A 285753-nucleotide genomic window follows, 5' to 3' on the forward strand; every position below is an offset into this window, starting at 1 on the left:
CCAGAATACCTGGAATCCAATGTACACTATCATCAAGGACACTTTACAAATTATTTTATTTATTTGTTATATTTGTATACTGCCCTCCCCTGAGGCTCAGGGAGGTTCACATAGAACATTGGTTCTCAACCTGGGGGTTGGGACCGCTTTGGGGGCCGAATGACTCTTTCACAGGGGTCGTGGCTAGGCAAGCAACTTGGCTGGGGGGGTGCCACCACTGTTGCCGCTCCTCCTGAAGGCGCCCGCTAATTTATGAATGCCCTTGGTCAGTTTCAGTTTAATTTCTGTGAAAGAACCCTTGCATAATTTTATGGTTGGGGGTCACCACAACATGAGGAACTGTATTAAAGGGTTGTGGCATTAGGAAGGTTGAGAACCACTGACGTAGAATGTAGAGAACTATACACTGAATGCAGTTTTGCCAATAAACTAACATGTAACAATAATAAAGAGAACAGTTTAACAGGATAGTAATCAACAGGCCCATCATTTGGGTTCGGTACATGGATTCCTAGGAGGGAGGTTCAGGGTCCCAGTGAGTGTTATTCGTTCCAGCTGACCTCAACCAAATGCCTGGCAGAAGAGCTCCCTTTTGCAGGGAGCCATTCCTGTATTGTTTACAATTCAGAACATTCCAATTTCTGCAAACAAGATTTATATTCAGAAATTAAAAGTGTTACGAGGTAAACAACCAAACTCCCTTAATTTCCACAAGTCTCCAAAAATGATTTTGATTGAAGAAGCTTGAGGGACTGTTGTTGAAGAGCGTGGCTCTTGGTGATCATTCCTCACTGAGCCACGTTCAGCTCTGGACCTATAGGTTGTCGGAGCCTGGCCCAAAGGCTCCTAAACCTGACTCAATGAAGTAGAATCGTCATGAAAGCCTATCGATGTGGGTCTGTTTTGCTAGCAGTGGCCATTACCCGCCAGATGCTTTGCAGAGCAAAATCTCCTCCTCCTACAGAGCTGAAAAGGTAGAGAACATACCTGAGAGACCGCCTGTCGGCCTATGCCACCTCTAGGGCCTTATGCTCTGCGGGTGAAAATTTGCTGGTCATTCCCGGCCCCAGGGAAGCACGCCTAGCCTCAACCAGGGCCAGGGCCTGGTGGAACGGGATCCCGGGTGAGCTGCGGGCCCTGCGGGATCTTTCAGCATTCCGCAGGGCCTGTAAGACGGAGCTCTTCCGCCAGGCCTATGGTTGAGTCTAGGGCTGACGAGGTAGATCGGCACCCTCCCCCCGGGGGTTTGAGTAGTACATCCATCAGACCTCCTTCTCCATCCCGCTAGTAGTGGGGGTTGGGAGTGGGTTTTCCGTCATGTTGGGTTTTTATGTCTTTTAATAGGTGTTTTAATGGGGATTTTATGCTGTAACCCGCCACAAGCCGGCCAGGAAGTGGCAGGGAATAAATTGAAAATAATAATAATAATAATAATAATAATAATAATAATAATAATAATAATAATAATAATAATTTCTTTTCCTGTGGGTGTGCTGTGCTGGTTAAAGTGTTGGACTAGGATTTGGGAGAACCAGAACGGAATCCACAGAGGGCTTTGGAAGCTTGCTGGGTAATTTTGGCCCAGCTGTATACTTTCAGCCTAGGCTACCTCACAGTGTAGTTGTGTGAGGGTAAAATGAAGGAGAAGAGAACACTGTAAGATGCTTTGAGTCCCCATTGGGGAGAAAGGTGGGAGATACGTGGAGTAAATAAATAAGGAAATTGATAGGGCAGTGCAGCTGAAAAGGATGAATTACAGCATTATCTTGTTAACTGAACATTTACGGATTCAGGTGGGTAGCCATGTTGGTCTGAAACAGCAGGGAAAAGCTTGAGTCCAGAGGCACCCTGAAGACCAACAAAAGTTTTATTCAAGGCATAAGCCAGCCCTTCTTAACTTTTTTACTGCTGAGAAAATTCTGAAACATTCTCCAGGCTTCAAGAAACCCCAGATCATGCAGAAAACAGTTGGGAAGCATAGGGTCTTTCGCCTTTCCACCTCCTCCAGACTCATCATTGGCAATTTTAGAAGGAGGGAGTGAGTCGACATAACCATATACCATCCTTTTCTCGATGTTTTTACTATTGAGAAACCCCTGAAACATTCTTCAGGTTTTAAGAAACCCCAGAGGAAGCATGATGAGGCAAAATACGATTGGGGAGCATAGCTGTGGGGATTTCCGCATGTGATACATATTGTGAAATGTTTAGCTAATGTAGGCATTATATTCCGGCCATTCTGCATGACGTCACCCACATCCAGCATCTGGCCAGCTGACAGCTCTACAATCCTCCATTTTAAAGCGCAAGTTTGGGAATCACATAAAGTGGATTAACCAACCCAAAATGCGCGATCCACTGGCAGGCAGCCAGCAGAAGGCATGTATGGAGGCTCAAACACACTAAAGTCACCTGCTTCATCCTGCCCTCGCACCTGCCCCCCTCTCCCGTGTTTCCAGGGACGGGAATTTAATTTTTTAAATGGCAACATGCCTAGAGCAATGAATAGGCGGACAAGCATGTAGGTGATGCCAGAAATAAAATATTTTTTCAGTGTAGTAACACAAAGTGTGCCTCTCAAAAGTCCCCCCCACTGTCAAAATATGGAGGAAGGGGATTGATTGCTTGAATTGATTGACAGGTGGAAGGGCAACACGTATAAAGCATGTTGCTCTCTTTCGCCTCTTCCAGCAGCAGATGTGGAGGGTGAGATGTGCAAAACGGCAGCAGACAAAGGCGAGACAGCAAAAAGGTGAGGAAGGACTTGGAAGCGCAATAAAAATTAGTGCTTTGCCATTCTGCAGGCGTGACGCTATTTTTACTAATGTGCGGAAATGGCCTGTGTATATTCCCTACCCCGGGACCCTTTCAACCTCTTCTAGGCCCATCAATTGCTATTTTGAGAAGGGTGGGTAGGTTGACATTACGCGACCATATATGGGTTGACATGACCATATATAGTCATTCAGGAAACTCAGAGCTGTCAAGAAACTCTCTTATATATAATTTTATATGCAGGGACACTTCTTTAGAAGTATGCTTGCACATGAAAGCTAACGCCTTGAATAAAACTTTGCTGGTGCCACTAGACTCAGACTTTGTTCTGGATATTTTCTGGACATGTTCCAATAATGAAAGCAATTAAAATTGACATTTGGCCTAGTGTAGTGCCAGACTAGGATCCGGGAGATCATTCAAATCTCCATTCTGTCACAGAAGTTTGCTAGGTGACCTTGAGCCACTCTCTTAGCTTAATTTACCTCCCAGGGTTGTAGTGAAGATAAAAGGGGATGGAGAATAATATTGGTCCCCATTGAAGAGAAAGGGGAGGGGCATAAATAAAATAAAATAATAAACAAACGCGCATATCTTTCTAGAAAGAAGAAAGCATGAATATCAGGTTGGAGACACTGAGTCTCAGCAAAGCATTCCAGAGCTTTGGAACAAGGTCAAAATCAGCCAAATGACCTTGCAGGCTGGAAGGTTGCCATGTGGGATGCAGCCTGTAGCACTGATTCCTGCACAGGTCGAGCTGGCTGCAGGGATATGCACAAACTGGAGGGTGTACCTTTAGAATATGCCGTCTTACCTACTATGTCTTCTGCTTAACACATGAGAAGGCACTTTGAATGAGAGTTGGGCAACACTCAGAATGATAGCTTTTAAATATATTCCACAATGTAGCCTCCACATTAGACCTTATATACAATACATATTAGTTGGAACTTCACTTTCTGGTTTGTTTGTTTTTTTACTACTTAGCAAGCCCTAACGTATATTTCTATACTGCACAAGTACATTTAAACTTGACCACCAAGGAAGAACCCTTAGGGGTTCAATTGCATCTGGGTTTTGATCCTTACACGTCCCACGTGTCAATGCTGATTCTGCTGTACTACAAAGTATATAAAGCTGAGATTTCATCAATGTTTTTAAACTTTTATTATAAACATGTAATTATAATAAATAAAGGTATCCCCTGTGCAAGCACCGAGTCATGTCTGACCCTTGGGGTGACGCCCTCCAGCGTTTTCATGGCAGACTCAACACGGGGTGGTTTGCCAGTGCCTTCCCCAGTCATTACCATTTACCCCCCAGCAAGCTGGGTACTCATTTTACCTACCTCGGAAGGATGGAAGGCTGAGTCAACCTTGAGCCGGCTGCTGGGATTGAACTCCCAGCCTCATGGGCAAAGCTTTCAGATGGCTGCCTTACCACTCTGCGCCACAAGAGGCTCTTATTATAATAAAGTCGGGTTTTAAACTTTTTAAAAAATTTTTGCAGCTCAACCTTTAAATTCCTAACGTACCAATAGGCTATGCCACCTTCCCCGCTATTTCTCCTTTTAAGGAACTAGAGGTGAATGTTTGCACGTAGATGAAGAAACAATATCCTTCGCACAACTTACAGTCTGACCTCACTAAGCACTCCTTAATCTTTGTGTCATATTCTTGCAAACCCTCCCTCCCAATAACAGCAGTGCTGCATCCCATAATATGTGCTTGCTAGAGTAGCTATGGCTGTACAGCTTTCCCCTGCTGAAGAAATGTTGTCCACTATTGGTCTGGCTGGACCCAATAGGGGGAGACGGGCTTAATCACAAACTCTGTCCAGATGGATTATAGCCACAATAAAAAGGCAAAAGATTTACACGATCTGAAGAAGTTGTGGTTCTGCTGGGGTGATTGTACATTAGGCATTAGGCACACTCAACTATAGCAGTAGCTTCTTCTATAGCATTCCATGATGGAGTTATGTCATTGAAGAAGAGGTATGACTTGGCCTTCAGCTGATACATTTGTCTGTCATTATGCCATTGATGTCCAGACCGGACAAGAAGTGCAAATGCGGAAAGCTGTTCTGCGTTCACTGTTCAAGTGAATCGAGCATGCCCCACCTCTTGGTGGGTAACTTACTAGAATCCCCATGTGGGACTGCAGAGAAAATCAATGTTGAAAACAGGGTTGCTTACCTGTAACTGTTGGTAATTGACCATGTTGTAAACAGCCCTGAGACCTATTTGGAGAAGGGCGGTCTAAAAGTTAAATAATAATAATCTTCTGTGCAGGCACCCATACCCTCCCTCCTGCCCTGTTTCATGTTCTTTGGCTTTGTTGGTGCTAGAGGTACTGAGAGTTGGGACACTGCCATGCAGGAGCAAGTACTCCCTGGGTAAGATCAAATCTCTGACGCACTGCACATCCTAGAGACTTTTTCGCTACAAAACCTCTCCAATGTCAGGCCTGTTCATGCACAGTCCCCATGTGTGCCTGCACAGAAAACATAGGATGAACAAGTTACAAGTAAGAAACCCTGTTTTGGGGGGGGGGGGGCAAGGCATTGTGCTGACTCAATGCTGCCGAGGCACGGTTTAGCTATCTGGATATGCGCTGTCAAGTCACAACCAACCCCAGCAAAGTAAGTGAGAAGCAGAGGTGATTTTCCTTTCCCTTCCTCTGCAGGTCTTCCTTGGTGGTTTCCCATCCAAATACAGACACTGCTTTGCTTCCGAGATCCGGGAAGATTGGACTGTATCATAGCACTCCACATCCCCTCCCCCCCCCTCCCTGTTTTGCTAGCTGGGCTTCAAACCTAAAGTTTATCAGCCGTGGAAGAGAATTTGAACGACTGAAGTATGATACTGTGCTGGTTTGCATGCTGGCTTTCCAGCAGTACTACTGGCTCTTCCAGTACTGATTTCCTCACCCTGCAACCCGCAAGGGGCTCATTCCCATTTCCTTTTCCAGCAAACCTGAACTCGGTTCCTCTTGCATCAGAAGACTTTCCCGATGTCTATTCTGTGCTGTGTCAATATTGGAAGGCTGCAAAGAGCAGAGGCGTGTTTATTCCAGAACAAATCGCTTCCACTAAAGGACAAAGACTGGTGTGTGGTTTATCAGAGGACACAGAGGCTATGCAGAGAGGGTTCCGCTTTAATGCACCATCTGATTGCTGCTGCTTAGACAAGGGTGTAGTTGCTGATGCAGGAATACTATTTAAATAGTTCCAAGGACGTCAGTGGCTACAGCTCGTGAGTTTAAAACCCGCCCAAATTCACAGAGAACCGAAAGAGAGGCAGAGCTCACCTTACAGCCCAAAGTCTCCTAGCACAAGAAACAAACTTTTCAGCCTTGTCCAAATACAACGAGGATCCAGAACTTAAGGCAGTCTTCTATAAAGAGGAAGGGCGTGAGATAATATTTTATTTTGGAAATGTGGTTTTTATTGTCATTCCGATTTTCCTCTGACATTGAAAAGGTGTGTGTTTGTGGAGAATCCTAGAATCATAGAGTTGAAAGGGACCTTCAGGGCCATCTAGTCCAACCCCCTGGACAATGCAGGAACTCACAACTGCCCTGTGTACTCCCATCCTGGATTGCGCACACATGCACGCGCACACACACATACACACATGCACATTTTTCTTTTTACATCCATGGGCAGAATATTTTAGAATTGTTAAGCTGTGATTTTAATTGTTCTTCTCTGTATCTCTTCAAGTACTGTGAGATCTTCCTCACAAGCCCTTCTTTCTGTGCCCCATAGAGACTGGGGGATTCTTAGCAAACTCAATATGATGATGGCACTTCTGAGTCTTCATCTGCAAATTGCATCACTCTGCCACATAGTGGTCCCGTCCTTTCACCGTGGCCAGCCTCTCAAAGCTCTTTGAGTTGCCAGGGGCAAGCCTCACAGCCCAGTCTGCCATCCAGGTTGCTTGGTGACCTTGAGCTGGCCACTCTCTAGGAGAACAGTGTAGACACCCAATTTCCTCAGATATCAGGACTCTTATTTCTGGTGGTTCAGCAATTCTTCCATCGCTCCAAAACTACTTAACCTTAATAAGGAAATGCAGCTTTGAGAAGAGCTGACTAAGACCCCTTGAAGGGCTCATATCCAACCTGGCCTCCAGCAGCTACACTGGTTGTTTTAACCTTCAGGCTGTAAGCGGCCTGGGCCCTGCTTGTTGTAGTGGTTAGGAGTGCAGACTTCTAATCTGGCAAGCTGGGTTTGATTCCTCGCTCCCCCGCATGCAACCAGCTGGGTGACCTTGGCTCAACACAGCACTGATAAAACTGTTCTGACCGGGCAGTGATATCAGGGCTCTCTCAGCCTCACCCACCCCACAGGGTGTCTGTTGTGGGGAGAGGAATGGGAAGGCGACTGTAAGCCACTTTGAGCCTCCTTCAGGTAGGGAAAAGCAGCATATAAGACCCAACTCTTCTTCTTCTTCTTCAGTAATCTCAGGGCTCTCTCAGCCTCACCCACCTCACAGGGAGTCTGTTGTGGGGAGAGGAAAGGGAAGGCGACTGTAAGGCTGTTTGAGCCTCCTTCTGGTAGAGAAAAGTGGCATATAAGAACCAACTCTTCTTCTTCTTCAGTAATCTCAGGGCTCTCTCAGCCTCACCCACCTCACAGGGTGTCTGTTGTGGGGAGAGGAAAGGGAAGGCGACTGTAAGCCACTCTGAGACTCCTTCGGGTAGAGAAAAGCAGCATATAAGAACCAATTCTTCTTCTTCTTCTTCATCGTTTTCATTGTCTTCTTCTTCCTCCTCCTCCTTATGGGACCGCCTCTCTGAATATGTCCCTAGAAGAGTCTTGTGCTCAGGCCTCACAAACAGGCTAGCAGTCCCTGGCCCCAGAGAAATTTGTCTGGCCTCGACCAGAGCTAGGGCCTTTTCAGCCATGGTTCCCACCTGATGGGATGAGCTCCCAGAAAACACCAGGGTCCTATGAGGGCTCACTGAGTTCCACCAGGCCTGAAAGTCAGAGCTCCTCCAGCCTGTGGTCGGGGCCAGTAAAAACATCAACATTTGATTGCCTCCCCCTCCTGGGTTGCGATTTTTAAAATTGATTTTAGAATGGTTAAAATGCGATTTTAATTATATTGTTGTTCGCCAAGCAGAGAAGGCGGTTTATAAATCCAAGGAAATAAAATAATAAATACGCACTAGAGAAGTGAGGAATCGTTTATACATATAATGGCAGAAAGTTTCTGCAACAGGCCAGTGTGTGTAAATTGTAGTCAAGGTCCTGTGATGACCTAGGAGGGCCAATGGAGGGGATTGCCAATTCACAAGTTCTACAGAGCACAACAGTCACATCTGTCTGTATGTAAAAGTCACATCCACAGGGCTATGGCGTGGAATTCCTAACATTGCCCAGTTGTATCGCTAAGGGGAAATAAGGTGGAGAAATGTGAAAGTGCCAGCAAACTCACTTCTAGCAAAAGTCAGAAGTGGTCTTATGGTGCTGGAAAGAGTGCTCTCTAGGATTTTCCAAAAACTCTATGGTTAACCCCCAAAAGCATGACATCACACTGGAAGCTGCATGCACCAGTGTAAGAGCAGTGTGTCAATCCCCACCCCCAAATCCTCCCTGGGATGTTAAATGGAGACATAGCATCTAGGGTTCTTCTCAATTCCTATGTGCATTGGTGCCCGATTTGGATCACAACGGTGGCACAGTGGGAGAATCATAGGGCCATTTCGCACGGCTTCAAAATAGCACAATGGTTGCTAATTGGAAACGCTACTAATTTGCCATAACCCACGACGTCGTAGACAATCTGCAACAATCCTGAAACCGACCCGCAAAAAGCGCTTCGTTGTGGCGCTTTCAGGGGAATCCAGAAAAGTGGATTCACCCTCCGGATAGCGATACACTCCTGCAACCAATCTGCAACAGTAGCGCTAAAGACCTGTGCGTTACCATTGTTGCTGGTTCTTCAAAGTCCCTCCCCCTGGCTCTCTCCTCCAAACTTCCGGCGAAGCGATCGCCATTTTTTTTTCTCCGAGCGAGCGGGGATAAACGCACCGGCGAGCCTCTTTCTGTTTAGAGGCTTCCCTGGCTTCAGTCCTTCACCTTTAGTCACTAAGCACAAACCACTTAAAAGCCCGTTTGCTGAAATAAAGTCCCTTTATTTTTTACACATAAATTCAGCCGAAAACCGGGCCCGTGAGAAGGGGGGGGGGAATTTTTTTTTATCACTCGAGGCAGCGTGCAAACGATCATACAATCAAACGACAGCTCACATTAGGCAGCTGGATGGGTCTCTCCGTAGCAACGAATCTACCTAGATTCGTTGCTATGGGTCTGTTTTTTTTTTTTAAACCTTTCTTAAAGGGAAAGGGGCTGTTTGGGAGCATGCTAACGGCTGCCCATTGGCTGCTTGACGGCCAGGGGCGGGACGAGCTTGGCAATAGCGCTTTCTTTCTAGCGATTTCTGCCGAGACCGGAAGCCTGTGGGAAACGCTAAAAAACGCAACTGATTCCACTACAAAGGCAGGTATGCATAACGACGAATTCCACTATTTTAAATGGCGATTTTTCATTCCGCAAACAATTTGCAACAAAGATCCCCGTGCGAAAAGGCCCATAGAATCATAGAGTTGGAAGGGACCTCATGGGTCATCTCGTCCAACCCCCTGCACTATGCAGGACACTCACAACCCTATCGCTCATCCACTGTAACCTGCCACCCCCTTGAGCCTTCACAGAATCAGCCTCTCCGTCAAATGGCTCTCCAGCCTCTGTTTAAACATTTCCAAAGATGGAGAACCCACCACCTCCCGAGGAAGCCTGTTCCACTGAGAAACGGCTCTAACTGTCAGGAACTTCTTCCGGATGTTGAGATGGAATTTCTTATGGGGGTGGAGGCTTAAGAAGGCTCTTAAGCTTCCACCCCCTTGCTCTTTTCCTGGCTAGAAAAGGTTCCTGAGGTGCATTCTATGGTCCACTGGGCAAACCTACGGGTACATTTGTGGCTTACCCCAAACAGCATTCCCATGGCAGGAAGAGGGGCTGGGAGAGGGCTGAAGCCCCTTCACACACGCCACAGCTGTGGTCCAAAGTGGGGCCTTCCCATAGGAAGAGAACCAGCCACTCACACGTGACAGGTGTGCAGCAGGACCGAGGGCGGGGACCCTCAACTCCACTCACGGCTAAGGGAGAGGAACCGGGAGCGCCGTGGCCAAGGGGGGCGTCGTCCAACCCTCGGACCCTGCCCCACAGCGCCTCTCCGTCGGGCCAGGAGCACCCGCGACGCGCCCACACGAGCCCAGCTACCCGGGGACACCCAAGGCTGCTGCCGCCGCCGCAGCAGCTCCAGCGGCTGAGAAGCCAGAGGCGCGCGCTCCTGGACCGCGCGTGCGCGCGCGCTCGGCTCGCCCCGGCCGTCGCGTGCAGGTCCCGCGTCTCTCCCCGGGCGCGCGCCTGGCTGGCCGGCCTTGCCAGGTCCGCGGTGCCGTCAGGAGCCGCCGTCAGCGCGGCAGACAGGCTGGGCCGGCGGAAGTCTCTGGCAGCGGCGAGCGCGGCGGGCTTTGTGCGCTTCCTCTCCGCGCCGCCCCACGCCTCCCCCTCCCTCGCCCCAGCCCGGGCCCCGCGGGGAAGATGGCAAGGCCCCTGGAGCCCTCGCCGGGCGCCGAGGCGCGGCCGCAGCGCCCCAGTTAGCCGGCCGGAGAAGATGCGCCGCCAGGCGAGCCGCAGCCCCGCCGGACGAGCCAGCCGCACATGCAGCCGCGCCGCCGCCCGCCGGCCTCTCTCCGCACCCGCGGCGCCCCTCCAGTGAGCATCTGACAGCCACAGACGCCGCCGCCGCCGCACGAGCAGCAGCAGCAGCAGCAGCGCCGCCGCCGCCGAAGCGCAAGGCCGGGCCCGCCGGGGAAGCTTCCCGCTGCGCAGGAGGGGAGACGCTGGCCAGGGGCGGCTGCGCACAGCCCGACTGCGGGCAAAATGAGGTGAGTCAGCCGAGCGGCGGCGGCGCCTTTCGCCTCCTCTTCCTCCTCCTCCTCCTCCGGCGCGCAAGTCTAGCAGGCACAGCGACGCCTCGTCTCCCGCCGCGGCTGCGGGGCGGCTGCGGAGGGGGTGGGTGGGAGGGAGAGGAGAGCCGCGCTGGGGGCGGGCAGGGGAGCGCTCACCTGGCAGGCCGGCCGCAAGCGCAGCCCTCCCCCGGGGCTCTTGCCTTGGCCCACCGGCCAGAGGGCGCGCTCTGCCTCCCTCCGCTTGCCTCTCCGCCCGCAGCGCTGGGAGGCAGGCGGTTGCCAACTCTTCCGGCAGCCCCTGCGCCTCTGCGCATTCGCAGGCGATTCTGTGGAGCTCCGTGGGAAAGCCTCACCCTCGCCTGCCGGCTGCGTGATCGCTTTGATGCAGCGACACAGGCTAGGCCCTCCTCCCCTGCCCCGGTCAGTTGGCAACCCGAGGGGTAACAACCGGTGTGTGTTTGTATGTATGTGTGTGTGTTACTCTGAGCATTTGCAGAGTGGCTTCCGCCCTTCCGCATCCCTCTTGGGGTGGGCATCCCTTGTAGCCAAAGAGGGATGTTTCCCCTTGGAAGGACACAGTTGGCAACATGACTCCCCTCCGGGGCGGGAACTCAGCCGGACTAATCCTGGTCAGTCCTTGTGGCAGCTGAGACTGGGGGGAGCAGATTTGGGGGGGGGGGGGCGGCACACAGGACCCGGCTTTCGGGCAGGTTCCAGCCTCAGCCGCTTCCCTTCTGGAAATCTCAGCCCTGCCGTTTTGTCCTCCTGCCTCTCCTGTTCTCTCCTGCCAGCAACTCTGGTTTATGTTTCCCAGCCTGCCTTTCTGCGAAGGCAAAGACTGGTGTGCAGCCATTCACACACAGCAAAAGGCCAGCCTAAATTTCTGGGCTGGGAAAAGCTAACGGAGAAGAGGCCTTTGTTGCTAGTTTCGATGATGCATGCGTATCCGTGATGTGTCAGAAACGGCCATTGTGGCTTCCTATTTCTTTGGAGCGTGTTGGAAGATGCCGGTTCCCCCTCTCTGCCGTGATAGATGGGTGTGTTTTTGTTGTCCTTCAAGTGGCATCTCTGTTGCCATGTGAAAAGCGGGATGGGTGTGCATGGGCGTCTCGCCAGCCGGCGCTTCCTATTTGTGCAGAGAGTGGAAGGGAGGAAATGAGCGCTTCATGTGCCAAATGAATATGGAGGGTGCAGTGCACCATGTGGAGTGTGCGCATAGCAACAGAGCTGGAGGAACAAACGCGCAGTGTTGTCATGCATATGGGTGTGTGTATTTCCCCCATCCTCACTGCCACACATGAAATACGTACATGTGTGTGTGCATTTGCACGGGCCTTTATTTCAGTCGCTATACAGGATGTATGCTATATGCCTTGCTGTTTGTTACACATATTCATTTATGTGCAATTTTATTAAGGGAAAGGGATTGTGTCTGCAGATCTGCCTCGGCTCTCCAATCTCCATCAGTGTTATTGAATAGTGTGCAGTTATTTCTCCCATCTCTGTGCCTTTTCTGGTTATGCACGTATTTTTCATTGCTTTCCCTCTGCATGCAAAACACAAATATGTGTTGTTCTGGGTTGTAGAAATGGATGGACCGGACAGTTCCTTGGTTAATCCCCTTTTCCGCTCATTTTCGTGATAGGGTACAGTCACTGTGTAGCAACTTGATAATGTCACAGCTACTGACGATTAAATTGTGGGGGCACTCTGTCATCTCCCCCCCCCCGATTTATGAAAGTGGACAAATTCCCAAGGATGTTCCATTAACAAAACTGCACTTTCGTCTAATTATTTATGTGATATCCGTCGCAGAGAACGATCAGAATAATGGGGAGAGGAAAGTTTTGCCTCATAATTCCTTTTTGTTTTATTTGTTTCATTTGTACCCCATTTTTCTGCCCAGTGGGAGCTTAAACGTGGGTCTTCCATATACTAGTCCAGGGTTTCCCAACCACGGTAGAATATGGTACTGCAAAGGCCCCCAGTGTACTTTCAGTTTTCAAAATGGTGGCTGCGACAGGTTGACCCCCCCCCCCCTTTCTGGGGTGTGTGACAGGGAGGCGTGGCCAGCTGACATCACTTCCTGGTATCTCAAAGCCTGAAAAATATATCAGCGATCCCGTCATGGTCAGAAAGTTGAAAAAGGCTGCACTAGTGTGACTTTCTGAGCCTCCGGGGAAGGAGGTATATAAATATAAATATAAATAAATAATAATAAACTCTTCACAGCTTGAACAGAACTTGGAGATATCTGAGTGTTATGCTGCTTCCTGTTAAGAGTGGGTGATTTATTAGATAGGAACTGGGTGTTCTGGAGAAGGACAATGAAGTATCTCCGTGTCTCTTCTTCAGCAAGGTCAGTTTAATAGCTGCAAGTTCATATGGGCATGCGTTTGCTTTTTGGTCTGTTTGGAAGCTGTTAGAGAAACGCATATGATATGATGTGTTAACTTAGTGACTTCAAAAGGTTGTAAACATACTTATAAATAGCACTCTAGGAGAAAGAGCTTTCTCTCTCTCTCTCTCTCTCTCTCTCTCTCTCTCTCTCTCTCTCTCTCTCTCTCTCTCTGTCTGTCTCTGTGCCTCTCATAGTCGAAACTCAGGGACTAAAAGTTCTGGTTGGCAGCAGAGGATAGGACCTGCAGTAATGGGTTTAAACTCCATGTAGAATGGTACCGGCTATTTATCAGAGGGGGAAGTACGCAGTCGGAGTACTTCAGCAGTGGAATTGGCTGCTTAAGGAGGTGATGAGCTCCCCTTTGGTCTTCAAGCAGCAGCTGGACAGATGCTTTCCATGGATATTTTCGGCTGATCCTGCATTGAACAAGGGGTGAGGCTAGATGGCCGGTATGGACCATTCCAACTCTATTTTTATTTGTTTGTTTGTTTATTAGGGGCCAAGCCTATTGCATTCCAGAATATAACGGGTGCTAGATTGGGGTGGTGGTGGAAGAACACTATGGACAGCCTTCCTCTCCCCCGCAGGACCCGGAAAGGCTGCAGGCAGCTGTTGGGGCCCTCACCGGTAGGGGCAGCTCTCACTTCCTCTAGGCATGCTCCTGTAAATGACTGCAGACAAGACGTCTGTTTGTCCAGCCCCGGGAAGCATGCTAGTAGATGGAAAAGAAGACGGTCAGAGGCTGGCCAGGTGTGGCGCTGAGCCCCGCTCACTGCACCACCTCTGTCTTCCACGGCTGGTCCCACTGTCAGAAGTGTGGGGCTGGCCTCGGAAGACAGGCAGCGGCAGCACAGCAAGCAGGGCCCAGTCCCACTCATTGCACCACCGTCTGTCTTGCATGGCCAGTCCCAGCGTCAGGAGTACAAGACTGGGTGCAGAAGATGGGTGGCGGCAGCAGTGCAGCGAGTGGAGCTTAGCGCCAGCCCTGCCCAGCCGCTGTTGCCTCTGCTGCCTGTCTTCCTTATCCGGCCCCACACTCCTTCCAGAATCAGCTTGTTGCAGGTTATGTGTTTCCACATAATCTGTGACAATATCATTTGAGGGGGGGGGGACATCATCTGGACATATAATCTGGGTAACTGAGTGGGCAGGTAGTTGTGAATCCCCTACATTCTATAGGGGGTTGGACTAGATGACCCTGGAGTTCCCTTCCAACTCTATGATTCTGGTACATAATATGAATGATCTCTGCTTATGACCCTGGAGAGTCTGGGCAGATAATACTGACCTTGGTATACCAGTGGTCTGACTCAGTAGATAGCAGCTTCATTTATTTGTACTTCACCTGAATTCATAAACCCGAACGACAAGATGTACTTTGCTTCCCCTGCATACTAAGATTCTGTAATTAAACCAAAGTTTAGACTTTGTGGAGAAGCAAACTTCAGCTTGCTTTGAGTGCCTCAACAGCCATAGACAATCCCTGCTCAGAGTTTAAAGTTAAATTGGACGAGCTCCTCAGGTTGGGTGCAGTAGAGCAGATTCCACGTGAGGTTTGCCCAAGGTTTTAATTTGAGATTCTTTGAAGTATATAAAAAGGATCATGGACACAGACACAGACCTATATTGCATCTTAGAAAAGTAAACAAGTTCTTAAAAATTTCAAAGTTCCGAATGGTTTCACTTTCTTCTGTGATTGACTTCCTTGTCCTGAGATTGTGGTTTGCAGGTCTTGATTTAAAGGATGCCTATTTTCGTATTTCAATTCACCATTGTCACCAAAACTTTTTATGCTTCAGACGTATTCCAGTACACCTCTCATTTGCGCTGGCTATAACTTCCAGAGTGTTTGCCAAATGTATGGCTGTTGTGGTAACACATTCCCGTATGCAAGGTTGCTCTATATCTTGACAACTGGGTTATTGTATGTTTGAGTAACCAAACCCATAGTATTATTTTCATCTGTAATAGTTTAGGCTTAATGGCACTTGGAGAATGCATTACAGATACCTTTGTCAGACACACTGGTCTGTGCACCCCCTTCCCCTTTCTTCTCCTGAGCTAGGGGAAATGATAGCAGATAGAACAGACGGGATACTGGTGGCTACTTTCTTGCCTCTTCAGATCTGGTTCTTAGAACTACTACACCTAGTGGATGGAGATTACATCCCATTCCCCCTGTGATGGAACTGGCCCGCTTCTGCCTTGCCCACCCCTGGTTTTGGTTGGTTGCTCACTCTAGGCAGGTGCCAAAAGGGACTCTCTGGGTAACATCCACTGCCACCACAGGGTCACAGCTGGGAGAACCAGGACCTCCAACTGTCCCTTTTACACCTGTGAAGCCTTGTCTCTGTGGTCTCCCACGGCCCCAGCATGTAGGCACTATGGGGACGAGTTACTGCAAAAGAACACCCCTCTGGGTCTTCCCTTTGCACTGGCCAGCATTTCCAAGGTAGGGGAGCACTACGTGGATCAGAGAACCATGGCCCCCTTCCAATGCATAACCAATTTAGTAAAATAACAAAGTTTAAAGAGCAGATCTTTACCACAGCACAGAGTTAAGCAAAAGAATTAAAGGTAACTGGATAAAATACAATCCTCCTGTCTCTGTGGTAAAACTGATACGGTTCCTGATGACCCTTTGAGTACTGGATGGGAAAGCTTTTAAGTTTTGGAAAGGTGCTAGGAATTGCTAATTTATGTAGATGTTTAAAAGGAAAGTAGAATTGAGAAACTGACAAGATTAGTTGCCAATTCCTGGGAAGCCTATTGTCCTAAAGTATGTGTAGAATTTTATGACCTCCCTGTGCCGTGGAGGAAGTTGTTAGTTGGTCAGCTCCTCTTTCTCACACGATCTGAACTTGTCCTGGAGACTGGCATCCATGTTTGTGTCCTGCTTGGGGCAGATTGTGCATTTATATTTATGGACTGACAGATTTAGCATCATTTTTGCCAGAAGCAGCAGACAAAAGTATATAAAGTGTCTCTCCTTCCTTTGGTAGGATTTTGAATACCAATATCAAACTTGTGTTGACCAGAATGCTCATTTGCATGACTGAATGCTTCTCCTCTGCTTTCTGTTTCCCATGAACAGAAGATATTAATGTTAACAGTGTGAAAGAGGATCAGAAAGCAAAGGCTGGTGTGAAAATTCCTTTTGTCACTTCTTTGGATGAGGGCGTGGGTGTGTGGACAAGTCAACGGAAGCTGGTGGGAGAGGGATTACAGAGGACAGAACAAATTGCAAGTCCAGCAGTACCTTTAAGACCAGGGGTAGTCAAACTGCGGCCCTCCAGATGTCCGTGGACTACAATTCCCATGAGCCCCTGCCAGAGAATGCTGGCATGGGGCTCATGGGAATTGTAATCCAGGGACATCTGGAGGGCCGCAGTTTGACTACCCCTGTTTAAAACAAACAAAGTTTTCCTAGGTATAAGCTTTTATGTATCAAACCCCATTAACTTTGATTAAAAAAGTCCTTATTTCCTAGAAATTTTTATTTGGCTTTAAGGTCCTACTGGGCTTTGCAGTTTAACCCAGCTACTCACAGGCATAAGGATAAAACACAGGTGACCTTGAAAAATATTTGCAGTGCAAAAACTCCTAACTTTATCCAGCAAAACCAACCATTTGAGTCTGCAGTAGGAAGTCTGGAAAAGATCCCATTAATAGGGGAAAGAACAAGATAATAATTTAAATAAATCCTTGCGGGAGGTTCCAGAGACATGTGAACTGACTGACTTGGTATAAAACAGCTTCTAATGTGTGTATGTTCACCATGAGATCAGGGCTTCGTGTGAGGTACACCTGGCCTCAACCAGTGCTAGGGCCTTTCCCGTCTTGGCCCCTACCTGGTGGAATGAGCTCCCAGGAGGCGGCTACCACAGTTCCACAGGGCCTACAAGACAGAGCTCTTCCACCAGGTATTTGATTGAGGCCAGAGCATAGATCTGTATGGCTCCTCCTCCACATTTCTGAACATCTTAACACCCACCTTATGGCATGGAATCAGATTAGTCTGGTTGAGCTGAATGAGGACGTCGGGGGTAGGGTTAGGGTTTTTATCTCAGTGTTACGCTGTTATAAACCGCTGTGACTCGGCTGGCTTGAGAATGGTAGTCAACAAGTCAAATCCATAATAAATAAATAAATAAATAAATAACCTCACCTAAGGATTTGAGTCTCAGTAAATTTAGTGGGATCTGCTTATGAACAAACATGAATGGAATTGTGAGTCAGCACATGAGTTGGTTGTCTGTACCAGACTATAGTCTTACAGTAGCAGCGAGTCCCATAGAAAAATATACTCTGAGAACAGATAACTCTGAATTTTGTACAAAGGAGATGTGTGTGCCATTGGCTCTACTGGGACTTTATGTTTCGCAGTTATGATCACCAAATTACTGAATAAGTGATCCGTGACTCAGGAAAGCTCCTACCCTACCACAAAAGTTGTTCGTCTTTAAGGCAGGGATTCCCAACCAGGAGTTTGTGGACCCTTGGGAGTCCCTGGGAGATCCAGAGGGGGTCAATGGTCTTTCCCCTCCTATCTTAATGGACTTGGCCACAAGCAAGGGAACTGGCTGCCTCTGTCCAGAGGGCTTGGTGGTTAGGCTGTGGGAGTAAAAATCAAAGTGGGGAAAGTTGGTTTCATTGTGGTATGGGAGGCCTGGACTATCTTGAGAGCCAGTTTGGTTTAGTGGTTAGGAGTGCGGACTTCTAATCTGGCATGCTGGGTTCGATTCTGCGCTCCCCCACATGCAACCAGCTGGGTGACCTTGGGCTCGCCATGGCACTGATAAAACTGTTCTGACCAGGCAGTGATATCAGGGCTCTCTCAGCCTCACCCACCTCACAGGGTGTCTGTTGTGGGGAGAGGAATGGGAAGGTGACTGTAAGCCGCTTTGAGCCTCCTTCGGGTAGGGAAAAGCGACATATAAGAGCCAACTCTTCTTCTTCTTCTTCTTCTTCTTCTTCTTCTTCTTCTTCTTGATGATGATGATGATGATGATATCCGTTCATTTGTGTCCGACCCTCGGTGATTCTATAGGAAAGTCTTCGCCATGCGCCCCTGTCTCTGACTGCTTCTTTTAGTTGGTTCATGGTCATCCCTGTGTCGGCTTTGATCATGTCGAGCCAGCGGATCCTTTGGTGACCACGTTTCCTTTTGCCACTGACCATGCCGAGCATTAATGATTTTTCTAACAAGGTTGATCGCATGATGTGTCCAAAGTAAGTGAGATTTAGCCATAATATCTTCCCTTCTCATGACATAGTTGGTTTGCTCCTCTCTAAAACTATCTTGTTGGTAACTTTGGCTGTCCATGGGATTCGCAGCATTCGTCTCCAACACCATAATTCGAAAGCTATCTTCTTAGCTCCTGCCATTATTTCAAGCCAGTGTGAGGTAGAGCCATCTTGGCAGTAGTAAAGGTGAGGGGAAGTGAAAGGACGGCGAAGGGTGCAGGTGGTGATGTCACTTCCAGTTACGTGTCAGTTCCTGGGGGCATGACAGGGAAGTGTGGCCAGCTGACATCACTTCCGGGAATCCTCGAAGCTTGAAAATTTATTTCAGGGATTCCTCCACCATCGAAAAGTCGAAAAAGACTGCTTTAAGGTGATGCCAGACTCTTGCTCTTTTCTAAAATTACTTACTGTACTGCTTGACTTGATCCGAACCCGTGCAAAAGTAGAAGTCGATTTAAGTGGCAGCCACCCAAGCTGAGAATACCCATGAATCGTCAGCAAGCGGCTCGTCAAAAGTTTTGTGATTGACAGAAATTGCAGGGGACACACGTTTAGCCTGAAAATCTGGAAACAGTTGCCTGAAGGCATCGTAGCTGCTGCACATCCGCCAAGCTGGCCTGTCTTTTTCTGTCTATCCGTTCTGGAGTGATTGTGCACCCAGGAAGCATCTGGTTCGTGGGTTCTATTTTTGCTTTACACTAATGAACACTTTTGCTGTGAGAGTTCCTTGTGAGGTTCATTGGGGAGGTGGGGCAGAGGTCTCTGTGAAGCTAAAAACCACGAGAGAGAGAGAGAGAGAGAGAGAGAGAGAGAGAGGACAACCTGCAATATAATATTTCAACAAATAAGCACGTAATATCATGGGCACAGTGCAGGAGGAGGATAAGGTCTGGCAGACAAGCAAACTGCTGTGAGGGGTGGAGAGGAAAGGGCATGCCAAACAAACCCTGGGAAGAAACTTCTTGGCACGGGAATCGGCTCCCTGCTGTGTACATACACAATTCACTTATAATTTGGCCGTAAGATTAACAGTCCCCGATCAGATAACAAATGTGGTGCAAATATGTGAAACTGGTGTAGCGGGGGTGAGCAGTAAGCTTTGAAGCCATGCTGTTTAAATAGAGCTCGTAGCCTTACTTTCTGTTCACAATGTGTTTGAGTGTCTTAAGTATGGAATACTCTCTCTCTCTTTTTCTGAATAGCCCTGATCTTCATACATGGCCTAGAGAGAGTTAGGCTTGGGGATCAGAGTTGGAAAGTCTGTTGATCCACAATTTAAAGCTGCATTTGACATCTGCTGCCGCCTGCCTCTTGTTGCCTCTTGAACCTCCTGATTCATTGCAAGAGAGCTTCGACTCTCCAAAGCTTATACCACCCTTTTGCAATTTTTTTTACCATTAGGAAAAATTCTTCAGACTTTAAGACACCCCAGAAGTGGCGTGATGGTGCATAACATGATTGGGAAGCATAACCGTGTGCATGCTCATCTGGAGCCCCTCCCCTTCCTGCCCCCTCCTGGCCCATCATTGACCATTGGGGGGTAGGTTAGCATGACCATATATGGATCCTGATGACAGTGAGTGATTGCAGAGCAACTTCCACATAGACTGCTCAACTTGATTTAAGGGACATCCATGAGGAATGCAGTGTTGATGTAATGTGCTTAGTTTCTTATGCAGGCTGACTGCACACTCTTGTACCTGTATTCCTTACTGGCCTTAGATCAGTAGCACTGACCTAGACTCTGGACATTTCCTGTTGGCATCTTCATCTCTCAGCTTAACACTCCAGTTTGTTTTGGACCTTCACCAATCCATTGACTCTCTGGTTTGCTTACGACTGTGGCCTTGGCAATTCCTTTCAGTGCAGCCCCCTTCTGCCACATGAAGCTCCGGCTTTAGTAAAGACTATGCCCAGCTGCCATTCCTGATCCAGACTTCTGTAGCAGCATGCCAGTCCACACCCAGCAGCACAGTCCGTGGGCATCATGGGTGGGGACCTTTGGCTCACACTTCTGTGGTAGCTCGTAAGATCAGGCAATAGACCTGATCATTCAGGATAGATTTAGAAATCGCTTTAGACATCATTAATCCTGGATGTGCGCAGATGCAGCTTGCTGCCCTGCATGTAACTCATAGCTTTCTCCTTCCTCTTCCTCTTTCCTTCTTGCATGGATAACTCCAGTTAATTATGATGTGCAGATGCAGGCATGTGAGTCTACTGGAGTTAGTGTCTCCCTCATACAAACTGGATTATAGTCCAGGATTTCATCCAAATTCAGAATCCTGGTCTGATTCTGCACATAATTTGTTTTTTCCCGTTGTGGATTCTGCTGAATTCAGATCGATTTGAATTCGGGCCTTCCTGTATTCCCCCTTCCCCAATGAAACAGAGAGTGTTCTGCATGTGATTAGGGAAGCTCAGAAGGGGGGGGGGACCAAGTGCAGCCGGAGCCTCTTTCTTTTCTTGAAGGGGGGGGGGGGAGAGGATTGGAGACAGCAGAGGAGGGGGAATAAATCCAAGAGGCAAATCTCTGCCAAGAGAAGTTAGGGCTTCTGGAGCTTCTTCCAAGAGAAGTTAGGGCTTCCCCTTAAGGGAAACCTTACAGCCTGGGAATAAGGAAGCCTTGGAACTGATGCCCTGGCCAATCAGGACTTTTCTACAGCGTTGGAGGCTCAAGGAAGCTAGTTAGTTCGGGACAAGCAGAGAGCTGTACCTTTAGTCATGCTGATTTTTCAAATACCGAGGGTTATATCCACTCCAGGGTATTGCGGGGGAAAGGTAGGGTCACTCCGGATCAATCCTGCTTGCTGCAGAGGGAGAATTTAAATCACCCAAAATCAAAATGGAAATCTCATTCAGGGAGTGAATTCCATTCCTCGGAATGGAATAAAAGCTCCATGCAGATTCAGCCCTGGTCTCTGGAGGTAGCACTAACTTTGGTTCGCCTGCATGTATTAAATTTGGATGTTGTTTGTAAATCAAAGGGGAAGAGTCATTGATAGGTGCTCCATCCCTGAGGCCTGCTTCATATGTTTCTGTTGTGGGGCAGATATGCCAAGAAAGGGCTACCCTGTGACCAAATGACATCCGTGTCAGTAGTCTTTACGAAGCCGGCATGTTGACGCAAGCACAATTTCCCATACATTGTTGATATGGCACAGAAGCCAAGCGCAGGGATGAGGCTTTGCCACAGCATCTGTGCCACATAAATATTGTATGAATTAGGCCTCAAAACAAAAGCATGCAATTTTTCACCTCTTCCACGGATCTGTGTGAGAGAAAACCAGCCATATGTTTGCTTCGCAGAAAGTAATTCATAGTATGAAAGAGACATTTAAAAACTGGGTATGAACCAAAAGCTCATTCCTCCCAGCAAGTAGGCATTATCCTAGCTTGGTATCCAAAGGCGGACAAGATCCAACAGTGTGGGTATAACAGAAGGTATTATCTGATATTGTTTTTATTTATTTATTTTATTTATTATATTTATATACCATCCTCCCCGAGGGCTCAGGGCGGTTTCCCCCTGGATTTCCCCCTGCTTCTTTCAGGCTGTGGCATGTACTCAAGAATGCCTTAAAGCAAAGAAGAGTTTATTTTTTTAAATTAACTCCAGAGCCCTCATTTCCCACTGAGACCCATGGTGTAAAACATTGCAGTCAAATAGCATGAGAGACATGATGAGTGACACAAAAGAGCTAGGATTGCAACAATTAGATATGGTGCAGAAAGTAAAAATAACAAAGTTGAAAATGATGCACAAGTAAGAGCGGGATATGAAATGAAAACGAATAGTGCACACCCTGCTTAGTGGCAGAATAATATTTTTTCCTATTGATTCTTATTGATTTTGGTGGTTCTCTGTTGCCTGATTATGCTTATTGAAGTTAGCGATGCTCCGTTTTGTGTCCTCCTTAATATTTTCATACTTGCTATTCTGCAGCATGTGGTGTTGAAAATCAGTTTCACCGTTACACAAGCTGCCATGGAGGGGCAGCAACAAGCCTTCTCAGGAAGCAGATTTGTTTGGCCCTTGCTAGAAGCTTAGAAGGGAAAGCACACCAACGCATCATATCGTATCATATAGGCAAATAATAAAAGAAAGAAAAAAAAGGATAGCCCTATTTGGGTTACCAAGAGCTGTTTGCAGGAAAAATAGTATGTAGTGGGCCCTGGAGGACTTGTAACTGGGAGCAGAATCTTCCTTTTTCATCGGTATATATTATAGAATCAGTCATGAAATCAACTAATACCCTGGCATAAATTCAAGAGATTAAAAGGGATTTAAAGAAAGCCAAGGAAATATTTATCCTGTGGCGTTGTTGATTAGACCTGAAGGAGGACAGGTTACAGTGGAAGAAATTTTGTACAATCAAAAGTTGGGTTAAGGAGCCCTTTTTGAGTTGGGGTGTCTAGGTGTCTGATCATGATCTGATCATGATCATGATGCAACCAGCTGGGTGACCTTGGGCTCGCCACGGCGCTGATAAAACTGTTCTGACCGGGCAGTGATATCAGTGCTCTCTCAGCCTCACCCACCCCACAGGGTGTCTGTTGTGGGGAGAGGAATGGGAAGGCGACCGTAAGCCGCTTTGAGCCTCCTTCAGGTAGGGAAAAGCGGCATATAAGAACCAACTCTTCTTCTTCTTCTTCTTCTTCTTCAGATTGGTAAGGAGAAGCATCAAAAGATGAGCAGGCTGGGTGGGAGCTTTTCCCAAAGCAGGCAGCCCTATAAATGTATGTTTTGCTCTGGGTTGGAAAATTGCTGGAGATTTGTGGTAGAGCAGGGAGAGGGGTTAAGGGGAAGAGAGGGGATCCCTTAGGTATAATGTCATAGGGTCCACCCTCCATAAGAACATAAGAAGAGCCCTGCTGGATCAGACCATCTAGTCCAGCATCCTGTTTCACACAGTGGCTAACCAGTTCCTCTGGATGGACAGCAACAGGGCAGAGAGGCCAGGGCCTCCCCCTGATGTTGCTTCCTGGCTCTGAATGTGAAGGTTCCTCTCAGTCCCCATGGCTAGCAGCTGCTGATAGACTTATCCTCCACGAATCTAATCCCTTGAAAGCTGTTTATTCTTGTGGTCATCACTGCTTCCTCTAGCAGTGAATTCCACATTTTAATCACTTTCTGTTTGAAGTAGTATTTCCTTTTGTCTGTCCTGAATCTACTGTGCATCAGCTTCACCGGATACCCTTGAATTCCAGTATTTAGGGAGAAATTGACATTTTTTTTTGTCAGCTCTCTCCATATCCTCCATAATTGTATAAACCTCTATCATGTCCCTTTAGCTGTCCCTTTTCTAAACTGAGAAACAGTAACTATTAGCAATAGTGATTATTAGAAAACAGTGGCTATTAGCAATACCCAAGGTCTACAATAGCAAGGGTGTTTCCGCACAAGGACCAGTGTTGACAATTGGTTCCACAAAGCGGAAACGCTATTTTAAATAGTGGAATCTCGGCATTACGCATACCTGCATTTGTAGTGGTATCCAGTAGCGTTTCATTCGTTCCCCACAGGTTTCTGGTCTCGCAGGAATCGCTAGAAAGGAAGCGATTTTTTCTGTGCTTGGTCCTGCCCCTGGCCGTCAATCAAACAAACAGCCAATGGGCGGTTGTTATCATGCTCCGGAAAAGCCCCTTTCCCTTTAAGCACAGGTTAAAAAAAACAAAACAAAAAACACGTTGCAACAAATATGCCTTGATTCTTCCTAACGTAGAGACCCATCTAGCTGGTGTGTGAGCTGGCGAGTCATCATTACCATGCTCCTCTGAGTGAAAAAAAGATCCCCTCCAGGGGGAGGGACTTTGTTGGAACTGCAACAATGAGAATGTACAGGTCTTTTTAGCTAGTGTTGCAGATTGTTCGCAAGAGTGTAGTGCTTTTCGGAGGGTGAATCTACTTTTCCCGATTTCCCTAGAAGCCCTACAATGAATCGCTTTTTGCGGAACTGTTGCAGGAGTGTTGCAGATTGTGTGCGACGTCTTGTGGAACTGCAAATTAGTAGCGTTTACAATATAAAAGCCTTCTGCTACATTAAACTCGTGCGGAATGGCCCCAAATATATTATCACCTAAGTAGTATGGGTGCATTTTGATAATTGAACCAGGATATTATTGAATATTGAAAGAGGATATTAAAGAGATGGAATTCATTGGGCAAGATATGGTGTTGGCTACTAGCTTAGATTACCTTCAGAAATAATAATTCCATCAATTCATGGAGGACCTTTCTCCAGAGACTGCCTGCCATAATAGCTAAATATGCCCTGAAGCGGTGTACCTTTTCATATTGTTAAGAACCCAGTGGTTTCTAGTAAATTGTCTAACCTGAAAGAAAACAGTTCTCACATTCTAATGTAGCTTGTCTCATTGACCTCACAAGAAAGAGTGCTTGGGTTTTACTTTCTTTTCTGCAACATATGCTGCATCACATTTGCTCCAGAGAATTAATAAAGACACTCAATTTTGACTGGTTGTCTGTTTGCAAATTAAAGACAAACTCAGCAAACCAGGACCATTTGCTCGACTAGTTCAGCAGTGGAATATGCTGCCTAAGGAGGTGGTGAGCTCCCCCTCACTGGCAGTCTTCAAGCAAAGGTCGGATACACACTTTTCTTGGATGCTTTAGGATGCTTTGGGCTGATCCTGCGTTGAGCAGGGGGTTGGACTAGATGGTCTGTATGGCCCCTTCCAACTCTATGATTCTATGACTATGCGAAACAGGGAAAAGCTAGTTCAGGTTTTGCCTTTCTTTAATCAGTCACTCTTTTTGTGACTATTACGGTGATATCTCAATGAGTAGCCAGTCTGTGCTGTTACTTTAAATAGGGCCCATTCCGCATACACGAGATAATGCACTTTCAATGCACATTAGAAGTAGATTTTCCTGTTCTGCACAGGAAAATCCAGCTACAAAAGCGTATTAAATTGCATTATCCAGTGTGTGCAGAATGAGCCACGATGTCCATGTAGATACCAGGTTCTGTAGTTTGCAAAATGCTTCTTTCTTATCGAGATCAATACTTTAGTGGAAGAGAAGGATCTTTATGCATTCCTATCTTTTCCTCATGTTGTCTTCCACACATTAAGTAGGTGCCTTGAAAGGGCTTACTCTTTCATTCTCCTCCATTGATGGTATAACCTAGTTAGGGCCCAGTGGATAGGTGTGGTAAGGCCAATCGGATTATCGGAGGTTCGATTTGGCCTAGCCCTCGTTATAGGTCTCATTTAGAATAACTTGCATGCAGTGTCCAAAGATCAGACTGGCCCTGTCCATTCCCCCCACCTAGGCCTTAGCTTTTTATTATACAGCGAAGCTGTTCCAGATATGTGTGTGTGTATATGTATATAAAAATTAATTAACTCCCACCCATTCAGGAAACCCTTCCAGGGCTGTCAAGAAACCCCAGGATTTCATGAAACCCTGACTGAGAAATCCTGCGGTAGAGTTTGCTAGCAAGTGATTGGGAAATGGCTGGCTGGAGTTCATTAGAAAGTCCTTGCATTATACCCCCCCCCCTCGCCAAGAAGGAAATAAGATGCCCAGCGGCTGTTCACAGACTCCACACTTTGGCACAGAGATATACCCATCTTGCTGTGTCCTGCCTCTGAAGTTGCCAACCACAGTTACTGCTGAAACATCAGGTACTAAAACTGCAACACAGTCTAGAACCTACAACAATCAAGCCTTCTTCCTCTGTCATTTGGATAAGTGAGAAACAGTTCCAGAGCAACATGTAACAGCTTAGGGCTGATCCTGCGTTGAGCAGGGGGTTGGACTAGATGGCCTGTATGGCCCCTTTCAACTCTATGATTCTATGATTCTGCCCTGTCTACAATACTGTCCACTGTCAGATAGGATTGGGCCATGGCTCAGTGGTAGAGCATTGAGAAGGTCCCAGGTTCAATCGCCCATATGTCTCATTAAAAAGGATGTGAAAGGCCTCTGCTGGAAATTCTGGAGAGTTGCTACCAGGATAAGACAGCTTCGTGTGTTCATGTGAACTATTAAGGGGGAACAAGGAAAGGAACAAAAATGTTTGAACTGTGCGAAGAACGTAGACATATAACCTTAACTAGTGCTTTCCCCCTTCTCCTCTGATCTGAAACACGTTCTGGTGGCAATTTTTTTTTTAATTAAAAATCCCACCTAATTTGAATGAAGTGAGATTGGAAATCTAGGTTAAACTTGAGTTCCTTGCAGGAAGAGGAAAGAAATGATTGAATTGGCACCAGCTCTACATATGTCATCTACTGAATTTACTTACTGATGCCCTAAATGTGACATAATGCATTTGTCTAGAAGGCTCCTGCGCTTGCCTTTGAGTTTATTTATTCAAGAACATCTGCAGAAGGAGACAGAAAAAAAAGATACAGAGCAATAAAATAAATATGAAAAATGTGGTGATGAGCTTGCAAGAGGTGAAGCTTGGTTTTCAGCTCCTTGGAGCCGAAATTAGTAGGCCTGTTTGTTTCCCGGGTGAGACAGGTCGTAAATATTATAAATGAATCACTCAGTATCAGTATAGTTGAGTAGAAACCAACTTTTGAATTAGGATCAATGGTGGTGAATTGCTGAATGATACGGAATTATGCGTTGGAGCCAGTGCAAGGTCTCTCTGAGATCCACACAAGGACCCCGAATCTTCCTTATTTTCTTCTTCTCCCAAACAGCTATTTCTTACCCCAGGAATGTTTATTCCTCAGGCTGTGGGACCTGTGCAGAGTAACATTAGTGTGGTCCAAAAGTCTTGACCTGGCTGGCCCAGGCTCATTAAATCTCAGATGCTAAGGAGGATTAGCTCTGGTTAGTACATGGATGGGAAGCCACCAGAGAAACTCAGGGTTGCAAGGCAGAGGCAGGCAATGGCCGACCTTCTCTTTCCTTACAAATCCTATGAGGTGGTCAGAAGTCTGTTGTAGCTTGGTGGCACTTTCTACAACCACCTGGAAGTCTTCTTTTTTTGGTGGGGGGAGGTGGGCAAATTCCCCCCCCCATCTTCCTCTCCCATTAGCAGAGTTTTGGTTATGGAAGAGGGAGCCATTTCACCTAACCCTCTTCAAGAAGCCACCTGGATGACCATGGATCAGTCAGTGTTCTCTCAGCCCCACCTACCTCACAGGGTGGCTGTTGTGGAGAGAGGAAGGGAAGACAATTGCAAGCTGCCTTGAGACTCCTTTGGGTAATAAAAGGGCAGGGAACAAAAAACAACAACAGCAACAAAAACAAGCTCTCCTCCTCTCCTTCCTCCTTTCCTTTCCTCTTCCCAGAATAAAAGGGGGTCAAAAATGGTTGCTGGAGAGATTGGTAACTAGCACTTTCCAGTGAGGGATCACAGATTTCATAGTCTTTAGAAGTTTGGTATTAACATTGCTTTCTCTTCCCGCCCCCACAGTTTTCCCTCAAAACTTGAAAACGCTTCTCTCTCATTTTAAAGAGCACGGTTGAAATATCTGTTAGTAATCTGAATTTCAGGTACTGATTACATCCCTTTCCCCCTCCTTCATGGGCGTTGGTTCTTAGTAGGGCATACTTGAACTGGAAATAATTAGAAATGGTTATATAATTCAAAGCAGAATTACTCTAGCGGTGGAGAATCTCTGGTCCAAACATGTAACCTTTCCCTCTCCCCCCCCCCTCGATACTTGCTGTGAAAATTTCCAATTTGTTTTTTAAAATTCCACATTTTAAAATGTTATTGATAGATCTTTCAGCAGAGGAGTGATGCAATCCCTGTAACCAGCCTCTGGTAGTAGCCTGCTGCTTTATTAAGGGCTAACTGAAGTTTCTGAACCATTTTTAAGGGTAATCCAATGATGAGCCCATTCTAACAATCTAACTTGCATGTGATCCAAGTGCAAATCACTATGACCAGATCAAGCTTTTTGAGGAACAGCTGTAGCTGGTGAACCAGCTGGATCTGATAAAACGCACTTTATGCCATGGAGGAGACCTGAGCTTCCAACCAAAGGCCAAGATCTGGTAGCACCTCTAAGCTATGAACTAGCTTCTTCAGGGGAACAACAGTCCTCCCAAGACAGATTGACTCCTTAGTCCTCAAGTAGCTTCTCCATTGACAACAGGACTGTCTTATCTGGATTCAGCTCCAATTTATTGGCCCTCATCCATCGTATTGCCTTCTCCAGGCAGGTATTCAGGACCTACAGACCCAACTGGTTTAGCTGTTAATAACAAAATAGACATATAATCTGCATATTGATGGTATCTCACTGTAAATTCCTGGGTGACCTGTCCCATCAGTCTTTTGTACATGTTAAATTTCATTGGGGCTTCAGATTGAATCCGGTGGGGCCCCGTAGCATAAATGCTAGGGGGATGCGTGGCTGTCCCTTAGCTACCAAAAGGTTCAGGAGAATCAGTAGAATTGTAGCTCCTTCTCAGTAAATGTTTTCAGTCATGGCACCCAAGGCTGTTTCTGTCCCAAGGCCAGGTCTAATCCAGACTGAAATAAGCCTAAATCCTTCCCTTCTAAGACCTCCTTTCCGTTTCATGTGAATAAGGGTAGGTTTTTATAACCCACTTTTCACTACCGTAAGGGGTCTAAAAGTGGCTAACAATCACTTTTCCCTTCCTCTCCCCTCAACAGGCACCTTGTGAGGTATGTGGGGCTGAGAGAGTTTTGGGGGTACTGTGGCTGGGCGAAGATTCCCCAGCAGGCTTCATAAGGAGTAGAAGTAGGTGTGGGGAGTTAGGAGTCCACCGCTCTTAACCACTACACCATGCTGGCTGTGGAAGTGTTAAGTAGTGAGTAAATGAGTGGAACTTATTGATGGAATATATTGGAGACCTTTTTAAAGATTGGAGCCCAACGGATGGAAAAGTGATCTGACTGGGGGATTTCTGAGCAGAGAAGAGTTATCCTGTTTTAGAACCTTGTTTTGTGGTCAAGACACAAACTCCAATTTGTTGAAGTGGCTGAATTTGGATGTCACAATTAGGCTGAAGATTTCTTAAGATTAGGCTGAAGACTTCTTAAACGAGCACTTTCTTTAATTCTCACTGCTGTGCACAAAGAAGAAAAGGGGCAAAGTATGTGAATAAACCACTCTCCACAAAACTCTGGTTCGTTTTTGAAGTTTGAATAGCAATCTAGTGGTTTACCTTGCAGGGTTCTCTCCTCTTTGGGGACAAGCTTGAACTAAGCTTCTTGACTTTTCTCCTCTCGTGCTCCTAAATTAAAAAAAAAAAAATCAGAAGATCAGATATTTCTAAACAGTGAGATTTTTCCATGAGGTGATGACAATTTGTAGTGCTTTCGAGATGAGTTGTTTAAAAAAATACTTCCTTACATGGAAAGTTGTTCCAGACTTGGCTGTCGTCACCGGGGAATATTTTGGCTTCCAGAGCAGAGAGGGAAAAACTTCTTCTAAAGTTGTCTAAAGTTCTGGCTAGTGGATAATATAGTTTCCTAAGACTCTTTTCTGCTTATGCCCTGGAGTGACGAATCCAAGTAGGAACAGGATTAATCTGGAAAAAGAAATGAGACCCTACCTAGTTTCTTGTCACGAGAAGCATGAAAGTTAGAAGGAATCACTGATTTATTTCCTTTAGTCACACAGAAAAGGTGAGTTTAGGATTAGCACTAGGCCTTCCTACCCCACTGTTAGGCCCCACTCTCATGCAATGCGTTGCTTGGTTTGTTTTTAATCAGGCTTGGATGTCTTGGGGCCTTCAAGTTGAAGGCTGCCAACTGTGGGCCGTGTAACTCTGTTTTGGCTGCCTTCTTGGAAATGCCCAAAATGGGAAGGTTTGTTGAGCATCAGACAGGCTGCCGGGCATGTCTGTATTTGTCTTATTAAGTTATTACGTGTGCGTAATTACGTGTGCCTGTCTGGAAATTAGTCCTGAAACCACCCATTGCAGGTACTTACAGTAACCACAATACCAGTCTGCAATGCTTCCTTTACTTTTTTGATGTAAAACTCTACTTAGGGTAGAGGTGGCAGGGTGGGGGGAATTCAGAAAGTGCTAGTTTTGGTATATAAGAACCCATGAGTTTCCACCAATTCCCTTCTCAGAACTTGGGAGACCCTCCTAAAACATGAAGGTATTAAGCCCCAGCAAATTCTACTCCAGAAAAGGCACGGATAGAACTAGAATGTGGAATAGAGTGGATTGCCAAGGTCAATTTGGTTGGGGTTCATGCATACAATGTACCATGGATTTATGTATCTTTATGCCACATGAGAAACTCAAATACTTAGGCCACCTCATGAGAAGGAAGGACTCCCTGGAGAAGAACCTAATGCTGGGAGCGATCGAGGGCAAAAGAAGAAGGGGACAACAGAGAATGAGGCGGCTGGATGGAGTCACTGAAGCAGTCGGTGCAAACTTAAATGGACTCCGGGGAATGGTAGAAGACAGGAAGGCCTGGAGGATCATTGTCCATGGGGTCGCGATGGGTCGGACACGACTTCGCAAATAACAACAACAATGCCATACAAGGCTTTTGTGGACAGTGCTTGATAGGTACGGATTGTAAGTAAATAAGTCAATAGATATTAACATACTGACTCCCTGTTTTCATAATTTTCAATGTTTTGTCAAATACCATGGTGATGATAGGAGGGAAGCTTGCAGAACCGGGGGAATACTCTTTAAGTATTTGAAAGGTTGTCACTTGGAGGAGGGCAGGATGCTGTTCCCATTGGCTGCAGAGGAAAGGACACGCAGTAATGGGTTTAAACTACAACGATATGGGCTAGATATCAGGAACAAAATTTTCACAGTCAGAGTAGTTCAGCAGTGGAATAGGCTGCCTAAGGAGGTGGTGAGCTCCCCCTCACTGGCAGTCTTCAAGCAAATGTTGGATACACACTTTTCTTGGGTGCTTTAGGATGCTTTGGGCTGATCCTGCGTTGAGCAGGGGGTTGGACTAGATGGCCTGTATGGCCCCTTCCAACTTTATGATTCTATGATTCTAAGAAAAGCTATAGATCTGGTATGGTTTGAACGAGAACTGAGGAGTCAAGTTCAAATCCTCCCTCAGCCTTGAAACTAATTTATCTCACAGGCTTGTTCTGAAGATTCTATGGTGGGGAGAACTACATGTGCTGCTCTGAGTTCCCTGAGGAAGAGCAAGCTAAATGGAGCCGTAAGAGAAGATAGGGAAGATGGCATGAGATAGCCTCATCTTGGAAGCTAAGCAAAACTGGTACTTGGACAGGAGAACACCAAGGAAGATGCTGCAGAGGAAGGCACACCACCTCTGTTTCTCACATGCCTTGAAATCCCGGGGGTCACTGTTGTGAAATGATGAAACCTTATTTGTACTACTTAATATTTCTGGTAAGGCCTTGGAGGAGGGGCATGTCTCATGGCTTAAGTGCCGCTCAGCGCTTAACACCCACTCAGGGCGGCTGTCTCACCCCTGAGTACCTCCTCCTCCAACCGGCTTGCCTGTCTGTCCAGCAGCCAGCCAATCGCCTTCCATCCCCCTCTCCTGACCATCCCCTCCTCCTTCCACTTCCCTCTAAGGACTGGAGGCTGCAGATTCTTGCCACGAGAGAGCTGCCCCCTGCTGGTGTGTTCCATAACAGCTGCCTGCAGCATTTCGAGGTCCTTTGGGGAGGGAGAGGCCGTCCTCAGAATCATAGAATCATAGAGTTGGAAGGGGCCAGACAGGCCATCTAATCCAACCCCCTGCTCAAAGCAGGATCAGCCCAAAGCATCCTAAAGCATCCAAGAAAAGTGTGTATCCAACCTTTGCTTGAAGACTGCCAATCCTTCCACTCTACCCTCCACCCCAATCTAGCCCGTTGTATTCCTGAATGCAACAGGCTTGGCCCTTAGTATATGTCCATAAGTCTGTGTATCAGAAAACAATTGGTGTGTGAAGGAGGGACAATGAAGTATGAGGGACCCTCAAAACCTGGCTTTCACGAAACCCTGGAAGGGATTCCTGAATGGGTGGGAGTTAATTAATTTATATATATATATATATATATTTTAAAAGTGTTAAACATTTATTGGGTGATAGGACCATATGTAGCCAATTATGGGCCTGGGGGGGGTGGGGAGGGGACCCAGGTGGCACGTACACAGATGTTTCCCAGCCATGTTCTGCACATTTGTGCCACATCTGGGGTTTCTCGAAGTCTGAAGAATGTTTCAGGGGTCTCTGAATGGTAAAAATGTTGAGAAAGACTGTCAAAACTAATCTCTTAATGACTGGAAATTTGAACACAGTCCATCCATAGGTCCATGGATTTCACCAGACCATCACCCAAGTAGTGTTTGGAGATTTAAGTAACAAATGCAAGACCTAGGAATTTGCAAAATGAAAATGGGAATACCCCAGACTTCCCCTTGTGTGCTTGGCAGATCCATGTAAATGAGAGAGGGACAGGACTATGGAACAGTATTTCAGCTTTATTTTTTTCCCTGGAATTGTTTGGAAGAACTCATAAAGGAAAGCTTTTCCAATTTCCCTCTAGTCTTACTGCAGTAAGTTTGGATAATCAAGATTGAGCAATGAATGATTCCATTGTATTTCTTTCACCTGTAATTTATTTTTAATGTGGGGTATATATTGTTAGATGGTGTTCTGGTTTCAGGAGAGCGAATGGAAAGCAATATATATTTCAAAAGACCTCATACACACAGCCTATTTAAAGCTAGAGAGTTCAAAATGGCAGATCACCAGGGTATGTTTAAATTTCGTGCATTAGTCATTATATTTCAATATTAGTGTATTCCTAAATCAGCTGAACAAATTACAGATACTTGACTAAAGTTTAAGGTGACCAGATTTTAACATTGGTAAAGCGGGACACCATTGACCGGGGGGGTTCTATAGACCAGTGATCCCCAACCTGCGGTCCGCGGCCCAGTGCCGGGCCGTGAAGGCCAGGGCGCCGGGCCGCAGTTCTCTCTCCTCACCCCCCCCACAGTAAATAACTTCCCCGGGCCGCAAGCTTGTGGCCCGGGAAGCTTCTTACTGCGGGAGGGGGGGAGAGGGAATCAGGGCCGTGTCACGCATGCGCGATGCACAGCCGAAATCACGCATGCGCGGCACTTTCGCGCATGCACACATGCACGAAAGTGCCGCACATGCGCGATTTCGGCCACGCATAGCGCATGTGCGCAATGCGTGTCCTGGCCGCGCATGCGCGCTGCGCGGGCGGGGCAGTTGCCCCGCCGGTCCCAGCCGGAAAAAGGTTGGGGACCACTGCTATAGACCAACAAAAAGTTTCATAGAACATAGTATAATTTGCCAGGTACCCCCAGATGTCCCTCCAAAAGTGGGACAATCTGGTCACCTTATACTAGCTATATTACTGACATTACTGTTCTGTGAGAACAGCATTATCAGGATTGTGATGTGATGAGCTCAAGGTCACGCTGGGTGCATATGGAGGAGAGGGGAATCAAATCCGGCTCCCCAGATTAGGAGATGCCAATCTTAACCACTATGCCAAGCTGGTTCAAGGAAGGAGACAAGAGGCTGTTACCATAATCATGAAGCTCTTTTTATGAACTGGGCCTATGGTCCTTTCAGAGTCCAAAACTCCAGGAGTTCATTGATTGTCATTTTCTTGAATTTGATTAAGCAAGTTGACTGCTACTCTACTCTACTCTAAAACAAAGATGGTAACTTCTGAGTATTTAGGATGCTTTGGGCTGATCCTGCGTTGAGCAGGGGGTTGTACTAGATGGCTTGTATGGCCCCTTCCAACTCTATGATTCTATGAGTATGTTTTGGAATGCCCCTAAGTTCTTAATGGTTAATATTACACTTAATTGCCACATTAATTTAACCCACTAGCGAGGCATTAAGGAACAAAGAAAACCACACCTTTATATTTCTACTCCTGGTTTAGTGATGAATAATACATTATTGCCTGTGATTTTTGTAAGTCACATTTGTACCTTTTCCCTAGTAAAATCTTAAATAATGTATTGCATTAAAAATACAGGCAGGTAGGCATCCAAACCTGGGCTTGTTTTATGTATTCAGATTATTTCTTCCATGCCTTTGCAATTAGCTCAAGGTGGCTTACAGAGCATATCAATATTTTAACGGAGAACAATGCAGAAATAAAACCAGTGTGTACTAGGAAACAGCAGACAGGCACAACGCAAATCATTGCTTAGCCCAGTAGTTCTCAACCTTCCTAATGCCGCGACCCTTTAATACAGTTCCTCATGTCGTGGTGACCCCCAACCGTAAAATTATGCAAGGGTTCTTTCGCAGAAATTAAACCGAAACTGACCAATGGCGTGAAGATCCATGGTTCATGATTGGATATAAATTGGGATTTTTTTGCTGGGTTTCTCAGTTCAGTTCTGCCTCTTGTCCCGCCACGCTGATCTTGCTCTTTTCCACTGCTCCAGACAGACGAACGCTCTATCTCGATCTACCCTGCAAGGCTGTTGTGTGGATGGCGCCTCCCCAGCCAAGCTGCTTGCCCTGCCGCAACCCCTGTGAAAGGGTCATTCGACCCCCAAAGGGATCCCGACCCCCAGGTTGAGAACCACTGGCTTAGCAGTAGAGCCTCTGCTTGGCATGCAAAAGGTCTCCAGTTAAAAGGGACAGGTAGGAAGGCATACAGAAGACCTCATCCTGAGACCCTGGAGAGCCAACTGCCAGTCTGAGTAGACAGGACAGACTTTGATGGATTGATGGTCTGGTTCAGGATAAGGCAGCTTCGTGTGTTCCAGTGTACTTGGAAATTAGTTAATGCAAAACATGCCCCATCCCAGATACCCTATTGAAATAAGGTGCATATATTTCCTTTATTGTTTCCCCTCCCCCCCCCCCACTCACACTGCCTCTTTCGTTGCTCAAGGTTAGCGTGTTCTCTAGATAGAAGCAAAAGCCAAGGGAGGGGGAAAAATCTCCCTGGAACAGTCCTGCTCCAGGGAGAAAATGTCTAAGCTTTCCAGACTTCCAGGGTTTTTTTTTTAAAGGATCGTGACATATTACTGCAGATGTTCTCAGGTTTGTGGAGCAAAAGGTATATTTCTGACTTTGGTCCAGTTTCCAGTGGCCAGAGGGAGAGCAAGAAGCAGCTGGGCTCTTTATTGCGATTATCTTCGATCAGTTCTGAAATTCCTGGAGGCTTGGTGCATTACCAGGGGTAGAGAGGGGGTGGTAGGAGGATGTAGCTCTGCAGAGGTACAATTCCATGGAATCTGAACTCTGAAACTAACATTTCCTACAGCAGGCTTTCTCAGCCTGGGTTTTGTGATGGCCCTGGAAGGGTTTCCTGAATGGGTGGGAGTGAATTAATTGATGTGGGACACATCTTCTGGCGCGCCTCGTAAAACGGATATGTAGACGGATGCGACGTCCATTGTCCCGCCCACAAAGTGCGGCAGAAGATGGAGGGTCCAGCTAGCAGTCGCGCAGGCCCCTGGGGCCTGGGCAGCCACTATGCGACCCGCAGGGACCGAGGCAGTCACTGTCCCGAGGCCGAAGCAGCAGCTGCACTGCTCATGAGGCCGAAGCAGCGGCTGCCCAACCCCTGAGGCTGAGGCAGCAAATGCACCAGCCTTGGGGGCTGAGGCAGCCTTTCCGTGACCCACGGGGGCCAAGGCAGCAGCTGCCCCACCCCCCAAGACGTTCACAGCAGCTGCTCTGTCCCCTTGGGCCTAGCCAACTGCTGCGCGACCTGCGGGTGCCAAGGCAGTGGTGGAGGAGCAGGTAAGAAGGAGGGGGAAGGGAGTGAGTGCACATTTCTACTTGTGTACACATGCGCATATACCCGCGCGCATGCAACCCGTGGTGATTGAGGCAGCAGGTAAGCAGGACGGGGGAAGGGTGTGAGTGTGTGTATGCTTGTTTGCTTGGAGGGAGGTTGGGAAGCCATTAGGTAAATGGGGAAATGGGAGGGAGGAGGGCAGTGAGTCTCTGTGTGTGTGTGTGTGTGTTTGTGTGTATGCTTGCTTGCTTGCTTGGAGGTAGGGAGGGGGGAATGAGGGAGGTTGGGAAGCCATTAGGTAAGGAGCAAAATGGAAAACGAGATGGGTTGCCATCTCTGGATTGGGAAATTCCTGGAGATTTGGGGGTGTGGCTGGGGAAGCGAAGGGACCTCAGCAGGAAATAATGCCGTAGTCTACATTGCAAAGCCGCTGGGAGAACTGATCTCTGGGAGATCCTCACAGCCCACTGGGAGGTTGGTGCCCCCATTTATCCCGCACTGTTCTTTCAGCCTTAGGGTGGTGGGCTCTTTCAGGCCCTTTTAAGCACCGGAGGGGAAGTTTGCACTCTGAGTCCCCATCCATGGACAGCTCATTTTCCAACACTCAATAATGTCTTTCCCAAAGTAAAGAATGTCCTGCAACCAAAGCTTTAAGCACAGCCTATAAATGAAGCTGTGGGGGCCCAAAGAAATCATGGGGGTTCTTGGTGGCTTTTCACCAGTTTTATCTAAGAAAGAACTGGACATTTGGGGCCACTGGAAAATGAAATAATTTGCAATGAGATAATTTTATAAGACCAGGTTTTGTTCACTTAAGATGCTTTTAAAGAACTGTGTGGTGTTTCCTCCCTTAAAAACCTCCATTTATAGGTTTTGATAATGATAAGGAAGGCACCAGTGAAACCCCATGGAGGGAGGGGAATCCCCTTTCCCCTCTCCTTGTCTCCTGCAGCTTCATAGCCTCATATCACAAGTGATAAGCAGAAATTATCTACTGTAGTAAAACAAACACACAAGCCGTTTGCTAACTTGCCAAAATAGTAAAACGATGCAAATGTTAAAAATTCAAGCTGCCGTTGCGCAGGGGAAAAAAAATAATATATTTATGGCATTCCTGAGTTTCACAGTCTGTTTAATTGTAAATCCCCACGGCTATTTCATCAAATGCTTTTGATACTAGCTGGTGCGTAAACAAAAAGTCCTGGGATAAAATCAAGGCTACTGATCGATACTTGGCTATTGAATTATTTAAATCATATTTAAATAATCTTGAGCTTTTTAAGTCTGATTCATTTGATTAAGTCCTCCTTAATAAACAGAGGCGAACTTTATTGAATGAGGGAGGTGTATGTGTCCCTTTTGAGGCACAGACGTAGATATTAACTTTGAGCTGTAAAACCATGGCCACATTGAATAGAGTTTCTCAAAGCTGCCTAGGGTTGTGTGATTCGGCCGCCAAAGCAGCCTTTTGCTTCTCACGCAGCCAGCACCGGGGGGGGGTGGGGTGGGGAGGCGTGGCCATCGGCATGCTGACAGGCGCACATGCGCTGGCGTGGAGCTTCGTGCCGGCGCATGTGCGCCTGTCAATGCGGCGGTGCCCACGCCTCCCCCCCCCGCAGCGCTGGCTGTGCAGGACGAACTCCAGCTTTGGTGGCAGAATCGCACAACCCTACTTATTAGTTCTCTGCTCTGCTCCCAAGAATAGCCAGAGACTGCTCCTGCCCTTTATTCGGTTGTCATTGCTGATGTTTCCAAGTGCTCAGGGTGGATAACATCAGTAAAATCAGCATATGCTTTAAAACCTTAAAACAATCAACATGCACAGTCAACCCCTCTAAAATACTCACACAGGGGAGTCCTCTAGAACAGTGGTCCCCAATCTGCGGGCTGTGAAGGCCATGGCGCCGGGCTGCGGCTCCCTCTCTCCGCCCCCCCCGCAGTAAAAAACTTCCCAGCCGCAAGCTTGCAGCCCGGGAAACTTCTTACTGCGGGAGGGCGGGGAGAGGGAATCAGGGCCGGGCCGCACCCGTGTGGGCCGCGCCTGCGCTTTGCGCAGGCGCATGGCGCATTCACACAAGCACAATGTGCTGGCGCGGCCCGACGCCCTGCCGGTCCCCAGCCTCAGAAAGGTTGGGGACCACTGCTCTAGAACAGGGGTAGTCCACCTGTGGTCCTCCAGATGTTCATGGACTACAATTCCCATGAGCCCCCCTGTCAGCAAACGCTGGCAGGGGCTCATGGGAATTGTAGTCCATGGACATCTGGAGGACCACAGGTTGACTACCCCTGCTCTAGAAGGGAACTGATCTTCTGATTTCTCCTCCTTCTCCTAGCGGTGAGGCCAGCTGTTCGGTGGGTGTTATTATAGGCCTTGAACATAAGCCTGGTGGAGCAGTTCTGTCTTACAGGCCCTGCAGGACTGATTGAGGTCCCTTAAGGCCCCAATCTCTCTCGGGAGCTCATTCCTCCAGGCTGGGACCAGGGCCAACAAGGTCCTGGTCCTGGCTGAGGCCAGTTTCACCTCATTTGGGCTGGGAACCCTGAGCAAATTGTGATCTGAGGATCGTAACGCTCATGGGGGATTGTAAGGGAAAAGGCAGTCCTGCAACTACGCTGGCTCCAGACCATTTAGGGCTTTGCAGCTGAGCAAGCACTGGTGTTATATGTGCTTTCCACTGAGTCCATGTTAGAACTCATGCAGATGCATTTTGACCCAATTGGAGTTTCCGGAGCAGTCGCAGGGGCAGCCCTGTGCAGAGCGAGTTGCAGAAGTCTAGTCTAGAGGCAACCATCTCATGGATCACTCTGGCTAGGTCATGCTCTGAGAGATAGTGTGCAAGCTACCTCACCTGGCATAGATGGAAAAATGCCAGGTGCGTTGTCTTTGTGATTTGGGCCTCCATCCACAAGGAGGGGTCCAAAATCACACCCAATACGAACACACACGTCTTTCCTGGTGCTAGGTCTACTGCAGATTCAAAGCCTACTCTGTTGCCTACACTTTTCCAGCCTCCCGAAGATGGAGATTGTTGGGGAAGGGCTTCTAACCCTGTTAAGAAGATCTGGGGTGGAGCCTGGGAAGGACAGAGCCTGAGGAGGGGAAGGAGCTCACCAGAACCATGATCCTATCCAGTCCACCTTCTGAAGCTGTCGTTTACTTCAGGAAGCTAAGCAGGGTTGGCTTAGAGTTGGATGGGAGACCACCAAGGAAGTCCAGGATCCTACTACCCAGAGGAAGGCCATGGCAAGCCACCTTGGAACATCTCTCACTAGGAAAACACAACTACAACAGGAAGAGTCAGACTGCTGCCCCCTACTGCCCCCAAATCCCTCACTGGCCCCCTGAATACTTACACACACCCCCAGGAGGGCATATCGCCCCTTAATCTATCTAAAGCAGGGGTAGTCAAACTGCGGCCCTCCAGATGTCCATGGACTACAATTCCCAGGAGCCCCCTGCCAGCAAATGCTGGCAGGGGGCTCCTGGGAATTGTAGTCCATGGACATCTGGAGGGCCGCAGTTTGACTACCCCTGATCTAAAGGATTCATAAACTGCTTCTCAGGCATAGGCTCCCTTTTCATAGCTATGAAAATAGGATCCTATGGGCTTGTATTCAGAGAACGGTGAGCAGCATTCCAGCTCCATAAATGACTTTCATCCCTCTTCTTACTACTGTCCCTTCTAGACAGTAAGGGAATGGTTGAAAGTGTTTTTCTCACCTGAAGCAATTGTGCTTCCTTGTGCCTCCCAGGCAACAAGCTAAGCCAGTGTATTGCTAGCCATGCTGCAGAAATGCTCTCCCACCACTGAGTTAAGAGTGAGTTAACAGAACACCATTATTAGGGCCCTCCCCTGCAATTTTCCCACCCTGGACTGAGTAGACAACGGAACTGACTGACCAGCAAAGATTGGCAGCTGCTGTGAGTAGGATTATTTTGAATTGTTTTGAAGGTTATTAAATTGTTTTAATGGCTACAATTGAATTGTTGTAAACTGCCCTGAGAGCCAGTTTGGTGTAGTGGTTAGGAGTGCGGACTTCTAATCTGGCATGCCGGGTTCGATTCTGCACTCCCCCACATGCAACCATCTGGGTGACCTTGGGCTCGCCACGGCACTGATAAAACTGTTCTGACCGAGCAGTGATATCAGGGCTCTCTCAGCCTCACCCACCCCACAGGGTGTCTGTTGTGGGGAGAGGAATGGGAAGGCGACTGTAAGCCGCTTTGAGCCTCCTTCGAGTAGGGAAGCGGCATATAAGTACCAACTCTTCTTCTTCTTCTTCTTCTTCTTCTTCTTCTTCTTCTTCTTCTTCTTCTTCTTCTTCTTCTTCTTCTTCTTCTTCTTCTTCTTCTTCTTCTTCTTCTTCTTCTTCTTCTTCTTCTTCTTCTTCTTCTTCTTCTTCTTCTTCTTCTTCTTCTTCTTCTTCTTCTTCTTCTTCTTCTTCTGAGATGGCTACGCCAAGAGGGGCAGTTATAACAATCAAATAAATAAATGAATAGGAACATAGCTGGGGCCTGGTTTAGCTCAGAATACAGGTGACAAGGGACATGCTTCAACTGCCCCCTCCTCCCACAAGGTTGCCATCTTAGAGCAATCCTCTTCCTTAAGTCAGTTCTGGAAGGGGTCTAGACTAGGGGTGGCCAAACTGTGTTTGTTCAGATGTCCGACTACAATTCCCATGAGTCCCTGTGAATTCTCCTTGAATACTGTTCTGTTTATGAGAAGAGGTTTGTTTCCTCTGGGGTCACGGACAGAGGGTAGCAATAGGAGAGAGAACATCAAACCGCCAACAAGTTACTCGTGGAGTCCCACAGGGACGGAGGTCCTGGGGCTGGGTAGGAAGGGACCATGCGAGCCTGCCCATCCTGGATGGTGTGCAGCTTTCAGTGGCTCACTCTGCCAGGATCCTGGGTGTCATCCTGGATGATTCCCTCACAATGGAAGCCCAGGTCACAAAGGTAGCACGGCTGACATTTTACCACCTTCGCCAAGCCAGACTACTTAGTGCCCTACTTGGCCCCGGAACACCAGGCCACAGTGATCCATGCGACGGTCACCTCTAGACTGGATTTCTGCAACTCGCTCTACAGAGGCCTGCCCTGCAGTTTGGGGAAGGAGTAGTTGTTGAAAATCCCCTTGTAAAAGGGGCAGGTATGTGCTGGGGCTCTATCAGGACCTGTGGTCTGTTTCGTTTCATGAGGCAACCCTGAGGCACAGTGACCAAAACCACCTTATTAACTGAGGAGTCTGCCTGATTTTAGTTTGAAGCTTCCTGGGGGAAAATTACTCGATTATTCCTACATTCATCATTCCCTTCAAAGAACAGTAGCAGCTGGACAATAATATTTTGGGTTTTCATCATATGCATTGATTAAACCCAAAGGTCATATTCTGCTAAGAAATTACATTGCTGATTTCTATTCATGTAGTATTACATTCTCTGTTCATTCTCGTGGGTCTTTTTAATGATAATTAACACCAAGAAAGTGTTAATCTCTGGTAGGTTGGGGACAATGGTTGTAATTTCATGCAGGCTGCTGTTGATCCAGGGTTCAGAATTCAAAATGAAAACTTTAACTGGAGTTTTTCACATCATGGACCTCATTCTGTAAAGAGGGGCCACGCAGCTTGTAATGTTCAAGAGCCTGCAGATGAGTCAATATAAGTATTTGAATGAATAGAAGTATTTGGGTTAAGAATCCATGGCTGTCTCCTCAGACTATGGCTGCAATCTAAATGACGTTTTCTTGGGAGTAATCTCCATTGAATAATGTGGGTCTTACTTCTGAGTAAATGTACTTAGCTTTGCTTCCTATGACTCTAAAAACTCTTTGAAGAACTATTGTCATGCTAATTTTAATCTGTATAGAATCATAGTTGGAAGGGACTTCCAGGTAATCTAGAAGAGTTGGTTCTTATATGCTGCTTTTCTTTACCTAAAAGAGCTTGAAAGCGGCTTACAATCGCCTTCCCTTCCCTCTCCCCTCAACGGACACCCTGTAAGGTAGGTGAGCCCTGATATTCTTGCTCGGTCAGAACTGCTTTTATCAGTACTGTGGCGAGCCAAGGTCACCCAGCTCGCTGCACGTGGAGGAGTGCAGAATCAAACCCAGCTTGCCAGATTAGAAGTCTGCACCAGGATGGTGGCAGTGGCGGTGGTGACAACCTGCAGGGGCTGTCGCTACCGAGACCAGTGAGGAGGAGGTGGCTCCGGTGCCATCGAGGAGGCAGATGCACCACAGGGCCCAGAGAGGACACACCAGCAGCGGCATGGAGGAACCGGTCGTGGCCCATGGCACTGAGAGGTATCTGGGGCGGCGGCAATCCATAGGGGGCAGCGCACGCCCCTGAGAAGAACCAGCTATGGGGGTGGGACGCGGTTGCAGCGGTGGCCACCACGCCTTCAGGGATGAGGCGCCACCAGCAGCAGCCAGCCCTGTCCCACCACCCCCACGGGCGACGCGTGCTCGCCCTGCCGCCATCGAGGGAGAGAAGTCGCGTGGGGGCAGGAGGCCGCTCAGCCCCTCTACAGGATTGCCTCCTCCCCCCAACCTTGCTCCTGCTAGAGCCCGCTGCATTTAGGGCTGCAGAGGGCTATCTCGCTAGTACACAGAATAAAAGTAGAGCTTCAGTTGAATTTCTAGAAACATGCCGGTAGATTTTTCCCTTCCAACATCTTTGTCCATGTATGCATCTTTTGTAATGGTTTAGAATTAGTCATTGCATGTGAGCAGAAGTTGGGAACACCTAATCATTCATCTCTAGCTCTAGGGCATGAAATTCTTGACTTAAATAATGCTGAACTATAAGCATAATGAATGAAAATCTACACGCTCTTGATGCAAACCAGTTGCTTTTCTCTCTGGTTTACAGGCCAGTTCCACACTGCCTACACCAAAGCAACATACTTTCCATAGTTCTTTTTTAGTTCCCCATATGATCTGAAAATTCATTTCTGAACCCGAACAGGAATCATTTCCCCGAAAAACCAAGTATCCTTTGAAATGGGAAAAAAGCCACATATATGCTTTTTAAAAACAATTTTCTTCTTCATAAAACTCCAGTCTTGCTTTGGAACCATAAAGAAATGAACCTGGTTCAAAGGCAGAGTGTGAACATACCTGCAGAACAATTTAAGACAGGGCTCCAGAGCCTTTCTGTGACGGTGGTCACCTTTGGAATTCTGAGGAGGGGTGCTGAGCATCGTCTCAAAATGGCTGCCTCAGGAGAAAGCAAAATCCCCTTGTAATGTCTTCCTTCTCATAGCTCCCGAGAAGAAGGAAATCCTGAAGCAGACTAAGGAAAGCCCAGGTGCTTTACTACTCCTCCAGAAGAAAATAATTTAATTTGAAAGAATAACAAGCCAATAACAAGCCCTGCCTTAAAATTCTCCCACTTTTGCAAAGCTTGGTAGGCGCCCATGAAAGCCCTAATGGGTGCCAAATTGGGGTGGAGGGTTGGATTAAGAGAATATTAGGTGACAGTAACTGGTTGTCGCAGAAAGGCTATCAGTTGCTGCCTTACTAATTCTGTCACTAATTGAAATTCAAGTAAACATCTATTTATTAGAATATTATACTCTTCCTCTTGGCATATCCAATGTTAAAATGAATATAATAAACAGGTACTGCCTGCTGTAAACTGACTGAATGTGTGAAGCTGTTTTATATTGGTCTACCAAGGTCAGTATTGTCTATTCTTATCAGTAGTGGCTGACCAATGTCACAGGCAGAGGTGTTACACATCACCGTTCATCTGGATGTTCTAGGAATTGTACCTGGGACCTTCTGCATATAAAGCAGATGCTCTGCCGATGAGCCACCGGAGTCCCCTTGCAGAGGAAGAATGGGATATAATAGAAGAAGAAGACGACTTGGGTCTTATATGCCACTTTTCTCTACTCAAAGGAGTCTCAAAGGGGCTTACAATCAACTTCCCTTTCCTCTCCCTACCACAGATACCCTGTGAGGGAGGTGAGGCTGAGAGAGCCTTGATATCACTGCTCGGTCAGAACAGTTTTATTAGTGCAGTGGCGAGCCCAAGGTCACCTAGCTGGCTGCATGTGGGGGAGTGCAGAATCGAACCCGGCTTGCCAGATTAGAAGTCCGCACTCCTAACCACTCCACCAGATAGATTTAAACCAGCAAAATTCTCTCCCACTAATGACAATTTTTCCAGCTGTCATAAAACCAGCATCATAACCTAAGGTTGCCAGCTCCAGGTTGGGAAATAAACGGCAGGCATTGTCCTAGTCCTGATACTAGCAAAGAGACATCTCTCTCTCTATGGTTCCCACCATCCATGGTGGAGTGCATGTTAAGCCCCCTGTAGTTAATCTCAATCAACTGCCAGGTTCAACCTGAGGAGCAGGTGGTCTCTGAATATTTTTATGGTTGACTATGAGCCGTTGTTTCTCTAAACGGCCAAGCATCCTTTAAAACCCTCTGGATTTGGGGGGATCAGCTGGTGTAGGAACGTTGCTTGTAGAATGCATCTTGCTCACCATGTTCCTGTACCTAAATTATATAATAAATTGACTATTCTTTAAAAAAAAGAAAAGAAATATTATTAAACGTAGTTTCCTTTTACCAGCCCACTTACCTTTTCTGTTCTATTTGATCTCTTCACGGCTTCAGTAATGATCCTTGCAAAGAAAGATGGCATGTTCAGGTTTTGTGGAGCTTCCCATTTGTTCCCATGACCCCATGGTGTCTTCTGACCTAGAATGTTCCGCAGGGCTCCTTGGGCTGTTGCTAGGCAGCCCAAGCATCTCCAGTCTCATGGTTCAATCCCCGACATCTTCAACTTTCCTCGGCTTGATTTCACTCCCTGCTCCTTTGATATGGAGGATACGTTGTCGGCCTCATTCCTTTCACATGGTCTGATTTACTCCAGTTTGATTCCACCCCACGTTAACCATTAAGTGCCTTGATGCCAATAAAAGGCGATTGACTGACATATACTAGAATTTTCAGTAATAATTGGCCGCTGTGACCAAAAACGGGGATGCAGATTTATGTGATTGGACTTGTTTGTAGTAAGGGCAGTGTTCTGGGACATCAGGTATTCATAGTTTTTTTGGGGAATGTGTGGTTTTTGACCGTCATTCTACACTATATGAATTGGGGGTTTCCAAACAGCAGTAATGAATCAGGGCATGTCAGCCAAATTAGCTTAATTTAAGATAGATTGTGGTTTGGATTTTCAAGACCCTAGTAAATGTATCCAGAGGTTTTGTTTTGTTTTTTAATTGTCAGTATTTATATATAAGGTTGTACCAATTCCACCTCCCACCCTCTGGAATGGAAAGAGCCTCCCCAAAAGCTGCTGTTACTCAGTACCAACAAGTACAACCACAAAGAAGTCCTGAATTTATTCTGTTGAAACACCAGCATCATCCTGTTTTGTGAGCAAATTTCGTGTTCACTTTTTAAAGTCACCCCCACCCCTCTGAATCACGAATCAGTGATGTTACCTGCTCTGTGTGTGTGTGTGTGTGAGATTCTTGTACGTATGGCCCTGATTTGGCTGGCAGGATGAAGATATCAGTCTGTATTTTCGGAGTCTGCTGCATTAATCAGACTTGCTGGAGTGATCACATGGTATTCTATCGCCTTTCCCTGTGAGGCTGCTACTTGTCAGCAGCTGGCTGAGAGCTGCAGGGCTGCTGGCCAGTAATCTGCAGACCCTTTCCTCCCCCCTCCCAGAATCTACTGGTGCCCGTTGATGCCTGTGGTTTCGACCAACTAAATGTTTCTCCTGCGCCTTAGGAAGCGTATTTTTGCAGACTTGAAGGTCTCTCTGTCTTATCTCCTAGGCCATGTATGCCTTTGAAGAATTCAGGTAGGCTCCATGCTTCAGATACCGGCATGCTTCTCTCTCTTGCTCTTTTTGCACGGATTTTGCTGTGTAATGTCAGGCGGTTGCAAGAAGGTTTTTCACGATTCAAGGGGGGCTGCTGTTCCTTGTCGTTTAAAAACCTTAGCCCTTCTGTGGTATTTGGAAAGTGGGTGTGTCAGGGATGAGCTGCAGGTAAACAATAGCTACAGATGTTTAAGAGCTGCTTATGCCTTTCTGGGATTTTGTTTTTTTTTTCCTGATCACTGTTTGGAGCTTGAAGCTGCAAGTAACTGTGTAGAGTTCTAAATATAAAAACCTGCTGTACTGTCAGGAAAATGGGGAAAAAGTATAATTTTGCTATTTTTGGGTGCATGGCAGATGCTTCTCCTCTGGAAGGAATGCAGATTGCGATAGCTAAGGGGCAAAATATTGATGTTTAGGTCATACATGAGATTAGACTTGGGGGGTGGGTTGCTGCACATGCTTGGGGTGGCAAGCTGCAGGATTTTGTCAAAACAACCCGGTAAAAATAGAATGCTCTCAATTAGACTGCAGGTATTTTATTTTGGGCATTTAAAAAAGTGCCATGGAGGCTGCTGTGCAGGAGGGCTGTCATTTTGACTAAATATTCCACTCCAAATGCTGACTTTGGAGGGAGTGTTGTGTCTAGCAAACGTTTTCTAACTCTTCCCCTCCACGTAGCCTTGGAGATCTGCTAAATAAAATCACAATAAAGGCAATTTGGAGCAGACACAAAACAGTATACAGGTTTGTCAAACTGGCTGACCTTCAGTGGTCTTTCACCTTAAAAAAAAAAGCCTCATTTAACATTAAAATCATGAAAATATCATAACCATCTCTTGTGGCTTGATGCCTACGTTTTACATTGTTTCAATAATGATAATTTGTAAAATATAATACCCTGACATCCATGAGAGAAGGTAACCTGGCTGCCGGGAAGTACTCGATTTGCTCACAGGCACTGAGTTAATAACATCCTCCCCTCCCTCTCCCTGTTTCCCCAAGCATCTTTAAAATTATTGAAGGTTAGAGGATTGGAAGCATCTTTGTTGGCTGGTGCTGATCCTGTAGGGGAGGCTCTTAACAGTAATTCCATCTTCTTGGGAAACAAATGATTGGGTTTTTTTTTTTTTTGAAAATGCAGGGTGAGAAATAGGAGCTTATGGTTGCTCATGAATTGCAGGCTATCCCTGCAAGCAGAGGAGGATTTTTAAAATCAGAAGCCATTGCCCAGTTGCAACGGCAGTTGTAGTATTGTCAAGAAGAGAATGCTCGCAAGCCACGAAGTGTCCAATTATTGTGCCACCAAGTTCAGCTGCAAGTGTGGACAACGAAGCCTCTCTATCTCGCTGTCATCGCCCCGCCCGGACACAGACTGAGTGATGCCAAAGTGATCTTTTAAAAAAATTCCAACAATCTTCTAAAAATAACATTTGTTTGACAGCTTATAGAAAAGGCAAGTCTGGATAGTTTCCCATTAAAAACAAAATCCAGGCAACGCAATACTTTACAACAGTTCAGACCAGCCAAAATGACACAACCAGTTGCGCAAGCTTTCGAGTACTCCTGAATTCTTCAACAGGCCAAACACACACACACAAAAGTGGAGGGGAAGCAAATTACAGCTTTCAGGCCATGGTGTTGGTTGACCTGAGCAAGATATATTTTGGGGCTGAAGCGTCTAGATTCCTTATGTATTTGCTATCCTCATGTTGGGGAGGTTTATTTTGGAAACAGTCGCCTACTTCCCAGGCTTTGGTATATACACCTGTGCTACATTGATGCTCTCAGAAAAGAGGCAAAACTAAACAAAGTAAGGCTTGATATGAAAGTTACTTAGAATTCTTCATCAATCATTAAGGAAGGGAATTAAATACTTGAACAGATGGAAACACAAGCATAATTTTAAAATACATTTCAGATAAATTGCAGCCTTAAACATACAAACCCATAAGGAACAACTGCAGCCACAGATATTTTAGCAGCCTATTGAAGGAAGGCAGAACTTCTAATGCATTAACCTGTTATAGCTGATCCTAAACTCTGCAGCTGGGTTGGTAATCGACTAAATTTACGTTTCTGAAGATTCCCAAACCGGCCAAGCCTCATGAAGCTTCCGACTGGCTTATGCTCGCAAGCTAAACTAGCTTGGTTGTGCTATAAATCGTTCTGAATACCATTTGGGGGTGTGTCACAGCTGACTTATAGCAACCTCTAGCCTAGTGGTTCTCAACCTTCCTTATGCCACGACCCTTTAATACAGTTCCTCATGTTGTGGTGATCCCCAACCATAAAGGTAAAGGTAAAGGTATCCCCTGTGCAAGCACCGGGTCATGTCTGACCCTTGGGGTGATGCCCTCTAGCGTTTTCATGGCAGACTCAATACGGGGTGGTTTGTCAGTGCTTTCCCCAGTCATTACCGTTTACCCCCCAGCAAGATGGGTACTCATTTTACCGACTTCGGAAGGATGGAAGGCTGAGTCAACCTTGAGCCGGCTGCTGGGATTGAACTCCCAGCCTCATGGTCAGAGCTTTCAGGCTGCAGGTCTGCTGCCTTACCACTCTGCGCCACAAGAGGCTCTTCCCCCAACCATAACATGATGCAAGTGTTCATTCACAGAAATTAAACCAAAACTGATCAATGGCATGAAGATGTTCATGATGATATGTTCATGATGATGTATAAATTGGTTTTTCCCTGTGGTTTCTAAGTTCAGTTCTGCCTCTTGTCCCGCCATGCCGATCTCGCTCTTTTCCGCTGCTCCCGACAGACGAAAGCTCTATATCTACCCCGCAAGGTTGTTGTGTGGGTGGCGCCCCCCGGCCAAGCTGTTTGCCCTGTTGTTTGACCCTCAAAGGGGTCCCAACCCCCAGGTTGAGAACCACTGCTGTAGAGTTTTCAAGGCACGAGAAGTTCAGAGGTTGGTTTACCATTGTGTCCCTTTGCAGAGAAACTGAAGACTTGCTTGGTCGTCTCCCATCCAGGGCTAACTCTGCCTAGGTTCCAAGATCTGAAGATCGGGCTAACCTGGGCTATCGAGGTCAGGGCCCCAATGCAGTTAGTTAAAAAATGTGGTTCAAAATATGAGTCCAAAAGCACCTTTAAGACCAACATTCAGACAATGGAACATAAGCGTAAAGCCATATGGAGAGAGTAAATTAATAGCAAATTAGTAAATAGCCTCATGACAATGTCCGACAAATATGTAGCATGATAATGAATATTAGATAATTCCTTGTTAGAATGACAAAGAGGGGATATAAAAGTTAATTTTTATGTTTTTGTGAACAACAATTGAACCCAAAGAGCTGATTTGGTATTCTAGCAAGGAATAAGCCGATCCTCATTACCATGCTCCTTATAGCTGTACTCTTACGATCCCTGTTCCATTGTCTGAGAAAGTGTGCATGCACACGAAATCTCACATCTCACACCTTGAATAAAACCTTGTTGTCTTAAAGGTGCTCCTGGACTCAGAGGTTGTTCTGCTGCTTCAGACCAGCATGGCCACCCACCGGAATTTAATGTGGTTCAATTGAAGATAGCACAATCACTTTTTTTCTTTAACTGCTTTGAAGATTCTTTTTAAAGAAAAATGGTGAAGTTTTTGAAGTCAGTAAATTATCCGAGTAGCTTCAGGGACGTTGATTCAGATATTTGATTGTATCATTTCCATGCATTACTATAATCCTACACAAGGGGAGGCAGAGAATTTAGATAAATGGCAATTGCAACTAATAAGGCTATTACTAATGGAAGTTCCCTTGTGGGCAGAACCACCTGTTATAGAGCAAAGACAGGAATCGCCACAACCAAAGCAGGAGGGACCATCTGCAGGGGAATACAGGCAGGTGAAGGATGAATGGGTGGGTGGGCAGGGAGGGATGTGCCTGTGTTTGTGGCCCTTCCTTGCATAACCAGGGAATTGCTGATCACCACTGTAGGATGGTAGGTGAATTCCCTCCAGGGCAGGCTGGATTCTGGAGATTTTTTTTTGGGGGGGGGAGGATCATTTGGGTATTAAATTGGGGACACTGTGGGTGGGCAGGTAATTGTGAGTTTCTGTATTGTGCAAGGGGTTGGACTAGATGACCCTGGAGATGCCTTCCAACTCTATGATTCTATGAATGCTGATTTTCCCTGCAATTGTTTTACCGGCCTGTTTGGTCCCATTGTACTGCCTCTGAATCCCAGTTGGGGAGGAAAATGCCATGAGGTAGGATTGCAGGGGATGCATAGCTGGCAGGGCCAAGAACCCTTCCTTCCTCCTTCTTACTGTAACTTTCCTGTGCCTCCCCCTCCCCATCGTTTATAAGCAAAAGAAAAAAATATTCTCGTTCCACTCATAGGAACTAGGTATGTATGTTTGTAGTTGCACAAAACCCAAATGTATAAATCCTAGGCTTGTGAGACCCGAGGATTTGGTGTTTTTCAGAGTTCTTAGTACAATCCCAAATCTCCTCATTTTAAATAACGATGTACTTCGTTATTGTAAGCCACAGGGTTGTCTAAAGCGGCCATTCTCAATACATTCAAAGAAAAAAAGGTACTTGCATGCTTCTCTTGGTGAAATATTGTAGAAATATGTCTCATGTATAGCTAAGACAAGGTACATTGAGTGCAGTTATTTCACTCTTAGCTTAGGCCTTTTTTAGCCTCAATCATTGTGCAAGCAGCCAGCCTACTGCAGGGGGTCTCGGAAACTGAGAAAAGTTCCTAAAAGGGCTGTGGCCAAAAAAAGAAAAAAGGCAGGAGTAGTCAACCTGTGGCCCTCCAGATGTCCATGGATTACAATCCCCATGAGCCCCTGCCAGTGTTTGCATTTGCCGGCAGGGGCTCATGGGAATTGTAGTCCATGGACATCTGGAGGACCACAGGTTGACTACCCCTGGTCTAAGGGAATAGGACAGGTATGGAAACCTGCAAGAACTAGCTTCAAGTTCTGCCCTTGTTTGCGTTCTTGCTGCCTCTGTAAATTGGGAGCCGCTTTACAGGACTGTCGCGACGATCGGTGCCTGTAAAGAGAGTAAGACATTGCAGAGCTGTTGAAATGATTAGATAATAAAAACTCAGGCCAGCTGCTGCAGCAGCGTGACTTCAAAGCCGTTTGGACTGATGAGAAGGTTCCTTGGATTCCCTGAATGTAAGGATGCTTAACTACCACCGTGTCTTGGCAACCTGCCAAATGAGGTCATCACGGTCTGTCTACCCTGCAGCTTCATTCGATGGAGCACTCTTCTTTTTCTGGATTATATTGCTGTGCTGTCTAGCTGCGAGTTCTCATACAGCTAATGGATTTCTTCCCAAAGATGGCTCATTTCGTTGCCGGATGTAGCACCTCCGAGCGTGCTGTTTAGGAAGCTCCTGTGTATGAAATACTTAAACAAAGAGGAGGGTTTTTCCCTTAGTGAGCTCTTTAATACAGGTAACCTTTATGACTTGTTTAAAGTGAAGGAGGGACCTTTAATAATACCTGTAAGAGCTGCATAATTTAACACATGCAGTCATCCCAAAAAGATTTCTCTGTTTCCATGCCGTGTCATATGCATCTTTGTGAAGTCAAGAACGGATTATCATAAATAATGACATCATCTCTAAGCTTACAGTAGTAGAAGAAGAAGAGTTGGTTCTTAAATGCCGCTTTTCTCTACCCAAAGGAGTCTCAAAGCTGCTTACAGTCGCCTTCCTTTTCCTCTCCCCACAACAGACACCCTGTGAGGTGGGTGAGACTGAGAGAAGAGCCCTGATATCACTGCTCGGTCAGAACAGCTTTATCAATGCCCTGGAAAGCCCAAGGTCACCCAGCTGGTTGCATGTGGGGGAGTGCAGAATCAAACCTGGCATGCCAGATTAGAAGTCCGCACTCCCAACCACTACACCAAAATGGCTCTCTCTACACCAAAATGGCTCTCTAGTAGGCCTGCGGGCAGGCTCTGCAGCTGGTGGAGTGCACGTTCGGCCACCTTGGCACAAATATTTTGTTGTCTCTGCTTCAGCTGAGGGGCTGGGTGGAGGCTTTGGCGATGCCCCTTTGGACTGCCGCCGCACCTGGCCTGACCTCATCCTGAACTGAAGCCGACTCCCACAGACAGCACTCACCATCCCTTGCCTCTGTCCACCACCCACTGCTCATTTGGGAAACAGGAGCCATGCTCACCCCACTCCAAACCAGACCCACAGCAGCTTAAGGCAGGAGCGAATACCACAGCCACTGCTATCACCATGTCAAGATTAAAGCCCATCCTCACCACCTCTGGGTTACACTTTGCTGTAACCTCCCAGTGGCCTGTTGGGGACCGGCCTCTGGTGGGAGAGAGGGAGGGAGTCAGAGGGGCACCAGCAAGCACCATCCCCAATTTGCCCAGTCACTGCACATCTCGTCCACTGGCTGGCCCTCCTTCCATGTCTCCTCCATCGCACCATGCGTTTCCTCTGCCGACCGGCCTGCCTGTCCTGTGCATCTTCCTGCCAGCCTGTCTGCCTGCCACCAAGGGCCCTGACAGAGGGCCACCAGCCTGCCAGTCTCCTCTTGCCCCCCCCTCTCCCCGCAAGTAGTGATCAGGGCATGTGCCCTCATCGCTATACCCTGAGTATGTTACTGTACATGGAGCTCATATTTTTTAATTATATTGGGGTGTTTTCCCTTCTCAGTGTAAAATCCAACTGGGAGTGTATTTCCTCTCTCTCTGCAGATCCCCTGCAAAGCCAGGCCTTAATGTCAGGGGACCATTGGGATTAATGTGGAATCAGGCCTGTGGACTCTGCAGTGGAAAGGGAGAGTCCAGAAACTAGTGCTAGCTGTTGCAGAATCATAGAGTTGGAGGATACCTCCAGAGTCATCTAGTCCAGCCCCCTGCAAAATGCAGGGAACTGGACTAAATGACCCTGGAGGTCCCTTTATGATTCTGTGCCATGCAGTGGTGAGAGAAGGGGAGAGGGGCTTTGTCACATCATTCATGCAGTAATGAACAATTAACAGGATGGGAGTAACCTGGGGATAGACAAGATTTGACTTCCCGCTCTTATTCCTTATGAACATTCATAAATTTGTCTCAGCCACTGTTAAAACACAGACTACCAAAAGCTTCCATGTCCTTTTGCCGGATATGCAAACTCTGCTTCTCGTGTGGGTTTTTGAGGAATGCATGGACCTGAGTGGCCTGTATTTTTTCCCGATGAGATGACCCTCCCTTGCTTGCTTCTTCTTCATACCAGAATGCATGTGCTGTCATCTAACACCTATGGTAGGGGTCCCTCATGGTCCCACCAAGAACTTTTGGACAGTGATGGAGATTCAATTGGGACTTCTGCCCAGCAGGGCTTCTGACTGGGTGGGCAGATTGACAGGCCTTCTGCTAAGCCAAGCATCTTCCTGAAATACTGAGGAGTTACTGTTAGTGATAAATAACCTCACTCCCTGTTGTTTTGTGACTGGCTTTGCTTATGAGAGCCAATGTGGTATTGTGGTTAAGAACAGCGGCTTCCAATCTAGTGCTCCTCCTCCACATGCAGCCAGCTGGGTGACCTTCGGCTCACCACAGCACTGAGAAAGCTGTTCTGACTGAGCAGTAATATCAGGGCTCCCTCAGCCTCACCTCCCTCACAGGGTGTCTGTTGTGGGGAGAGGAAAGGGAAGGCGATTGTAAGCCGCTTTGAGCCTCCTTCGGGTAGAGAAAAGCGGCATATAAGAACCAACTCTTCTTCTTCAGTAATATCAGGGCTCTCTCAGCCTCACCTCCCTCACAGGGTGTCTGTTGTGGGGAGAGGAAACGGAAGGTGATTGTAAGCTGCTTTGAGCCTCCTTCGGGTAGGGAAAATATAAGAACCAACTCTTCTTCCTTTTCTGTTCTGACTGAGCAGTGATATCAGGGCTCTCTCAGCCTCACCTCCCTCACACGGTGTTCGTTGTGGGGAGAGGAAAGGGAAGGTGATTGTAAGCCGCTTTGAGACTCCTGGTAGAGAAAAGTGGCATATAAAAACTTCTTTTTCTTCTTCCTCTACTGCTGCTGCTGCTGTGGCAGCCATTTTGTGTTTGGCCCCATTTCCTGCAGCGGACATTTTGTGATTATTATTATTTTTTTTATAGGAATGGGGGTAGGAAGGGGATCTTATTATTGTGCTGCCATGTTGTGACATTTTAAAGTCTTTTAATGGGAGTTTTAATGGGTTTTTTAAGACATTGTAACCCGCCGCGAGCCATTTGGGAGTGGCGGGAAATAAATCGAAATAATAATAATAATAATAATAATAATAATAATAATAATAATAATTGTGCCTGCAGCCCTGTGCCAGAATTCCAAAGGTGCTCAAAGGCTCAAAAAAGGTTGGGGACCCATGACCTATGGCCATTAAATAGTGAGCCTGTCAGCTTCTAACACTAAAGGCTGATGCGAGGGGGTCTTAAAATCCTGACCTAGAAAACCAGCATTTTCCCTCTTTCCCTTAAAAAACTTGTAGCATGCTGAAGAAATCTGATGGGTTCAAATCTACCACAATATTTTGTGTCGTTTTGATTGGCCCTCCTGAAAGGTGTTACAGGGGTATTTGTTTCTTAAAGTGTGCTACAAGAGCCATGAAGGTTTCCTCCCTTGCCATGGTGGGGAATAAAACCCTTCTAGCGCACAGAATGAGAGGGGCACCTACACATTGCCCTGGGATCCTTTGATTTGTCGTTGTTTGCCAGTTTGATTTCTCATTCTGTGAGAAATCCAAACAAGATCTACACATGTTCCCTGTCTATGCCATGGTAGGGCCTGTTAGCATGCCATGCTACAGTCTTTCTCCCAAGCACTGTGCATGACAGATATATTCGAAAAGAAAAACATTGGGTTTCTTTTTGTGCAAAGTTGCTCACCGGGGTGTAATCTGCACAGGGCTTTTTACCCACTCCCAGCTCGAATAAATCCCCTCCACCTACACTGAATTCAGTTTCCATTTTGACTTTGGGCGCTTTAAATTTTCCCTCTGCAACATGCATGTTTGATCCGGAATGACCATACCTTCCCCTCGCAATACCTTCCCCTCCAGAAGTGGATATAACTCTCAATATTTGAAAAATTGCTTATCAGTAAGTGTGCAGATTCCTGCTATTTGCGAGATAACTCTCTTCTCCATGCCTCATAGCAAAGCAGTCTCCCCTGATTGGCCAGGGCATCAGTTCAAAGACTTCCTGGCTGCGCTCCAGAAACCCTAACTTCTCTCCTCAGAGATTTGCCTCTTGGATTTATTCCCCCTCCTCTGCTGTCTCCAATCCTCTCCCCCCCCCTCTTGTTTAAGAAAAGAAAGAGACTCCTGCTATGCTTGGCTCCCCTCCCCACTCTGAGCTTCCCCAATCAAGTGCAGAACACTTTCTGTTTCAATGGGGGGGGGGAATAGAGGAAGACCCGAGTTCAAATAAATCTGAATTCAGCAGGATCCACAACGGGGGGAAAATTGCAGAATCAGCCCTAGCTTGCCTGTCTGCATGCTGCTGTGCCTTTGTAGCATCTCTTCTGCAGGTTAATAGATTCTTGCAAAGGAGCCGCAATGTAGCTGATGCTGTGCTTTCCAAAGTATTTACCACAAAGGAAATCTATAACCTTTGGAATGTCCCTTCCATATTCAAACAACAAGAGACTTCCTTTAATTGGACAATAAAATTAGTGAGCTCAGAGAGGTAAAAAATTAAGTTTGTTGTCCCTGGACAGTGTTAATGCTGGAGAGCGTTATTAAAACAAAGAGCGTCAAGAGCTTTGAGATGCTGATTCTATTTTTGAGCACTGTTTGCTAGACTTTGATAGTAGATGGTGTCAGTCAGCAGCTACTAGTGCAGCACATAAGAGGTAACTTCAGAGGATATCAACAAATCAAAGCGTTCTTCTGTTTGGGAGAACAGAATGTTGTGAGACTGATTGGAGTTGCTACAGACAAAATCAGAAGGCGGTGTTATTGTTTTTAAGTCCCCGAGTGATCTATTGTTTCTCTTCAAAGTTTCCTGTTGCTTCAGTCCTTTTTGCAAACATCTTTTGCAAACAATCATTTCCCAGCATCTTTTTTTTTTTAATGCATCTTTAGGGCAGGGGAGGGAATGTCATGGCTAACGGGCTTTTGGTCGTGTCAAAGAAGATCCCTGTTATGCTTTTCTCAGCTCAGCCAAATGATGCATGCATCTTCTTCGTCGGGAAGAGCAGGCTGGCCTTGCAGAGAGGACATTTCTTATTTCTGAAAGAGGGGGACATTACCCTTTCTGGTTTAAGACCTCAGGGAAAGGCAATGCACACATGCTCCAATAACTTTAACTTATTTGTTGGTGTTGTGTAGTCAAATGTGCATGTGTGGTCATTTCATGGCCCTTGTTTGGGTCCAAGGTAGGATCAAGACTAAATTTTCTACAAGCAAATTTTCTACAGTGTTGTGTCCCATGCCCAATGCAGCCTACTGACCATTGTGAAATGATGTTTGGGAGTTTAGGGGAGTTTGAGGAATGGCATGAGAGGGGGAAGCAGCAGAAACCTCTAGCTGTGTCTGGATCAGTGTGGCACTGCACAGCTGCTGCTGGTAGTGCCCCCCAGCGGGTGGCGGGAAGTCAGGGGCGCTGGTGGGATAGAAAGTGGGGCAGGGGCTCAGGCGGCAACGTCCATTAGCAAAAGACTACCCCCCCCCCCCGGGCATCAGTAAAATTGTCAAGCGTTGACTGGTCCCCGGTGATAAAAAGGTTGGGGACCACTGATATTGAGGATGGAACGGAGTTGTTTTCTGTTGCCCTAGAAAGTTGGACCAGAATCAATGGCTTGAAATTAATGCAGAAGAAATTTCGGCTAAACATACGGAAAAAGTTCCTGACAGTGGAAAAGGCTTCTTCAGGAGGTAGTGAATTCTCTTTCTTTGGAAGTTTTTAAGCAGAGGCAAGAGAGCCATCTGACAGAAACACTGATTCTGTGAACTTAGGCAGATTGTGAGTAGGTAGGAAGAAAGGACGGTGCGATGCTTGGCTCTTGTGGCCCTTTCTTGCAGGCCCAGGAAAATGCCGATTGCCACTTTGGGATTGGGAAGTGAATTACTTCCAGGCCAGACAGGCCAAAGAATATGGTTTTTTGGAGGGGGGGGGGCATCATCAAGGCATGGAATTGGGGTCACTGTGGATGAGCATTGTGGGTGAATTTCCTGCATTCTGTGGGGGTTGGACTAGATGACCATTAAGGACACTTCCAAATCTGTGATTCTATGTTGGTCTTCAGTGGAAGAGCTAGATTCGAATCCAGTAGCTCCTCAGAGAATCAAAGCTCTTTTCCTCAGATCCACAGAGGTAGCTGACACAAGGAATTTTTACAGTTGAAAGCATATACCTTGAAGCCTCTGTTGTTTTCTTAGGTGCTCCTGGACTTGAATTGAGGTCAAGTGCACATTTACCCATGCTGCAAAACGTTCTTCTTTTCTTAAAATATAAAGATCCAGTGGCTACTGAGATTGTAACGATAGCAGTTATCAAACAGGGAATGCATTTCCGTTTTAAACAAGCTGTCACTACTACTTGTATTAAAAAGAGCCCGTTTTAGCTCCCTGGTTGTAGCAGGGGGACATGTCCATCTGCACTGTGTGACCTTGCAACCATGAATGGCCTAGGGCAATAGCATCTGTCCATGCAGACAAAGGATGCAGAATCCCCTGGGAGTAAATGCATGCATGTCCCAGTTACGCCAAAATGACTACAGCATTGCTTGCCTGTGCGTGGAAAAGAAAGGTTGCGGTTACAGGTTCTGTTGTATCTTCAGCACCAGCAAAACACAATCTCTGAGCGTAACCAAGCACAAACTTTTGCAAGACCAGGAATGGGCAAAGGCCAGCAGCTTTAGCTGAAGAAATCTAACTGGCAGGTAGAAGAAGAGTTGGTTCTTATATGCCGCTTTTCTCTACCCAAAGGAGTCTCAAAGCGGCTTCCCATCGCCTTCCCTTTCCTCTCCCCACAACAGACCCCCTGTGAGGGAGGTGAGGCTGAGTGAGCCCAGATATTACTGAAGAAGAAGAAGAGTTGGTTCTTAAATGCCGCTTTTCTCTACCCGGGGGAGTCTCAAAGCGGCTTACATTCGTCTTCCCTTTCCTCTCCCTACAACAGACACCTGTGAGGGAGGTGGGGCTGAGAGAGCCCTGACATCACTGCTCAGTCAGAACAGCTTTATCAGTGCTGTGGCAAGCCCAAGGTCACCCAGCTGGCTGCATGTGGAGGAGGAGCAGGGAATCAAACCCAGCTGCCAGATTGAAAGTCCACGCTCCTAATCACTCCACGGAGCTGGCTGTTGATTCATGTGCATGAATCAAGTGCAATCTCAGCTGTCTTATATAAAACAAATAAAAGGATTGTTTTGGGAATATGACATAACCTTTTACTGCAACTTTTCTTTCCCAAGCAAACAACTGTAGTTCTGTGGAAGAGCCTATGCTGATGGCCCCAGCTCCAGTCTCTCGTATCTCCAGTTGAAAGGATTAAGCATTAGGTAAAGTGAAAGACTTTTGCGTGAAACCCGGAGAACAGCTGTGAGTCAGAGTAGACAGTACTGACCTTGAGAGGCAAAAGGTCTGATTCAGTATAAGGCGATTTCATATTTATATGTATGTTCTTCCTTTCTCCCTCCCCTTTGTGCTATTTGCTTTGGTAACACCATCCTTGGCACTACTTTTGCCACACACACACATGCACACACAAGTTTTAACATGAATTGAGAACTGCTTAAAATACTGCCTTCCCTGTCCCATCTGAGGATGATATTCACCTACAGCATCCGCAAACATTTGCCTGAGGGCCCCAGAGAGCTGCTGCCAGCCTGAGTAGATAATTCTGACCCTAAGAGGCCAAAAGTCTGATTCAGTATAAATCAGCGTTATCTGTGTTTTAAAGGCATTCTCTTTAGGGACTGCCTTCTGCCCTATGCCCCCCCCCCCACAGAGCCTTATGCTATGCGGGGACAAACTTGCTGGTTATTCCTGCCCCCAGGGAAGCATGCGTGGCCCCAACCAGGGCCAGGGCCTTTTCGGTCCTGGCCCCTACCTGGTGAAATGAGCTCCCAGAAGAGTTCCGCAGGGCCTGCAAGACGGAGCTCTTCCACCAGGTATACACACCTGGAAGATCTGGACCCCCTGCTGGACTATTCTACGGGCAGCTTGAGATCGTTTTCCATGCCCACCCCCGGAGTTGGTTTTAGGGGGGCATTTTAGCTTTTTTATGTCGCCACATATGTCTTGGATGTTGGATATTGTTAGGTATTGTTGTATTTTTAGGGGTATTCTACTGGGAATTTTTTACTGGATGTAACCCGCCTCGAGCCTTCCCGGGAGTGGCTTGCTAAAAATCGATGAATGAATGAATGAATGAATGAATGAATGAATGAATGAATGAATGAATGAAATGAAATGACTCAAATTAAAAACAAACAAAGTGTGGGCATGCTTCACTGGGGGATTTGGTGAAAAGTGGCAAGTTTAACTAGTTTACTATGGAACATATCAGGTTTGGAAGAGAACTCGATTTGTTTTGTTCTGCAAAAAGAGAGCACGATGCATTGGTTATCTTTAAAATTAGGGTTTCCGTTGTTTGATAAATTGGCATTTGAATGCATTCTTGCCTCATCTTGTTGATTGCTGCACCATATTTGTACTGGTGAGGCTCACTTTTGATGCTCTCCTTTTAAGGAAATAAAATTAAGTGAGAAAACTGATTTCCTAGAAAGCTTATGCAAAATTTATCTGATCCTTGGAGAGGAGCCAAAGGCTGGCTTGGTGCTTGCTCTGGTCCACAAGTGCTGCATATGCAGCAAGGCCATTTCAGTTTCCAGCCTAGAATTGATGCCATTAGGTTTGGCATATACCCCAAGTACTAAAACATCAGTCCTTGTGTTTCATGATCCAATCCAATAGATTGTTGCTTTACCGGCAGAATGAAGGCTTATAACTAATATTGTAGGGAAAGTTGTATGGCCATTTAGAGCCCTGAAAAACACAATGCCGAACACTAAATCCATGTAATAACATTTATTGGGACCAAACAAATGAATTAAATGGGACCAATCAAATTGCTACCACTCAAAATGCTCAGGCTTGCTTGCAAAATTCATACAAATGCAATTATTATAAGTTTGTGCAATATGGGTCATAGAATCATAGAGTTGGAAGGGTCATCTAGTCCAACCCTCTGCAGAATGCATCAAAATGCTCTTGCTTGGAAACCAACATACAAAAATGAAAGGAGAGGATTTGTGTTGCACATGGTGGGGCAAAGAGTACATCATTGTTGGCAGCCTGGAGACTGAACTAGCGTGGCCCTAATCATGACAAAAGAAGGGAGAGGATGAGAAACTGGTTATCCAGCAAAGCTGGGTTGTGAGTGTCTTGCATAGTGCAGGGGGTTGGACTAGATGACCCAGGAGGTCCCTTCCAACTCTATGATTCTATAAAATGTAAGCAGGAGCCCTACTTGCTGTTCTGGGTCTAAAAATGAAAGTATGCATAAGGCTTTCTGAGTGAAGTGTCTGAATACCTCCAAGTGCAGTTTTATAAACAAAACAAACAAACAAACAAACAAAACAACTCTGTTGCAAATAATCCCCATTTTTTCCTCTCTTTTCTGTAACAGTAGAGCTACCCAGCGGGGTTGATGGGTAATAGATTAAAAGGGAATAACAGGAAATGCTTTTTTCACACAATAAGTACCGTATTTCCCGGCATATAAGACGACTGGGCGTATAAGACGACCCCCCAACATTTCCACTCAAAATATAGAGTTCGTTACATTACATTGCAGTACTATGGGCCACTATGGGCAGCTATGTCTATCCCAACTGAAGTGCACCCGGCATATAGGACGACCCCCCCACTTGGAGGCATGCTTTTCAGGGGGGGAAAGTAGTCTTATACGCCGGCAAATACTGTAGTTAAAATATGGAATTCGCTGCCTATGGAAGTAGTGATGAGTGAGTGGGGATTAGACAAATGCATACAGAGCCCTATCAGTGGCTACTAGCCATGCTCACTAAATAGAACTTCTGCAGCCAGAAACAGAGAACATGAGGAGTACCAGTGCAAGGAGGAAACACAGGGGGTTTCTTGTCCTCTGTGCCCTGTTTGCTGGTCCTGCAGGGCGACTGTTGGATATCATAGTGTAACAGGATGCTGGGCTAGATCCACTGGCTCATCCAACAGGGCATTTCTTACATTCCTAGAGGAAACGCTGGGTTTGCAGAGGAGGAAATCTTTGCTTTTCCCACCCATTGACTTTGTTACCCATATTGTAAATATAACAAGACCTACATGAAATGACATTTGTATAACTGCATATTTCATTAAACAGTGTTATAACCCTTGCCGGCAGGCATAAGATAGTGCGGCTTTCTGTTGCTGACTTTATTCCCCCATACAGACAACCTCGGTACTGTTAAATATTAATCATAGATATGTAAATCACCCCCTTTAATAACATTAAGCTAAGGTTTGGGCGGCATCTGTAAATAGCTCGTCAGCCTTCAAATTTGGATTTCTATTAAAGAGAGCAGCCTTTTCATTAGCTAGGGCATGCAACAGAATTCACTACAGATGAGCATGTTAGTTCCTGGGGAAAAGCCAATGAGAGTAACTACTCATTTTTAAAGACTGTTGCAGGTTTTCAGATATCTTGTTCTGGAAAAAAAGAGAAGAACATAAGAAGAGCCCTGTTGGATCAGACCATTTAGTCCAGCATCCTGTCTCACACAGTGGCCAACCAGTTCTTCTGAATGGCCAAGAACAGGGCATGGAGGCCAAGGCCTTCCCCTGGCTCTGGGATTTAGTGGTCTAGTGCCCCTGAGTGTGGAGGTTCCCCACAGCCTCCATGGCTGTAGCCACTGACAGACCTGTTCTCCAGCAATCTATCTAGGCCCCCTTTAAACCTGTATATTCCTGTGTCCGTCACTCTGGCTGGGAACACTAGCATGGGAAATAAATCTGTAATTATGAAAACTTGAAAGCAAACTGCATTTGAATGTAATGATATCTTTCTAAATTAAATGGTCTTTATTTCTAGGGAGAACGAAGCAGTATTACAAATACTGTTATTTATAACAGGGTGGAAATAGCCTCCTGGAGGATTCTGCTCTGTTTTTTATCTCAGGAGGGCTTTAGCTCTGTAAAAGCTATCTTATAAATGAGCCACTGGGAAAAATATGTATAGTACAGTGTTGCCAGGATGCTCCCCTGTCATAACAGCTCTGCTCTGCCTCTTTATAACATGATCTATGTAGGTGTACATTTGCAAGTGTAGAGAGGATATTCACTAGTGTATTACTTAGTCTAGTGCAGGGGTAGTCAAACTGTGGCCCTCCAGATGTCCATGGACTACAATTCCCAGGAGCCCCCTGCCAGCGAATGCTGGCAGGGGCTTCTGGGAATTGTAGTCCATGGACATCTGGAAGGCCGCAGTTTGACTACCCTGTATTAGCTTAGTTGCAAAACCAGGTCACCCCTAGGCCAGAGTTGAATCTGCTGTGAATTCTGTGGGCAGCCTTGCACAGCAATCCTAAGCATACTTATACCCTAGAGCAGGGGTGGCCAAACTGTCTCTCCAGATGTCCCTGGACTACAATTCCCATGAGCCCCTGCCAGGATGGTGAATTGTCTTGGGCTCATGGCAATTGTAGTCCAGGGACATCTGGAGAGCCACAGTTAGGCCAAGAGCAACAGCCTGTGATCTGGTGAACTGGGTTCGATTCCCCGCTTCTCCTCCACATGCAGCCAGTGGGGTGACCTTGGGCCAGTCACAGTTCTTTCAGAGCTCCCTCAATCTCACCTGCCTCACAGGGTGTCTGTTGTGGGGACAGGAAGGGAAGGCAATTGTAAACCGCTTTGGGACTCCTTCAGGGAATAAAAAACAGGGTACAAAAACCCAGCTCTTCCTCTTCTTAGTCTGCTTAAGTCAATGCCTAGAAGCTTGTAACTCTGCTCAGGGTTGTCCTATTAGCCTCCTGTCTGACACTCATCCAGCCAGGGGTTATTCGGGGATAACAATACCAACCAGCCATACAAGGATATTATTGTCAGGATGAAAGAAATAAAACAGGGGTAGTCAACCTGTGGTCCTCCAGATGTCCATGGACTACAATTCCCATGAGCCCCTGCCAGCAAACGCTGGCAGGGGCTCATGGGAATTGTAGTCCATGGACATCTGGAGGACCACAGGTTGACTACCCCTGAAATAAAACACCCGGGGGGGTCATAAATATATATATAACTCAAAGCAGAAGCAGCACAGGCCCTGACCTGGGTGGCCCACGCTAGCCTGATCTCATCAGAACTCAAAAGCTAAGAAGGATTAGTATTTGGATGGGAGACCCCCAAGACATGTCTTGGTCATTATGCAGAGGCAGGTCCTGGCAAACCACTTTCGAACGCCTCTTGCAGTGAAAACTCCACCAGGGGGTGCCATAGATCAATGGTGACTTGCCAGGACTTTTCGTCCCCACCAGCTGCAGCAGACCGATGTGTTAGAATTGGCTCATACAACGCAGCAGATGGGTTACTGGGTGGGGCACAGAGGTGCTGAAATTCTTCTTAGGAGGGGTTGGGCAAGTTTATCATGAACCTCCCGGGTTCAGAGACAGAATGTGCCAGTTGGGTGCTAGGAAGGAGAAGGCTGACAAGGGGTGTTTCCTGTGGGGAGGGCTAGTGGCCTTTATCATGTGACTGATGGAAACAGGGCTAGGTGAACTATTGCAATGAGCCAACATGGGTGTAACAGGATAGGGTTACCAACCTCCAGATGGCTCCTGGGGTTCTCCTGGAATTACAGCTGAGCGCCAGTCTGCAAGAATCAGTTTCTTTGGAGGAAATGGGCACTTCAAGGGAGTAGCCTCCATGGGATCACGTTCTTACTGAGTGAGCACCCTTTCCCTCCCCAAAACTATGCCCTGCCCCAATTCTCCAAGAATTCCCCGAAGCCAGTTTTGGCAACCTTATGACAAAAGGGTTGTGTAGGCATATTGTTTAGCTTAACATAAACATATAATGTCAGCTTCTGCCCCAGCCAGCATCTCAGAACAGTTCTAAGTAGTGTTTATGATTACCTTGATCACTGAATTATCTTCAGACTCTTAGCCATTGTTGGGGAAGATGCTTTAGGATGCTTAGGGCTGATCCTGCGTTGAGCAGGGGGTTGGACTAGATGGCCTGTATGGCCCCTTCCAACTCTAGGATTCTATGATTCTAAGATCCATCAAATCTTAAGCTTCACTTAAAGCTGTTTCCTGCGCATGTCTTCCTCAAAGCCAAAAAAAATCTCCTATTTCTGCCTGTTTCTAGTGCAGTCAGGAAGCCCAAGCAACTAAGCCCCTAATTGAGTCATCTATTTGTGTCTGTTTGTTATCTTCTGGGGGCCTTCAAGGAACTGATGGAGAAGGCTAACCTTTGGTGCCTTCTGTCCCGTGACCTTAATTAACAAACTCTTCTGCTTAGCTCTGCCTTTGCAGCATGCAAGTCATGCTTTCCTCCTCGGTAGCTATTTTGATTTTCCTCCCTGACTCCGGAGCTGCCGGCATTGCAGCATTTTGCTGCGTCTGAGACTTATTCCCTCCGTGTATAAATCTGGCCGAGTAAGTGCTTGACTAATCGGGGCCCTGGCAGCTCAAATCAGGCTTCAATAGGGCTTGATTTTTGATTACCTACAGAGAAGCCGAAGGATGCTTGCCTAATATGTGCTGCTGTCTGCAACCATAAGATGAGGAGATCGCCGTGTATTTATGTGCTTGCTTGGGTAGGCATAATTAAATATAAGCAGAACAATGTGCCGCCTCAAGTACTTCAGTTTTAACTTTGGCGTCTCTGGAGGTCTCTTGTGAAAAAATTGGTCCTTGTTTCAGGAAATCACAGTTTTCATATAAAATAAATAGGCATTCTTGAGAACTCTTCAGCTAGATGCTATGTTTTGCAGAGATATTGTCAGGTTCTCACTTTTCCCTTCTGGGAAGATGCAATGACAGTTTCCAGCTATTTTTTTATAAGTAGTTGATTTAACCAAACAGAACATACAGGTCCCTTGAAAGGGTAAAAATAGAGGGAAAACATGGGGGCCATTATATTATCCAATCCCAGGGATTAATTTTAAATGTTACACTCGGTGAAGCATCTTTGATGGGGAAAATGGGTAATGTTACCTAGTGATACGGGGCAAAAAGTGCCAGAAGTAAATCACTTTTTGATCATTTTCTTCCTGTTGAAAAATCCCTCTCTTTGGTTGGCTGTATTCATGGATTTCCAAAACAGGCAGAGGTTACAAGTAGCTGCATGGTCAAAACTGGAGATCCAGTTCTGTTCTGAATCAGCAGAAAGTGCCGCACTGGAGGCTGAGCTGGGGCAGGTTGCCCCGCCTCTTCCTGCTCCTGCATGGGGGAGCATTTGGCCCGGTGCACTTTGTCCGCCCCAGATTTGTGCTCCCGCATGGGAGCTGTGGAAGCGAGGTTCCCAGTGTGGAAACAATCTCAGAGGGCAACTGTATAACAGCAAGGATCTCCATATAAAATATTTTTCGTGTTACTGTAGCGATCTTGTTGCACTTGTAAGCACCTTTAGAATTTTTGGAATTTCGGCAACCACAAAAAGGTGCCCTGGAGGGTCCTGGCTGCTCAGTAAACATTTGCCTTGGGATACAGGAACCAATCAGAACGTTTTAGAAGACTGCAAGCCCAGCTTCCTCCTACTATGAAGTTAGTTGTTTCTTAGTTGTCCTCAGTGAAGTGGAAGAAAGCCAGGGCTGGCTTGTGTTTGGGGAAGATACGCTTTGGGGAATAATCAGATAGACAGCAGGAAACCCTCTGGTGTACACTATGGTTGGGGACCCTGTTCTAATGTGTGTCCTCAGTTCGGCAAAAAGTTTGTTCATTAATGGCCTGTAGTTTTTTGTTTTTCTTTTTTTTTAACAGCAACTTTCTTAGGCCTACTTCTTTCTTTGTTTATGCACTGGAGGTTTCATGCCAGCCTGCAGGCTGGAGTTGTAGTTGTGGGAAGTTACCCCACCTCTTCCTGCACCCACATGGGGGAGCATTTGGCCCGGTGCGTCTCATCCGCCCCCGATTTGTTCTCCTGCACGGGAGCTGGGGCAGTGAAGTTCCCAGTGCGTAAACGGTCTTTGAAAACCATTGTTTTGTGGGTATTGGAGATCGCAGTGGATCCTTGCACTGCACATGAAATGGAATGTTAGCACGTTCATTTGACTAGCAAGCTACAAAGCAGCCTGTCTAATGCAGTCGCAATTTTCCTCCTGCTTTATCAGTTGCCACTTGCCTTATCTGCCAAATGTATTTGATGAGCAGCCACTGGTAACGCTTTTATCCTTTCTCGGTGTGCAAACTTTAATGCAGCATACAAAAAGGTTTGCATACAGGAAGTTACTTCTATTCCTGAGCTGCTAGCTGATTGGTTAAAGCAGTGGTTGTCGACCCCCAGTCTGTGGCCTGGTGGCGGGCCGTGAAAGCCTTGCCACTGGGCTGTGGTGGGGGAGAGGGAGGTGCCTCCCCCCTCTTGCAGCACGGCGTTCGCTGGGCCTTCACTCAAGGCCCGGTGAGTGCCACCCTGCGTGGAGGGAGATGTGGCTGCTGGCATGCCGATGGTCACAAATGCGCTTGCGTGGAGCTCCGTGCAGGCGCATTTGTGCGGAGCTCCATGCAGAGCTCCATGCAGGCACGTGCAGAGCTCCATGCAGGCGCGTTTGCATCTGGTGGCAGGTGCAAATGCGCATGCGCGACCGCTTTGCTCCGTGCATGTGCATTTGCACAGCACTGCTGGGTTGCCCTCTCCCTTCCACCCTTGCTGGCGGTCCCCAGCCTTAAAAAGGTTGGGGGCCGCTGGGTTAAAAAACAAAATATTGTTTTAAAAAAATGCATTTTATGGTATGATCTGAAGGCAGTCTGGACTCCCCTGTGCATGAACTGGTTACACATGGATCTCACCAAAAAGACCTTTTAGCTTCTCTCTTTTCACCAAAGGCCCCACACTAGAACTGATCCTTGTTTAACTTGCTCCATCTCTTTGCAGCTCTTTAGAAACCAAGATCCAGCTGCCTTTTAGATTATATTCCAGAGATAGCTTCTGCTAGGATAAGCATGTACAGAAATGGTCTTTTCACGCTTCGAATCCTGCTCTTAAGAAAACCATGAGTGAGTCACAATGTCTCCAAACAGAATGTGGCATGAAGGAAAACTGTTTCCTTTGCTGCAGCACCTCCCCCCCCTTCCGAAAATTGCTTTGGTTATGAAAACTGTCAATTCCTCTGGGTTACTGGCTATTTTTTTTTTTCCTTTGAGGTTTAAAACCATGGACACATGATGTGAAAATGAAAGAGGCTTTCTCTAGAGAAAATTATAGTGATCTCTAGCCCAAATGTAAAACGTGGACAGCCTTTGAGATACAAGGAAGACATTGATGGTACAAATTCAACCCTGGAGAATCACAAGTGGGGGCGGGGTGTATTTGATTCCAATGAATCCCCTGTCCCTGGGCTCCGATGTTTCAGATCTCTTATTTTGTTAATTTTAATACATTATGTTTAATGGCTGGTGAGCAATTCATTGCATGTCCCTCTGTGCTGAAGTCAGAGCTTTGCCCTGGATTTAATTTTCGGGAATGTAGGGGAAAACCTTATAATTAAGGTTACATTCCTGAAATGTTGTTACAGCTCATTGTAGGATGCTTGCAGATTAATATTTGATAGCTTATAATGCTTCCACAGATCAGGGGGAAAGTCCGCTAGCTGCTTTCTGCTTCATAGCTCTGGCAGCTGTGATATTGTGAATCGAAAGGAGAAGCAGAAGCGGGGAGACCCCAGTGGCTCAGATAAACGTGAATTACAGAAATGAGATTTATCTTATCAGGACATTCCAAAGCTGAGCTTCAGAAGCATTTTGGGGGGGGGGGGGAGAATACATGCGTCTACACAAACGTTCTGCAAGAATGACTGGCTGTATATGTTCTTCATAGGAAGGTACTCTTAAGTGAATTTCAGCTTCAGGGTTAACCAAGCCTGGCAAAGTAAAATGAGGTTACTTTGGCCTGCAATTTTTCCCCCATATGAACTTGGCAGTTTTTACACACAGGTATCCTTAGGAGAGCCTCTTGCGGCGCAGGGTGGTAAGGCAGCAGACATGTTGTCTGAAGCTCTGTCCATGAGGCTGGGAGTTCGATCCCAGCAGCCAGCTCAAGGTTGACTCAGCCTTCCATCCTTCCGAGGTCGGTAAAATGAGGACCCAGCTTGCTGGGGGGTAAACGGTAATGACTGGGGAAGGCACTGGCAAACCACCCCGTATTGAGGCTGCCATGAAAACTCATCACTCCAAGGGTCAGACATGACTCGGTGCTTGCACAGGAGAGATACCTTTACCTTTACCTTTTATTCTTTAAGGCAGTGGTCCCCAACCTTTTTATCACCAGGGACCGGTCATCACTTGACAATTTTACTGAGGCCCAGGGGGGTAGTCTTTTGCTGAGGGACGTCACCGCTGCCGCCTGAGCCCCTGCTCCACTTGCTTTCCCGCCAGTGCCCCTGACTTCCTGCCGCCCGCTGGGGGGTGCTGGCATCAGCAGCTGTGCAGTGCCACGCCAAGGTGGAGCCCCAGCCATGGCAGCCGCTGGAGAGCACCAAACGTGAGCTGGTGGCAGAGAGGCAGGGCAGCCCCCGAGGCAGCAGCCGAGGAGGAGGAGGAGGAGGAGGAGCCGCGGCCCGGTACCGACTGATCCACTGACCGGTACCGTTCCCGGGACCGGTGGTTGGGGACCACTGCTTTAAGGAATCACTTCTCCCATGTGAACCTATCCATCTACTCCAGTCAACCTCGGAGGCCCTGCTTCAGTTAACCTTACCTAGATGGGCAGTAACCCACTTTTAGATGGGTAGTAACCCACTTTTTAATCACAGTGCCAGAACTCTAGAACTCTCCTGCCCAGGGAGATTTGTCTCTTTCTGAAAGATCTTTAACACCCTTTGGCCTTTGATGTTGAAATGTTTTAATGCTTGATGTTCACTTCCTTGGGGACTTTATTTGAGTGAGTAGGTAGGATAGAAGTGTTTTAAATAAAACATACATCAGTAATACATCTCATAGCTTTCAAAAGAGATGATCACTTTCTAGGTACTGGGCCACCTCACCTGTATCAGATCACCCAGCTAAATCCCTCTCAATATGTACGTGCCATTTTGCTGTTTCTAAAGATCATTTCGTGTGGATTCGTTCCTCCTTGTGCCCTTTCCGCCATTCCTTGCCAACCAGTGTGGTGTGGTTGTCAGAGTGTCGGACTAGGATCTGAGAGAGCCGGGCTTGAATATCCGCTCTGCTCATGGAAGCCGGCTGGGTGACCTTGGGCTACTCACCCATTCTTTGCCTAACCTACCTCGCAAAGTTGTTGTGTGAATATAATGGAGGAGAAAATGAAGTAAAGCAATTTTGGGTCCCTGTTGGGAAGAAAGGTGTTGTATAAATGAAATAACTCAGTCGCTGTTTTCGAGCACTTATGAGGATAGAAGAAGAAGGAGAAGAAGGAGAAGAAGGAGAAGAAGAGAAGAAGAAGAAGAAGAAGAAAGAAGAAGGAAGAAGAAGAAGAAGAAGAAGAAGAAGAAGAAGAAGAAGAAGAAGAAGAAGAAGAAGAAGAAGAAGAAGAAGAAGAAGAGTTGGTTCTTATATGCTGCTTTTCTCTACCCGAAGGAGTCTCAGAGCGGCTTACAGTTGTCTTCCCTTTCCTCTCCCCACAACAGACACCCTCTGAGGTGGGTGAGGCTGTGAGAGCCCTGATATCACTGCTCGGTCAGCTATATCAGCACTGTGGCAAGCCCATGGTCAAATGGCTGCATGTGAGGGAGTGGAGAATTGAACCCGGCTTGCCAGATTAGAAGTCCACACTCCTAACCACTACACCAAGCTGGCTCTCAGTAGTGATTCTAATCTCAGTTTACAAAGGTAAAGAGCAATCTAAACGAGCTTTTTAGGAGTGATTCCCTCAGTGTTTCACTGCAGTGCTCACTGAAGCTGAATGAAACGGAGATTTCATGTATCTGGAGGATTGTGACTAGAGTGCGCTGTCCATACATGCAATTGAATACCCCCAAACTTAATGACTACAAAGTTCTCCTGATGTACTTTCATACATTCCAATGCTTGGCAATGAAAATAATTCATGAAATCCATCATTGGAAGTATAAAATGGGCCACATTTGTGAACCTGCCTGGTGTCTTTTAAAGAGAAATGATCAAGGTTATCATGCGTAACTGTGTGAGGAAAAGCTCATAAAACATTATATGGGTGGTGGGGGAAGGCTCAGCAGACTTCCGGTAGCTTTGTAGGGTTTTCAAGGCAAAAGATGAGCAGAGGTGGCTTGCCAAAGCCTGCCTATGCATAGCGATTGTGTACTTTCATGGAGGTCTCCCATCCAATTCCTAACCAGGGCCAACCCTGCTTAGGTTCTGCTGAGGTCAGGGCAAATCAGTATATTACAAAATGATAAAACACCATCAGTCATTAAAATCAGGACCTGCAAAACCTGTTGAATTGTTACCTCAAGCTGGAGAAAGATCAATGGTACAGAAGGTTTGTGTTATCAGGATGTGGTTGTGGCTCATTGACTAAGCGTCTGTGTCACATGCAGAAAGTCCTAGGTTCAATTCCCAGTTTAATGGGCTAGGTGTGTGAACGCCAGGGTTTCTCAACAAGGGTGTCATGAAACACTGTAGTTTCTTCAGTTAGTAGTGGGTGGTGTAGATTACACATCCTGCCCACCCACTCACAATCCGCACAAGTTCATAAAATCCGCATTTCTTGACCTAAGTTCACAAAACCAGCCTTGCTATTGACTTCCCTTGCAGACTCTTCCTTAGTGGTCTTTACCCAAAATACTGCTTAGCTTTTGAGATCTGACGCGATCAGGTCCCTCCCAAAAGCCAGACCACTCCTTACAAATGTGATGCGGATTCAGTATCGTAGGTAGGTGGGTGATGATACTAGAATTTGTGTGTGTGTGGAAGGAAATGATGTTAAGCAGAAGACGAGCAAGCCTAGGCTTCCCTTTACCTTTGTTAGGAAACTTCCCTTCCTACCCTTTTCAGTTCTAACATTTTCAGTCAGTGCCCCAAAGAAGAATTCAGAGCAGCAGTAAAGGTCATTTCCATCACAGCATTTCTGCTTCTGTCCTTTAGCCAGGCAGTGTTAGAACCAAACTGTCGGAATTTGCAACAGTCTAAAGAAATTGGGAGGTGGGGGGACTGTAGACTCAGGTACAGATACATGGTTCTGGCTTCCCGGTAACCTCAGCTGTATAAGCCCAAGGGAATTGTGTATTGTCAGATGAAATAATAGGTGATGAGGCCTTTCCTTTGTTCCTGCCCGCCCCCCATGTGCCTTTGCTCACCTAGTGGTTAGAAGCCCTTGGTGTGTTTTTTTGAAATATGCACTCTGATTTAAGACGGGGCTGAATGAGTGGAAAGCAGAGAATGTCACAAAAAACTTCAGAAGCCTCTGAAAATCTGAGGCGAGTGAGAAACTCGGGGATCCCCTCTCAGTTTAACAGTTTGACATAAAACCAGGGTTTTTATGTACACTGTTGTAACCTGCCACAAGTTGTTGCTGCGTGTGGCGGGTCTAAGGATCAAATAATAAACGAAATACATAAATAAACTGTGTGTGGCTGAGCCACAATGAGATGGACTCTTAGTAATAGCGAGTGTCGTGACGAATGGCTGCCTAGGATTGTGAGGGGGAGGAAGATATAAACAGTTAGCTGGGCCATTTCCTCCCTCTGGTTGCAAAATAGCCATTCTGTTGCTGAGCGGTGGGCGAGTAGCTTCCTGGGCCCATTCCGCACATGTTAGATAATGCACTTTCAATGTACTTTAGAAGTAGATTTTTCTATTCCAATGTGTGCAGAGTAGACCCTGCTCACTTGACCCTAAACTTAAGCAGGCTCTGAGTGAGGTCTTTAAAGGCTGTGTAGCTGGAGCACGTTGGCCCTGTAGCTGTGGCATAGGGTTGCCAGTCCCCAGACTAGGGCTGGAGATCTCCTGGAATTGCTGCTAGTCTCCCTGCTGTGGAAAGTGGACTTTGTGGCATTATACCCTACTGAGATCCTTCTACTCCCCACCCTCCCCATGCCCTACCCACTGTTTTCTCCATTGGATTTTCTGATTTTTGCAATTATGTTTTCATGCCTTGGATCTTGTACAGATTATGTTTTTTTGCTTTGTTTTAAAATTTTATAATCTGCCTTGAGTGTCAGGGGGAAAGGCAATCTAGAAATAAACAAATAATTTCCCCTCTTTAAGAAGTCGTTGGAAGAAGGCAATTAATTAGGATCGAATTGGAGGATTTCCACAACACAACCAACCCGCCCCCCTTTGATAAATCTCCCCTGAAACTCCTGTAGCTTTATAACCTGTAAAGGTTTAGTGTATTTTGGGCCAGCGAGGAGAATTGGGGCTGGAAGATGCACTCTTTACAATCTCCTTAGCCTTCATTTTCGTTCAGTACACTATAAACTGCTTGGATTTGCTCAGGAGAATTTCTTCCTTCCCAATTCTGCATTTCCCCCTCTGATAGCTCTGGATGCCACAGCATGCTCAGCCTCCTTGGGTTGTTTTCAGGGTATCCCCCCTCCCTATTTTTTTTTAATGCATAACTGGGAAGTCCCACAAGTATGCAAAAAAAAAAAAAACCTTTTAACTGTGGTGGTCCAGTTTCACTTCCCTATTGATAGGCACGGGTTCATCAAGGTTACTATTAGAAGCAGCAAGATTTCTTTATCAAGCCCCATTGGCTCAAAGATACTGCTTAAATGAGAATCGACATTTTTAGATATCCGGTGATTCCTTAGCGGTTTGACATCTGCTGCTTGCTTGTGTTGGAGAGCTTGTATTGTCATTGGACTGTAGTCAGCGATGGGGGCGGGAGGGATAAGTGTGGCTTATAATACAGTCTTGGAGGATGCCGGTATCTATTCGATGCTACTTGTCCATCAAGGGCTGTTCTCAGTTGTGTATTCATAGTTAGGCATTACAAAAACCCATATAAAATTCCTGTACCTCTTCCCTGTAATGGACTAGACAAAGAGAAGGGCGAGGCTGCTCCGGCGGCTGGGAGAAGGCTCCAGAGAGCCGCCGGTGGGGAGGGGCCGCGCCGCCTTCTCCCGGCCCGTCCTAGCGCCCATTTTATCCCTGAGTAAAATGGGGTTTCTTTCTAGTGGTCAAGATAACGCAAAACCAGCCTATAATTTACTACATTTACGAGAGCTGTTAAACAGCAAATACTCCCTTCAATTTCTCCTTGATGATGTGTTCCTGTTAACAGCTCTAGAGGAGATATAATTGGAATTCTGATGTTTTTTTATTTGAAAGCAGTGTTACCGGAAACTGTTTAATACTAGTTCTAGGAAGATCTGATGTCACACCGGTTCCAGCATGGATGTGACTAGTTGCTGTATGTTCTGTCGCCCTGCAGGTAGTAATAGTGATAGTAGATAAGCTAATAATATGGGAGTTCTTGTTAAGCAAGTTAAGGCCTTTATTGAAGCTTTTACCTGGAACTTTTATTATACATTTGCCTCTCATGGTCTTTGTGTGTAGGTACCCAAACTGTGCGTTCGGAGCCTCCAGGTAGTGGCTGGAGATCTGGAATTATCGCTGATCTCCAGGTGACAGAAATCAATTCACCTGGAGGAACTGGCTGCTTTCGAAGGGGGACTGTTTGGCATTATACTACGCTGAAGTCCTTCCCCTCTCCAAACCTTGCCTTCCTGAGGCTCCACCCCCCCACCCCAAAATCTCCAGTTATTTCCAGGTCCAGAGTTGGCAACCTCTTTTCCACCCTCTGACTGGGATTTAAGGACTCTGAAATCTCCACTCCAGCTCATATCTGATGAAGGGAAGTTTAGCTCTTGAAAGCTTCTATCCTGGAAATCTTGTTGGTCTCTTAAGGTGCTACTAGACTCAAATCTAACTATTCTATGATGGAAATAACACAGAAAATCCACTTAAGCTATGTGGGTAGGCAGGGATCCATTTCTCTATTTTATACTTGTATCCCGCCTGCTTTTGCAGCTCAGAGCAACACACTGTTTTCCCGCCTCTTATTGTATTGTCATATAACACTGTAAAATGGGTTAGGTTAAGACCCATGTTACTCACAGTTCAACCCTGCTCAGAATAACTTCATGAGACGCCCACTATGAGCTCTGCTTGGTGAAATTCAATTGGGTTAAATAGAGATTTCAACTTCTGTTCCCCAGCCCTAAGGACTATAGTGTACTGATTCTTAAAATGAGAATTTAGATGTCTGGGGAGACTATGGAAGGAGACTAGAATGTAGGGTAGTCACGAAAAGTGGGTGAAAACAGAGAGTTGGTGTTACATATGCAGGCATTGACCCTTGCTCAAGTAACATGCAAACAAAGGATTGTAAAACATCCAATCACAGACAGCTTCCAGAATCTGGAAATGGACCAGTTGTCAGGCTCCATTAAGGACCAATCAGGTGACTTGGTGGACTGCCTGAATTTTATATATGTTCAAGGGTTTTTGTGTTTGTTGTTTGGTATTTTTCGTTCCTTCCTTCCTTCCTTCCTTCCTTCCTTCCTTCCTTCCTTCCTTCCTTCCTTCCTTCCTTCCTCCCTCCCTCCCTCCCTCCCTCCCTCCCTCCCTCCCTCCCTCCCTCCTTCCTTCCTTCCTTCCTTCCTTCCATCAATCAATCAGTCAATCAGCTTATATACCACCCCTCATTTGCAACCATTTGAAAACAAAGAAATATATCAGTCATAGATAATCTATGAGTAGCATATAACAAACGAACAGCATATAACAGATGAATAGGGACGTATTGAGTGTCAGTGTTACAATCTCCTGGCGCCTGGGTTGATTATGACGGTCCTCATTGCTGGTCTTATCCAAAAGCCTGGCGGAAGAGCTTCATTTTGCAGGCCCTACGGAATTGTTTGAGTTCCGATAGGGCCTTGATCTCGTTGGGGAGCTCATTCCAGCAGTTTGGGGCCATGGATGAGAAACTCTGGCCAGGAGGATTTCTTTGGGGTCAGGGATCACCAAATTGTTGGAGTGGATGGAGTGAGTCTCTTTTTGGGGAGTATAGGCAAGCAGATAGTCCTTGTGGTATGCAGGACCCTGACCTCATATGGCCTTGAAGGTGAGTACCAGCACCTTCAATCGGATCCGGTATTCAATTGGTAGCCGGTGCAGCTGCTGGAAGAGGCTGGAGTTGGTGCTGAATAAAGAGAGCTGTTGTTTTTGAAGAAATCTGAGCCTGTGTCTTTCGAACCTACCGACTTAACAGTTGGTTTAGTGAGTAATGTCTAGAGAAGGCTTAGAGCTGAGGGGATGTGAAACAGCTGGGAAAGGCTGCAGGATGGATCTCCGGCCTAGTCTACAGGTAGGAGAGGCTAGGTGCTGTTGGCAGGAAGGGAGGAGGCCTGCAAAAGTGTGCCCAAACACTTCCTGGGGATCTGCTGTAAGCCTTTATGCAAAGCCACTACCTTCAGGGGAGAAAAACAGAAAATTCATACCAAGGTTGCGAATGGGCCAGCTACGTGTAGAACTCTGACTGGATCTTGAGCAGGGCATTCTCCCTCTCAGCTTAGCCTCCCTCACTAGGAGGACAAAACGGGAGGGGGAAAGAAGGATGCTGCTTGGGGTTCACCAGTGGGTGAAAAGCAGGATGTAATATCTAATTTAGATCTAAAAATAAATAAACGGAAAGGGGTAGAAGGTCCCTAGCTTCAAGGCATGAATACAAAACCTAGAGAGTATAAATTTTTTTAGCCTGAAGGGCATTGGTTTAAATGGTGCTGGGTGAAAAATAGTTTTCAAGTCGCTTAGAAAGAAAAGCCCATACAAGAAAACAAGACCTAGAAGGTTTTTTAATATGTAGTTGCGGTTGCCAGTTTGTAGTTGGGAAATTCCTGGAGATTTTTGGGGTGGAATATGGAGAGGGCAGGGAGGGACCTCAGTGGGGCATACTGCCATAGAGAGATCACCCTCTATGTCTTATGGGGTTTTAGTGGGTTTTTTACGTTTATTGTTAGCCGCCACGAGCCTTTGTGGGAGTGGTGGGATATAAATATAATAAATATAATAAATATAATAATAATAAAGCAGCTATTCTCTCCAGGGGGACTAATCTCTGTAGTGTAGAAAATCTCCAGGCCTCACCTGAAAGTTGGCAACCCTTTGTAGTGCAGCTGTAGATATATTTCATTTCTTAATGCTTACGGTAAGTTTTTTTTGCCTGCCAGCCAAGCGAGAAATGCTTCCTGAAAACTGAGTCCCCTTGTTTTGAGGCCTACCCTGAACGGTGATTTACGCCAGATTAAATGGACTATAAAATTCTATGTAATTAGGGTAGATGCATTTTAACAATCTGCATGCAGTGGGACAAATGACAAGGCAAGGTTTACAAGAGAGTGATCTTGACCTACAAATGTCCTTTCTTCCCAGGCAATGAGATATTTATGTCAACCTGTATTGTATGGCCTTTAAACGCACTTAGCTTTCCTTTTTCTAGAATGTCTTTCCTGTGCGTTTAAATATCGTAACTTCTTCCAAAAGAATCAGACAATAAATATTTTTAAAAGCTTACATCTAATCTGGCAGCCATATTTGTTTGTCTGTAGATGCCTGCGGTTGTTTTTTGCCTCTAGCAGGGTGGTCATTGGTAAGGAAAGTGAGCAGGAGTGGCCAAGGTATGGTGTTATCAGTGTAAGGTTCATATAGCCCATCAACTCGAAGTTTTTAAATATTGTGGGCTCTAATATTGGGGGGGGGGGAGGCGCCTCCCCCCCCCCCCCCCCGCTGCAGCCTGGTACCGAGGGTTTCACGGCCCGGTACTGATCTGCAGCCCAGGGGTTGGGGACCCCTGAGATAGGGTATGTTCAAGCAGAAAAACAGGAGGATTGCTTTTTACCCAATTTTCCCCGCTTTTCCTTAACTCTGTGCTTTTGTAAAGATATGCTTATAAGCCTTGTTCTTTTAATAAATCCTTTATAAATTTGAAGCTGACAGTGGTTCTCTGGTCCATGTCATGCTCCCTCGTCTTGAAAATGCTAGTCCAGAGCAAGGGAGGGAGCTTGGCTACTCCCCTGGGAGTGTACCCTGCAGTTAAGTGACCCCCAGTGCAGCCAGGGAACTGGGCAATAGTTGTTCTAGCAGCTGAGCCTTGGTGCAGGGGTGGCCAAATTGTGGCTCTCCAGATGTCCATGGACTACAATCCCCATGATCCTCTGCCAGCATGTGCTGGCAGGGGATCATGGGAATTGTAGTCCATGGACATCTGGAGAGTCGTAGTTTGGCCACCCCTGGGTAAGGAAAGGGAAGCTGGGAGACTGGCCCTCTCAATGGGGAAGTCCCATCTAGCGATGCAGGGTGGCAGTGAGTTACCCAGAGGGACACTTTTGCCTCTATATCCCCTCCAGGAGGTGGCATTTACTCAAAAGAAGGGATGGGCAAGGAGAACAGGGCTTGCAAAGGAAAAACGGGCAGAGCAAAAACGTCACAGCCTACAAGAGATCACACTCAGCTTTATAATGTCAGACGTCTACAGTTATGCCCTTGCCGTATGCTTCGTTTCCAGCTAAGTTGCAAAGATGCGTTGATTTTAAAGCACGGGGGGGAATGGAGAAGCAACACCAGCCGAAGACTGAAAAGTCGTATTACAGAACACGCGTCTTGCATAACCAGGCATCTGCGCTGCGTTTTCCTAATTGTACAAAAATAAAGATGGATTCAGCCCGCAACTTGGATGTTTAAGGCCGCCGCGTGCGATGTCAGCAAGGCTGTGATCGTTAGACGCCGTGACAGCCTCCCCTCCAGCCATTAACATTGTCTACTTTCAGCAACATAAATGTCAAAATGTCTACGGCTCTAATTAGAGCAGTAGGTCAGCTCATGCTCCCTCCGTAGCTGAAGGAGACCGCGGTTGCATTATCTGTATTTTTCTGCCTCTTCCAGTCTAGAAACCCAATGGGATTGTTCGTCCATGTCACTGATTATACACAGACACACACACACACATTTTTATAGTGGATTGCTCTGCCTAAGCCTATTCTTTTGGGCTGCAAACTGCACAGAAATAAGCCAGGTTCTTGGCTGGGGTTTGTACAGCCCCGAGGTATGACCTACATGATGGTGGAGCATCAATTTGTTTCGTTATCTTTTCCCTCGCAAAATGTTTTGAGTATTTCTACTCAAAAGAGAAGCGTAAGCACCGGTAGCACTGGAGGTATATGGAAAACTTGACATGCGATAGCCAAAGGATAGGATTAGAAGGAAGAGAGTGAATTATAGAAGTAAATGGCTTGCAAGACAACTGACTTGAAAAACACTCCAAATATACAGAAATCTGACTTCCTCTAAAAGCTCAGGGGTGTGTGTGCTAATTTACTGTAGGTCACTCATTACGCTGCCTTAATCAGCGTTAATAGCTTTTCTGACAACCAGCCCAAATCAGCTTTGAACCCATTGTCCAATGCAGGAACTCACAACTACCTGCCTACCCACAGTGACCCCAAATTCATGCCCAAATGATCCACACACCCCGGAAAAAAAATCTGCAGAATCCAGCCTGGCCTGGAGGGAATTCATCTACCCTCCCACTGCGGCAATCAGCAATTCCCTGGGTATGCAAGGAAGGGCCGCAAGAGACAAACACTGGCACATCCCTTCCTGCCCATCCACTTACAATCTGCCTCCCAGAATCAGCGTCTCTGTCAGACGGCTATCCAGCCTCTGCTTAAAAACTCCCTTTTTGGGAGTCAACTTTTCCTCAAGTATCCAAGGCAAGGTGCTTCCATATCAAAGAAGCTGATTTTTAATTCCGCTCTGTCAGGAACTGAAGTATAGCTGTAACAATTCAAAAGGCTTACACCAGTGGTTCTCAAACTGGGGGTTGGGACCCATTTGGGGGTCGAACAACCCTTTCACAGGGGTTGCGGCAGGGCAAGCAGCCTGGCCTGGGGGGGGAGGCACCCACACAACAGCCTTGCAGTGTAGATTGAGATAGAGCATTCGTCTCTCTGGAGCAGCAGAAAAGAGTGAGATCGGCATGGTGGGACAAGAGGCAGAGCTGAACTGAGAAACCCCAAAAATAAACCAATTTATATACAATCATGAGCAATGGATCTTCACGCCATTGGTCAGTTTTGGTTTAATTTCTGTGAAAGAACCCTTGCATCATGTTATGGGTGGGGGTCACCACAACATGAGGAACTGTATTAAAGGGTCGTGGCATTAGGAAGGCTGAGAACCACTGGCTTACACTAACCTTTCTCAGCTTTTTTACTGTTGAGAAACCCCTGAAACATTTTCAGCCTTTGAGAAACCCTGGAAGTGGCGCTATCGTGCAATATATAACTGGGAAGCATAGCTGTGTACATGCTCATCCAGGGCTCCTGCCCTTCCCACCCCCTCCAGACCCATCTCTGGCCATTCTGGGAAGGGAGGGCAGGTTGATATGACCATATATGGTCAAATCACCTGATAAATGTTTAATCAATTTAAAAAACTATATAAACATTAACTCTTACCCGTTCGGGAAACCCTTCCAAGGCAAGAAACTCCTGGGTTTCACAAAACCCTGGATGAGGAAGCCTGGCTTGCACATACCCAAAGTTTGTATGTTTAAATTTAACATTTAAGCTGCAGTTCACTTGCTGTTCCTAATCAGATATTTTGGATCAAGCATAGGCTTCTACTGGGACGTACGAGACACTTAAATAGAAGTCAGAGCAAGCTCTTATGGACCCTTGACGCTGCCTTGTACTGAATCAGGCCTTTTGGCCCATCAAGATCAAAAGGAAGGCAGCTTCCTTTGTAGATGCTACTGGGAGCCGCAGTTCAAAGACACTCATGACCTCAGGTGAGCCAGCAGACAGCTGAGGAGCTCTTCCCGAAAGCACCCTCCTCCTGGTCTGCCCTACTTTTTTGAAAGTTTCACCTTTTCTCAGGAAACTGAACCAGAAGCGTTAATCTGCCGTGACTGACATGGAGGAATGCTTTAAAGACAATCAGGAGCCGACTGCCCGGTTCCTGTCAGGAACTGTTAGGCAGCTTGTGATGCAGCTTTCGAAAACGAAGCCCTCTAGGCCCAACCGAGAGCCACAGTCAGAACAGGAAGGGAACGGGCTGGAGCGGCCTCTATTCGGTATCAACCGCGGGCTTCACAGCAGCCCAACTATCTGATTATCCTGCAGAAACAAGTTTCCAGGCGATTGACTAGGAATCAGTGCGCCGTTAAGACATCCTCGTGGACGCCTGATAGAAATTGGAATTTGATTCACGGAGCAGCTCCCCGAGATTTGCCTCATCCCAAAGAGGCTGTGCCAGACCTGAATTAATTTATTGGCTGCACAGCTTCACACGGTGAACTTTAAAAAAATAATTGGTTTGTTATCATCATAGAGAGATCCTTTTGCTCTTTGGGCTGGGTTAAAAAAAACATCAACTCCGCCACGCTACAAACAGTATGAGGAGGCCTTCCGGTCCTGTCATGTGCCGCTTGTTCCATTTTGCCAATAAACGGATTTATAGATAGCACAGTGTCCTCTGAGATTGCTTTCCAATCTAGCTTGCAGTCCCGTGACAGGCAGCAGAGCTGGTGTGGTCAGTATTAGAGAATGTAAATGTAAACATGGCTTTTCAAACAAGTCAGCTTTTTGTTTTTTGCAACCCTCTTTTGGTCTTTGCTGTTTCCACTCACTCGCCTGTTTCAGGTCTTTCTGTGACCAGGTTCACAGGCTTTTACATCCTGGTTACCGCCCTTATTTATTTAATGCACCTGCAGTTCAAAACGATTACATTTGGGAATCCTGGAATGGATACCTGGAAACAGGAAAGAGGATTATCTAGCGTTCAGCAAGGAAGGCATTCCTATACTCTGTACTATTATTCAGAGGCCAGGGTTATTTGCTTGCTTGCTCGCCTGCTTTGTTTGTTTATTTATACCATCCTCCTCTGAGGCTCAGGGCGGTTCACATGAAGCATATAGGAACAGGAACAGTACAGAGAAATTGGTAACCATAAATAACAATCAAACAATAATAAACAGTAGGAACAGTAAAATTTATAACCGTAACATGCAGAGGACCCAGATTGGTGGATCAGGGGTTGGACTTCATGGGAGGGAGGCTCGGGCCAGTGAAAGATGTTGGTTCGACCTCAACCAAATGTCTGGTGGAGGAACTGCGGAATTATCTTAATATGATGAAGTTGCCTCTTGCACTGAGACTAAGGGTGCCAGCCTCCAGGTGGTGGCTGGAGATTTCCTGGGATTACAGCTGGTCCAGCTGACAGAGGTCAGTTCACCTGGAGAAAATGGTCATGTGGAAGGTAGGCTCTGTGGCATCAGACTCCATTGAAGTCCCTCCCTGCCTCAAACCCTGACCTCCTCAGAATCTACCCCACAAAATCTGGAGGTGTTTCCCAAGATGGCAACCCTAATTGAGATATCATTTAAGATATCATATTCTGGAAGGACATAAGCACCTTTCCCTTTTCTCCTTCTATATCCAACCACTACCCCATAAGCCATTTCAGTTACATTCCTATCTATATTATTATAATCTCTAGTGGCATCTCTGTCTACGAGTATGAAATTCTAGTCTTCACTTTCTTTTGTTCTGAAAAAAGCTCTACGGGGTAAACTGCCGTCATTTCAGTTCTTTTGTAAATGAGAAACTGAGGCCAAGGTAGAGGGCAGATCTCTATTAAAAGGGTTCAAGAGTCATTCCTTCGCCAGAGGGAACCCTGGGAACTGTACATCAATGAAAAGGAACGGTAATCCGCGCCGTAAATTCTCAACACCCAACAACAAACTATAATTCCCTGGATAGATTCGGGTGGGTGGCAGCATTGGTTTGAAGCAGCGGAACAAAGTACTTTTATGACCAACAAAGTTTTATTCAAGGTGTAAGCTTTCATGTGTGAAACAGAATTTCCTCAGCCTTTACGTATAGGTAGAGGGAGGGCGGGGGTAGGGGTAGGGGTTAATTGCCATGAAGGGCTAGCTAGAGTCAAGGTGCATGAGTAACTGGGCGATTATAGCTCAGATTGGATTAAAGCAGTTGTCAAGATCTGTGAATGGCAGTAAATCAGCATACAAATACAAGAATTAATGAACAGTTCCAGTGACGACCCTGTTCAAGCAGGATTGAGACAGGAGGTAGGATGGAGTGCTGGAACACATTATAGGAGGTTCAGGAAGCAAGATCATGGCATAGAGGGGAAGAGCTATCCATCTTGCAAGGCTGAGATCTTAGCCACTTGATCCAAGTACTCAGAGCTGATGATACTGGGAAGCCAGCTTCCTCTTACTGCTCTCTGAACAACATTGTATGGCTATATAGCATTTATTTTATTAGCATTATTTATCGTCTATCTCACTTGGAGTCAAGGCAGATTAGGCAAAGTGAGTCAGTAGAATTGACAAATAGGACATTCGATAAGCGATGCAATGGAATTTGAGTTGTCGAACCAACCAGGAGTCTAAAAACAAAATTGAAACAAAGCATAAATGTTAACATGACACATTAAACGATGCAAAAATGACACCATAGTATAAATCATTAGGGACTGTGGTCTATTCTACAATGTTTAACTTACAGTCTCTGATCTTTCTAAGTAATTTTGTGGATTATTTAGTATGCTACAAGTCTGTTAGAAATGCTTAAGTGACTCAGTTTCACAAATGGAATCAGAAGTGGTTCCATGGAGTGGTCCAAGCAAGTAAAAAAAAAAAAGGCTAAAGCCACTTATACTCATGCACAGTGGTCACTTGGGACTCTGGGAGGTACCAAATTCCCATTGAACATGTAAAGCATAGTCCTTGTGATGGTGGTGGTTGTTAGGTGCGAAGTCGTGTCCGACCCATCGCGGCCCCATGGACAATGATCCTCCAGGCCTTCGTGTCCTCTACCATTCCCTGGAGTCCATTTAAACTCACACCGACTGCTTCAGTGACTCCATCCAGCCACCTCATTCTCTGTTGTCCCCTTCTTCTTTTGCCCTCAATCGCTCCTAGCATTAGGCGCTTCTCCAGGGAGTCCTTCCTTCTCATGAGGTGGCCAAAGTATTTGTGGTATTGATCCACAAACCCAAGAACTTTGCAAGATGCGTTTTTATGAGCACTGGGAGTAGTGCATTTCTTCCCAACTCTTGGGCTACATGATAATAAACATCTGGGTCATCCAGTGGCTACATGGAAGTTCTCCCAAGGCAAAATGGATGCCTGCATTCATCTACCACAGTGGACCACACGGTATCCTTTCCTTGCGATTTTGGAAACGAGGCTGGGCCATTCCTTGTACCGCCACTGTCTTGTTTCCATATGGTCCGCCTCAAGCTGAAGGAATGTTTATCTTAGCGCGCGTTGCAAAATGTCTCCAGCACTTGGGGCCCCAGATCCTTTAATGCTTTTAAATTGAATATTTTGGCAATTGGAGTGAGGGGGGGGGAGAAGCTAAATGCATTTCTGCATAATGATATGGCTTGGGACTTGGTAGTTGCTCTGCATTGGCCATTTGGTGGATGTGCAGTGAATTGATGCTGGTGTAAATAGCACTGTGCAGACTCCTTTGTGTGCATGAAGGGGCAGATTATTGCGCTCCATATGTTCCATAAGCGGTTTCATTGCTGCTCTGTGTGGGGTCCCGGCTCATTACTCGCACCGCGATTTATTGAGAGAGAAATGTCAAGTCACCTACTGAGTTAAAGTGTTATAATAATACAGATTTCCTAATACAATATCTGACTCATTATTGGCTTCTTCATTTGGGGAGGGGAGAGGCAGGCAGGCCCCGATCTTGAACAAAAGCCTGTGAACTTTCGTTGAAAGTGGTGAAAACCGCCGTCAAGTCACAGCTGACTTATGGCGACCTCCCTGGGGTTTTGAAGGCAGGAGACCTTGCCTGCCTCAGCATAGCTTCCTTGGTGAACGCCCAGCCAAGGAGTAACCAGTGGCAACCTTGCCTTGCTTCTGAGAGCTGTGAAGACAAGATCAGGGCTACTAGTCTGAAACTTGAGTGTCGCCATCAAGTTAAGCTTTGTGGGAATTCTAGGGTAGCCATTTGGCTCTCCATCCTAGGGAGCTCTATTTCGTAAGTGAATGTTAGCTGTAAGCATATTGGTCTCTCCTGCTAGCCTGGCTATAACATTTAGGCCCAGTAGCTGAAGCTAGATCTTTTCCCTGGCCCAAGGCTCCCTTACTGCAGGATTTCCTCCTTTTTGTAACTCCTGCCATTGGATCTGTGGGTTCGGTCAGGATGCAGACATTTCAGCTCCAACACGAAGAGAACTTTTATTAACAAGGATCAGAACAGAAACACGGAGAAGAACCAGACTTTATCTACATATACTAGAATATACTACATATACTAGGCAAAATACAGCGGGCGCACCGCGGGGCCTGGAGAGCGTTCACCAGCCCTGTTCCCCCCCTGTGGATTCTCCTATGTCCCCAAGCCCTGTGAAGTGCACCCGCCACCTTTTTAAGGCGACAGGCACGCTCAGCGGGGCCTGGGGAGCATTCGTCAGGCCCTCCCCACCCCGGCAGCAGATTTTACCTTATCCCCAGGCCCCGTGGAGCTTGGCCGTGGCCTGTTCGAGCCGCCTGGGAGGCGGTCGGTCGGGCCAATCAGCAGGCCCTTGGCCCCTGGCTAAGGGGCCAATCGGAAGGCGCGCAGCCCCTCATGGTTCTGTATCCTGGATACCCCGCCCCCCATAGCGAATTATATAGTGTACAGATTGTTGTGGGAAAGGAGTGTGGAAACCTGCCCAGTATAGCAGGGATCCTGCAGGGGCTTCAGTGTATGGCTGCAAGCAGAGATTCCCTGCATTTCTTGCCTACATGTGTATCTCCCCTCCCCCCCCCCCATCTGCATCCCTCTTTGCATAATGATGGGTGTTTGTTAGCAGCGCGGTAAAGATAACTGAATTCTGAAAACTGTTTCAAGGGCTGCAAATGTATACATGTTTTTCATATCTGTTTACTCTATCAGTAGCCAATTTGAATGATTATAGGACAGAAATAGTGTTCCGCCTTCAAACCAATGGCATTTGAAATCTCTTCATCTTTTTGGTTTTGTTTTCCTTTTCATCTTCTTTCGGGGCCTATTATTTTGAGGCTCAATTATCTGAGTTTTCAGGATCCCTTATTTAAAAAAAAACAAAAAACAAACCCACAGGACTGTGAAATACAATTCTGTTATAAAAGAGCCCCATTTAAAAGTCATACATAAATAGCCTTGCTCTTTTTGAAATATCAGCTGTTCAGTTTTGATCTGACTAAAACCATTCCAGTGACATATTCCCTATCACATACCTGGCCTTTCCCCCTCTTCATATCATGTATCTGATTGCCACTATTCTGAATTTGCTTGTCTCTTCTCCACCAGTTAAACCTGAACTGCAGAAATCCCAACAGATAGCAGTAGAGGAGAGACTGTCTTTCTCAACTCTTTTAATCTTGAGAACCCCCCCCCCCCTTACCACTCTGCGCCACAAGAGGCTCATATATACGGTCATACCATCCGATAAATGTTTAACAAATAAAAAAATATATAAACAATTAATTGTCCTACCCATTCAGGAAACCCTTCCAGGGCCCTCAAGAAACCCCAGAGTTTCATGAAACCCTAGTCGAGAGAGCCTGCACTAAAGAAATATCTTCGAACAAGACTAAGGAAACTTCTTTACAAGTTCTTCAAATAAGTGGGGGAGGGGGGAATTAGGGAGCCTGATGTTTTAAATCAGATCTGAAACTGCATGAGTCACAGGTAGAATTCCCTCCAAATCTTACACCAAAAACAAATGCAGGTGGGTGGTCTGAGATCAAAATCCTTTTCTCCTCTGGTAACTTTAATTTTTTTACTGAAAATCTGTCATTCTGCTTTGGGGAGAGACTTCCCAGAGGAGAAAAGAGGGTTAGAAGACATTCTGCTGTATAGATCTTTCACTTCAGTTTGCACATTCTGTGGCTACAGTAGGTTTGGAATGTCACACAATTTAGTCTGCAGAGTCTTCCGGAATTGGAGTTTACGGCTCTGTACACAGAACGCCTCACAACACTGGCTTTTCTGCCTTCTAATTTTCCTCACTTCTGTTGAATCACTGGGATCCCCCCCCCCTGTTCTGCATGTGTTTTTGCTCCCTCTAGTGGTCAATTTGATGCTACATTTCTTTATGTCTAGCATTAAAACCTATTGTTTAAATCTTCAGGCAGATATGCAAAACACATGCAGATCGGAGGGTGGGGGATGGAAACCTCTGAAGCAACAGGAACACACAAGCAAGGAAAATGAGAATGTGGAAAAGCCCACAGTCAGTTTGTATTCTTAAGAGGGAAACCTTCAATTTAAGCATTGTGCCTCTTTTAAACTTTGCAAAACCTCTAGTGAAGGATTCTGGGCTGCTTCCACTTGGTAGTTCAAAGAGCCACCCCTGCTGCAAGTGTGATGCACAAGCACGGGGACCGCTTCTACATCTCTCTAATCTGGAAAACTGGGTTTGATCCCCACTCCTTCTCCACATGTACCCAGTTGGGCCCATCCCAGTTCTCTCAGAGCTCTCTCAGCTCAGCTGAGTCTGTTGCGGGGAGTGTCTGTTGTGGGGAGAGGAAGGGTGGGCGATTGTAAGCTGCTTTGAGACCCCTTTGCGTGATAAAAAATGGGGCACAAAACCCCAGATTGTCTTCACTTTTTCTGTTTATTTGAATATAGATATACTATGGGTGTGTATCAGGAGCAAAATGAGTGGGTCAGGGCCAGAGCAGCTTAGAAAAGACCCTTCCTCCTCACTATGGAGCTCAGTCAGGAAGGACAAAAGCTAATTAACAGCACAGTTGTCATTTTGATCATGTGCATCTCACCTCTCTGCCTCTAAAAGCAGACCTCTCACTTCACCCCTCCCCAGTTTAAAAAGAGGAAGAATTACTAACTGTTGTTTCGTGGCTGAGAGCAAGCAAAACATGACACTTTGGCTAGAGGCAAACCAAAAAAGGCCACTATTGGAGGAAGATTTTAAAATCTAGAGCCCATTTTTATACCTCCAGTATGCAAAGCAGAGCCTCTTGTGGCGCAGAGTGGTAAGGCAGCAGACATGCAGCCTGAAAGCTCTGCCCACGGGGTTGGGAGTTCAATCCCAGAAGCCTGCTCAAGGTTGACTCAGACTTCCATCCTTCCGAGGTCGGTAAAATGAGTACCCAGCTTGCTTGGGGGGGGGGGGGTAAACGGTAATGACTGGGGAAGGCACTGGCAAACCACCCTCTATTGAGTCTGCCATGAAAACACTAGAGGGTGTCACCTCAAGGGTCAGACATGACCCGGTGCTTGCACAGGGGATACCTTTACCTTTTACCTTTATGCAAAGTATAAGTGCAGATTCAGCCCAGCTTGGGGGAGCCACAGAGTCCCATCCCTGTGTGGAAGCCAGTTATATGTTCATGAGTAACAGAAAGCAGAATATAATAAGAGAATAGATAGAGCGTCTGTTTGTTATGCAGCTCAATCTCTGGCAACTCAAGTTAAAAAGGCCAGGCAGTAGGTCATTTAAAGAAGTGGTTAATTCCTTAGAGAGTAATCTTGGCATAGTGGTTAAGCGCGATGGCCTCTAATCTGGAGAATCAGGTTTGATTCCCCACTCCTCCGCATGCAGTCGCCTGGGTGACCTTGGGCCAATCTCAGTTCTCTCAGAGTTCTCTCAGCCTCACCTACCTCTCAGGGTGTCTGTTGCAGGGGGAGGAAGGGAAGTCAGTTGTCAGCCGCTTTGAGACTCCTTTGGGTGGTGAAAAGCGAGATACAGAAATCCAGCTCTTTTCTTCTCATCTCTGCCTGAGACCCTGGAGAGTAGGGTTGTGCACAGCGGTGTCCCAATCAGCCGTTCCAGGCCAACGTGGCCAGCGCCACACCATGGGGGGAGGGGAGGGGTGGGCACCACGCCTACGTATGTGCAATGTGTTATGCACCTGTGCCCGCGCCCTCCATCCTCTCGTGGTGCAGCGCTGACTGCGTCGGCCTGGAACAGCCAATTTGGATGCTGCCACGCTACGAGAGCCAGTGTCTGAGTAGGCAGTACACAGACCAAGATTTTATTTATTTTTCATTTTATATGCCACTCTTCCCCGAGGGCCCAATTATGGACCAATGGTCTGATTCAGTATAAAGCTGAGACAATCCTTAAACAGAGAATTACACCTGATTTCCCCTTCTCATTGCAGTCCCCAAGCTGCTCTTAGATCATAGAATCATGGAATCATAGAGTTGGAAGGGGCCATACAGGCCATCTAGTCCAACCCCCTGCTCAATGCAGGATCAGCCCAAAGCATCCTAAAGCATCCAAGAAAAGTATGTATCCAACCTTTGCTTGAAGACTGCCAGTGAGGGGGAGCTCACCACCTCCTTAGGCAGCCTATTCCACTGCTGAACTATGACTGTGAAAGTTTTTTTTCCTGATATCTAGCCTATATCGTTGTACTTGTAGTTTAAACCCATTACTGCGTGTCCTCTCCTCTGCAGCCAACAGAAACAGCATCCTGCCCTCCTCCAAGTGACAACCTTTCAAATACTTAAAGAGGGCTATCATGTCCCCTCTCAACCTCCTTTTCTCCAGGCTGAACATTCCCAAGTCCCTCAACCTATCTTCATAGGGCTTGGTCCCTTGGCCCCAGATCATCTTCGTCGCTCTCCTCTGTATCCTTTCAATTTTATCTACGTCCTTCTTGAAGTGAGGCCTCCAGAACTGCACACAGTACTCCAGGTGTGGTCTGACCAGTGCCGTATACAATGGGACTATGACATCTTGTGATTTTGATGTGATGCCTCTGTTGATACAGCCCAAAATGGCATTTGCCTTTTTTACCGCTGCATCACACTGCCTGCTCATGTTTAGTTTACAATCCACAAGTACCCCAAGGTCTTGTTCACACACTCTTGTACTCCAGTCCCCGAGAATAACCATTCCAGCAGTACAGTAGCTTTAGTAGTAGGTGGGAAAGAAGACGAGATTTTTCGACAGTATCACTCCATGGAGAAGAGAGTTGCAGTGTAATGTAGGGACGGCTTGAAGCAGCCACCTTGTTCCTTTTGGATTTTGCATGGTGTTGTTGACGGTTTCCATTGACCTCAGTTTTAATGCTGCTGCCAATGAATCTTTTGTTCCTTCTGTGCTATTTTTGCCATACTTGCTGTTTCTGTAATGCTCTGTGTTGAATCAACATAGAGTTGAGCATCACGTTTAGTTCATTGAGAGATTTGGGGCCAAGGAAAAGGGGAATAAAAACTCACAAGGGGGAAATGAAATTGAACGGGGAACATTTGAATCAAACCAGCCAGCATGTGAAATCCCACCTCATTCTTCCCGCAAACCATATTCTATATTATGAAAGTGATCCAAGAAATAAACATTATTATGATTTATTTTTAATTATTCCTCCATTTGTACCCCGCCCTTCCCGGCATGCAAGCAGGCACAGGGTAACTGCATGGCTTTCGGTGGAAAGTCTAGGATAAAAGTGAATTTCTGCCCCCATCTTACCACACCACCTAACAACCATATTACTCCTTGGTCCTTAAATATACGAAATCACAGCATCTATGGTGGGTGACTCCCCTGGTGGGTCAGTCTAGGAATAAGCCTCATTCTGGCAATAGAGTTTCCAGCAATTCCTAGAGCAGACTGATGTAGAATTACCAGATCCCCCCTGGCCTCAGTGGGATATTCCGTCCAGAGCATCCCTTTTCTCCAGGGGAACTGATCTTTGCAGTCTGGCGATGAGCTGCAATCCCCAGGAATCTCCACGTCCCACCAGGTGGCTGGCATCCCTAGACTGATGTCACCTCTGGGTTTTCCATGAAAGTGATGCGATGCAGTCAGCCTGCAGCACCTAGGGGTGCTAATCCCCTGTTGAGATATAGTGCCACCCTTCAAAGCAGCCATGTTCTCTAGGAGAGCTGATTTCTGTTGTATGGAGATTTCCAGGCCCCACCTGGAGGCTGACAACACTGTTCCACATCCTTCCCTCAATGACTCCCACCTGTTATATCAAATCCCCAAATAGACCAAAGGCTCTCTTTTTAAACAAAGGCTTTGTTGTAAACAAAGACTTTTGGTCCTAGGTTTTGAATTGGCACGTGAAGTCAAGAGTGGAATTGCATTGGTGGACTTATTTGTTGGGCAAAATCTGGTTGTAACACCAGCCTTGTGACGGAGGTGGGTACAGTCTGGGTGATTTGTGCCTTTTCTCCATAGATGTTTCTGCTGAACAATAGATTTCGTTTTAGGGGGGGAAATGCAACGTTTGCTTCCTGCACATAGGCTCTCTATTTTGGTAAAGCTTCCTTTTCCTGTTTGGTTACAAGACCCTGTGTAAACGTTCAAGTCAGCTTGCTTGTCTGACTTTCATGTTCTGCTATAGAAGTTACAAGGACTATGTTTTAGTGCAGACTATCTTTTCCCCTTCCTAAAATATACACCAGGAGTTTTCGATGGCACAGAGGTAAGTACGTGGGCATCTTATTCGTGAATCTGTGGCCATTTCGTTGCAGCATAATATTATGTTATATGAGCAATAAGAATTTATTTTTGAAAACATGCATGCAAACGTTAGCGCACTGTGCTTGTGTCTGTGTGTCTGTGAGTGAGTGAAAGAAAGAAAAGGATTAATACTTCTATGATTTGAAGATTTCAAAGAGTGGATAAAGTCGATAAGACTATCCAAGAGCCAGTTTTGTGTAGTGGTTAGGAGTGCGGACTTCTAATCTGGCATGCCAGGTTTGATTCTGCACTCCCCCACATGCAGCCAGCTGGGTGACCTTGGGCTCACCACAGCACTGATAAAACTGTTGTGAACGGGCAGGGATATCAGGGCTCTCTCAGCCTCACCCACCCCACAGGGTGTCTGTTGTGGGGAGAGGAATGGGAAGGCGACTGTAAGCCGCTTTGAGCCTCCTTTGGGTAGGGAAAAGCGACATATAAGAACCAACTCTTCTTCTTCTTCTTCATATACAGCCAGCGTAATTTTTCTTCAATTACATTTCTAGTCTTTGGTCCTTCCTCGAAATTGAGTTTCTTCTCTCCTAATTCCTCTTGCTACAAAACACAACATGAATGGCTGCAGCATTGTGATTAATTTTTCTTTGTGGTAGAATTGTTGGCTTGGACTCAAGTAGGCAAGACACTGAAATCTGCTATCCCAACTATTTAAAATATAAGATGTTTACCAACTAATGTATAAATGTAGAAAATGTTAGAACTGGTTGAAGGTTCTCTATCACAGGTGGCATGCTGGCACCATAGCTTTAGTTCTGAAAGTTCAAAATGACAGCTGTGGTTCATATTACTCACAGTTTTAAAAAGTGTTTTATTCGTTGTATAATAGTATTCTTTCAGACATGATAGCCATCTTCAAGTACCTGAAAGGATGTCATATAGAGCAGTGGTCCCCAACCCCCGGTCCGGGGACCAGCACCGATCCATGGATCAGTTGGTACCGGGCCGCACCTCCTCCTCCTCCTCCTCCTCCTCCTCTCCAGCTGTTGCCTTGGGGGCTGCCCTGCCACTCTGCAGCTGGTTCACCTTTGGTGCTTTCTAGCAGCCACCATGGTTGGGGCTCCCCTTCGGCATGGCACTGTACAGCTGCTGCTGGCAGCACCCCCCCAGTGGGCGGCGGGAAGTCAGGGGCGCTGGCAGGAAAGCAAGTGGAGCAGGGGCAGGGGCTCAGGTGGCGGTGGCAACGTCCCTCAGCAAAAGACTACCCCCCCCCGGGCCTCAGTAATGTTTTCCAGCATTGGCCAGTCCCCGGTGATAAAACGTTTGGGGACCACTGATATAGAGGATGGGACAGAGTTGTCGTCTGGTGCCCCGGAGGGTCAGACCGGAACCAAAGGGTTGAAATTAATTAAAAAGAATTTTCAGCTAAACATCCGGAAGAAGTTCATGGCAGTTAGAGCAGTTCCTCAGTGGAACAGGATTCCTCAGGAAGTGATGGGTTCTCCATCTTTAAAAAAATTTAAGCAGAGGCTAGATAGCCATCTGACAGAAACGCTGATTCTGTGAACTGAGGCAGATTGTGAGGGGAGGGCAGAAGGGATTGTGTCTGAGCTTGGCTCTCGTGGCTCTTTCTTGCATGCCCAGGGAAATGCAAATCACCACTTTGGATTCGGGAGGTGAACTTCCTCCAGGCCAAATTGGCCAGGGATTCTGGTGTGTATGGGGGGAATCATCCGGGCCTGGAATTGGGTTCACTATGGGTAGGCAGGCAGTTATGAGTGTCCTGCATTGTGCAGGGGGTTGGACTAGATGACCCTGGAGGTCCCTTCCAATGTTATAATTCTATTCTTAGTCCACCTGTTGATTATGCTGCTGCCATGAATGACCCGATGTTACAGCTGATGAGTGAATTGCCAGTTTTGTTTAGCTGAAAACATATGTGTAATTAATTGGTTAAGAGCGGTAGATTGGACTGCAAGAGTCCCTTGAATATTGCAAAGAATGAGTCTGCACATGATAGGGAGGCTCTGTGTGGCTGCAGCAGCTGTTAACAATCTCTAGACACAGGCTTGAAGGCAGAATAACCAAAGTTGGACAGCTTGTGCAGACCCATGGCGCTTCATTGAAAGGACAGCCCATCTCAGACTCAGCCAGCAGTACTGACAATGGACATGGGCTCTCCCATCACTTCCAGTAATAGTGCTGCTGGATAAAGGCCTCCAAGGGACACAGCTTGTTGCTGCTGCTGAAGCCAAGTGACTCCTGCAGTGCTTCTTTAGTTGCTGGTTTTCAGTGCCCCACCCAGGGCAACAGCCCACTGAGAGATTTCCCAGTGACTCAGATGGTCATGTTGCCCCAAGGCTCACTTGTCCAGTGACAATATCTGGCTTCTGCTCAGATGTGGTTGGATCAACAAAGAGGAACCAAGAGGTTGTCAGCTGCTGAGATTTCCTCGTTCTTGTCTTGCTCCAAGCTCAAGAAGGAAATGAGTAGTTGGGTAGTGACAGGGGGAGCTTAGTGTTTGGTAGCTACTACTGTCATCCGGAGGCTCAGCTTGTGCTATCTTGTTTGTTGAATTTGGGAGGGAGGCATTTAGCATAGTTAGATTAGAAATTTCCTGGAATGTTTCAAATACTTTTCTCCAGTGGCCTGATTGGCTCAAATGGAGACTTCCTGCTCCCTTAAGCACACTTCCTCCGTGTTTGCCTCCTAAACAACAGTTAGACAGTTAGTTAGGTCTCTCTCTCTCCTCTCTCTCTCTCTCTCCCCCTCCCCCCCTTTCTACACAAGGTTGTTTCTCTTCACAATAAAACTTTTTTATTCTGCTAGCTGGTGCTATGTTCCTCTTTGCAAATTTAAACTCTGCCAACTCTCCTCTGCTCCATTTTATCCTCACAACAATCCTGTGAGGTAAGTTAGGCAAACATGTAGTTGGTTCAGCAAGCTTCCATGGCAGAGTGAAGATTCACATCTGGATGTCCAAGATCCTAATCCAACCAGTAACCCCTCTCAGTTCACTAACATCTGAGTTGCTTGTTTCTGTTGACACCTACCTGTTGTAGAACTAGATCCTTTGGGGAACCATCAGGCCTTTCTTTTGCAAATTTTAGAAAATCTCTAAAGTTGTTCTTCCAGGTTTTCTAAGGTGGCTGTTCTTTTAATGTATATTCTGCTACTCATCATATTTGCATCTAGTTTTTATGAATTACCTAATTTTTCCCCTTTTGTTTTTAAGCCATTTCCAGCCTCTGTGCCAGAAAATATGCCAATATATTTAAATATAGACCAATGAGACTTAAAATTTTGTCTGCTGGAAGGCGCTTGCTTCCACGCAAAGAGAAAGCCAAATCGCTATTTTAAGCATTACGGAAGAGGATGACTGAAAATAGTGCACAAAACAGGTTTCTTTTGGAGTCCAAAATCCCTGACACTTGGAAAGGATTACAAAAGATATTTTTATTTCAGTTTTTTAATGTCTGACTGCGAGCTGGCATTTGTAGAGGTGGTTTTTCTGCTTGTAGTCTTCTTCCCTTGAGCCTAAGATTATTTTTTTTCAATGCACCAATAAAATTCCTTACCCAGCTCAAACCTCAGAGCCCAGTGACACTTTGAAGTCAAACAGCTGTAGTATGAAATTAAGTTTCTGGGATTGCAGTCTAGCTTATCAGATGCATGATGTTATGCCACTTGAGGCAGGACATTTAAAAACTGCACGGATTCTTTCTTTCACATCTTGTTCTGTAAGTGTATATTGGCAAAAAGGAACCTCCAATTATGTGCCCCTAAACTAAACATGTTTTACTACAGAAATAGATATGGTGTTATCCTTACAGTACAATACTAAGTGGAGTTTATGCCCTATTATAAGACCATTGACTTCAGGGGCCTCAGAATGGTGTAACTCTGTTTAGTGTATCAAGTTATTCCTGAAGGCCTGTTGGCTATTTTAGTAGTTCAGCAATAAGGTATTTAAACAGCAAGAAAACAAAACAAAAAAACTGGGCTGATTCCGCACTTACTTTGTTTATTCTGTTGTGGATCCTGCTGAATTCAGATCGATTTGAACACAGGTCTTCCTCTATCCTCCCCTTCCCATTGAAACAGAAAAGTGTTCTGCACATGATTAGGAAAGCTCAGAAGGGGGGAGAGCCAAGCCCAGCAGGAGCCTCTTTCTTTTCTTGAAGGGGAGGGGAGAGGATTGGAGACAGCAGAGGAGGGGGAATAAATCCCAGAGGCAAATCTCTGCCAAGAGAAGTTAGGACTTCTGGAGCTTCTTCAGAGAGAAAGGGCTTCCCCTTTAAGGGTAGCTTGCAACCTGGGAACGAGGAAGCCTTTGAACTGACCTCTGGCCAATCAGGGCTTTTACAGCATCGGAGGCAGCAAGTTCAGGACAAGCAGACAGCTGCACACTTTCCCGTGCTGATTTTTCAAATGTTGAGGGTTATATCCACTCCAGGATATTGCGGGGGAAAGGTACAGTCACTCCGGATCAATCCTGCTTGTTGTAGAGGGAAAATTTAAATTGGCCAAACTCAAAATGGAACTTGCATTCAGTGTAGATTGAATCAACCTGGGATTGGAATAAAAGCTCTGTGCAGATTCAGCCCTGGCTTGTACAGCACCTTATCAAAGACTGTTTTGGATCCTGGCTAGGAATCTCTTCACTGCTATTTCTGTTCCTGTAACAGGCAGAAAAGTTCTCACTAAACCACAGGGGGAGATTTAGGCTATCAAGTGAACATGGAAGGCCCAAGAACAGTTTAAAAAAATAAAAGTCTCCCTCTCAACTGCCAAAGAAAGCCAATGAGAGGGAAGTCAGGACTGAGACAAGGAATTGAGTTAGGAAGCAGGCACCCTTGTTGGGACTTTAGGACTAGACTTGGTCCTAGGTCCTTCCAGAGAAATAGAGCTGCAGAGTAACAGAGTATTTGCAATTATTTAGTTACCTTTTGTGGATGAGGCATAGATCCAGACTCACTGCGCTTTGAGGTTTAAAAGGAATACTGGAAAGATGATTCAGAAATAGATATCATACTCCTCTGCTTCAGTCTCCTCACTAAAGCAGTGCACAAAAGCTTAAAAGGTAGTTATAAAGAAACACAGTGCAAGCCCCTATGGCTGGCTTTGCAAGCAGGACTACATGCCCACACATCAGCAGATGGACAGAGCTGAGAGATTAATGGAGGATTCCTTCTTTGTTGCTAGCAGAGAGCTTTTCTTTCTGAAGGAGGAGAAGGTGGGCAGTGGCCCAGCTTAAACAAAGGAATCTCCCAACCACACATGCTGGGGAATTTCCACTCCTCGTTGTTGCAATCCCACCAGTGATCATGTGGTGTCACCAGTGAGCACATAGGTGGAGTTTAGCAGCTTAACAACAACCCATCAGGGTAGACTTCACCAAATTTCTTGCTGATTGCAGATCCAACAAATGGAGAGCAGTGGTGAGATCGATAGCTGCCTGTACAGAAACCTCTCTGTTGCATCTCCCACTTGAGGGCTTGCTTGTTTGCAGAGGTCCAGAAGGCCCCTTCTGATTTTTCAGAGAGTAGCCATGCTGGTCTGCAGTACAAATCTAGATTTGTGTCCAGGAGCATATGCTGGCCGGGACTCAAGGTAATTGTAGTCCATGGACATCTGGAGAGCCACAGTTTGGTCACCTCTGCTGTAGTATAATGGATAGATCCAGAAGGGAGCTCTTGAAAAGGGAGAAGAAGTGTGGTCTGTTCCACTGTTCACTGTATTCTTTTGCTTTTACTGCATTGTTTTCAGTTTTGTAATTCCGGTTCGTCTGTTTTGCATTATATATCGCATACCATCCTTGATACCTTTTCAGCATTGTTTCCAGTATTTGTGATCCTAATGCATTGTTCCTTTGAATATCTCATGTTATTTGATTGCATTGTTTTATCCTACGCAATCCTTAGAACATGTTGTTGTTAGGTGCGAAGTCGTGTCTGACCCATTGCGACCCCATGGACAATGATCCTCCAGGCCTTCCTGTCCTCTACCATTCCCCGGAGTCCATTTAAATTTGCACCGTCTGCTTCAGTGACTCCATCCAGCCACCTCATTCTCTGTCGTCCCCTTCTTCTTTTGCCCCAGCTATCACTCCCAGCATTAGGCTCTTCAGGGAATCCTTCCTTCTCACAGAATCACAGACTCATAGAGTTGTAAGGGGCCACACAGGCCATCTAGTCCAACCCCCTGCTCAATGCAGGATCAGCCCTAAGCATCCTAAAGAATCCGAGAAAAGTGTGTATCCAACCTTTGCTTGAAGACTGCCAGTGAGGGGGAGCTCACCACCTCCTTAGGCAGCCTATTCCACTGCTGAACTCTCATGAGGTGGCCAAAGTATTTGAGTTTCATCTTCAGGATCTGGCCTTCTAAGGAGCAGTCAGGGCTGATCTCCTCTAGGACTGACCGATTTGTTCGCCTTGCAGCCTTAGAACATAAGAGAAGCCATGTTGGATCAGGCCAATGGCCCATCCAGTACAATACTCTGAATCACACAGTAGCCAAAACCTTGGTGCCATCAAGAGGCCCACCAGTGAGGCCAGAACTCCAGAAGCCCTCCCGTGTTGCCCCTCCCAGCACAAAAAGTACCCAGCATCATTGCCCCAGACAGAGTATTCATCTTGCTTAAGGTGCTTAGGGCTGATCCTGCATTGATCAGGGGGTTGGACTAGATGGCCTGTATGGCCCCTTCCAACTCTATGATTCTATGATCTTGCTTGTTTGAGTCTCAGCAACAGAAGTGAGCTATAAGCAAATTAATGATTGCATTATTTAAAGTGGTTCTTTTACCTAGCTCATGCAAGGTATCTTTATAGTCTGCAGCTTGGAGCTGCATCTCTGTGGTCTGCCTCACAGGCCTGCTAAAGTTAGCAGGGCAGGACCATCGCATGTCCTGCGCCGTGACATTTCCTTTCCTTTTACTGAAACACCCAATGCTGAGTGAGGTTTAGGGTAGCCGGGTCTTTCTAGTACAGCGTGCTGGACCACAGGTCTATGATTTCCTGTAGGCTTACCAAAAAGTTGAACACCTTATGTGAAAAAATAGCATCGTTGTGTCCGTTCGAAATGTGGCTCATCAGGAGGAATTGGCCCTGCTGGGTCTATGCTGTGTGATGACTTGCCTGAGCATTTAGTGTTGTTATATGTGGCTGTGGGTTTTTTAATTATAGAATCATTGAATTGTAGAGTTGGAAGGGGCCGTCTAGGCCATCTAGTCCAACCCCCTGCTCAATACAGGATCAGCCGAAAGCATACAGGACTAGTATCCATCCAGCCACTGTTTAAAGCCAGTTTGGTGTAGTGGTTAGGAGTGGGGACTTCTAATCTGACATGCTGGGTTCGATTCTGCACTCCCCCAAATGCAGCCAGCTGGGTGACCTTGGGCTCCTCTCGGCCCTGATAAAACTGTTCTGACCAAGCAGTGATATCAGGGCTCTCTCAGCCTCACCCACCTCACAGGGTGTCTGTTGTGGGGAGAGGAAAGGGAAGGCGACTGTAAGCCGCTTTGAGCCTCCTTCAGGTAGAGAAAAGCGGCATATAAGAACCAACTCTTCTTCTTCTTCTTCTTCTTCTTCTTCTTCTTCTTCTTCTTCTTCTTCTTCTTCTTCTTCTTCTTCAAGACCATGTGTGAGCTCACCACCTCCTTAGGCAGCTGATCCCACTGCTGAACTACTCTGACTGTGAATTTCTCCCCTACTAATATCTAGCCTGTATCATTCTACATGTAGTTTAAACCCATTACTGTTGATCCTCTCCTCTGCTGCCAACAGGAACCTTTCCGTGCCCTCCAGATACTTAAAGACAGATACTTAAAGACAGATACTTTCAGATACTTAAAGACAGCCATCATGTTCCCTCTCAAGCTCTTCTTCTCCAGACTGAAGGTTGTTTGTTAGCATTGCTTATAAGGGGAAACAGTGGCCCAATTATCCGTGGGCACATAACTTGGGCACATTAAACTGCCTTATTCCGAGTTAGATCCCTGGTCTGTCCAGATCACTGCTGCCTCCGCAGACTGTGGCTCTTCAGAGTCTCTGACATAGGTCTTTTGCATCATCTTGAGTCTTTAACGCTGTAGTGAATAAGAGTGGGAGCTCATAGTGGTGTGTAGTGGTTAAGAGCAATGTCTTCTGATCTGCAGAGCTGGGTTTGATTCCCCCCTTCGCCATATGCAGCCAGCTGGGTGACCTTGGGCTAGTCCCAGTCCTGTTAGAGCAGTTCTCACAGGGCAGTTCCGTCAGAGCTCTCTCAGCCCCACCTACCTCACAGGGTGCCTGTTGTGGGGAGAGGAAAGGGAAGGCGATTGCAAGCCACCTTGAGAATCCTTTGGATAGTGAAAAACAGGGTATGAAAAACAACTCTTCTTCTAACTGGAAGTGCCGGGAATCGAACCTAAGACCTTCTGCATGCTAAGCAAATGCTTTACCACCGAACCACAGCCTCTCCCCAAATTTGCCACTTACCCACTCACCTGAGATACAACAGATGCCTCCCCCACCCTATGGTAAGATCCAAATGGCAAACTGTAATCACCTTAACTGGAATAGCCAGGCTGCTTATGTAGCCCCCATAGCACCATGTATAGGATTCTAGCCATTCAGAATCTACGTCTTTTCAGACTTAGTGAGGGAGAGAGAGAGAGAGAGAGAGAGAGAGAGAGAGAGAATGTGTCTGTCACAGGTGCATGCACCTGCACACGAGGATCACCCACTCTTTCATTTCCTGTAAGGATCACCGTCTTCTTTTTCAAATGTTAAAGGGGAAATAGAACAGCTCGAACTAATGCCACAGTGCTGTGCTAAGGTGCTTAGGTGAAAATGTTCTTGGGACAGATTAACTTGCCAAATGCACTCCGAAGTCTCCTTTTGCCGCAATTTTGATTTGTACTTGGAATCTATGGGGACAGGAGCCACCCACTAGAACGTACGAGCAAGGTTTGGTCCCCTACCTAGATGAATCCTAGTATGGTAGGATTTCGGCCAGACTTCTGATGAACTTGGCCTTGTGTTGCAGAAACGGGGTTGCCTCTTCAGCGTGAAGAAAACTGCCCTGCCGTAGCTTAAGGAGCTTTGATTGCTCCTGAAGGTAATTAGAAGCAGACAGGTATCCGTAGGCTCCACTTGCAAGTTGAAATGGCAGATAAAGGAGGTTTATTAAGGCAGTCAGCAGATTAATCTGCCTTCCTCCTGATGGCTTGATTAATGAATCAATTAAAATTAAGTACCTTTACCGTTTACTAAAACTTCAGCGTAAGGGGGTCTTTTGAGATATCGACATATCTAGGAAGAAAAGGGCATCTTCTAACATGTTTTTTCTCCGTCCCCCATGCATTAATGCACTGAAAGCCAAAATGGCCCCAATATAAACAGATCTCCGCTCTTAATTTACCACAGCAGATCATTCAATTAGGCTCTCATTGATTCCAGTTGCCCTCTACCTTTTAATCAACTAAAGATCAATCTAACCATTAAACCTTCGGCATCCCATTTGTTACCTCATTATCACAACCTGCTCTACACCTTACGTGAATCCCGCGGCAGCAGGCTGAAGAGGGGAGGGGGGGAATCCTTATGCAGTTTTTAAGAAGCACCTGGAGAGGCATGGGGGGGTGATAGCAATTGCAAAAAGAGAGTCGTGTCTATATACAGATCTACCACAACTTGAGAGAATGATCCTTTGCCCTGGCAAAGGAAATTTACTGTGTGTGGAGGATTTTAAAGTAGGCAGGTCCCCACCCACAGCCATCAGTTGGATTGCTAAATCCAGGATGGGAAACTCCTAGAGCAGGGGTAGTCAAACTGCGGCCTTCCAGATGTCCGTGGACTACAATTCCCAGGAGCCCCTGTCAGCGTTTGCTGGAAGGAAGGTGGCATGGCATAGCCGAGTCTCAGCAGGTCTTGGAAGCTAAGCAGGGTTCGCCCTGGTTTGTCCTTGGATGGGAGACCTCTATGGAAAGCAGCAGAGGAAGACAAGGCCAAACCAGCTCAGCTTGTCCGTTGCCTTGAAAGCCCCTTGCAGGTGTTGCTGTGAGTCTTGACAGCACTTTACACATCCACACGCTCAAGAGCCATTCATAACCAGGACTCCGTTCAAGCTTGAAATGAGAGGCAATGCCAGACACGTAGCTGCTGGCCGAAACAGCTGCCCCTGCGTCATCTCCTGTTCTCCCCTGTAATGTCTAGGACTGTAAGCTGCATGACAAATCTTCATGATCCCAAGTTGCCTATCCCCCATTCGTCATTATTTGTGGTTGGGAAACTCTTGAGTACAAAGGGTCAGTTTCTGTTCTTAGACATGACTGTGAATAGAGGAAGGGTGAGGGAATCTCAGGACTTCTGTTTTCAGTGGCAGTCCTGCGTCAGCTCTAACATCTGCATTCTAACTCCAGTTCAGATTACAGCAAGGAGGACCTTGGGCAATTGAACCTCAGGAGTTTGCATGTGTTTTTAAAGGCTGTCTTTTAGTTTTAAGCAAAAGCACTCATTTTTCAATGCACGGTACGCTCCAGAATCTCTGTTAAGTTGCTGCCGTTGAGATTGTTCCATTGAAACACTTTCTTTTTTCTTGTACCTGGCCATTGTTTTTGACCTTTTTAACAAGAGTCATAGAAATACATTCGTTATTAAAATAGTGGCAGAACTGTTCTGCCAGGCCTGCAGTTCAGGCCGGAAATAATACTGAAACTCTGGCTGCCTTGTTTCTACCACCAAACTCTGATTGTTAATTTATATATATACCACCCTCTCACTAGAGAGAGAAAGAGGTGGCTTTTAGAATGGATTGATTTGTTGGAACATTAATGACTATCTGATTTTAAAATTTCTGATTACTACATCAGTATATTAGACCTGTCTGTCTGTCTACCTACCTACCCGTCCGTCCGTCCATCCATCCATCCATCCATCCATCCATCCATCCATCCATCCATCCATCCATCCATCCATCCATCCATCCATCCATCCATCTACCACCCTCCCCTGAGGCTCAGGGTGGTTTACATAAAATGCAGAAAACAGTACATGGATTGTATTATTTTATTGTTATATATTTGTTGTTACCCACCTAGGCCATAAGGCATAATGCACGGGCCATAAGGCATGCGCTGGCGGCAGCAGCGCTTCGGTTAAAATCACCGAGAACGCACGCTGCCGCCACCAGCATAGGCGCCTCCCGGCCCAGGGCTTTGGAAGACCCGCGTTAAGCGAACGCGGGATCTTCCAGAGCTTCCTGGGTAAGCTGGGGCTTCGGCAGCCCAGCGCTGTGTATAATCGGCAGCACCGGGCCTGTTGGGCCACCCGTCCTCGACCTGCGGTGTCCCTTAAAGGACACCGAATGCCCCTGTGGGCTCCGTGGCAGCACGGAGCTGGCAGGGGTGACCCCCTGTCCCCCCACTCCCCCGGCCCCTCCCCACCTCCCTCGGCTGTGCCGCTGCACTTACCTTGGCTGGGCCTCCTAGCCCCAGCGTAAAGTGCACACGCGCTACACGGGGGCAACCCAGCACGCTCCGCTCCCATGCATTCACAGGAAACGGCGGGGCATTGTGCCCTGCTGCAACAGCATGGCGCTAACGCACGGAAGCTGATGCTGTGCATAATTAATTGTATTATGTTTTATTGTGCTTTTATTTTTTTAGGGGATTAGTTTTTATGTGACCTGCCTCGAGCCTCTGGGGGGAGGCGGGATAATAATAATAATAATAATAATAATAATAATAATAATAATAATAATAATAATGGCCCTGGAGCTTTCAGGGATGGGTGTTTATAAATATTGTTGTTGTTGTTGTTGTTGTTAGTATTATGTATTTTTTCTCATTCTTGCTTGTGAATTCAAGACAGTTGTTTACTCTTTGGCTTTTGCTTAAAAGCCTGCATGGATTCATAGGGATGTGAGTTTCCCTGGCATTTTGCTTCTTCTTCTTAGATTTAAAACAAAAATGATTTGGGTTCTTATTTTCTGCAGAGCACAGGAGTGCTGCACAACCAGACCGAAGTGCTTGTCCAGGCCTGTTTCCATCACTGGCCTAGCAAGATGCTTCCAGGAAGGTGTCAAGTTAGAATACGGGGGCAACATCCCTCTGCTGTTGTTTGCGCATGAAAAAAGACGAAGGCCAGCCTATCTCTCGAAACCACAAAACGAAGAAAAGGAATGACAAATAGGCTGTACAATAAACTCTGTTTAATTCTTGCACAAGAAGCGAGCAGACTACCCAGGATTCTCCGTATTGTTAACTGAACCTGTGGTCATTGTGACATTATAAGGATAAGTTGGAGATTATGAGATTCTTGAATTAATATTGTATAATGAGGCAAGTTGCATTTTGAATATGAGTGAATCTAGACCTCCATGAACTGTTTGTTCAAAGAAACTGACTTGAAAAACTTTTTGGCATTCAAGAGAGTTTATTGTACAGCCTGTTCGATGTTTGCACACCAGCTTTTCATATTTAGGGGTACACTGCCTCTGAATATGGAGATTCCATTTAGTTGATACGGAGTAATGCATCTGCCATCACAAAATCAACGTTTAAAGCTGTCTAAGCAAATAGCCAACAATGCAAGTTAATCACATGTTGCATTGCTTGGTCGCGTCCTGAATCTTCAGCCAGTCAGTCAAATTGGAAGACTCTGTATACGAGCATTAAAAAGGAAAGGGGACGGGGGAGAATCTCTTCCTTCACACCATTTATAATTGTATAAATCTCATGTCCCCTCTTAAGGTAGAATTAGGTAAGTGCCTTCAAATGGCCACTAACTTAGCCCCAGCAAGGGGCTTTTAAGGCAAGTGAAAAATATAGGTGGCTTGTCATTGCCTGCCTCTACAAAGCCTTTCTTGGTGGTCTCCCATCCAAGTACCGACCCTGCTTAGCTTATTCCCTGAGATGGGTAGCCAGGCCAGGCCAATCTAATTGCATCTAAGAATCTAAGTGGGGCCAGCCTTAGTTAGTTAGTATTTGGTTGTGGCCACCAAGGAAGCTTTGCAGAATTGGGTAGTGAAAAACCACCTCTTTCTGTCTCTTGCCTTGAAAACCCAAAGGGTGTTGCCATATTTATTTATTTATTGTACGCCACGTATGTAATACAGCCAGGGTATCCTAAGATTGTCTGGTTGCCAGTCATGAGATGTTCAGAGATGGTTTGCCACTGCCTGCTCCTGCGTTATGACCCTGGTGTTCTTAGGAGGTTGCTCTTCCAAGTGTTAGCCAGAGCCAGCTCTGCTTAGCTTCTGAGTTCTGGTGGGATAGGGTTTGCCTGGGGTATCCAGGGCCTGTTCTGCACTCGTTGGATAATGCACTGCCAACGTGGTTTTGCAGCTGGATTTTCCTGTGCAGAACAAGAAAATCTACTTTTAAATCGCATTAAAAGTGCATTATCTAACATGTACAGAATGAACCCCAGGTTTTTTTGGGAGGGGGGCATAAATCGGCTGCAGCTTGATCGCAAAAGGAGACACTTCTAACTTTAAAAGCAAACAGGTTGGATGCTGCCTCCTCCTCCTCCTTCTCCTCCTCCTTCCCTATGCTTGTTCCCCACCCCCCGTTATGTCAGTTTGGTTATGTAAAGCTATAGCTTTCTGCACTGAGATGCCCAAGACTTAAAGGCTTAAGACATAAAGGCTTAAATGTTGTCTTGCAGTGCAGGGGTGGGGGGGGGGAGTTTTTGCATGATGTGATCATGAATGTAGCCTCAGCATTTCTCGGGAATATTTCTCAGGTTGATCGTACAAAAGGCCTCTTTCTGGTTTGTTTGCCGGGGTGCAGCATCTGTCTGGCAAGGCTTTAGGACTCTGTGAGCAAAAGTCAGGGAGAAGCAAAACATTAATTTTACCCTTTGAGTTGGTGGACAGTGCACAGCTGTGTGTGTGTGTGGGCTTGCGAAGGGGGTGTCTCTTGTGGGTTGGGCAGTGAATGCCGTGGCTTTGCAGCAGCTGTATGCGAAATACAACACTTTTTATTTTCTTAAGAGGTCTGTTTTTCAGTTGCTTTAAGGCTTTCTGTGCTCTCCTGTGTTTGGCAATCCACAGCATTCTTCTGTAATGCTTCCTTAGTCAGGGAAATGCTTGGATGATAAACCTTTCAAAATATTAAACTGCTCTTTCAAGTGTTGTGTTGTCGCTGCTGTTCCTTTCCCTCCACCAAGCAAAAATCCTAAGCAGAGCAATAGCAACCCACCCCAGGCGGCGTCCGCAGTGGGGTTTTCCCCTCCGTGGAAAGCAGGAAGCCTCAGCATTAAAGGGAGACATCCGCTTGACGTCATGAAGTGGCCTTAGACTGAATCAGACTGTTGGTCCATCAAGGTCAGTGTTGTCTCCTCTGACGGGCAGTGGCTCTCCACAGTCTCAGATGGAAGTCTTTCTTATCACCTACTGTCCGGTTCTTTCAACTGGAGATGCCGGGGATTGAACCTGGGACATTCTGCATGCAAAGCAGAGGCTCTTCCAGTGAGCCATGTCCCCTCCAATAATTCTCCCTTTGGAAGTTTTTTCTCAGGCTCAGAGGAAGGTCTGCGGTGTGATTTCAGGGCAGCGGGTGTGTAGACACTCCCTCTGTTACCATTTTGGGGAACGTGAGCTGAGCTAAGCTCTGCTTTGTACATTGTCCCCCCCCCCCAAGGGCTTTTGACAACACTTTAACTGGTCTAAGTGAACGAGGAACACTACCCCGAATTTTAGATTGGAAATTTTTGTTGAATGGCTGTGTGACATGGAGAAGAAATTCCCAGTGGATCAATAGTGTGACCCCTTCCTCATCCACTGATTCCCAACTTCCCCCCCCCAGCTCAGTTTGGAGGAGAACAGTTCAGGGCAGGGATTCCCAACCAGGGGGCTGCAGACCCCCAGCCATCCACGGGAGCTCCAGAGGGGGGTCCACGGCCTTCCCCATCCTGCCTTAATGGACTTGGCCACAAGCTTGGAAACTGGCCACCTCTGTCCAGAGAGCTCAGTGGGTAGGCTGTGGGAGTAAAACTCAAAGCAGGAGAGTCTTTTGTGCCGTAGTATGAGGGGATCTGGTCTGTCTTCTCAGCTCCTTCCCTTCTTTCTGGCCTACATGAGATGGAGTTGCCATAGTTGCAGTAAAGAAGAGAGGGAGTGAAAGCAATGCTAAGGGTGTGGATGGTGATATCACCCATGGCGACCTGTCACTTCCGGGGGCGTGGCCAGCTGACATCACTTCCCAGGGTCCTCAAAGCCTGAAAATTTATTTCAGGGGCTCATCCATGGTCAAAGGCTTGGAAAAGGCTGGTCTGGGGAGATGGTGTAGTAGGTGGAAACAGCAAGCAGAGGAAAGGTTGACTCTACAACTGATGCATGTCAGATCATCCTTAATCCCATTCTGACATGACTGCATAAGAATACAGGTCTGCAGCCATAACTCATCAACAGAGGAACCGAAAGCCATAAGGATGTGTCTGATCAGACTGCGGAAGTTGCATGGACACAAGTCGGAGGACTTGGTTTGGTTTTCAAAAGTTGTCTGTGGCAGAGAATTGCAGTTTAAGAACAACCACACAACAGTTGGGTAGGAGGACTGAGCCAGTCTGAAAGAGTGAGAGGCCTTGAAGAGCCATTGCTGCTCAAAATACTGGTTGCATGATCCCAATTTCTGGCTCTGTATGACGTTGGAGGGGCCAGGGCTCAATGGCAGAGCTTCTGCTTGGCATACATTCCCCAGTATCTTCAGTTACAAAGTTCAGGAAGTAGGAGATGGAAGACACCCATGGAGAGCTGCCAGCAGTCTGAATAGACAATACTGATTTTGATAAACCGATGGTCCAATGATTCTTCAATATAAGGCAGTATCTAGGGTCCTCCCCCCGACCCCCGGCCACCAAAGGAGGAAGGGGAGGGGGCGGCTGCCAAATCCAGATTGGGAAACTCGTGAGGATTTGGGAAACAGCCTGGAGAGGACAGGGACCTCAGTGGGGTACAGTTTAGATGGAATTTCTTTTGAATTCATTTCATCCCATTGGTTCTGGTCCGTCCCTCCAGGGCAAGAGAGAACAACTCTGCTCCATCCAACATGGCTAAACATACCAAGCCCCCCCCCCCAACCTTTCCTCATATGTCTTGGTCTTTCTTCATACATCTTGAAACATTGCCTTGTCTCTTTCTGCATATACCTGTTATACAGTTTGCATGTTTACTGTTTACTGTTGTTTAATAGTTGCTTCTCTCTCTTTTCTCCCCCATTCTACAGTGAGCAGAGTATTTGCCAAGCTCGGGCGTCAGTCATGGTCTATGACGATACCAGTAAGAAATGGGTGCCAATAAAGCCCGGCCAACAAGGGTTCAGCCGAATCAACATCTACCACAACACTGCCAGTAACACATTTAGAGTAGTCGGAGTTAAACTACAAGATCAACAAGTGAGTAATTCTGGTTTCCACCCGTCTCCTCCTTATCAGTGTTAAAACGAAACTCGTGCACACGGCTTCAGTTCCTCTTTGCTCCTTCTCTCTGCCCCAGAAAGACACCACAAATTTTGCATCCTGTTTAATCTGTGACCCATACTGCTATCTGAACCTGCCTTTCAGTTAACTTCAGCTTCTGAGGTCTTTCGGTGGATGCCAGATACAGCTATTGTAGGCTGGTTTCTGGTCCCACGTGTGCCTCTGACCCATAAGTGTTACTGTGGTGGGCTCTGAAGTAGGCTACAGGCACTTGCAGTAGAGTTTTTTAATAGGACTGTTTTCTACCATAGTCCGATTGTCAGTTTGGTGTAGTGGTTAGGTGTACAGCCAGTTTGGTGTAGTGGTTAGGAGTGTGGAGTTCTAATCTGGCATGCCAGGTTCGATTCTGCGCTCCCCCACATGCAACCAGCTCGCCACGGCACTGATAAAACTGTTCTGACCGGGCAGTGATATCAGGGCTCTCTCAGCCTCCCCCGCCCCACAGAGTGTCTGTTGTGGGGAGAGGAATGGGAAGGCGACTGTAAGCCGCTTTGAGCCTCCTTCGGGTCGGGAAAAGCGGCATATAAGAACCAACTCTTCTTCTTCTTCTTTTTTTTTTTTGTTTAACTGTTTTTGGATTGCTGCATTTTTAACTTTTTAAAAATTATCTGGAAGTGACATGGAGAAAAGAAACATTGAGAGTAAAGTGTGTATACATACATGTGCGTTTGTGCATATGCTCACTCTTGTATATATCTGCTGATTGTGACTAATTTATTTCAGTCCCAGGATTCCTGTTTTTCGCAGATTTGTGGGATAAAAACAGGGTGGAATGGACAAAGTGGTATGCTGGAGGATTGGGGTGGATGGGCCACTGGGCTAAAATTCAAGCCTTGATCAGAGGAACTCTGTTGATTATTGCATTGATTTTTGGAAATCTGTCTTGGGCATGTATTATCTCTGAATTGGAGCCAGTTCACCTTCAGCAGGGTTTTGGAGACAAGGCAAGGAACAACCTCTTATTCTCCTTTCCCTAAACTCTCCACGAACTGTTGGGAAGGACAAAACAGCACGAGAGTTTCAGCCTTTTGCAAGAGTCTTGCATTCATGGAAACAAGGCTCCATCCTGCCCACGCCCACCCCCTTCGGCAAGTCTTTCGTGCGTGCTAGAGAGCTCACCGGAAGAGCTTGGTTTATAAAACTTGGTTTATAACGTGCTTGGTTTATTTTGCACAGGATTTTTTTTCTTTTCTTTTTGCAGGAGGTGGAGGCCGCGTGAGTCTCTCTCACCACTGCTTTTCCATGCTTTCTCCCAACATGCCCTTCCCTTTCCCCTACTCTTTTCTCACTCTGAGGACTTGTGGGATGGTGAAGATGGTGGTTAACAGCACGCCACACTAGAATTTGTGGTCCTTTGTCACTCTCTCGTAGATTTTAGAAAACGGCAGAAGCTTTTCTTTCTCCAAAGGAAGAAGAAATCTTGAGGCCAATGGCACCTTTTAAGACCAGCAAAGTTTTATTCCAGTTGTAAGCTTTCGTGTGCAAGCATGTCTGTCTGAAGAAGAGTGCATGAAAACTCACGCTCAAAATTTGTTCTGCTACTTCAGGCCAACACAGCTACCTACTTGAATCTAGCTTTTAAAAGTTGGAAGCCTTTTATCTTTCAGAGGGCCTTGTGATCTCATGAGCCAACCTGCTTGCTTTTGTGTGTTCTTCTTAGCTTTGCTGCTGTTCAGCCAGCTGGATTCTTTTGGTTCTGGAATACTGTTTTTGTGTTTCAGTTCTGTTTTAACTGTCTTTGCTGTGAGTCGTCATGAATCTTTGCTCGAGGTCGCAAGAGCAGAACTGAACAGGAATGACCAGATGGACAACCATTGGTTGTAGAACCTTGCACTTCTTTGCTGATTTTGATTGTTATCCAATAATTTAAAGAACAAATACAACTTAGCTGCAAGAGTAGAATACAATATCATACATAGTCGTCCCCCCCCCCCCAAACACACATAAAAGTAGAGGACATTCATTGGAGCAATATTGAGAGGTGAGCTGAAGCCAATGTCTATAAGCAAAAGTTGGCTATAATCAACCAAGAACTCTATTATAAGTTTTCCACATTATGGAATATACAAGTTGGGTCCAGGATATCTACCCTGTGCAACATGCAGTCTTGAGTTCCTCAATTCTTGAGCATACTATGCCCATTCGGATCATGACTATAATGCACTCAAGGAAGATGCTACCATCAGTTTCATGTGCTTTAAGGCAGTGGTCCCCAACCCCCAGTCCGGGGACCGGTACTGGTCCGTGGATCAGTCAGTACTGGGGTGCAGCTCCTCCTCATCCTCCTCCCCAGCAGCTGCCTCGGGGGCTGCCCTGCCACTCTGCCACTGGCTCACCTTTGGTGCTCTCCGGCAGCAGCCATGGCTGGGGCTCCCCCTCGGCCTGGCACTGTGCAGCTGCTGCTAGCAGTGCCCCCCGGCGGGTGGCGGGAAGTCAGGGGCACCAGTAGGAAAGTAAGTGGAGCAAGGGCTCAGGCGGCGGCGATGTCCCTCAACAAAAGGCTACCCCCCCCCCCGGGCCTCAGTAAAATTGTCAAGTGTTGACCGGTCCCTGGTGATAAAAAGATTGGGGACCACTGCTTTGAGGTTTTGGGAATGGGAGCATGCACCATTTATGTGTGATGTGCCTGACAGTGTGGGGGACCCCAGACACAAAGTGCATATTTTGTAATGTGAAGATTGGCTACCTTTCCTTTTGACTACCATATTTGCTGGTGTATAAGACGACTGGGTGTATAAGACGACCCCCAACATTTCCACTCCAAAATATAAAGTTTGTTACATTACATTACAGTACTATGGGCCACTATGGGCAGCTATGTCTATCCCAACTGAAGTGCACCCGGCGTATAGGACGACCCCCCCACTTGGAGGCATGTTTTTCAGGGGGGAAAAGTCGTCATACGCCAGCAAATACTGTATATATAATAGGATAAGGAAATGCTCAAAGGAGATGGAGATTCTGTGGGTATCATCTTTCGTGTGTCTGTAGAGGCATCTTTCAAATGATATAGTAGCTCTCTCTCTCTACCTGGCAGTGATTGCTTCGTTTACTTTTCTTTCAGTTTCTTAGCCTTCCGCTCTGCCGTTTCCATTTCAGGTAGTGATTAATTATTCAATTGTGAAAGGACTGAAGTACAATCAAGCGACGCCCACCTTCCACCAGTGGCGTGATGCGCGGCAGGTGTATGGATTGAACTTTGCCAGTAAGGAGGAGGCGACCACGTTCTCCAATGCAATGCTGTTTGCTTTGAATATCATGAACTCGCAGCAAGATGGAGGTAGGGCGAACAAGCCTTTTTCTTCTTTTCTTATTTGGCGCCAGTTGTTGGGTCATCATGAGGGGTTTCCTCTCACAGTTTCTTTGCCTCACTCACTGGTCACCGGACCTTCCTTTCAAGGAAAGGTGAGGACGGACACACCATGTTCTTATAGTGGCAGAAATGTGCTCACTGGTCTCTAGAAGAGTGTGGTATGCTGATCAGTGCTGTGGACTAACATGTGGGAGACCTAAGTCCAGATCCTAATTCTGCCGTGAAGATGGCAAACTGACTTGGGCCCAATCACATCCTCTCTGCCTAATCTACATCATAGTGCGATTTTTTAGGGGGAAAATAACTCAAAGAATACCTGAGCTCTGCGGAGGAACATTTATTTATTTATATTTGTATGCCACCACTCTCAAATGTCTTGCGGCGGTTTACAAAATCCACGAATACAATAAAATCCCCTAAAATTACCCATTAAATCATAATTAGCATAATATCAAGATGGCAGATAATAAATATATATAACCCACTCCCCTACCCCTGTTCGGCAAAGATCTATTTACTTCTATATGGGAGCAAGGAACTTAGTTGGTTTCTGCTAGAGATCCACAGCTGACAAAGCCAGGAACTGCTCTGGCCTCAACCATATGCCTGGCGGAAGAGCTCCGTCTTGCAGGCCCTGCGGAAAGCTGAAAAATCCCTCAGGATTTGAAAAGGATAAGAAAAGTGCTAGTTTTTATTTTTTACCATGCTGTTTTTTTCCATGTTGCTCTGGAACAAATATAATCCCAATTCTGCAGGTTTTCAATCATTACATCTTGAATGGAGAATACCTAATTGTGGAGGGCACGTATTGGCTACAGAAAGTATCCTCCACAGGTTTCCTGGGCATCAAAGTTAAGCATGAACTCATTCCCTGACATTTTGGCTCCACCTCTTGTGGCAGCCATTTTTGTGGTTGGCTCTGCCACCTGTGGCAGCCATTTTGTAGTTGCACCCATCACCATGCGCCAGAATTCAAAAAATGAAAAGGTTTGGGATCTTCTCTTTCTGCATTTTTGTCATAGATGCTTTTTATCATGGATGTAGCTAAAAATGTCATGGAAGTTGATGGCTAGGGTTGCTGACATCATTAAAAGCCAGTGTGAGGTTGTGTTTTCAGTGTAAAACTAAGATATGGGAAACCCAAGTTTGAATCCCAGCTCTGCTGGAAATAATGCTGGGTAATCTTGGGCCAGTTTCTTTCTCTCAGTTTAAATGACTTTATTAGGCTGTATTGAGAACAAAATGGAAGAAGGGGAAATTACACTATATACTTGCGTATAAGCCTAGTTTTTCAGCACCTTTTTTCACACTGAAAAAGCCCTCCTCGGCTTATATGCGGGTATATACGGTAATTGAAATAAAAGCCTGCTCCAGCCAGCCAATCATTTCATTGCCTTTTGCAAATGTGTACTGTAAGCTGAGCTTGCTCTGACAGCCTGTAGGACATCAATGGTATGACTGAGGGACTCTGATCTTTTTTTTCTTTTGCCTTCACTTCTTCCTCTTCTTAATCACTTCTTCCAAACTATTATTTTGGTTTCTGTGGGTGGCATGGGGTGTTTTTTTTTTTTTTTTGCCGGGGGGGCGGGGGCTTTGGGCTATAGTGTTTCTCCTAGTGTTTCTTCTTTTATCTGAGGGGCAGCATTGTTTGCCTTTTCTTCTTGGGGTTGGGTTTCTTTTAAAACTTGATTTTTACAGTTCTTTCTTTCAGTTTTACAGTTCTTTATTTCAGTGTTTTGTTCTGGGCGGGGGCACTGCAGTTGTAGCTAGAGTTGTCCATTCTCCCAGCTTGGTAGCTGCTGTAGTTGTTGTAGTAGGTTGCCAACTTTGGGTACTGTTGTTCTGCTCTGGTTTCCTGGCCTGGGGGGCACTGTTTGGTTCTCCTGCCAGAGCTGTTCTCACAGAGCAGTTCTGTCAGAGCTTTCTCAGCTGGCATCAAGAGAGGAAGAGAAGGCCTCTTTGAGACTCTTTTGGGTTGTGAAAAGCGGGGTACAAAAACCAGCAGCTATTCATGCTCTTGACTTTTCTGTAATTGTTGGGGGCGGGGAGGCTGGATGGGAGAGCCTGTGATGATGGAGCATTTCCTACCATCAGCTTATATGCAAGTCAATACGTTTGCCCAGATTTTGTGGTAAAATTAGGTGCCTCGGCTTATATGCGGGTTGGCTTATATGCGGGTATATACGGTACCTTGTCAGCTGCTTTGCTTTCCCGTGGGAAGAAAAATGGGGCATAAATGCCTGAATAAATTAATTCTGCAAGCTACAACCAAGGAAGGCCTGTGCAAGTGAACATCTATAGAAACATGACAAAGCATAAAAATGTTCCCAGGTCAGTATAGCTTTGAGGTACTGAAGTCTGGTTTCTATCAACAGATATGAGTAACATGTTAAATCCAGGTGGAGGTAGGGTCAGAAAAATACTGAGCAAGATACCTGGTCAAGGATGGTAGGAAAGCATAACTGGTTAAATGGTGAACCGTGATATATCTGTTGCATTAAAAGTGATATATTATTACTATTAAAGGTACAAACATATGGTAATATGGTAGATACATAAATTCAGTATATTTTATCTTATACAGGCAAAGATAATCTTGGGAGAGTCATATAAGAGTGGAAATTGTTCCCGGTTAGGTAGGACAGCTACATGATCAGAGATGATTGCAATTTTTTGAAAATTAAAAAAATAAAACAGTTATGGAATTAAAAATCAGCTTCTTTGATATGGAAGCGCCTTGCCTTGGATACTTGAGGAAAAGCTGACTCCCAAAAAGGAGAAATTTTGGCTTAGCATCCAGGAGAAGTTAGAGCAGTTCCTCAGTGGAACAGGCTTCCTCGGGAGGTGGTGGGTTCTCCTTCTTTGGAAGTTTTTAAGCAGAGGCTGGATAGCCATCTGACAGAAATGCTGAACTTAGGCAGATGGTGAGTGGGTGGGCAGGAAGGGATGGGCCAGTGTTTGTCTCTTGTAGTGGGCAGTTAGTTGTCAGTTCCTATATTGTGCAGGAGGTTGGACTAGATGACCCTGGAAGTCCCTTCCAACTCTATGATTCTAAATAGAGCTTTCTTTCTTTCCCTCCTTCCCTCCTCCCTGTCTAATGTATCTCAGCTATCTGTATATTTAAGTGTGCTTCTGTTCAAGTCTACTTCCAGACAGTGGGACCCACTTCCAAGTGAAAGTGTTTAGGTCTGCAGCCCTTTACAAACCTCATGAAAGCTTATACATTAAAACCATGCGCTCATGTTTCTTCAAGGATACTTACTGTCAGCTACAGACATTGACCCAGGAAGAACATATGTACAGTATGTGACTTCTAGTAACACGATCCTGGTAAGACCAAAAGTCTTAAATTCCAGATGCCAGCATATGGTCTTGAAAATTGTATTGATGTCCATTCAGGGTTTAGAGTCGAAAGTTTTGCTTCACAGTAAAGTCTGTGGTCTCTTGTGCCCCAGCGTTATACAAAGACCGGTGGCCAACTGGATGTCAGACTCAGAAAGCCTCTGCATTCTCTCCAAGATGGCCGAGGGCCATATTTCTGAGCTCTTTCCATGCCCGCTGCAGTGAAATTGACAACCGCAAAACCAGACTGGTAGCTTGTGTTAATCATAGTTCTGACCCAACCAAAGATGGAATCGCCACCTCCAGATTCAGAAATATGGGGGTGGAGCCTGAGGAGAGCAATGCTCAGAGAAGGTAGGACCTCAGTGAAGTTTAATGACAAAAAGCCCACCTTCCAAAGTGGCCATTTTCTCCAGGTAAACTTTCCTCTTTTAGGGTTGCCAGCCCCACCCCCACCTGTCCATCCATGTGGCAGAAGATGGAGGGGGGGGTTAGGGTTCTCTTAGGTTGAGAGTCCTATTTCTATATCCCATAATTTTCATAATTATTATCATATCCCATATTGGACTGTTATTCACAAAGGCTGAATTCAGTTTTTTGTTGTCACAAAACAGGCTCCATCCCCAAATTTCCAGGAGTTTCCCAACACGGATCCTGGCAGCCTTAAGCATATGCGCAAACAGCCTGTGGGTTCATGCGTGAACTCACAGAGTACATGCACAGAACTACTTTATGGCAGAGCTTTCGATACCATTCATTTGAAGCCGTAATGTCAAAATGGTAATCTAAGCATAGCAGTGGTAAATAAAGAAAACACGAGAAATCGGTGACTTCAGTTTCTTAGACAAGTCTTGGATGCCTTCTATTTTTAACTTTTGCTTGTGTTCCTCGTTACTGATTGTTTAGGTGCTGGCAAGGCCCACATTGTTGTCGATGCCAAACGCTTGTCTTGAACGGCTTACTTGATTCAAACACCCACTTGTGCGGCCTAAAATTAATCAGTCGGACGGCTGAGGGGGAGCGCTCGTACAGCTCTTAGCGTGCTTTGTACGGCCTGTTTGTTTTAACCGCTGCTAAACTTTCTAGAAACAGCATGCAATCCAGGGACCTGCGAACCTTACGTTTAAATTGAGAATGTTAACAAACGACAGCTTCCCACCAGTTTAAAAGCATCTTAGTAGGCATGTGTTTAAAAATGCAACAAAACCAGGGCTGCTCTTTCGTTTAATGGAATGCTATCCTAGGGTCTGCTACATACGCCAGGGAGGTGCAGAAAACAAATAGGATTATTCCATCTCAGCCACTTCTGCCAGACAACTCCACTGGGACTCCTTCCTGTTCTAAATTGGGGACCACACTGAGCCTTGGGTAAAACCCTTGACGTGGGACCATTATTTCAACAGGCACTGGCTGTCGTACTGTGGCATTCGACCAGAAGGACACAAAAGTCCTGGGCGGGGAATAATCTTTGCCATGTCATACCATCCTATGGCAGTGTTCTTGTTAAAATAGGAACTGCTGACCGCTCAGGGTTGGTTGGTTGTTTTTTTTTTCCTGAGATCATACAGCTTGGGGTAACTTTATGCAGGGATAACCACAGCCCAAAGTCCAGGGAGTCTATCTATTTTTATTAGAGTTATTTTAGGGTTTTTATTTCTGTAGTCATCTGCAATAGAGACATGAATAATAACAAATCAAGCACCAGAGAAAGCTGTTAAGGAGAGCCCAGATTTGGATCCACCGTACAGGAGGACCGAGGTTAACCCCTTTAACCCCATACACGGTTCCTGGTCTTCTATCCCTGCCCCCCCCCCTCTCCAGGTTTGCTAGAGTAATATGCAAGCTGGACTGTATGTGAAGATGTGGTTTCAAATCCTCTTTCATCAGCTGTGAAGTTCACTAGATGACCTTTCACCAGACATTCTTTCTGCGGTATCAGTTGGATAAAACGGAGTCATGGAGAACCGTATATACCACCCTGTGGGAAGGGTGTGATCAAAATCTAATAGGTGGATCCAAGGCCTGAATGCTTGTTTGCAGAGCTCCAGAAAAACCCATGTGCAGGCACAATCAAATCTGTGAGATCTTTTCCTGTCTTATTTATGCAGCATTTCTGTACACAACTTGCAGTAACAGAAGACTTAACATTGCTAGCGGGTATAACAACAGGGTTTTTTTTATGGCGTGTGTGGATTGAAGAGATCATAGAATGGAGAAAGGAGCAGAAAAGTGCAGCCCCAAATAAAATTGGGGCACCTATGCCTGCGACAACACGTTGCAGCATTTTTGGCATTTTAGTTTAGTTTAGAGTAAGTGGGGTTTCATAGAATTGTGATGGTTGTGGAATGAGATATTTGTCCCCTTCCCTATGACCCTAGAAATTTGGGTGACACAACAAAATTGAGTTGCAATATATTTGGGACAGACAGAAGTACTCTTTCACACAATGCATAATGATGGAACTTGTGACTACTGAGTTTAATGGAAGATTGGAAGAAGGTGTATCAGTGGCTGTTATTCATGGTTGTGAACTAGAATCTACAGTGTCAGAGGCAGTATACCTCTAAAAACAGTTGCTCACGGGCAAATAATAGAGGAAGACCATTGCCTTCATTCTATGATTGTAAACTTTCCAGAAACCTCTGTCCGGTCACCATGAAATCCCCCTGATAGTCTTAGCACCCCTGTATGTTAAAGGTCTGAAATATCACATCTCCAAGAAAAATGAATTTATCTCCTCCCCCCTCCCCTGAAAAACACCTTTAACCATGTACATGTTGGAAATTATGTTTTCAACTCACAAAATGATGATACTGCAGTGGCTCTTTCTACATGTGTTGAGATCTTGTGAAGTGGCCAGCACAGCATAAATGGAAAATATTACAGCATCAGAGCCCATATTTTGCCAAAAGACTAAGGTACCGTATAAACTCTCCCACACTTTCATCTAAACATTTTTGGCTGTGATGCTGGAGTCCATTAAAATTGAATTAAACATCTTTCTATTTCCTTGAAATGTTTCAAATCATCACCGTTGGTTAGATATTTTCCATCAAAAAACCATTACAAATATGCATCATCTTTTTGCCAGCTGTGTATGTTCCTTTTCTGTTAGTCCACGCTAGTGCCATTTCTATTATTTGCCTCTCCAGGTTTAATAACCACTGTGAGAATCTCTGATTATTCCCAATAATCATTTAGGGAAAGAAAACTCTTTATTGAAGAAATAACTATCAGATCATCACGGGTCTTTGCTAAGACTGGGGATTCAAAACTAACAACCTCTTATCTACCCATTGTCCACAGCCCCTCGCAGTGCCAAACGGTTTGGGCAAAAACAGAGCCAGTTTGGTGTAGTGGATAGGAATGCAGACTTCAAATCTGGCGAGCCGTATTCAATTCTGCACTCCCCCACATGCAGCCAACTGGGTGACCTTGGGCTCACCACGGCACTGAGAAAGCTGTTCTGACCGAGCAGTGATATCAGGGCTCTCTCAGCCTCACCCACCTCACAGGGGGGCTGTTGTTGGGAGAGGAAAGGGAAGGCGACTGTAAGCTGCTTTGAGAATCCTTCGGGTAGAGAAAAGCAGCATATAAGAACCAACTCTTCTTTTTCTCTTCATAATTTTCTGAATGTTCAAATAAATCAGTCTTGAACTGCCAGTAGCTGAATCTTCCAACTGATTCTTCCTTTTAGGTGTGTTTCAACCACATATATCTGAGAATCTGAGCTACTGGTATTTTCAGGGAAGATTTAGGAGAGAAAGGGTGAGCTGCCTAGTTCTTCCTTGCTCAGGTGGGACCAAAAGACTTTCTGAGTAGGAAGTTTTAACAGAAACCCACAGTAATTCATAAAACAGACAGTCTGGTGCCCAAGGTCTTTAAGATAGTGTTTCTCAGACAAGACCCAGTGTGGGGGCGGGGGGAAGGGACAGGGCAGATAGGCATTCACTCCTAAGATTTAAGTTAGGATGTTTAGCCTACGGATTAAAGAGGTAACAAGGAATACAGGCACAATTGATTGGCAGGAATGTGCAAGTGATGAAATCCAGGTTACATGGCAAAACATCAATCATGGTTTTGACAAAGACATAATTCGAGGAAAGAGAAGAAAGGATCACCATTATAACATTATATAATATGTTGGCTTGTATTTGGTGAAGTTTTTCTGCAGAGGGATGTCCGTTTTAAAGATCTTTGTTAAAACAAAAGAACAGTGAAAGAAAGTATAAAATACAAAGATACATAACATACATAACTATCCTTTTCCATTTAAAGATTTCTATATCTGTAGTTAGAGAGTAACCAGGTTGGTCTGCAGTAAGGTTGCCAATCTTCTGCTAATACAATTTATCTACGGCTGTCAGAGATGGTATTGCATGGCAAGGTAGGGGGGAAAAGATGATCCCCCTCGGACTTTTGTGTCCTTCGGGTCCCACCAATTTTCAAGCAGGCCCAAAAGTCAGAGCACTGCCCCTCAACATCTCTAATGGGCCGACATCACTTTGGGGTGATGTTATCTCATCAAGAGCCTCTTGTGGCGCAGAGTGGTAAGGCAGCCATCTGAAAGCTTTGTCCATGAGGCTGGGAGTTCAATCCCAGCAGCCGGCTCAAGGTTGACTCAGCCTTCCATCCTTCCGAGGTCAGTAAAATGAGTACCCAGCTTGCTGGGGGGTAAACGGTAATGACTGGGGAAGGCACTGGCAAACCACCTCGTATTGAGTCTGCCATGAAAACGCTAGAGGGCATCACCCCAAGGGTCAGACATGACCCGGTGCTTGCACAGGGGATACCTTTACCTTTTTACCTTTTAGCTCATCAAGGTACCGTATTTGCCGGCGTATAAGACGACTGGGCGTTTAAGACGACCCCCCAACATTTCCACTCAAAATATAGAGTTTGTTACATTACATTACAGTACCTGTCATTGTCACCATTGTACGGCCGCAGCGCGACCGCAGCACCTCCGGCCCACCCCTGCATCTCCCTGTGACCGGCACTAGTGTGCAAGTGCGCATGTGCGAGCTCTGCGTAGACAAGGGGCATTCCAGAGCGCCGCTGCTTCCCGCAGAGCAGAATGGGCCGGTCATGCCGAAAAAGCTGGCACCCCACGTCTCGCTGTTGATGCTCGCCGCAGCCTCGCTGATGAACCGCTGCGGCCACACTAGATACCGCGCGACACTGGATGGTATGTAGAATGAGGTGGGCGGGCATCGGGAGGCCACTATGGGCAGCTCTGTCTATCCCAACTGAAGTGCACCCAGCATATAGGACGACCCCCCCCTCCACTTGGAGGCATGTTTTTCAGGGGGGAAAAGTAGTCTTATACGCCAGCAAATACTGTATTCCTTCCCCACCCCTGGAATGCTCCTGTCCATCCCCTAATGGTAGCATCAACCCTTGACTCATCACTACAATTTTGGAACTTCTTCCCCCAGAAGAATCTGTCTGTCTGTCTGTCTGTCTGTCTGCCCTCCCATATGGCTCAGGGTGGTTTACATTGTGGGATGATACATGGAAGGACCTAAACATATAACAGTCAAAATAACATCAACAACTCTCCAGTTCTTGTTATCTTCTGCCAGCCAAGGAAGACTTCTCCAGCATACACCCATAACTGTTCTTGGCCTTCTCCCTATGTTTAGCACTCTTTGCTTTTTCAAGGAGACCCCATTCTAAGCTATATTATAGTAAAGCAAGCAAAATGATGGCTGTTTGAACAGCTTTCACTGTGTTCACTAAAAAGTGTGCTGAAAGCCTGGCCTTCCTGTTCAAAACCCCAGCCAAATTATTGTTAACAGGGTACATAAGTCATAGATATGCACACGCTGTTTTTTAGGATAAAGGAGATAAAGGGATTTATTTATGATATTGCAGAGGAGAGATAGGGACAGGCGTCTGTCTACATGGCCACCTAAGAAGAGAGAGAGAGAAGCTTCCGAGAAGAAGGAGGATATTGCCCTAAGAGTAGCAATCTAGGGGCAGACAAGAAAGCACACTTAACAGGAGAGAAAGGTCCTGAACTCTCTGACCTATCTAACAGTCTTCTTGCTGCCCCCTTCACGGTCTTCTTCTCTTCTTCTCTTTGTACAGCAGACATTGCCTATTCCAACAATTATATCTGAGCCTGAATATTTGATCTGTATCGACCCTCCTCCTAAAAGAACAAAGGAAGTTTCAAGGAATCAATTATTATGTTTTTATTATATAAATATTATAATATTCTGTTGTTTTTAAGAATATTGTTACCCACCCTGAGCTCTAGGGCAGTGGTCCCCAACCTTTTTATCACCGGGGACCGGTCAACACTTGACAATTTTACTGAGGCCCAGGGGGGTAGTCTTTTGCTGAGGGATGTCGCTGCCATCTGAGCCCCTGCTCCTCTTGCTTTCCTGCTGGTGCCCCTGACTTCCCACCACCCACTGGGGGCGCTGCCAGCAGCAACTCCACAGTGCCACACTGAGGGGGAGCCCCAGCCATGGTGGCTGCTGGAGATCACCAAAGGTGAGCAGGGCAGCCCCTGAGGCAGCAGCTGGGGAGGAGGAACCGCGGCCCGGTACCAACTGATCCACGGACCGGTCCCGGTCTCCGGACAGGGGTTGGGAACCACTGCTCTAGGGGAAAGGTGGGCTATAAATAAAAATGATCATTATTGTCAATATCAGGCTTTTTCAACCAGGGTTTCATAAAAATCGGGGGTTTCTTGATGGCCCTGGAAGGGTTTCCCAAATGGGCAGGAGTTAATTATTTTTAATAAACGTACCTGTTTTATGTAAACTGCCCTGAGCCTTCAGGGAGGGCGGTATATAAATATAATGCATAAATAAATAAAAATATTTTTTTTAATTTTGTTGACCAGTAATTGCATGATATGACCATATATGGTCACATCGACCTCCCTCCCCCCCCCCTCCCAGAATGGCCAATGAGAGCCAGTTTGGTGTAGTGGTTAGGAGTGCGGACTTCTAATCTGGCATGCCGGGTTCGATTCTGCGCTCCCCCACATGCAACCAGCTGGGTGACCTTGGGCTCGCCATGGCTGTTCTGACCGAGCAGTGATATCAGGGCTCTCTCAGCCTCACCCACCCCACAGGGTGTCTGTTGTGGGGAGAGGAATGGAAAGGCGACTGTAAGCCGCTTTGAGCCTCCTTTGGGTAGGGAAAAGCGGCATATTTCAACAGGTCCTGCCAGACCAACCTAGTTTCCTTTTTTGACCAAGTAACAGGTTTGCTGGATCGGGGAAATTTGGTTGATGTCATTTACTTGGATTTTAGTAAAGCTTTTGACAAGGTTCCCCATGATGTTCTGATGGATAAGTTGAAGGACTGCAATCTGGATTTTCAGATTGTTAGGTGGATAGGGAATTGGTTAGAGAACCGCACTCAAAGAGTTGTTGTCAATGGTGTTTCATCAGACTGGAGAGAGGTGAGTAGCGGGGTACCTCAGGGTTCGGTGCTCGGCCCGGTACTTTTTAACATATTTATTAATGATCTAGATGAGGGGGTGGAGGGACTACTCATCAAGTTTGCAGATGACACCAAATTGGGAGGACTGGCAAATACTCCGGAAGATAGAGACAGAGTTCAACGAGATCTGAACACAATGGAAAAATGGGCAAATGAGAACAAGATGCAATTTAATAAAGATAAGTGTAAAGTTCTGCATCTGGGTCAGAAAAATGAAAAGCATGCCTACTGGATGGGGGATACGCTTCTAGGTAGCACTGTGTGTGAACGAGACCTTGGGGTACTTGTGGATTGTAAACTAAACATGAGCAGGCAGTGTGATGCAGCGGTAAAAAAGGCAAATGCCATTTTGGGCTGTATCAACAGAGGCATCACATCAAAATCACAAGATGTCATAGTCCCATTGTATACGGCACTGGTCAGACCACACCTGGAGTACTGTGTGCAGTTCTGGAGGCCTCACTTCAAGAAGGACATCGATAAAATTGAAAGGGTACAGAGGAGAGCGACGAAGATGATCTGGGGCCAAGGGGCCAAGCCCTATGAAGATAGGTTGAGGGACTTGGGAATGTTCAGCCTGGAGAAAAGGAGGTTGAGAGGGGACATGATAGCCCTCTTTAAGTATTTGAAAGGTTGTCACTTGGAGGAGGGCAGAATGCTGTTTCTGCTGGCTGCAGAGGAAAGGACACGCAGTAATGGGTTTAAACTTCAAGTACAACGATATAGGCTAGATATCAGGAAAATGTTTTTCTCAGTCAGAGTCGTTCAGCAGTGGAATAGGCTGCCTAAGGAGGTGGTGAGTGCCCCTTCACTGGAAGTCTTCAAGCAAAGGTTGGATACACACTTTTCTTGGATGCTTTAGGATGCTTAGGGCTAATCCTGCGTTGAGCAGGGGGTTGGACTAGATGGCCTGTATGGCCCCTTCCAACTCTATGATTCTATGATTCTATGATTCTATGATATAAGAACCAACTCTTCTTCTTCTTCTTCTGATGGGCCTGGAGGGGATGGGAAGAGGAGGGGCATGTACACAGCTCTGCTTCCCAACCATATTATGCACAATTGCACCACTTCTGGGGTTTCTCGAAGCCTGAAGAATGTTTCAGGGATTTCTCAATGCTAAAAAGGCTGAGGAAGGCTGGTAACATCATCATCATCTTCATCTTCACTGATAATAAACAGGGAACTGCTTTTTTAAAGGTGGATTCTTGTAAGAAGTATGGCTGTTCATGAGCATATTGTACCTGTTCGTTGGATTACTTTTCACATGTGCAAAGCGCACTGTGGTGCAACTGATACCCCAGTGGGAGTCCTGATTTCTTCATCCCTCCCAGACCTCTCATCCCTGCTCACCACCAGGCAGCCAACTGTATAAATAAACAGTGAGCAATTAAAGTGGGCGGCCAGTGATTATAAATAAGCCCTGTGTTAAAAAAAAAATCTTACTCTTTGATGCTAATATATTTTTGTGTCTCATCATGATTATTCGTCACATGTACATTTTTGCTGGGCCTTTTTGGGAGTTGCTGTAACACCCCCCCCCCCCACCATGCCATTTAATTAGCTGACTCAGCCATCCCTGACTCTAGAGGATAATTTTTTTCACCTACTGTGCAGATGGAAAAGCTGTTTTGCAGGACTGTTCTTTCTGCAAGAATAAGGACACATCTAAGGGATGGTAGCAGGCAAGGTATAGCGTCTGGGTGGCAGGTTGACATGGACAGAGATGTTGTCAAGAGGTACCTGGCTGCACTGGATGAGTTCAAATCCCATGGTGTGCACCTGAGAGTGCTCAGAGAACTTTCTGGAGAAAGTGCAGAACCGTCATCTTTTGGATCTCTTGGAGGGCTGGAGAGATACCAGAAGACCGGAGAAGGGCTGTCCTGGGTCATCTGGGTGAGAACAGAATTGCCAAAGGGGAGTAACTTTTTGGAACTGCCAAGCACTGTGGGGAATAAAACCTGCCAAGCGCTGTTGCACACACCCTTTTAGAACAGTCCTGTATTTTATTTTCTTAATAAACCCTGGATCGATATCTGTTTGACCACTTGTGCGCATTCTGCAGCTGTCGTCATCATGAACAATAAAAGCGGAGGGTGACAGTGACACTTGGGAGAGGTACTCCGATAAGGAGACCAGTGAGCATCATTTGCTCAAATGTTCCTGAACCTTCGCTTGGAGCTGACAGGTTCTCCCTAAATTACCTCTGAGAGCGTGGGCTGTAACGAAAAGAAAAGTCTGGCTGTTTTGATATTGTCAGAACAGTCTGGGGTTTCCCACAACTTTTGAAGGACACGAAGCAAAATGTAACCGTTCTCAGGGAAACTTTTGCGATGTTTCCTCAGCATATGACATAAACTCCCTCAGAAATGACCATTCTCCCAGAAAGGTGGCTGCATCCAGAGATTTAACAACTTATTCTAGACAAGGCTTTTCTATGTTCTTTTCATTGGATGCCTGAAGCATACATCCGTGAGGATGACGAATGTATATCGAAGGTGGCAGTCAACAGAAGGGAGGCTGGTGAGAGAGGTGTAACAAAGAGAGGCCAGCTTTAAAAAAGGACAATCCGTTAGGTCATGGAGTGTGAGTAGTGCTTAAAATTGTTGATTAATATGCAGAGTGGGATTGACACAAATGCAAGATGGAGCTCAAAAAGCCCAGTCCAGTTTGAGAGTGACAGATGTATTGTGAAACTAATTGGCTTTGGTGAATTTCGGAACTAACGAACTTTTGCAAGGGAGAGGATATTTATTTATATTTATTTTGTTATATTTATATACCGCCCTCCCTTTCGGCTCAGGGCAGTTTACATTAGAAATCTGATCAGCGATGCATGCAGTAAACATCTTGACTTAAATAGATAACCTCTTTAACGAGAACTTGCATTGAATAAAACTGTTTATAGTTTAACATTCAACATTCAGTACTCGGCCACTCAGTTTTTACTGCGCTGTGTCTCTATTTTTCCAGGGGTCCCTGGGCTCTGGTTGATGGTTTGTTTCCCTTGTCTTGGCTGAAAGCCGGGTGGAAGAGCTCCATTTTGCAGGTTCTGCAGAATTGTTTTAGCCCTGGCAGGGCCCTGATGTTGTCTGGGAGCTCATGCCACCACGGGGGTGACAAGATCAAGAAAGCCCTGGCTCTGGTCACATGCTTCCCTGCGGCCAGGGATCACCAGTTTGTTGCTGTTTGTTTAGGGGGCATAGGTAGAGAGGCTGTTTCTCAGATACACAAGGCCCAGACCATGTATGGCCTTGAAGATAATTACCAGAACCTTAAGCCTGATTCGATAGTCAACTGGTAGCAAGTCCAGCTGTTGGAGTGCAGGCCATTGAGTTCTTTGTTGGCCGGGTTTCCTCTTACCACTAACCAATCCTAGCATAATTGCATTTTCTCTTGAGCCTGGACCACATGATAATGGCCAAAGTAAGTGAGCTGGAGTTTCTTGATTTTGCCTTCCAGTGACATATCAGGCCTTATGTGCTCTAGCCTCTTGTGGCACCGAGTGGTAATGCAGCGACATGCTGTCTGAATCTGTCTGCCCATGAGGTTGGGAGTTTGATCCCAGCAGCCGGCTCAAGGTTGACTCAGCCTTCCATCCTTCTGAGGTCGGTAAAATGTGTACCCAGCTTGCTGGGGGGTAAACGGTAATGACTGGGGAAGGCACTGGCAAACCACACCGTACTGAGTCTGCCATGAAAACGCTAGAGGGCATCACCCCAAGGGTCAGACATGACCCGGTGCTTGCACAGGGAATACCGTTACCTTTATGCACTCTAGTATTTCCTTGTTTGTTTCCTTTTTCTATCCATGGAACCCGCAGAAACCTTCTCCAGCACCAGAGTTCAAGCTTATCGACTCTCCTTCTGTCTGATTTCTTTATCGTCCAACTTTCACAGCCATAAGTGGCAATTGGAAATATGACAGGCCCAACTAATCTACACTTGGTAATCAGCCTTATGTCCTTGCTTTTCCATGCTCGGTTCAAGATAATATGACAGAGCTGTGCACAAACATTGCTGGGGGCTCTTTGGAGGAAAGGTTGGAGAAAAATGCATTTTGTCAAAAAAACTTTGCTCAACACAATATTAAGTGTCAATTGTTGGATGTTATGCAACTGCTGATAGTAGGAAGTGTCACGTCACAGCCAAAGCATGGGAACCCATAGCGTTTCCAACGCTAGAGACATTCAGAGATAGTGCATCATTGCCCACATAGCATCCCTGGGCCTATTCTGCACACAAGAGATAATGCACTTTCAATGCACTTTAGAAGTAGATTTTCCTGTTCTGCATAGGAAAATCCAGCTGCAAGCGCATTGAAAGTGCATTATCCGATCTGTGCGGAATGGGCCCTGGACTTTCTTGGTAGTTTCCTATCTGAATACTTAACAGGGCTGACCCTGCTTAAGCTTCAGATATCTGACAAGAGTGGGTTAGCCTGGGACATCTAGGTCAGGGCTACTTTCTGCAGGGCCTGCAAGACGGAGCTCTTCCGCCAGGCGTATGGTTGAGGCCAGGGCAGAGTCCCAGAATTCCAACTAGGATCACCCCCATAGTCTATTAAGTCAATCCCCACTCTCACTGAGAAAGAATTTGGTCATTGGGCTGAACAAGGTGGGATAGATTGGGATCAAGAGAATGTGTCCACTGCCGCCTTGGTTGGTTGTTGTTGTTGTTGTTGTTATTCTTAAATTTGGGAAGTCTTTATTGGGGTTTTATATATTTTAATGTTTTATGATGTAAACCGCCCGCTGCGAGACCATCCGGGAAACGGTGGTATATAAATTAAAAATAAATGAAAATAAATACTATTCCTTACTGTCAATTAAAAAGATATATTAGGTTATTGCAAACAAGACATGCGCGTGATTATTTAAAAAATGTCATTCAAACATTTGTAATAGATTGTTTTTCGCCGCCAATATAGGTTATATGTTTTATGTGGATTTTAATGTCCTTATTGTAAACTGCCACTAGCTGGCCAGGCCGGGAGTGGTGGTCAACAAATACAATACTAACTAGATAGATGATAGATAGATAGATAGATAGATAGATAGATAGATAGATAGATAGATAGATAGATAGATAGATAGACAGACAGACAGACAGACAGACAGACAGACAGACAGACAGACAGACAGACAGACAGACAGACAGACAGACAGACAGACAGACAGAACCATTCTCTTGCAAAAAATGGTGGATTGGGGGAAAGAATAAGTTGCCGACCATCCCTTCACTTGTTGCCGACCTTCACTTGTTTCCTATTGCTCCCTCCGTTGGTTTTCTGATCTGCATTGTTGCCTCTGACTGTAGGATATTCCTATGTGTCTCCGTCAGGGGTTGTTCTCTTGCTATTGTTTTAAAATCTTCCTTTAGGCTATCCTTCCTGTTGGCTTGATTCCAGGAGCAACAGTTTAAATCAGGGATTCCCAGCCAAGGATCCCTGAGGCCCTGTGGCAACGTGTGAGCTCCCTAGAGTCCCGTCCCATTCACCCTGACTTCCCCCTATATCCTGGCCCTCCTGACAATGTCTGCTTTAGATGCTCTATACCTGTGGTCCCCAACCCCCGGTCTGCGGCCCGGTGCCAGGCTGCGAAGGCCTCGGTACCGGGCCGCCGGCAGCCACCCCTGCCTCTTCCCCCCCCCCCCCGCAGCGAGAAGCTTGCCAGGCCGCGAATGAAGCGGCCGCCAAAGCAGCCCCTTCGCTCACGGCCCGGATAGCTTCTCGCTGTGGGGGGGGGGGGGAGGCAGGCGCATCCGCCGGCATGCCAGCGGATGCATACATGTTTGTGCCCCCAGTGGACGCAAACGCACACGCACGGCAGACCAGATCATTCAGGCTATGGTTGGCATAAGTAATTACTGTGGGTTTCTGTTCCTACTCAGAAAGTCTTTTGGTCCCACCTGAGCAAGGAAGAACTAGGCAGCTCACCCTTTCTCCCCTAAATCTTCCCTGAAAATACCAGTAGCTCAGATTCTCAGATATGTGTGGTTGAAACACACCTAAAAGGAAGAATCAGTCGGAAGATTCAGCTGATTCAGCTGGCAGTTCAAGACTGATTTATTTGAACATTCAGAAAATTATGAAGAGAAAAAGAAGAGTTGGTTTTTATATGCCGCTTTTCTCTACCCGAAGGAGGCTCAAAGCGGCTTCCATTCGCCTTCCCTTTCCTCTCCCCACAACAGACACCCTGTGAGGGAGGTGAGGCTGAGAGAGCCCTGAGATTACTGAAGAAGAAGAAGAGTTGGTTCTTATATGCCGCTTTTCTCTACCCGAAGGAGTCTCAAAGCGACTTACATCGCCTTCCCTTTCCTCTCCCCACAACAGAAACTCTGTGAGGGAGGTGAGATGTACATTTATTTGTTTTTCATCCCATCTTTCCTCTGAGGAGCTCAGCATGATATATAACTGCCCCTCTCATTTTATCTTCTCTGTTTGTTTGTTTGTTTATTTTTATTTGGATTTTTATTTTCCGCCACTCCCAGAATCGACTTGTGGCTGGTTACAAAACAGTCCATAACTAAAAAAATAAACCCCCAATAAAACCCCATTAGTATTTTAAGGTCTGGGTTGCCAGCTCTGGGGCTGGAAATACCAGGAGATTTTGGGGATGGAGCCTGAGAAGTGGCGGGATTTGGAGATGGGAGTGACTTCAATGTCATATGATACCCTAAAGTCTACCTCCCATAAGCGGCCATTTTTTCCAGGTGAACTCATCTCTGTCAACTGAAGATCAGCTGTAATAGCAGCAGATCACCAGCCATTACCTAGAAGTTGGCCACCCTAGCAAGGTAGGTTCAGCAGAGAGAAAGTGACTGGCCCAAGTTGCCCCCCCCCTCCCCAGCTGTGACCTTCAAGCCAGAGAGAGGATTTGAACTCTGATCTTCCCTGGCCCTCCTGAGGCCCTGTAATTTCCATGTTGTGCTGGTTCTAATTATGGTTGCTTGGCTGTGTGGTAGGAATATACAATGGCCAATAGAATACTAAAATAGGATCTTGTTCAGTCAGGTGCTGAAGAATACATTTACCAAGTATTTTGTTGATGAAAGTTGTCTATTTTAAAATCCTGCGAGTTGGTAAGACAAACTGGCCTGTCATGAGTACATTTTTGGGCTGCCGTTTCACAAGGGTGTTACTGACTTCTGCCAGGCTGGAACTTGTGACTCCTCCAAAAAGCCCCTGGGCACAGAACGGTCTAGGCCCCTTGCACTGTGAGACGATCTTCAGTATTCACAGAGTAAGTCCATGTGTTAGACAGACAGGGTTGAATAAATGCAGTATGTTTAAAAAAACAATGACAACAGCCATGGAGCCTGCTGGGTTTATTGTCTGCCATCTTGGCTTGGGCCAGATTGTGTCTTTTGCCTCATTGTATTATAGGAAGAATAAATCAGATTAACTTTCCCCCCTGTAATGTTTCTTTGGCATGTCAGTGTCAATATTTAATTGTTATATTTTAAGGGGCTTTAGGGGATTGGGCTGTTTTTTTTTTTTATTGTAAACCGCTGTGAGTCCAAATGGAACGCAGCAGTATATAAATACAAAAATAAATAAAATAAATAAATGTATGTATATGTAACCAAATAGATGGAATTTCTAGCTGAAAATGTTGAATGAACAGTTAAGAGCAGTGGACTCTAATTTGGAGAACTGGTTTTGTTTTCCGTTCCTCCAAATGAAGCCAGCTGGGACAGTCACATTTCTCTCAGAGCTCTCTCAGCCTCACCTGACACACAGGGTGTCTGTTGTGGAAGAGGAAAGGGAGACGATCGTAAGACGCTTTGAGATTCCTTCGGGTAGTAAAAAGCGGTAGGGAAAACCCAGCTCTTCTTCTTCTACCTTAAAATGGTGAACTTTAAGCAAATGTTGCAGAATAGGCTAAAAAAGAAATGCAGTTGAATTTTAGTTTTTCTTTCCCTTTCTGACAAGTCACAGCTGATTTATAGTCAACCCATTGAGTTTTCAAGGCAAGAGACTGGTTTTATTGGGACATTTGGTTAATGTGGCAGAGTTTTGCCCAGTCCTAAAAGCATGGTACTGAGTGCAGTAAATAAAACTCCCCAGGAAGTATATTGTAAAAAACGCAAGCTTCCGTTGATTCAAGTAGATCCAGTTCACATTTAGGGTGCCCTCAAAAGAAGAGGAAGTCGCCTAATCTTAAGAGTACTTTTCCTATCACAAATGGCCACCTTGTCTGGCTTCATGTGTGTGGGAGCATGAGGGCATTGTCTCTACAGGAGAGGCCTGCAGAGACATGTATTTCCATGGAAGGCCACATGGAGAGAGGGAGAGGACAAAGGGTGAGAAAGAGGAAGGTTTGCCATTGCCTGCTTCCATACCCTGATATTCCTTGGAGTTCTCCTCTCCAGAAGCTAGCTGCTTAGCTTCGAGATCTGATGCGATTAGTCTAGGCTGGAGGCAGCTCAATCAAATTGTATGTTTGAAATGCAAGAGGCCTCATCTGTGCTACATTGTTAAAAGTTTAACAAATTTAGAGTCCAGTAGCGCCTTTACCAACGTTTTATTCAAGGTATGAGCTTCCGTGTGCACGTACACTTCCTCAGATACAATATCATGGGGTGGAAGAGATCAGTTCAAACTTACAGGTAGAGAGTGAGAGTAAATTAACATACATAATAATGAAAATGGTTAACATATTCCAGAGATAAACAGGAAAAAAAACAGCAATTTGGATTTGTTTGTATTCACTTGAGATTGAATTGCATGGGAAACATTTGGCGTACAATAAATATGTCCACATTAAGAGAATGGGGAAATTGGTAATCAATTACTGACAGCAGTTAGCTGAGACCTTGTCCTTCTGCCCCCCCTGCCTGTCCCCTCAAGCATGGAAGCATCTTGGGGCATGATCTTCTTTGAATCAGAGCATTTGGCTGTCTGTGTTCACAGACCAGAGAAAAGCATATGTATACTATTCCAAACGACATTGTATTATACTAGTCACAGTTACATTGCAATCTACTTGTTATATTAATTGCAGTAAAGCACACTCTGAATTTTGCAGAATTTGCATAATTGAAAAGTTGTTGTGATCAACTGGCTCTGTCATCCCTACAGCTCAGTGAACTGATGCTAAAATAACTGCAGTAGACCATGCTCAAAACCAGCCTCTGCTGCCCCCCAGGAATAATTTAGCAAAAGTTTGTTTATTGCTCAGTATAAATCCTCAAATTCCAGAACATTCACATTTTAACCTCCAGAGTAACAAAGAAACAAACAATTAGTGATGTTTGTGGACAGCGCTAGATGTGCAAAAATAAGACTGGAATTAATTTTCATAGATTATAATTTTTTTCATGTGGGTTTTCATAACCATTGAGCAGTTAAGAGACCTCCATGAAATGCTGAGCCTGAGGGACTGTTTATATGAAATACTTGATGATATTGAGACACGACTCATTTAAAAATAAAACCACTGAGAAAGAAGGAAGCATTGAAAACGGGCTATTGAAAAAAAATTGTGTTTATCCGGAACCCGTTTTGGTTTGATTTGTGTTTTCATGCCTATAACTATGACATCACAAATATGAAGATATAATAATATCTATTGAATATTAATTATTGAATGTGTTCATATTATCAATACATTGGAACAATTATACACACAATTATACACAATAATACACAATTATACACACAATTATACACAAAAACAGATTATTTTTTTGATAGCCGAATTTTTCGATCTTGGAAACCTCCAGGAGGGGGCTGGAGTTCTGCCGGGATGAAAGCTGATATATCAATTTTTATCTATTTATTACTCTATTTATTCCACTTCCTGGAGATAATGGCTACTTTAGAAGGAGAGCTGGGTGGATTATAAACAAGTATGCTGAATAAAACGTAAGAAATTCCTCCGATTACAACATAAGAGTGATGTATAATCAAGTCTCAGTGAACGTATCTGAATTTTGTAACACGCTCTGTTATTTCGGAGAGCTTATCGGCTAATAAATATTGTGCCATGTCCACAGCTAGATCTTTTTGGGCTTGCACAGGTTGTCTTCCACTGCCCACAAATAGCAGCCAGTCTTTGCATATAGTGAGGTTTGGCCAGCAGCCTGGAAATGTAAGGAAGCCTGGGAGAGCATTGGGGGATTCTGCTCGGAGGCAGGAAGATAGGAAGGCACCAGGCAGTCGGATTTATGGGGAAAACATGTCTCGTAATGTGCATCCGCTTTACTAAACCAGGGTGTGTGCAGCAAGCTGGTTGAGATAAACCACACCTCATTGTGTGGTCTGAATGTAGGTTGGGTTCTCTCGTTACTCCAGTGCTGGGGCACCACTACGTGCTTCTCCTTACTAGCAGGTGGGGGAATGCCAAAAGCCCTGGGCTTCACTACAGTTCCTCCTAAGGTTGCTGACCTCCAGGTGGGGCCAGGAGAGCTCTCTGAATTACAGCTGATATCCAGACTTCAGAAATCGGCTCCCCATGAGAAAAGAGGTCATTTGGAGGGTGGCATTTGTGGCATTGTAGCCTGTAGGGTTGACAGGCTTCCCTCCTTGTCTCATTAACCAAAGCTGGTCTGAATGGCACTGGGAGAAAATGTCACATCACTTCTGGTTGTTGTTATTGTAATGTCTCTGCCAGCCCAAGACACAACGTCCAGATTGTCTTGTTGAGCGCAGGTACGTTTATTTGCAAGATAATTAAAAGAAAGCAGGAGCGGCAGCACACAGAGGCAAGAACAACCCACCAGAAAACAAGGTTGCTTAAATGCATCACAGGTGTGTTAAGAGAGTGATCTTCTTAAAGAAGCATACATCACGGTTGTTGTTGTTGTTGTTGTTGTTGTTGTTGTTGTTGTTGTTGTTGCTGCTGCTGCTGCTGCTGCTGCTGCTGCTGCTGCTGCTACTACTACTACTACTACTACTACTACTACTACATTTCTATACTGCCCTGCCTTGTGGCTCAGGGTGGATTGCAATATAAATTCACAGTTCACAATTCCATCCAATTTTCGTGCAGTATATAACAATGAACCCAAAGAAGTTAAAGAAGAAGAGTTGGGGGGCAAGGCAATACCCTCAACTTTTCTCAAACCTTCTTATTCCTTGTTAGATGTGGCCACATCCAGACTGGATTACTGCAACTCACTCTGTTGTCTTTGTGGATCTGCCGAGGACTGAGATCCAAGGCAGGATCCAGCTGATGTGAAATTGCCCAATGCTTTGCTCGATCCCACTTGCTGGATTCAATCAGTTTAAACCTCGATCTAACCCATCATGCACACTGGTGGGAAGATCCATTGTCTGCTTTTTGTATAAATTTTGGGATTTTCTGGGGGGATTTCAGCTATGTGAGTCCTTACAGGGCGTCAGTGGAGGGCACATATAAGACCTGTGCTTTTTCTGCTGTGCTGGCTCCAGATTAGGGTTGGGCTCTTGTGGCGCAGAGTGGTGAGGCAGCAGACATGCTGTCTGAAGCTCTGCCCATGAGTCTGGGAGTTCAATCCCAGCAGCCGGCTCAAGGTTGACTCAGCCTTCCATCCTTCCGAGGTCAGTAAAATGAGTGTCAGACATGGCACGGTGCTTGCACAGGGGATACCTTTACCTTGCCTTTACTAAGGTGCGCCTCGGCCATTTCAGCAATTGTGGAAGCCCGTGGCAGCCAGCACCATGGAGGAGAGGGGCACCACCCCTCCCCTCCATGGCGCTGTCTGCTTTGGGCTTCCACAATTGCCGAAGCAGATGAGGTGCTCCGAAGCACCCAACCCTACTCCAGATTAAAAACCAAATCAGATTCAAGGCTTTGGGACCATTGTACCTACAGGACTACTTCTCACTGTACATCCCCCAAAGAGTTCTAAGATCCAGTGAGCAAAATTTTCTCAAGGTCCCTGGCCCCAAGAAGGTTAGATTGGCTTCAACCGGGGCCAAGGCCTTTTCAGCCCTGGAAACAGCCTGGTGGAACACTCTTCCAAATGAGATCCTGCGGGACCTTGAACAGTTTCAGAGCTGTTCTGCCAGGCCAACATAACATCTAAATTATGCTGGCCTCCCTGCCAAAACCCTAATCTATCCATCAGCTATGGCTGATTAGATCCACCTTATCTCTTCTTCTCTTTCAGAAACTAGAAAATCAAGGCAACTGATGACTGTAATGTTTTTATAGATTTTAATGACATAAATCTTTTTTTTTTAATTTTGCTTGTATACTAGCAACAAAGCTTATTTTGGAAACAGGCCACAGAGCAGGGCAGGCCAGCTTGTCAGCTTGACCACCATTCTCTGCAGGAGCCCTCCCACTGCCTTCACCCCTACCTGTGTCTTGGTATGGGCAGGGCAGCATGCCGGCTGAGCCACCACGCTGTAGAGGAGGCTGCTGGCTGCTCACTCCATGGTGCGCAGAAGCCTTTTGGCGGTCTCCCCACAGCCTCCTGCCTTTGACTCTGCACAGGAGTGGTGGCTGGGGAGTGGCATAGAGGAACACAGTGGAATGTGCCTAGCTGGTTGCCCCAAGCTAGCATACCTGTTGTTGGCAATTCCCCTTCAGGTGAAGTGGGGGATGGCAGGGAAGAGCCTCTGATTGGCCCTCAGTTGTGGAAGGCCCTCCCACTGAGGATCAGTCAAAGGCCTGGAATGTTGTCAGCTAACACCTGACACTTTTTATTTGCTATGATTTTTATATGTGATTTTATTTATTACGGTGTAATCTGCCCTGAGTCTCAGGAAATGGGGCAGAAAATAAGTATAACTATAAATTAATAATAAAGAAGTTTTGGGGAAGATCACAATATAGCCTGGGTGGCTGCTGTGGGTGAGAAAGGTTGGATTTTCCCAGCCACATGGCAGCCATTTTCCTCCAATACTGGGTCAGCTGCCATTTCCTCCATTCACCACTAGGGGGCTTATAAAACCAACACAAATATCATTATCATTACCTCAATATCACGTTGTAAGAGGTGATGTATTAGGATCTCTGAATTCCCAACTTTTATTGGAAATAAGAGTCTAGCCCCCTTTCGTTGCAGAGCTATAAAGAGAAAGGCTAAGAAAGGCGATCGAGACTTGCTTTAAAAAAATGAAAGCTGAAAATTTAGAAAGCCTGATACTGAGACAATATTCAATTGCTGATTTAAGATAACGATAATAAGTAATAATAATCTGTAGTGGCCCAGGCCAGGGAGATAATGACTGAGAGGAGCAGCCTGTGGAATCCTCATCCAGGGCTGCCAGATCACCCATCAAGCGTGAGGGATCCTTCCCCCCCAGGTCCCACTGGAACCACCACTGACCAGGTGGCTAGCAGGGGGGACTTACCAGTGGCCCACAGTGTGGAAGAGGCCCAGGCCAGCTGTTTTGCTTCCAGTCTGCCTCAGAAGTGATGTCAGCCTAGCATTACTTCATTGCTGGCCTAGGCCTCCCTCGCTACTATTGGGCCCCCCTGCCAGTTGCCAGGAGATCCCTGAAAACTGTATACTCAGCAGCAGAGGGAAACCACACAAGCTTTTGGGCTGTATCAAATGGAGTATCGTGTCCAGATCACGGGAGGTGATGGTACCGCTTTACCCTGCTCTGGTTCGACCTCACTTGGAGTACCGTGTTCAGTTTTGGGCACCCCAATTGAAGAGGGATGTTGACAAACTGGAACGTGTCCAGAGGAGGGCAACAAAGATGGTGAGGAGTTTGGAGACCGTATGAAGAAAGGTTGGAGGAGCTTGGTTTGTTTGGCCTAGAGAGGAGACGACTGAGAGGGGATCTGATAACCATCTTCAAGTATTTAAAAGGCTGCCATATAGAGGATGGAGCAGAATCGTTCTCTCTTGCCCCAGAGGGACAGACCAGAACAAATGGGATGAAATTAATTCAAAAGAAATTCCGCCTCAACATCCGGAAGAAGTTCCTGACAGAGCGGTTTCTCAGTGGAACAGGCTTCTTCGGCAGGTGGTGGGTTCTCCATCTTTGGAAATTTTTAAACAGAGGTTATATAGCCATCTGTCGGGGAGGCTAATTCTGTGAAGGCAAAGGGGTGGCAGATTGGACTAGATGACCCATGAGGTCCCTTCCAACTCTATTATTCTATGAATCTAAGCCTTCTGCTTCAGTGCCTTGTGGTGTCTCCAGAAGGAACCATCATATGTAAATATTCTAAATCAGGGGTAGTCAACCTGTGGTCCTCCAGATGTTCATGGACTGCAATTCCCATGAGCCCCTTCCAGCATTTGCTGGCAGGGGCTCATGGGAATTGTAGTCCATGAACATCTGGAGGACCACAGGTTGATTACCCCTGTTCTAAAATGTTTTATATAAACCCCCCAGAGCCGTAGGGAAGGGCGGTATAAAAATCTAAATAAATAAATAAATAAATAAATAAATAAATAAATAAATAAATAAATAGCTTTGTCATTCTTAGTGATCCCAGCCCCAATTCAGCGCCAAACTCTCTTTGACCTCATTTTAACACAAAACCAGATATCAGTTTCGAATGCTCCTCGTTCTCGTGGTCCTCTTATTTAGATTTTATCATTCTCCTCCCCGCAGGGGAACGGCATATCACATTATTCCGCAGGGTGTCAATTAAATAATAAAAACTCTAATTGAAGAGCAGCGGTGATGGAATTAGGCAGTTCCATGCTGCTTCTGCAGTGGTACAGCCATTGTAAAAGCATCTGTTGATATGGAACTTGGTTTCCTTTTCCAGATTAATTATGATTAATCTCGTTAGAATTCACCAGGGAAACAAGCGGGCTGGCAGAAGATATCTGGCAACGTAACAAGGTTGTCAGGAGCCAGTCGAAAATCCTTACTTTCCCTTCCCAGTTTCAGCGTCAGCCTCTGAGCCGGTAGATTCCCTGCCGCTTTGCTTGTTTACCCTCTGGTCAGAGCTAATATTTTTAACCTTGAAACATTAACAGCTCCTGGAAGGGGGTGTGTTTCTTTTCCTTTCTGGGGTTCTCTACTTAATTGAAAGGGGCTGCCTCTAATGGAAAGGCGGGGGGTGGGGGGCTGTCTGTGCAAATGCCTTTTATTTTACTTATGGTCTTTGACCCAGTATTTCTGTGTCTTAAAACGGGACCTCAGGGACCCTACTGTATTTCACGTTGACAACTGTCATGTGATGCCGTTTGATGCGTCTCAAAGACACATCTCCTGTTTCAGCCCCTCCAAAGTCTGCCTAATCTGAGACTTATATGGTTTAGGAAGAGCATGTGTTCGTGTTTTTTCTCCGGTCACCACGGCTGTGATTGGAGGGCTTTTAGGTCCAAAATATCCCAAGGAGTCTTTAGGGTTATTGGCTGTATTTCAGATATCGCCCTGTCCCCTCCCACCCTTTTCTCTCTCTCTCTTTTTTCACCCCCTTGGGGATTTTCTTCCCGACACATAGGACTTTCCTTGTTATGCTGAAGACTTGATTCAGTTGCTGTTTAGCTGCAAGCCCTCTTCCCCGATGTGTCACTTGGAGACTGCGTCCTCTATGCCTAACTCAGTAATCAATTGGACGGATTTTGTAAAGCGTCGCTCTTCATGTGGCAGCGTGGGAAGTAACTTTATTTGTCTAAAATGCCAGTCCGGCGGACTCGGCACGGTCATCTGAAAGGGGTGAACTGGGCCACCATCAGCCTCAGCACTCACTGTAAGTATGTATTTTCCCCTGATTGGGACTGTGGCAAATCGCCCCCTTGGGCCCTGCCGACACCCCTGGCGACTGATCCTAAATTAGCAACGACTCAGCACTTTAAGGGAGTAAGCAGTGGGTGTCTTTGCAATGTACAAAATCATCGAGAGTGTTGCCATTCCCAGGTCTTTAGAACACATGGCATACTTGTGAAAGTTGCATAGTCACTGCACTTTTGATTAAAGATGGCGCAGGGAGGCATGTGTTTTGCTTTTCGGGGGTTTGGTTTTCCTGTTACCGAGACAAACTCGTGGCTTTATTTTGTGCTTGATTTTATTCATGGATTATGGTCCTGCCTTCCCCCCACCCCGTCCTGCCTTTTATTCCAAGTACTTGGGGTCGCCTTTCTCATGTGCCCTCCTCTGTTTTATTCTCACAAAACTGTGAGGTAGATTATGATGAGAGAGTTTGACTGGCCTAACGTTACTCATAGAATCATAGAGTTGGAAGGGACCTCCAGGGTCATCTAGTCCAACCTCCTGCAGAATGCAGGAAATTCAGCTGCCCGTCCACTGTGACCCCAATACCATGCTCAGATGATGCCTCCCCCCATCAAACTTTGTAACAGGGGGTGGGGGTGGGATTTGAACCTGGGTCTCACTTTGACACCCCAATTTTATTACAAGAGAGTTTGGATTGGAAGAAGGGTGAAGTCATTGATAATTCAGCTTTAGAGGTGAGAAGATTTTGAGGGGAGACTTTCTAAGTGTTATTAGATTGGGAGTGGGGGGAATTCTAAGTGATATCAGACAAAGGGCGCTTTGATTCTTGAAAGCTTATAAGTGGTGCTACTGGATTTTCATCCAGCTCTTCCAAGGGTGACTGTTTGTGGGACTAGTTTAAAGAAGGCGTGATAATTTTTAGAAGCACTTTTCTAAAAAGAGTGGTATTCAGAAGGCCTAAAATATGACGGATGCTGTTAGGGGGCATTTTTGTGAAATGCCCTCAAGAGCATAATCTTAAGACTGACCAGGGGGTTACAATGTGGTTTTAATTATTTTATTGGTCTTTTTGTCACATTACTGTTGTGGCAACAGAAGCATGGTGAACTCACAGGAGTTATTTCAGATTTACAGCTCTGTAAAGCTGAGCTGCTTCTGTCTCCTCAAAGCTAATTTTGATAGTAAGCCATCCATAGCCTCAGTCCCGTCCCTGTGGGAATAAGAGGAGTAACGTGGCAGTCCAAAGTAAGCATGACAAAGCGGGTTTTCTTCTTTGCCCAGTCCCAGCTCACATGCCCTGCTGTCAAACTCCTTGGACAGAGTGGCATTTTTGCCCTGGAGAAGCAGATCAGCTGACCCTCCTTGGGAGCTCCCCATTATTGGTATTACTCATGCCATGCGAGCAAATTTCTGGGGCTGATGTTTGTCCAGATGAGCCCTGTGGGGCTGGGAAGCACTTTGGATAGTGTGCGCTTTTTGTTTTCCCCTCAGGACCATTTGCCTGTCTTGACAAACCCAATGAGAGAGGGGTGGAATGCATCTCCGCAAATAATGGCCATGTCAATCTTCCTTTCCATGCATAATGGACTGGAAAAGGTAGAACGGGTGCTCTGGTGTATAAGAGTAGCTTAAAAGCTTATGTTCAAGTGGGTAGCCGTGTTGGTCTGAAGTCGCACAACAAAATTTGAATCCAGAATCACAGAATCATAGAGTTGGAAGGGGCCATACAGGCCATCTAGTCCAACCCCCAGTTCAACGCAGGATCAGCCCAAAGCATCCCAAATAGCAATCCCAAATAGCAATCCAATAGCACCTTACCAACAAATCTTGGTTGGTTTTAAAAGTGCTATTGTATTCAAATTTTAAAAGCTTTTGGTGTAGCATAGCAGTTGAGATTTTGAGTTGTGAGTTAGCTCAAAGTTCAGCTTAGCCACGTAGCAGGTCACTATAGATTTAACTCCACCCCCACCCCAAAATCTTTTGTCAGGGTGAGAATATTACCTGCCTGTCCTGCATACCTGAAAGCCAGGAGTGATTTAAGGATTTGCAGAGCCCTAGGAGAGTACAGTTGCGATGGGACCAGCCAGACTGTGGGCAGAATAGCCCCCACAAAGGCAAGGGGTGTCACTCTGAGGGTCCTTAGAGGGGGGGAGGGGGGAGGAGGGAGGCTACACCTGTGATTCATTGGGGGGGGGGGCTACGGCACTGCACAGGGCTGGAAGCACAGGGCCCTTAGCATGTGCTACATGGATAAACTTGTCCTGATAAAAGCTTATTCCCAGAACAAAATTGTATTGGTCTTTAAGTTGCCACTGGACTCACACTTTATTCTGCTACTTCAGACCAACACAGCTACTCCACTGAATCTGTCTGCAGGGCTATGGTGTGCATTACCGAGATAATATATATCAATTGCCCTATATGTACTTATATTTAAAAGGGAAACAGATCGGTGTTTTATTAATGATCCCCAATCAGTTCTCTGTGTGCACTCTTCTAGGGAGATGAATTCACCACTTATAGGAATGCAGGTCCTTAAACAAAGAAGGGATCATCTGCCTAATTCTAAGCAATTGAAGAGCTAATAGAAGTAATCCATAGATGTACGTAATCTGTCAGCCGGTAATATACCTAAAAGGTCTGATGCTTGGATAGACCTCAGATTAGAGTCTGCTTCTGCATGTGTATATTGCTGTCAAGTCAGAGCTGATTTATGGTGACCCTGTAGGGCAGGGGTGGCCAAACTGTGGCTCTCCAGATGTCCATCGACTACAATTCCCATGAGTCCTTGCCAGCTGGAGATCTGTAGATCCACAGTTTGGCCAGCCCTACTATAGGTTTTTCAAGGCAAGAGACAAAGGGAGGTGGTTCACCATTGCTTGACTCTGTGACCCTGGACTTCCTTGATTATTTTCCATCCAGGGCCAACCCTGCTTATCTTCTGAGATCTGATGAGTTTGGGCTAGCCTGGTCAGGGCCTTCATGGAATACTTGACTACAATCAAATCAAAGGTGATTTTTACCAGCTAATCAGCCGATATCTCATTGCTTCTTGGATGTCAGTGAGATTCTCTGCTCGTACACTTTGTATTTTATGCCTGGTCCACCAATCAAAATGAGAAGAAATGTGGTTTAGCTATATGGAAGTCATTTTAGGTTATATATGAGGAAGAATTTTGTATCTGCGGGCCCTTCAGGACCTGTGGGCCCTGCAGGAACTTCCTGTGTTCTGTAGGGCCTGCAAAACGGAGCTCTTCCGCCAGGTCTACGGTTGAGGCCGGGCAGCAAGGAAGATCCAGGCCCCCCGTAGGAGTGGTGGTAGCGAGGTCAATCAGCACCCTCTTGCACCACCCCCTCTAGGTGATGAAGAGGTTGGGGTTCTAGATCAGGAGGAGTTTTTCCGCTGCTATTCTTGGTTTTATGGGATGTTTTTGTATGTTTTTATATTGTTTTAATCGGATGTATTGGAGTTTTATTGAATGTTGTAACCCGCCTCGAGCCTTCAGGGGGAGGCGGGTAATAAATAATAAACAATAAACAATAAACAATAAATAATAAATAATAAATAATAAATAATAAATAATAAATAATAAATAATAAATAATAAATAATAAATAATAAATAATAAACAATAAACAATAAACAATAAACAATAAATAATAAATAATATCTTAGCAGACCCACTCTAGAACAAATGCTCAGAGAGATGCTCCCCTCCCCAAACTTTGGCTATGCCTTTTAAGGGCACCGTCCAGGCAGGGTAGAGGAAGAGAGGAGAAACCAGTGAGCAGGACGGGGGTGGTCAGGTATTCATTGCATACATGGGCTGTAGAGCTGGTGTCACCACCGATGTGTTCAGAACTTCCCAATAGTTTTCAAGAGCTTTAACTAGCTGTGGCCATATCAGTCTTTACATGTGCCATTTTCTGCCCCTTGTTGACATTCAGCACTATTATTCCAGGGTCATTTACTGTCTTTATTTAGGAGATGTTTCTTGCTTCGGAAAAATACTTGGCTTCTTCTCTTTCTCCCTTTCTAGCAACGATTATCTTGACAATAGGCCTCCCAGGCAAGCAGCTTGAGAAGCTGAGCATTAGAATAGACTTGCAACACACTGACCAAATTGTGTTTTCCGGACACATCTTTTACAAGTCTTTGCCGAAATCCCAGTGACTAATGTGGCTTATCTGCCCAAATACAAGGCTCTATTATTAGCGAAACGTTTTAATTAACCCACCGAGAAGGTAGAACTGAACAAGAAATCTCTTGGCTGGCATTTTCCTAAGTAGTTTTTCTCAATAGTTCACACGCTAAATTTAAAGGCAGCATGAGTGCATCCCGCAGGGATTGGCCAAAGTTTTGATACAGAGAACCTTGCACTCAATTTAACTCTTTGATGATTGGCTGCTGGTAGCCAGAGTTGCAAAAGAATAGCTGATAAAACTGAGGCAAAATGGAAGATGTGATGTCAAGAGTGTACAGACCATATGAGAAAATATCTTTGAGAGATGGAAGAAGACCGTCAATTTGGGTCAAACTGATGGTCAAGCTAGCCTAACCTCCTATCTCTGTTAATGCTTGTTCCAAATGGTTTAAAAGCAGAGTGGCCAAGGATATTACAGAGTGTTATGTCTATTGCTATTTTTTCTTTCCTTCCATAATAATATTAATAACAACAACAACAACAACAATAATAACAACAGCAGCAACTTTATTTTTATATCCTGCCATTCCCAGTTGGCTCAGGTTGGCCAAACTAGAGTAATATGAATGGAAAGTTGCCAAATGTAAGTGAAAGTCACAGTTTTCAGTTCTGCAGTCCTGTTGAGTTTCTAACCAGGGCTCTTCGCTCTGCAGGTGCAAATCTGTAGGAGGTTCCTGGCCCAATGGAGGTTTGTCTGGCCTTGACCAGGACCAGGGCCTTTTCGGTCCTAGTCCTGACCTGGTGGAATGAGCTTACAGGAATGCTGAGGGTCCTGATGGAACTTTCTCAGTTCCCCAGGGCCTGGGAAATGGAGCTCTTCCACCACGTCTTTTGTTGAGGCCAGGGCATGTAAGATCTGGGCCCTTCTGTGTGCTAGCCAAGTCATCAGCCACCAAGATGCGCTCTCCCGGAAGCTATTCTTGTAATCTGAGAGTGAGGAAGAAGGGGGAGGGGGCTATGTTGCTATCAATGGAGGGTTTTAATCATTTTTAATGGGCATTTTGTTATTGTTATGGTTTTATGAGGATTGTTGTTACACTCCACGAGCTGCTATGTGGGAGTGGCAGGATATAAATGTAATTTTGAATAAATAAATAAATTACATTCAGAAGCACCTGTAGACAGGCACTTGAGTTCTTCAGTCCCTAGATTAGTATTCTGTCAATTCCAGCAGCCCAAATTGTTTGAGCTACTAGTTCTTCTGCGTAGTTTGAGCTACTCCTGCATAACAAGGTTTCTCACCTTTGCTTTCATTGTCTCTGGGAATGCAGAGGGGACAGAGGTCTTGTATGCACTGGTGTTTTCCTTCGCTTTTACTGTGCATTCTCATTGGATGTATTTTTCCCTACTGCATGCCAACTCTCTTTCACTTCACAGATGTGTCGGGCTTTCTTTTTCCTTTTGCATGAATTTTGCCCCCTTCAGCGCTCAGTTCATTTTCCATTTGCTCTTCCTCTGGGGGTTTTGAGAGAGGTTTTACTGCGTTTCCCCTCTTTCTTTGCTCCCAAGGTAATTCCTAAACATAACATTCCTGTCAATTTTTTCCCCCCTCTGTCCTTTTCCCAACTCTCAGAGGTCACTCCTCCACCATCCACATTGTGCAGCATGGTCACGCTCTCCTTATTGCTTGATCAGGGTGTGTTTTTTGAAATATTAGGCAGAGATTCTTCTATCTGTAGTCACTGTTAGATAGCTATTTTAGAACAGACCATTAAATCCTCATGCCTCTCCGCCTTTCATTGGTATAGAAATTAAGTCATCCCCCCAATTCCTCACCTGTGAAAAGGAGGGTAGATACAAAAGGGTTTGTCAGGAGGGGGCTCATTAGTTTACACTGGGATGAAACCACAAGTAGCATTCAACTAACGTTATAGCAAATTTGTACCTTGAGGCTATGGCCAAAGGGCCCTAAAACAAAGTCTTGATGTGGTCAGGAAGTTAATGGCAAAGAACTGGAGGTTTGTTAATTGGCTAACCACATTTTGATAAAGGAACTCTAATGGGCCATTAGGAGTACCTCCGGACTGGATGAAAGACTTCAGGTGCATCCTTAGGAGTGACTTCTTTTGCATTCTGTTTGGGAGGGGAAGTCCAGGTGTGGAGGACTCCCTGTTAATGGAAGTTTGGGGTGCCAGGTATTAAAGACAGAAGGAAGCTGCTAGAAGCACCAGGCAGTCACTTTAAGGTGAAACAGTACAGAGTAGTTCATTAGATCTGCCACTGGTTCAGGCGTGGTCCCATACTTTGTTCTAGTTGTGCTCAGTGGGGATAAACATGGTTGCATTACTCCCGTGACAGCCAGGAGACTTCTGACTGAGGATCGTGACTTCACAGAGACTGCCAGATGACCTATACCTGTCATGCAAAGTGTTCTGGGTAGCCATATGCTTGGGTTGACCTGTGTTGCTTATAGTGAACCAGAAATAAAATGGAGGATAGCAGTCACTTTTCCTCCTTGCACAGCGAAGGGCCTATCAGGGTGTGTGTGTGTGTTCGTATCAATGGCATTTCCTTAGCTGTATTCTAGGCTAGACTTTTTCGACCTTTTGGCCATGGAGGTATTGCTGAAATGTTTTTCAGGCTTCGAGGTATCAGGAAGTGATATCAGCTGGCAATTATCCCTGTTATGCCCCCCAGAAACTAGAGGAACTTCAGCTGGCAAAGGTTTAAATGGCTGGGGCTCCGCCCCTTCCCATACCCTCCAGGCCCATCATTGGCTACTTGTGTGGGGGGGGTCAGCCTGCCCAAATAAGGATAGAATTTTTACAATTGTTTTTAAACCTTTCTCTTTCCTCTGAGCTGGAAACAGCAGGCACAGGGTGGGAGGGCTCTCCCCAGCTGTCGTTTTGATCCCCCGCCCCCCAAGCTGTGGTACCATTGAAGGATCTTCTTGGTACTGTATGGTACTGCATTACCATGGTTGGAAAACCCAGCTCTAGATCCAAACAGAACTTTTCAAGCCCTTTCCTCCTCCTTTTTATCTGGCTCTTAAACTGCCTTTTAAAAAGATTTCTGCTGAGGAGAGGCTGAAGTCTCTGCATCACATTCCTTCTTGATAAGTCATTACTAATAGGGAGAGCTTGCACTGAGAGTAGTCCAAGGATGCAGCTTAAGGAAGCACCTTCCAGAGCTAGATGCAGCCCGGTTTTCTGTTACTCTATTCTGTCTGTATACGCTGGAGGCTGACAGCAGTGGGGGTGGGAAATGCTGTTGAATCACAATTTATAAACCAGGTGCAAACCATTATTTGGAGGCTCCGTTTCACGGACAAACAAACCACAGTTTGCTGCATTTAGGCATCACACTCAAACATCAACCCGTGATCTGTAAAGAGGCCTTCTGCGGTGTCCAAGCCATTTTTCTCTGTTTTGTGCAATTAGGTGAATTTGAATAGGTGTCCCACCCTTTAATGCAGTTCAGCAGCCAGCTGTGTCCATTAAACACCTGTTGACTAACCATTAGGACCATGAGATTATTCTAAACCTGTACTGGCAATGGTTTATGAGCTCCACAGTCACTCTTCGGTTAATCTGTCTTCCAGCTTCTAATGAGCAAGTCAAAGGATCACCTGCTCACGAGGCAGAACTGAGCCACATCTGCCGAGATTCAACATCCCTCAAGAGCTCTTGCTTTGTTTCGAGGAGTGAACGTTGATCAACTGTCTAATTCAGTTAGCTAATTAGTTCTGTAACTCCATGAGTAATGTCTATTCAGGCCTTAATTGGAAGATTATTTCAGGTTTCCCCCCTTTCTCCTCCAACCCTGCTCTTACCTAAGAGAGATACATTATTATGCTTGATTCATGGACGACAGCACAATCCGACTATACTCCTGCCCCAGTTTCTTTAATTTTTGTTTTTTTAATGCATGGAAAAACTCACCCCCCTCCCTTTCCAGTCTCCTTTGATGTGTCAGGTTTTTAAATATCAAGTTGTAGGGCAGTCGGAAGAGGAAGGAATACCGAGCTTGAAGACTGGAAGACGTTTCTAGGCCGCGCTATGCTCCTCCGAGCACTGGCTCCTCTCAGCATTGACAGGACAAGCGCGCTCTTCAGATGTTCCCAACGTGACGGCTGCAATTCGGCAACCGGGCGGCCACTCCCCATTTCTTCGGGAAACCAGCTGCTGTGGCAGGAATTGGGCCTCCTTTCAGGTCATTCGATAACTAGGGCGGGCGAGTCCGCATGGCCAAGGTTCAAAACAAAGTCCGCATTGTCAGCTGCACACCCTTGGCCAAGGAGCCCCGTTGGACGGGGTCAGATGGTTGCTCTAGCCCCACTCCCCTTATCTGTGCCTCCTCTTCCCTCGTGATCATTAAGAGCTGTGCTGGGAGAAGATGCCGCTCTTATTGGGGTGCGCAAGCGACAGGAGGTTGGGACTTCTCCGAGACAGCTGCTCTGTCCCACTGCTAATGATGTTGTGAAAGGGTTGCAGCCCCGCAGCAATTAAAGCAATCAACACAGCACTTGTGAAGCCTCTTCCTCTTCACTGGGACCCAGCAGGTGCTTCTGGGGGATTAAAAGAAGAAGGGCTGACACTTGAAGGGTGCGAAGGGAAGAATCCTGCATGCTTGCTGCCGCCTCTTCCTGTGGCATAGTTTTATTTGCACATTTACTTCGTCGGGTTTTTGTTTTTTTTAAAAAACCCACTCGTCGTGCATTTTGATAAATGGAGCATGCATAATAGACCCATTCTGCAGTCACTCCACTGGCTGTCCATCAGTTACAGGGTCCAGTTTAAAGTTTGGATTATTACATACAAAGCCCTTTTATCTTTCTTATCTGTGAGACTGTCTCTCCCCAAGCCAGTTTGGCGTAGTGGTTAAGAGCAGTGGCTTCTAATCTGGTGAGCCGGGTTTGATTCCCCGTTCCTGCACATGCAGCCAGCGGGGTGACCTTGGGCTCACCACAGCCCTGATAAAGCTGTTCTGACCGAGCAGTGATATCAGGGCTCTCTCAGCCTCACCTCCCTCACAGGGTGTCTGTTGTGGGGAGAGGAAAGGGAAGGTGTGTGGAAGCCACTTTGAGACTCCTTCAGGTAGAGAAAAGTGGCATAAAAGAACCAACTCTTCTTCTTCTTCAGTGATATCAGGGCTCTCTCAGCCTCACCTCCCTCACAGGGTGTCTGTTGTGGGGAGAGGAAGGGAAGGTGATTATAAGCCTGTTTGAGACTCCTTCAGGCAGTGAAAAGCAGAACATGAAATCCAGCTCTTCTTCTATTCCACCAGGGTCTTTTGTGGTTTTCGCCCCTATCTTACGGAAGGGTCTGCCCGAGAGGTCAAGAAGGCTCCCCCTCTGTTTTTCACAGCCCATGCAAAAATGAACTATTCAAGGAATCAAATCACTGGTCCATTGAAGTCAGTTTCTTCTACTACCTTTGGCTGTGCCGCCAAAGGTCATTCACATCACATGCTACCAGATTCTCTTAATTCCAGATGCTGCCAGAAAAAAAGTTCTTTTACTGAGTCACAGCCACATCCCATATTTTCAGATGTTTTAGTGTCCTCTAACTCTGTTAGAGAGCCTCTTGTGGCGCAGAGTGGTAAGGCGCCGTCTGAAAGCTTTGCCCATGAGGCTGGGAGTTCAATCCCAGCAGCCGGCTCAAGGTCGACTCAGCCTTCCATCCTTCCGAGGTCGGTAAAATGAGTACCCAGCTTGCTGCTGGGGGGTAAACGGTAATGACTGGGGAAGGCACTGGCAAACCACCCCGTATTGAGTCTGCCATGAAAACGCTAGAGGGCGTCACCCCAAGGGTCAGACATGACTCGGTGCTTGCACAGGGGATACCTTTACCTTTTAACTCTGTTAGTGTTGGGGATGAGAATTCTCTTTGATTTCTGTCTTAGTTTCCCCCAACTGATTTCTTGAGTTCCCTGGGGAAGGCATTATTGCTCTGTTTACTTTATTGGGAATTGGATCGGGTTTATTTAAATTCTTTAGTTCTAATGTGTTGTCTGAACATTTATACTATGCTTCAGTCCTTTCTGGTGATTCCAGACGTCTAAAATCCTCACACGTTGGTTACTGAATATCCCATTTTGTGGATTATACTGACTCACTCCATGATTCACCTTGAATCATAGAATCACAGAGTTGGAAGGAACCTCCAGGGCCATCTAGTCCAACTCCCTGGAGAATGCAAGAAATTCACACCTTCAGTTGTGAATTCACAGTCCTTGGGAGAAAGGTGGGCTTGCAATAACACGAACCAACAAATTAATAGTTAAACCAGTGTGTTCGCAATGTGGAGAGGAGGGGATATGCACACACACACAGACGCAAGAAGAGAAGCATATACATTAATATGTTTAAAAATGGAACCCCACATTGCAGGTTAGGGTTAAAAGTAGAAGCCGCTTCTGGGAAAGCTGAAGCCAAAGGAAGCCCCATTTTCTCCCCCTAGAAACTGCTGCTAAGTAGAATTATGTGTCGATCCTGACGAGGGTTCCTGTATCTGTATGAGAATGGAGAGCCCGCTTTCCCTCTGGGACTGTTCTTTGTTCCCCTCTGCGCTGCTTCAGCTGCAAGCTAATTCTTGTGGTCCAAACAATGTGTTGGACGATAGAACCCAGCCTCCACACTCCCCGATAGGCCAGGTAGGCAGCCTCCGGTTGAATAATTAAAGGGAGAGGCCCACTCCGCTGGTGCGGCCGGGGGTATCAATTACGCCCGGTGTAACCCGGCCCAGTGACCGTGGGATCCTAGCTCTGAGCTGGCCATGAAAGAGTTGCAGTGAAGGTGTCTCGGCACGGGTGCCACCATACTATGGTGAACAGGGAATGGATTTGCCACTGCTTCTGCCTTTGTCAGTGTGACTGCATCCTCCTGTGCAGAATGTCTTGTAGGTGATGGAATCTCCCCCCCCCCCTTCCCCGCTCTCTTTTCTGTTCCTTGAGTGCCTCTTTCGGAGTCGAACGGTATCTGCAGAGGGAAGGGTGGGGGGCTTTTTCTCCTCCCCAACTTCATTTTGTTTGAACAGCAGCAGGTTTTTGCAACAAACGAAACTTCCTTTGCTAGCCCCGGGGGAGAAATTTTTATTTATTTATTTTATTTTATGTTATGCCTCTTGTGTCCCAGCGATGGGTGATTAAACTGCAGCGGTGCTTAGAATGAAATAATAGCAGGAGGTGTGGGAGGAGGAGTTTGACGAGGGGAGGAAATGTGGACAAAAATAAGAGTCGATTGGGGAGGGGAGAGGAGGGGAGGGGAAGCCCCCCAATTAAATGAGCCACTGTGAAGCTACATAACTATTCCTGTCGCCTTATGTTTGCTTGGTGTCTGCTGCTTTATTAATAGCCATTAAGTGTACCTGAGAGCTGTTGGGAGTTGAATCATGTTTTTAAATGCATGTTAATATATATATATAGTCTTTAATAAATGTGGATTTGAAGTGCAGGACTGAGAGGCCAAGTAGGCATTGCACAGAGCAGTGTGGAGCCCAACTGTGGGGTGTTTTTAAAAATGAGCAGCCACCTTGAAAGGGCAGTTAGGTGTGGAGGAGCAGAAGGTGCTTGGATCCTTCACTTTCCCCTGTGGGATGGAGTCTGTGCCTGGATCTTGCCCTGAGCTGCTCCCTCTGTAGGGCTCAAAATGCATTTCCCCCATTTTGTTAGGGTTATAGTAAAACAGGATTGATCAGGAGAGCACCTCTGCAAAAAAGAGCAGGGTTGAAATGTCTGCTGGAAAATTGGCAGTTTTTAATCATACTCTCTATGTGCCACTGTATTTGTATTATAATTTGGTTTCTGATTTTTGTAATTTGGTTTCATTGTCTGGCTTATACTGCTTTGATTCTGTTTTTCAGAGTATAAGTAATGTATAGAGGTTTCTTAACATGAGGAAAACTGTCTGTTTAGTCCAATTAAAGTAAAATCCCTTTCATGTTTTTTTTAAATCCATACTAAGAGAAATGCAGGATTGTAACAATATAATAAAGTAGGGATCCCAGTCTCTAGGTGGGACCTGAGGATCCCCTGGTTTTCCCATACATCTCCAGGCAACAGAGAGCAGTTCCCTTGGACAAAATGGCTACTTTGGAGAGGGGGACTCCATAGCATTACATTCTACCGAGGTCCCTCCCCATTCTAAATCCCACCCACCCCTGGCTCCACCCCCAAAGTCTCCTGGTGTTTCCCAACTCAGAGCTGGCAACCCTAAGTAAAGAACTGGCAGTCTTCAAGCAAAGGTTGGATACACACTTTTCTTGGATGCTTTAGGATGCTTAGGGCTGATCCTGCGTTGAGCAGGGGGTTGGACTAGAGAGCCTACATGGCCCCTTCCAACTCTATGATTCTGTGATTCTATTATTCTAACTGCTGAAGAGTTGACTGTTATAGTAAAGGGAAGCTGTGTTTCATTCTACTCTGTTGTTATTAAGAATGGGGAAGTTTTTTATTCTTTAAAAAAGAATGACCAAAGCTGGTTACAATTCCTGATCAAGGCTGTTAGTGATAGGACATTTTGGAGGTCGCTGATGCATAGGATTGCCATAAGCAAGAAATGACTTAATGGGACTTAACACACACAAAGAATTACATTGCTAAGAGTGGGAGGGAGGCAAGGACATACTGATGGCTCTTTAAAATCTATCCTGGGGCTTATCTGCACTGGGGTTTTAAAGGTCGTTGGGCTCCGTTAAAAAAGCCATCTGCACCTGACCCTGATTTCCACTCTGATGCCGCTCGAGTTTTTTCTCCAATCTGCACAGTTGAGGATTGACTCTGCAGTCACCCTATTTATTCCCCGGCATATCCAAGAGTGGATTGGATATGAGAGGAAATGTGGGCCCACAGCACTCTCTCCCAGGTGCAGGTGCCTTGCTTGGTGTACTGGTTAGGAGCGTGGACTTCTAATCTAGTGAGGCAGGTTTGATTCACTGCCTCTCTTCCACATACAGCCAGCTGGATGGCCTTGGGTTTGTCACAGCACTGATAAAGCTGTTCTGACCGAGCATTAATATCAGGGCTCTCTCAGCCTCACCTCCCTCACAGGGTGTCTGTTGTGGGGAGAGGAAAGGGAAGACAATTGTAAGCTGCTTTGAGACTCCTCCTGGTAGAGAAAAGTGGCATATAAGAACCAATTCTTCTTCTTCCTGCCAACTTTGGATAAGGATCTGTCCAGCCGCTGCTTGAAGACCATCAGAGAGGGGGAGCTCTCCACCTCAGAAAGTCAATTCCATTGCTGAGCTACTCTTATTGTGAAAAATTTTTCCTGATATCTAGCCGGAATCATTCCCCTCATAGTTTAAACCCATTAATGCAGGTCCTGTCCTTTTCTGCCCACAGGAACCATTCCCTGCCCCCCTCTAAATTACAACCTTTCAAATACTTCAAGAGAGCAATCCTGTCCCTTCTCAACCTCCTCTTCTCCAGGCTGAACATTCCCAAGTCCCTCAGCCTTTCCTCATGGTCATGGTCCCCAGGCTCCGGATCATAGCTCTCCGTTTTGTCCACGTTCTTTTTGAAGTGAGGCCTCCAGAACTGCACACAGGACTCCAGGTGGAGTCTGACCAATGCGGTATACAGTAGGACTATGACATCTTGTGATTTTGATGTAATGCCTGTGTTGATACAGCCCAAGACAGCATTTGCCTGCTTTACCGCAGCATCACACTGTTTGCTCATATTCAGCTTATAGTCCACAAGTACCCCAAGATCACGTTCACACATACTGTGATGCTGTGCTGTTCACCTCCCTCCACTCTGATGAAATACCATTGACAACTACTCTTTGAATGCGGTTTTCTAGCCAGTTCCCTATCTACCTAACCACCCAAAAATCCAGTCTACAACAACGCTACTGGAGCATATGTAGATGAAGAAGAAGAGTTGGTTCTTATATGCTGCTTTTCTTTACCCAAAGGAGCCTCAAACCGGCTTACATTCACCTTCCCTTTCCTCTCCCCACAACAGACACCCTGTGGGGAGGGTGAGGCTGAGAGAGCCCTGATATCACTGCTCGGTCAGAACAGTTTTATCAGTGCCATGGTAAGCCCAGGGGGAGCACAGAATGGAACCCGAATGGAGCACTCCTAACCACTACACCCAACTAGCTGCTTTGTTATCAGATTTATGTTTTTGGTTCTGTGAAGTTTCACTCCCTCAATATTGCTGAATTGATCATCGTGTTTCTTTAACCATCTGAGGGTCCCGAAAATTCTGGTGGGTAGCCATGCTGGTCTGAAGCAGCAGAACAAAGTTTGACCAACAAAGTTTAACTCTAGGGATAAGCTTTCATGTGCATGGACACTTCTTCTGATACAATTCTGTGCTGCGGGTTTTGAGATGGGTACTTGGGACAGGGTTCTCTGGTGTCCATTCTTTCTGGCTGCTCTTCATGCTTTTATCAAAAGATGAGGAGTGGGGGGACTCTTCATGCGCCCTCAGCGACCTGTAAACACCAGAGTGTTTTGATCCTGTAATGAAGTTTCAATAAGAGCCCTTACTTAGTGGAGGGGAAGGGGGGGGGGTTGTTGAGCCTCATGATGGTCCTTGGCAGTGTTCCAGTAACAGGTGGCAGGCTTATTAGCCTGTATTTCACAGGCACATAATAGATCAGCTGCTAAATTGCTTGGGACTGGCTTGGAGCATTGCAGCCTCCAAAATCAAGCAGGTGATTCCCAGGGTATTCTAATGTGACTTTCCCACAGAGCCCTATTCAGATGCTAGATTTTGGTGCTCATGTAACAAGAGCTTGCTGTAAATGCAATTTCCCCCAATATGCACAGTTACCATTTTGTGTTCTCTGTGTGTAGGCCAGGGAAACTGGGGGTGGGGGTCAAGATTTACCCTAACAGTGTCTCACATCACTGCAAGACAACCTCTGGCTGCATATCCAGGAGGGGTGTTATGGTATCATGGGATGCTCAAGGATTCATTTAAAACGTTTGCAATAAGAGTTTTTGGCTGATTCTTGGAGGGTGCCATGAGGCACTGACTTTACTTACACTTATACAGCTAGAAGTGGCATTGTAAGATGCTGGTCCCCTCCTCCATGATTCCACCTCTGTTCCATTAAGTGCCAGCAGGCAAACTGCAAACCATTTAGATTTAGATTTAGATTTATATACTACTGCTCTCAAATGTCTCGCAGTGGTTTACAAAGATTCTTAAGTACAATAAAATCCTGTAAAAACCCATTAAACCGTAATTAAAGCACAATATCACGATGGCGGATAATAAATATATAAACCACTCCCCTCCCCCATTAAGCAAAGGTCTATTACTCTCTATCTGGGAGTGAGGGACTTAGTTGGTTTCAGCTAGACATCCACAGCTGACAGCGCCAGGAACCGCCCTGGCCTCAACCATATGCCCGGCGTCTTGCAGGCCCTGCGGAAAGCTGACAAGTCCCGCAGGACCCATAGTTCTTCCGGGAACTCATGTATGAATAGAATTCTATAATTTAAGGGAATGTGTTCATGTGTACAAAAGCTTGTATATGCAGAGGGCAATATGTGTTTCTCCATTCAAACAAAATGGTGACCATATCTGGACAACTGATTGAATGCTGAGAGTTTGATTAGGAGTAAGGAGGGAGGGACACGACCTTCCTAGCCTACCCTCAACCAAATGCCTAGAGGAAGAGCTTCATCCTACAGGCATCCTACATCCTGCAGAACACTGATAGCTCCATCAGAAAACAATGGCTCTTTGTGCATTCACAGCTTACTTTCATTTATTGCAGTCAAGTTGGTACTCCTTTGATCTGAGTCTTGTGCCTGCACTCTCCACCTTTTTTCAAATTTTTCTCGGGAATCATGGAATATGAGCTCTGCACCCCAATGAGCATTGTTTTGTTGTTGTTGTTTTTTTAATTGTGCCATGTGATTGGTTTCTCTTTATCCATAAGTTTCAGGCAGGGCATATTTTTTGAAATTGTAAATGGAGATTCTTCCAGTTGCATTGACTGTTGAGTAACCGTCTTGCTGAACGTTTACTGCTTCTCCCCCTCCAGTACTGCTAGGCATTTAAAGTTCTCCTTTTTAAAATGCAAATTCTGGTAAAGTCTATTGATCTAGTACTGCATCTTTAATGTATCCCCCAAAAAATAGTCCAGGAGGAAGTCCCCCACCTGATGTTGACGGTGCTGGGTCCAGGTGCTTTGCTGGAGCCCTCCCACCAAAAAAGAGTTTGCTGAGCCATTCTACCTTTGGACATGCACACACACACATTGCTTGTCCTTTTTGTGGCCGTCCACCAATTTTGCTCTCCTTCCCAAAGCCTTTTGCATTCTCTAATTCCATACTCTCCTCCCAATAAGGCTTTGTTTTCTTGAGAATCTACGCCTTTGAAGTCTGCTTGTCCTTTTTGCCAATGTGTAAAAAAATTAAATATCCCTGCCATTGTCATCTCCCTTATCAATACAAGTATAGTGTTCCATTTGCCTAATGTAAAAAAAAAATTAAAACATTTTGGAGATGGTGAATTGATGAGGGGGCAGGAGGGTGGAAGGTACATAGTGAGAGAACTGATCTCAATGTGGGCAGCGGAGGAGTGGAGGTCTGGCCTCCCAGGGATGGAAAAAGGTCAGGGACAAAAACTCCTACAGAACCTTTATGCTTTTACATTAACTTCAGCTTGGGGGTGAAGGAAAGAAGAAACTCATGAAAAAAGCACTCTTTAAAAAACATGGAGAAACGCTGAACGGAAAGCAATCTGAACACTGACAGGTAGAAAATCAATGCAGAATGGGGAGGAAAAAAAATGCATGTCTCCTTGGAAAATGGAGTAAAAATACCAGTGCAGAAAAGGCCATTATTTGTGTGTATTGTACATTGCAATGTCTTTATAAACTTGAGGCCTGATTCTGTTCTCCCATGATTGTGAAATACCATTGACTGTATCAGAAAGAATCCTATGTAGTGCCTCTAAAAAGAAGGAATCTGAAAGATTTTTTTTTTAAATAGAGCTGTATTCGTATATTGTTTTTCACATAAAGCCATGTACCTGTGGGATGCCTTGAACTTCTTCTCAGTATTCTCCGCATACTTATTATGTCTTTGTAGATAGCAGAAATATTATTTTTGCTTTAGGCTATGTTTCTGCTTTTGGTATACATACCTTGAATACTCAGGGATAGAAAATGCATTCGGTGTATTTGTAAAATAAATTTTCGAAATTCATTGACCATTGACTTTGAAATAAATTAGCTCTCTGTGTAGGACCAGACTATATACTTGCTTCTGGCCCACTATTTTGAGAGGCCCATAGTTCTACCAGAAGTGTTCCACTGGTAGGACTGCCAAATCTGCATTAGGAAATACCTTGAGATTTTGGGGGGTTGTGTAGAGCCTGGGGAGGGTAGGATTTGGGAGAGGAGGGACTTCAGCAGTGCCATAGAGTCAACCCTCCAGAGTGGCCATTTCCTCCAGGGACTTGATCTCCTTTGTCCAGAGATCAATTATACTAGCAGTCACTCTCCATGCCCACCTGGAGGTTGGCCAATTTACCTCCTGGAGATGTTTTAGTGTCCCCCATGTGCTGACCCTGATCTCCTTGGATTTGTTGCAAATGAGACAGTATGCGTTCCCATTACAATTATTTTTTTCCTAAAGATTGCCTGATGTCAACCAAAAAGATATTAGGTGCTTATCTTAATAAACTCCTGCTCCGGATTTGCCTGCCTAGGAGAACCGCATACATGTCCGGTGCCATCTGAATGGTATCTTTCCCTTTGCCCCCACTCCTATCCTTCTTCTTCTAACACTCAATCAGCTTTTTAAAAACCTGTTAAATGAGAGCCAAAATTTGCTGAGTGGAACAGCCACCTTGCCTTGCCTTGTGGCAATCTGACGGGAATATTTATAACTGTGATAGGAGGTGCTGAAGAGCGCGGGAGCTGTGGAATTCTCATTACTGGATGCAAACAAATGACTGTGCTCTATTTGGGAAAACTGTGTGAAAGTGCACCTTGGATTATTTGTATTAACAGTTCAGTGGCTCCTTAGGGATCAACAAGAGTTTCAGGGTACGAGCTTTCAAGAGCCCCCTTGGTTCAAAGGTGAAAGATCCAAGATGCACATTTTAGAATTTTCAAATAGTCGAGCGTGCAAGAAGATGCTGTCCTGTAAACATGTAAGATTGGCAACTGCCCATTCACAAGAGCTCTCTGTTGTGGCTCCCACTTTGTGGAAGAGCCTTCCTGAAGAGGCCAAGATGGCTCTCACATGCCCATCATCCCACAGAACGGCTTTTTTGTTCTACAGGAATCAAAACGGCAGTATAATGCGATGGTCCAAGAGAATTCTTTTATAAGGGAATATTGGACCGTAGTCTGTTGTGATGCTTATGGCGTGGATCATCTTGGATTTACTGCACGGTCTTCTGCCTTTGTTTATTAAGCGCTATGCTCTAGACTGGGTGGCCTTGGGCCTGTTGCAGTTCTCTCAGAGCTCTCTCAGTCCCACCTACGTCACAGGGTGTTTGTTGTGGGGGGAGGAAAGGAAGGTGATTGTAAGCCACTTTGAGACTCCTTCGGATAGAAAAACAGCAGGAGGCTAGGTAACACCTTCTAAAATGGCTGGGGGTGATTTCCTTAATGTGCTCATTTAATAGAAGATGAGATTCTAGTCCAGCTCAAACCAGATGAAAATCTGGCCTGGCTTTTCTAGGCAAGACAAAGAAATCTAGTGAAACCAAAACAAGATGGAGACCTGGCCTGGCTTCCGAGGTTTGTTAAGGCAGTGGTCCGCAACCTTCTTCAGGCTGCACACCGCCGGCGGCGGGGAGGGCGATCACCCGACTGCGCAGGTCGCGCACGGGTGGCTGGGTCGCACATGTGCATAAGCGCCATGCGCTGCCGCAAGTGCGTGGCACTGCCGCAAGTGCGCTGGACTCCCACGCGCGCACGCATGCGTGGAGGTGCTCCACATGCATGTTTGCGGCCATGTATGGCGCAAAACACACATGCGTGACCCTGTTGCTTTTGCGGCCGATTTGCTTGCGGCCTGGGAAGTTTCTTACTGGGGGGGCGGGGAGAGAGAGCCGCGGCCCGGTGCCAGGGGACCACCTTGTTAAGGGGTCCTTCTGAATCCATAGTCGGTCTCTGCCAAGTTGGTTTCTGCATGTACCATCTTGTTCAATGTCCACTCATTGGTTTCTGTGCATGAATGTGTCTCTGTGTGGGGCACCCTTCCATTATGGGCTACCTTCATGGTAACACTACTGCTGCACTAGTCGGCCTAAGCCTCAGCAAGCCATTGCTCCCTGAGGAGGCTGAAAGGGTGGAGCCCGGCATCTCGATACTCCCAGGCATGGCCAATGGGAGCTGCCCAAGGTTAGGGGGCAGGAACAGAGAGACAAGGACTTTTCATGGTCAAGGAAGAGGAGCAAATGTGGGGGAATGGATATTCGGAGCCCATTGGAGGGTGACAAGGAAGGACGTGGTGCAACTTCCTTTAAAAAGGGATCTTTCCAGACAGCTGAGGAGAAAGGTGGCTGAGGGATTTGCTAATGCTGGATCCAGCCAGCTGAAAGGAGCATCTCCTTTGAGTCCAGAATCCACTCTGAGATCTCCAAGCCCAGCCCTGTCCTTCTACCCTAGCCCGGCTGTGCACCGTTCATCGATTGCCCACTCTGGAGGCAACATGAAGCTGATGCCTGGTGTTTCCTTGGAATTTGAGAAAGACCTTTAAAAAAAAAAAATCTGTATGCAGGCCTGGTTTAAGGATTTGCAGGGCCTGTAGCACCAGAGCCAGTTTAAGGATTTGTGGGGCCTCAGTACCTAAGGAGGCCCTCACACTTACGCAGTTTGTGGTGTGCATGCATGCTCAACGAGAGCTGCACATGCTCCGTTACTAGCAGAGCATGCATATCACTCTTGTTTGGCTCTTGTGGCCTGCAAGCCGCACAAGTATAAAGACCCCTTAACAATCACAATGTGAAAGCCCCCTAATCGTACAGCACTGCATGGCCCCTGGAACCATGGAGCTCATAGAACGTGCTACGTGTGCGACTAAGATAAACCACTTCTGCCTGGACACTCTAGCTCAGGGGTAGTCAAACTGCGGCCCTCCAGATATCGTTGGACTACAATCCCCAGGAGCCCCTGCCAGCGAATGCTGGCAGGGGCTCCTGGGAATTGTAGTCCATGGACATCTGGAAGGCCACAGTTTGACTACCCCTGCTCTAGCTGAAAACAACTAAGTCCCTCGATCCCCAAAAGAGAGTAATAGATCTTTGCTGAAGAGGGGAAGGGAAGTGGGTTGTATATTTATCCGCCGTCAATATATCAATACATCGGACTGCTCCTTAGAAGGCCATATGCTGAAGATGAAACTCAAATACTTTGGCCACCTCATGAGAAGGAAGGACTCCCTGGAGAAGAGCCTAATGCTGGGAGCGATCGAGGGCAAAAGAAGAAGGGGACGACAGAGAATGAGGTGGCTGGATGGAGTCACTGAAGCAGTCGGTGCAAACTTAAATGGACTCCAGGGGATGGTATAGGACAGGAAGGCCTGGAGGATCATTGTCCATGGGGTCGCGATGGGTCGGACACAACTTCGCACCCAACAACAACAACAATCAATATATTGTGTTTTAATTATGTTTTAATGGGTTTTTACAAGATTTTATTGCACTTGTGAATCTTGTAAACTGCCGCGAGACATTTGAGAGTGGCGGTATATAAATATCCATACAAATAAATAAATAAATAAATAAATAAATAAATAAATAAATAAAATCCAGTAGCACCAATCTTATTCTGTTATTTCAGACCAACACAGCTATCCTGCACTGCATCTGTGTATGTGGGTGCTCACAATCTCCAAAATAGCTTTTTTCAATGGTTAAAAAGAGGTCCCGCTTCCACTTTCTTTAGCAGAAAAACTAAATGGGTCCAGCCCCACAGCTTTCCCACATCTCACAGGGGTTTGCATGAGCTCATTGGAACCCAGCATTACGGAGAAGAAGAATGAGGAGCAAACCTGTTAGATGGGATAAGGTTGTTCCAGGATCCCAAGAGAGTTTGAAAAGACCTTCAGTGAATAATTCATTCCATGTAGGAAAAAAATAATGCCCTTCTGGTAGGTGTAGTCAAATATCAGGCCCATTGCAGTACCGGAGAGCTAGGTTTACAGGTGACCTTGGGAGTCTTGATGAGAGCCAGGAGGTCTTTGGTTAGTTGTTGCACAGTAGCTCTGATGTGACTTGTTCAAAAACCAACATCTGAGCATCTTCCGAAGCCAGCACCAGAATGAAAGCAGCCCCCCCAGGTTCTTCAACCCAGAAGAGGCTCTGACTAATTGTCATCAGCTAAAAGAGGGCACAAAACTTAATATAGCATGTTTCCGGTATTGGTGTTCCCGAAAATATGCCCACAGCTGAATCATAGATGGTTCTGCAAAATCCAGGGTTTTTTTTATTACAACGTAGCCGGTGAAGGAGACTTCAAGCAGTAATGATATAATTCCTGAATGAGTTGCCAAAGGCTCAGCTCCCAAAAAAGAAGAAGAAAAGAGAGCAGCCTTGGGGGTGGGGGGGGGGAGGAATAACCACCCACATCCTTCCCAATCATTGTCTTCAGCAGCAAAAGTTAGCCTTCTGGGCTCGTTCCCAAAAACCTGTCACAGTAGGATACAGGTCACATAGCAACTCCAGAAAATCCCTCACTGTGCTTTCCTAATTTCTGCTATTGCTCATGTTTTAATAGCACACCGAACTGTGCCAACCTGTTCAATGCAGGTCGCTCCTGTTAAATTAAAAGAGAGCCATAATCGCAAGAGCTGACTCTGAATAACTGAACCCCAATTCTCTACAGCAGTGGGCCCCAAACTTTTTATCACCGGGGACCACTCAATGCTTGACAATTTTACTGAGGCCCGGTGGGGGGGGGGTAGTTTACTCCTCTGCTCTCAACCACTGCCCTAACGCTCTCTGATCACTATGGTAATGTTTAAGCATCCCTTCAAAATAAGATACAGAAACGCCACAACAATAAACATAAGGCACATTTTATTTTCATGGAAATTTTAACTCATGACAATGACAAATCAATGGGAACCCTGAGCTTGTTTCTCTGCAATGAGATAGTCCCACCTGGGAGTGATGGGAGACAATGACACCCAAAGTGTGTTGTAAAGGGCCGGGGGGGGGGGGGGAAGGTGTCCTTCAGGGCCCACCTCCAGTTAGTCGAAGGACCACATGTGGTCCGCAGCCCACAGGTTGGGGATTGCTAATCTACAGGACTTCATTATTCTATTGGTTATTCTATTACAAGGCGTTCTGGGGAGAAGAGATTTTTAGATGGGAGAATGGCTAGATTCAAGTCTGGTAGTGGCTTAGAGACCAGCATTTATGATATATGAGCATTTGAGAACCAGGACTCCCTTCATCAGATACAAATAGGAATGTAGATTCTCTTATATCCCACTCTGAAAGTGGGAGGGGTGTTGCAGAGACAGGAGGCAGCATGCAGAGGTGTAACGCAAAGCAGTCAGGAGTCAGATGGGAGAAGCAGCAAAGAGAAGAAAAGCCTTGCCCCTTTCCATTTGCTCTGTTCTCCATTCAAACTTCTCCGCTGGGACTCCCCAATGACAGAATGTGCTGGTGGGGAGCGGGGAAAAGAGGAAGAGGAAGAAGAAGAGTTGGTTCTTATATGCTCCTTTTCTCTACCTGAGGAACTCTCAAAGCGGCTTACATTCGCCTTCCCTTTCCTCTCCCCACAACAGGGAGGTGAGGCTGTGAGAGCCCTGATATTACTGCAGAAGAAGAGATGGTTCTTATATGCCACTTTTCTCTACCAGAAGGAGTTACATCCGCCTTCCCTTTCCTCTCCCCACAACAGACACCCTGTGAGGGAGGTGAGGCTGAGAGAGCCCTGATATTACTGAAGAAGGTTGGTTCTTACATGCCGCTTTTCTCTACCCGAAGGAATTTCAAAGCAGCTTACAATCTTCTTCCCTTTCCTCTCCCCACAACAGACACCCTGTGAGGTGGGTTAGGCTGAGAGAGCCCTGATATTGCTGAAGAAGAAGAAGAGTTGGTTCTTATATGCTGCTTTTCTCTACCCGAAGGAGTCTCAAAGCGGCTTACATTCGCCTTCCCTTTCCTCTCCCCACAACAGACACCCTGTGAGGTGGGTCAGGCTGAGAGAGCCCTGATATCACTGCTCAGTCAGAACAGCTTTATCAGTGCTGTGGCGAGCCCAAGGCCACCCAGCTGGCTGAAGGTGGCAGAGCGGGGAAGCAAACAGGGCTTGCCAAATTAGAAACCGCCGCTATTTAACCACTACACCAAGCTGGCTCTCTTGCTGGGCAGGATTTGGAGTGGAGCAACAGTGAGCTCAGAAAAGGTTCAGTTCTCCCCTTTCCCTGGTTGTGGACTTTGGGCATAGAGCAGGGCTCAATGGGGGAGTGTGGGTGGAGGTCGCTAAGAACTTCCTTTATTGTGCTAGAGAGCAGATTGGGTTTATTTGTATTTATGTATGAGTGTATAATTTAATTTACATTCCCACAAAAGATGGTCCTCCGTGTCCCTTTCAGCTGTATGATTCTAGGTGTCCCCTAAATTTCCACTCTCCCTAAACAGCCTTTCATTGTAAATGACCCCATTAGGGTTCAGTTGAATGTCTTTCCGTGTAACGGGTGGTCCGTTCTGCTGCAGCAAGAGTCTGATCCTACCTAGGAAGAGTCATGTGTATGTGAAACCTGACTGCTGCTAAAAATAATCTTCTGGATTGAACTCCACATACCCGGAACAGAGCAGTACCCTGTAGCTGTGGGCTGCAAGGACCCTACAGCAGGCTAGGTAGTTTATGTAGCACCTGGTAGTTACGGCTGTCTCTGGCAATGCGATATCTGCATTGTGGTACTTTTTCTTTTATTCATTTGGCTGCCATAAAGAGAGGAAGAGAGCTGTTTTACTAAGAACAGCCCTGAATTCTTATCCTGGATTGTCAGATCAGTTTCTCACGGTCTTGCCAAGCTCTTCTCTCAAAAACTAGCAAAATTTCTGCTGTTACGATGGACAAAGGGTTTGTGCCAGGAGTAACTATATATTGTAGGGATGCTCACAAAAAGTTGTCCCTGAATTGTCTGCACAGGCATCTCCTATGAGGTCCCTTACACTGGAATCAGAATTCCCTTTTGTCAGAGTTTTGTCAATGCTGATTACTAATTAATTTACTTAATTTATATCCCACTTTTGTCCCCAGGGGGACTCAAAGCAGCTTTCAATGTTCTTCTTTCCTCCATTTTCTCCTCACAACAATCCTGCGAAGTGCATTTAGGCTGAGACTGTGCAGTAGGCCCAGGGTAGGGATGCCAGTCCCCAAGTGGTACCGGGGGATCCCCTGGAATTATAGCTCATCTCCAGACCACAGAGATCAGTTCCCCTAGAGAAGCGGTTCCCAACCTTATCTTCGCTGTGACCCCAACTCGGCAGTGGCGGCTGCGGTGGCAGCGTATGTGTGCGTGGGTGGCATGTGCTGGTGCGCGCGCATGCATACAACAATTGAGATGGTGTGGAGACGGCCATTGCCATGGCTGCACCAGGTGCTGCCTCTGCGTGCTACCACTGCACGCCACCACCACCGTGGCGACGGGTAACCTGGGAACCCCAGGGAAGGGGCCATGTGACCCCAAATGGAGTCACGAACTCAAGGTTGAGAACCAATACCCTGGAAAAAATTTTAATATTGTGGCTCTGCCAGGACTTATCTGCCAATTTTAATACAGTTAGTGAAGTAGCTGCAGTCCTTCCGAAATTGGTGACAGATGGTGTCACTTGGGGGGAGAACCTCCCAGCATCAGGTCCTGGGGAGTCATGCACGGAACAGTTATCTCCCTGATGTCATTTCTTTTGATGGACGGTCATCCGTCAACACTCCCAGACACCTTGGCCAGGTGTCTGGAGGATATAGTAGACTGGCACAAGCAGAATCAGTTGAAGTTAAATTCAGCTAAGACAGAAGCCCTGTGGCTGGGCCAACACATGAAGGGTAATACGGTGCAGCTCCTGGCTTTGATGGGATGTATTTGACACCTGTAACCACTTTCAAGAGCAGGGGTAGTCAAACTGTGGCCCTCCAGATGTCCATGGACTACAATTCCCATGAGCCCCTGCCAGAGTTTGATCTGGGAACCTGAATCTTCAGGACCACCTACTCCCTTATACCCCCCCCCCAAGAGCATTAATATCAGACAGTTTAAATCTGCTTAGAGTACTCAGCCTCAGGGAGATAAAACTGGCCTCAACCAGGTCCAGGGCCCTGGCCCGGTAGAATGCTTTACCTGAGGAGATCAGGGCCCTCTGAAATCTCATATAATTCTGGGTAGCCTGTAAAACTGAGCTTCTTCCACCAGGCCTATGGTTGAGTCTAGGCAGTGACGTCAAGAAATACTGGCCTCCCCACTTGAAACACCCACCAACACAGACCCCTCTGAAAATATCCTAGGGAATTAATATTAGGAGGTGGGGTTTTAATGTAAGATTGTTATTAATTGTTATGGTTTTACCATGTATGGCTTTATAATGTTAACTGTCCCAATCTGATAGGATGGGGCAGTATGCAAATAAAATATTTATTGTCTATTGTGTGTAATCTTCTTAACTTGTCCTTGAATTGCTTCTTGTTCTTCAGCATACTTTAGGAGTATGTTATTACTTTGCTTTAATAATGGTATCGCTATTTTAATATTTTCCAGGTCCAACAACCCAACGTCAGGTTCAAAATGGACCTTCTCCAGATGAAATGGAAGTTCAGAGAAGGTAAGGGGCCAAAATCGGGGGGTGGGGGTCCATTCTGAGGTAATATTTTATAAAACAAACAGCTGTTGCTAATTATGATAACCTAAGTCCCCTGCCAAGCCATGAAGATGTGGAATTGTACAAAAGAGTTACGTTCAACCACTGAACAATGATCAAACTTGACAGCATGGATCAAAATTCTGTCCTGTGGAAGTCAGTGGGAAAGTGGGCCATTGTTTTTTGCAGGACTGATCCGTTAAAATCATGCCAGAGTTCTGACAGAATGTGCAGTTTTACTATACTGTCTACCTCAGTGCAATTCAGCAATATGAAATGCCATGTGAATAATTTAGAACAGCACAACTCTATGGCCTGTGTAGGAAAACCCTCTTGAATAATTCAGTCTTGCATAGTTGGCAGGAAGCCAGGAGGGTGGGAGCCTTCCTGACCTCCTCAGGCAGGCCGTTCCACAAGTTGGGGGCCACAGTGGAGAAGGCAGCTGTATGGGCAGCCCATGTGCAGGCTGGCTCCTGCAGAAGCTCCTGCTCCAGTGAGTGAAGCTGTCATGACGGAGCATAGGAAGAGATGCAGTCTTGCAGATCTGACCGCCCAGGTCATGAAGAGCTTTGTCTGTGATATCTTGTACCTTAAATAGAGCCCAGTCACAGATGTGCAGCCATCAAGGTGACTAAAGAATGGGAGTAATATGCAGGCTCCATTGAGCATGAAACAATAGCAGAGTTGCAGCAATTTGCACCAGACTGGATTTTGAGCAGAGACCAGTGCATTGCAATAGTGCATTGTAACAGTCTGGTCTCCATATTCCTGTGGGGTGGTTCCAGGTGGCCAGAACAGCTGTATCAAGATAAGGGGGCATCTTTCAGGTGACACTGAGTTGAAAGAAAGTCATTTTAACCAATGCATTAACTTCCTTCTCCAGTAATAAAGTTGAGTCCAGTACAATCCCACAGCTCTTGACTGAGTCAACACAGGTTAGCTGAAGTCCTATCAAAAATGTGTATGTGTGTGTATGTGTGTGTAGGGGGGGTGCACAGTGTCCTTCAAGATCTTTGCCTTCCGAGTCAGCATTAGACAGTTAACCACCACATCCATGCACCCTTTATGACCTGGAGTCCACATGGAGGCTTCTTCTCCTGGTTGGATCCCATGTTATGGGTTCGCCCAACAAAACAATGCCTGTAGTTGTTCTGACCCCTGTGATGACACGTTCTGCTTCCCTTTGGTGCGCTTTTTCAGTGGCCGATCTGGTTTTGTGGAACGGCCTTACAGAGAAAGACAGAAGGTCTACATCTCTCTTTTTAGAGCTTATTTCTGGATGGCTGCTTTTAACATCGTCAATCTTAAATGGATTTGAACTTTGTTCTGGTGATATTTTTGCTTGGTTTGGTTTTAAGAATTGTGTTTTGTGCTGGTTTTATGGCTTTTGCTGACCTGGCATCATGTGGGAGGAAGGTCGTATTGTGAGTGAGGGGCAAATGGACAAGCTTGGAGTAGTGCTTAAGAGGGGAGGCCTTTAATCTGGAGAACTGGCTTGATCACTTCTTCACATGAAGTCTGCTGGGTGACCTTGGGCAACTTACAGTTTTCTCAAGAGCGCTCTCAGGCTCACTTACCTCACAGGGTTTCTGTCGTCCGAGGAGGAAGGGAAGGCCATTGTAAGTTGCTTTTACTCCCTTGGGCAGTAAAAAGTGGAGTACAAAATACAGTCCTCTCTGTCTCATTGTAAGCTGAGTGACTTGAGCCAGTAGAAAGGGTCATGGTGTCTCTGAGACAGGCAGATTGAGAATTATATGCGTAGTTCTCTGGATAAATGTATTTATTGTATTTATATACTGCCCTCTCCGAAAGCGTGTGAGATACAACCTTAAAGGAAAACACAAAAACTTTTATTATATTACTTATTTTTGCCCCATCTCCTGAGACTTGGGGTGGATTACATCATAATAAAATACCTCTATAAGATAATATACGGATAAAATATGGAAAAGTCCTAATTTAAATACAGTTAGAATCTAAAGCGCAGTCCAATTGTCAACTGCCCAGATCTTATAGTTGCTGGAAAAGGAGGAGAGAGGAGGTAGGGGGTCCAAATTGGGGCTGTGACAGGGAGGCCAGTATAATTATGATGTTGTTTTGGTGTGTTATGTTATCACCTCTTGATTGGAGGATCTCTGTTCTGGTGGAGTTGAGTTCCAGGGCCTGGCACCCAGATTAGCTAGGGCAAGGATTCCCAACCAGGGGTCTGTGGACCCCTGGGAGTTCGCAGGAGCTTCAGAGGGGGTCCCCTCCTGCCATAACGGACTTGCCCACAAGCTAGGGAACTGACTGCTTCCATTGATCCCCTTCCGCCTCCTGAGCAAGTTCTCTCATAGTTTCTGTGCCTGGGAGGAGGCGGAGCCTGCAAATCTACTTCTAACTTAAACCGCCTCCTGTCTCTCCCACCTCAGTCCTCCTCGAGCCTACCTGTTAACATGAGTGGTGATGCCACTTCCCGTGACATGCCACTTCCGGGGGGCATGGCAAGGAGGTATGACTAGCTGGCATCACTTTCGGGTCTCCTCGAAGCCCGAAAAATTATTTCAGGGGCTCCTTTACGATCATGGTTTGTGGTGCTTGCAGGTTCATCGCCTTGCCCACCTGGCTTCATCACCACATTGGATGTGTCTACACTTGAATAGACAGGGCATCTACAGTGCTTGTTAACCCCTACAGTGTTTGTAAACAGTGCTTGTAATTTTTTTAATGTGATTTTTCTGCAAATGGGATTCCCCCAGGCTTTATAAGGAAATGACCCTTGTTAGTATTTGTCTCCATTGTGTGGATTTTTCGATCTGCACAATGGAGTTCAGGTTCAGAATTAACTATATGGTTATTTTTAATATATTAGCTGAACACCTTCAATATTAAAATGTTGTAAATAAATAAATAAATGGGGGCCACGGGTGACAAAAAACCCTGATTTCTTTACCTCTTTGATGTCCAGCCCAGGGTGATCATTTCAGGGGTTAGCTGGATGTTCTACTACATGAGATTCTACAGAAATATCTCATATGTGTTTTCAGTCTACCTAATTCAGTTTTTTAAAGTTTCTCATAGCTTATCATCTTCGTGTCATTTTCACATGATCTTGTTTCCGATCCAGCCTTCTCCCCCTATCTTGGCCCTAACTGGGATTCTAAATCCCCTGGGCAGTGACCATACACCCCATTGTCACTAAACCAGATATATAAATCTTTTGTAGCCCTGGTAGTGAATGCAGGGACTATATACAGAGGCAACAGAGCTCTGAAAACCAGTTCTAGGAGGCAGCTTCAGGTGAAGGTCTTGTAGCCCTTTTATTGGGCCTTCCAGGACAGCTGTTTTGGCCGCTATGTAAAACAGGATGTTGGATTTCTGAATGGACTACTTGTTTGATCCAGCAGCACACTTCTAATCTTTTCATGTTCTTCTTATATATTTTATTAGAAAATGAATATTCCATATCCAAATCAGTGTTTTGGTTTGTAGTAGGAGTGCTCTGGGGGTTTTGTTTTGTTTTGTTTTGTTTTTTTAATTGTTGGGTTTTTCTATTTGTAGGAAAGCTCAGAAGGTTTCATTCCCACCCAGGAGCTTCTTTAATTCATGAAATGTATTTTGAAAATATTTTCATTTCACGTGTTTTGCTCAGTCTGCTTTAATGTCCACAGAAGGAAATTATTCTTTTGTACATGTCATTGTGATTTCTAAAGGGAGTTTTAGTGTATTGTTCATATTAATATGTAAGCCAAAGCATGAACTTTTGCTTTTTAATTAACCAAAGAGAGTGACCTGTTAGCAATCTGTCAACTATAACTATTAGCAATCAGTCTTCAACATGAAGCACCCTCTGGTGTATATTCCTTGAAACTGCAAGCTTTTGTGTATTTCTGATTCTGTCCACTGATGCATCACCCGGAATATTTTTGCTTGCTTTGAAGTAAAGAATAAGAGGACGGGCAGGTAATAGATGAATCTTTTAAAAACCAGCTGTCATATTTTGCTATGCCTGAACTGTAAAGGCAGGCAAATATAAGGTCCTGGTATACAGTCTCTCTTGATGTATGAGAACAAAGTTTGAGTCCAGTGGCATCTTTAAGACCAACAGAGTTTTATTGAAAGTATAAGCTTTCATGTGCATGCACACTTCTTCAGATTCAGTGAAACAGAATATCCTCAACTATTACATATAGGTAGAGCCTCTTGTGGCGCAGAATGGTAAGACAGCAGACATGCAGTCTGAAGCTCTGCCCATGAGGCTGGGAGTTCAATCCCAGCAGCCAACTCAAGGTTGACTCAGCCTTCTATCCTTCCGAGGTCAGTAAAATGAGTACCCAGTTTGCTGGGGGGTAAACGGTAATGACTGGGGAAGGCACTGGCAAACCACCCCATATTGAGTCTGCCATGAAAACGCTAGAGGGCGTCACCCCAAGGGTCAAACATGACCTGGTACTTGCACAGGGGATACCTTTACATTTTTATTGCATATAGGTAGACAGAGGGTAGTGAGGTTAATTGCCAGGCAGGGCTGGCTAGAGTAAAGATATGTAAAAAACTGAGTAGTACCAGAAATTTAATTAAGGCAGTTATTAAGATCTGTGAATGGCTGTAAATAATCATACAAATACAAGAGTTAATGAGAATTTTGAGCTTTGAGACTCCTTAAGGTAGAGAAAGGCAGGGTATAAAAACCTACTTGTTTTATAGAGCAGTGGTTCTCAACCTTCCTCATGCCGCGACCCTTTAATACAATTCCTCATGTTGTGGTGACCCCCAACCATACAATTATGCTAGTGTTTTTTTCGCAGAAATTAAACCTAAACTGACCAATGGCGTGAAGATCCATTGTTCATGATTGTATATAAATTGTTTTTCCCCCCGGGGTTTCTCAGTTCAGTTCTGCCTCTTGTCCCAACAAGCCGATCTTGCTCTTTTCCGCTACTCCAGACAGACGAACGCTCTATCTCCAGCCAAGCTGCTTGCCCTGCCACGACCCCTATGAAAGGGTCATTTGACCCCCAAAGGGGTCCCGACCCCCAGGTTGAGAACCACTTTTCTAGACATCTCCCAACTGTTTTCAGATGCCTTAGCTCTATGGTAAACCATGAGCCTGAGTTTCTTGAATGTCCTGTTTTGATTGTATTGATTGTGTGCAACTCACCTTTAATACCTGTAAGAAAGGCCAACTAGACACAGCAGAGAGAGCTCTCTCAGCCTCACAGGGTGTCAGTTGTGGGGAAAGGAAGGGTAGATGACTGTAAGCCACTTTGGGCAATGGGTTTAAACTACATGTAGAATGGTACCAGCTAGATATCAAGAGGAGGGATTTAGTCAGAGTAGTTCAGCAGTGAAATAGGCTGCCTAAGGAGGTCTCCAAGCAGCAGCTGGACAGATCCTTATCCTGGATGCTTTAGGCTGATCCTGCAGGGGGTTGGACTAGATGGCCTGTATGGCCCCTTCCATCTCTATGATTCTGTATGAGCCAAAGGAGCAGCTCCAATAGCCCAAGCTGGCCAGACCTTGTCAGATGTCAGAAGCTGAGCAGCATGGAACACCATGGAGGGCTCATATCCAGCCTGTGCTGAGGCAGCTGCATTGGTTGCCAGTTGCTGCCCGGATCCGGTTCAAGGGTCTGGTACTTACCTTTAAGGCCTTACGCGGTCTGGGTCCCACATACTTGAGGGACTATGCCCTTTCGCCCTATGCCCCCCGCAGAGCTTTACGCTCTGCGGGTGCTAATTTATTGGTCATACCCGGCCCCAGGGAAGAGTGCTTGGCCTTGACCAGGGCCAGTCCTGGCCCCTACCTGGTGGAATGAGCTCCCGGAAGAGCTACGGGCCCTGTGGGAGCTTCTGGCATTTCGCAGGGCCTGTAAGACGGAGCTCTTCCGCTAGGTCTATGGTTGAGGCCGGCATGCTAAAGTAGATCTGACCGCCCCCCTTTTTTGACCATTCCATTGGCAGCTTACAATTGTTTCCCCATGTCCACCCCCTAGAGGGGGGATAATAGGGATTTTTATGATTTTTTTCGTTGCAATATGTTTTGAATTATGGTTAATGGGGTTTTAGTTCTTAGTTTTAAGGGTGATTTTATTGGCGGATTTTATGTATTGTACTGTGTATTGTACATTGTATTTATGACTGCCACAAGCCTCCAGGGAGTGGTGGGATATAAATTGAATAAATGACTGACTGACTGACTGACTGACTGACTGACTGACTGACTGACTGACTGACTGACTGACTGACTGACTGACTGACTGAATGAATGAATGAATGAATGAATGAATGAATGAATGAATGGGCCCTGGTTAATTCTTGGACAGGAGACCCCCGAGGAGTCTCGGGGTGCTGTGCTGAGGAAGGCATTGGCCAACCACCTCTGCTCACATCTTGCCTTGCAAATTCCATGAGCTGGGACCTCATGGAGTCATCATGAGTCAGTGACAACATGATGGCACTCTTTGCCTAGTATAAACCAACAGGGAAGAAAGGCAGGCCATGCACGCATTACGGAAATGAATAAAAGTGGACTGATTTTCCCCCTCTGTTTCAGGCAAGCGATGGAGCAGCAGCAGCGCCAGGAATCTCTGGAAAGAAGAACCTCTACCACAGGCACGTAACACGCTTTTGCATCCGACCTTTTGCCTTCTTGTCTGCATCAGCTCTGGGCTGCTCCCTTTTCTTCTGTGGAAAGAGTTTGGCCTGTTGAGTCCCAGTGGGATTATTCTGTGGTTGGAAAGTGCTTCCATCAGACCCTAATCGAAGGGCATAATGGAACATAGAGGGACAATTGTGAATATTTAACTGGAAGTTTAAAGTGCAGAAGCTTTAAACTTGCCTCTCAGAGTGCTGTGGGATGTCTGCAGGTGCTAAATGGGTCCTTTCGTACCTCTAACCAATGCTTGGGCTTCAGCTGGTCTGTAACGCAATTGCCAAATCTATACTGATAATTTTTTTAATGGAAAGAAGGGGGAGAAGAGACCTTTCCTTGCTGGGAAACGCCCTTAGACTCAGGGATCTGTGGATAGTGCTCTTATAAGCAGCCACGTCCACTAAGTGGGGCTGTCCTGCCACAGTTATGCATATTCTTTGTCTCTCTTCCACGCTGTATCTTGAATTATAACACGCAGATGTCACAAAGGACAAGAGCAATGTTTAAAGAGGTATTTGAGCACACAAAGCTGCCTAATGCTGATTCAAACTGCTGGTCAATCAAGGCCAGCATTGTCTGCAGTAAGTCCCCGACTTACAAAGACCGGCACTTACAAACACAGCAGAGGCCAGGCAGTGGCTCCCATTTTCAGAACAGGTAGGGGGGCAGTCATGAGAGAAGAAATGAGTGACCAAAGAGGGAGTGAAGGGAGTAGAACAGCCTTTTTAAACCTTTTGACCATGGAGGTATCACTAAAAATTTTCCAAGCTTTGAGGTACAAGGAAGTGATGTCAGCTCCGTGTCACACCTCCCAGAAGTGAGGGGAGCCTTGGCCAGCAAAGGTTTCAGTGGTCAGGGCCCCTCCCTTTTCCACCCCCTCCAGGGCCATCATTAGCCATTTTTGGAGGGGGCAGGTCAATCTGCCCAAATAAGGATAGAATTTATTTTTTAATTTAATTTACTTTAAAATCCTTTTTCTTTCCTTTTTGCTTGGAGGCACAAGGCAGGAGGGTTCTCCCCAGCTGCCATTTTTGGGGGGGGGGAAACATGCTGCAGTGCAGTGGTTGGGAAAGCATGGAGTCGAAGATCATGAACCTCTAAGCAAGCCTTTGATTTATGCAAAATTGGCCACCTTCTCCCTTTGAATCCCATTCTGTTCTTTTACTAATGCTCACAGACCAACAGATCATTAGCATATCAGAAGAATAAATAACAATACACAAACAAACTTTATGGAATACAGAAGTGGAGAATTCTAAGTGAAATTTTTCATTAAGAGGTAAATGCCACAGTCAAAACTTGTGCAGTGCCAGCTAATAGCTTGGCTACCATCTCTTGCTTTATATCAAGTCTCCATTTTGGGATGTAAGTTGCGATCCACTTGTCAGCTCTATATTTGTTCCCTTCTGAGGTGGCTTTGTGTTAGCTGCTCCTAAAGGATTCCAAAACTTGGAAGCATTTTAGCTTCAGAAATACATTAAAGAACCACCATCCCCTTTCCCAAAGTCTGAGTTCTGCCATTCATTCCTAGCCCTGTACGAACAGGTATGCTTTCTGTAAGCAAAACAGCACCGACATTAATAAAGACATGTTCTCATTCTACAGTTATTGTATTGTCTATCTTGTTTAGTTAATGCACAGTATTATAACAGCTTTGTTTTCCTGTTTCTCCTTAGAAACATATAGAATTTCAGCTACATTATTAGTTAAATAGACTTCTGTAGGCTGATCCAGTAATTTAACCACCGTGTATTACTTTTGAGTGCAGTAGAAGAAGAAGAGTTGGTTCTTATATGCTGCTTTTCTCTACCAAAGGGAGTCTCAAAGTGGCTTACAAGGAATGGAATGGGAAGGAGAGGAATGGGAAGACGACTGTAAGCCGCTTTGAGCCTCCTTCGGGTAGGGAAAAGCGGCATATAAGAACCAACTCTTCTTCTTCTTCTTCTTCTTCTTCTTCTTCTACAATCTCTTTCCCTTTCCTCTCCCCACAACAGACACCCTGTGAGGTAGGTGAGGCTGAGAGAGCCCCGATATTACTGCTCAGTCAGAACAGTTTTAGGTCCTACTTCCCTCCAACCTGTTTTCCATATACATGATACCAGAGTGGCGTGGGACACAGAACTGGCAACCACACCATTATGCTGAGTTAGGGTGTAGACAGATACACCTTGAACAAAAAGTTGTGTTGTTGATGCGTTGAACTGAATGGCAGCTGACAGGCCTGTGTTGTGTTTTGCGTTGGCTTTGGACTACATGAATTGGCAGTTTTTCTGGGCTCCTCTAGACATCCTTAAAACCGATCTTTGCACTAACGCTTTTTTTTTTTAAGCTTGGGTTATGATTTATTTAATCCCTTTTCTTCTAACCATAACATTTTATTTCAGTCCTCTGCATAAATCCATTTTTATTCTCTTTTTTTTCTTCCTTCCCCCTCCCCTCTGTCCTTTTCAGTCTCTACCATTCAGATTAAAGTTTCTTCCTCCCCTTTCCACGGCCACTCTCCTCCTCCCGACTACAGTAACTACAATGCCTCCACTTCTGCTGCCTCTGTTCCTCCTCCACCTTCGTATGCCAAAGTGATCTCTTCGGCGTCTCCTCCTCTCCCTGAGTCCGCCAGCAAAGCCTCTTCCATCAAATCCCCTCACAGAGCCAGAGAATCTCCTCTGCTTGGCCACCACCACCCTGCCTCCGATTTCTCGCCATCTCCCAGCCCGTCCTATTGTCCAGCATGGCCAGGCCACAAGCCTGTTACAAGGACCACCAAACAAATCTCGTTATCCCCACCACCCGGACCTGCTTCCCACTATTCATTCACCCCTCAGCAGCCCATCAGACGTTCCTCTCTTTCGTATTCTCCCCAGTCTTGTTCTCCTCCCGTCACCCTCACGCCCATGATACAAAAGGGGTTGGTCCTTCAGCCCCATATTCCAGTAGTCCTTCCTGTGATTCCAGCCCAGAATGGCAGAATCAGAGGGTCTACAGACACAGCGGTCCAAGATGCCTCAGAAAATGTACCTCATCTAGGTCTCAATGGCCACCCTGATGAACATGTAGCCACACAAATTCCTCTAACCTCCTCTAGGACCCAGGTAAAGAGAACAGACGAGGGCTATTTCTCCTACTTGGAAGCTGTGCCCATCTCACATCTGCCTTTCATGGGCAGCCCAACGGGGTCCTTTATCCAGGCTTTTCCACAACCACCTCACGCTCCACATCATCTCTATCAATCCATGTCTCACTTCGTCTCGTTGCCTCCCCATTACGCTGCTGTTTCTGACGTGAATTTGTCCAAGAGGACCCCTCCTTATATGACTTCGTCAACCGTTTCCCACTTGAGTAAGTACGTAGCTTGAAATAGCGTGGGTTCAAAAAGGAAAGGAAACTCTGGCTTCCCCACTGGCTGGTTATAAAACCACAACGTTTTCTGTCAGACTGTGGGGAAGATAGGCTACAATCCAGAGAACCTCATGGCTGAGGCAGCGTGTGGCCATGGATCCAGTGCTAAGGCCTGTCTTAACAGAGCAGCTGAAAGGGGAACCAGAAGCTTCTGGTTAAATACTATGGAAGAACAGAGTCTCTCGGTTCTGGCCCATTTATGGTCTGATCCCTTTCTCCTCCTGGAGATTCCATTCCAAGATCTTCTAGAAGAGCCTGTAGATAAGGGCAGCCCACCGTGGTGGGCGAAGTGTCCAAAGGATGCTACTGTTACTATGTTAGCAAGAAAGAGCTAAGGTGGAGGTACTGATGCCGGTGTTTGGCCAGACACAATAGGAGCCAGCTAAGATCCGACGGACTTGCCAGAATCTCGAGGGTGTCTTTATTACTCTGGCAGAGAACGGGACCCGTGTATTGAGCAGACCGGTCTGTCATGGGGTAGTTCAGCAAATGTGCAGGGAATTGCCCACTCCTGGTGTTAGATTGTTATAGGTCACCAGGTGAACTAAAATTAGCGCATGGGACAAAAATAGAGAAAAGGTGCCTTTTATTTATGGGCTTAAAACATTATAACTCCCCTTTCCACAAATGTTTCAGGTAACTGATAACCTTGAAGTTAAAAAACAGAGGCATCCCCCCCCCCCCGCTCCAGGCAGGAAATAATCCTTACCATAGGTCCTCTATATATATTCGAAATGCCCACCTGGGCGGTCTTGTCCGGGCCCTGTCCGGCAGCTTCCCGTCCAGCAGGCCAATCCTCGCTGGTTGTGTCCGGATTGGGCCGGCCACTGGAGCACCCGCCTCCTTCAGCCATGTGGCCAGCCTCGCTGCCAGAAACTTCCTGGCCTGCGAGGAGGGCACATCGACGGCTCCCAGGTACCTCTGTCCTGGGGGAGAGGGTTCCCTGGCCCTTTACTCTGCGAAGGTTGCCGTGGGGCCTTTCCCTTCCCTTCTGCCCCCAAAGCCCTCTTGCTGACACGCAGAGCCAACAAAAGAGCTTTGGGGCAGAGGAGAATCGGCTGCAGGAAGGGGGGGAGGCTTTCCCTTCCCTTCAGCCCCCAAAATTCTCTTGCCAGCTTGCAGAGCTGGTGAGGGTGCTTTGGGAGACAAGGGGGAGAGGGGCGGGGAGGGGAGCACAGGGCTCTCTGCCCAAAGGGAAGCCTTCCAAAGCCCATTTTGATACTAGTACTACAAATAATACAACTGTGGGCTTTGTTAAATCTCTGCAGTAACATTGACTTGTGGGGCAGAGTTCAGAGAAGAGTACAGAAAGATTAATAGTGTTATCAATTTTAAGTTACGGTAAGTGGGAAAGAGCTCTGGGGTAACGTTCTGGCCCCGTATTATTTAGGTTGAAAGAGAGATCACTAGGGAAGGCAGGTTGTGATATTAAATCATGGAGAAAGTATTCCGAATACCTTACCTGGTGTGAAAGAATGTAATTGATCTCAGGTGACAAAGCTCAGAAGGAGGCTCTTAAAGAGCTGAAGGCCATCGGAGTAGAGAATGCCATGTTAGATGAACAGGTGCTCTGATTCAGTTTAAAGTCATTTAATCTGTTCATATGAGGGGATGTCATAGCCCTCTGTTTGGACAATATTTTGGAATTTTTGAATAGTCTTCCCTTACAAGCTAGGTCTGAGCCAATCACTAGCAGCTGCCCTGGTGATGAAGCCCCAGAAAGAAGTATTGCAGATGTGATATTCCAATTACTTTTATCCATACAATTTTATTCTTACCAATAGTATGTAACTGTGCAATTAGTTTTTGCTTCTCAGCTGATAATTCCGCAGTCTCAGAGTATTTATTTTGTCTGAAGGACCAGTGACTGGTGTAACCATTGTGTTTTCTGGGTACAAAACATTAATATCATGTCCCAAACGTGGTATATCTTATCCCATCCCTTTTGGTTTTAAAATGGGTTCCCCAAGAGCCATGTGTTAACTCCTTCACTGGGAGTCGCATGGCATTCTAATCAGAATTGCTTGGCAGACCTGCCCCTACTTATTACAAAATAATCCTTGACAAACTGGGGGAAGACTGGTATAATCTTCCTGTTGAAGTTTTAAGGGTGTGTGTGTTCATTTTGCTATGTATATTCAGGAATTCTCTTCATTTCTCCCAGCTATGTATCTGGTGTATTAGATTGAGTAGAACAAAGAGTCCAGTGGCACCTTTAAGACTAACAAAGTTTTATTCAAGGCATAAGCTTTTGTTCCAAAGGTGCCATCAGACTCTAACTTTGTTCTGCTGCTTCAGACCAACTATCTGAAACTATCTTTAAGAGATTCGGTGTAATTTAAATCCCTGGCATAACCTGGCTACACCTCTGCATAATCTCCAGCTACACACATTATACATAAGAATAATGTTTCTACATACAGCCAGTCACATCCATGATGAAAGACTATAGCATCTGTCATGTTTGGCCATTTTGAGGTAAAAAGGTAAAGGTAAAGGTAAAGGTATCCCCTGTGCAAGCACCGAGTCATGTCTGACCCTTGGGGTGAGGCCCTCCAGCGTTTCATGGCAGACTCAATACGGGGTGGTTTGCCAGTGCCTTCTCCAGTCATTACTATTTACCCCCAGCAAGCTGGGTACTCATTTTACCGACCTCGGAAGGATGGAAGGCTGAGTCAACCTTGAGCCAGCTGCTGGGATTGAACTCCCAGCCTCATGGGCAGAGCTTTCAGACTGCATGTCTGCTGCCTTACCACTCTGCGCCACAAGAGGCTCATAGCATCTGCCATGTTTGGCCATTTTGAGGTACAAATTCTATATCTGCCACCTGTTGCCAAATTTGAAAATGTGGGGCTGTTTACAAGATGAGCAGGGTGTCTGTAACACAGAATAGATTCCTTGTCAAAGGACCAGATTCTTTCAAAGAGAGGAGTAAAAATACCACCCTAAAATCACAGAACCTTTAATATGCAATAACAATCCACTCTCCTCATGTGATCACCTACCTCAAGTTCATCAAATTCCCTCCTGTAGAGATCTGTGAATGTAAACAAGTACTTTGGTTCTGCCAAACGCGAAATTATTCACAACTCTTGGATGGATATCCTTGAAGCCATTAGAATGAATGAGATGACGTTGTGTTCGCACTGTGTAATGCATAAGGGAACTGCATTTATATAAAGCATATTTTTCCATTATGAGATGGCCATCTGTCATGCATTGGGGGAGGGGTGGGATAAGGTAAACTCAGGTAATGACTCCTGAAACAGTTGTAGATGGCTAATATATGTTTAGTGTGTCCTAGAATTTGACCTTCACATTTCATACATGTAAATGGAGGTAGTAGTAGTTGTGTGTGTGTGTGTTTTTTAAGGTACTTCAACAGAAATAAACTACCTAGATCTTTTGTTATCAGGGGATCCTGCTTAAGTAAGATACAGTCAATAATATATTTCATGTCTCGTAGAGTAAGAGCTGTAGGAAATCTGTGGGGTGCGGTCAGTGCAGCCTTCCTTAGCCTTTTTACCATTGAGAAATCCCTGAAACATTCTTCAGGCTTCAAGAACCACCAGAAGTGGTGCAATAGTGCAGAATATGGTTGGGAAGCAGAGCTGTGGACACGCCCACCTGGGGCCCCTCCCCTCCCCTTCCCACCCCACCCAGGGCCATCATGACTGTATATGGTCATATCACCTGATAAATGTTTAACACATTTAAAAATAATTAAAAATTACTAACTCCTTCCCATTTGATGGGAGTTCCAGGGCTATCAAGAAACCCCAGGGCTATCAAGAAACCCCAGGGTTTCATGAAACCCTGGTTGAGAAAGCTTGGGTTAGAGCATGGATCACCCAGTGTAGCACCTGGGGTACGATGCTGCTGATCGGTATGTTTCTTGGTACCCATTTTCTTACGGTTTTTTTTTTGGGGGGGGAGGGTTGTGATGTGAATTCCTTGAATTCCTATCTGGCGTCGTATTCCCTTGTTTAATTTTTCCATTTTTATAACCTCCCCTTCTTTAAGAAAGCTCCTAGGCCCTTTTTAGCATCCTGTTAATAACTCAGGCTCAGGAGAACAGCCCTTTTGTAATGGAGAATTATAGCCTTGGCGGGAGGAGAGATTAAGACTGTGTTTCTTTCTTCTTCTCCAGCTTGGGATGAGGGCATTAGGTCTTTCCTTTCTGGGAGAAAAACCCAGTGCACATCACACTGAATCATAGAGTTGGAAGGGACCGCGAGGGTCATCTAGTCCAAACCCCTGTACAATGCAGGTTACAACTACCTGCCTACCCACAGTGTCCCCAATTCCATGCCCCAGTTACCCTTCCCCCACACACACACATACACACCAAAAATCTCCAAAATCCAGCCTGGCCTGGAGGAAATTCACCTACCATCCCACAGTGGCGATCAGCAATTCCCTGGAAGGGAGTGCAAGGAAGGGCCACGAGAGACAAACACTGGCACATCCCTTCCTGCCCACCTACTCACAACCTGCCTAAGTTCATAAAATCATCCCACAGACTCAATTGATTCTTAGAGGTGGGTGCTGAGCTAAACAGTATAAAACTTAGAAACAAGTTATACACTTAAGGGGTGGGATTCTTTTGGCATCTACTACCAAACAGCATCTGTTCCTCAAAACACAAAGCTGATCTCACCTTCCCTCTGTTTCCTCAGGGCAGGAGGGGCTTCAGTAATGCCCTGGATGTATTGCCCTTTGCAAGTACCCCATTGAGAAGTAGCTGCCTCTATTATAGGAGGACACTCAGCTTAGCCCCTCCCTATGTTTTATGGAGCCTCCCAACAGTTTGTGATTGGCTCTGCACCTGCGGCAGCCATTTTGTGGCAGTTCCCATGATCCTTTCCAGCAGTGCCCATGGGCCAGCAAGGTTGGCCTAATGTAGGCTGTGAGGCCCAGTCTGAGCCATACTCCTCTGTGATGCTTACTGAATCAACCTAACCTTTACTCACAAGGTTGTTGTGAGGATGGAAATGGAGTGAGGATCACCAAGTGTCTCACTCCAGCTGCCTTGGAGGAAGGGTGATGAGCAAGAAGACATCAATGATAATAGCAGACTATATGCATTTTGTAGTGACTCTTGGGCTAAACCAATTTGATAAATGACACCAAATTTATACTCAGTGGAGTATAAAGCCAAGGGATCCACTCTGCAAAATAGTCATTTTCTCCAGGAGAACTGAACTCTGTTGCCTGGAGATGAGCTGTAAAATTGGGGGATCCCCAGGTTTTGTAGCCCATAGCAAGGGGAGCTGCTGGAGGCTGGAAAACGGGCAATTATTACTGACTGGTGATGGTGATTAATGGAGGTGAGAAGCACAGCTTGAATAGGTGTCTAGGAGAAACAGCATTTCTGTTTTCTAAACAGATTGTTTTGAGATTCTTGTGGCCTGATTGGGGAGGCTGCGGTATATCGTTGACATATTCGGCACAATATTATCCATCTGGCGAACTGTGGGAACTCTGCTTGGTAATCTCCCTCTCTGTCTCTCTTGACCTTCATTTGCTGGCTAAGGGCAAGAGGCAGTGATTGACAGTCAAGACATTCAAGGAAGTGTCTGCAGTCATTGAATGCCGTATCCTTTTGTGTTTCAGGCCCCATTCTTCCACCAGGTCATCCCTCTGCTGCCGTTGGGATACCCTTGTCGTCTGGAGGACCTCCGCCGCCGCCGCCTCCACCGGTACCTCCGCCACCTACAGGAACTGCGCCGCCTCCCCCTCCCCCGTTGCCAGCAGGGACCGGCCTCGATGATGGGTCGGTGTCGGGACTCGCAGCCGCTCTGGCTGGTGCCAAACTAAGGAGAGTACAAAGGGTAAGAATCCTGGAAAGGGGTTGATTATTATGATTATGATTGTTGTTGTTGTTGTTGTTGTTATTATTATTATTATTATTATTATTATTATTATTATTATTATTATTATTATTATTGGTTCAGCCAGGACATCAGGCTGTCATTCTATTACATCCTCTTCCCTGAGACGTCGGACGGGGCAATTGTTGAACAGCCAGGGGTAGGGGGAGGGTTATCAGAATGGTTTTAAGTTGGGGATGGTTTATATTTTATTGGGGGGGGGTTGCTGTGAGTGGCAGGCAATAAGTATAAATATAATAATAATAATAATAATAATAATAATAATAATAATAATAATAATAATAATAATAATAATAATAATAATAATAAAGTATTTATTATCTGCCCTATCTCATGAGACTCAGGGAGGTTTACAGTAGAGATAAAACATATAACATCAGTACAAAAATTTGGGTTCAAATAAAAATAATTGGTCTTTATACCCTGCTTTTCTCTCCCCGAAGGAGTCTCAAAGCGGCTTACAATTGCCTTCCCTTTCCTCTCCCCACAGCACACACCCTGTGAGGGAGGTGGGGCTGAGAGAGCGCTGATATTACTGCTCGGTCAGAACAGCACTATCAGAGCTGTGACAAGCCGAAGGTCACCCAGCTGGCTGCATGTGGAGGAGGAGCAGGGAATCAAGCCCAGCTCGCTGGATTAGAAGCTGCTGCTCTTTACCACTACACCACGCTTATAATATTAAAACCAGGGAACAACTGCCCGCTCTCCTATCACGGGAGAGAAAAAAGGGACTCCATAAGTGGTCTGATAAGTTGGTTGGTGAGTTCTGACAGGGAGGCTGGTAGATCAGGTGGTTTTAGGCCTCCCGCAGAGGCCTGGCAGAATAGTTCTGTCTTACAAGCCCCACAGTATTGACTGAGAGCCCGCAGGCTTTGCTCTCTGTGGGCAGAGCTTTCCACCACTGGGTTTTACAGCAGAGAGGTCAGGAGCACCAGTCAAGAAGGTAGAAGTCCAATTTCAGCTCACTCCTAGGAGATCTTAGTATAGCCCCTGCCTCTCAGCCATCATCTCTCACTGAAATACGAGGTGATTTGAGAATCAGTGTGGTATGGAAGTGAAATTGTCAGAGTAGAAGAAGAACGTGCAGGGAAGAAGAACGTGCTGTTGGGTTGCGGTCAGTTCATGGTGACCATGGGGTGTTCCAGGCAAGAGTGAGCAGAGGTGGCTTACTCTTGCATTCTTCGGCGTTGCCATCTCAGTCTTCCTTGGTGGTGTCCTGTCAAAGTAGTGACTTGCTTAGTTCCGAAACTCTGATTTGCTTGGCGAGACCTGGGTCATTTCACAGAATCACAGAATCATAGAGTTGGAAGGGGCCATACAGGCCATCTAGTCCAACCCCCTGCTCAACGCAGGATCAGCCCAGAGCATCCTAAAGCTGCCACGATCTGGGAGACTCGGGTTCAAACCCCAACTATTTCAGGAAAGCGTTCTGAGTGCCCTTGAGCCTCTCTCTCAGCATTTCCTTCCTCGCCAGGTTGTTGTGAGCACAAAAGATGGAGAAAGAGGAAAATCTTTTAAAATACACACTATGTCCTGGTTGCATGTTGCTCTCTCTATGGAAAAGAACGAGGATGCCCCCTCATCCAGTTTACCTGTCCAAATGTATCATTATACATACACACACACAAAAAGCGCATTTTTCTAGCCCCTTGTTCCTCAGTAGTTCCCATGTAGAAAAATAAAGGCATTTAAAAAAATACTGGGATCCTGCCAATAAAAAAAGATGGGGAGAGGGAGACCATGTGTTAATATTCAGTTTATTTTGACTGTAATATTCACAACATGGATTGTAGCCACACCTTGGAGGCTACTTGTGTTTTATTCAGCTGGGCTAAGCTGCATATACTATACTAGTAAATAAGCTCGTTGCCCTCTAAATGCAGCGGGCGCTAGTGGGGCTCGGGAGTCTCCAGGGCCGGGGCGGGCGTGGGGCGGTGCATGAGGCGGGCCCGGCTCATCCTGGCCCCCCCACCCGCGGCGCGGCCTACCTGGGCCTGTGGTGGCGCTGGAGGTGAGGCCGTGGCGAGGCGCCGACCTGCTGTCTCCGAGGTGAGGCAGGTAATGGCGGCGGCCGGGCGGCTGCAGGCGAGCAGGAAGGGGGGCGGATCGGGAGGCACTTCGCACCTTTGCGCCTTCCGATTGGGCCCTCCGATTGTCAGTCCGGGGGAAGGTGCCTATCGGCACCCTTCCTCATCACGGACAGGGCCCGCCCTCGGGGCCCTTAACTAATTATTTAATCCGCTCCACTAGGAGCGGTTAAAGATGTTACATTCAGTTGCTAATCTGTGACGTGCGTTGTATTATTTGTGAGTTAAAGTAAACTAGTCTGGGCCTGTATGGAGTTCCAGTTAGAAAGTGGCCAAAGCAGTAGGCCCCATCTTCTGCTCTGAGCACCCTGAGAGAGACTATAGCCATAAGAAATTCAATTATAACGACTGCTATATTTTTCACAACGCAATTGCAGCTAAGAAATCTACTTCAAAAAATTTAATTGCTTGAATTTTGAAGAACAATCGCAAGAGAAATGGCACAGAAATCAGACAACAATCCGCCATGTTGTCCGTAGCGCACTCCGGCCACCGGCTTGAAGGAACGCACGGTTGCCTTTTACTCCCCCTTTCTCAACTCAAGCAGGCGAAGCAAATGTTAGGCTTTCTCAGTCATTTAAGTGGGTCACACAAGAGTCCTAAGAGCCTCGAAGAACAGAAGTTCTGATTTCTGTCTTAAAAGCCGGAGGACGCTTCAGGAGGCTCCAGTCCCAGCGGGGCTTCGAAGAGCGATGCCAATCGGACAAGTAGTGGAGGAGGAGGACTAATGGAAGAAATGAATAAATTGCTGGCGAAAAGGTGGGTCCTTCTGGCCGCGGTAATGGAGGGAAAGGATGTCTTGCGTTCTCGGCGGGCAGCAGCACGGCTGTCCGCCGACCGTGTGAAATCATCGAACAGTGTTCGAGATGCCGCATCACACTGCTGAAAATATTCAGGCTACCAGCCGGAATTAGGTCAGCGGTCTTTAATAGGTGCTGGAGGCAGCAAGCCTTTGGCCATGGCTCACTGGTTGAGCATCTGCGTTGAAGGCAGAAGGTCCCAGGTTCAATCCTCAGCATCACCAGTTAAAAGGTTCAGGTGTTGCAAAAGAACTCTTCCTGAAACCTAGGAGAGTAGTCAGAGCTGATAACCCTGGCTTTGGTCCGCTGATGTTTAATGCAGTAATGCTCTCTGAGTTTCACAGAGGAATCGCTTCAGGATGGGAGGGCCACCCCTTTTCCAGTGTTCTGTTGGCGCCTAGCTCTTGTCCCGCTCACCCACATTCCTGTGCAATGTCTCTCGGCTCAGAAAAACACAAGAGGGGACACACAATGGCACTAAGCAACCCTCTTTTATTGCACTTGATCCTGCTGTCAAGAATTCTGCAGTGCCAGGAGGGAGCCGCCCAAGGGACTCCAGTGGCCAGCCACCAATGTGGGGAGATTGGGATAGCCTTCCTTAGACGTTTTCAAGGAAAGGTGTCAGCAGCATTTGTCAGAGATGCTATGGATACCGGAGATTTTATCTCAGTGGTCCCCAACCTGCGGGCCGCGGCCTGGTGCCGGGCCGCGAAGGCCATGGTGCCGGGCCGCGGCTCCCTCTCCCCGCCCCACCCGCAGTAAAAAACTTCCCAGGCCGCAAGCTTGCGGCCCGGGAAGCTTCTTACTGCGGGAGGGCGGGGAGAGGGAATCAGGGCCGGGCCGCCCATTCGCTCATGCGTGGCCCGTGCGGGCGCGGCCCGATGGCGTGGGCATGGTCCGCGCGGGCGTAGCCCAATGCCCTGCCGGTCCCCAGCCTCAGAAAGGTTGGGGACCACTGTTTTATCTCATTAGCAGAGACTGAGCCAGATGACCTCCAGGGAATTAGTCCAAAGTCTACAATTATCCCCAGTGTTGTTGCAGGATGGATAGCCCCAGTCCCAGTTTTTTTTTTAGGCCAGGAAGCTTCCTCATGGAAGCTTTTCGTCACATCCAGAGTGGATGCTCCGGGGAGCATCTGTAGGGCTTCGTGCTCTGATTGTATGTCAGCAATCCTTCTATCTTCAGTTATGCTCTCTCCCCAATCTGATGTTTTTTAGCATTCTCTTTTTCCTTGCTTGTGTGTCCCTGTCGAATCAAGGGTCCCCCCTGTTCGTAACATGTTTCAACCCCTCTAGTATTTGATTTGGTATTATGCTGCTTTAAAGGTAAAGGTAAAGGTATCCCCTGTGCAAGCACCGAGTCATGTCTGACCCTTGGGGTGACGCCCTCCAGCGTTTTCATGGCAGACTCAATACGGGGTGGTTTGCCAGTGCCTTCCCCAGTCATGACCGTTTACCCCCCAGCAGCAAGCTGGGTACTCATTTTACCGACCTCGGAAGGATGGAAGGCTGAGTCAACCTTGAGCCGGCTGCTGGGATCGAACTCCCAACCTCATGAGCAAAGCTTTCAGGCGGCTGCCTTACCACTCTGCGCCACAAGAGGCTCTTTTTATGCTGCTTTACAACCAGCATATAAGTTTTTATGTTGGACATGAGATAATATCAAATTGACCACTAGAGGGAGCCAAAGAAATTCAGATCAGGAGAATGCTGCCAAGCCTGTCTCTCCCTGATCTTTGCAAGTCCAAGGACAGTATCATGCCATCTCAGTGGAAATGTGCCCATTTTCAGTGGACCTGCCCAAATCAGCACCATTTCCCTTCCATCGGCCTTTCTCGGTTGCTGTTTTCCCTGCAGAGCCATCAGAAGGCTTTAATTTATTAATTAATTTATTATTTGATTTCTATCCCACCCCTCACTTGTGTCCCGATTATTAATGTAGTGTTATATTTATCAGTTTTAAATCCCTCAAAAAACCCTCCAGTGGCACGGTGGGTGGAAGTTCAAGGGGGAAATGGGGGCTGATGGGGGAGAATGTGTAGAAAACTCCTATGTTGAAACTCCTTTGCCAATGTAAATGCCTCTGCAATTTGCAGGAGCAATGAATGCAAAGTGGAGAATCCCCACAATATGGGTGCAACCTTAGTGCCCCACTTCCATTTCTTCTCTTTGCAAAGTAAAGGAGGCGGGGTAGGGAAGTACAGCCCTTGAGTTGACAGGCTTCCTGAATTCAAGGGCCAGGAGTATCTTTCCCAGGGACCGGTTTATAGTCTCTTTTTCGCTCTGTCCTAAGGAGGAAAGCAGCATCACAGTCAGACAAGCCAACTGACAAAAAAGAAGAGGAAAGCCAAAATGTAAGTGGAAGCAGCGGAGTTTGCAAAAAGAGAAAAACAGATCTGAGATAAGAGAAGCCCAGAGGTTTTGGGTTTAAACAGGGGTCCCCGGCATGGTTCCTGTGGGCACACCTGTCAAGTACTAAACCCAACAGTGTGACTGGCGTGTCAATGTCACTTCCAGGGAAATCCCAGAAGTGACAGTGCATCCCTCTAGGAATCTCTGGAAGCTCTGTAGTTTTCCTGTGAAAGTGACATTGTCACACCAGCGATGCACCTCCCACCATGTTCCCACCCCAACCTTATTGTGCGTAACCCTGCTGACATTATGTAGCTAATACAATGCAAGAGAAAAAAACCTATCCCAAGGCTACTATAGATGTAGTAAAATTATACAGAATAAATGAAATAAAAGGTTCTTCGTTCTTGTTTATTCTTGTATCGGATCCAACCAGAACGGTATCTAGATATGTCCCGTTTTCAAATAATAATCTTCCTCAATGGTTGTCTTTTGAATGTGAATGTTATGAATGTCCAAATTGTGAAATTCAACCCCTAATTGAATAATATATATATCGGCCTTTGGCTCTTCAATATGGGGGTGCTAGTAATACCAACTGCTCCCCATTTTGTAGCTGGCTCAGCCTCCTGGGGCAGCCATTTTGTGTTTGGCTCTGTCGCGTACAGCAGCCATTTCAAAATTCTTCCCGTCACCTTATGTCAGAATTCCAGAGATAATCACAAGCTGTAAAAGGTTGGAGGACCTCTGGTTTTAACCACAGACAAGAGATTCGAGTGAGTGTGGCAGAAGGGGAACCCTCTTTTCCTAGAATGAGAAGGCTGGTGGTGTTCTTAAATGGCATTAACGTTACCATTGCCTTTATTTCTTTATTTTGTTATTTACCAATTTCGTGCCTCACCTTTCTGCCCTTTCCGAGATCTAACCCTATTTATGGAGTTCACGGTAGTGACCACGTGAAGTCAGGGCCAAGTCTCATGACTTTCTTCTCATGTGGCTTTTGGCAAGGAAATAGCCTGTCCTAAATTCCAGCCCTGCTTCTGGTGGAACAAGTGTGCTTAAAAGCCTGTCCACACTGAGATATCTGCATGCGCTTTCAGTCTGGAGCAGATTGCCACAGGAGTCTGTGCACCGAGCTGGTTGATTGGCTAGCAGTGCAATCCTAAACAGAGCTACACTCTTCTAAATCCATTAAAGCTTGTGGTCTCCGGAGGCTTTAACTCTGCCTAGGATGGCCTTGTCAACCTCCAGAAGAGGCTAAACTCAATGGTCGTTCGCAGTCATGTGAGTCGAGTTCTGCAAATAGCTTTCTATCTTTGTTTCAAGAAGCCAGACGTGTTCTTAGATTAGCCTGGCTAGGGGTCCCAGATTTAGACAGAATGTATGTTTCTGAACCAGCCCTTAAACCAGGGGTAGTCAAACTGCGGCATTTGCTGGCAGGGGCTCATGGGAATTGTAGTCCACGGACATCTGGAGGGCCGCAGTTTGACTACCCCTGCCTTAAACCATCCAGAAGTAGGTCCCTCTCCGGACAATGTTCCCCATGTGACCAGGTACATCTCCCACCCCCCTCACGCTACTACCGCAGTGCATGGAAGCAACATCAACATAGTGAGGAGGGGCAAGAAGTTCATGCGACAGCTTGCATTCTTTTAAAGCGTTGCCTCTCTTTATATTTGATTTGGATGGCCATATTAAAACAGATGTCATCCCTGTCCAAACCTCCTCGTGCTGTTGCCCAAGAAAACTGACAGACCTCATCATTGCTTACTCACAGATGCTGTTCTTGCACCCAAGAATCCCCTTCTGAAGTGCCGGGTTGGGGGAGGAGCATGTTGAATGTAACGACCAGGATGTTGAGGGTGATGCCGAACAACAGGAGAAGAGGCAGACTTAATAAGGAGCAGGGCTGAGCTATCAACAGTTGCCCGTATCCGCCCCAAAGAGTATTCATGTTAGTGCAACAAAGTGATGGAACCCCACCTTGAAATGAACTTTAAAAAGAAGCCAGATCCAATAAGCCAGTTTTCCTCAACCCCCGGTCTGCGGACCGGTACCGGGCAATGGTGGTGGGGAGGGAGGCGGAGGCACCGGTGTGAGCGTGCACCACAGAGGGGAGGTGCGGGCACCAGCACACCGGCGAGCGCAAATGCACAGGCTCTGTACTTGCGCGTTTGCGCCCGCTGGTGCGCCAGCGCCTCCCTTTCACCCCCTGTCCCCGGGCCTCCCTCTCCCCTCCCCCCACAGTCCCCGACCCAAAAAAGGTTGGGGACCACTGCTGTAAGCCACCTTGAGCTCCGTAGGGAGGCAAGGCAGCGAATAAATGTTTTGGATAAATCGTTAAAAAATCAGTAACAAGGCAAAAGTTTTTAGTGACCCAGTACTTTATAAAGGAGGCAAGTTCTTATAGAAGAGAAAGATGGATGATGTAAAATGTTCCTGTTTCCTGAGACTGTTTCTTTGGGGATGGCATGCCACGAAACAGGGGCCACAGATAAAAAGGCAATGCATGATGTGCTCTCCAGGGTATTTGTTTGGGTTTTTACCTTGATGAGAGGAAGGAACATTTGATCTTGTAAGAGTTGGGGAAAGAGCTGTCCCCAGCGTGGCATTTTGTAGGGCAATACAATTCCTTCCAAAATGCTACAATGACGTTTTAACTTTTCCCCCCAGGAAGATGCAAGCACCTCACCTTCGCCCGTCACGCGAGGCCCTGTCCAGCAGCAGAACTCTTCAGGTATTCAGACCTCTCACTTTTAAAACAGCTGGCAGGCACATCATTGGTGCCATTTAAAGCCTGGTTGACTGACGGTATCCTGAGGTGGGAGTATTCCAATTCAGCCTGCAAGCAGGGGGCATTTTTGAACAGAGCGTAAGCATACCAGTGCCCCATTGATTTCAAGGCTACTGAAGTGTGGACAAATGGCTCATGAATAAGTGAATTGTGGCTTATTCGACTTTAGTTGTTGCTTTCCAAAATTTGTGCTCTCCCTTTTGGCCCTCATCAGGGCCACCACGGCAGCTGACAGATAAGACGCATTCATGTCTTGAAAACATCAAAACCAGATGAAAGCACAGCATTAAAGCAATTAAAACCAAAACTACAGTATTTATTTGTTTGTTTGTGTGTTTGTTTGTTTATCACATTTATATACCGCCACTCCCAGCATGTTGGCTCGTGGTGGTTTACATCCAATAAAAAATAACATAAAAACATCATCATAAAACCACATAAAAACCATAAGAATTTCATACATTTCAAACATTGAAACCCCAAATGTCCTGCAGGAAGCAGCAGAGATGTGTAGTTAGTGTATTAAAAGTGCTCACCAAAGCACACCAGAGCACGCAACCCTAATAAGGCCTTTCTCCTGTGTGAACTCTTCACATACAAAAAACATAGAAACCAACAATTAGAGCAAAGGGCAGGGAGAAGTCATCACCAAGGGAAGGCGAGGCATGGCTGGTGTAAACAAAGAGACCAAGTAACTGCTTTGCACCTGGCCATTCACTACAGGAAGAATACAGTTCAGGAGAACATATCCCAGGCCGGTCTCACAGTCTAACTTCCAAGGCCCATTCCGCACACGCTGGATAATGCACTTTCAATGCACTTTAGATTATGCTGTTCCACACAGGAAAAGCCAGCTGCAAAAGCACTTTGAAAGTGCATTACCCAATGTTTGTGCAGAATGGTTCCTGGGCCAGTGAATTTTCCTGGGGAGTTATTTCCTAGTACTTTTAATTCCCCCGCTCCTAGAAATTTTGGTTGTAAAATTTTGGGGCTGCAAAGCTTCCAGTATAAGGGCCAATTCACGAATGTCCAGCAGTGGGAGTGGCTATTTCCCGTCTCCGTTCTGACACTGTTTCCATGATGCTGGAATGGAGGATTCACATGGAAGAGGTGGCACCAGACAAGGGTCAGACAAAGGAGGTGTGTGGATTTCCCGACTTGCCCCAGCCCCTCCTACATGGTTTCTTTGTTCTTTCATTACCAAGAACTCCACATGAGGGGTAACATACAAGGGTGAAAACAGGCAGCACAAATTCTGTCTAAGCCAAACTGTATCTGTGTACATAGGACTTTTGTGTTTAAAAGCTCAGAGCCGGCTTAATTTTTACACCGATCATTGAAAGCATCCTTCTTCGCCTCCCCTGCATTTTTACATTGTAATTCCCCATTTTGGCAGGTTTTTCTTTCCTCTTAGCCTAGATCTGTTTCTTCAGGCTTCCCTCTCTATAGCATCTATCATTTTTAAGGGAGACAAGACATAATGGACAATCATAACAATGGAACAAAGTTTGAGTCCTGTGCTACCTTTAAGACCAACAAAGTATTATTCTGGGTAGAAGCATTTGCACTCAAACATACCCAGAATAAAACTTGGTCTGCTCCCTCAGGCCAGCACAGCTACCCCACCTGAATCTCTCACAACCATGGTAATTATTTCTATTTTTTAAATCAACAGATGCTGGGAAGAAGCCTTGGGAAAGAAGCAACTCAGTGGAAAAACCCGTCGCTTCATTACTGTCTAGGTAAGCTACAGAGGGTCGTTTCAAGGACATCTCTATGCGCTGGTTTGTGAGCATGATGCTTCTGCATGCCCTCATTCCATATCTTGTTTCGTTCCATTGCCATAGAAGCCTATCGGTGGGGAAGAGTCCTGAACCTAAGAGCCCTATTCAGTTTCAGCCATCTTTTAGGTACTGGGGGGGAAAAAATTTCTCTGGCTCTTTTGTTATCTCACCTTTGCAAAGTCGTGTCATTTCTTCATTCATCGACTAACAACTTGTCTGCCTTGTTACAGTCTGTCACTGTTTGCACTGCTCTGCTGTTTAACACGCTGTTGTCTCAGAGGGGCTCGGGCAGGGGTTAATGCCAATGTGAAGCTATATTTGCTGAACTCTGCAGTGCATACCAGGCTGTACGTGGCCTTTGGGTGACTCAGAATACATGAGATAAAAAAGAATAATCATATGGGAGTGTCCCCGAGATTGCCATCACTGTGTATACTAGTTACTTCCATGCCCTGAATAGCCCAGGCTAGCGTGATCTTCTCCGATTTCAGAAACTAAGCAAGGACAACCTGGTTATTCTTTGGATTGGAGACTCCCAAGGAGGGTCGTGATTCCGAGGCTGGTTATGTCAAACCATCTCTGAACCTCTCTTGCCTGGAAACCCCAAGGGGACACCCTAATTCAGCTGTGACACGACAGCTAGTTACTTTTTCAAGATTTAGCCAGTTCCGGCTCAGTGGCATGGTTCAGATGTAACAGGAAGCCGTAACTTGTATCTTATCACACTTGTCTTTCTCTGTGCTTGTATAAAGGAGTCTCAAAGCAGTTTACAGTCTCCTTCTCTTTCCTCTCCCCACAACAGACACCCTGTCAGGGAGGTGAGGCTGAGAGAGCCTTGATATTACTGCTCAGTCAGAACAGTTTTATCAGTGCCGTGGCAAGCCCTAAGCCACCCAGCTGGCTGCATGTGGAGGAGTATGGAATCAAACCCGGCTTGCCAGATTAGAAGTCTGCACTCCTACCCACTACACCAAGTAGGGGGGAGGCTTGGGGGCCAATGGGGGCGATTGGCTCAGGGCGACCTCCACCAAATGGCTTAGGTTCCATAATGATTAGTGACCACTGGCACAGGTTAAGGGGGGCGTTATGTATAGATCAGGCTTTCTCAACTACGGTTTCATGACAACCCTGGAAGAGTTTCCCAGACAGGTGAGAATTAATTGATTTTAAAATATATATTTTTACATTTGTTGGCCATTTATCAGGTTATATGACCATATATAGTCATGTCAACCCACCCCTCCCCAATGGCCAATGTTGGGCCTGGAGGGGGTGGGGAGAGGAAGGGCCCTGGTGGGTCCCTACAGCTATACTTCCCAACCACATTCTGCACGATTGCGCCACTTCCAGGGTTTCTCGAAGCCTGAAGAATGTTTCAGGGGTTTCTCGATGCTAAAAAAGTTGAGAAAGGCCGGTATAGCTGGTGCTCCTTGAGCTGCATGTCAAATGGCGTGTGACTTAAGCCCTGATGTGTTTTTATGGGGAAACAAGGGCAGGTGTACAAGGGAGCCTTGGCCACTAATCTAGCACAGTAAATTATTAACTCCCATAAAAGGCTCCGCCATCAAGTTGCCATGGAAACTATCTCGTTTTAGCATGGCCAATCAAAAATCCTCACGTACGCAGATGTGGTTCTCCCTTTTCCCAGGTCATTCTCAGGCAGGAAAGTCAGGTCTTTCCAAAGGCCGCTGCTTGCTTAGTAAGCCCATGCCGACCGTCTGGTTTTTCTGAGTGATGCAAGAGGGAACCAAGGCCATAATGTGCCTCGAGAACAATGCAGTGTGCTTCCAGCTTGTTGTTCTGTGCTGCCTTGTACAGCAAGGAATTGCTGGCCGAGGGGTTCCATTCAGACATCATGCAAAACCATGGTTTATTTTAGGGCCTAGTCTGGACACAATAGATAATGCACTTTCAATGAATTTTAGAAGTAGATTTTCCTCTTCTGCACAGGAAAATCCAGCTGCCAAACCACATTGAAAGTGCATTATCCTATGTGTGCGGAATGGGCCTAGATTGGTTTTCAAAACCCGGATTCAGCTTGTAGTCCTTGGAATCCTGGTTTGTCTTGACAAATGGCCTTTGCTGTTTACTGAGGAGGCTTGGTTGGTCATCCTGCCTGCCATGTTTTGAAAGCAGCAGCAGCAGAGAACAAGCTGGGAGGTCTGTGTTTGGTGTGAGAAGCCGAAATAGAAGCTAGTTAGGTTAAGGGACATACCAATGTGACTCTCCCTTTTGCTAGGTCATTCTCAAGTAGGAAATGGAAGTCTGTTCAAAGGCTACTTGCTCAGCAAGACCATTCTGATGGCCAGGTTTTGCTGAGTGATGCAAGAGGGAACCGTGGAGCGTCAAACTAGGGTTTAATTTCCTGCCTTGACGTGCCCTAACTAGCCACAGTTGGTAGAATGATTGCGCTAACAATAATTTATAAAGCCATACTTTTGCATGATGTCTGATAGAGATAATGACATAACTAAACATAGTGAGTGGTTTTGGAACTCAGCGATAAACCTTTTTTTGCCTTTCCCTCTCATTTTCTCTCTCTCAAGGATGAAGCCAGCAAGCAGCAGCAATGACGTGGCGATGGACACCTTAGATTTTGATCGCATGAAGCAAGTGAGTTAGGGGGCCTACCCTTTCATACATGCGGATGGGACTTTCTGAACTGGATGTCAACAAGAGTAGTTTCTCTCTTTGAACAGGGCCAGTGGGTGGCCTGGTTAGAGTCGTTTCAGTAGACACAAAATGAATGTCAGGGTGGCTAGCAAAATGGCATCTGTGGAAACAGACTGCAGCTCATAAGTCTCGGAAATTTGGGGACTTCCACCCTCCTTTAGGAAATCACAGCCAGTGGACGGGGCCTCCGGAAGTCTACTGGACGTTCAGGTTTCTGGTTGGCACCTCTGGCTCTATTCATTTTAAAAGGCCGTAATTTTCTACATCAGTAGTTGTGGCCTCCAGAGGTTTTGGAGACCAGGGGTAGTCAACCTGTGGTCCTCCAGATGCCCATGGACTACAATTCCCATGAGCCCCTGCCAGTAGACCATGGGAAGATAGGTGGTGATTAAGAGCACTTTGCCTCTCCTTCCCTATTCATGCTGCCTTGGGAGGGGTGGGGGGTGGAGGAGGGAAATTGAAATTCCAGAACCTGGGGGAGGGGAGCAGAACTGAAAAAAAGAATCCCGAAAGCCAGTGCCCAAAATGTGGATCTAAATTTGATGCCATTTTTTTGGGAAGTGCTCACACCTATACCAAACACATTTACACTGTGAGCCTCCCTTGTGGCTAACCCTGCCATGACCATATGGAGGAAGAACTTCACAGCTTGCTTGGTTCCTAAAAAGGCTGTTTTCAAGGGCTGGCTATTCCCCGTTCCCCTGACTTCCATGGTTTTCAAAACAGTATCTGAATGTTACAAAATTTCTGCCTAGAAAGCACGTTAATGTTTTGCTCTTGCCAAGTGTTGCAGCGTAGCTATGCAAAGCATAGATTCATACTCCCCATCCAAGACAATCGGCATCTTGGCTGCATGCTTCCCAGGTAGGAAATGCTTGAGGGGACTCCGCTTCCAGATGCACCAGCCCATAGATTATGTAAGAGCTTCCACTGCATGCATACACGTACATAACTGTGTTTATCTTATGCCACCTATCCAGCAGTCCTAAAGGAAATGAAAGAAATGTGAAGACGTCTCCTCCTGCCTCCTTTGTCTGCCTGATCTGGCCTCCGGCCTCTTTGTTCTTGTGCACGGAGCCTCCAGCTGAGTCTCAACTGAGGCTATGCCTTTTTGATATTGGCAGACGGACAGAGGGACTGGTTACACACCCATGAGGCCAACAAAACGGAGCTTGGGCTCCCGAAAGCTTATACCCTGAAAATCTTGGTCTCTGAAGTAGGGCTGGACTTGAATCTAACTGTTCTATCGCAAACACTCAGTGAGTCTTCAGCATGGTCCTGAGCTTTATATGTGGTAGTTCCTCTGTTATGGAACAGGCTGCCTGATAAGAAGAGGGATGGGAACTTATTAGGTCGATAATATCAGGTGTTGGGGAAATAATTTATGCAACTAGAAGGTCTAATTTACCATCATGCATCCCTGCCTTTTGGTGGATTATGTTCTTTCAGGAGATGTTCTGCTGTAATCTTAAGGTACTGGGTACAATACCTGAGGATCTTCCTAATTTGGCTCCCGTATTGGAGAAGGATGCATGTAGTAGGAGTACTTATATGCGATCTGGTAATGCTCCAGGCTCATAGGGTCCAGAATGACTTAGGGCTGTTGGAACCAGTTTTTTCTCCCAGTTGAAATTCTCCCATTTGGGAGCATTCTATAATCATTCCAATTTTCAAAAGGGATAATAGTAGTAACAGGTCTGATCCTGCAAGTTATGTCCCAATCAGCCTTTTACCATCTGTTGGGAACTCATGTTCTCCCCTTCTGGATCAAATTAGTTTGAGGAGAGGACTTGTCAGCATTGACCACTGCTTAATTCTTATCCACTTAGTATACAGCTGTGCCACAGGGGAAACTGGGTGTGGCTTTTATGTCCCACAAAGGGAGCATCTGAATCAGTCAGATAGACAAAGCTGTGGGAGAAACTAGAAGGATCGGCAGTTGATTAATTCTGGTTAATCAAGATGTTATGCAGGTTTGATGTGGTGATGAGGGGCAACTCTTTATGTTTTGATAGGGTAGTTAGATAAAGCTGTTTGCTTGCTCCGCTCCTTTTTAATTTATATTTAAACTAGCAAGAAAGCCCATTGCAAGCAGAAATGCAATGGGCACTATGACCCAGGAGACACAGGGAGGTGATCTCTTTCTGTCTCTGTGCAGTTTGGGGCCAGCTCTCTCTCTCTCTCTCTCTCTCTCTCTCTCTCTCTCTCTCTCTCTCTCTCCGTCGCAGCAGGGGTGGCTCTCTCTGTGTCTCTGTCAGCAGCTTGGGGCAGCTTTCTCTGTCTTTCTGTGCCTCCCTCGCAGCAGAAGCAATAGGAGGGAATGAGGGCTCATATGTGGTCTGACAGGGCTCTATGTGTCTCTCTGTGTCTCTGGCATGTCTGAGAGGAATGTGGCTAGCGTCCAGGGAGGGAGGGAGGGAGGGAGCTGTAGGGGCAGGGCCAATCCAACTTGGACAGCCAGACATGTTCCACCCCCAAGGCTGTTTCGCAAATATATAGAGGAACCATGGCTAAGGATAAGGATAATCAGATGTTGAGCCTCACATTCCCTGAGTTTTATGCCGTTATATTAGCTTCAGAAGAATTGCTGCTGCTGCTTTATGCTGACGATTGTGTTCTTATCATACTAAGATTGATCTGAAGAGTCTTCTGAAATATTTATCAAATTACTGTTTCGGAGTTTCAAATAAACCACAATAAATAAACTACAATGAATCTAAAATGCTGGTTTTCTCAAAAAAAAATAGCAATTTAAGACTTTTTAATGGATCATAGCAAACTCTCATACTGGACCATTTAGGATGTTTTGTTGCTTTGGGAATTGTTTTCTCTTCAAGCATTTCTTGGTCACCCCACCTTATTGCAGTGAATAAGAGTAAGCCTATTACTAGAACGATCTTATGTTTCTTTTTCTCTGGGAGAGGAAGATAGATCCCTGGCGCAATTCAGGTGTTCAATTCAAAAAATTATTTCTCAGCTGCTCTGTGGTGTTACTGTCTGGATCTCTATGATCTTGGGATCTATTGATCAACCCCTTTGTCAGTTTGCACGTAGGATAATGGGTGTCACTCAATGTATTTCAGATATGTGTCTCAGAGATGAACTAGGCCAAAAGTCGTTGGAAGCTAGAGCGTGGCTTAGTGCTTTTAAACTTAGAATAAAGACTATCTTTACTATAGAAGTGGATGGATTGCTGTTTTCTCTCAAGATGCTTATTACTCAATATGGATGATGGCTGTTGACACTAGGGCCTAGTCTGCACACAGAGGATAACGCTCTTTCAATGTGCTTTGGCAGCTGGATGTTCCTGTACAGAAAATGAAAATCTACTTCTAAAGTGCATTGAAAGTGCATTATCTATTGTGTGCAGAATAGGCCTAGATTACAACAGCTGGGCCTTACATTAGAAGAAATTCACTAGCTGGTTAAGGCAGAGACCCTAGGTGTCATCAAGCGGTCTCTCACCAAGCTCAATAGCATGGTAATTTGCGTTTGTAGCGTTCGTTTGATTCAATGCCAGGGCGTTTTCTCTATTTCGTTTTAATACTAACCCTTCTGAATTATTGTGTAGGAGATTTGATAATATTCCATATTCAGGTCGTCTTTTTCCTTGTGGCCTGAGTAAAATGGAGACATTATCTCAAAAAGTTCTGGACTGTTCCTTTTGTACTGTTTTTAGGAATTGATGTATTTTCCCTCTTATCACCTTTATCCAGTAGTTCTTGAAGGGGTGATATTCCCTACCTGATGTTAGGCAGTGATCCAAATATAAGCTTATTGGTTGCTGAATTCCTCTCTGTCATCTTTTCCTTCAAAAAATGAGTACTCTTTTAGTCATTGCTCAGGACCTATTGATCAGAGGAGCTCAGGAAAGGGAAAGGAAAGCAAAACCACCAAGATTTTCAGTGTACAAGTTTTCAAAACTCAAAACTCCCCCTGTCAGCTATGAATAGACCAGTGTAGCCTTAGTTCCTTCAAGGTATTTTTTATCAGTTGACTATTGTTTTCTCTTCTAGGAAATATTGGAGGAAGTCGTAAAAGAATTACACAAAGTAAAAGAAGAGATAATTGATGGTAAGGCAAACATTTTAAAAGTTGATCTTTGTTGTTCTGAAAGAGAAAAAAAGTGGTCTGCCCCCCCCCCCATGAACAACTTTGCCAATTGTTAAAGCATTAAAAAGAACCTCTTGTGGCGCAGGGTGGTAATGCAGCAGACATGCAGTCTGAAGCTCTGCCCATGAGGCTGGGAGTTCAATCCCAGCAGCCGGCTCAAGGTTGACTCAGCCTTCTATCCTTCCGAGGTCGGTAAAATGAGTACCCAGCTTGCTGGGGGGTAAACGGTAATGACTGGGGAAGGCACTGGCAAACCACCCCACATTGAGTCTGCCATGAAAACGCTAGAGGGCGTCACCCCAAGGGTCAGACATGACTCGGTGCTTGCACAGGGGATAACTTTACCTTTAAAGCATTCAAAACAAGCCAATAACCATCCAGAAGCATAACCTACCCACCCCTGAGTACAAAACCCATCTTAAACAACCCTCATGACAGTCCTTAGCCTAGGAACCTCTATTTTAAAAGTCTGGGTAAAAATCTTTCAGCATAGCTTCTAAAAGAGAGCCAGGGGGCATCAAGTAAGCTTCAAGGAGAAAGGGGCTTCGCCAGTGCACGTGGGGTTGCAGAGAGCAGGGCAAGAGCTGGTGGGGTAGTTCTCCACTCCCAAATCCTGGGAACTGGCGTTTGGTAACAGGAAAAACATTTTATTAAACCAGTTTGTGTGTGGAGCAACTGTTCTAGAAAGTCCCTTGGAATGGTCTATTTCTTCCGCTTGGTCTCAGACCTGAGTGAACGCTGAGTTATGTAGCAACCGAAGAGATTGGAAAGTCATGCCCGATGGAAAGCAAGTCCCCCACCTATGTTTATGCACCAGCTTTTGCCGAGCCTTCAGCAAACAGTCTCATTATTAGCAAGAAAGCACCTTTGCCTTGGCAGGCCTCCAGATTAAAAGATAAGGCCATCGGCCAGCATTTCAAACTTGCATGGGAGGAGGACAGTGAGGTTTCCCACCTAGGTTGCTAGCTGAATTAGAGGACTGTTCAAAAGGGGAACCAAAGGATACGCTACATTAACATTTGTTGAGTCTATCCCCCCCACCCATCTTTATTATCCGTTAGTATGCAAATATGCTCGCGTAGGTGCGCCCAGGAGAAGATGCATAGCCATTGGAGATAGGTTTCATCAACACTGCGGTCGCGTGCGAGAACAGAATAGCTCTGGGGCTCCAGGCTGAGACTGTTGTCTTCAGGGGGCAAGAACCCAGCCCAGGATCAATCAGATGATTGGTCGATGGTGCACAGAGCTTGGAGTGCCCTGCAGGGCACAGCAGTGACATATCTAAATGAACTGCACTTCAAGGTATACCACATATAATCCATTATAAATTGACGACTAAGTCTTTTCAGCTTCCACAAGTTATGAAAATTTACTTCAATAAAATGTGATATGATGTTTTAGCTTTGTTATGAACATATCTAAAAATATCTCTTCATAAGAGGGGTGTGAGGTCCCAATTAAGACATACAACATGTACCCAAACGTGGGACTTCTGAGCACCCAACCCCGACCTTTCTTTGAAGCAAAACTGACCCTGCAGAATCTGGGAACCTCACAGTTCTTTATGTTTACATTTATACCCCGTCCTTCCCCCAAGGTGGCTTACAGAAATTTTAAAAATACATATCTTTTAAATTACTTATTACATTTAAACTTAAAAAAAAAAACACTCAAATACTAACACTAAACAAATCGCTTTCAGCCATCTCCTACCCCAAGTAAAAAAGAGAGGGAGGAGTAAGATATTTACTTAGGTAGACTTCATCTGGATGGGTTGTAGACAGACACGGAGGCCAGCACTAAGCCCAGGCCTCAGCCAAAGGCCTGCTGGGACAACTCTGTTTAAGGTCCCACAGGGCCCTGAGCTCATTTGGTAGAGCGTTCTACCACGCTGGTTGATGCTAGTTTGACTTCCTTGGGGCCAGGGATCATAAGCAGATTTTGTTGGCTGGAACATAACGTTCTTTTGGGGTATATAGCTGAAGAATCATAGAGTTGGAAGGGACCTCCAGGTTCATCTAGAACAGTGGTCCCCAACCTTTTTATCATTGGGGACCAGTCAACGCTTGACAATTTTACTAAGGCCCGGGGCGGGGGTAGTCTTTTGCTGAAGGACGTCGTCGGCGCCTGAGCCCCTGCTCCACTTGCTTTCCCCCTGGTGCCCCTGACTTCCCACCGCTTGCTGGGAGGGGCGCTGCCAGCAGCAGCTGCACAGTGCCATGCCGAAGGGGAGCCCCACTCATGGCGGCCGCTGGAGAGTACCAAAGGTGAGCCGGTGGCAGAGTAGCAGGGCAGCCCCCGAGGCAGCAGCTGGGGAGGAGGACGAGGAGGAGCTGCGGCCCAGTACCAACTGATCCACGAACTGGTACCGGTCCCCGGACCGGGGGTTGGGGACCTCTGATCTTGAAGAGACAGTCCCGTATATATACCACCCCAAGCCGGCTTGCTCGGAAAGCAGTATAGTATTTAAATAAACAAATAAAAATAAAAAATAAATGTCAGGTTCTTACTTCCTAGTGAAGGTATTACATTCTTGACATTGGGGGGGGGGGGTTTACAAGCCTAAGACCCCCTCTCAGAGTCCCCACACACAGGAGGTTTTGTTAAACTGTTTAAGGTCCCAGAGGACCTTAAACTCATTTGGCAGAGCATTTCACCGGTCTGGTTGAGGCCAGTTTGACTTCCTTGGAATGCCCTGGGCTCTCCTGTGCCTACTAGTTAGCTCTCATAGTGTTCCCCCGCCCCCCAATCTCTCCCACCACACTGCCTGCCTGTCCTGTTTCTGACGGTGGTGGGTGCCCCTGGTAGAGCCACGGCCATGTCCACGAGGAATGCAGAGGCTTTGGTGCACCACCCACATAACTCATCTTCAGTAGTGGTACACAGCATATACAGCTGGGAGCACAGGTGACAAAGCCCTGACAAGCAAGCCGTGGAAGGACATGAGCAAAGGCATCAGGGGGAGCAATGAGTCAGTAGCAATGAGCCAGCCAGAAGGTATAGGGCCTGCCCCACCTCAGGGTATGCTGACAGCAGGCCTGGCCCTAAGGCTCATGCTTTATTCTCTGGCTCCAGATTCCAGGTTGGCCCACGATGGCAGCTGGCCTTAGCTTCAATTCTTGGCTTAAAGCTTGTTTCATTGTGTGTGTGTGTGCGTGTTTTTTTTTTCCAGCCATCAGGCAAGAGTTGAGTAGAATCAGCACAACATAATGTCCGTGGAGCCAACTGGAAGGTACCAAGGATGTGAAAGGCCATTGGATCATTTCAGAGCGTACCCAGAATCACGTGCAAAGGCGGAAGAGGACACCTGGCACCGCCTTTTGTTCTTAAAACCCTTTTTATTAGCAGACTCAGAAGACTTTGAAGCTTGCTGCTGCCTTGGAGTTGCTTCATTTAAAAGAAAAAAAAGAAAAGAAAAAAAAAGTCTTAAAAATCTTACAAAAGAAAATATTAAAATTTAAATTTCTGGATTTTTAAAAAATTTCATCTGACAATGCGCAACGGATTTGGTCAGCCTTTTTTTTGTATTTTGTATTTGCTTATTTAAATGTATGACCTTTTTTTTTTCCTTTTTAGTATAGTAGGTAAGGAAACACGTGAACCATTCGCTTTTACTAGGTGACTTCGAAGTAATTTTACCGGTAGTCTGCAATGTAAACGAAGACCCTTTTTGCCAACAGAAACCTATTAGTGGCATCGCCAGGGGAGGCAGAGGGATGCCTGCTGGGTCAGCCAGCAAACCCCGGGCCTCAGAGCTATCACAATATTAAAGCGGTACATCAGTGCATCACAGTATCTGTGTTCATATTGGTAATAAATTGTTCATTGTCCATGTGGCCTTGATCAGCTTTTATTTTGTCTTTCTGCAGTGAACATGGATTCCACTGCATGGGGGCTTTGTTTAGGTATCAGAGATGGCCAAGTTGGGGTCCCTAATGTGATGCCCGTGTTGAATGGGGACAGGTCGTGTTTTTGCCCAGCAGGGCTACTGATTAACCTCTGGAGGAGGTCTGAGGGGCATCTGCAGATTTTCTTTTGTAAATGTTGCTTTAAGAGCTGCCACCGTAGCCAAAGCTTCTTCACTGTGCTACGGTGCATGTGTTCATTTGAAAAGGTGTCCTGTAAAATAGAACTTGTGCCTGGAGTGTTGAAGAGTTATTAGACTGACTAGGGGCAAAGCCCGTTGTATCCAGGAATACAGCGGGCGCTAGAGCTTGGCAGTGGGAAGAGGAAGGGGAGGAGTTGTCCAGTCTGTAAGGGCATGGGGTTGAATGTGTGTGTTGTGTGGGAGGTTGTGGTGGCATGGGACTGGAGAGATGAGGGTATGGGACTGGAGAGATGGGTGTCAAGAAACTGTGTTTTGGAATGTTTGGAATTGTGGCATAGTGGTTACAGATGAGCTTTCCAGAGCCATGTCTTCAGTTATGTGAAGGGAAAACCAGACTGGAGACTCTTCTTAGGGGGCATTACATGGCAACCAATTCCTCCCAGTTCTGCGTTCAACCTCATTTCCCTTCTTGTGTGAATTAGGCCACAGACACCGAAATGTTCCCCTGCCCTAATCCACATGGGGTAGTCACAGTACACAGGTCTCCGCCCTGTTCTTCCTGTTTCCATTTTTTTACTGTTGATAATATGTTATGTGCCCACATGCTTCGTTCACTGTTGCTCCTTAGAAGAATAAGAACTGGATATTTTTACCCTGCTGTTTACTACCCAAAGGAGTCTCAAAGCGGTTTACAAACTCCTTTCCCCTTCCTCTCCCCACAATAGACAACCTGTGAGGGATATGGCGCTGTGAGAAGTCTGAGAGAACTGGGAATGGGCCACAGTCATCCAGCAGGCCTCAGGTGTCTCAAAACAGTTTCTAATCATCTTCCCGTCCTCTCCCTATAGCAGACTCCCCATGAGGGCAGTGGGGTAGAGACCCTCACTTGGAAGATGGCAACCCTAAGAAAAGGTCTCTCTGTGCACAGCAGTCTTGACCCTAGTCAGGTTTATGCACATCTAGGTAGTATGGAATTCCAGAACATGAACCTACAGCAATCTGGCAACCTTATCTCCTCTCTGCAATGTTTTCTTGACCTGAAATTGGTCAGGGGTGCTAGGTGGCTGTGAGGGCATTACACACTTTTGAGGATCCACTTCCACACTGAATATGTTCAGACCAGGGCCAACCTCCAGGTGGAGCCTGGAGATCTCCTGGGGCCATTCTGCACAAGGACCAATGTTGCCAGTTGTTCACAGAATGCAGAAACGCTATATTAAATAGTGGAATTTCGTCATTCCGCATACTTTTTATTTTAGTGGAATATAGAAGTCCCAGTAGCATTTCATTCATTCCCCACAGGTTTCCAGTCTCGTTGGAATCGCAACAAAGGAAGCGATTTTTTTCTGCGCTTCTTTCCACCCCTGGCCGTCAATCAAACGGAACAGCCAATGGGCTGTTGTGTTCATGCTCCCGAAAAGCCCCTTTCCCTTTAAGAACTGTTTTTTTTAAAAACCAAACACACCCGTTGCAACGAATCTGCGTTCAACCTTTTTGCTGGCGTAGGAGCTGGCGATTAATCATTTACACGCTCCTCAAGTAGCGTGTTTTTCAGGGGGAATCCATTTTTCCCGATTCCCCGAAAAATGCTACAATGAAGTGCTTTTTGCGGGAGTGTTGCAGATTGTGTGCGACGTCATGCGGAACCTTGAATTTGTAGCGTTTACCAAAGGTAAGACTTCTGCTATATTTAAGTCGTGCGGAATGGACCCTGGAATTGCTGTTCATCTCTAGACTATAAAGATCAGCCCCCCATGCAAAAATGGCTGCTTTGGAAGAGTGACTGTGTAGCATTGTATCCCACTGAAGGGATGCCAGCCTTCAGGGGGAGGGGGTCTGAGAATCCCCTGGAAGTAAAGTTCATCTCCAGGAAGTTAGGCTGAAGGGAAAGCTCTCTCCCCTCACATGCATCCCTTCAAAAGGAATGCATATGGTCCTAGACACCCCTTGGTTGCTTGGCTGGTGATGTCTGCCCTTCTGTAGCCTGAGGCCTACTGCTGGCAACTGCAGTCCCTGCTGTTGTTTGCAAGGCCAAGTTGTTGTCTAATAAAAGTGGATCACCTAGTTTTCCCTGAAGTCTCACTGTCTACTTTCCTCCTGGCAAATACTTTGTTCTGCCCTTCTGAAGCCTGAGGCCTACTGCTGGCAACTGCAGTCCCTGTTGTTGTTTGCAAGGCCAAGTTGTTGTCTAATAAAAGTGTATCACCTAGTTTTTCCTGAAGTCTCACTGTCTACTTTCCTCCTGGCAAACACTGTTTTCTGCCCTTCTGAAGCCTGAGGCCTACTTCTGGCAACTGCAGTCCCTGTTGTTGTTTGCAGGACCCAGTCGTTCCCTAATAAAGGTGGATCACATAGTTTTCCCTGAAGTCTCACTGTCTAATTTCCTGGAAAGCTAACTCCACTTCAAATTCTGGGCCACGTAGGCCTTTGATTTCATAGGGCCTTCCCGGCAAATAATGTTTTTTTTATTTACCAGGCCAAGCTTGAGAAAAGGCGCCTAAGTTCCCATGTCTCTCCAGCCATTTACCGGAGAGGGCCAGTTTGTCAAGGAGCATTGTCCTGTTGTGGCCCATTGCTTATGCAACACACCTTGTGATAAGGAGTGTCATGTGGTTATTAACTGCACTGGGGAAAGTATCTCCTTTGGGCAGTGCAGAACCTGCTTCCAGTAAATGCTGCTGACATCTGTAAGTTCAGAGAGAGAAAACTTCTGTCAAGTCATGCACCATTCATAATGTTAGACTTCTAGTCTGCCTCCCCCCCCAAAAAAAAATCTTAAAGGAAAAGCATTTATTCCTTCTCATCCTTTTAACTCTTATTCTCCAGTGGTCTGGCAGTCTCAACTTGTGGGAGAAGCTCCTCCTATGGGCAGACCTGGTCGGGGATACCAAGCAATTCCGGAGAGGGGAGGGGGCTTCTCTTTCAGAACCCAGGCTTCTACCTTGGCTGAAGGTCATTTGGCGTTATCGACAGCACTCCATGGAGCACTGCGATTCTGATTTTATTTCCTAAAATTGAAAGGGTACAGAGGAGAGCGACGAAGATGATCTGGGGCCAAGGTACCAAGCCCTATGAAGATAGGTTGAGGGACTTGGGAATGTTCAGCCTGGAGAAAAGGAGGTTGAGAGGGGACATGATAGCCCTCTTTAAGTATTTGAAAGGTTGTCACTTGGAGGAGGGCAGGATGCTGTTTCCATTGGCTGCAGAGGAAAGGACATGCAGTAATGAGTTTAAACTACCAGTACAACGATATAGGCTAGATATCAGGAAAACATTTTTCACAGTCAGAGTAGTTCAGCGGTGGAATAGACTGCCTAAGGAGGTGGTGAGCTCCCCCTCACTGGCAGTCTTCAAGCAAAGGTTGGATACACACTTTTCTTGGATGCTTTAGGATGCTTAGGGCTAATCCTGCGTTGAGCAGGGGGTTGAACTAGATGGCCTGTATGGCCCCTTCCAACTCTATGATTCTATGATTCCTCACTGGACTATGTCACTTTTTCTTTATTCTTCTCTGCCGTGCCTGTTGGAAGATCGGGTTGGGAAAGGAACAACATGGTTTAGAATCATAGAGCTGAAAGGGACCTTCAGGGTCATCTAGTCCAACTTCCTGCAGAAGGCAGGGAATTCACAACTACCTGCCCACCTGCAGTAACCCCAATTCCATGTCCAGATGATGTCCCAACTCCCCCCAAAATGACCAGAATCTCTGCCCAGTTTGGCCTGGAGGAAATTTGCTCTTCGAGGTGAGTTTTTGGTGACAAGAGGCGAACAGGCAGTCACTCCTTGTACCGGAGGCTCCCTTTACAACTTCTTCACCGCCCAGGATGTCCCAGCGGTGTGTCTCCAGCCTCAGGGCTAGGAACTTTCCCAGTTGTTCTCTCGAATCAGTGCCGCGATGGCTTTGGAGCACAGGAGGCCCTCCTGCTTCTAAAACTGTTAAGGAGAGGCCTTGACCAAAGCCCCTGGAGAGGGAGGGAAACAGTGGTGAGGGCAGGCCTTTCAGAGCCAGTCCCACAAGACAGCATAGCTTCTAGGCTTGAACTACCTTCCTCTCCCTCTCAGACCTCCACTCATCGTTCCCAACTAGAGACGGAATTAGTATGAAATTGTTCTATGGATCTTTCTGGGGATAATGCTCAGGCTAACCCTTGAGCTTGGATAAAGGAGGAAATGAAAAGAGAGATTAGGGAAGTCATTAGTCAGGCTATTCAGGGCATGAATATGAGGAATCTGAAGGCTGTGATTTGTCTTCCGGTAAGGAAGAGTGTGAACATTCTGATGAGGAAGAGCCCGTAGTTACTACTATGCAGATTCGTCTCTTCCCTCAGGAAGTCTTGATCTTTCCTAAAATACTGCATATTCCAGAGATTCCCCTTAACTACCAAGAGGTTGAAGTGCCTGATCTGAATAAAACAGCAGGTTCTGCTACTGTATTCTCAAACATGGATTCCCTCTTGCGATTCCATTTGCTACGGCAGGTTTTCTCAAGCAGGGTGTTGTGAAACCCTGGGGTTTCTTGACAGTCCTGGAAGGGTTTCTCCAATTGGATGGATGGGGGTGTCAGAACGACATCGGCTTGCCCTGGCTCTGTTTCTGATTTGGCATGGGTGGGGGCGATGGTACAGCCTAGGCCTGCTCCGGCCCTGTTTCTGCAGGCTCCAGGTACTGGTTCCCTTTGGTGAAGAAGAGCAAACTGGCAGCCAACCCTGAACGCAGGTATATGCTTCTATTCACAAATCATCTGAAAATATTTGTGTTTTCACTTCCTGTGCTGTGGGAGTTTCCTGGTGATGTCACATCTGGTGGGACTGTCTGGGTGATGTCACTTCTGGCTGGAAGGTGTGGCCTGCTGACATCACTTCCAGGGTTTCTCAAAGCCTGAAGAATGTTTTAGGGATTTCTCAACAGTAAAAAGGTTGCGCCAAGCTTCCCTACGGTATTCATAATGTCATCAAGATGTCGTGGGAGGTGCCAGCCAGACCCAAGTCGAATCATTCCATCATTTCTAAATTCTATTAACTTGTGGCAGTGGGATCCCTGTGATAGAAGGCTTGAGCAGTCCCTGTGTAAGAACTTTGAGACTTCTTCACCTTCCCTCAGGGCTTCCACGGCTCATTCTCTTTCCTCTTGGCCTTCAGACCTCTCAGCAGCAGATCCAAGGAGCTGAAAGGTTACTTGAAGAAATTTGCCCTTGCAGCAACCCTCTCTGCAGATGCCTCATTGAACACAAGCTGTTGGCCAGAGCTGTGGCTTCAAATGTTACAGTCAGAAGAAATACTTGGTTGCGTAGTGGATCCTCCATCCCAGGCTACAGTGACTACTAGTGTTCCTTTCAAGGGAATACGTCTACTCAGGGAAGGGAAGGATGGATACCTGGTGGAGGTTAATGAAGAAGTCACAGCCCTCATGTTAAAGAGGCTACAAAACCAAGAAACGGTTCTCTTCCTTTCAAGACACTAAGCCTTCCTCAGGATCAAAAGCAACTAGACTTGGTGATGCTAATTTAAGGTGACCAGATTGTCCCACTTTTGGAGGGACATCTGGGGGTACCTGGCAAATTGTACTTATGTTGACATTAAGAATATATATATATTATTTGCGTTCTATGTGTCCTATGAAAATTTTTGTTGTTCCAAATTTTTAATCAATTACCCCCCCCCCCCGGTCAATGGTCACCTTATGCTAATTCCTCTTTCTCCAGACCTGCAGAACAGAGTTTTGAGGACCCAAAAAGAATCCAGCAGGGTAACTATGACAAGGCTCACAACACATCAAACATAGGAGCTTATCTTCAGGGCTTTGTGACTCGGTGGAAGGACACAGTAAACAACAAATGGGTCCTAGATACTGGTTCAAATGGCTACTCCCTAGAATTCTCTCTTGTTTACTTGTATTGAGAAACTGATTTTCACAAAATCTCTTTATTCAGGCCATGTCTCTATCATTTGCATGATAGAGCCTGTGCCAGAGGATCCAAAGCCCCTAGGGATCTATTCCATATTTTTATGGCCACCATATAGAACGAAGACATGAGAACAATATTAGATCTCAAGTGGTTGAAAAGAAGAATGAAGAAGTAGTCCGGGATTGAAACCCTAAAGTCTATTCTGTTATCTATCCAGAAAGGAGATTTTCTAGTATCCAGAGGTCTACTTGCATGTACCAATTTGGGAGTTGCACAGGTGGTACCTTCACTTTGCATACAACAGTCTGCATTTTAAATACTGAGCCCTTTGGCCTGAAATTGACATCAAGAGTCTTTTCCAGAGTCCTGGTTACAGGGAGAGTGCACTTGAGTACCTAATATCCATTTTCCCGTAGTTAGGCAACATCTTAAACAGGTCATCTTCTCTAATACAAGGGAAGGAGGATGTTAGAACAGTCTCCCATCTCCAGGATCCTGGCTTTGTCATCAATTGGGAGAAAAGCAATCTAGTTACAGGCCAAGGTGTCTTGCGCCTAAATTCAAGAGAGTGTTTATCCATCTCAAGAGAGAGATTTTAGACTCAATACAACTCAGTCCCAAGTGGAGGGGAGGTTTCTGGTGAGATTGTTAGGGATGATTTCTTGTCAAGAGGTCATCCAGTGGTCCAGATTTCATACTTGCCCTCTCCAGAAGTTCCTACTACCTTTCCAGGAGACTATGGTCAACAAAGGTGCCACATTGGTGTACTAACTGGATCCCTAATTCAGGAACTCCATTGTTGAACATGGAGGGATCTCCACTGACGGAACCAAATAGGTTGTGCTCATGCATAAGAGAGAATGGCTCAGGACATATGGTCTTGGGAAGAGTTGACTCTTGGAGTCCAAGGCAATAAAGCTAGGTCTGTTGTCATTCCAGGATCTCCTGCCAGGATACCACATCTTAGTTCACACAGACAACATGACAGCCAAAGTGTACATCAGTTGCTAAGGGGAGGACCAAATACAAGTCTCCATGCAGAAGCAAACCTGATCATGCAACTGGCAGAAGCTCACCTGAGACCAATAACGGTAGTACTAGTGCAGTATATATTGGCAGACTGGCAACCCAAGGACTCTGGATGTTCAACAAGGGAACATTTCAACAGATGCGTCCATTTGAGAAAGGTGGAAGTGGACCTTTTTTGTGATTGAACAAAACCATCAATTCCAAGGTTTATCTCAACAACAAGGTCTCCACAAGCATTAGGTAGAAGATGCCTTAAGTTGTGAATGGCCAAATCAGCTACTTTATGCCATTCTGCCAACTCAGTTGATTCAGAGTAATCCAGAGAATAATAGATCTCCAAGCAGAAGTTGTCCTGGTGGTTCCACATTGACCAAAGAGGATCTAATGGTTCCAGGATCTAATGAAGTTGTTGACTATGGAGCTTTGGCACCTTCCAGTCAGGGAGGACCTGGTACAGCAGGGTGCCATCAATCATCCCCAGCTCAGGATGTTATACACCTTGGAGGTTGAGCAGTCACAGCTCTAAGAAATAGGAGCCTCACTGATTGGTTCAAAATGAGCGTCTCCAGAAAAGGGTTTCTTATAACTCCTGGCAGATCTTCCATTTATGGAGTTCCTGCCAGGGAATTGATCCCCTTAAAGCTAGAGTGTGATTTGAGTACATGCATGTTGAAAAGGCAGGTAGAAGTTATACCTGTTAGGAGTATTAAGGAGGGGAGAGTCTTATCTGAACATCCCCATGATAGGAAGTTTCTAAGGGGCATGTGCTTAATTAGTCCACCTCAAGTTCATTGTTTTCCTACACGAAGCCTGGATACAGTCCTCAAGGGCTACTTGTCCTCTTAAAGAGCTCCTCACTGGAGAATGGAAAATTTGGCTCACTCACCGTCTTCATGGTTGGGATCACATCAGTTTGGAGGGTGTTAATGCTCAGACCTCTTTCTGTTGACAAAGAACTTTGTGTCTTTCATAATGATAGGATGATGCTCAGGTCAGACCCAGCCTTTGTTCCAAATATACTCATCCCTCAATAGGTAAGACAAGTTGATTTTAACACCCTTCTTCCCCAGTCCCAACCATTCTCAGGAGGAGTGGCATTGTTTAGATCAGCCTTTCTCAACTTCTGTGCCATTGAGAAACCCCTGAAATATTCTTCAGGCTTCAAGAAACCCCAGAAGTGGCACAATCATGCAGAATATGGTTGGGAAGCAGAGCTGTGGACACGCCCACCTGGGGCCCCTCCCCTTCCCACCCCCTCCAGGCCATTGTTGGGGGGGCAAGTAGACATGCCCATATACGGTCATATCACCCAATAAATGTTTAACAAATTTAAAATATATTATTATTTATTTGATTTATACACTGCCCCTCTCGGACTCGCCATCTCAGGGCGTTGAACATCGTAATCAAGTTACATTCATCACAGTATAAAACTGATGAATTTGTTTAAAAGTACACTTTTAAAAAGCGGTCAGCACCAGTGAAAGACAGTATTTACATCACTGCAACACAACAAGGAAGTAAAAGTGGTCAAAGGGAGGGGGGAGATGAGGAAGGCCCAGTAGCTGGCCTAATGGAGATCCCGTTTGGCCTCAACCATAGGCCCGGCGGAAGAAATCCATTGGGAGCTAGTAACTTTGGTTGGCATAGATGGAGAGACACCAGCTGATTAACCCCCACCCATTCAGGAAACCCTTCCAGGGCCGTCAAGAAACCCCAGGTTTCAGGAAACGCTGGCTGGGGAAGCCTAGTTTAGATGTTAAGAGGGCACTGAGTTTTTACCAGGATAGGACTAAGTCCTTTTGTCAGACTGGCACCATGCTTGGACACAGTTTCCACCTCCACCATTAGTAAGTGTGTTAGAGGCTGAATTAGCTTACAAGTCCACAGGATTGGTGCCTCCTGCGGGCATTGGGGCACACTCCCTTGGAGGGACAGCAGCCTCAGATGCCTACAGATCTTTCCCTTCAGTAGGTAAGGAAGTGGAGGTCTGTCTGCTCTTTCACCAGGCATTACAGAACTGAAAAATTTGCCTCCACTGTAGCTTCTGTAACAAGTCCTCTTGGTCCCTTCCCACCCCAGGGCACACCACTTTTTGTGGTCACTGAAGTGGTCACCCCCACCCTGGACTTCTGGAGAAGGGAAGAATTTACCATGAATTTTCCTTCTTGGTGGTCCAGGGATGGGGCAGTCCGATCCCACCCGAGGTTTCTTTGGGACACAGCTCCAGGTGTGGGGACATGCTTTTTAGAACTTGGGGTCTCCTTCAAATAATTTCAGTAATTCCTTTCCTGCTGAAAACCTCTGTGAGATATGTCGATGCATGATCTGTCTGCAATGTTATTTTCTTCTTAACTGTTTGTTGGACATTTCCCCCCCCCCCTTGTTTGCTTATTGTTCAAACAATGGGAAAGGGAGTGGTCCTGTGCATGCCTGGGCCCTGAGAAAGAAGCCCCTCCCCTCTCCGGAATCACTCAAGATTGACAACCCAGCCTGCCTATAGGAGAAGTTTCTCTCAGAAGTGGAGACTGCCCAACCTCTGGGCTACCGAGAAGGAAGATTCACAACAAGGTAGTCAAATCTTCTGTTTCCTGTTTTCTTTCCAGCTCTAGAAAGTGAAGACTCACTGCCAGATGATGCAGTGATGGCCACAGGAGTAAGCTAGCTTTAAAAGGAGATTAGACAGATTCATAAAGAAGAACAGATGTTTTTTATACCCTGCTTTTCACTGCTCAAAGGAATCTCAGTTTACAATCACATTCCCTTTCTCTCCCTGCAAAAGACCATCCTGTGAGGTAGGTGGGGGTGAGAGAGCTCTGATAGGACTACTCAGTCAGGACAGCTCTAACAGGACTGTGACTAGCCCAATGTTACACAGCTGGCTACATGTGGAGGAGCGGGGAATTAATCCCAGCTCTCCAGATTAGAAACTGCTGCTCTTAACCACTATACCACGCTGGCTCTGATAGACCTATCATGGAAGATAGGTCTATCAGCGTCTAGCCATGGTGACCAAGACAAACCTTCATGTTCAGAGCCCCTAAGTCTGCATCCCAGAGCCAGGAGACAACATCAGAGATAGCCTTTGGCCTCCCTTGACCTGTTGCTGGTTCTCCAGAGGTACAGGTTGGCCAGTATGTGGGAAAGGATGCTGGTCTAGATGAACCACTGGTCTGATCCAGCAGGGCTCTTCTTATGGTCTTAAAATCTTTCCCACCTGCATATGTCTTTCCACAGATAGTCAACACAGCAAATGATTCTTTTTTCTTAAGACAGTGTGAATTCAAAAAGTGCTTCTGGCTGGCTTCATAATAATATTTCTTCACATCCTGGATTTCGGGAAAACCCATGAAATCAAAAACATTACATCAGCTCATGGCAAGCTCCAGTCACGAACGGCAGCTGCATTCCTAGGAGGCTGGGGCCACGTCCATTTTTTTAAAGGGGACACTGTAGAGATGCCTTTCAGGATTCTCTGCCAGCTTGCATATTCTCTTAACCCTCGCGTAAGGACCGATAGTCTTATCGAAAATGAAGTCCCAGAGAACGCGAACCCAAGACTGGTGATAAGGCAGCGTGTCATAATATTCCGCAGCTATCTTCTTTACCTGCAAAAGTTGAAAATTACATCTTGTCAAGCACTTTTTTTTTGTCAACATCTGTTTTTAAGGCTTACTGCAGGGGTAGTCAAACTGCGGCCCTCCAGATGTCCATGGACTACAATTCCCAGGAGCCCCTGCCAGCATTCGCTGTTTGACTACCCCTGGCTTACTGCATACATTATTTACATTAAAATGAGCTTAGGCTGGCTCCAAACTCCCAGAAAAATAATGCAGAGCTGATCTTTCAGGGCTTTCCTTTCTCCTCACAGCCCCCCCCCCTGCATACCCCCTCCCCCAAATCATTCTGGTGGTGAAGTGTGAGATAATTCCCTAAACAAAGTGCCATATACAGCATGAGTGGGCAATGAAGGAATAAGGAAAATTGGATTCAATGATTTCCCCCTTATGAGATGACTACATTTTTATAACCCCCCCCCCCCCATTTTCCCTCTAATGGATTCTTGAAGCGGCCCAAGGTCACCCAGCTGGCTGCATGTGTGGGAGTGGGGAATCAAACCCGGCCTGCCAGATTAGAAGTCCACACCTCTAACCACTACACCGAACTGGCTTTCTACACCTAACTGGCCATTGACAATATGGGCATGGATTCTTCTCCTGAAAATGGTAGTGATTATTGGGGACTGAGCTGAGGGGTGTGTGGGGATGAGAGAAGAGGGGATGAGATCATTGCCAGCAATTCCCTTACAGGAATTGTTCCACACTTGTATGGTAACAGCCAATGGTGGGGTGGGAGCCTTTGATCACTGACAGAGTTTTATTTCTCCTATGTTTTCGTGAACTACAACTGAATTCCGGGGGCTTGATTGGCTATTTTGGCAAAGAATTATCACGTGGTTGTATTTGGATGTGTGACACGGTTTACTAATTTAACAGAATTAATTTTTTGCTGTATATTCCCACTGTCATGTACGGCAGTGGTCCCCAACCTTTTTTAGGCTGGGGACCAGCAGGGCAACTGCCCGCCTGCGCATGCCATGCATGCGTACCCGCGCATGCCATGCATGGCGCATGCGCGGTCCAGCTGCGCATACGCAATGCGCGGGCGCGGCCCTGATTCCCTCTCCCCCCCTCCCGCAGTAAGAAGCTTCCCGGGACGCAAGCTTGCGGCCTGGGAAGTTTTTTACTGCGGGGGGCGGGGAGAGGGAGCCGCGGCCTGGCGCCAAGGCCTTCGCGAGGACCACTGATGTAGGGAGTTCATTCGTCTGGCGAAGAGCGCTTGCACTCAAAAGCTCACGCCTTGAATCTTTGTTGGCCTTAAAGGTGCCAGTGGACTCTGATTCCAGTCTGACCGACAGTGAAACCCGTGCTTCGCTGCCAGGAAGCCTTAAAGTAGCCCCTGGCAGGTTTTATCATTGCTGCCTCGTGGCCAAAGTTTCTCTTTAGCAGTGAACTAGGGCAGGGGAAGTCAACCTGTGGTCCTGCAGATGTTCATGGATTACAATTCCCATGAGCCCCTGCCAGCGTTTGCTGGCAGGGGCTCCTGGGAATTGTAGTCCATGGACATCTGGAGGGCCGCAGTTTGACTACCCCTGGGCTAGGAGATCAAGGGGTCCTCCAGAGAGGGTCGATCTGCATACATCTGCCAAGCCTGCTTTCAGGGCCTTTCGCTCAGCTGCTTTAAGCTTGCCCGGCTCTTTCTCGAGCCCTGGGAGTTGCCGACGGATCCCATCACAAGGAAGTGGTTGGGCAGCCTTCAGAGACAGGGCGGATAAATCACTTTTACTTCCCTGTAATTTTAGGATTATCCTAACAGAAGCGGCCGCATCGACCTCCATGAGAGTGTGGCTCATTCTTTCCGGAAATAATCCATCTTGTGTCAAAAGTGACACAAGCAAACATTATGAAGCATGCTTGTTTTCTTAAGCAGCAAAAGGGATGCTAGACGTGTCCTAAAGGCCCAAGGGCAGGATCTGATTCTTGCAGATGGTCTGATAATTATATTGTGAGAAGGTGGACAGATGAATGCGATTGGGCAGCTAGCATGGGCAGCTGTTAGGGCAGGGTTTCCCAACCTTGGTACCGTACAGCAGTGGTCCCCAACCTTTTTATCACTGGGGACCACTTAACGCCGGGGACCACTCACTGGGGACCACTCAACGCCTTTTACTGAGGCCCAGTGGGGGGGGTAGTTTACTCCTCTACTCTCAACCACTGCCCTAACGCTCTCCGATCGCTATGGTAATGTTTAAACCTCCCTTCAAAATAAGATACAGACACGCCACAACAATGAAGTTTGTTGTAAAGGGCTGGGGGGGATGAAGTAAAGGGCCGGGGGGGGGGGGAGAAGGCATCCTTCGCGGCCCACCTCCAATTAGTCAAAGGACCACATGTGGTCCGCGGCCCACAGGTTGGGGATCGCTACCGTACTGTACTGCAAAGGCCCCTCAATGTTACTGTGGTGAGCGGTTTTTCAAAATGGCAGCTGGGGAAAATCTACCCTTGTGGCCAATGATGGGCCAGGGGGGGGGTGAGGAAGGGAGGGGCCCAGCCATTTGAACCTTTGCCACCCAAGGGTCTTGGGGGCGTGGCAGGGAGGTATGACCAGCTGACATCACTTCCTGGTGCCTCAAATCCTGAAAAATATTTCAGCGGTACCTCAATGGTCAAAAGGCTGAAAAAGGCTGGGTTGAGAGGCTGAACTAGGACTTGAGAGACTTGGGTTCAGATTCCCAGCTGGCTATAAAGGTCTGGAAGTCTAACCTTTACAGAGTTGTCGTGCAGCTCAAAGGAAGGCAGGGTGACAAACTGCAAACTTTATTTTGAGTCGAGCTCCTGGGAGAGATGTCATGGGGCAGAGGGAAAAATCAAATTGATAAATCCATTCAGCATGGAGAAAATCTCTCAGCTTTGACTGTAGACGGGGGAGATGCAAACAAACCTCAAGCAAAGTGAAGGGAAAACTGTACAGCCAGGTCTGTTGCTTGCTGGGGTAAAATTTTCTACACTGCCTTTTCAGAGGCCGGCTTGAATCAGCTTACAATTTAAAAACACGTTGTTTTTTTTTAAATGTAACAAACCAGCACTGTTCTCCAGTTGCTGTTCTCCCTGCTGGTGGCACCGGGGCAACATGTTCAAGAAACACACGCCCAGAACTGGAATGCATTCAGCAGTGGCCACTTCACTTAGTTCCCCTTCTGTGACCTGCAGAGCCAACCACCAAGCTGACTCTTAGTTTTTCTGCATACCTATCAGAGCTTGGAAGCTAAGCAGGGTCGGCCGTGGTTAGTATTTGGGAGGGAGACCTCCAAGGAATACCAGGGTTGTGACACGGAGGCAGGCAATGGCAAACCCCCTCTGCATGTCTCTTGCCTTGAAAACTCTTGTAGGGTCACCATAAGAGCTGGGATGTGATGTAAAAAACCCCAGGGATCCAGTTTCATGTGAGGAGAGAGAGAGAGAGAGAGAGAGAGAGAGAGAGAAAAGGATATATATACCCTGCTTTGAGGGTGGAACCTGAGAAGGGTGGATTTTGGGTAGGGGAGGGACTTCAGTCGGGCATAATCCTATAGGGTCCACCTTTCAAAGAGGCCATTTTCTCCAGGGGAACTGGTCTGTTCAACCAAAATGAGGTTAAATTAAGTAGCAGCCAGCAGATGCTTATCCTCTCACCAGCAGGCTCAGCCAAATCCAGTGCACAAGGCTCAGTTTTGTCTCAGTTTTGGCTCTGTCCTCTCCACATGCTAGCCTCCAAGAACAGGTAGGGTTCTCAGCCTCCAGGTGGTGACTGGAGACCTCTCAGGATTACAAGTGATCTCCAGGACACAGACGAGCTCCTCTGAAGAAAACGGCCTCTTTGAAAGGAGGACTCAACACCCAACGTTGAGTGCCATACATCCAATGTGGAAGAGTGAATCTTGCTGAGTGAGTCTTGCCTTGAAGATACAGCAGAAGATTGACACAGCTGGTTGGAATAGAGGGTAACTGTCGTTTTAACGCCATCTGCGGGATTTGTTTTTTAGGATAGATGTTTTGGAATTGTAGGTTTTAGCTTTTATTCAATTTTACAGGGTACTCTGTTTTGACTACTTGTAAGCCACCTTGAGACGACCTGGTCAGGAGAGGCGGGGTAATACCTCACTGAAGTCCCTCCCCAACCTCCCTCCCTTTCCTCAGGCTCCACCCCCAAAATCTCCAGGTATTTCCCAGCCCTGAGATGGCAACCTTAAGAATGGGGTATATTAGAACGTGGGAACCGCTTTTTTGTAATAAGCTGCATACCACAGGTCTCACGGTACTGGTGAAAACAGCCAGTGTCATGGAGTGGGTAAGGGTTGTAGTAGTAGTATCTGGAAGACCCGGGTTTGAATCCCCACTCTTGCCACGAAAGTTCACTGGGTGACCTTGGGCCAGTCACACTTTTTCAACCTAACCTACCCTGTGGGTTGTTGTAAGGATAAGATGGAGGAAAGTGTTGTAATTTGATTTGGGTCCCCGCTAGGGAGAAAGGTGGGAAGAAAGGAAGGAAGGAAGGAAGGAAGGAAGGAAGGAAGGAAGGAAGGAAGGAAGGAAGGAAGGAAGGAAGGAAGGAAGGAAGGAAGGAAGGAAGGAAGGAAGGAAGGAAGGAAGGAATCAAACAAAAACCCTGAAGCTTACCATTGGCAAACTGCTCCCTGGAATACTTGGGAAATCGTGGTGTTCCATATGATAGCCAACATTAAAGGTGATCCAGTTGAGGGACCCGTAGTAGGAATAGGTTTCATATCCTTTCAAGAACATATAATGCTCTGCGATGAAGTGCCCAGAAATGGGATGTAGGCCTGTACAAAGTATTGTCCCTCCTACCAAATAAATCACAGGCTTCACACCCCATGACTGGTAGATGATGAAGTCCACCAAGATCTGTACCAAACCATTATATATTTCCATCTGAGTCACTGCCCTCGGGTTCGTGCACATGGGTCGGAAGGCATAAAAAAGGGGCTGGAGGATGACCCAGATCAGCTTCCGAAATGGGGTGCAAAAGAACCAGCCTTCAAAGTCGGTGGGAACGTCAGTGTCCAGAATGTGCCCACCGAGGTATCGATGGTGGTCGATGTGGTATTTCTTGAAGGAAGCCGAGTAGGGAACACCAATGGGCAGGTTGGCGAATACGGCAAACCACCGGTTCCATTTTGCCCGCTTGTTGCCAAAGGGAACGTTGTGGGAGATGTCGTGGATGGCTAGTGTCAGGGAGTGGTTAATGCAGCCCCCAAACACATAAGCCCAGAAGAAAACCCATTTCCAGGGCAAATCTTTCACCAGGTAGCAAGCGAGGAGCTGAGTGAGTACCATTCCAGTCACAATCCATTTAAAAGTGGGATCTGGGACCATTAGAGACTTGATGGACGGATATTTGGCTAGAGGGAGAAGAACAAAACAGGTTAAAATAAAGTTACAAAACATTCGGATGCATCTATACCAGGCTTTCTCAATCAGGGTTTCATGAAACCTGAGGGTTTCTTGATGGCCTTGGAAGGGTTTCCTGAGTAGGGGGGAGATAATTAATTTTAACGTATTTTTAAAATTTGTTAAACATGGGTGATATTGACCATATATGTCCATGTTGACCTGCTGCCCCCCATAGGCCAATGATGGGCCTGGGGTGGGTGGGAAGGAGAGGGACCCTTGGTGGGCATGTACGCAGCTAGGCTCCGTAACCACATTCTGAACGATCATGCCACTTCTGGGCTTTCTCAAAGCCTGAAGAATGTTTCAGGGGTTTCTCAACAGTAATAAAGTTGAGAAAGGCTGGTCTATACAGATGTGAGACACAAGACCATCTAATTTAATCACTATCAGCCTCCACGTTAAAGGTTAAGAACAGAGAGCAGTTAAAGGCTATGTAGCCTCTGTGACTAGCAAAGTGGTGGTGGTTGTATTGAAAACCACACACAGCCTGAGACTTTGTCCATTTGCGCCTAAGAACACATGTAGCTGCCTTATACCAAATCAGGTTGTCGGTCCTAGGAAGGTAGGGTTGCCAGCTCCTGGCTGAGAAATACCTAGAAATTTGGGTGGTGGGGCCTGATGAAGGCAGGGTTGGGGAAGGGAGGGTATAATGCCACAGCGTCCACCTTCTAAAGCAGCAATTTTCTCCAGGTGAACTGACTTCTGTCCCCTGGAGATCAGCTGTAATCCCAGGTGATCTCCAGCCACAACCTGGAAGTTGGCAACTCCATATTTATTTATTTATTTATTTATTTATTTATTATATTTATAATAAAGTGTCAATAAATATAAATATAAATAAATAAATTTTAAATAAATAAATAAATATAAATTTATATTTATAATTTATAATATGAAGGTCAGTATTGCTTATTCTGACTGACGGTGGCTGTCCAGGGTCAAGTTGAGATCTTTCACATTCCCTACTTACATTTTCATGCAGATGGCAGGGATGGGCCCGTAAGACCTTTCACATATGAAACATCTGCCATAGTCTCTCCCTGTTTGCTTTTCACAAAAGCATTCAAGCTGTACTTGGAAGACATGCTCATTAATTCTGCCTTCACATTGGTTGTCGCAAAATTTTGTCACTGGGGATGAATCAGATAACCAAGCACAACATTCTTGTCTAGGGGTGGCCAAACTGTGCTCTCAAGATGTTCATGGACTACAGTTCCCATGAGCCCCTGCCAGCATGATTTGAGTCCAGTAGCATGGGGGGGGGGGCAAACCGTGGCTCTCCAGATGTTCCCATGAGCCTCTGCCAGCATGCCCAAAGATCAACAGGTGCTACCAGGCTTAGATCTCCAAATCCTTCCCTACCTACGTTTCCCCATCATCGTTTAGTACAGGGGTAGTACAGGGCATTTGCTGGCAGGGGCTCATGGGAATTGTAGTCCATGGACATCTGGAGGGCCGCAGTTTGACTCCCCCTGGTTTAGTATGTGGTTAGAAAGGTGAATCCACTCTGGAGGCAGAAAATATTGGGGGAAATCCTCCTTTTTTCCAAGCATATTTTTTTCAATTTTTCAAACAGAAAATTTAGAGCATCTTAAAAGAAAAACACCTAATGAGTATCTTTTGGAATGAGTGAAAGAACGATCATTCATGAGTAAACAGCATGTTTCCAGGCATATATAATTGTCTAAACGAGATAATGTCATCCACAGTTATTATCCTGCAATGTTTATGACTCGTACACTCCCTGGAAGCAAAAATGACAAAACTGAGGCTGTTGTACTTTGGTCACATTACGATAAGAAAAATGTCACTGGAAAAGTTAGGGAAAGTTGAGCGCAGCAAGAAAAGAGGAAGTCAAGTGAGTCAAGTAAGTCAAGTAAGACCTGAGGAAAACAATTTGGAAAACTCAACAATGACCACAGGACTGGAAAAGGTCAGTTTACATTCCAATCCCAAAGAAGGGCAATGCCAAAGAATGTTCAAACTACCGCCCCATTGCACTCATTTCTCATGCTAGCAAAGTTATGCTCAAAATTTTACAAGCTAGGCTCCAGCAATACGTGGACCGAGAACTTCCAGAAGTACAGGCAGGATTTCGAAGAGGCAGAGGAACTAGAGATCAAATTGCCAACATACGCTAGATCATGGAGAAAGCTAGGGAGTTCCAGAAGAACATCTACTTCTGCTTCATTGACTATGCTAAAGCCTTTGATTGTGTGGCGCACAACAAATTGTGGCAAGTTCTTAAAGAGATGGGAATACCAGAGCATCTTATTTGTCTCTTGAAAAACTTATATCCAGGTCAAGAAGCAACAGTGAGAACCAAACATGGAATCACTGATTGGTTCAAAATTGAGAAAGGAATTCGGCAAGGCTGTATACTGTCACCTTGCCTATTTAACTTGTATGCGGAGCACATCATGAGAAAGGCGGGATTAGAGGAGTCACAAATTGGGATCAAGATTGCAGGGAGAAATATAAGCAAGCTCAGATATGCAGATGATACCACTCTAATGGCAGAAAGTGAAGAGGAACTAAAGAGCCTGTTGATGCGGGTGAAGGAGGAAAGTGCAAAAGTTGGCTTGAAACTCAACATCAAGAAAACAAAGATCATGGCATCCGGCCCTCTCAATTCCTGGCAAATAGATGGGGAAGAAATGGAGATAGTGACAGATTTTATTTTCCTGGGCTCCAAGATCACTGCAGATGGGGACTGCAGCAAAGAAATTAAAAGACGCTTGCTCCTGGGGAGGAAAGCTATGGCAAATCTAGACAGCATCCTAAAAAGCAGAGACATCACCCTGCCAACAAAAGTGCGTTTAGTCAAGGCTATGGTATTCCCAGTTGCAATGTATGGCTGCGAAAGCTGGACCATAAGGAAGGCCGAGTGTCAAAGGATTGAGGCTTTTGAACTCTGGTGCTGGAGAAGACTCTTGCAAGTCCCTTGTACTGCAAGGCGACCAAACTGGTCAGTCCTAGAGGAGATCAGCCCTGCCTGCTCCTTAGAAGGTCAGATCCTGAAGATGAAACTCAAATACTTTGGCCACCTCATGAGAAGGAAGGACTCCCTGGAGAAGAACCTAATGCTGGGACCGATTGAGGGCAAAAGAAGAAGGGGACGACAGAGAATGAGGTGGCTGGATGGAGTCACTGAAGCAGTAGGTGCAAACTTAAATGGACTCTGGGGAATGGTAGAGGACAGGAAGGCCTGGAGGATCATTGTCCATGGGGTCACGATGGGTCGGACACGACTTTGCACCTAACAACAACAACCTTCTACCCTACAGTTCATCCTAATATTCCAGCAGTTGGGGTTGCACTGTGGAGTTGGAGCTAAGATTCCCAGGTCCTCTCTGGCCACTGGCAGATAGGACATTTTGGAGGCCGTTAATTTATAGGATCACCTTAAGTTGGAAGTGACTGGATGGCACTTGACACACACAATGCACTACTGAGGTTACTAAGTGGTAGTAGTAGTTTATTATTATGGTCAGCAAACTGATCTGAACATATTCCTTAAAGTCTGGAAGTGGGGCCTCAAAAGTGTGTAAGGCCCCTGCAGCCACCTAGCAGCCCCTGACCTATCTCAGGTCAAGAAAACATTGCAGAGAGGAGGTCAGGCTGCCAGATTGCTGTAGGTTCATGTTCTGGAATTCCACACTACCTAGGTGTGCATAAACCTGACTAGGGTCAAGACTGCTATGCACAGAGAGACCTCCTCTTACGGTTGCCAGCTTCAAAGTGAGGCACTAAACCTACACCAAACCATGAGCTAACGCTCTTTCTACCCCCATGTCCCTCAGAGGGAATCTGTTATGGGGAGAGAAAGGGAAGGCAATTGGAAATTGCTTTGAGACAGCTGAGGCCTGCTAGGTGACTGTGGCCCATTCCCAATTCTCTCAGACCTCTCACAGCCCCACATCCCTCACAGGTTGTCTACCGTAGGGAGAGGAAGGGAAAAGGTTTTTGTAAACCGCTTTGAGACTCCTTTAGATAGTAAACAGCAGAGTACAAAAATCCAGCTCTTCTTCTAACAGTGAAAGAAGCATGTGAGCACATAACATATCAATAAAAAAATGGAGACAGGAGCAGGGCAGATATCTGTGTACTGGGGCTACCCCATGTGGATTAGGGCAGGGGGACATTTCAGTGCTTGTGGCCTAATTCACACAAGAAGGGAAATGAGGTTGAATGCAGAACTGGGAGGAATTGGTTGCCATATAATCTCCCACTAAGAAGAGTATCCAATCTGATTTTCCCTTCACATATCTGAAGACATGGCTCTGGAAAGCTCATTTGTAACCACTATGCCATAATTCCCAAAGGTCAGTCTTCTCCCACATTCAAATAACTTTCGAAATCACAGGTTCTGGACACCCATCTCTCCACACCCACGCCCTCATTTGTCACCATGCCACCACAACCCCCCCCCCCCACAACACACATATTCAACCTCATGCCCTTACAGACTGGACAACCCCTCCCCTATTCTTCCCAATGCCAATTCTCTCTATCTTAATCTCTTTCTTTCTACCTCCCTCTGTCTTTGCTATTTTCTCCCCTCCCCCCTGCTAGTGCCGGTTATATCAGTAACAACGGGCTTTAATTCTAGTTATTTTATGATTCTATGTGTGACGTATCAATATATACTTTGGTCCTGTCCCACCCTTCCCCTCCACAGAACTCCGGGCACAGAATGTGGTTTTCCCTCCACCTTTCTGTTCTCATTACCACCCTTCAGGATCAGCCAATGAGCTCCTTGGCACAGCAGGGAACTGGATTAGCAAGAAGAAAAACTGTCTAGTACCAAACATCAAGTTGCAATGCATTAGCCTAGAAATTCTTTTTCAAAATATATTAGCTGGACACAGAATGAAGAGTTCAGCATATACAATCTGGATCCAACCCAGTTTGACCACGATTGCAGGGAAAATAATTGAGCAAATCTTAAAGGAGGATATCTGAAATCATCTGGAGAACAATTTGTTGATCCAGGGAAGTCAGCATGGATTTGTCTCCCACAGGTCCTGCCAGACCAACCTGGCTTGTTTCTTTGTCAGAATGACAGGCTTACTAGATGGTAGAAACTCAGCTGATGTTGTTGACTTGGATTTCAGCAAGGCTTTTGACAAGGTTCCCTGTGATGTTCTGATGGGTGAACTGGAGGAATGCAGACTGGATTTTCAGATGGTTAGATGGATAAGGAACGGGTTAGAAAACAAGACCCAAAGCGTACTTGTTGATGGTATTTCATCAGATTGGAGGGAGGTGAGCAGTGGGGGGCCACAGGGCTCGCTATTGTCAGCATCGATGATCTGGAAGAGGGAACGGAGGGACTACTCATGACATTTGCAGAGGAAACAAATTGGGTGGAGTAGTGATCGAGATATTCAGTGAGATCAGAACATGCTGGGAAAGTGGCCACATGAATACAAGATGCAATTCAATAAGGGGAAGTGCAGAGTTCTACATCTGGATCGCAAAAATGATAAACATTCATACCGGAGGGGAGATACACTTCTGGGTAGCGGTGTGTGTGAACGTGATCTCAGGGTACTTGTGGACTGTAAGCTAAATATGAGCAGTATGATGTGGCAGTAAAGAAAGCAAATGCAGTCTTGGGCATTAAGGCAAAATGCCACAGTGGACAAAACTGAGAGGGTTCCGAGGAGAGCGACGAGGATGACCAAGTCCTATGAGGAAAGTCTGAGGAAGAAGAAGAGTTGGTTCTTATATGCCACTTTTCTCTACCTGAAGGAAGCTCAAAGCGGCTTATGTTCGCCTTCCCTTTCCTCTCCCCACAACAAACACCCTGTGAGGGAGATGAGGCTGGGAGAGCTCTGATATTACTGCTCGGTCAGAACAGCTTTATCAGTGCTTTGTTGAGTCCAAGGTCACCCAGCTGGTTGCATGTGGAGAAGCGGGAATCAAACCCGGCTCGCCAGATTACAAGTCCGCACTCCTAACCACTACAGCAAGCTGCCTTGGGAATGTTCAGCCAGAAGAAGAGGAGATTGAAAGGTCATCACTTGGAGGAGGGCAGGGAAGGTTCCTGTTGGCAGCAGAGTAGAGGACCCGCAATATTAGCTTTAAACAACAGTAGAACGCTTCGGCTAGATATTGGTGTATGTGTGTGTGTGGGGGGGGGGATTTCACATTCAGAGTAGGCCTTACTCTGTTGCTGCAACTACAACAAAGAGGGTCCCAGGACTAGCGAGGCAGGTAGTAGAATTAGGGTTGCCAAATCCCCCACCCACCAGTGGTCATCCCCTGCAGCCAAAAGAACAGATTCTTTGATGCTAGTTAATAACCAACAAAATGAAGCCCACTTTGTGAAATACATGGAAGCTTCTATTCCGTTGGCCGAGAGATTGATACCTACAGCTACGAACAGCATGGAAGGCCAGGGCGTGTTCTTATGGAGAGGGCAGAGGGAGGGGGGGGGGAATGACCCAGTCAAAAAAGTCAATGATCCACTCAGCAAATATGAGCCTCTTGTGGCGCAGAGTGGTAAGGCAGCTGTCTGAAAGCTTTGCCCATGAGGCTGGGAGTTCAATCCCAGCAGCCGGCTCAAGGTTGACTCAGCCTTCCATCCTTCCGAGGTCGGTAAAATGAATACCCAGCTTGCTGGGGGGTAAACGGTCATGACTGGGGAAGGCACTGGCAAACCACCCCGTATTGAGTCTGCCATGAAAACGCTAGAGGGCGTCACCCCAAGGGTCAGACGTGACTCGGTGCTTGCACAGGGGATACCTTTACCTTTTACCACTCAGCAAGGGTGTGGGCCACTCCAGACTCTTGAGCATCTGGCCGAGGAACATAAATTGAATTGTGAACATAAAGCTAGAGGAGGGAACAATTGTTGTTGTTGTTTTTTTGCAGTGAGCTAATTATTCTGTTGAGTCCAAATTCAAACGCATCAAATCTGCATGTGAGTTCCAGCTCAAAAGCAAAGAAGGGGCTTGTGCAAACCTGGGCTGAGAAATACCCGGGGGGTGGAGCCTACAAAGGGCGGGGTTTGGGGAGGGGAGGGATCTCAATGGCATGCAATGCCACAGAATCCACCCTCCCAGGCAGCCATTTTTTCCAGGGGAACTGAACTATATTGTCCAGACATCAGTTGCAATGGTGGGAGATCTCCAGCCCCCACCTGGAGTTTGGCAACCCATGGCTTGTGGAACCTGAAAGACCCACACAGCTGCTGCGGCGTACACTTTTGCAGGACAGAGCTCATTATCAGTTGGATCGTATGACCTTGAGAGTCTCTGAAATAAGGAAGGCAGTTTTATACCTGGGTTTCATTCCTCACTTGTGCCGTGGAATTTGTGTGGCCTGTATTTCAAAAAAGATTCAAATCAGGAACAGGAATGAGTGCATTCCCTTTGCATTGCAAAAGAAAGTCTGGATCACTATACATCATTCCCCCACCCCAAATACAAATACACACACAGACGCACACACAAACACACATTCAGGTCAATTGCCATCAAAACTGGGAGGGCAAACCAGAACACCAAAGCACTGGAGAAGTGAGAATAAACAGAATTACTGTGTGTCCAGGAAGCTAACAGTAACCCAGGTGCCACTATGAATGCAAATCAAGTTCAGGGCAATGGAGGACTTTCCATTTGGAGGAGGACTGAGGCTCAGAGGAAGAATATCTGCTTGGCCTGCAGAAAGTTTGAAGTTCAATCCCTGAGATCATGGAGAACCGCTGCCACCTGAGAACACAGAGATTTTGAGGGACTCGGGTTATGATTCAGTGCAAGGCGGCTAGCTTCACATGTTCAAGTGCTGCATTTATGGACTTAGGCAGATTGTGAGTGGGCGGGCAGGAAGGGATGTGTCAGTGTTTGTCACCTGTGGCCCTTCCCTGCATATCCAGGGAATTGCTAATCGCCACTGTGGGAAGGTAGGAGAATTTCCTCCAGGCTAGGCTGGGTTCTGGAGACTTTTGGTGGAGGGATCACTTGGGAATGAAATTGAAATCACTGTAGGTTGGCAGGCAGTTGTGAGTTCCTGCATCGTGCACGGGGTTGGACTAGATGACCCTGGAGGTCCCTTTTGACTATGATTCTAAGTGTTCCCATATATGTCGCATACTAGAGCTCTGCAAATCCCACTTCCCTGAAGAGCTGATTCACTAGGTTTTGCACCGGGAAACATTCAAAAATATAAACCTGCTCCCCTCCTCTGCAGTTTGAAGAGATATGGTTCAGGATTTTACAATCTGAATCTACCGCCTCATTCTGTATGTGAGGAACACGTTTCAGACAGAAAGAAATCCCAAAACAATCTGCAAAAATTAATAATAATAACAACTTTATTTTTAAGGCCCTCCGTGGTTGGTTCAGGACAGGTAACAAAACAGCACATAGAAGTCATAAAGTTACTTTGATAAACTGTTATTAAATGCTTTAAATTAAAACATATTATGACTTCACCACAAACTTTGCCATTCAAAGAAGAAGAGTTGGTTCTTATATGCCACTTTTCGCTACCCGAAGGAGTCTCAAAGCGGCTTACAGTCGCCTTCCCTTTCCTCTCCCCACAACAGACACCCTGTGAGGGTGGTGAGGCTGAGAGAGCCTTGATATTACTGAAGAAGAAGAAGAGTTGGTTCTTATATGCCACTTTTCTCTACCCGAAGGAGTCTCAAAGAGGCTTACAGTCGCCTTCCCTTTCCTCTCCCCACAACAGATACCCTGTGAGGGAGGTGGAGCTGAGAGAGCTCTGACAAGACTGCTCTGTGAGAAAAGCTCTATCAGCACCGTGACTAGCCCATGGTCCAGCTGGCTGCAAGTGGAGGAGAGGGAAATCAAACCTGGTTCACCAGATTACAAGCTACCACTCTTAACCACTTCACCACGCTGGCTCTCTGGGAAGACAGGAGGATGGTACGTGGGTAAGGGGAGAGGACAGAGCTTTAGAATGTACTGTCAAGTTTATGCAAGGAAAGAGGTGTTTTCTTAGGGTTGACAGCTCTGGGTTGGGAGAGACCTGGAGACTTTGGGGGTGGAGCCGGGATTGGGTGGAATTTGGGGCAGGGAGGGACCTCCGTGAAGTTTAATGCTATGGAGTCCACCCTCTGAAGCAGCCATTTTCTCAAGAGGTACCGTGCATTTCTAGAGCTGGTGTTAACCAACGGGCATCGCAGGCAGCTGCTCTAGGCTCCATGCTGGTTGGGTGAATGCCCACAGGTCAATCCTGAAAAGGAAGAACTGGCTCCCACGGCCACACACGTATTGGGCAGGGCATCCCACTTGAAACAATGCCTACTTGTGCCACCGTGTCTGGACAGCCGCTCCAAAACCTGGCAACTCCCCTGCAATAAATTCTTCGGTATCAACCTCACCCTTGCATGCCATTCATAAGAAGTCACAAATATCATCCATCAGGCATAAGAGGGGGGCTGTGGCTCAGTGGTTAAGCGCCTGCTCGGCATGCAAAAGGCCCCAGGTTCAGTTTTGGGCAATAGGAGGTGGGAGGAAGGACTTAGGGAGCCTCTCGGAGTAGGCTACGCCTGGCCTGGTTCAGTGCAAGGCAGATTCAAGTTCCGAGGCCCACCTCCAAGTATAATCTCCCCATGCCCTTCCTTCCCACTCAAATCTCCAAAAGACCTTGGCATCCCAAATTATCTTCTCACACACAGGATATGTGACAGGCTGGATCCGCCAAGGATTTGGGTGGTAGTTCCTCCAAGGAGCTCTAGAGGTCATGGCAAAAGCCAGGAAAAGGTCAAACCACCCCTGAGCATCCCTTGCCGGGCTGCCCCTTGGATCTTTTGGCTACATGCCACAGCTGACATGAGAAATAGATAAATAATGTCTGCGGAGACCCAGTACACACATCTGCCTGATGTCTTAACCTGGGTCCTCAGCTAATACCCACGTAATGCTAGGGCACCAAAGACCGCCGTGTGCCAATGTCATATAAGTATAAAACGGGATTCCCAACTCCAGGTGATGGCTGGCAACCTCCTGCTATTACAACTAGGCTTGAGCGCTTCGGCGCGCTTCGGCTCCCGTTCCAGCCCAAATCGGCTAGCACTGTGGCACGGGGAGGAGGGGCAGCACTAGCAACAGCGCACCAGTCAACAGAGATCAGGGGACCCTGTGGGAGCTGTCGGCATTCCACAGGGCAGGCAAAACTGAGCTCTTCTGCCAGGTCTATGGTTGAGGCCGGGGGCAGTCAGAAACATCGACAGCCATTATTGGGATCTTGACCTCTTGAACTCTTTCCTTCCCTCCAGAGGTAGGGATGGGGGGGGGGAGTTGGAGGTATTCTAACATGTATCTGTTACTGTGTTTTTGTGGTCCGCTTTAATGGAATTTTTATCGGACGTTGTAACCTGCCATGAGCTGGCCTCGGGAGTGGCAGGATAAAAATAAAAATAAAAATAAAAATAAAAATAAAAATAAAAATAAAAATAAAAATAAAAATAAAAATAAAAATAAAAATAAAAATAAAAATAAAAATAAAAATAAAAATAAAAATAAAAATAAAAATAAAAATAAAAATAAAAATAAAAATAAAAATAAAAATAAAAATAAAAATAAAAATAAAAATAAAAATAAAAATAAAAATAAAAATAAAAATAAAAATAAAAATAAAAAATAGCTGCTTAGGAAGGCAGATCCTAAGGCATTATACTCCATTGAAGTCTCGCCCCTCCTCAGGCTCCACCCCCAAATCTCCAGATGTTTCCCAACCCGGAGCTGGCAACTCTGGCAGAAGCCCCTTCAGAGTCCAATTTATATGCTAGGGCGGCAAGGCAAAGAGTTTCCCCTGGGCATCTTTGCTGGGCTCAGGATAATAGGCTTATGAAGGGATTTTGATTGGTTTTCTTGGGGATTTTATCTGCTTTATGTAACCCGCCACATGTCTATGGCAAGTGGCAGGATAGAAATCGAACAAACAAAAAACAAATATGTAAACCCTGTACTGCAACCACCATGAAGTATATTTAAATATTTATGTATTATTCTAGGTTGACCTAGATGACCCTGGAGGACCCTTCCAACTCTATGATTCTATGATTCATTCAGCTTGGGTCAGTGTGGTGTGGTTGTTAAGAGCAGCAACCTCTGATCTGGAGAATTGGGTTTGATTGCCCACTCTTCCTTCACATGCAGCCAGCTCAGTAATCTTGAGCCCGTCTCAGCTTTCTCTGAGCGCTCTCAGCCCCTCCTACCTCCCAGGGAGTCTGTTGTGGGAAGCGTAAGGGAAGATTTATAAGCCGTTTGGGACTCCTTTGGGTAGTGAAAAGCAGTTTACAAAATAACCCTCAGGTTATCCTTTTCCATGTTTAGTTGGCACCCAGGCATGATCTCTGCAAGGGCTACAGATGAATTAAGCCCATGTACCCCAAGCCTGTGCAAAGTCACACCAGGTGTATCTTTGCCTCTGAAATTCCGATTTATAAATCGGGCCTTAAACACCATGCTGAGTGTGTGCAACAGTTAGGCTTGCCAACCTCCAGTTAGGATACACAAACAGTTACAGCTGTACAAAAGAAAAAAGATCCACCATGTAAAGATAACATAAGAATTTGTACCCTAGGCTGTACCCTTCTTCACAGTCTTTCTAATGTTTAGGAGTTGTCACTCTGCAATTAAACTATGAGGAAACTCATTAGGATATAAATGTTATCTAGAACAGTGGTCCCCAACCTTTTTATCAATGGGGACCGGTCAATGCTTGACATTTTTACTGAGGCCCGGGGGGGGGTAGTCTTTCACAGAGGGACGTCGCCGCCACCTGAGCCCCTGCTCCACTTGCTTTCCCACCGGTGCCCCTGACTTCCTGCCACCCCCTAGGGGGCGCTGCCAGCAGCACCTGCACAGTTCCACGCCGAGGGGGAGTACCAGCCAAAGGTGAGCATGCGGCAGAGTGGCAGGGCAGTCCCCGAGGCAGCAGCAGGGGAGGAGGACAGGGAGGATGTGCGGCCCGGTACCAACTGATCCACAGACCGGGACCGGTCCCTGGACTGGGGGTTGGGACCACTGATCTAGAGGCCTCTAGGCACTTGTGCAAGAACGTTTTTATTGGGGTCCACTGACGGAGCATTCACAAGCAAAACTAGCAGGATTTACCAGTTCCTCATTTGGACTGGGAATTTCCAGTGGCATTCCTAGAGAGCCAGTTTGGTGTAGTGGTTAGGAGTGCTGACTTCTAATCTGGCATGCCGGGTTCGATTCTGCACTTCCCCACATGCAGCCAGCTGGGTGACCTTGGGCTCACCACAGCCCTGATAAAACTGTTCTGACCGAGCAGTGATATCAGGGCTCTCTCAGCCTCACCCACCCCACAGGGTGTCTGTTGTGGGGAGAGGAAAGGGAAGGCGACTGTAAGCTGCTTTGAGCCTCCTTCGGGTAGGGAAAAGCGGCATATAAGAACCAACTCTTCTTCTTCTTCTTCTTCTTCTTCTTCTTCTTCTAGAGCTTCTTAAGGTCTTTGTAGCATTACTATGTTTTCTGTTTGTGCTTTCAAATCATTACGTAAAGCTTTTCTCTATATTGTACACATTTTTATTTAGCTGTGTTGTCGTTACACAGTGGATCTTTTCCCTTTTGTACAAACTCCAGGTGGGGCCTGGAGATCTCCTGCAATTACAACTAGTCTCCACCTACAAATCTCCAGGTATTCCCCAACCCGCCCCAGCAATGGCCCTTCTGCAGTCTGACCAGTGTCACCTTTAAATTCCAACTGTGCCACCAAGCTGGAGCTGAAATTTGGCAGCCCTGAGACTTCTTGCTCTGAGTTCCCTCTAGTGGCACCTAAGAGAGCACCTGCGCACAAGGGAAGTTTTAAATTTCACAGACCAGTACTTCTCAGAGAGAAACAGGGAGGGCTCAGTGCAAGAACCATCTTTCCAGGAGTCCTATGGGGCTGCTGACAATCAACCTCCCATGTTGCCTAGTCCACTCTATCACAATGGCCCTTGGGCCACCCAAAGGTTGTTTGCTCTGGGTGGGAAACTACCTGGAAAGTTTAGGAGTGGAAACAAGAGTGGGTGGGATTTGGGGCAGGGAAGGACCAGGGTAGAGTATAATGGGATCCAAAGCAGCCATTTTCTCCAGAGGAACTGATTTTTGTTGCCTGGAGATGAGCTAAAATTCCAGGGAATCCCCAGATCCCGCCCTGGGGACTGCCATCCCTTCTGCTAGCACAGGGAAGACATCTTGGTGTAGTGGTTAGGAGTGCAGACTTCTAATCTGATGAGTCGGGTTTGATTCCCTGCTCCTCCCCCACATGCAGCCAGCTGGGTGACCTCGGACTCTCTACAGCAGTGGTCCCCGACCCCCGATCCGGAGACCGGGACCGGTCCGTGGATCAGTCGGTACCGGGCCGCAGATCCTCCTCGTCCTCCTCCCCGGCTGCTGCCTCGGGGGCTGCCCTGTCACTCTGCCACCGGCTCACCTTTGGTGCTCTCTGGCAGCCGCCATGGCTGAGGCTCCCCCTCGGTGTGGCACCACGCAGCTGCAGCTGGCAGCGCCCCCCAGCAAGTGACGGGAAGTCAGGGGCGCTGGCAGGAAAGAAAGTGGAGCAGGGGCTTAGGTGGTGGCGGCGTCCCTCGGCAAAAGACTACCCCCCCCCCAGGCCTCAGTAAAATTGTCAAGCGTTGAACGGTCCCCAGTGATAAAAATGTTGGGGATTCACTGCTCTACAGCACTGAGAAAGCTGTTCTGACTGAGCAGGAATATCAGGGCTCTCTCAGCCTCACCAAACTCACAGGGTGTCTGTTGTGGGGAGAGGAAAGGAAAGGCGATTGTAAGCCGCTTTGAGCCTCCTTCGGGTAGAGAAAAGTGGCATCTACGAACCAGGCCTTAAACATCTTCTTCTCCTCCAGCTACGGCCAGAGCTCCCTTGCCATCCTAGACTCTAAGAAATAGTCCTCCCCCAAAAAATATTATATGGGGGGGTCCCTTTTCACGAGGGCTGGATACCAGCTTGCTAAAAGTGGGAAGACAACCACGATCCTGCAAGAGAGATTGGACATTTGGAAACTGACTTTGAGCAATCTGATTTGAGTAGAGAGAAAACTTCCCGGGGCAGGAGGGAACCGCTGAAGAGAGCTTCATGTTGGCCTGCAGAAGAAGATCTAGAGGAGAGACCAGGAACACCTCCCAGAACAATGAGAAGTTTTTGAGGGTCAAAACTCCCTTCGTCAGTCGTTTCAAGGATGGAATTAACACTTCCTCAGGCTTAAAGGTTCCACTTTCAAAATCTCTATCATTCTAGTTTACTTCAAAGCCAAGCCCTTGGAAGAGGCTGCTGTGCTCCAGAAACAAAGCCAAAAGTACCACGGACCATTGTTCCCCTGTTAAAACACAACAAGCTATTTGGACTGGCAAAGAAGCACATATAACCTTCCTACACAACGGTGTTCTGAGAAAATAAAGAAATATCTGTAATCTATTAAATCTGAGAGATGTTTTCCCCAGAAGTACATGCTCTATATATTAGCTTGGTATAGGAGCATGGATTTTTACTGTGAACCGCCACGAGTCTCTTGAGAACAGCGGTATACAAGTCCATAAACAAACAAACAAATTTCTACTAGTTTAAAGCAGGCTTTCTCAACCAGAGTTTCATGGAGCATGGCGAAGACTTTCCTATAGAATCGCCAAGGGTCGGACAAGGCTGAACGGATAACATCATCATCACATGAAACAAGACAATGAAGACTAAATGTTAGGGCAAAAGGCACTGAGGAAAATGTCAAAGGGTCAAACTCAACTTGCTCCAAAGGTGAAGACTTGAAAGGGGTGGTAGTGAGGGAAATGGAAAGAACATTGTGAGGCAAAGCGCCCTGATCCCTCCCACCAAGAGTTAACATGAATACTGCCGGGGAATTCCTTCTCTCCTTCAAGACCAAGGATTGGCTAATCCTGGAAACCTGTGCCTAGTTCTGTAAGTAGATAAGATCGGGAAGCAGGAGAAGATGTCATCTTCTAGAGCAGGGGTAGTCAACCTGTGGTCCTCCAGATGTTCATGGACTACAATTCCCATGAGCCCCTCATGGGAATTGTAGTCCATGAACATCTGGAGGACCACAGGTTGACTACCCCTGTTCTAGAGGGTTCCATCAAGGGAGCTTCCTGATTGGGTTAGCTTTCTCAATCAGGGGTTCATTGGACCCTGGGTTTCTTGATGGCCTTAGAGAGGTTCCCTGAATGGGTAGGAGTTAATTAATTTCGAATATATTTTTAAATTTGTTAAACATTTATTAGGTGAAATGATCATACATGTCCAATGGTGGGCCTGGAGGGGGTAGGGAGGGGAGGGGCCCCGGGTAGGCATGGACTTAGCTATGCTGCCCAAACAGATTCTGCATGATCATGCCACTTCTGGGGTATCTTGAAGCCTGAAAAACGTTTCAGAGTTTCTCAACAGTAAAAACATTTGAGAAAGGCTGGGTTAGGGAGACTACCATATAGCCAAAGTCTATAATTAACCCATAGACAAGAGGAGAAGCCATGTTAACTTCATGATTTGACTGGACCATGGCTTTTTCTGTGCTAAGCCCCATGGCTATGGTCTCCTAGATAGACAACATTTCAGCCTTTAGTTTGGACTCTGATATTCTAAAATGTGTGCCATCTAATACCAAATACTATATAGAGAACTTAGCTTTTCTTATTTTCTTGCTGTAAGATTGTAGAGACTGTGCTGCCTAAAGATACCTTATTTCTTAAAGCGTTTAAGAATCATAGAATCATAGAATCTTAGAGTTGGAAGGGGCCATACAGGCCATCTAGTCCAACCCCCTGCTCAACGCAGGATCAGCCCTAAGCATCCTAAAGCATCCAAGAAAAGTGTGTATCTAACCTTTGCTTGAAGACTGCCAGTGAGGGGGAGCTCACCACCTCCTTAGGCAGCCTATTCCTCTGGTGAACTACTCTGACTGTGAAAATTTTTTTCCTGATATCTAGCCTATATCGTTGTACTTGAAGTTTAAACCCATTACTGCGTGTCCTCTCCTCTGCAGCCAACGGAAACAGCATCCTGCCCTCCTCCAAGGAAACCTTTATAACCTGCCCTCCTCCAAGGAAACTTTTATAACCTATCAAGGTCTGGTTCCTTGTGTGCAGATAACTTTGAGGACCCACAAATCTGAGCCCTGCCTGCTTGTCCAAGGGTAGCTTCTCAGAGGGTCCAAGGCTTGGGTCCTTGACAAACATGCTCATGACTTTAGCACAGACATCATCAGATTGGGTTGCCCAGTCTTCCCTGGCTGCCGGCAAGGGCGACGGGGTCGTGTTGCCAGTTCCAAATTGGCAAACTCCTGAAGATTTGGGGAAGGCACCTGGGGAGGACAAAGGTCTCCGGGGATACAATGCCACCTTTGACAGCAGCCATTTTCTCCTGGGGAACTGATCTTTGAAGTCTTGGAGATGAAGTGAAATTCCAAGAGATCCCCAGGTCCCACCTGGACGCTGGCATCCCTATTACTGGGGCTTGCTAAAACTGTGACATCCAAGTTGTGAAATGGGATCAGAGTGCAAATGGCCAGAAGTTCCTTGCGGTCAGCTTTCAGCCCCCTCTCCTTGTTCCAGGATGTAGCTGAATCATTGCACAAAAGCCTGGGGGCAACTAAGGAGAGAAAAGGTCAACCACCTGCGAGCTCATTCCGGTGAAAGCAGAATGCTGGCCTGGGCGTGACCCTTACAATGCAGCCAACCACGTATTCCATACTCATCTGGGAGCAAATCTCTAGTCTAAGGACACCTGTTCACATGCCAGAGAAATCCATAATAAAATAAGGAGCACAAAACATTTTCTTCCAAAATCATTTTTCATGAGCCCTTCCCAATAGGAAAATTCTTTATGGATCAGTAAGGACATGCCAAAAAAATAAAGTCTCTGGGCATGTTTGAACAGTGCAAACTCGGGAGAGGAAAATAATTTCTTGGGTAGCTTAATAAGGCCATTTGTGGTCTGGACCTGGTGTATCTGAGGGACCGTCTCCCTGAATACGCTCCCCCAAGAATGTTACACTCAGATGGTTCCAAAAGGCTGGTTGTCCCTGCCCCATGAAAGGTGTGCCTGGCCTCAACCAGGGCCAGGGCCAGGGCCTTTTCAGTCCTGGCCCCTACCTGATGGAATGAGCTCCTGAAAGAGATTCAGGCCCTGTCAGAATTTACTCACTTCCACAGGGCCTGCAAGATAGAGCTCCTCCATCAGGTATTTGATTAAGGCCACGCTGCCAGTAACATCTGAGAACTATTCCCCCCCCCCAACACCCTCCCTTGTCAAATCCACACTTGCAAAGAAGTAATGTGGTAGAAGTAATGTGGTAGAAAGGATACAGGGACAATTCTACTGTTTTATTCTATGGAGTTTTAACTGTTTTACCCCTGTTGTTTTAATATGATGTACACTGCCTCGGGACAGCTGGGCCAAGAGGGGCAGTCCTACAAGTCGGAAGGAAGGAAGGAAGGAAGGAAGGAAGGAAGGAAGGAAGGAAGGAAGGAAGGAAGGAAGGAAGGAAGCCAACTAGGTATGGGCACCATTGTGATGTTCAATTTGTACGTGACCCTGTGACAGGCCTGGATATTACTAGCAGAGGACAGCTCCCATCAGGCCTGGAGAAAAGCATCCTGTCCCTTTAATAGAGGCTTTCATGTCTAGTCGTGGGCAGCTGAAGCTTTTCTTGGCATGAATCAGTAAATAAGAAAAACAAGCACTAGTTCATTAAGCCTCTGTTCAGTGGACAGGACATTTTTCTCCAGGAAAGTCTGGCAAAGGAAAGTTTTGCAGGAAATGGTTCATTTCACAACACAGACAGGCAGTGACCAGTTTGAATCCAACCAGCTGTTTTGTTTAATCTCATTTCACAGAACCATAAAGGGAAGGTACCCCATCTAGGCCAACCCACTGCAGAACACAGAAGAAGAAGAGTTGATTCTTATAGGCCGCTTTTCTCTACCAGGAGGAGCCTCAACGTGGCTTCCCATCGCCTTGCCTTTCCTCTCCCCACAACAGACACCCTGTGGGGTGGGTGAGGCTGAGAGAGCCATGATATCACTGCTCGGTCAGAACAGTTTTATCAGTGCCGTGGCGAGCCCAAGGTCACCCAGCTGGTTGCATGTGGGGGAGCGCAGAATCGAACCCAGCATGCCAGATTAGAAGTCCGCACTCCTAACCACTACACCAAGCTGGTTCTTGGAGGAAATTCACAACTACCCACAGTGACCCCAATTCCATGTCCAGATGATGCCACCACCCCCAACCTCCCCCCCCCCCCAGAATCCCTGACCAGTCTGGACTGGAGGAAATTTGCCTCCTGATCCCAAAGTGGCGATCATCAGGTCCCTGGGCAGGCAAGAAAGCCAAGATCAGACATGATCCCTTCTGGCCACCCGCTTATCGCCTGCCTAATAGATTTCATTCATCTCCTTTCTACATCCCTGTCCCACAAGACTGCTGTACACACAGGTCACATGGCCTTCAACACAGCCTTTCTCCGAACATGTGAAACTCTCTAAAGCCTGCTATAAAAAAATCTAAACTGTAAAATATCTGCTTTGTATAACAAAAGGTTGAAATTCCTCCTACCAACTGCCCTGTTCTTCTTTGTAAAATAAAATCTTTTGTTTGTTTGTCATTAACAATGACTTGGCGCCTTTCTGACAAAGGGTGTAAGAAAAGAAGCTCTACATCAGGGGTAGTCAAACTGCGGCCCTCCAGATGTCCATGGACTACAATTCCCATGAGCCCCTGCCAGCAGGGGCTCATGGGAATTGTAATCCATAGACATCTGGAGGGCCGCAGTTTGACTACCCCTGCCCTGCATCTTCCCAAAAAGTTCCTTGGCTGAGTAAAGCCAAAAGGTCTGTCGGAGTGAGACATACCGCTTCACTTTATACCAAAGAAACCTCACTACAAGGGAACAACATTTTATTTCGGAGGGGAAATTTTTCCTCAGAGTGGGGATGTGTGTGGAGGTACATCTTCTCATTTCTTCATGTCCCCTTTAAATTCCTAATGAAAACAACCAAAATAGGATCATTATGCAGAGGTCTGCTCAACCTCATAATGAACAGAATATTTAGTCTAAAGTTCTGCCAGCTGTATGAAATGAGAATACCTGCTTATTTATCAATTTGTCACCATAATATCAAAAAGGTGTTTGTGTGTGTGTATAAGCACAAAATGGGATTCAAGGAGGCAACACTAGAGTGACCTATACATACCAATCTAGCAAACTTTGACTGTGATTTCTGGGACTTTAATAATTCTTGGCTTGCAAAAAACATGGAGGTCCCAGGGGTTTTGTTTTAATTCCCAGTGGATGCCCAGTAGGGTTGCCAACCTTCAGACGGGGCATGGAGATTTCTTCAAATTAAAACAATCCCTAGGCAACAGAGATCAGCTTCCCTGGAGAAAATGGCTGCTTTGGAGGGTGGACTCCATGGTATTATACTGGGCTGAGGTCCCTCACCAAACCCTGTCCTGCCCAGGTTCTACCACCAAAACCTCCAGGTGTTTCCTAACCTGGAGCTGGCAACCATAATGATCAGGAACTTCTCTCTATTGCCTATGAGTCTCTCCTGAAAATCAAGTAATCCTGTAAGTGCTTGACTGTTCTGAAAGACCATGTGACAAGGATCTTAAAGCCTGTAGGAAGTGGATCAAAATGGTGAATTCACTGATTTATACCCAGCTTTTCCCCCAATGGGGCACCCACCTTTCTCGCACCAGCCATTCTTTAGGGAAAGTTAGTTTGAGGGAGACGTCATCCAGCAAGCTTCCATGGAAGAGAGGGGATTTGAATCTGGGTCTTCCAGATACTAGCCCAGCACTCTAACAGTCGCACTATACAGGCTGAAGGGGGAGGAAGAAAGAAAGAAGCATGCTTTGTTGGAAACCAGTCATGAACTGCTGGAAGGATAATGGCTAAGGAGAACTGCTCCTCCCAAGGGTTAATTCAAGCAGCAGAGTCCAATAGCACCTTTAAGTCCAACAAAGTTTATTTAAGGAATGAACTTTCGTGTGCATGCACACTTCCTCAGATAAATCATAGAATCATAGTTGGAAGGGACCTCCTGGGTCATCTAATCCAGTGGTCCTCAACCTTTTTATCACCGGGGACCGGTCAACGCTTGACAATTTTACTGAGGCCCAGGGGTGGTCTTAGTCTTTTGCCGAGGGACGTCACCACCGCTGCCTGAGCCCGTGCTCAACTTGCTTTCCCTCTGGCACCCCTGACTTCCCGCCGCCCACTGGGGGGCGCTGCCAGCAGCAGCTGTGCAGTGCCACGCCAAGGGGGAGCCCCAGCCATGGCGGCTGCCGGAAAGCACCAAAGGTGCACCAGCAGCAGAGTGGCAGGGACCCCCCGAGGCAGCAGCCACGGAGGAAGATGAGGAGGATCCGTGGCCTGGTACTGACTGATCTACGGACTGGGGGTTGGGGACAGCTGATCTAATCCAATCTCCTGCACTATGCAGGACACTCACAACCCTATCGCTCATCCACTGTAACCTGCCGCCCCCTTGAACCTTCACACAATCAGATAGGCTGAAAAATATAATTGGCCTAAGAATTTGAAGACCGGAGGCTAGATTAGATTCTGCAGAACTAGAGAGCTACGCCTATGGATGGCGGTCAGCAACGTAGAAAAAAAATTGAGCTAAGGCCTGCATTTGCATAAAAGTAAGGTTGTACCAGTTGCTGCGGTGTAGATTGTATTAGGCAGTTAAGCTAGCATTTGTTATTTTCTGAGCTACTTGATATTTAGATAATTGAGTAGCCGGATTAATATATGCTGATAAACGGATATTTCTACATTTCCTCTAAAACTTCACATCAGCCTTTCTCAACATTTTTGCCATTACGAAACCCCTGAACAATCTTCAGGCTTCGAGAAACCCCAGAAGTGGTGTGATCATGCAGAATATGGTTGAGAAGCATAGCTGTGTATAAGTCCATCTGAGGCCCCTCCCCTTCCTATCCCCTCCAGGCCCGTCATTGGCCATTTTGGGTAGGGGGGAAGGTCAACGTAACCACGTGTGGTCATATCAGCTGATAAATGTTTAACAAATGTTAAAAATGTCTAAACATTTATTAACTCCCATCCATGCAAGAAACCCTTCCAGGGCCATCAAGAAAGCCCAGGGTTTCACAAAATCCTGGTAGAGAAAACCTGCTTTACCTGTATTTTGAGAAGATTCTCTTATTTGCACATACTTGCCCTGGGGAACCATGGAGGTCAGGTTAGACTCAATGGAAGGTTTGACTGCTATGTTTTGTACATCAGGGGTAGTCAACCTGTGGTCCTCCAGATGTGCATGGACTACAATTCCCATGAGCCCCTGCCAGCGTTTGCTGGCAGGGGCTCATGGGAATTGTAGTCCATGCACATCTGGAGGACCACAGGTTGACTACCCCTGTTGCACATACTTCCTCAAGAGGGCTGTTAGGGTCTAGCAACTGCACCCCTCCTACAGGTGATTCTAGACTAGCAGGCAGTCTTTCCAGAGCAGCCCAAGAGAAAACTGAACACAGCTGCATACACTTACGAAGTGGCAGCTCCACTAGCACCCCACCCTGCATTGAGGTCAGCTTTACCAGTTGACAGAGAGCAAAAAAGTAGGGGACAAACCCTGCAGGCAGTTCCTGCTTGGAACTCCAGTAATAACTGAGAGGCAAATCACCTTCCTAATTCTTCCCCTCAGGAGTTAATGGATATAATGACTAACTGGTTCCTAATTCGGTTCAGCAGCCTCTTATCTTCAAGGTCAAAGTATGGAATGGACTAATTGGCTCTATGTCAAAAATTTCCAGCCCTGATAGGAGGGGGAGAATCAAGATTGCCTCACTAATCTTTTAGAGCATGGTAGTAACCTGTGGTCCTCCAGATGTCCTTGGATTACAATTCTCATGAGCCCCTGCCATGTTTGCTGGCAGGGGCTCATGGGAATTGTAGTCCATTAACATCTGGAGGATCACAGGTTGACTACCCCTGTTCTAGAGGGTTCTAGCCAGAATGTAGTTTGATTGGTTCATTATTACTGCCTGATCCAGATGGGCCAAAAACTATAATGGGCCAAGGAATTAGGAGCTGGGCTAGCTAACTTGGATTTTGAGAGGACAAAGTTGCAACTATGATCTGCCAGTTTGCAAATGGACTATATAGTAGAAAGCAGTAAACCCAAGGCTTGAAACTCTTGGAATGGAAGAATGTGCCATCTAATGTAACCTTTCATTGTGTTAGATAGCTAAGCTAGCATTGATTGTCTTCTGAACTTGCTTGCGTTTAAGACTTGTGTTGCATATTAATAAGTTGATGTTCTTTGACTTCACTGAATAAACGAAGTTAAAGAATTACAAGAGTCTGTTTTTTGTGCACATTTGCTTGGGAACCCATAGGATTCATTGACAGTAACTTTCTGGACATAATCAGCTTTGCAATGACTTCAGTACATAAAAAGAGCCGTGCTGGGCCAGACCAGTGGTCCATCTAATCAAGCATCCTGTCTCACGCAGTGTTGAACCCAATTGTTCTGGAGGGCCTTCCCCTGATATTACCTCCTGGCAAACGGGATACAGAGGTTGATCCCGAGACGTTCCCTTTAGTCACCATGGCTAGTAGCCACTGACAGAACTGTCCTATATGATTCTATCCAATCTTCTTTTAGAGCCTTGTCCTTCATTTGGAACATGCTGGCAGCCAAGCCCAAGATTTAGACACAATGCGACCCTGCCCACAGTGGGTATGCTGGTCCCCCTTCCTTATCCTGACCTGGATAAGATTTTGCCTCCGTTACCCAGAAGTGACTGAGGCACGTCAGGCATAACGCTCTGGTTGGGAGGCAAAACTCTATGGTAAAACCCAATTCTATCATAGAGTTTTTGTCCCAAAACCAGCGTAACATGCCTATATCACTTCCAGGTCACATAGGTAGGTCGGGTTTATTTTCAGCGTTCCTCCCCGTTCCCTGGAAGTTCACCCCCACAACCAATGCAAGCTTGTCCGAAGAATGCCTCTTGCCATGAAAGCCCCACAGCGTCACTCTAAATCAACTGTGACTTGATGGCAACAAAAATGCCTGCAACCATCACAACATCCTGTGGCAGCACTAGGAAATTCCGGGCACACAAATGAAGCATTGAAAAAACTCAGAACGCCAGCAGTGACCATGAAAAGGCACACAAAAGCACGCCCCAACAAGCAAAGGAGTCTTGTTTGTGTTCCCTGGGAGAAGCTACGCTCCTGTTCCTTGCTCCATTGGTATGGCCTCTCCCAGGGACTGGGCCACAGCTATCGCACGCTTACCGCTTTTAGTTCATATTTCAACAAGCAAGGATTTCCTACTTCACAGAAAGGGCCCTTTCAGCATGGTTACCAACTCTGGGCTGGGTAATTCCTGGACATTTGGGAGGGAGTGGGGTACGGGCAGGAGGGACCTCAGCAAGGTATAATGCTGTAGAGTCCAAAACGGCCATTTTCTCCAGGGGAACTTTTCTCTGTAGCCTTGCATTCTGTTGTAATCCCAGAAGATTCCCAGGCCCTACCTATAGCTTTGCAGGCCTATATAGGTCAGCATTAGCCTGCTGCAACCATAAGTCTCACATGGCTTTTGACCAGCCAGGCCTTTCTATGCCACTTTCCAAACATGCAAATAGTTCTCCTGCTACCTCCACATTCACCAGCTCAAAGGACAGGGGGACGAGACTTCCCACACCGATGTGCCGTTTGGTTCATGGGCTGTTCTCAGCTGTAATTTGCACCAAACTCCCATACCCAGCACCCAACACGAAGTTTTCTGTGCTGAACAGTTGCAAAACGGCAAACAGTGGAGCAAAGCAGGGTGTATTCAGGAATTCACAAATGCAAAACAGAACTGAAGGAATACTGGCCCTCCACTCAGTTATCTAAACAGGAATCAGGAAATCGTACAGCACGGACAAAGCAGGTGGTCCGAGGGCATTAAGGGGGCAATAGCCAGATGTATGGAAAAGGTGTGTCCTTCAGTAGCTCCTTCCCAAAAGGGAACCTCCACACCCAAAGGCAGCAAATAGCTCAATAACCAGTGGTGGGAAGAAGCATCCTGGTAGGCCTTGGCTGTACCGCTATGCCTGTAGGTCCTCCAAGGCTGTGAATGACCATTGTGTGAAACTGGGGGCAGGATCACATGGATAGATTTGCCAGCCCCCAGGTACCAGAGATCAATTCCTCTGAAGAAAATGGCTACTTTGGAACGTGGATTCTATGGCAGGGGTTGGCTCTCCAGATGTCCATGGTGGCAGGGGCTCATAGGAATTGTTGTCCATGGACATCTGGAGAGCCACAGTTCGTTGACCCCTTCTGTATGGCATTAGAGCACACCCCTCTTGGCCCCACCCACAAAATCTCCAGGTATTTCCCAAGCAGGAGTTCGCAGTTCTTTGCCTCAGCTGACAAAAAACAACAAAAAAAGAATCACCATTTAAAAAAACTAAAACACAGCTAAGTACACACAGAGCTGAAGTACAAAATATGTAATACTAGAATTTAAGCCCGCTGTAAGAAAAGGAGAGCGGGCGCTATCGGGCAGGGCCGTAAGGCGGGCCCAGGAATAGGATGGCCGTGTCTGCGACGCGGCTGTTCCCGGGGCCGGGAGAAGGGAGGCGGCGAACCGCCCACCCGGCCATGACCTGCGGCTTTCTCCCGGCCCCAGGAGCAGCCTCACCTCGTCTGCGACGTGGCAAGGCTGATCCTGGGCCCGGGAGAAGGCCCCCGCCTACCGCGCCCCCCCCCCACAGTGTAAAGGGACCCAGGGTGGGGAAGGAGCCATGTCTTTGATGTGGTGGCCCTGCTCCTCTCCCAAAGGTGAAGGGAAGCCAGCCGCCGGACTTACCGTCGGGGAAGGCTTCTTCCTTTGAGCGGTGACTCCCTGTCCAGCCCAGGCAAGGCCGGGCCAAGCAGCCAATGGGGAGCCGAGCCAGTGCCGCTTGGCCCTGGATTGACACTCGGAGGGCCCAATCAGGAGCCTCTTCGCGACTCCTGATTGGGCCCTCCGAATTTTTATCCCGGACAAGGCCTGCCCTTTCTCCTCCCACATTGCCCTTAGCATTTTATTACTACCACTCTACAGGAGCGGTTTACAGATAATTAATCATTCAAAGGTGCTATATTAAAAAAAAAACATTCTTATGGTTCTGCATATAAGTACTTATCCCTGATAAAAAGGGAAAAAATTAAACATATAATATACAGTTTTAGAGGTACAAATTATGCCTATATACAAGACCAAACATGTTTCGGACTAAAGTCTTCCTCAGTGGTAACACTGAAACTGAGCACTCCCTACATATATTGGTTCATTATCATCATATACAGAGTCAAACAATAGCTCATCATATGCAGATATATGTAAAACGAAGGGGGAGGAAGAAAAAAATAATTATCTCTGTCTGTTAAATAAGAAAAATATGTAAATACTAGTAAAAAAGCCCATTGTATGAAGAAGACAATGGGCGCTAGCAGGTGGGGACCAGAGCGAGCGGCAGGCGAGGGACAGAGCGAGGGACAGGCTACCTGAAAGAGGAGGCGGGAGTCCCAGGTGTGGTGCGCTGGGCTGTGGCGGCTCCTCTGCATTTTTTTGTTCTTCTGCGGCTTTCCCGGCGGCTCCATTGTGTTCTGGGGCCATGAGGGCAGGGAGCACCCAGCAGCTGTGCTGTGGGCGGCTGCCGGGGCTCCCAGGGCGCCGGCTTGAAGCGGCGAAAGGCTCCTACAGGGTTTTTTTTTCTGCTGGCTCTCGGCTTGGAGCTGCGAAAGGCTCCTACAGGGTTTTTTTTTCTGCTGGCTCTCGGCTTGGGGCTGCGAAAGGCTCCTACAGGGTTTTGTTTCTGCTGGCTCTCGGCTTGGAGCTGCGAAAGGCTCCTACAGGGTTAATGTTTTTCTGCTGGCTCTCGTGGGCGTGCCGGCTTGGAGCTGCGAAAGGCTCCTACAGGGTTAATATTTTTCTGCTGGCTCTCGTGGGCGTGCCGGCTTGGGGCTGCGAAAGGCTCCTACAGGGGTTTTTTTTCTGCTGGCTCTCGGCTTGGAGCTGCGAAAGGCTCCTCCAGGGTTTTTTTTTCTGCTGGCTCTCGGCTTGGGGCTGCGAAAGGCTCCTACAGGGCTTCCCTTCCCCCCCCCCCCACCCATCCACCCCCCCGAGGCTCTCTGGAGCCTTCTGCCGCCGGAGCCTTCTACGACGCTGTGAGCCCGCTGCGGCCGGCGGCAGAAGGCTTCCCTTCCCCCCCCACCCATCCACCCCCCCCAAGGCTCTCTGGAGCCTTCTCTCGGCCGGCGGAGCGGGCTCGCAGCGTCCACAACGCTGCGAGGCCGCTCCGCCGGCCGAGAGAAGGCTTCCCGGCCCACCCCCCAGCCGAGGCTCTCACCAGGCGGGCCGCCATTTTCCGAGCGAGTGAAGCAGGCAATGGGGAGCCGCGCTTCGCGCGGCTCCCCATTGTCTGCTTGGGGCGGGATTGACACTCGGAGGGGCCAATCAGGAGCCGCTTCGCGGCTCCTGATTGGCCCCCCCCCGAGTTTTTATCCCGGACCGGTCCCGCCCTAACTCCTCCCCACTACCCCTTACTCCTTTATACAGTCCGTGGCGCCCGTGGCGCCACGGGCTGTTTACAGATTTTGAAATATATGTAACTAGGGCACAAGCCCGTTGCATTCAAGAATGCAACAGGCGCTAGATGGGGTGTGTGTGGAAGAACTCCGCAGACGGCTCCCCCCCCCCCGGACCTGAAAAAGCTGCAGGGATCTGCAGCTTCAAGGAGAGGGGATGGAAGGCGATTGGCTGGCTGCTGGACAGACAGGCAAGCCAGTTGGCAGAGGAGGTACTCAGGGGCAGGACAGCCACCCTGAGTGGGTGTTAAGCCTTGAGTGGCACTTAAGCCATGAGTCACGCTCCTCCTCCAAGGCCTTACCAGTAATATTAAATGGAACAGATTGGGATAACTACCTTACTCACACTGAGATGTTCACCCATGCAGTAGGTAGTAATAAATATTTTTAAGATTAAACATGGACCACTCACCCAGATGCGAAGCATTCCATATGCCCATGGATCTACAAACACTAGACATACAGCTGAACAGCTGTTAATTTAAAAGTCACCTACATTTTAGAAAAAAAGTATATAACTGAATGAAAATTACTAAATGGTACACTATTTTACCGACGCAGAAATCAGCAATGCTCAAAGTTCCAGTGGGGTACTCAGATGTTATGAGAGGAAAATCAGCACTACACCAGTCACCTCTGTGTCGATATTTGTTTCTTTCACTTCTTCTGCATCACAATTTTCCCAACCCCACCTTTCCCAAACAATCGGGGTGTGGACTACTGCAGTCCTGGGATTTTTTAATCTTTAGTTTATCATTTAGCCCATTAGGTCCATTCCGTATGTGATGAGTTAATGTATTGCTGTACAATTTATGGAGTGCTCAGTTTGAACTTTACACCGAGGAAGGCTTTGAGCCAAAACATGTTGGATATGGACATGTTTTACATGTTGGGACTAGGGTTGCCAGCTCTGGGTTGGGAAATACCTGGAGACTTTGGGGGAGGAGCCAAGAGTGGGTAGGATCTGGGGCAGGGAGGGACCTCAGTGGAGCATAATGGTATGGCATCCACCCTCCAAAGTAGCCATTTTAGCCAGGGGAACTGATCTCTGTCACCAGGAGATGAGCTATAATTCCTGGGGGAATTCATGGAGGCTGGGATCTCTAGTTTGCACATTTGTCTTTATATTAGGCATAGGTACTTATGTGCGAAGCCATAGGAATGTAGTTTTTTAATGAATTTTTAGCACATCTGAATGCATAATTACAGTATTGTATAATTAAATCTGTAACAGCTTTGTTGTATAATATAAAAAGCTAAGGGGTAGATGGGCAGAGAATGGGCGGGGCCTGTCCGATCTTTGGCCCAATCGGAAGGCGCTTCACGAAGACTGGATAGGGCCCGCCTCCCCGGCCCGGCCAGGAGTGCTCTGGTGAACTCACTGCCATTGCACTCCTGGCCTATCCAGCCCACAAGTAAGCCTGGCGCGGTGGGGTGGCTGCCCTCCCCCTTGGGCCGGGAAGCCCTCACACCGCCTCAGCGAGGGGGTATGAGGGCTTCCTGGTCCACCGGGAGGCGTGGGAAGAGGAGGCAGGCTGCCCTTCCCCCTTGAGCCAGGAAGCTACTTTAGGGTCTCCCAGCCCATGGGGAAAGGGTGCCATGCCCTCCCCCTGTGGGGGGGGGGACACCAGAGCCCACTGTATTTCTCCTACATTGGGCTTTAAGGCTAGTTGTTATATGTTTTGTCCATTAGCACTGCATCATTAGCTATATTTTAGTTTTTTTTTGTCTCAACCTTTTTGGTTACCTTTCTCATATAGGGTTGTACCCCCACCCCATCCCTTTGTTGCACAGAGCCATATGCATGAATCACTGGTCAGATGAAATAGGGCTCAGGGTTGAATGCCTGCCTTTAAAACAGGAAACAAACAGAAACAGGATCTCCAGCCTTTTTATGGCTGCAGGCCCCTTTAGAGTTTTGACAGAGCGTGCCACCCACAGCCATAAAAATGTTGCAGGAGGTGGAGCCAGTTCTATAACAGCAATCACATCTTGCCTCCTGCCACACACCGAAGGACCTTGGGCCACAATTGTGCCTTCTGCCAAGGGAACATTTCAAAAATTCTGCAATTCACAATTCAATCGGCATTATGAACGGTCTAAACATCCGGAAGAAGTTCCTGACAGTTAGAGCGGTTCCTCAGTGGAACAGGCTTCCTCGGGAGTTAGTGGGTTCTCCATCTCTGGAGATTTTTAAATAGAGGCTGGAGAGCCATATTATGAAGAGGCTGAAGGTTCAAGGGGGTGGATGAGCAATTGGGATGTGAGTGTCCTGCATAGTGCAGGGGTTTGGACTAGATGACCCAGGAGGTCCCTTCCAACTCTATGATTCTAAGCCTTGGAGGGCCAAATCCCCATCAGGCAATGCCTGCTTGGTAAAAACACTTGGTAGGTGCCTGGAAACGTATTGGCGAGTACCGTGGGGCCCAAGGGCACCAGATTGGGGACCCAAATAGAAACTTCTTTCCAGCACAGATGGGACTATGTCTTGCTAACTGTAGGATCACAGAAACTGTGTCAAAACCATGACACCGTGGTTCCTCAATGGAACAGGCTTTCTTGGGAGGTGGTGGATTCTACTTTCTTTGGAAGTTTTTAAGCAGAGACTAGACAGTCATCTGACAGAAATGCTGATTCTGAGAACTCAGGCAGATTGGGAGTGGGTGGACAGGAAGGGATGTGCCAGTGTTTGTCTCTTGTGGCCCTTCCTTGCATTCCCTTCCAGGGAATTGCTAATCACCACTGTGGGATGGTAGGTGAATTTCCTCCAGGCCAGGCTGGATTCTGGAGATTTGGTGGGGGGGGTCATTTGGACATGGAATAGGGGCCCCTGTGGGTGGGCAGGTAGTTGTGAGTTCCTGCATTGTGCAGGGGCTTGGACTAGATGACTAGAGGTCCCTTCCAACTCTGTGATTCTATGACAAACGGCTTTGGAGTTTCTTACAGAAGCTTATGTGTGGTCAACCCTCTACTGCAGGGGTAGTCAACCTGTGGTCCTCCAAATGTTCATGGACTACAATTCCCATGAGCCCCTGCCAGCATTTTCTGGCAGGGGCTCATGGGGGTTGTAGTCCATGAACATCTTTAGGACCACAGGTTGACTACCCCTGCTCTACTGGAAGGAAGTTCCAGCAGAGAGGGATGGAAGTAGCTGAGAGGGATGGAAGTAGCTGAGGTCTTGCATGGGGGAGAGGCTGTGGTTCAAGTGGAGAAACACTGGACTTGCAAGCTGAAGGTCCCAGGCAGCATCTCTAGTTAAAGGGGTCCACGAGGATGTGGCGAGAAAGATTCTGACAAACCAGTGGCCGGGCTCAGCCCTAAAAGGAGGCTTTGTAGGTTCACTGTTGTCAAAAACCCACCTTTTAGAGGAGTCGTAATTACATTAATGGGGGAAAAGGGCAATGCTTTGTAATGTAGGACAAGGGTAGTCAACCTGTGGTCCTCCAGATGGCAGTGGACTAAAATACCCATGAGCCCCTTCCAGCATTTGCTGGCAGGGGCTCATCGGAATTGTAGTCCATGAACATCTGGAGGACCACAGGTTGACTACCCCCGATGTAGGAGAACAGTAATTACTGCACAGCCTTCTCTTTTCCTCGGTCACAGACATAGAATGCATCGCTGGGTGTGGATTCCTTGGAAGGCAAAGGTTTGGGGATTCTTAAAGACTTAGCAGCCCTAATTGCCCACCTCAGCCTTGCCTCCTAAAACTAGGAAGCTAAGGAGGGTTAGGACTCAAGACGGGAGAGCCCTCCGCAGGGCAGAGGAAGGCTGGGCTGCTCTGCTGACTCTTGCCTTGAAACCCTCTTGAGATGGAGCATCGTACAGATGCCGTGACATGGCTAGGATCCCCCCCCCCCGCAACTGTTACACTGCCCCATTGTTGGTGCCTTGAAGTCCGGCTAGGCATGTCGACCTCTTTGCATTGAGGGCAACTGCTGTGCTTGGTAAAGCAACACGGGCATTTTTTTAACCCTTGCCTTCCCAGGCAGGTTTGACTGTTCACTCCTCAAGAAGGAGAAGGAAAAGGAGGAGGAGGAGAAGGAGGAGGAGGAGAAAAAGAATTGACTTTCTGAGGTGGAGAGCTCCCCCTCTCTGGTGGTCTTCAAGCAGCGGCTGGACAGATCCTTATCCAAAGTTGGCAGGAAGAAGAAGAATTGGTTCTTATATGCCACTTTTCTCTACCCGAAGGAGTATCAAAGTGGCTTACATTTGCCTTCCCTTTCCTCTCTCCACAACAGACACCCTGTGGGGCAGGTGAGGCTGAGAGAGCCCTGATATTACTGAAAGAAGAGCTGGTTCTTACATGCCGCTTTTCTCTACCAGGAGCCTCAAAGTGGTTTATAGACACCCTGTGGGGCAGGTGAGGCTGAGAGAGCCCTGATATTACTGAAAGAAGAGCTGGTTCTTACATGCTGTTTTTCTCTACCAGGAGCCTCAAAGTGGCTTACAGACACCCTGTGGGGCAAGTGAGGCTGAGAGAGCCCTGACAGAGCTGTGACTAGCCCTAGGTCACCAGCTAGCTGCACATGGAAATCAAACCCGGCTTGCCAGATCAGAAGCCGATGCTCTTAATCGCTACAGCAAGCTGGAGACCAAGCGGCCATTTCCCAAAAGGACCTCGCACCCTCTAAGCTTCACCCTCTAAGCTTCAGCCGTGATTTCCAGCAGAGCACCTGTCTGTTTCACAACTGCATGCCAAGGTCTCACTTTCTGGCCCCTTCCTAATACAGCAAAAAGGGAAAGTGCCTCTGCCAGATTACTTCGGCCTATAAAAAAACCCTTCCCTCAAATGCACCTGGACAAACCTGCCAGCCCAACAACCCCTTCCGTTTCACAAGAGGAGAAGTGACTTGGGGTTCCAGACAGAGGAAGGAAAAATATTCTCCCCCCCCCTGGAAGGGGGCTAAAACACCAAAGGCAACCTGGTTATGGGATGGATGGGGAGGGGGAGAAAGCTACTTGCAGTGATAAGACTAAGCCCTAAAATGGAGAGCAACCATTTCAATGAAGAGAGTGCCCTAGAGCAGGGGTAGTCAACCTGTGGTCCTCCAGATGTTCATGGACTACAATTCCCATAAGCCCCTGCCAGCAAACGCTGGCAGGGGCTCATGGGAATTGTAGTCCATGAACATCTGGAGGACCACAGGTTGACTACCCCTGCCCTAGAGCATGTGCAGACTTTCTCTTCCTTTCCCAACCGGCCATACTCAAGATTCCAGAAACTCCCGCCTGAACAGGTGGGACTGGGGAACGCTTCCCCCATTGGCAGCCCCAGAAGCAGCCCCTTCTTCTTGGGTCAGTTGCTCAACCCTTGCACCTGCCTGCTCATTTACAGCCATTCGCAGGTGCCTTAATCTCCAACCCACCCTTTGCTGAAATGCACCCGGCCGAACCTGCCAGACCAGCATCCCCATCCGTTTCCCAAGAGAAGGAGATTGGGGGTTCCGAAGAACGGCGGTGGGTGGGTTTGCTGAAACACCAAAGGCGACCTGGTTATAGGGAGAACTGGGAGGAAGGGGGGGGTCACGGTCCTGTCCGGAAGGCTACTCCCATTGCCCCAGAGCGAGCCCTCCAACGGGTCCGGGGAAGAGAGCGCCCTGGGGCACGTGCAGAGTTTCTTTCCCCTCGCGGGCCAGCCCGCTCCGGGATTCAGCACGCTCGAGCGACCCGGCAAAAAGCGCGGCAGCGACGCCGGAGACCCGCCGGGAAAAGCCGCCCCCCTCGCCCACCCGGAGCCTACCGAGGATGGCTTTCCGGCGCTGCGTGTGGGGCTGCTCGGTGTAGACCCACTCGAAGTCGTCGCGGGTGACCCGGTTCCCCATCCTGCCGCTCGCCTCTCCTGGCGCTCTGCCCTGCCCGCGCCGCCGCCGCCCCGCGCAGCCTTTATAGCGCCTCGCCTCGCCTCGCCTCGCCGACCGGCCACGCCCCCTGGCGCCCCCTCCCCTCCCCTCCCCCCCCAGAGGGCAAGACCATCCCGCGGGAACTGTCCTCGCTGAGCTGAGGCGCCCCTCGCCCCCCTTCCTTTTAGTATCGCCCGCTCTTAGCCTTTGCAGGCAGCGCTGCAGGAGGTTGCCAGCTCTGGGTTGGGAAAGGCCTGGAGGCTTTCGGGGTGGAGCCGGGAGTGGGCGGGATTTGGGGGGGAAGGGGGCAACCTCTGCGGAGGATAATGCTATCGAGTCCAGACTCCAAAGCAGCCGTTTTCTCGGGGGGAACTGGTCTCTCTAGTCTGGAGATGAGCTGTAATTTCAGGGGATACCCAGGTCCCGCCTGGAGGCTGGCATGCCTAGCTGCAGCCTGGTTGCATCACCAAAAAAAAAAACAGATATTTTTTTTGTCAACTTGGTGTGGTGGTTAAGAGCGGTGGCTTCTAATCTGGAGAACTGGGTTTGATTCTCCACTCTCAACATGCAGCCAGCTAGGTGATCTTGGGCTAGTCACAGTCCTGTTAGAGCTGTTCTCACAAAGCAGTATTATCAGGGGTCTCTCTGCCCCATCTACCTCATAGGGTGTCTGTTGTGGGGAGAGGAAGGGAAGGTAATTGTAAGCTGCTTTGAGACTCCTTCAGTTAGTGAAAAGCGGGGTATAAAAACCAACTCCTCTTCATCTTGGTTTATTTACTTCACATATACTTGCTCTTTCTTCACAATAGGGTCCAAAGACGGCTTGCACCCTTATCCTTCATCCCCACAACCAAACCTTATATGAAGTAGAACAACGCTGAATCCAGTGGCAACTTTTAAGACCAACAGTATTTTATTTGAGGGATGAGCAAGGAGGCTGAAGTCAGTTCCTTGTTCCTTGTTGAAAACAATATTGAAAAAAATAAAGTTTGGACCTCTGCATGTCATACACCCCCCACATTTCCTGGTCCAAAGCTGTTTCCTGGTCCAAGGCCCAGTTAATGATTCAGCTGCTCCAAAGCGGGGTGCCCCTGGGACAATTGCACAGACGGACACTGGGACGAGGCTGCACCCCAAAACAAGCACCCAAAATGACACTTCCCCGCACATCAGAGACAGTCCCCTGGATGCAGACCCATTAATTGTTCAGCATCCTCTTGGAGAGGAGTGACAAGCGGAGTGTCCCAGTGATCTGTGCTGGGTCAGGTGTAAATTATTTGGATGAAGGAATAGCGGGAGCGCTTACTAAATTTGCAGATGACACAGCAGAAGGCAGAATCAGGATACAGGATGATCTTGACAGGCTGGAAAACTGGGCTCAAATGAATAAAACAAATTTCAGTAGTGATAAATGTAAAGTTCTCCATTTAGGCAGGAGAGATCAAGGCATCGTTATAGAAGACGAAGAAGAAGAGTTCGTTCTTATATGCCGCTTCTTCCTACCGAACGTTGCCCAAAGCGGCTTACAATCGCCTTCCCATTCCTCTCCCCACAACAGACACCCTGTGAGGTGGGTGAAGCTGAGAGAGCCCTGATATCACTGCTCGCTCAGAACAGTTTTATCAGTGCCATGGCGAGCCCAAGGTCACCCAGCTGGCTGCATGGGGGGAAGTGCAGAATCAAACCCGGCTTGCCAGATTAGAAGTCCGCACTCCTAACCACTACACCAAACTGGAGGAGACCTGTGTTGGCCATCATATGGGTGAAAAGGATCTTAGGGTCTTAGTAGACCAGACACTGAACATGAGTCAACAGTGTGATTTAGTGGCTAAGATGGCAAATGGGATTTGGGACTGTATTAAAAGAAGTATAGTATCCAGATCATGCAAGGTGATGGTTCCACTTTGCTCTAATTAGACCTCACTTAGAATACTGTGTTCACATTTTGGCAGCACAATTGAAGAAGGGTATAGACAAACTGGAGCGTGTACTGAGAAAGGCAATGAAGATGGTGAGGGGTTTGGAGAAGTAATATGAGGAAAGGTTGAGAGAGCTTGGTCTGTTTAGCCTGGAGAGAAGGTAACTAAGAGGTAATATGATAACCAAGGAAAGGCTGTCATATAGAGCAGTGGTCCCCACTGAGGGCAAAAGAAGAAGGGGACGACAGAGAATGAGGTGGCTGGATGGAGTCACTGAAGCAGTCAGTGCAAACCTAAATGGACTCCGGGGAATGGTAGAGGACAGGAAGGCCTGGAAGATCATTGTCCATGGGGTCGTGATGGGTCAGACACGACTTTGCACCTAACAACAACAAGGGTCAAAAGAGTTTCTTAACATGCCCCCCCCCCCCCGGCCATTGATGGCTCGCATGCACTAGTAGCTAACTGTATAGCTAATTGTGAGCCCAGTAGGCATGGACTGTGAAATAAGAATTCTTAAGAAAATTGAACTGCAAACTTGTTTCAGACACTCTTGGTGAAGTTTCCCTGGAAACTGAGTCTTCCCTCCTGGGATTGGAGAGAAAACATTGAGGTTCGTGACTGACGCAATGCCACAATGTGGTTGGGAAGTGGACCTCTCCAGAATACTGCTGACAGTATCTGTGGCCTCTGTGTTGCCACATCTCGATTTCTGCTGTTCCTTCAGTCCATCATATAGATTCTCAACCTGGGGGTCAAACGACCCTTTCACAGGGGTCATGGTAGGGCAAACAGGTTGGCGGAGGTGGGAGGGGGCCCCCGCCACTGTTGCCGTTCCTCCTGCAGGTGGAAAAGAACGAGATTGGCATGGTGGGACAAGAGGCAGAGCTGAACTGAGAAACCCCCGGGGGGAAACCAATTTATAGACATTCACAAACAATGGATCTTCACACCATCAGTCAGTTTCGGTTTGATTTCTGTGAAAGAACTCTTGCATAATTTCATGGTTGGGGGTCACCACAACATGAGGAACTGTATTAAAGGGTCACGGCATTAGGAGGGTTGAGAACCACTGATATAGATTCTAATTCATTCCAAGTTTGTGGAAACAAACAAAATTATTTCAGGATCGGGTATTGTATGTTTTATGGTGGTCCAAACCTTATATTAGGGTACAGCGGGCATTGAGGCTTCCCAATTCCTTATTCAAATCTCCCTTGAAACACAGGCCTCCTGAAGAAGAAGAAGAAGAAGAAGAAGAAGAAGAAGAAGAAGAAGAAGAAGAAGAAGAAGAAGAAGAAGAAGAAGAAGAAGAAGAAGAAGAAGAAGAAGAAGAGTTGGTTTTTATATGCCACTTTTCTCTATCCGAAGGAGCCTCAAAGCGGCTTACAGTCGCCTTCCCATTCCTCTCCCCACAACAGACACCCTGTGGGGTGGGTGAGGCTGAGAGAGTCCTGATATCACTGCTCGGTCAGAACAGCTTTATCAGTGCTGTGGGGAGCCCAAGGTCACCCAGCTGACTGCATGTGGGGGAGTGCACAATTGAACCCGGCATGCCAGATTAGAAGTTCGCACTCCTAACCACTACACCAAACTGGCTCTCAGACAGTCCAAAAACACGCTCATAGCCACCATGTTTGGACTGGGATTTCAGGGGGACAGTCTCCAGACTGTGGTATGTGTGGCTTGAGGTGGTCCAAATATTGTTTTGGGGGGCATCCTTGCCCCAGTGTCTGACCGTGCCATTATTCTGGGGTCATCCCACTTTGGAGCAGCTGGCGCAAGAACCAGGCCTTGGACCAGGAAACAGCACATGTCCTCTCGAAGCAGGAAGTCCCCTGAATGTGGGGTGTACGGCAGGTGGGGGTCCAATTTTTAATTTGGGGTTCAGAGCTGTTTTCATTATGGTTGGCAGATTGATTTTACGAATAAGAACAAATAAGGAACAGGGAATAAGGAACCAACCTCAGCCTCGTGGTTGAGCTTTGACATACGGGCGTGCTCCTTGGCTCAAATGCAGGTTCTGCAGCTTCCGCCTACCATGGCTCTCCAGAGAACAGTCAGTAATCCATGCTAGGCAACTCACTATGAAGTCTCACCTGGCAATGGCCAAGATGAAAAGAAAGCTGATTCAGTAATCTCCGTGGCAATCTCCCTTGCGTTGGCAACAGATCTTTATAGTGCAGAAGCTAGCTAAGCGGCAAAATGAAGAAGCAGGACGCATTCTGGGCTGCTGGAACAGGAAAGTTAGAACTCGACATCCCAGATAGGAGAGACCCCTCCTTGAGGTAAGTAACCACCAGTTTAAGATGACAGTGAATGGCAAGATCAAAGTGGGGGGGGGGGACATATTTTTGATAAAGATTATCTGGAAGCTTGCGGTTATGTTTGCAAAATTAATGAAAAGCAACCAATTTGAATTTTTGGCTTTTTGTGCTGGATCTTCCCCTTACTGCAATTCTTTGCCTTCAGAGCCTATTTGTTAAGTTTGACTTTGGGTGTGGCCCGCCAAACCGTGAGCCCCAGATCTTGCGTATCACCACCTGAACCTGCACGGTAGCTCAGGCTGAGAGTCAGTAACTGGCCCGGGGTCATGGCAGAGGGAGAGGTTCAAGCGTGGGACTCCCAGATCCCTGTCTGACAACAAACACTAGTCCCCCTTGTCAGACTGCCAGCCTCCAGGTGGGACTTGGAGATCTCCCACAATTACCGCTGAGCTCCAGATAACAGAGTTCAGTTCCCCTAGAGAAAATGGCTGCTTCAGAGGGAGGGCTCTATTTATTTATTTATATTTATATACCGCCCTCCCTTGAGGCTTCTAGGGCATTTTACACCACTAAGGTCACTCCCCATCCCCAGATAACCAAAGAATCCAGGATCTGGAATTGGTGACCTGACATTGCCTCATACATGACAGTCTCTCTGAGTGGGTCACAGAATTGCTTGAACAGCTCTGCCTGGTTCATACAAGCACTGAGGGTTGTTGCTAGGTCCAATGGAGATGTTGCATGTCAGGTTGCACGTGACAGTGCCTGAGACTCGTCTGCCAAATCACTGGTCCGTTGAGGTCATTGCTGTCTGCTCTGGCCAGCAGTCATTCTCTGGTATCTTTCACATCAGGTGTACATTATCTTCAATATTTTGCAGTGCCAGGGATAGAACCTCGGACCTTCTGAGTGTGAAACGGATGCTCTGCCTCCTGGGCCCCACCCAGAGGACACCAGACACCCCAGAAAGAGAATCACTGCAATACTTTTCAGGGAATCTGTTTTCAAATCCCCCTGCAGTCATAAAAAAATCAAGTTGATGTACATGGACATGTGATTTCTGGGATCAAGCCGGTGAATAATAAGATCCTGCAATAAAACTAGCAAGGAACAGGATCCAGCTGTTAAGAAAAAAGTAAATACTAGAGAAGATAGAGCTATGAATTTTCTTCCTTTGTTTCTCCCTCCCTCCTTTTCCCTTCCTTCTCTTCTCCGTTCCTTCCAGCTAGTCTCAAATACATTCTGAAGAGACCAAAGAGAATCCAACCTCTGAAGAGCCACCACAAAGAAGGCCCCACACTCTTTTGGTGACCCACCATGCATCCAAGGAAGCGGGTGGGGTATTAAGGAACTGTCTAATGGTACCATGCTCAGGGGAGGGAGCAGTTTGCCCCACATCCCCTGAGTGATACTACCCAATATAGCTCACATTTACTCTTCGCGTGGTCTTCCACATCATCCAAATTAATTTCCAACTTTGTGACACATATGGAGCATTTTCCTTTGCTCCTCTGCCCTACCAGGAATTCTGGCTGGTGCTGGAGTAACAACTAATTCACTGCTGGCGTTTATCTTCTCCAAAATAGTATAGCCGCACACACAAACCCAATCTGTTTTAATAGCTGTTGACGTATCCTGGAGGGCAAAATGTTTCGCACTCAATACTACACTATCCAATTAATTCTGCAATACAGCCTGCAATCCATTTTAAGGGCTGTATACTACTTGAAACTTCCACCCATGCACTCTGTCTCTGTGTGTGGAAGTGTGTGTGTGTGATTTTTACCAATCCCTTCCGTCCATTGCAGACCGTTAGTCCTCTCAGTTATTCCTGGGAGTCTTCTACATTTCAGGCAGCAACGGGAGCAAAGCGACAGCAAAGTCGTTCCTCTGTGGACATAAATCCTTCCATCCGTAGAAATTCTGGGCTGGATTCAAGCCTAGGAGTCTGCAAGCTGAATACCAGGATATTTTCTTCATCATTCCCTGAAATATATTCCATCCCCCGTCTTGTTGTACTGAACATTGTCTTGCACGGTCTCTACTCATGACGCTGTTTGTCAGTGCAACTGGTATTAGTGGGCATCGCAGGCAGAGGAAAGCAGATAACTGTAGTGGAGTTTATGGTTTCAATTCTGGGGCAGTTTATAGCAAGCATTTGTTTTGGTTAGCAGGCATAACCCTGCCCAACTCTTTTACCTGCTTAAAAGTTCTGGTGTCCAACAAATTCACAGGAGCCATCATGGCACAGAAAACCAGAGCAGGGCAGTGTTTCCAGTAAGCTTCGTATAGCATCATCACCACTCACTCTAGGAATCATCCAAATCTCTATGGTTTTGCCATAGAAACTTGGGGATTGCTAGAGTGTTGCTTCACTTCTGGTAATGGGACCCAAATTGATGTTGCTTTGTTTTTGCAGCTGCACACCTTCCTGGTTTTCTTTCATGGCTGCACCCGTGTTAGCTGTCAGATCCTGTTAAAAGTGAAGGACTTTTTGCCTTAGACTTTGAGGATTGGTGGCTATATATACAGTCAGAGAGATAAATAGACCAGGACACAGAATATTCTTCCTTTTTACTACTCTGGTGCTATCTCCTTGATGTGTAGATTGGTATTTTGAGGGGAAATTCCTTCTGGTTTTGACACCTTCTCTACACACTTTGCATCTCTCTCCATCTTAGCACCATCCATCATGGCTAGTTAGACTAGATTACAGTCCTGTCTCTGCTCTATCCTGTCTAGAATGGAGGTCCTTACAATAAAGAATGCATTAGTTTGCAAAGATAAAGAGTGTCTGTTGGTAATTTTGATTCTTGCTTGCACTCACGTACCAGATAAGCTCTGCTACATTATGAGCCCATCACCTGGGAACCTACAGTGGTTTCCCCCAGAGTATTGCCCTCATTCTGGAAAGTCCTAGCACATGTCTCTGAGATTCTTTGTCAAGCATAGACAGCCTCTCTCTCATCAACACATTGTTTTAGGAGCTGGCACATCAGCACAACCTGAGGTTAGATTTTCCTATAAAACAGAGCACCCAGGAACAATGTGTTCCTGTATTTTCTCTGGGAACTCCGCCTACTTGTCTCCTAGATTCCTTGTTAATGACAGGCAATCTCTTAGATAATCTTGGGTGTATGTTTTTGTGTGATTCATTTAGAGAAGGATTTCTCAGCCAGGACTTCCGAACCCTGGGGTTTCTTGACAGCCCTGGAAGGGTTTCCTGAATGGATGGGAGTTAATTTTTAAAATAGTTTATAAATTTGGTAAACATTTATCGTATAAACCATATACGATCACATCAACCCATCCACTCCTCCCGAAATGACCAATGATGGGCCTGGAGGGGGTGGGAAGAGGAGGGGTCCAAAATGCTTGCTGATACCAAACTGATCAAAGCCCAATAGGGGGGGGGTGGGAACAGCCACAATATAGATACTACCTTTTTTCTCCACTGGGACTTAGTGAAGCCATTTTCAGTCAGGAGAATTAAACAGGACATGGGGGTATTATATCTGTGGGTTGCGTTAGGACATAGACCAGCCTTTTTCAACCTTTTGACCATGGAGGAGGCCATGAAATAGTTTTTCAGGCTTCCAGGAGCCCCAAAAGTGAGGTCAGCTGGCCACGCCTCCTTGCCACACCCCCAGAAGTGACATGTCACCAGAAGTGATGTCACCACCCACATTAACAGGCAGCCTCAAGGAGGACTGAGAGGAGGAGAGACAAGGTATGGTTTAAAGCAGGAGGAGGTGTGCAAGCTCTTCCCAGGCGCAGAAACCATGAGAGGATTCATGCTTAGGAAGGGGAGCAATGGAAGCAGCCAGTTCCCCAGCTTGTGCCCAAGTCCATTAAGGCAGGAGGAGAAATGCCGCAGACCCCCTTCGGAACTCAGGCCATGCCCCCTAGACACACTATTGGTTGTTAATGCACTCTAATGATTGCATTAAGATACATAAGCTCAAACTCTGTGGCAGAGAAATATCTGCATACATAACAGGGGGAAAATAGAAGACCTTCTTCCCATGCACTGTGACTCTGAATCACACTGAAGATCATAGAGGTCTGTTTGTCTAAGCCTCAGATGGCAGCCTGTGAGCTAATCAAAGATATCCCCATTCCCCCACCCCATGCATCATTATTTGCATTTCAGAGTGGGAAATGGTGGATTTTTTTGGGGGGGGGTATTAAGGATACATCTGTGTACTATGAGACTTCCTGCTGGAGGCGGCGGCCGCCTGGGCATTGCAGTTCCCTAGGCTCTTAATCCTGGGCGACTTCAATGTCCACGCGGACTCGCCCACTTCTGGACTTGGTGGGGACCTGGTGTCATCCATGGCGACACTAGGGCTCTCGCAATTTGTTGCCGGTCCCACTCATCACGCCGGCCACACGCTCGACTTGATTTTCGGTGCTGGGATAGAGGTGGTTTTGGAGCCAGCTTTGGCTGTGCCATGGTCAGACCACTATGCCCTGTGGGCCCGGCTTGGGATGCCACCCCCTCCCCGGTTGGGAGGCGGGCGCACTTTGGCCCGCCCGCGGAGACTCATGGATCCAATTGGTTTCCGGAATGCTCTGGGGGACCCGATGCCTCCTGGCGACTCAATGGCGGCGTTAGTAGAGGACTGGCAGTCCCGTCTGACAGCCGCTATAGATGAGATCGCCCCTAAGCGTCCTCTATGCCCTTGACTCAAACGGGCCCCCTGGTACACGGGGATGCTCCGGTAAAAGAAGAGGGAGGTGAGACGACTAGAGCGAGTGTGGCGGAAGACTCGCAACGAAGCTGCAAGAACATCTTATCGCATCTACGCGGGCCTACCCTTGTCTCTGATCCGGAAACTCCAGCTAGTACAAAATGCAGCCGCTAGGGTCCTCACCGGCACACCTTGGAGGGCCCACATCCAGCCTGTGCTGAGGCAGCTGCACTGGTTACCAATTGCCGTCCGGATCCGGTTCAAGGTTTTGGTTCTAACCTTTAAGGCCTTACGCGGGCTGGGACCCACATACCTGAGGGACCACCTACCGCCCTATGCCCCCCGCAGGGCTCTGCGCTCTGCGAGTGAGAATCTTCTGGTCGTTCCCGGCCCTAGGGAAGCATGCCTAGCATTGACCAGGGCCAGGGCCTTTTTGGTTCTGGCCCCCACCTGGTGGAATGAGCTTCCGGGAGAGCTGCGGGCCCTGCGGGATCTTTCAACGTTCCGCAGGGCCTGCAAGACGGAGCTCTTCCGCCAGCTCTATGGTCGAGGCTGGGGCTGCTGTGGTACATTGACTGCTCTCCCCCGGGCTTCTTCTTGAACAACGTTGACCTCCTTCTCCTCCACCCCCCCTTTTTTTTAGGAAGGGGGGTAGGAAGGGGATTTTATTATTGTGCCGCCATGCTGTGATATTTTTAAGTCTTGTAATGGGAGTTTTAATGGGGTTTTAAGACACTGTAACCCGCCACGAGCCAATTGGGAGTGGCGGGAAATGAATCGATATAATAATAATAATAATAATTGAAGCAGATTTTCCTGTTCCGCACAGGAAAATCCAGCTGCAAAAGTGCATTATCCAATGTGTATGGAACGAGCCTGTGAGAGCTGCCAAATGGTTTCCCCTCGACCCAGGGCTCTCTGGAATAAAACCATCTTGCACATTTTTCTAAATATAAGAGTATGGGTAGGGTTGCGAGCCAGGCTCTTATCTCCAACAGGAACAAAAATAGGTATGTGTGTGTGTGCATGCGCGTGTATGATGTCATATTTTTCTTGGAATCACCTAGATACTTTTGTAAGAAGCATAGAAATTTGGGGAAATCCCAGAGTGTTCTGACATCACTTCTCAGTACATCACTTCTGGTATTGTGTGAAAACTGAACGGGCTGGAAGTAAATGTCATTGATTTTGTAGCTTCACGTGGAGCCTCTGCCCATGTAGGTAAAGGTAAAGGTATCCCCTGTGCAAGCACCGAGTCATGTCTGACCCTTGGGGTGACGCCCTCTAGCGTTTTCATGGCAGACTCAATACGGGGTGGTTTGCCAGTGCCTTCCCCAGTCATTACCGTTTACCCCCCCAGCAAGCTGGGTCCTCATTTCACCGACCTCGGAAGGATGGAAGGCTGAGTCAAAGCTTCCAGACGGCTGCCTTACCACTCTGCGCCACAAGAGGCTCCAGCTAAAAAACTCCATGAGAAAAAACTGCTTAGGGAAAGGGGTTGGCAGGAGCTTATTGGGGTTCTCTTTTGAAAAGAAGGCATTGCAGGAAATTTTCTGCAGGGAAGGAATCTCTAATTTTATAAAGAGGAATCAGCTTTTAATGGCTTTTAAGCCTTAAATGTGAACATTCTAACTTTGATTTAAATGTCTAATTTGTGGGTATTTGTTTATTTGTACCTTGATATTGTATTTTTAAAACCTTGATGTGATCTGCCCTGAGCCGCCAGGCAAGGACAGATCATGTGTAAATATCAATATCAATAAATACAAATAAATAAAAGAAAAAGTCACTGCGAGGTGTGGGGGATTGTGTTCAGGAAACCTGGGTGTAAACTGCACGGAGCTTTTATTCCAACCCCAGATGGATTCAGTCCCTGCCCTCTACACAGAATGCGATTTCCGTTTGGATTTGGGGCGATTTAAATTTTCCTTCTGCAGCAAAAAGGATTGATTCGGAGTGACCCTACCTTTATTGTGCGATATCTCAAAGTGCTTTTAATCCTGAATATCCATTTGGGAAAGAAAGCTCCGTGGTAGAGAACCTCCGTGGTAGAGAACACCTGGTCATGTGACACGCTTGCCTTAAAGGAAAAGCCCCTAATTTCTCTCAACTTCTGTCGGTCCTGGATTTTTCCTCCCCCCCCCCCCTCTGCCTTTTTCGATCCTCTCCCCCTCCCCTCCAAGATAAGAAAGAGGCTCCCTGCCTGGCTCCTCTCCGCCCCCCCTTCAAGAAAAGAAAGAAAGAGGCTTGGCTCCCCCCCCCTTCTGAGCCTCCCTAACCATGTGCAGAAGACTTTCCTGTTTCAATGGGGAGGGGGGAGAAGAAGACCCAAGTTCAAAGCGATCTGAATTCAACAGGATTGACAATGGAATAAAGAAAGTGCAGACTCTGCCGTGGACTCAGCTTAAAAAAAAACTGTAACATACGCTTTGACTCTTAGATGGGGTTATGTGACTTTCAGTGCAATTACTTAGGAGTAAGCCCCACTGAGGAGATACAATTAAAAGTCTGAGTAGACTCCCTTACAGCACCCTCCTAAGTGGGTCTTTTAAGGATTCTACTCAAGCCTGTTTGGTGAAGTTTACTCCCTGGAAAATGTCCTTAGGGTTGTACTATTCTTGACTTTAATGCAGACTTTCTCAACCAGTGTTTCATGAAGCCCTAGGGTTTCTCAATGGCCCTGGAAGGGTTTCCCAAATGGGGAGGAATTAATTAATGGATGGTCGTGTTGACCCGCCCTCCATCCCAAAATGGTCAGTGATGGGCCTGGAGGCGTTGAGAAGGGGAGGGACCCTGGGTAGGTGTGTCCACAACTATGCTTCCCAACCATATTCTGCCCCATTGTGCCACTTCTGGGGTTTCTCAAAGCCTGAAGAATGTTTCAGGGGATTCTCAATGGTAAAAAAAAAGTTGAGAAAGGCTGCTTTGATGAAACGGTTCGGTCTGAATTCTCATTGCAAACCACCACAAACACATTAATTAAATGATTAATTAAATACATGAGTATTCCAGGTTCCATGCTGCTTGTGTAACCTATTCAGTTTAAGCAGCAATATCAAAGACATATTTTCTTTTTATTCAAGGAGAGAGCTCGTGTCTATGGCCATGTGGGTCTATGACATCCCACCTTGTGACACCTGCATTGATGGAAATAACTATAAACCAACCTTCAGAAGACATCGTATTTGAAACCATACTGAAACGTATCCAACGACAACCAACAAGTAATGATTCGGACCTGTTGTCGTTGGGCAAACCTTGGCCTCAGTCTTTCTGATTTTTGTCTGGGCAGTTCCTTGAAGGGCACCAACTTGCACCTGTGCTCTGCGTTGGACGGTCTTCTGTTCTTCACAAATGTCTCTGGTATCCTTGAATGCTCAAGATGAAAGGCATCAGGACGCCTTTCACTCTTCACCTAAAATGTCAATATTTATTGTTTTCAAATGAAGGAGTGTTTCTGAGGGGAGAGGGCTTCTCCCTGAAGTTTTAGGCCCTCTAATCCAGGGGTAGTCAAACTGCGGCCCTCCAGATGTCCATGGACTACAATTCCCAGAAGCCCCTGCCAGCATTTGCTGGCAGGGGCTTCTGGGAATTGTAGTCCATGGACATCTGGAGGGCCGCAGTTTGACTACCCCTGCTCTAATCCCTCGGGGAGAATTGTGCCTTTTCTTCCTTATAAGGCAGGGGTAGTCAACCTGTGGTCCTCCAGATGTTCATTTACTACAATTCCCATGAGCCCCTACCGGCATTTGGGAATTGTAGTCCATGGACATCTGGAGGACCACAGATTGACTATCCCTGTTATAAGGAACTCTCACTCAGTCTAGTGCAGTGGTCCCCAACCTTTTTATCACCGGGTACCACTCAATGCCGGGGACCACTCACCAGGGACCACTCAATGCCTTTTACTGAGGCCCGGGGGGGGGGTAGTTTACTCCTCTACTCTCAACCACTGCCCTAACGCTTTCTGATCGCTATGGTAATGTTTAAACGTCCCTTCAAAATAAGATACAGACACGCCACAACAATGAACATAAGGAATGTTTTATTTTCATGGAAATTTTAACTCATGACAATGACAAGTCAATGGGAACCCTGAGCTTGTTTCTCTGCAACGAGATAGTCCCATCTGGGAGTGATGGGAGACAATGACACCCAAAGTGTGTTGTAAAGGGCCGGGGAGGGGGGGAGAAGGTGTCCTTCACGGCCCACCTCCAATTAGTCGACGGACCACATGTGGTCTGCGGCCCACAGGTTGGGGATCGCTAATCTAGTGGACTCAGGGTTACACTTGCTCATCAAGCTGGGAGTTCTGGGTGGGAAAATACCTAGCTGTTTTGAGTGCATAGCCCAGGGAGGGCAGGGTTTGGGGAGAGATCAGACCTCTGCAGGGTACAATGCCACAGAATCCAAAGCAGTCATTTTCTCCCCACCTGACATCCCTACTCACAAGTAAATGTAGCCATGTTATTGTCATGTGCTATGCCAATTTCTCCAGCTTCCTCTTGGATGAACTGCCTGTTGCCTTTGAATCGTATCCTGTTTGATGTGTCGACTGCCCTCTTGAAAGAACTGCTTGCAAGTTGTAAATCTTGCCATAGACAAGGAACCCTGTATGTCTGTTTGCTAGTGAATAGTGAAAGCCTCATCAATGCTTGGAACTGAGAGATCTTGGACTAGATCTCCAGGACAGGTCCTCAAAGCTAAACCTTTGAAATGTCTTTTATTTCTCATGGCCCTTAGATAAGGAACTATCCTTATATCCTTGTATCCTTGTCATTATGTCTTTCTTAAACTTTTTATTATGGTTGGAAGTCCTTTGCTATAGTCTCGTATTAATCTTTGGAATGCCAGCTGCTTGCTTGCTTTGAAACTAAGATAGTCTTTGATATGATAAAGTCTCTGTCATGGTTCCCAAGGCCTGTTATGTCTTATGTGCCATTGTCATACAAAGTGTGAGAATGCTTTGATGCCAGAATGCTCTGGCCATACTTATCTGCGTAACTGGTGTGAAGACCTTTCGCCTTACCCTTGATATAACTGATGTGTTATCTGGTCAACTGACCCTGCTCCTAGGTAAAGCTTGTTGTTAGTTGCGAAGTCATTTCCAACCAATCGCGACCCCATGGACAATGATACTCCAGGCCTTCCTGCCCTCTGTCATTTCCCAGAGTCCATTTAAGCTCGCACTGACTGCTTCAGTGACTCCATCCAGCCACCTCATTCTCTATCGTCCCCTTCTTCTTTTGCCCTCAATCGCTCCCAGCATTAGGCTCTTCTCCAGGGAGTCCTTGGAGAAGAGGGATGAGTCACTGTCAAGCTATGCAGGTAAAGCTTAAAAGGTAAAGGTATCCGCTGTGCAAGCACCGAGTCATGTCTGACCCTTGGGGTGACACCCTCCAGCGTTTTCATGGCAGACTCAATACGGGGTGGTTTGCCAGTGCCTTCCCCAGTCATTACCGTTTACCCCCCAGCAAGCTGGGTACTCATTTTACCAACCTCGGAAGGATGGAAGGCTGAGTCAACCTTGAGCCGGCTGCTGGGATCGAACTCCCAGCCTCATGGGCAGAGCTTCAGATAGCATTTCTGCTGCCTTACCACTCTGCGCCACAAGAGGCTCTTGCAAGTAAAGCTTACAAAGATATAAAAAACAGTGTAACAAATATTTCCACAGTTATGATGGTAGTTCATTAGTCTGAGGACGAGTGCATGCACTTGTAAGCTCACGCCTTGAATAAATCTTTTTTGGTCTTAAAGGTGTTACTGGACTCTGATTTTCTTGTGCTAATTCAGACCAACACGGCTACCCACTTGAATCTAGCTTTGTTCTTTGTCTTCGACATAACATCTGATTGTGCTTATGCCTTCCTATGCTCCCATAAGAGCTGGGGGGTAAACGGTAATGACTGGGGAAGGCACTGGCAAACCACCCCGTATTGAGTCTGCCATGAAAACGCTGGAGGGCGTCACCCCAAGGGTCAGACATGACTCGGTGCTTGCACAGGGAATACCTTTACCTTTACCTTTTATGCTCCCATACGGATTTGTAATAAACGCTTAGATTTGGATCCCCGGATCGCCTTGGCTTGTTTTTCTCATCCGTTCTGGTGCACTAGTCATGGGACATGACAGTTATCCAGCAACAACCAACTGTACATGCTGTGGAAAAGTGTGACATGATCCTGTGAGCTGAAGGATCCTTATCAAACCAAAAACGTCACCCCGTCTCCTGCCTCCCTAGGGTGGCAATAAAGAGGTTGGAATGGCTTGTTAATCATATTCTCCATAGAGAGAGGGATGAGTCACCGGCAAGCTACGCAGGCCTACCTTTACCAGAAGCTGACTCTCAGAAGCAGGTTCTGCTGTTTAATAGAGGAAACACTCCCTTCTAACCTGTACCAGTAAATGTTTAACGAAATATTATTGTCAAAGGAAATCTTTGCTCTCACGAATAATGCTGGGAGACCTAAAGAATAGCCACCACTTATCGATTTGTTTCATGTTTGCTTTGTGATCTGGACTCCTTTTGAATGCCAGCAGGCGGCCTAAATTTGGGGTGGGCCATTCTTGACACATGTGCCAAACATCCACTGGGGCAAATGCCATTAGAACCAACTGTGTGAGAGAAGATAGTGTCATCCCCTGCCTTAATATTCCACTTTCAATCCCCAATGTTACAGGGAGGTGGGTGTTATCTTGTTAACTTCATTAACTCGATGAACAACAGGTACAGGTAGCAACCCTGTTTTCATCGTCATTCTTCTGTGCAGTTCACACAGGATTTTAGCAAGCCAGACACAAGGAGGTGGGTACGTGCTGTTTATTTGAATAAAGATTGTAACACCGCCGTCCCCACTTGCGATTCTCATCTGGCATGAACGTCCAAGGCATAATGACGAACAAAAGTTTCAGCTGATGACCATGTCGCTGCTCTACAAATCTCTAGCACCAGCACGCTTTGTAGCACCTGCCAATAGTAGTCACAATCCACCTGGAAATTGACTGGGAAGATGCTTTCTTTCCTTTAGAACAGGGGTAGTCAAGCTGCAGCCCTCCAGATGTTCATGGACTACAATTCCCATGAGCCCCTGCCAGCAAACGCTGGCAGGGGCTCATGGGAATTGTAGTCCATGAACATCTGGAGCGCCGCAGTTCGACTACCCGTGCTTTAGAAGGTCCCGCAAAAACAAACAAGGAATCCTCCTTCCTAAATTCTGCGGTCTTCTGCAAATAAAATAGGAGGGCCCTCCTCACATCCAAAGAATGGAGAAAACTTCCTGCCCCAGAATTCGCCCCAGGAAAAAATACTGGCAATATAATCTCCTGGGACATGTGAAACTTTTGTGACACCTTAGGAATGAAGGACAAATTCGTCCGTAAAACCAACCGCTCTGGAAACACCTTCCGGAAGGGTGGGTCCGTTCGCAACGCTGCCAAGTGCCTAACTCTCCTAGCAGAAGCAATAGCCACTAGGAAACTAACCTTCATTGTCAATAAATCTAAGGAACAAGTTGCCAATGGTTCAAACGGCTTATTCATTAACTGAGGCAGTACCAAGGACAGTGACCACTGTGGCACAATAGGCTTCGTAGGTGGGCCCAAATTACATAACCTCTTCAGAAACCATGAGATGATTTTCCACATGTGCTGGAACTGTGAGAAAGTGAAATGTTTTTAGCCAAAATGCACATGACATTACAGGAAATGTTTAAGGCCCGCTTTCCGCTAAAACTGGCTTGTATGTTATTAAGTACGCACCCAGAAACTTTGCCGCATACAGCAAGGAACTTTTTTTTTCTAAAGCAGCAAGGTTGGTGTGGGCGAAGAATTGGAAATCAACGAAGGTGCCATCCATAGCTCAGTTTCTGGACAAAGTAGCCGAACTATCAAAAATGGCTAGACTCACTTATATGACCAATGGAAGATCTGTAAAGAGTATGAAGAACAGATGCACTATATGAAGCAGTAGAGAAAAAAGAGAGAAGAGGACATTATACTTTTTTGTATAGGTGAGATGAAATTATTTCTTCACTCTTATTTTAGTTATTGTTTTGCCTCTTTGCTAACCTGATTTCATTCTAAATAAAACTAAATTTTCAAAGAAAGAAAGAAAGAAAGAAAGAAAGAAAGAAAGAAAGAAAGAAAGAAAGAAAGAAAGAAAGAAGAAGGAAGGAAGGAAGGAAGGAAGGAAGGAAGGAAGGAAGGAAGGAAGGAAGGAAGGAAGGAAGGAAGGAAGGAAGGAAGGAAGGAAGGAAGGAAGGAACTCAAACCTGCCAATTTTAATAGCAGGAGATATTAAAAAAACAATTTGCAAAGAAGCATTTACAGGGTTCTGATGCTTAGACAGACAACATTCTGTAAACCTCCACCACTTACAGTCATGACTTTCTAGTACTAGGCTTACATGAATTCAATAAAACATCATTTACTTCACTAGAAAAAAATGAGATCTCTGTCCCACACCTCCATGCTGTTAAACGGAGTCTCGGTGGGCTGTGATGAAAGACTCCTGACAACGTCAATGAAGGCTCTAGGGGAGGGATTTGCCACTTGCACTTGGACATTTGCAGTAGGGTTAAGTACCAGACCTGCCGAGGCCAGAATGGGGCTATTAAAATTAATTCTGTCCCCTCCCTCCTGGGAGAACACTCTGACTATCAAGGGAAGTGGATGGAACACATAGAACAGTGGTGTTCCCTCCCAATGAAGCTAAAGGCATCTTGCAAGGAGCCATCTCCTCTGCCAAAGTTGGAGCGGTAACTCCGGTTTCTGGCATTGTTCTGAGTGGCAACTAAATCCACCTCCGTTGTTCCCCACACAGTGGACATGCCCTGCAGGTATTTCCTGGAGAGAACCCACTTGTGAGAGACTACCATGGGCTGATCACATCTGCTTGAGTGTTGACCTACCCAGGGATATGCATAGCGTGAATAGTAGAATCTATTGTTTGAATAAAGTTTTTGCCATTGCCAGCTCGAAAACTACCTTTTCCCCATCTACATATCTTTGGCTGACGGGTCGTCTCTGCTTTAAAAGTCCTGGGGCATGCTCTGCAACATTCCTTGCCCTGCTTGGTGCATGGTGAAAAGTTAGCAGGCCCTCCACCATGACCCTTTGCCCAGGGCCCTCTCCCCTTACCTGCTGCTGGCTCCAGGCACTGAGGTACATCTGAGAGCAAAGAGGCTAGAGGCCAGGGAGAGAGGGCGGGAGCTACAGGGGCAGGGGCAATCAGGGTGCAGCCAGCTTTGCTGGCTGCACCCTGATTGGCCCTATTCCAACTTGGACAGCTGGACATGTTCCACCCCCCAGGCTGTTTCACAAATATATAGCGGAACCATGGATAAAGATGACAGAGTTATGACCCGGATGCATACAATAACATAAAATATGTCAACAAGTAGGTACCTTTGCATTGTGTAGCCAGGAGATGCTATGATTGGCTGGCAGTCAAAAGTTCCAGCTCTTTAGTGTTATCAAGGGTACACTGTGAGGTGGTGAGCTAGAATTGCACCCCATTAGTGCTGTGATTTGCTAAGGTTTCCAGGAACAAACAGAGGAGCCTCCATGGCCGTGAGGAAGTTTGTGCATCAAAAAATAAATAGGTTGTAGTTTTTCCCACTGCTACCAAACTCTGCACCTCTAAATCTGCCAGTATGGCCCACAGCCCCTTGTAGCAGTACCAGGCAGTATTGTTTGTGGTTGACATATGGGGGCTTAAATCCGAATATGGGTGCCATTGACTACACCAAGGGTAGTCAACCTGTGGTCCTCCAGATGTTCATGGATTACAATTCCCATGAGCCCCTGCCAGCAAATGCTGGCAGGGGCTCATGGGTATTGTAATCCACGGACATCTGGAGGGCCACAGGTTGACTCCCCCTTGACTACACCAATATAGTGTGAGCAATCAAGCTAAGCAAGTCCACTCATAATCTGTAGGGAAAAGGGGAGAAGGAAATCAGTGAAAATACATCATGGTTGGGACAATGTAAACACCCCTGATCATGGAAGGGGTGCCAATCTCCAGGTATTGCCTTGAGAATCTCCTAAAATTACAACTGATAAATTAGAAGCAGCGTACCCTGTTTTTTACTATCCGAAGGAGTCTCAAAGCGGCTTACAATCTCCTACCCTTCCTCTACCCACAACAGACACCCTGTGAGGTGGGTGAGGCTGAGAGAGCCCCGAGAGAACTATAATTGGTCCAAGGTCGCCCTGGATATGGAAGAGTGGGGAATCAAACCCAGTTCTCCAGATTTAAGGCCACTGTTCTTATCCATTAAACCAAGCTGGCTCTTAGGAGAGATATTTTACCAATGTGAGAACTGCTGCTTGGGATGCTGCCCTCTGTGAGTTAAGGTCTCTGTCCTTCACAAAATCTCTCCCCTTCCCTGACATTTCTATAAAATTATCTACCAGGCGTTGGTAACCAAAGAGAGCATGCTTCACAGGAGATCCAGGTTCCTTTCCTGTGCCCTTTATTCAAAGATCATAATATGAAATATGCTTGTTGAAATGCCACAAATGAACACGTGGCCCCTCCTCCCCAATAATGCAACAAAAATTACTAAGTACGTGGCTGAGAATCACAGAATCATAGTTGGAAGGTATCTCCAGGGTCATCTAGTTCAACTTCCTCCACAATGCAGGAAATACACAACTACCTGCCTACCCACACTGACTCCAATTCCATGCCCAGATGATACCTCCCACAAAACCAGAATCCCTGGCCAGTCTGGCCTGGAGGAAATTTGCCTCCCGAATACCAAGTAAAAAAATGACTCTATCATTATAAAGATTTGACAGCGCTGACACCAGACATTAACATTTTATTTAATGATTAAATACTAAGTGAAAAATCAGTCAGAAGAATTTACATAACACAGTGCACAGATCTGAATAATTACGCAATAAACTGGCCATTTAAAAATCTGATTCAGCCATAAATGTACCAAGAAATGCAGTAAATCTTCATGATCATCAGGAAAGAGCTGTTGATGAAGAAAGAAGTTGAGATGAGGCAACACCTCCATTCCCCTTTTGGAGTTTTCTTCTTCAAGGCCAACCTCTTACAATTCAACTGCAGCATGTCAAACAAAGTTGAGTGCCAAATAGTTGTGTAACTAGCCAAACCCATATCATTCTCCCCAAGTTATAACAATAATAAAGCGATAGCAAACTTTCACATTTCAGTTGCAGCATATCAATAGCTTAATTGCAGGAGACAGTATGGGAAACCAAGCTTAGCAAGACAGTGAAAGTACACTGCGGTTGGGATAATGTAAACACACCTGGCCAGGGAAGGGATGCAAACCTCCAGGTATGGCCTGGGGATCTCCAAAAAATTACAACTGAGAAACAGCTTGATGTAGTGGTTAAGAGTACAAGAAAAAAATCACGGCCAGCTATATGTCGCACTCTTGCGAATACGCTGCTTCCAGGACCTCCACGTCCATGGCATCCCCGGACCACAACACGGCATGCTACTCCTACATTCAGGGCGCATATTTACAAGAAACATTGTCTACCAGGAGGTCCTCCTCTAACCACACCAACAAACACATCACCACCTTCAACATCTCTACTCTCTCCTACTATTTCCCTCAATGCTCCACTTGTGCTCACTTTCCACCAGCCACCACACTACAAAGACAACATGCCTCAAATGCCACACAACTTCAAGGACACCGCCACTTCCAAACAGGACACTCCCCCCTCCCCCCCCCATTCTAGTGGCCATTGTTTTTGAAAGATTGTCACTTGGAGGAGGGCAGGATGCTGTTTCTGTTGGCTACAGAGGAGAGGACACGCAGTAATGGGTTTAAACTTCAAGTACAACGATATAGGCTAGACATCAGGAAAAAAAAATTCACAGTCAGAGTAGTTCAGCAGTGGAATAGGCTGCCTAAGGAGGTGGTGAGCTCCCCCTCGCTGGCAGTCTTCAAGCAAAGGTTGGATATACACTTTTCTTGGATGCTTTAGGATGCTTAGGGCTGATCCTGCGTAGAGCAGGGGGTTGGACTAGATGGCCTGTATGGGCCCTTCCAACTCTAGGATTCTCTGATTCTTTTTGCAGCTGCAAGAGCCTTGATTTCTATCAGTTAAAAATTTTCTTGAAAGAAAGAAACTGACATGTTTATAAATCATTTATTGTTATTAGCAATTACTGCCTCACAACATTTCTCATTGTTTCCCACCTGTTGTCTGGCATCCTTGCAGTTCCATGAGATCCAAAGGCATGGCTTTTCTGCAGGGTGACCAATCAATGTTGCCTGGAAATGATTTCCAAGGTCCCCTCTTATCCAACCATGCAACCTCTGTGCCACAGAGTTCCCCCTCACAGCCAAGGCATTTCATCTCCAGGAGCCTGAAGATGAATTGTTATTGTATATAGTTCCCGCGCCCAACAAAACATCCTTTTTTCCCTGGGAAGCAGGTCTCTATATTCTGCAGACCACCTCCAGTACCAGGAGTTTTCCAGGCCAAAGCTGAAGACTGGTGACCCCTGGGTCACAACTGTCCCTTGAAGTTTGGAGGTAGGACCTCAAGAGTCCAAGGATGGCAAGAGCTTCTGCCTCAAACACCACATGAGTTCAGTGACACCAAGAACTCCAAACACAAAAGTCTACCCTCCCACTATGCTAGCGACCACTGTATTTACAGCTATAACAGGCTTTAATTCTAGTACTCCTCTAATCAGGAGAACCAGGTTGGATTCCCCACTCCTCCTCCACTTGCAGCCAGCTGAGTGACTTTTGGCCAGTCACAGTTCTCTCAGAGCTCTCTCAGCCCCACCTATCTCTTTCTACTTCTTTTTATCCTTTAGCTGGCAACTGGTGGAGCAGGTTGTCCTCTCAGCCAATACACTGCTGTAGGTGCTGCTGGATGTTTTGCCTAGTTTATAATACGTTATCACTCTTGGTGATTGGTGGCAGTAGTTTTGGCCAAGTGGATAGTCGATCGCTGGTTTCTAAGATCCTCCTCAATCTGTTAAGCCATGTTTTCTTTGGCACCAGTCATTGGATCTTCCATTCAGTTCCATTCATCTTCCGTGGTTCTTGCCAGAGGAGTTTATGGGACTGCCTTCTGGTGTTCATTCTGAAGACACGGCCAAACCATTGCAGCCTGCACTTTTGGATTTGTTCTTTAATTTGCAGCTGGTTGTCACATATTGTCTGAATTGTCTCATTTTGATTAATATCACACAGACAGACACCCAGAATCTGCTACAGGCATCGCATTTGGAAGGTCTCGAGTTTACGTCAGGTTTTAGTAAAGTCCATGTTTCTGGCCCATATAGGATTGGCAGGATTAGTGTCTGGAAGAGATGAACTTTGGTCTTAAGAGAGATGTTCATCTTCTTCCAGAGGCACCATTTGAGTGTGGCAAATGCTGATGTTGCTCAGCCAATCCTATTCAGGGCTTCAGTGGTAGATGACACTTTCTTTTCTTGCACCAATGAGCCTAAGTATTTTTGCTCAGTTTGGGCTCGAGGTATACATTTGTTGGTGATCCATCTGTGGTTATGACTTTGGTTTTGTTCACATTTATTTTTCAGCTGTAAGATTGGGCAATGTCACACAGGATGTTAGTAGCCTCTGCAACTGCATAGGCAAACAGATCTGTCAGGAAGTTGTTTTGGCCATATTGAACTCCACACCTATTCTTGGATACTTTTCTCATAATGGCATCCACTATGATGTTAAAAATCAGGGGAGGGGCCACATCTCCTTGGCACACCCCAGCTTGTTTTGTAATAATATATCTCATTTATGGAATATTAATAATGATTATTTGTAGTTTAGGACTCGCCAGTGAGGAAAAATTTGTGGTTTGAAAATGGATCTGGAAACCATTCTGGCGGAGTTCTTAGAACTGAAAAAAAGAAGGAAAGGAAGGACATTGTAAAAAATAATATTTTATTAATTTTGTTACATACCTTTTGGATAAGTCTTTATTTGGATAGGTCTTTATTCTTCTTGGTGTTTCACTTCACACCATCCTGCTTCTTGTCTTCGTGAATAACTGATAAGAGGCTGATCCATGATAGCTCTTACATTCTTGGTTGTCACCTTTCTTCAGCATTGGCACTATGATGGCTTTCTTCCACCTACCTCACAGGGTGTCTATTGTGGAGAGAAGAAGGGTAGGTGACTGTAAACCACTTTGAGACTTCCTCAGTTAGTAAAAAGGCAGGGTACTAAAAAACAGCACTTCTTCTTCAGAATGCCCCAAACAGCAGGGGTATGGTAGTGAGCTGCTCACCTCATGAGTCAGTAATAATGGCATTAAAGAATTTTTGGGAGGGAGGGGGAAGGAAACAAATCAGAGAGATCACTCAAATGCAGGAAAGAGAGGCAACTAATACGTGGTGAGACACAAACACCACGTACAAGCCTCAGGTATTATGTGATGGGGGTTCCAACACTGCCCTCCTGAGGCTAAAGTGCTGCATTGCTTCAGCACATGCGCAAAAACAAAAAAGGAAGTGGGAGCAGAACCCCGATCCGAATGTGAGAACAGATGGACCCATGAGCAAAAACACAACCAACAAACACCCACCATGAAGAAGAGTTGGTTCTTATATGCTGCTTTTCTCTACCCAAAGGAATGTCAAAGCGGCTTCCAGTCGCCTTCCCTTTCCTCTCTCCACAACAGACACCCTGTGATGTAGATGAGGCTGAGAGAGCTCTGAGAAAACAGTAACTGCCCCAAGGTGACCCAGCTGGCTACATGTAGGGGAGGAGTGGGGAATCAAGCCTGGTTCTCCATTAAAGGCTGCTGCTTTTAATTACTACACCACAATGGCACTCAGAAGGTAAATAACATACCTTATTTTAAGAATGTTGCAGAATAGGCATAGGGAGAAGGGAGGAGTTGAACAAAGAGAGTCCTAGTATCATAAATCAGATGTTATTCTGTAGTTATAAACAGTTATTGCAGAAGCCTTCTGTGTATAGGTGGTGTCAAAATTTGACTTGGTCAAGGTGCTTGAGCCAGGGGTGCCATACACACCCTTCTTCCCTTAATCCAATTCGGTATGGCTTTGTGGATTGTCACTCCATGGAGGAACATTAGCTTTGCACACAGGAGGTCCCAGTTTCGGTCCCCGGCACCTCCAGTTAGGTAGATCAAGTTGTGGCTGAGGGGAAAGACCTCTGCCTGAGAATGCAGAGAGCCACTTCGTTAGAGTAGACAATACTTACCTTGGTGTACTGATGGTTTGGTTCAGCATGCAGCAGTATCATGTGTATGCCTGGATATGGGATATGGGATGCTTTAATCATGCTGATGAAAATTTCCCCCTCTCCTCCGTTTGTGGAAACTCTTCAGTGGATCCATGCCAATGTGCGTTTTTATTTTTAAAAATTCAGGAAAGCTGGTTAAAGTGCCCCTCCCCCATTGCTGACACTTCTTATTCAGAAATGGATCTGAATGCCTTTATTCATATAGAAAGGCAATGGATTTTCCTCTCCCAACAAAAATGCTCTGTTCAGCTTGATATGAACAAGCCTAAAAAAGTGGTAGGACTTAATGATGGCCCATGACAGATATCACAGTGAAGAAACATTCCTAAATTGGAGCAGCTCTGTTTGGAGTAAATTGAAGTATGCTTAATGAGAGTCGTGGTCAATGAAGTTTGCTGTTTCTATGGCTAATCATGAAACATTAGACAACCATCAATAGATTGCTGCAAGCTGAACCCATTAGCAGGGGATGCCTTTTCTGCTTGCCAACGCCATTTAGAAAACTTCTTTGGTGACTATAAATTTGATTGATGGAATTCTGACATCTAGTGGTTGCCAACTCTAACAGCAACTGCGTCTTGAGAAATTACTGTTATCCGAAGGATTCAAATGTAGGTCTGAAGTAGCACAATAAAATCAGAGCCCAGTGGCATCTTTAAGACCAACAAAGATTAATCAGGGCATGAGCTTTCGAGTGCAAGCACTCTTCGTCAGACTATGAGAACTGTGCATGCATACGTAAGCTTACAGTTTGAATAAAACTGTTTGGCCACTTTGTTTCTGGATTGTACTTTGTGTAGCACTTCAGCCCATGTAATCCCATAGCCAATTATGGCTGGAAAATGGAAAGGTAAACTAATCCATATCAAAACATAATCGGAGTTATGTAAGCCACCTCGAGCCTTCGGGGGGAGGCGGGGTATAAATATAATAATAATAATAATAATAATAATAATAATAATAATAATAAAAACTGCAAAACGTCATAGACCCACTGTATATTGCGTTGATCAGACTGCACTTGGAGGACAGTGTGGAGTATTGGAGGCCTCACTTCAAAAAAGACAGGACAAAATTGAGAAGGTGCAGAGGAGAGTGACGAGGATGATTCAGGACCTTGGTAACAAACCCAATGAGGAAAGGCTATGGGACCTGGCAATATTCAGCCTGGAGGAGACTGAGAGGGACATGATTGCTCTCTTTAAGTATCTGAAAGGTTGTCACTTGGAGGAGGGTAGGGAGGGGTTCCTCTGGGCAGTACAGGAGAGGACCCGCAGTAATGGGATTAAATTATATGTAGAATGGTACCAGCTAGATATTAGGAAAAAATTTGCACACATAGTAGTTCAGCAGTGGGTTCTCCATCATTGGAGATTTTTAAACAGAAGCTTGGATAGCCATCTGACAGAGAGGCTGATTCTGTGAAGGTTCGAGGAAGTGGCAGGTTACAGTAGATGAGCGATTGGGATGTGAGTGTCCTGCATAGTGCAGGGGGTTGGACTAGATGACCCATGAGGTACCTTCCGATTCTAATATCAGTCTGATAAATCATAGAATCCTAGAGATGGAAGGGGCCCATATGGGCCATGTAGTCCAACCCACTGCTCAATGCAGGATCAGCCTAAAACACCCAGGATAAGTTTCTGTCCAGCTGGTTCTCCCATAGGCTGCGCACTTATCAACCAGGCCACCGACTGTGAGCCCACGATCAAGGCCCTCTTGGACCTACATACATTGCCACCCCACTATTGAACCTCCTCCCACTACTGCACCTCCCTCAGCCCAGAAATGCTGGGATTCTTTCCCTGGGCAGTCTTACCTCCCAATCCTCCCCCCCCAATCCAAATGAAACTCTGAAAAGACCCTGGGAGGGCATAGGCCTTGAAGAATATTGTTCTCCCCACTTTAGATGTTCAACTGACCCTTGATAACTCAATTAAAAGCCTTGGGATTATACAGGATCCAGCTTTATTACTGGAGAAGCATGTTACTGTAGTGGCAAGTAGGGCATCCTACCAACTCAGCTTACCTGCAAGATTGCTTCTTACTTCGATTCGGCTGATTTGGCCACCTGACTCCATGCCACAGAAACAGTAGACTGACAGCTGAATTTTGATACCCTGTTTTTCATCACCAGGAATCCTAAGGTGCCTTACACTTTTTCATTCCTCTCCCAATAAGAAACACCCTGTGAGACAGATGGAGCTAACAGAGCTTGAAGAGAACTGTGACTAGCCCAAGGTCACCCAACTGGAATCAAACCCAACTGTCTAGATTAGAGGCTGCCACTCTTAACTGCTACTTGAAGCTGGAAGCAATGAAAGACAACTGGGGTATGGCCATAGTGAAGGTAATGACAGACAGCTATAAATAATGTGTACAAGTAAAAGTGTTTGCATGGAGTTTTCTGGCAGTGAGTCTTTGACATCATGGAAAGAGTCTTAACAGTCCCTTTTTCCTGGTCCTAGAAAGGCTACAGCCCTGTTAGAGATCATGAGGTCATAGCATCCTGGAGAAGGGAGATTCAGGATGGGGTGATTTCTCACCTGTTTATACCCCCCCCCAATTCCTCACAGGTTGCCCATCATGTAAGATGTATGCATCGGCTACATAACTCATCCATATAATTATTTGACTTTATGATGGCTTGTATGCAATAGTAAAAGAAGCAAACCAATATCACATAACCTGGATTATATGATAATTATAAACCGTTTTTTTAGACCTCCTCTTTATTTATTATTATATTTATATACTGTCCTCCCCTGAGGCTCGGGGCAGTTTACATAAAACAGGGAAACAACTAGTAGTTATAAACAATAACAATATAGTGATAACAAATAGAATATAATAGAACAGTAGAACAATGGTGAGAACATTAATTCAACTACGGCATACCGACAGCTGTGTGAGTTGAATGACTTGGCAGTGGTTTTCATAGGAGGGAGACTTGGGGGCCAGTGGACGATGATTGGTTCAGGTCAACCTCAACCAAATGCCTGGCAGAGTTCCCTCTTGCAGGCCCTGCGGAACTGTTCATGTTCTTTTCATTCAATTCAAAGACCTTACCTGTACTGTTGACACAAGTGCACATCTCATCTCATGGAATTCACAAGGAATAGCTTGCATTCACACAGTGGTCAAATCTGTGGATAACTAAAGACTTGGGTCATGAACAAATAAGGCAGGTCTTTCTGCAAATCTGAAAAACACTTCAGGTCTGCAAGAAAAAAACTAAAATACACACACATGGGGGGGTTAACCCCTTATAATAGAAATAGAGCCTGTAGCTTTAAGAAATAAATGCTCTCATTGGCTGATAGGCATTCAAATCTTTGTTTCTGTCAATAAAAAATCAGGGTGAGGGTGGGAAGGGTCCTTTTCAGGGCTGCACAGCATTTGAAGAAGTGGTCATGAGGACCAAGAAATCCATAAACTATGCAATACTGACTTGTTCAGAAGAGCTTTTTCATCACTAATAGAGGACTATATTGTGATGCAATGTTTTTCAGAAAGGTGCTTTGGTAAAGGGATAGGGACTGTGATCTGCTCTTCAGTGGCTTTATGTGATGTTGACTGCGATAAATACAACTCTGCAATATAATTCCTGCACCAGCACGTATACTTTATTTTAGCTGTTATAGTTCTGATTGTTTTCAGATTTCTGCAGCCCGACCTCTATTGTATTAATTATTGGCTGTCCCATTCCTGTTGATTTAAATGGTCTCGTGCTGTGTAATCAGCCATGAGTCTCAGTCAGCAAGCTGGGCTACAAATGATGAAAAGAAAATAACAGGACCTATAAATATATGAATATCATAGAAGTAAAGCTTTCTGCTTCTATTAGGTTTCTATAATCCACTCTTCTCTACCTTAAAGTCTTAAATTGGCTTAAGCAGAATTATTTTTTATATCCTTCTATATGTTAAGGAGTCTCAAAGTGGCTTACAATGGTCTTTCTTCCAGGCACCTTGTGGGGTAAGTGGGACTGAAAGAGCTCTAAGAGAATTGTAACTGGCCCAAGGTCACCCAGCAGCATCACATAGAAGGGGAAACCAAACCTGGTTTGCCAGATTCAAGGCCGCTGCTCTTAACCACAACACAATGGCCTAGAAAGGGACTGAGTTTGACAGCGATTTGTGGGACACAGGATACAGAAGGTTGAGAACTACTGCTCTAGGTCACACCTAATGGGATTTGGGCTAATTGCATGCAATCAGTTTGTGTGAAGGAGTTAACATGTGATGGTGTAGACCAGTGGTCCCCAACCTTTTTATCACCGGGGACCACTCAACGCTGGGGACCACTCTACACCTTTTACTGAGGCCTGGTGGGAGGGGGTAGTTTACTCCTCTACTCTCAACCACTGCCCTAATGCTCTCTGATCGCTATGGTAATGTTTAAACCTCCCTTCAAAATAAGATACAGACACGCCACAACAATGAACATAAGGAACATTTTATTTTTATGGAAATTTTAACTCATGACAATGACAAATCAATGGGAACCCTGAGCTTGTTTCTCTGCAACGAGATAGTCCCATCTGGGAGTGATGGGAAACAATGACACCCAAAGTGTGTTGTAAAGGGCCAGGGGGGGGGGGAGGCGTCCTTCGGGGCCCACCTCCAATTAGTCGAAGGACCACATGTGGTCCGCGGCCCACAGGTTGGGGATCGCTAGTGTAGACTATACATGTACATATTGTTCATTAAGCAACTGCAACAGCCCAAGGACCATTCCAGTCATGTATGCCCAAACAAACCAGAAATGTCAAAACTTGGATCCTCGCTGCTTTCCTCCTCTCCTCCCACTGCTGGCACATACTACCAACCCTGCAGGCAAGATGGAAGATGGCCGGGCAAGGGGAGGGGGCTTTGTTAGTTGCTGATAGTTCGCTCAGTATTAGTAATTTTATGCAGTTTTGTTTTTTCCTACTGCCCCAAGCCCATGACAAAGGGGTGGGTATACAAGCTGCATATATAACAATAATAAAAGTTTCACAGGATACCACTGTGCAGGAAATGTAGGGCTTGACTTTTGGAGCATCCCAGCAGCAAGTCTCTGTAATTACAGGGGAAAGCCATCTGTAATTGAAACGCTACTCAGCAAAATGACAAGCTGCATCCATTTCCCAAACTTGCTTTCGTGGTGTTGCCTCCTCTCCAAGCATTCTAAACCTGAACACACAATGTACGTTTTCTGATAGAAGAATGAACACTATAATAAAAAACGAAAAGGGGCCGTCTTCCCTGTTTGCTTCTGTGGAATAAAAATTACTATTTCAAGGGATGTGATGAGCAGGAACAATAAACGTGAATGTAGCTGTCTGAGCTCTGTTTCCAGTCAGTCCATCTTGCAAGGCGACAACATAGGGCAATGCCACACAGTGCTCCAGAAACGAATGGAGTCTGTCTTTTTTGTACAGTTTGGAGACACATATTTTCCAGCAACTATTTGAATGCAAAACATTTTCTTAAGCATTTCTCCAGGAAAGCCTGACTAAAGAAAGGGTCAAGGTACATAGCATACGTACTATGGCAGGGGAATGCACTGGCAACTGAGTTGTTTAATCATGAAACACATGCATTCACTGGTTCTTGACAGTGGCAAAATGTCAAAAAGAGAAAGGTCAGCAGCTCAGAGTGCTTGCAACACAACGTATGTCCCAGTTTTGCCCCCCTAACTGGAACCATTTCCAGTGGAATTTTGAAAGTTTCATGTTATCAGAATTCAAGATCTTAAGAACAAATTAGTGACTCCAAAATCTATGGACTGCAGAAAGCTAAAAAAGCATACTCATGTAGGAATTCTGTATGTTTCATGTGCAATTCCAGTAAAGGAACAAGGTGGCAAATAGTTTCTTTATATCAGCATTATTTTGAAACAGAATGTGCACCGGAGCTATGTTTACCATATACAAAAAAAAGGCAGGTCCTAAAAGTGACCTATGTAGATGCTTTGCAAAAGTTGCATTGAATGAATAGACATGATGAGATCTCAAAGCTTGGGATTTAGTGGCATCAGAGTCTTCTAATGGTCCTCAAAATTCTGAACAGCCTGTGAAGATCATTAACAACAAAAATATATTGCATATACCTAGATTTATTCAGGAAAACTTGCATATATCCCCCTTCTGCCTGTGCCAGCAGGTAAAGACTTGGTTGTTTCATCCTGTGTTCCCCTACTGATCATTACTTCCTGCCCTGTTTTGCACTTCTTAATATGAATTTAATTCTGGTTTAAAATTTGTAGCCAAATGAACAAGGGAAATTAAAAAAGACAAGTAAAACAAAAATGTTTTAAAATGCTAACAAGATGTTTTTGTGGCTGTTATGATCTGTACCTGCATTATTTATTAAACCACATCTTTCCCCAAGTTCTTAGTATGAAATGGAGGGTTGAGTGATGCTCAGCAAACGGTACGAAGGATTCCAAGCATTTGTTTATGATGGAGTTTTAAAATTATTTTATAATGGATTTTGTAATACCATTCTGATGCCTCTGGATCTTGCTGTCCTGACAACAGAACCGACTTGCCTCTGACATGGAACTACTAATATGGATACTGTCAGGCTTATATCAGTGAGATTTAAATCGGTGTCATGTACATACCCAACCAAAGAATGCATCTGATGATTAAAACAACTGGCAGGAAGCCCTGAAAACATTTGGAGCTTGATTGAATCTTCTTCATGCAGTCATGAGGTAATGATATAATGAATGTTTAACAGAAAAATACCAGTAGCTGGAAAATCACAGAACCCAGCAACATTTATCTTTCAAGGACAATGAACGCTTTCAACATTTGGCTAACAGCAATCATTTCCTAAACCTTGTATGTGATGAGATATCTGCTGAGGATGTATTTCGTATGACTAGGCATAGTGTAGTACAGAAAGAGATACAGGAGTCCCATCCACTCCACACTCAGGGAGGTGCCTTGTCTATTGAAAAGGAAAAAGGGAAGCAGGACCACTGAAAGCTCAACTTCAGCTTTAAATTAAAAAAGTAGAAAAAGGAAGACTTTTCACAGCAGGAGACATACTGGCTACTCAAGGCCTCGCCTTTGAGCCTTTCTCTCTTAGTAGCAGGTTATGAAAGTCACAGCTAAGGTTCTGTTACAGTCTAGTTTCAGGGCTCTCCACATATTCACAAACTACAGCTTGGTATAGTGGTTAAGAGAGACCACCTCTAATCTGGAGAGCCGGGTTTGATTCCCCACTCCTCCACATGCAGCCAACTGGTTGACTTAGGTCTAAGTCAGAGTACTGTTAGAACTGTTCTCACAGAGCAGTTCTGTCAGAGCTCTCATCTACTTCATAAGGTACCTATTGGGAGAGGAAGGGAAGGTGATTGTAAGCCACTTTGAGACTCCTTCAGGTAGTGAAAAGCAGGATATAAAAACAAACTCTTCTACAATTACCATGAGCCCCTGCCAGCAGGACCATATTGGCAGGGGCTCATGGTAATTATAGGCCATGGACATGCAGAGATCCAGTTTGGCCACCCCTGGTTTTAGCCCATCTCTCAGATAATCCACCCTTTAACTCTTTGTAGTTCCTACAGGACAACTTGCCACCAGGTTAGCATTTCACTATTTTATTTAAAGGAAACTTTTTACCTCAGCTACCCCATAGAATGTTGACCATTCTGATACATATAAACTAAGCTATCCCATTCTTTGGGTTCAACTGAATAGTTTAAGTTTGATGCCAGCAAAAATTATAATGAAACGGTTAAGAAAACAAGGGGGTAGTACCACAGGCACCCTGCTCCAGTCTGGATAACAAGCCTCTCAACAAAGAACAGTCTGAATAAATGTATCATTTTCTAGATTCTGTAAACTGACTATTGGTCTCTCCCTCTAATCAAAATCAACTAGGTACCGTGTGCAATAAAAAAAACCTTTAGGATTGCATTTACAGCACATGAATCGACTAGAGAGTCTGAAGAGGGACAAGATATCCTCCTGACTTCAAGAAGGACCCATTCTTGGTAAGTGATTCAATGGTCATTCTTCCTTGATATTCAGGAGGACGTCTTGAAGGGACAACAAGCAGTCCCAAAATACAGGGTGGGGGCTCTTCTAGTCTTCCAGAACAACATGCTGCAGAACACATCTGCCAAAGGTCAACTCCACAGGATCTTTAAAATCTATTTATTATTACATTTATATACCACTAGCTCCCAGACCAGCTGGCACGTGTGTAATTTATAATCCAATGTGAGTTCTGAAGCTCTGCCCATGGGGCTGGGAGTTCCATCCCAGCAGCCGGCTCAAGGTTGACTCAGCCTTCCATCCTTCCGAGGTCAGTAAAATGAGTACCCAGCTTGCTGGGGGGTAAATGGTAATGACTGGGGAAGGCACTGGCAAACCACCCTGCATTGAGTCTGCCAAGAAAACGCTAGAGGGCATCACCCCAAGGGTCAGACATGACCCGATACTTGCAGAGGGGATACCTTTACCTTTTAATTGAAGCATTAAACACACATTGACCCAACCTGGGCACAGTGAAGTTGATAAACAGGGATTCTGAAATTCTAATATTTTCAGTACAAATAAGAGTCCACCTTACATCCAAGTTATGCCAACAACATTCCTTTGGGTGTATTGGATTAGGGCGAAATTTGGTAGGATAATTTCCTGACTTGAGATGTAAGTGCAAATCAATCTTAGATTTAAATTAGGTGGTGTCTGTTCATAAGACAACCCAATCTCCTTGAAATTGACAAAAGATCCTTTTTAATAGAGAGGGCTCCCATTTCAGAGACCCGCTTTGCCAAAGTAATTGCTACTAAAAATAAAGTCTTTAGTCTAAGGAATTTCAAGCTGATGGAATGTTATGGTTAGAATGAGGCCTTGTTTTGGGACATTAGAACCAAATTCAATCGCCAAGTGGGAAAGCAATGGATCGCAGGAGGCTCTTTGCTTGCTGCACCCTTAAGAAATCTTACTATATGGGGGTGTTTTGTAAAAGATACACCCACAATGGAAGGCATTACAGAGGCCAGCACTGCCACTTGTCATCTTTGCTGACCGAATACCCTGAGTTTTGCCCTCCAGCAAAAAATCCAAGATGTTAGCAATAGAGGGTTTCCTTCTGGCCCAGTAGACAAAGGCTTTCCATAAACAAGAATATGTTCTGTTCATGGAACTTCTCCTAGAAGCTAAAATGGTTTCAGTGACGTCTACTGAGTAATGTCCTTTTCAGCGGTGGTCCCCAACCACAGGGCCGCGGCTCCCACTCCCCGCAGTAAGAAACTTCCCAGGCCGCAAGCTTGCGGCCCGGCAAGCTTCTTACTGTGGGGGGGGGGGGAAGAGGGAAGCAGGGCCGCGGAACGCTCATGTGCGGCCGGGCCGTGCATCCGCGCATGTGCCATGTGTGGCCGAAAATGTGCATGCGCATTTCGGCAGTGCATTGCGCATGCGCGTTTTCCGCCACGCATGCACAGCATGCGCAGCCGGGCAATCACCCTCCCTGGTGTCACCGGTCCCCAGCCTGAAAAAGGTTGGGGACCACTACTTTTCAGGACAGTAAAAAATATGCAATAGATTCCCTCCCCCCGTTCCTCTATGGGAACTGGCTCTATTGCTCTGATGGAAAGAAGATGTTCTATTGCAGTGAGAGTTCTTAGCCGCTTTGCTGGATCTTTTAACCTGGAGGAGGGAATGAACCTGCCTGGGGGGGATGCATAGATTGCCATGGCCACCACGTCATGCATGTGACACAGTGCTTTCTCCACTTTTTTATCCATGGAATTCTGAAGGTAACCCTCCCCATCTTCAGAGACAAGGCCACCTGACTGAAGAGCAACCATTGGGACATCAATCAAAGGGATCTGCAAGACAGATTCTCCATAGTGAGGTAAAGCATGTAATTTTTAAATAAACGAACCTGCTTATTCATTAAAGGCCTTTGCCATTCAGCTCTAATTTTCTTTTCAAATACTTCAAGTAGGGGAAAAATCTCCTGTGAGGTGCCTGTTTTTGGAAAATACACCCCCTTACACTTAGGGCCACTGTATTTCTTATTGTCAGTCTGTTCATCCTCAGGAATTGTTTCATTAAGTGCCACAGCCCCAAGAGCCTTGGCAAGTGTGTATCCTCACTCTTGAAAAAGCATTCAAATTGACCTGAGATGTTAATGGGCTCAACCTCTTCCTCATCTGAGAGACTATGTCCTCTTCAGAGGATGAACTGTACCTATTAGGGCTAACCCTTGATCTTTTGGGGGCTGCCTTGGTGTGCCAATAATGGCTCACCTCCCCACGATGTCTAGAGGGACTCCTGCACTGTTTTTCCTAGTCATATTCCTCAATTTGTTTTCTCATAGCTACCTCAAATAAACTGAAAAATCTGGAGGCAAGCTGGTATTAGTAAGCCCCACAGTAGCTTCATTCAGGGCTGCTTGCCCAGTAAGAGGTTTTGTTTTGTTTTTGGGGTTGTTTTTTTTTACTTATTTGCGTAGCCAGCAAAGCATGCCCTTTGTGATGGCTGCCATTAGAGGGTGCTGCTGCAGACAGCTGAGAACGAGGGATCAAAGCAGCTGGGTCAGAGACCAGTGGCTTTTGGGTGGGCAACCCCTCAGTGCTTCAGCCATGGGGCCAGACGAGCATCCACGGTCCCCATCTCCAGATGGAAGAATTTAGGTACCTGATGATTCTGATATGAAGAAATCTACCTTGGGTAAGCCAAAGATTTGGGTTATCTGTTGAAATAACTCCTTTTTAAGGTCCATTCCCCCTCTGATGATTTCCACCTGTTGAGGTAATCTGCTTGATGATTTTCTATTCCCCAGGTGTTCTACTTGGATGGACTGAAGATGTCGTTCCCCCCACTGAAGTATCTTGAGAGTCTCTGAATGGAGTCAAGAGGACCTGGATCACCCCTGATGGTTTATATAAGCCTGGGCAGCCATGCTTTCTATCCGCATTAGGATCAGTTTTCCCATAATCAGGTTCCTCGGCCGTTGTAGAGTCAAAAATGTAGCTCTCAGCTCCAACAGGTTTATCATAAGAGATTTCTCAGGAGTGGACCAAGTTCCTTGAACTAGCTTGCCTCGTAAAGTGGCTCCCCAACCTAGCAGACTGGCATCTGTGAACACTTCCAGCTCCTGATGCAGGAGAAACTGTTTCCCTGCTGTCAGGTTGGAAAAGCTGTAAACTTTGCTTCATGACCGGTATCTCTGTCAGAGGCTTGTCCATCTTGTGCATGATACATGAGGTCTTAAGAAGGCTTGTAATTGCCTGGTACGTGGACACGCCCACTGAACCATCTCCAGACAGGAGATCATGAGACCCAGTAGGCGCACCAGGAACATTGACTTGCTCTGAATAACCTGGATCACCATCTCCCTGGTTTTCCCTGCCTTCTTGTCAGTAGTAAACAGCATTCCTTGCTGAGTGTCTATGAGCATACCCAGGTGCTCCAGACATTGAGTGGGACTCAGTGAACCCTTTTATTTATTATTTTACAGATTTACAGTAAATCCAAATTCTTGCGGGCTAGTTATGACTGTTGAAGTGCTAGTGTGAGCTTGAGGTGGGAATGGAGACCTTATCAACAAATAATCTAAATGAATGTGTATTTTCTATTCCCTCAGGACGACAATAGGTTTGATGAGCACTTTTGAGAAAACTAGTGGTGCCGATGACAGGCCAAACGGGAAGGCTTTGAACTGGAAATGCTGATCCCCTATGACAGCCGGGCTCCTCAGCCACCTCAGGAGAATGGCTCTCAACTGCGGCGGTGGCAGAAGATTGCGCATTTCTTCTCACGCAGTCCCTTGTTTGCTCCGACCAGATGCAGGACGCCCTGAGAAGACACGCCCACCCCAGGAGCTGTTGGTTGCCCTCAAGTACCGAGATAGCAATGTCACCCTTGGAGAGGAAATAATCTACCCACTTAGAAGTGATCACGGAGAGCTGCCTTAGCAGTTGGACAACTGCGATGGGTGGGGGGGGGTGTCTGCTAGGAGCGGAGAATCAAACACTCTCTGAAGAGAAGATAGAAAATTACCATCAGTAGAAGCTAGTATAGAGGTAAGAAGAAATAATAGAAGCAATTTAGAGTTAAATATAGATTTAGGCTGTTAGCGTAGCAAAAAGCTACTTTCCCTGTAACAGAGGCAGGAAAGAACTGGGGATCACTGGCATGCCCACAAAGGAAACAAGGAGGAGAAAAAAGTCTTGCCTCCTGGAGATGAGGGGTTAGAAACACCCAAGATGTCTTCCGCCTCTGAGGGGGAACACATTGAAACATTAACACAGCGTTTGTTTTATTTAAGTGTCCTTAATAACTGACATGTTTTGCTCTGAATTATTGAATCAAAATCTGGAGTCATCATCTGTGCTGTTGCAATCTTAGGTGTGTGCATATACCGACAAATTGCTTTTGATATACTGATAGTACAAAAAAGAGCTGTTCACAGATATACACAGAATTTTAGAAGCAAGAGCCTTAGGTTTGGGGTAATTTGGAGTGGCAAAATTTGTTAAGGCCAACTTCAGAAAGCTTTTCTTTCAGTACAGCATTACATTGCTCCCCTACCAGCTGAGGTTTATAGTATCTTTTCATTGGTAGGTGGACGCAGCATGAATGTCCCATTATGTCAATTGTGCAGACTCAGTATGTGTAATTCACCTTAAGTGCATCTCCCACACTAGAGAAATATTTCTTATCTATCCTTCCCTCCCCAGCACATGTAACCCAGAGAGTCCTCTTCCCTCTTTGAAAATATACTTCCCTACTACACTACATCAGCCACTTTTTATCTACAACCTTGAAAGCGTTTCTGTGTGTCTGAAGCAGGATTTCTTCCCCACACATACAATCTAAACTCTCCAATGAACTGGAGCCACTGCCCACAATACTGGTTAAATCCATTACAAAAATGAACCTTCCAAGCACCTGTCAATGACCAAAACTCCTAAAACCTACATTCTCCAAATACCTCTGTACGATTCATCCACACCAGGCTTTCGTGAAACACTGGGGTTTCTTTACAGCCCTGGAAGGGTTTCCTAAATGGGTGGTAGTTAATTTTTAATATATTTTTAAAATGTGTTAAACCTTTATCAGGTGATATTAGCATACAAGGCCATATTGACCTCCCCCCCCTTAAATGACCAATGATGGGCCTGGAGGGGGTGGTCATGTGCACAGTTATGCTTCCCAACTATATCCCCCATGATTGCAACACCTATGAAGTTTCTCAAAGTTTGAAGAACATTTCAGGGGTTTCTCAATGGTAAAAAGGTTGAGAAAGTTTGATCCACACCAATCTACTCTCCTCCAAATCTCATCTGCTCCCACTGACCATTCCCTTCCTTGCACTTCAGTCCCACAAAGACACACATACACACCATGGTGCTAAAGTTGAGCATAAGGTCTAGCAACTGGGAAACCGAGGTTCACAAGCCCCACTCTGTCACAGAAGTCGCTGGGTGAGTCACATTCTCAGCCTAACATACTCCGCACTGGAGTTGTGAGAACATACATGGGGAGAACAATTCTTGTACAGTGAGAAAAAAAGCAACATATGTGTTCCTAGCAAATAAAAATGGTGCAACAAAATCTCATTAAGTCTTTGAGGTGGCTCAAGACTCCTGTTTTAGCTTCAACAATACCTCTAATCTTGCATGGCCACCCCCCCCAACACAAATGCTCAGCACTGTCCTTTTCCTCAACAGCTATATTTCTCCCATCCCTTTCCAAATACAGTTCCTACGACACCCCATTACATGCAATTCAGCCATTCCCTGCTCCTCTCCCCAGATACACTCTGGCAATTCCGTTTCTATACTTCTCAATGCCCATTTCCATCAGAAACTGCACCACCACCACCTTCACCCATGCCTTTCTTCCTCTCTTCTTTCTTTCCTCCATCCATAGGTCCACTTTTCTGACACTGCAACAGAGAAAAAGTGAGAGAGATGGGCAGAGAAGAAGATGGCAGTGATGGAGGCAGCTTAAAGCTTGGTGCAAAAAGGACACAAGCAAATCCAATTAACAATTGTTTTACTCAAAACATAAACATGCTTAAATATTAAAACTCTTGCAGTATTTCCATTATTTAACCATCTTT

At 46.4% G+C, this 285753-nt stretch overlaps 2 protein-coding genes, 1 long non-coding RNA gene and 1 pseudogene across 11 annotated transcripts; 2 read left to right on the top strand and 2 right to left on the bottom strand.

Annotated features, from left to right (window-relative positions):
• Positions 1 to 10266: 10266 nt before the first annotated feature.
• Positions 10267 to 198921, top strand: EVL (Enah/Vasp-like). 9 transcript variants are annotated; one of them, XM_077323666.1, is made up of 14 exons: positions 10267 to 10739; positions 106657 to 106825; positions 110009 to 110189; positions 162467 to 162530; positions 169101 to 169159; positions 178212 to 178429; positions 181220 to 181335; positions 183669 to 183729; positions 186401 to 186464; positions 188197 to 188263; positions 188369 to 188431; positions 190852 to 190918; positions 194995 to 195052; positions 198264 to 198921. In XM_077323666.1, the coding sequence occupies exons 1-14, from the start codon at positions 10735 to 10737 to the stop codon at positions 198299 to 198301; spliced, it is 1230 nt and encodes a 409-aa protein (XP_077179781.1). In that variant the 5' UTR covers positions 10267 to 10734; the 3' UTR covers positions 198302 to 198921. The 9 variants fall into 9 exon arrangements, with proteins under 9 accessions (XP_077179781.1, XP_077179777.1, XP_077179782.1 ...); XM_077323662.1 differs by lacking the exon at positions 10267 to 10739 and adding an exon at positions 10885 to 11183 and having other exon boundaries at positions 183672 to 183729; XM_077323661.1 differs by lacking the exon at positions 10267 to 10739 and adding an exon at positions 11045 to 11183.
• On the bottom strand, positions 29428 to 45013 carry LOC143830745 (uncharacterized). The gene is made up of 3 exons (XR_013228589.1): positions 44691 to 45013; positions 29731 to 29908; positions 29428 to 29611 (listed from the first exon to the last, which is right to left on the bottom strand). It is a non-coding gene; the product is annotated as an uncharacterized LOC143830745 (long non-coding RNA).
• On the top strand, positions 171605 to 173554 carry LOC143830968 (ena/VASP-like protein pseudogene; annotated as a pseudogene).
• An 8480-nt stretch (positions 198922 to 207401) lies between the features above and the next one.
• On the bottom strand, positions 207402 to 247585 carry DEGS2 (delta 4-desaturase, sphingolipid 2). The gene is made up of 3 exons (XM_077323671.1): positions 247439 to 247585; positions 214290 to 215032; positions 207402 to 209681 (listed from the first exon to the last, which is right to left on the bottom strand). The coding sequence occupies exons 1-3, from the start codon at positions 247518 to 247520 to the stop codon at positions 209484 to 209486; spliced, it is 1023 nt and encodes a 340-aa protein (XP_077179786.1). The 5' UTR covers positions 247521 to 247585; the 3' UTR covers positions 207402 to 209483.
• Between the last annotated feature and the right edge of the window lie 38168 nt (positions 247586 to 285753).

This window comes from Paroedura picta, chromosome 2, assembly GCF_049243985.1.
Source record: "Paroedura picta isolate Pp20150507F chromosome 2, Ppicta_v3.0, whole genome shotgun sequence".
Classification (NCBI taxonomy): domain Eukaryota; kingdom Metazoa; phylum Chordata; class Lepidosauria; order Squamata; family Gekkonidae; genus Paroedura; species Paroedura picta.

What these genes read in the sequence shown, in the direction of transcription:
- EVL (XM_077323661.1), top strand. Translation starts at nt 11,146, where the DNA reads ATGCAGCGACACAGGCTAGGCCCTCCTCCCCTGCCCCG. An exon ending in GAACTCGCAGCAAGATGGAG is followed by an intron (nt 110,190 to 162,466) that starts GTAGGGCGAACA and finishes AATATTTTCCAG; the next exon opens with GTCCAACAACCCAACGTCAG. An exon ending in CCAGCAGCAGAACTCTTCAG is followed by an intron (nt 186,465 to 188,196) that starts GTATTCAGACCT and finishes TTAAATCAACAG; the next exon opens with ATGCTGGGAAGAAGCCTTGG.
- DEGS2 (XM_077323671.1), bottom strand. Translation starts at nt 247,520, where the DNA reads ATGGGGAACCGGGTCACCCGCGACGACTTCGAGTGGGTCTACACCGAG. An exon ending in GCGCCGGAAAGCCATCCTCG is followed by an intron (nt 215,033 to 247,438) that starts GTAGGCTCCGGG and finishes TTCTCCCTCTAG; the next exon opens with CCAAATATCCGTCCATCAAG. An exon ending in CAGGGAGCAGTTTGCCAATG is followed by an intron (nt 209,682 to 214,289) that starts GTAAGCTTCAGG and finishes CAACTTTTGCAG; the next exon opens with GTAAAGAAGATAGCTGCGGA.